Source organism: Lonchura striata, chromosome 4 (assembly GCF_046129695.1).
Source record: "Lonchura striata isolate bLonStr1 chromosome 4, bLonStr1.mat, whole genome shotgun sequence".
NCBI classification, from domain to species: domain Eukaryota; kingdom Metazoa; phylum Chordata; class Aves; order Passeriformes; family Estrildidae; genus Lonchura; species Lonchura striata.
The window spans coordinates 11973278-12213569 of NC_134606.1; the positions used below are offsets into that span (position 1 = coordinate 11973278).

The 240292-nt window shown below is 38.4% G+C and overlaps 2 protein-coding genes and 1 long non-coding RNA gene across 11 annotated transcripts; 1 reads left to right on the plus strand and 2 right to left on the minus strand.

The window, feature by feature from the left end:
• Positions 1–5602: 5602 nt before the first annotated feature.
• Positions 5603–32337, minus strand: MAN2B2 (mannosidase alpha class 2B member 2). The gene is made up of 19 exons (XM_021550684.3): positions 32185–32337; positions 29680–29826; positions 25805–25910; positions 23317–23489; positions 21973–22088; positions 20841–21018; positions 19429–19627; positions 16745–16935; positions 15837–16023; positions 14869–15002; positions 13582–13838; positions 11470–11661; positions 9497–9749; positions 9281–9391; positions 8974–9166; positions 8163–8315; positions 7696–7808; positions 6721–6838; positions 5603–5835 (listed from the first exon to the last, which is right to left on the minus strand). The coding sequence occupies exons 1-19, from the start codon at positions 32314–32316 to the stop codon at positions 5741–5743; spliced, it is 3048 nt and encodes a 1015-aa protein (XP_021406359.1). The 5' UTR covers positions 32317–32337; the 3' UTR covers positions 5603–5740.
• Positions 32338–35401: 3064 nt separating this feature from the next.
• On the plus strand, positions 35402–227099 carry PPP2R2C (protein phosphatase 2 regulatory subunit Bgamma). Of its 9 annotated transcripts, none has more exons than XM_021550758.3 (10): positions 35402–35575; positions 35737–35817; positions 171669–171766; positions 172360–172525; positions 176706–176818; positions 179042–179219; positions 196945–197109; positions 209370–209539; positions 214169–214260; positions 224211–227099. In XM_021550758.3, the coding sequence occupies exons 1-10, from the start codon at positions 35533–35535 to the stop codon at positions 224500–224502; spliced, it is 1398 nt and encodes a 465-aa protein (XP_021406433.1). In that variant the 5' UTR covers positions 35402–35532; the 3' UTR covers positions 224503–227099. The 9 variants fall into 9 exon arrangements, with proteins under 9 accessions (XP_021406433.1, XP_021406434.1, XP_077638873.1 ...); XM_021550759.3 differs by having other exon boundaries at positions 35402–35548; XM_021550762.3 differs by lacking the exons at positions 35402–35575; positions 35737–35817 and adding exons at positions 92626–93187; positions 112667–112758.
• On the minus strand, positions 66139–92467 carry LOC110481900 (uncharacterized). The gene is made up of 3 exons (XR_013339871.1): positions 92274–92467; positions 91582–91683; positions 66139–86195 (listed from the first exon to the last, which is right to left on the minus strand). It is a non-coding gene; the product is annotated as an uncharacterized LOC110481900 (long non-coding RNA).
• Positions 227100–240292: the final 13193 nt, after the last annotated feature.

A 240292-nucleotide genomic window follows, 5' to 3' on the forward strand; every position in this document is an offset into this window, starting at 1 on the left:
AAGTCCTAAAACTTAACCTAACATCATTTTGGGTGTTGAAGTGTTCAATTTATTCCTCAATGCTTTCCCTGAAACAATTTCTTTGTGAAAATGCTTTTTGATTTCTCATGCTATTTAATCTTGCTTTCAGCATTATGAAAAAACAGTAAATATTCTCCTTGTCTCACATGTGTATTTGAGGTGGGTATACCATAAGTTTGTTTTTTTAAATCCAGCTCAAGATTTACACACAATTACCTAAAAACAAAACAACTACAACAAAAAAAAACCCCCAACACTTACCTAAGCAGCCAAAATACACTGTTAAAAGAAGTTTCATTGAAATTATGATCATCATGCAGAATTATTAGCATTTGCATCAGGCTACCTTCATTAAAGATCAACAAAACACCAAATGAAAGTGTGTCAAATTTGCAGCTTAACTTCCTCTCCCCTCATGTGGTGACGATGACAAAATCTAAATGCAGCCAAATTTTTCTCTACACTCTGCAAAACTGCTGTTGCAGAACTCAGACATCCTACTGGAAATCAAATAATTTCTTCTTTAACATTTAAACTGTGTTTTAACTGGTTGCTGTTCAGCCTAGATTAGTCTCTCTTCTGGTATGACATAAAGAAGAACTGGTTTTCCATATGGAGTTTCATGACAGCATTTGCCATTGTCCTAAAATCCTTCATTTAAAAGCACTTTACAAAGGTGAGGTTTTTTCAGCTGCTGTCAGCAGCCTCTTCCAGCCAACCAGATGAATCTTATCCAGAGTGAGAGACAACGACTGCACATGGGTTACACCAAAGTCAAGTATTGCTCCTGTCTTTCTTTAGCATACATTTCATTGCCTCCTGGCTGAAATGTTGCCTGAATTCTTCCCTCCTGTGAGAAATACTTTTGTACTTTTGCCTTAACAGCAGCAGAACTCTTCTGGCAGGAGCAGCAGAGGAAGGCTGAGTTCCATGATCACACTCAAAGTGGCCCCAGCATCCTGCAGCACCAGTGGGGACCTTTCACTGTGCATGCACTGCATCAACCATCACCTCTATGGATGCAGCTGCATTAATTAATTAATTAAACAGTGCCATGTACATTAACTAAAGCTCATTCCAGGAAGATTATAAACATGGGTTAAAAGAAAATGACCTAAGCTCACATCATCAAGGTAAAGCTTACTTGCTATCAATTATTAAAAAAATTTCTGCAAATGTGGGTAACTGTATGCTGCTTAATATTCTCCAGCACTGATTTTTGCTCCAACCCAGAAACACTGATATGGCCTGGTCAGAGACATTCCCTAGAAGACAAAATATTGCATTTGTTTCTTAACTTATCAATTTTATTCCATGTTTCAAACGTAGTTACTAGGCCAGAAAAACTTGTCCCAAAAATATGTTCAGTTGGATAATGTCAAAATTGCAATGACAGGAAAAAAAAAGAGAAAAAATAAATCAAATAGAACATGCTGAGAATATAAATCAGTTATATTAAAAACTTGATTAAGAATCTGTCAGCCACTAATTTCCTAGAACTAATAGCAGGTTTTAGTAGCACTGGGCAGGTGCCCAGAAACAACTGAACAACATTTTGTAATGATGAAACAGTCACATGTAGAACCTAAGGCACTGTTCCTTCCAGTTATCAGCAACAAAAGCACAGTGCACTAGCTCATCTACTTCTCTGTATCTACCTTACAGATAAAGTTTCAGTGATATTTAGATTGCCAGGTAAAATTAAAAGGAAGAAGATAGCAAAGATAAATGTCACAAAGTGCTGCAGGCTAGCCCCATTTCTGATGGCATCCAGCTGACTTATCATCTTTTAGAACTAGTAAGGACACAAAAATTACCTTTAAATTCAAATTAATAAAAGGATTTATTAAAGCAAATAATTTATAGTTAGGGATATTATTTTATTATGTAAATAATTCTGCTCACATTCATGCTTTGGTAATACTGATTGAAGACATAGATTGCACTAAAAATTTACATACACATGCATGTGTAAATCCAAAGGAAAAAAGTATTTTATTTTGTATTTAAATAACTGGATTTCTGAATTTAGTGTCAAGTTGTGCAGCTGGCAGCTCCAACATGCAGAATAATTTATCTAGAAACTAGGTGAAGTTTTTCCATAGTGCGGATAGCAGCTTGTATTTACTCTAAGAGATACTTTGGTTCTAGTCCAAACCATCTACTGTCAGAGATAAAATGAACTAGCACACAAAAAAAGGGATTGGCTGAAAGGTTTATTTTTAGCCCTGGTAACTTCTCGGTACCATTTTACAACACAACCTCACAAATTCTCATGAGAGCACTACTGAGTGGGCGGAAAAATATGGTGTCAAAATTTCTGAAGTGACCTTTGCTGCCAGGATAAGTGTAGCACACAAAATAACTATGTGGGTCAGGAAAGAATCTACAACAGAAAGAAAATAAACACTAATGGGATCTTTCTGCAACTCAATCATATTTAACCTTGGAATCTGCATTGATGAATTTGGATTCTCTAAAGGTGTATGCTTACTCACCTGTGTGCTGGAGATGATTGAAGAGCAGCTGCTCAGTGCAGAGTCAGTCTCCTCCAAACACTTCCTGCAAATCTCTATTCCCAAAACTTCTCTCAGTTACTTTCAAAGAGCACCAGTTGAGGCATACTGAAAATTATCTGAAACTTTTAAACAAAGAGGATCTAAACTCTCTTCCTTCTCTCTGACCTGTATGTCAGACTTGTTTGAGAGCTTGTAATACAGGTATTAACGAGACAGCAGCTTTTTTGAGGTGTAACTGTCAACTGGGAAAATTTATTAATAGATAGCATCAGTGAGGAGAATGTGTGTGGAAGTGAAACTAACACCAAGGCTTCCCATAGCACAAACATGCTGCACATGTGTGACTTTATTCTCTGGTTAGAACATTACCTCCACTCTCTTTGTTCTGCAGGTCCTGTCTGATGTATGGTTTGAAGTAGTATTTGGCTTGATTTCTATCAATTTTTTATGCAGCAGAAAAAGGATCATTACTAAACAGGTCACTCTACTGAGATTTGAGTGCCTGCAGGCTTCCATTTGCTTAGGCTGAGACTTCTCAGGAAAAAGAACATACAAAATATGGAATGACATCTTCTTCTAGCAGGAATGCCATGCTTTTTACAGACCACAGTCTGGGATGCCGCTGGTGCGATACAAGATTTGACTCTGGCAAATTATTCCCTGATGGCCAATTGCATTGAAATAACTCCAGATAAAATATTCCTTTTTATGTTCTTTTTCTTCCTTTAAATCAGAAAGCTTCCTCTAATCAAAACAGAAATTCCCTCAAAGAGATAAATCAGCTGGTAATGAGGTATTCCTGCTTGTATTATCCTGTATAAGAAGGTTTTTGTAGGCCTGGTTCAATCTGCCTCCTGGGAAAGCAGCACCCAGAGGTAGCAGCTGCAGGATCCTTTGCTGCTTGGCCAGGACTGACCATGCAATTGCTCACTAAAGGAACAGCTCAGTTTTTTTAAATCTATCAGCATGACTTACTGTTACCATCACTTGTAGTAGCAAACACCACTTCAGTCATACCTCTGTGTAATCATATCTGTGTAACCCATGCATTATATTCCACAGCAGAACCAAGCAGGGAATAAAGGAAGGTGTAGAATTAAGGAAAATGACCTAGTTGAACACATTTCATTTCCCAAATACATATACAAAATAAAATGAAAACCACCTGCCATCATGCTTTACTGCATCACAGTAACTGTTTTTATGTGCTTCCCCTTCCTATGTTGCAAGAAAATGGCTTCTACTGCAATAGGACAGGTTTGATTGGCACATCACAAAATATTTACAGCCTGGAAATATTACAACTGAATGTGACAGTTTCTGCAGTCATTTCAATGAGATGCAAAACAGGCTGTCTGCACAGAAAAGTTGACCACCAGTGCAGGTCTTCAGCAAAACTATTTCCCTATAGGTATTCTGGAAAGGCCTTTTTCACTCTTTTCCTTTGTTCTTGAACAGTGTCTCCATATGGAGAAAATTATTGCTAAATAGCCAAAGTAACTTAGAACAACTACCACAGTAAAATGTCATTTTTACAGTATTCTAGATTTGGGACTATTAATTGGCTGAAAATGCTTCTATTCTCTTTTAAACCTATTTCCTCTTTCAGTTTTATATTTCATTTATCTGAAATACAGGTTTGTACAGTGTTGCACAAAGCATAATTCATCATTACTACTGCAGTGAAGTGACTGACTTGATTCTCATCTCAGCTGTGGGCAGCTGGTGAATAAGCAAAATAAGTAGAGATGCCCAATGGCATGAGAACAGAGTAAGATTCTACACATCCACATTGTCTAGAGATAAGAACCAAAACAGAAAAAAAAAAAGATTTTTGACAAAAATCCATACCAGCTCTTGGGAAAATTAGTCACTATCCAAGTTTCCTTCTGCTGCTCAATCAGATCTGCTTAGAATTTGCCCTCACTGCCAGTTTAACCTCCCCACACAGTACTCCATAGCTAACTTCAACTTGCTGCTATTGGAACATTTCCTGCTACCACTGTGCACGTCCTCTGAGCCTGAGAAGAAAGTTCACAGCATCACAAGAACAGTGTTTGCTCCTCCTTCAGGTAACATGATGAGTCAGTTACTGGCCATGGGACAAGACACACCTTCTGCTGTCAAACTGGCTTCAGTTTACCCTGACACATCCAGGACCAGGATTCTGTCAGGCAAAGTTCATCAGTTCTGAATTTTAAAGAGACACAATTTAAATGAACCTAGGGCTAAGGAATACAAACAGTACATTGTGGCAGCACATTTCTCTCTCTCTCTCTCTCTCTCAGAATTTTTCATAGAGGTGCACAGAGAGACAGAAAGAGGAAACAATTTCTATTTCTGCTCCTTGTTTTTCTCATGTGCAATGTGTTTTGGAGAACTGTTTGCCTGGAGTGAGTGCTTGATTGAATTCTGGTGAGGATTGTTGGAGCCTGATGGCCAATCCAATGCACCTGTGGCTGGACTCGAGCGAGAGGGTCACGAGTTGTGTTAGTTAGAGATGATAGAACAAGCAGGTTTTGTAGTTTTAGTATTTTCCTTTATATAGTATATTAATGTATTTTAGCATAATTATAATAAAAAAATCATTCAGCCTTCTGAACTGAGTCAGACATCATCATCTCTTCCCATCAGGTTTGCCTGCATTTACAACACTACATTCCATTTCAGTTTACAGCAAAGCAGAAACCTTGCAGTTTTTGTCCAGAAGACAAAGTAGCTGAAACACAACAGGCATTTCTCCTTGCATGTAGGAACCACCACTTGATCAATCACTATTCTGTGATTTGGAACTCATCTTCTCTAACAATAAAAACCTTACGCGAAGACTCTTAGCAGCACTATTAATTAGAAAGACAATTCAAGACTGTAGGACTAATATGATTTTGTTAGTGCTCCACAGTGAAGCATCATAGAAGCAATCACTTCAAAACCATCAATAGCTAGCAAAATAATGTTCAATATGCTCACTTTGCAACACAGGTCTTTTTTCCATTGAACAAGTTTCAGAAAAGAAAAGTTGTAAATAATTAACCAACAAAAACACAGCTGAGGCTAATAACTCAATTAAACTCAAAGTTTATTCCAAAATTAATTTTTCTTTCATTAACAGCAGTAGGATGTCTTTCAAGATCACCTCTTGTATCTTGAAACAAAATTTCAAAGATGTTACCTAGTCACCTGAAATATATCATCAAATATTACTGAACCTGAAAGTATACAAAGAAAGTCCTTATTTCCTTTGGATGAACAGTTACTATAAAGTCTTCTGAGGTCTCTGTGCTGTTGAAGAATCCTGTAAAACACAAAAGCATTGGTAATTTATTAAAGCAGCTTTACTCAAATGGACATGTTATTCTATCCTATCAGTTTTAACTCATCCCTTCCCTAAAAGCTGGAGTTTGAGCAGATTCTCCTCCCTAAAACTCAAAGGAGTATAGAACCTAAGATGTACCCACTCATAATATTAAAATATATAATTTCACTTCTTTTCATACACTGACTCACACAGAAAATGTACAATGACTCTCCATGCATCTTTTCTTCATCATGAATAAAGAGCAAGCAAGCTCCAAGCTGCAGGTCAAATAGAGCCGTAAACTCTCACCTAGCCCATTCCAAAACCTCTGCAAGCTTTTTACAAGGCACAATATGTATGAAGTGAAAGTAAGGGCATTGTCCAAGCAACTAATGGGAATGAAAAATAAAATGAGGTCACCCACAGCATTGGATCTGAGTGTCAGCCCTAACTTGAATCATATCCATAGAGTCCTCTAAGCTGATTACAGCAGAGATTTTTAACTGCAGCTGTGTTTTTCTGCAGCACAGGCTTAAATTTAGATAAACACAACTCATCAGCATCTGACAAAATCAATCTGTATTACAAGTGTGAATTCATAAAGTAGACACTTCTATCTGGACAAAGAAAACTCCAGAAAGATTCCAAGCTTTTTAACATTTCTAGGCTAAACAAGCTATCAGATAAATACAACAGTCTGGTACTTGCAGGGAATCTTAGCTAAATATTCCTACCTGCAGGCTGTGACAGGTACCAGGTCTGTCATGCGAAACAACAATGCATTTCTAATCTTGCAATTTAAAAAAATATTTTAAAGTAGACTGATCATCAAGCTTTAATTGTCAACAACAATGTGGACACCAACCACCTTATTCCACCTACTTTTGCCTGGATATTGTGCAGTCTTCCATTTCCACCGCTCCAAAGTGTTCACATCCCAGGTGCCTGTGAGGGATCGCTCTTCCACTGCCATCACCGAGCCCAATCCCTTTAGCAAAGACTGTGAGTAAAGAGAACACCAGGGATCAAATGAGGGTTCACAGACAATAGTATCAACTCACCAGCCTAGTACAGAGTAAGACCAGATAGATTTTTCAACTCTAGCATTGGCCTGTTAATTGGAACAGAGACTTTAAAAATCTGCAAGGTCATGCAGCAAAAGGGCAAATACAGATTCACCAGGCTTCAAACTAAAAAGCTGAGGTGCTGAAAGCTTCCTCTGCATTGCACTACAGAGTCTATTAAAAGGGCTGAAACTTTTTACTAAAACAAAGAATCCTACACATTGTTGCCCATGTTTCTGTCATGACAATTAAAATAATAAACTGCTGCCATGGAGTATAAAGTAATCTATTTCCATAGGAAAGATCAAATAAACATGAAACTGAAAAAAGTGAGTACATGATGGAGGTGACAAAATTTGAACAACTCACAGAAATAAATTGTAGAAAAATAATCGTAAAAAAGTTTTCCCTTTAACCCTGTCCAAGATTCATTAATTATAGGTACAATTTTCAATAACTACAGAAGCAACAAAACTGAATCCTACTCTCTGCACTGCAGAGAAGGGGCACTGCAGGAAGTGTTACATTACCAACAGCTCAGCAGAACCATATTTAGCAGATCTTCATGCTGTGCCTATGTGTGAAGTAATGGCTTCATCTGAAGTAATGGCTCCTGTGTTGCACAGCCAGGTAAGAAAAAAAAAGCTCACTTCCCTCTGAGCTAAAGTTCTAGTAATACATTTGTATCCATCTTTGTGTACTTTATAGCACACGGGATGTGGCATTCCAGAACCATTTCTCTCTGGAATAACAGCACCTTACTTGGTGTTCTGTCTTGAAGGGTTAGATTTACCTTTAGATCTACCATCACAGGCTGAGACAGCACAGGATCCTCTCCAACTTCATACAAGTGTCTAATTCTTAGCAGGACACGACTGAAATCTGCATCACCTTGCTTCTGTTCACCTTCAAAAGAGATCAAAATGCATAGATTTTCTTACTTTAAAATTAAAATCTTTAAACTTTTTTTGAAACTTTCAACTCTCATAATTTGAACTTAGTTCCTATTTTTTAACGTTAGCAAGAGGACTAATATCAGGAAATACCCAGCTCCCACTTTGAAAGGAATATCACTAACAGGCATGACAAACAGGAGACATATTTTATTACTTGAGCAGAGAAATAATACAGCACAATTAACTTCCTTGGTTGAGGAATTTAACACTTCGAATAAATAAAAATACTAGCCACAGAAGAGAGAAAAAAAGAAAATCAGCTTATTTAAGTGCAAGATCCAGCCACCTTTTGGAAGGCACCTACCCATGCGGATGCTGCGGACCTGCTCTGCATGATTAGAGCTGTACCTCCACCCTGGAATGCTCAGAGTCTGGAGATGAAGATTAGGTGGCACAGTTACAGGCAAATCATGGACTGAATTCTGCTGATGTTGTCTGGGTAGCTTTGGTTTATCTCCTCCATGCAAAATAAAACAAAACCAACATTAAACATCCATCACACACATAAGCCTGGCTAGGGCACTGTGGAAGGGTAAAGGGCTTTTTTGCTTATTCTAACAAGGCACAGGCAAAGTAAATATATGCTTTCTTCTCCAAGGCCTTCCAAGATACTAAGCAGAAAGCAGCATGATTTTAGCTGCTAGAAAAGTGTATCAGAGCTTTCCATAAAACAAATTTCACTTCAGTTTGAAATTGATATTTCACTACCAGGATTCAGTTTTAGTTGGTAAGGTGAGCAAATATATTTTAAAAAAATAATCCAAAAATGGTCATTAAGGACTCAGCATCCAGGAAGCTGATATATGGTGCACTACCTACCTACTAATTCCCTGTGTGAACATTTTGTTCTCATTAGATGCTTTAAAATTTATTTTCCTCTGCAAGTAGAGATAATTGTATAACAAGAGAAACACTTCATATACTTGGATAATATCCATGTTTGAAATTAATGCAAAGTAATTAGCAGGCTTTAAATCTGTCTCCTAATTCACTATATACTAACTGTGCCTCAAAGGAGGCTTGAAGTCTGCATTTAAAAACTCAACAGCATAAATCAAAGCAACATAAACAAGCCATTCATATGCTAAAGGTAGCATAGGAAGCTGAATAATTACCTGATAATGCTCCAAACATTACCACTGGCCTGTGCTCTAATGCCAGTCCACTTGTCCGATACAAAGTATTGGTGACAGCCTTGGTTCCTAAAATAAGCCAAATGACAGGGCGAACCACTGAAGAGTCATTCAAAGTGAGATTGTTATTCAGGTCATACTCAAGGTTGTTCCATAGTCTCCTGTGTAGCATCACCTGTATTGGGAAAGTAAATGTCACAACAGGAATCAGCCATCAGGCCTTACTTACATTATCAGCAGCCATGAAATTATGCCCACATAGAAAAATAAATAAAAATTTATACTTTACCTCAACTTGTCCATTCCCTTGACTTGATACACCATGAGCTCTTTCTGCAAGCAGCATCAGCCTTGTGGTATCATCTTCAATGTAGGCAGTCTGGACCATAGGGTAATAGTTCTGTAAACACACAGCAAACCATGCAGAGATAATATTAACACAGGAAACGGTAACAGAGAGCAAAGATAAGACACAACTGACTTTGGATTCCACATTTGTGCCTACCCGAGCCACTGTGTTATTCACATATGCCTCAAATGGTCTTTTCTGCATCTGATACCCATTGTTGTCAGTGTAGAGAAGTTGTCTGGTGTTCAAATTCGTGCTTGTTCTTAGAACAGCTTCACGATTTAATTCCAAAGGCCCAACACTGTATTCCTGCTCTATCCTATGGCAAAGCAGCTTCCCATCGTAGCCTTCTGGTACTGAATACAGCCTGGTGTACACTGCATATATATAGTCCTGAGAAGTAACATTGCTATAAAAATGAGAGGAAGGATGCAGAGTTTATAAGGTGGAACACTTGACTGTTATGATAAAACTTGCAAGGCAGTCATGATGTCATCCTACACAGACAACTTTCCTGCACATTTTCTATTTATTTAATGTACAATTATTTTTAATTTCAATTTAACTTTTAAATATACAGATATTCAACCAGAGTAAGCGATATCCTGTAAGTTTCCTTCACATTACAAATGTCAGGAGGATTCCTCATTTGATGACAAAAGCTCTGTTTTTCTCAAAATTAACAATAAATTTAAAAATTATTATGACTCTCTAAGCAACATATTTACATTGTACAGAATACATGCATTTTTTCAATCTGCATGACATCAACTTTGGTGTAAGAATTCCATACTACTTTCCAAAGGTCCTTTTCAAATACAATCCTTGATCAATGCCATGTAAAGCAAAAGACTTCAGCCAAACAACCAGATATAAAAGGGGGTGAAGGGTTTACAGACTGATATAATTTTATCACAGAGAATAGTTAGTTCATCAGGGGTCAGAGTGACCTTATAAAGTATAATTTTCTCCTTTCTCTAATTTGTTTTCAGGATATTCACAGTTATGAAAATGCATCATTACATCCAACTTTCATCCATGTAAGATATAAGCTGCAATATTCATGGAGCTGTACAGAACCAGTTTCTCAACAGAAGTTGCAGTAAAAAATGTACCACAGAGGATCACCCTAAACAATCTCCACATCCCTCCCTCCCTCCTGCAGCAATATGTGCTCCAGAAGTGGGCCCATGTGAGCATCATGAAGTTCAGCACGACCAAGTGCAAGGTCCTGCACCTGTGTCAGGGCAATCCCAAGCACAAACAGGCTGGGCAGAGCAGGGCTGCAGAGCAGCCCTGAGGAGAAGGAATTGGGGGTGTTGGTTAATAAGAAACTCAACATCAGCTGGCAAATGTGTGCTCACAGCCCAGTAACCCCAACCTGTCCTGGGCTGCCTCCACAGCAGCACAGCCAGCAGGTCAAGGGGGGCTTTCTGCCCCTCTGCTTCCCCTTCATGCAACCCCAGCCACAGAAATGCATCCAGCTCTAGGGCCTCAACGTGGGACACACAAGGACCTGCTGGAATGAGCCCAGAGGAGGGCTACAAAGGTGATCAGAGGGCTGAGCATGTCTCCTATGAAGACAGTTTAAGATTGTTCAGCCTGGAGAAGAGAAGGCTCTGGAGAGACCTTGGGGCAGCCTTCCAGTACCTGAAGGGGACTTACAAGAGAGCTGGAGAGGTACTTTTGACAAGGGCATGTAGTGATAGGACAAGGGGAAACGGCTTTTAATTTAAAAAGAGCAGGTTTAGATATGATGTTAGGAATAAATTCCTTGCTCTGAGGGTAGGAAGACACTGTTGCAGAGAAATTGTGGATGCTCCATCCCTGGAAGCTCTGGCTCTGGCCCTGAAGGTTGGATGGGACTTTGAGCAACCTGGTCTAGTGGAAGGTGTCCCTACAGGGGGTTTGGAACTGGCTCTTTACAGTCCTTCTAACACCAACAGTTCTATGATTCTATGATTTACAAGAGGTGCTTCCTCAGCAGTACATTCGGCAGATGTAAGACAGCTCTTTTGTCTAAATCCTAAACAGTACAAATACACAAGAGCTCACTATTTAGAAGCAATTGTACAGAAGTAACCTAATACATATCCAAACATTCCAGTGAAACTGTAATGGTGCTGTACCTGTAGAAATACTGCCGGATCTCTGTCATCAAATTTCCAGACATCACTTCCAACCCCACTGCTTTTGATACTGGAACAGCTGAAGCATTTGGAGCAAATAAGTAGTTATCTGAAATAGGTCCTTTCTTTGTGTCTCCATTTACATGGTACTCAAGGAACTCCTGGGTGAACTGGACAGTCTGGTTAGTCTCCCTGAGAATCCACAGAAGAGTAAAAAATACATAACTTACAAACACATTTTGTACATGATAAATTCAAAGCTGAACAGCAACAGGAATGAGGCTGGAAATGTAAGGACAAAAAACTGGTTCTTCACAATGGGTTCATTTTGTGAGACTGAGTAAATGAGGACAGCAAAGAATTAAAGTGCTTCCCATTAAGATATATGTCAGTTTGTAAGCAAATGGAATTTCTTATAATTTTCTATTTTTGTAGAAGAGAAACATCTTAAGATTAAACATCATCTCATTAAACATCATTGCCTCATTGTTTTGATGCCAGAGCTGTGACAGGATTAAAACTACCCATTTCACAAGAGCACTGCTCCAATGAATAATTAGGTTCATTGAACTTTATAGCTTGGTAAAATCAGCATGATGCAAGTTTCCATGTCCAACACTGGTAACAATACAATCAACAGGATAGCAACATTTGTAATCACTGCCTACTGTATTTCCTCCTCTCTCCACTAAAGCTTACAGTTTAGCTATTCATAATTTATTATCACAATTTTTAGAAAGTCATATGAAAGCAATTTAAGATGCTGCTCTCTGCTACCTGATCTGCCTTTGTCAACTTGCTGTGAAAACAGGAAAAATCACTTAATCTAGCATATAAATTTATACTGCTAAACGTTTTATGTTAATATAGCCACCCACAATTTGTAATAACTGAGGAGACTATCCAAGTGTTTTCTACTACTTCTCTTATGAGGCATTTTTAGTCCAGGGGCAGGATCTAGAAGTTCTAACTGCTGCAGTTGAACATAAAAGGCTTCCCAATTGAAGATCCCAAATTTTTCAACCTTTCCTCCCATTCTGACCTTTGAGGCCTCATTCTTTCCCATTATCCCACTACAAACTTTCTGAAACTCAAGCATTTTGAGCTTGTCTCAAGGCTTGTGAACAAAGTGAATATTGCATTTACCCTGCATGCTGAATTCCAGCTCTTGCTGCCTGCCAGAATAGGATGGAGAAAACTGGAATCTACGTTTATATTTTTGTTCTTCCACACTGTATTTCTCATAGATCTGGAGGCAGTTATGATCTGGAGGCACTCTGAGAAAATACTTACTCCATGGCTCTTAGTTAAGGTCCAGCTATACTTCTAAAGCTGATTTTAGTGATATTGGACAACAAGTTCTTGCTTTAGGAGGCAGAATTATGAACAAAACTGCAAAGGTGAAAGAGATCTAGCCATCACCATGCCAGTGGCAAAGGGATCAAATATTCCATCAGTATATAATAGGTGACAATCTGAACCGGAGCAGGCAAAATGCAGCACAACTGCACTGAACCTGAAGAAATTGGGCCAATTTGCATCAGCTGAGAAAGGCCACCTGAAAACCTCAAATTTCACCTAAATCTTGATAATTCTTGCATTTTTTTTCTACCTGATTAAATGGAAATTCCTTAGTTAAAAGTTTCCTTTCAAACTGTTTTGTAGCTTTCTACCACAGAAAGAGTGATATGGGACTTCCAAAACACTGCTTAGTATAAGTAAGCTCTTACTTTATCACTTAAGACTCATTGTGCAGCCACAGTGTATGTGCTTCTTAGTAATTTTAAATAAAAATGCACATTCATAACCCTCTTTTGTTCTAAAGTACACTGAAACTCTGCTGATATACTGGTTATTACTGTGATGTCATCTCAGACCAACTGCAAAGTTGAACAGGGCAACACAGAATTAGTATGGAATCTTGCCTCTGCTAGTGTTAAGGTGTCCTGTAAAAGAGGGCATGTGAAGTGGGGATAAAAAAAAAATTTAAAGACCATAAAGAACATTTTGTTGAGTCTTGGAATTAAGACACATAATACAAATTTTTGGACTTATTTTTATAAAGTGTTTTTAAAAATCTAAAACGTTATTGAAACAAGCAGGCAATCTCACCTGTCTGTAATGCTGTGCATCAGGTTTGTGTTTTGATCAAACACGATCTGGTAGCAGCTGTTAACCACAGGAAACAACTGCTGCCTTTGCTGCCCTGCACGAGTCAAATCCCTCCGCTTGTACTTGGTTGAGCTCCCAATAAAGGCAGACTGCTTACCATCCAAGGGTTTAATACTGTATTTTCTGTAGCTCAGACCACTTATTGCAACGAGAATATACAGATCATAGGTAGATGGGGATTCCACAGAGCTTTGAACCTGTACATTAGCATACACAAAAATGCTTCATTACTGAAAATTAATTAGCAAGGCAATTACCTTCATGTGTTCTAAGCCCTAAATTATAAAAATTAGCTTCTACTTTAATAAGATTTTAAACATGCCATTCTTATAATTCTAAATTATAATGGAGATCCATGCTGCTTTTAATTGGGAGCCTGGTGAACTTGGATTAAGCTGAGCCTTGCTAGTGAAGCATGACCATGTGCCAACCCAAAGAGACTGATGGTTTCCAGAAAAAGGCAGTGTGCTCTTATGCCATCCCAAGAACAGGAACAGGGGATAGCTGCTGTGCCTCACCACCTGACTACAGTGTGCCTCCATGCATGGTCACAGTCGTCAGCCACAGGTCACAGAAACCATGCAGCTGGCAGAATCTGCTGAGCTATCTGCCATCTCAGGGACAGAGGGGAGCATCTGGGATTGTGTCAGGCCTCTTCAGGCTTTGTGTGCAGGAAGCATTCCTGGAGATTTATTAACCCACTGATGATGATGCATTCTGCTCCTGAGAAGGGCCAGTGCTAGCTCTCACTTGAGGCCACTTTCTTCCCTCCCATGGAACAGCTGGCTGTGTCCTGGAGCTTGGCCATGACAGGATGAAACATCAAATGGCAGCTGACTGACACCAATTTCTAAGACCTACATTTCTTAATTCTCTTCTTCTCCCTCTCCAAGTCACTCTGTCAGTTGTACAAACAGGGCTGTCAATTGTAAGGCAGTGCTTCAACATAAAAGGATTTATTTGAAACAGTGTTTTTTACAGAAAGAAAAATAAGGTAAGAAGAACCAGGTCACAGACAGCAGACATGCAAAGGACAAACCAAACACGCTACAGGAGTAGCAAGTCCTTTTGGAGAGTGAAAAAAGTCTCTCTGTTGAGACAACAGGCAAGTAAAAACAACAGCTGAAGGACAAGTGGGAAAATGCCACTTCCACAGGAGGCAGAATCTAGTTAAAGAAAACTGACAAGCGAGGAAAAAAGTAACAAAAATAAACAAAGTTGAAGTACCTGTGCTGGCACAGAATATCCTAGTTCATCATATACACTCATTGACCCACTGCTGACAGAAACTGTGACAAAGGTAGTGATGTTCCATGCCAGTGGGTTATAGACAACGACATACAGGTCAACGTCTGCAGCACCTTTGTGCAAGCAAACAAAACTTGCAGTCACTACATTATGTATTTTTAAAATATGGTATTAAAATGTATTTAAGAAATCTGCCTAGGTACAGCTATCTTACAAAATTTTAACACAAAACCCTGCAGTAAAACTTCATGATTGAAAACAGGAAAGCATTTTATAGTCCTTCATTAAAACTTCTTCTGCTTTATTCTTCTATTCTCTGCCCAATCAAAAAAGACCATGTATTCAGAAAATGACACCTGAGTTGAATGTAAATGCATCATGTGAAGATAAGCTGCTTACAATCATTGTTATGCAATATTAACTTTATCAGAGTTATACAGAAGATCAAATGAGAAGCCTAATTTAAAAACAGCCCTGTAAAAATCCAAATCGGTCTGTTGCACAGCCCACGGCACTGCTTACATCTGACAGTTTAAAAAGTTTCCAAAGTCAAGATAAAAGGAAGTGTAAAGTCTTTAGAACAGACTTCTTAAAAATACTTTTACATTTTTTACACAAGCTGGCATACGTTATAGCAAGAACATTTCTTGACTCTGACTGTGCTCCTTATCATGTAATGCTCTGCTGCAGAGTAAAGTTACTTTAGTGACTGCTCTGATCAGCACCTCTTCCTCCCCTTGTTCTATACTTGAAGTCTGAATCTGAGAGCCAGGTCTAACATGTGCACTGAGGTAGAGTTCTGTCTAACACCAGCTGAGAAATCCTGGGTCTTATAAGGCAAATATGATTTTCACGGAACTTAGATATACATAATATGTTGTACTGGAGGAAAACATGATATCTTTCATAAGGTAGTTTGAAAATTGGAAAAGCTGTGCAAAAGGTACCTGGTTTTCCTGAGCTTTTAGTGTAAACAGAAGAATAGACCTCTCCATTCTTCTTTGCGTTGTTGATATCGAAGATTATGGAAGCCATTAGCTTCTTTACGTTGAACATTCCATACACCAAGTTATTCATGTACATGTCCCTCACCTTGGGAGACTCTGTGCCTGTTATACCATCGTGGTGCTGGACCTTGTATTGAGAAGTAATTTGAAAAGTGCAACAGGATGACAACTTCAGGTTTGCATTTGTATTAACGTAATAGTCAACTAAACTTCTGACACACAACTCAAAACAAGAAGGGATGGCAGCTATATTCAGAGGGAAAAACCAACAAGTTACCAAAGCCAAGAATGGAGCAAATATACTGTAACAAGACAGGTTTTTCACTTAATACTTAGATTTGGTCATTACCTTATCAGACAAAATAATTATTGACAGCAAAAGCATGAGGCCGACAAATGGTTAATGATACAAGGTTAATCACAGCTGCTGAACTTTGAAGAAACAAATCTGTCCTTCCTGTTCTAACTAGCAGAAGTAGAGATTATCAGTAGTTTTCAATTAGTTCAATTTTTCTTTGGTTTTTATTTACTTTTAAGAACAATTTTGTAAATAACAAAACTAACACTAAGAAAAGGAATTTCATATGCAAAGTTTGAAACCACATACTCTCACCAGTTGAAGAAAACATTTACCAGTAACCATGATGTATGGTTAAGGGGCTGAAGTCATGTTTCAAGGCAGTTTTTTGAAAAATTGCTTTATTTTTACTTATGACTTGCAAAAGGGGCAAAATTATTTCCAAAAATATAAAAGCAATTTTGACACACTCCAGGTGAAATGCTCATGCAAACTTTTCATTTGGAAAATAAACATTTTCATTCAAAGTAGAAAATAAATCAATCTTTACCTCTGAAACTGCCCATCTAAGACTCTGAAGTTGCTTTAAGGCTTTACATTTGCAAATAGAACCTTCTGGGTGTTTCTGGACATACTGTGTGAAAAAGGACTCTCCAGCATAAAGCAGTGAACTTGCTCTCCTTGCAATTCCTTTTAATGTGCTCCGAGAAGTATAAAACCCAGTCCATGCTTGGAATGGCTCTGTTTAGAGTGGAATAGATCCAATACATCAAAATACCACTTAATTTATTCTTCTTCTACTACTACTACTGTTCAGCTCCTTACATGAATCCTACTGGGGATTTATACAGCAGCCAGCAAGTAGAAAGGTCATAAAGCCTACAAAGAAACTCAGCCAGGAACATGCATTTTGTAAAGCTATCATCTCTCCTACAGGCCTAGTAACATGCAAGTTTGATACAAAGCCAGTACCAACCAAGTTAACCTGTGTTTATGGAAATTTCTTCCTTGTGGATCTGCACAAAATAATTTTCGAAGTTTCACTGAACCATATATTATAATTAGTTGTTAGTAAATCTTTGGTAATTGCTTGATACACACACCCTAAATTTCAACCTTTCAGTCAAAGGGATTTAGCTTAAATTTAATTTCTTCAAACTGGAGTAGAAATAGTGATGTGATGACTTCAAACTACTGCAGCACCTCAAACTACATCAAAAGATGCCCTCAAGTGGTTACAAGAAAGTATTTCAACATTCTGTTTGTGTTAGTGTTTCAGTAGCCTACAGAATGAACTGGGAACACAATTTGTTTTTAAAACCTTCAAAACTCTCCTTAGGGGTGGGAGTACGTGTTTGTTGTTTTGTTTTTTGTTTTGTTTCTTGTTTGTTTGTTTGGGGGCAATTTCTTTTAAAATACATTAGTGATAAATAGGTTTTCCAAAAAGAAGTTGCAGAAAGTGTTTTCCCAAGAGCATACATGCAAATATAATAATCTGCTATCAGCCCAAGATCAAAGGCAACAGTTAGAAAATAGGATATTTTGCTCAAAAACCTCCAGGATAAATTATTTTTGGACCAAAAGGTGCTGGAAGTTTCAATAGAATCAATTCAATTTTAGCTTTAAATGTTACAAGCAGAAGCACCATACATACGTATCAGCACAGGACAATGAAAGCAGGGTAGAAGGAAATGCTTATCTGGGACTTAAAACTTGAGTTTCCATATATCATAAGTGACACTGAGCTGAATAAGTGACTCACAAAAAAAGGGCATAGCAAGAATAAGAGAGGATTAATCATCAAGAAGCAAAACAGCATGTGGGAGAAAGTGCACTAAAATCTATACTGCAATTGCAAGGCACAGAAAGTCATTCGGGGGAAAAAACTACATCTCTGTGTGGGCACCCACTTGGAATACTGAAGGTGCTGCTATTATGCAAGCCAATAGCAATTGAATCCTGCAGGACAATTATGCCAAAAGATAAAGGAAAGAGGCCAGATGTAAAAAGATATTAGTGGTTAGAACTGGCAATGCTTTTATCAGTAAGTTGTTAGGTATGATCCCTGGAGGGAGGTGAGGGAGTCAGGGATCAGTCCATGCCACGATTCACAGGAAGCAATGGTTATTTTTATTCATTGAAAAGTTAACAGACACATTACAGAACAGCCTGAAATATATGTACACAGCCAAAAAATGTGATGAAGCAGTGGTAGCTACAATTACAAAGAAAGGTGTTTTAATGAAATGAATGGTATTTTAATAATAAAACAGGCAATAAAATAAATTAATGAGTTTAGAAATTGAGAAATTGGCTGTGTCTTCTCTCGGCATACTTTGATATGAGGTCTAAAAGGGTAAATTTATTGGGGAAAAGAATTAAAGGGATGCTGGGTATGGCATGATGTTTTTTGTCTTTTTCTAGTACTTTTCATCTCTGCTTAAAAAGCTAAGTCAGTGCAGCATGTAAGATGCAAGTAAGCAACAAGGAGCAGCAAAGAATTTCTCTAACACTGTATTACAAAATTTCAGAAATACTGACCATATTTTTACTTGTTTAGACTTCAATTGTAAGAGAATTCTTTCCCACCTCAGAATTTCAAAGTGTTTTCTTTAATGAAAAAGGCAAGACTTTCTCCTACAGAAGACTTTAGGGGTTCATCTACATTACTATTTTGTTTGGATCAGGTCATCCTTACCTAGTATGCTTTGCTTTATAGAAAAGATTGGATTTGGAGCTCACTAACTGGATTCCTGATGGATGCAACAAACATTAATGGGTATTCAAGTCTATATGACCAGATTATATATTTCCTGCAATTACTTAAGAGTGTGGACACCAAATCCTCAACATCAGCTGTTTCACTGTGAGAACCCCCATCCCACTGTAGTAACACAGAACTACCCCAAGAGCTTTCAGATTGTCTCAGCCCCTTGGCTACCTGTAGCTTCTCCAAACATTCATACATCACTCCACATCACATCTTCCACCTCTGGTCTAAGCTATGTATAATCCAGTTCTTTTAAACAGTAAAAATGGGACATTGTTCTATTTGGCCACACTCACTTTTTTTTTACACAATTAAGTTGGGATCAACTCATCTGTTGATGACACCTCATAGAGTGAACAAATCTTATCAGAAGGCATTTTTCTTCTTTATTGCTCATTTTCCCTTATTAAAATTTTACATATGCACATTTGAGGCCGACATTAGGTGGCTGTGAACTTAATTACCTGTTGAATATGGAAGAAAGTCTTGAGAGTCCCGAATTTCCCATGTAAGATTCCTGCTATAAACTGCTTGGAAGTATTCACTGACAGTGGCGTACTGGACAGTCACTCCAAACTCAGCAGAATGCTTGTTAATGTAATCCACCAACAGGTCCATGTTAGAGTACTGAACAGATGCATTAAAGAACTGCTTGTCACAGCCCTGAAATTCCAAATGCAGAACAGCCAAATCACTTTGGGTCACATAATTAAGGAGGATAATTTTTTGTTTATGTTCCATTGGTGCATAATTTCTAGTTTATGTTCCATGGGTATTTCTTTTGATTTTGACTGCCCATATAACTGGTATTACTTACAAAACTATCAAGACTAGGCAGGGTTACCTGCACAGATTGTCTGTAATCATGAAAATATAATGAAAAAGCATGAGTTTTAGAACTACTCTCTATTTCTTTACATACGATTATCACAAGCACAGAAACCCATAAGTTTTCTTACATTACTGCAAAACTGTGGGTTTGCATCTAGATGTTAGGGATTTATCTGTACAATTAAAAATTTCTCCCCATTCCAGCACAATTTTCACTATAGCACAACTACAGAGTGTTATATTCTACTTCTTATTTTCTACAAAAATAATAAATTCAATATTAGCAAGTGTCATAAACAAAGGAGAAAAACGAATTGGTGACTCATCAGTCAGAAAAAGTTTTTCTTTGTAACAACAGACATTGTGGTGAAATAGCCCATAAAGAACACACATAATCCTTTAATATTGTAATTACGAGACCTACAGCATCCATCAAAATTAGAAACCAGACTGTACATTCAGTTTAGGCAAAGTTATTATTTCCTAAGGACTTGAAAATAGCAAGAGCACATCAGTGCTATGTGTACGTGTAGGATGTAATTAACACAGCATTTGCTGAAGAAAGTGTTCGGGTGACCAAGCTGGGATAAAGTTTGCTTATGGTTCTATCTAAAATACAAAGAAAATGATTATACCTCTGTTAGGAAAGACCATGTATACCTTCTTTCCTATAATGCTATAATTTTGTTAACACCGAGTTTTGTTGAGCTAAGCAGTTAAAAAAGGAGATAATTTAAATAGAAAAAGCAAGGGGTAAAAAAGGAAGCAATACTGTAATATATAGTTATGCAATAGGTTATCTTTACAGCTTTGTCACTTTTTTCCTATCTTGAATAGGGTGGAAGACTTGATAGACAACTGGCAGGCTATACAAGGAAATTTTATATTATACTAGTCAGTCATTTGGACCACAATTATTAGAAAAACATTTCATGCCATGTGGTTTGTACCAGCGTTTCTGCAGCACTTACTGCAGCAAGAACCATCCACTTGCACTCTGGTGTGTAGCTGTCTCTTGTAAAGCAAACACTGACCAGGCACTTACCCATGGCCACAAGACCTCCCCTGTCCGGAACCAGGCTGCTCTCTCCTTGATGTTTGCCACCATGGTTTGTGCATACAGGTGGAGGTTAGCATCTGTAACAGGGAGACTCATGTTTGGATAAACACCATCTTTTGGTGGATCTGGGAAAGTTGCAAATCCATTCCAAAAAAATCCCGACCTGAGTAGAAGCAGAAAGCAGTAAGCTGTGAACGGGATTTACTCAGCTGGGAAAAACACATCAAAAGGTGCTGGTATAAAAATGGGAATAAGAGGCAAAAAAAAGAAATAAATTTATATTCGTTACTACTATTTAGGTTTAAGTATTTATTTGGGGGTGGAGGTATGGGGAAGAGTCTCCAATTTTCTTTCAACACTGTGTAACTTTTCAAGTCCCTGCTGCTTGCTGGCACAGAACAAAGAAACCATAGGACAAACCAGCAAGCTTTGTAACAATGAGGATGATCTCCCAAGTAGACTTGATTTTCAAAGAGTGTTTTACTGGATAAGCCAGTAAGCAAAATAATTTTTTCAAAAGTTATTAAATTTCTTCACAAAATAAACGGCAATTTTTTGTTGCTTTAGTTTATACATGGACAATAGATACAATCTCAGCTCAAGATAATGCTGAAAATCTCCCATAGAAAATCAATTAGCAATAGCCAAGTCCCTACTGAGCCTCCTGGAGCTTTCAAATCTTCCAGGCAGAGAAAATAGACCCAGTCCTGCTTTGGATATTTTCTATTTACAGTAATTAATTTGCTTCACATTTTTATTCTATTTTTTTAAATAAGGACTGACATTGTAAATCACTGTATTATAAGTAGATGAAAGCCTCCTGGTGTAAGAAAGCAAATCTGTAAATATTTAGAGGTATTTTTAATGCTTGTCAGTACCAAGTGTCACTTCTGAGAATTCAACTGTTAGGTAGTGAGCAAACTTCATTTATTATGGTGGAAAGCTAATAATCCTTACTCAGATCTACAGAGTCTAGACATCTCCTTGACCTACCACAGGTCAAGAGAAAGCAGTAGGATACTTTTGAAAGAAAACAGTCAAAGAAAATGCTTAAACCCCAATAATATAAACCCTCAGAAGTGACCAATATTTCTTCATATTTGGGAAATCTTTGGACCTGTTTGAAAAAGGTAAATGTGATGGAGTACAGTAGCTGTACTGATCCATAACATGGGTGAAGATCTCCTGTCTTGCAGATAAAGAAGGAGAGCCCTGCCACACAAACTGAAGCTTCTGAAAAACAAACAAACAAAAAGTAAGAAACCATTACCCTTTATGACATTCACAGAAGTACATAATTAACAACTTAAGAATTCAGAGTTCCCATCTTCCCTTCCACCACTTCTAATACTTGCAAGTGGTTTTTCTGAAGATCCAGTGCCAATGGTACCCCAGGCAAGGTCCCACACTATATACAGGAGGCCACATCAGGGCCTCTTTCCATCAGAATTGATGCAGAATGAGAGGAGGCAGCATGCTGCCAGCACACTAAAATCCAGAGATAAGCCTGGCTTATCACACCCATTATACCTGGGTTGTTTCAATGGAAGCTGAACACCTATAAGCTAGAAAAGATCCAGATGTAGCCTGACTGGGAGTGGAAATCAATGTTTAACTGATGTTAATGTTTAAATTCTACTGATGTAGAATTTTACTGTTTTGGAAGCCTTCAGACTGTTGAGGATCAGAAAAAAACCAACTAGCCAGGCAAAGATCAAAAGGTCATAAAAGATTTTAACAAAAAGGAAGAAATGCAAATCATTGTAAACACAAGGTGGTGGGTCCAGGCTTCACTAAATTCAACATGTCTTCTTCAGAGACACGTGAGTTTTACCCAAGATTCATAAAAACTGCCTAGTGCCCAGAACACAGTGGTGAAAACCCCTTATTTTCACATAATGTAGTGAGTAAAACTCATGACAGATCAGAGTCCAACACAGTGATATGAAAAGCATTTATTGTGTACGGGACACTGTGCAAGAGAAGGCAGAACAGGAAAGAAAACCTGAATTCAGCAAAACCATGACTAGCTGCCACTTTAACTGTATCATTAATTTTACAGGCACAAATAAATGTTCCGAGCCTGACAACACTGTGCCCAAAGGTTACACTTTAAAACTGCTCACATAAAGCAAGATTCTCAGGGAAAGCTAGAACTCCTAGATGTCTCTGCTTCAAACACTCCTAATTCAGTGTCCATTTAGACTTGCCCATTTGCCCACATTTTTTGTCTTCTTCAGGCTAGACTGCATTTTATCACTGACCACAAGTCATGAAGACATTAACTGACCATATAACACAGATTTAATATGTGCTCACCTCATGCCACCAGAATGTCCCATTTAAACAAGAAATACCTACATTTTCTTGCCCAGATGACAGAGATTCTTATCTTAATGTCATGGTTTAGATTACTGTAAGTAGAGGCCAGCAATGGTTTCATTCCTAAGGGTATTTTTACCTTGTTTTTCTGCATGTCAGCCTTCAGATCATAGTCAATGCGAGAAATAAGATGAGCATTGAAACCAGCCAGAGCAAAAAGAGTTGGTGTTGTAGCTGAAGCTCCAAAAGGATCAACATGCCAAGAAAACTGAGGCCTGAAGCCAAAAGTTTCATACAAAAACCCATGACCTTCTGCAAGGCAAAATTTGTTTAGGTTAGGAACACTTCTAAAACTTAATTTCATAAGTTTCACTGGTATATTGTGATACAGGTAAGCACTTGAAGGATAACTTCTTGTTGCTGTTTGCCAAAGCATTCAAAGGTTTGGGAATTTAATGATTCAAACCAAATAGTTTCATACTGATAGTGTTTATATTGTTATGCCAAGTGTAACTTCCTAACATTATACAAGACTATAACAAAAAGAAATTATTATTAGAGACAGGTCTCAGAAAAAGTACATAGCAACAGACTAGGTTAAGGCTAATACCCAGGTTGGAATCTGCATGAAAACAACAACCTGGAGTTTAGTTTAAGTTTGCTTAAAAAACATAAAACCCATTCTCAGAAAATTTTAGTCTCATATTAATGGCAAAGGGACAGGGAATATCCACTAAACAAAACTAGCATGAATATGATTATCAGTCATATGAAAAGAAAAAGCCAAAGGTTAATAGTGAACTTGATACTTGATGTTATTTACAACTAATGTTACTAATATAGAAATGAGTTTGAAGAAAGAAACCCCCAAACTGGGAAAGCCCAGACAATAGCATGAACCCAGAAAAATCATTTGAATCAAAGTAAAACTATCAGGAAAGCAGCAGGTTTTATCTGGAGCTCAGGTATATTGCACTTGGATACTCATCATTAAAAAAAAAAAAAAAAAAAAAGAAGAAGAAAAAAAAGAAAAAAACCTGCAGATCATTATTTCCTAGTTACAGAATTATGCTCAGAACTATCTGAAAATACATTCATATCTTCTCTGGAATAACTTTATTTCAAATTTTAATATCACATTGGAGTAAGTGAGGCTTCAAGCCTCTCTTCACTTCATCTTCCCCATGGTTAATGTCTTCCTTAGCTAAAATATTCACAATGTGTTTCAGTATTTTGATAGAGACATATTTGAAACAGGGTTTTCTAGGCTCCTCCAAAACACTGGAATTCAGGACAGACAAGAGAAGACATAAAATCTAGACCACAAATGTCTGCAGTGGCTTTGTTGTCTCAACTACAACTCCACACAGTCAATTTTCTTTTATGTACTCAAAGTGAATAGAGGGTTCAAGACAAACAAATGAGAATTTTAAAAATATGTTAATACTTTTGTTCCTGTTTATTATCTACTAAACTTGATTTTTTTTTAAAATAAAGGTTATGTTTACACAGAACAAAATGTTAAATTAGAAATAATATGTTTTTTCAGCTAACTACAATGAATAGAAAAGCTGTGGTTAACAAAAGAACTCTTCAACCATTTTAGTAATGTATTTGGAGAAGTCCTAAGTACAGTGCTCTAAGCCCATAAAGCAGTCTTTAAACATGGGAGTAAGATAAGAGAAAAAAAAAGTTTATGTCTCCTGCTCCTCTTGACCAGAGTGTACCGAGGTACAGAAGCAGATGCTAATCCTGTGCTCCTGATAAACACTGACAAGAAAGAACAAGGCCACTGGTACTGGGCAGTCAGATGCAGAAAATAACAGAAGTGTTTTCTGTCCCTTTACTGGCCTATGTAGAAGCACAGGCAGAGTTTCCATCAGCCATGGCAGCTGGTGCTAACACATCCCCTCCCTCGTGGCATAAAGCAGACATCTCTAGCACAGTGGTGGCATCAGTTATCCTTTTTCTGTTTGCACTGACCAATCCAAACAAACCCATGTACTACACGACTCTTTAAACCACCAGATGGACAGGTGTAACATACAAATGTTAGAAGATTAAAATGGCAAACAGTGCATCTCTTGGAAATATGCACCTCTTTCTAAGGGAAAATGATAATGATTACAAATGGGGGTTTCTTCATCAAGGAAGTCTTTCAACTAATTTTAGCTGACCTCAGTGATATTCCCTGTGCCCCATTCTGCAGAAGACCTTGCTTAAACAACTTCCCTGCACTTTGAATTGCTACCAGGTATTTTCTTGAGGAGTGTTTCATACCCTCAATTTCACCGTAACTATCTCCCCAGGGACTTTGCTCTCAAACACACACACACACACACACACACACACACACACACAAAAAAGGCTTCTGCTCCAAGCAAGTTTATACCTGACAAACCAGCTTTTGGTAACCTTTGTGCCTACTGTCAAAACTAATGGGTTTTGTTTAAGCAACGATTTTTATGTGAATAACACACTAGCCAGTAAAAAAATAAGAAATGCTTTAATTAGCTCTTAAGAAGTCAGAAATTAATAGCAATTTTGGAGTGGAAAAAAACGAAAACCAAACAAAACCTCCAAGGTCATTACAATGAAAAATAAAAGTTAAATGCAAATATGCATACCCGTCAACTGTAAAATCTGATCATCAATTAGTGTCACAGCCTCATCATGCATCACTTGCCCTCCAATGACAAATTCCAGTTGTCCCTCCTGAAGCAAATGATGGACCTATGATATTAAAAGACACAGAACAAAAGCATCATTTCAGTCTTATCCAGGAAGGTTGCAAATTCATTTGATATCACAGCACATTACCTAGACACAGCATTTGTCAAGAAGGCATCTAGGACAAAAAGTGAGATAAAAGTGAGATACAGGGCTGTCTGTACTGAGGCTATCTAGAAGAGAATGACAGAGAAAAAAAAGTATTTCAATGTGCTGCACAGTGCACTGATTTATCCAGCTTACACTGAAACCTGGTAACAGGAACAAAGGATGCCAGGTAGACACTGACCTTTTGGTGTTTCTCAGTAGTGCTGTTATTGTGCCTTTTTATACTGTCTGAACACCAGACACTGCACTGGCAGCAGCCTGTAATCCTGCCTCAAGACATCTAGGGCTGGATTAAAACAGAAGATAGTAATGCTTCTCCCAAAATCTTCCTGCTGCATCCAGCTTGGCTTAGGGAAGGCACTTGGTGGCTGGATGAGGGAGCAATATGCAATTCCTTGCAAGCAGTTATGGAGCCCCAGGCAAGCAGTAATATATGCAGACTCCCAGGATTTTAGCTGGAAACTAGATCTGTGGGATTCAGGAGAGAGACAGACAGAGCCATCCCACCATGGTCACAAACATCTCTCTTCTACACCCTATGCATCTATCTTGCCTTTGGGGCACAGAAAAGTTGCTCAACTTGTGACTGACAGAATGCTTTATTAAGAAATAGTTATTCTACAGGTTTGCCTGCCTGAATAACCCACTGCTAACCTTAATGTCTGCTCTTTTTCCTAGTTTAAAAAATGTATATATATTACAACCTGCCCTGGTGCTGGCTTTTTTTTGGGGGGGGGGGAGGGGGGAGGGGTTGGGTTGCTTTTTCTTGGGGGGCAAGGGGGAGTTTAATTTCAGCTCCTAGAAACAACAGGTATGCTGACAAGTACAGCCTTCTGCAAATGCTGGATGAAGTGGGGAGGTGGGGTTTGGAGGGAGGAAGGAAGTCTATGTCCCTTTCTAAAAGTGTTAGGAGTCTTCTGGTTTTATTTTAGTTACTTCAGAAATTCAGAGATATCTCAAACTTCCTATAATTAAAGTTTATACGTATTCTAACCCTCAACATATTTTTTTTAAATCTGTCATGTAGGATGCCATTTTTAGAGCTATTATGTTTATTTTCCCAGGAACCTTCAGTGTCTACTCAGATAGGATGCCAGATTGTCAATTTTGATTATAATCATTTCTCTCCTTCACAATGTTGTGAAAACGCTTCAGGGCTCAGCATTCCTAAATTAGTTCCAGCCGACTGTGGTGACTGATTAGCATGCTGGGAGACCAGATAACTGATATCTGGTGTCAGCACAGAACTGGCCCTGACCTACATGAAAAAAATCTGTAATTATTATTCTCCATTTGGACGGATGTCCAAAATACACCTCTGATCCAAACCTGGGGCCACAGAATTGTTTTTTTAATGTAAGTTTTGTGTAACCATTGAGAGGCTGGAAACACAAGAAAAATAATTCAAGCAATTTAAGTAATGTCCAATCTTCTGTCTCCCCAAAAAAATAAAAGAAAACAGTATCTGTAAAGACAAGCACTTTTTCTGATCAGAAGAAAAAGGAAGGAGGAATGAAGGAAACAGAAGCAGTAGTACTATAAGCACCAGGATGCTATAGTGTTAGAACGTTATCTGTGATCCTTGGGACCATACTACCATCAACTCACACCTACAAACCAGACAGAAGTGGCTACACATCTTTCTTTCCCATAGTTAAAGCACCCAGACATCAACCCACAGTAAGGAGGTAGGAAGGGTTCACACAAGAAAATTCAGTGTAAATAACATGCTAAGAACAACAAGGTTCCCATCTGGCTGAATACTGCTGCAGTACATATCACCCTTACATATTTTCTTGTTTGGAAGAGGTTTTACAGCAAATTCTGTGAGCCAGACAGAAGTTTGATAGGAGGATCCATGTCTACTCCTGAAAGAATTTTCTAACAAAGTCACTGACATAGAAACCAAGAAAGAAAGAAGGATAAATAATAGAAAACTGCAACTGTCTGTTCCAATAAGCACCTTGTTTGTCTTTGGTGACCAATGAGTAAAGTGTGAATTTATGAGTTTTGTAAGATGTATAAAAAGCATGCATACTATAATAAAAACAATTTGAAGCCTTCTGAAAATGGAGTGTGTTGCTGTGTATTGTGACCGTCTCAACTGTAACACCCAGGCTGTACCTTTTACTAGTTTTTAATGCTATTGTTCCAATACAAAGCAGACACTTCAAAACAAACTAGAATTACATCCTGTATTCCAAGTAAACCACTAAATGACAAAAAAAAAAAAAAAAAAGGAAAATTAAAACCAGAGTGCCTATGCCACAGAAAATCATTAATGCTAGAGCTCAAGTGGAAAAAGCAGGGCAGTAACCAGAGTGACCTAATTTCAGGGACCAATATTTGTGACCTGCTAATGTTAAAAACAGATAATTTATCTGGAAATTGGAGTTTCAACGTTAGACACACAGGTTTAAGAGAAATTTAGTTATAAACATTTTAATTTTGAGAGAAGAAATTATAAAATAACTAGAGAACTGGCTATACAATGCATAAAAGCAACAATTACAAATAATTAGGCTAAGAAACTAAAGCCTGAATCATAGGTACTAAATTTTGCACTACCAAGGTCAAACATGATGCACATTATTCTTCTGGATTCCACACAATAGCAGTAATAGATACTAGAAACATGGGCCTTGACTTTGCATTTGAGTTATATCAGCAGAACATACTTGAAATAAGATCAGCTTACCTTTGAGAGTTGGAGGACTTTCTTATCCTTCTATGAAGCAGTTCCTATGCTATTTTCATCCCCACTTACAGTACAGTTTTCTAATTTAACAAATCTACAAGAAAATTGTCCTACAAAAGGCAACTATGTGCCCCCACAAAAACTGCAAACTGCCTAAACCCAGCAAAATCTCTCCTGCAAAGATCAGCTGTGCACAGGTTGTTATTTGAATTTGGAACATAACGGAAGATTCAGAATAGTGAAGAACTATGTGAAAAAAAAACAGACAAGGTGTGTTTTTTGCACATCCAAAACTTTAAACAAACTGAAATGTAAACAACTGTTATCCGGACCTGGTAACAAAACAGACCATGGAGTTCTAAGTACCCATGGGAAGTTGCACCACCCATGGGAAGTTGCACCTGCACACCCTTTGGTTTTAGGATCCAAAATAAACAACCAGCTGCTAGCCTGTCAGTCTTTGATTCAGCATGTTTGTTTCATTTCAGAGGAAAGAAGAAGTGACAAATAAAACTCCACAATCACTGCCATTAAATGTAGTCACTGCTGTACTATGTGTGCTTACACAAGGCAGGTTTTTGAGCAGTACTTAACAGGAAAGAACAAAAAGTTCCATCTTGTGAGCAGTGATAGGTGTCAGATGTTTTAATGGATATTGGTGCGGCCGTTTCAGGTTCACCCACATCTTAAAAGTAGCATGCCCCCAGATAAGCAAGTTGCCAACAAAACAAGAAGTGTAAAAAATCTTCAGTGCAAAGGTTACTACCTCCTACTGCTCTAATCTATAGCTGGGGTTTAACCTCTTGCAATTGCCTTTAGAGTTAAGGTCCTTTAAGTACTAGATTTAGAGGCAGCTTACACTAGACCTGGGTAAAAAGCAAATGGTGCAGTACTTTGCCCCCATTTATCCCCTGAAAAGAGTGAGAATTCTTTGTTAGTAGGAAGCATGGCTCTAGTGCAATTTACCTGCTGCTTCTGTGTATCTGTGGCTACCATATCCCACCAGAGTCGAAAGAATTCCTGCTCCACCGCAATAAATTTGCGCTGTTTTCCTTTCATTAGCTCTTCTATAACGGTAGTGTAGACATTTGCTGCATAAGCGTGCATACTTTCCTGAAAGGAAAAAAAAGGCAAATAAGCTCTGTTTTATCTAAATTAAAAGGGCTGTTTTAAGCACTCATTGGGCTTGAAAAGAGGGATACCAAAAAACTCACATTTGTTGCATGCTTCCTTTGTACCCTAAGAAAGATTGAGATCTGTCTACATACAGCCTTTGGCCCTTCTGCTTCAGAAAACATCTTCCTGACTGGGGACCTGACTAGATCAAGGTGCAGCTTCTCCCAAGACCAGCACCAATATAGGCTTTCTTTTATACATCCTCAGAACAGCTTATCCCATTCCTCACTCCTCACCTTAAATCACTGATGCCATGAATGATAATATTGTGCACCAACATAGTTAAAGGCCCACATGCACACTTCATTCTCCCATTCCAGCCCTTGTTTTGACGGCCTGAATTACCAGAATTGCTCCTTCAGACTGAGTATGATGCTGTGCTGTGCATTACCAGTACAATGCAGTGATGCACCTACTGCAAATTATACTATTATGAAAAATAACTCCATTTTGCTTGATGTTTTAGAAGAGAGTAAAACCAAGCTGGTAAACGAATCTTAGAATGAGTTCAACTGTTGACACAGAACGTGTGAGATTTTATGCATCTACCCTATCTTGCTCCTAGAACTACCTCTATTCCAGAATGAGGCCTATGGACTTTTATTGCAATGCAAATATGACAGCTGTGCCCATCAAATAATCTACCACAGTGTTATATCCTATGACATGGTATCAAATTAACAACACCATGTTAATTTTGAAGTTGTGCACACAAAGAGATACCTTTTGCACACTTACCTCGACCAGAACAACTTTTGTTGACCAGATCCAGTCTGCCATCTTTTACTTAATTTTAAAGGGATTGAGAATGTCTAAAGACAACAGCCAACATCCTAGAATTTTCTCAGATGTCTGTCTTTCCTTGTAACAAAGTTATCTGCATGTTATTGGACAGTTATTCTACACTAACCATATAACACTTATCTAGTTAAACTACTGGTACTTAAGAACACTCACCACAAAATGTACATCCTAAAGTGGTTGACACACACATCTCTCCCAATTGAAAAAACAATGGACATATGTAAAACATGAATGCAGAGCTTCAATTTAGGTAAATTTCCTACATGAAAATTACCATTTGAAACAAGGAGATGAGGTAATCCAAATCAGAAATTAACTTTTCCTAGCCCCTTGCTTTCCAAAACACAAACACACCTTTGTAAAAATGCTCATACCACTAGAAAAAGAAAAACATTTGAGTGTTGGAGGAATGGCTTTATGTAAATAATTTCTTCCTCAATTGTTTTCCCATTGGTTCATAAGAGCTTTTTGAAATCCAGATTATTAGATACTTAAAACAATGTGAAATTTTAACTAAGGATTTGAAGTTTCAGGTTTGTGCTCTCTTATGCAATTTCCAAGTATGAGTTTGAAGTATTAGAGAAGAAATTAATTAATCTTTCCTAAAAAGGGGAGACAAAATACATGCACAGCAGAAATAGTGGGTGAGACGCTAGCTCTTTTTTATTAGTTAGGCCTAATGCCATTTCAATCTAGTGAGTAAAGTATTCGCAGCATCTTTCACACAAATGAAAACAATTCATAGTAACAAAGAAGAATTCAGGATTAGGATATTGACTAACAAATGTAAAAGGTATCAGGCCCCACCTGACTAATTTTGCTCTTCATTTCATGTATTTAGCAAAAATTAGTTTGCTACTGTACTTCAGAGGCTAGGCTCCAACCTCACCCCAGCCATCGAGGACCTGGGATCTTGCTCTCCTCTCTTAAGAAATGACAGAAGGTTTCCCTGGGGTTTTGGCTTTGTAACAAGATAAACATAAAGACCATGAAAATCTGCCACATAAGCAAAGCTCCATCACACAGAATTAAGCCTTTCCTTAGAAAAAACCCCATCAGGAGTATCCTGCTGAACACAGGCACACACAAACCCACAGCTCAAGGGCAGGGCTCCTAGGCTGAGCACGCCTCCTCCGACGGAGGATCCCGAAACACCGGGGGATGGCGGACACACCAGGCCGGACACGGCGCAGGAGCTGCACGGGCCAAGATCTGCGCCTGCCTCCGCCGGCGGCGCGCCCCGGGAGCCGGCGGCGCGCCCCGGGAGCCGGCGGCGCGCCCCGGGAGCCGGCGGCGCGCCCCGGGAGCCGGCGGCGCGCCCCGGGAGCCGGCGGCGCGCCCCGGGAGCCGGCGGCGCGCCCCGGGAGCCGGCGGCGCGCCCCGGGAGCCGGCGGCGCGCCCGGCCCCGTTACACGGCTCCGGGCAGCCCTGCCTGCGGGCTCAGCCCCGGCCGCAGCCATCCTCCCCCGCCCGTGCGGCGCCCCCGCCGACCTGCACCGTGTAAATCCAGCCGACGTCCATGTGGCTGTGGGCCACCACGAAGGCGCGCAGCTCGCCGCCGGCCCGCGGCAGGAGGGCGAGCAGCGGGAGCAGCGGGAGCAGCGGGATGCGCGGGGCAGCCATGGCCGCTGCGGCGCTCCCGCCGCACTTCCGCGTCCCGCGGCACCGCCTCCCCGCCCGGAATCAAATAAATAAATAAAAGAAGGGGCAGGAGTCTCCTGGGGAGCGGGAGGCTCCGAGGCCCGAGGGGTGACTCCGCCCGCGCCCCGAGCGGCGCTGCGGGTGCGCGGCGGGCGGAAAGCGCCGCCCCTGTGCGGGAATTCCGGACCCAGTTCGGGTATCTGGAATTTGGGTAACGCTGGGCTGCTCGGGGAGAAGCTGAGTTCTGCATCTTGGACATCTATAAATATTTCTTGTTTTCCTTTGAATTGAAAGGAAATTTTGTTTCGTGGTATGGTACTTCATTACGGCTTATTGTCTGCATCTCTGAAGTTTTGGAATTGAAGAAGGGTTAAATTTTATGTGGTTGACCTTCTGATTCCTGCTAGGAACAGGTGGACCCTGTGCTGAGGACTGGAAAGGTAAACACTTCTGTTTGAACTGCATAAAGTCCTAGTGAAAAAGGAAAAAATCCAAACCCAAACAAAAAATATTGTCGCATAGTGTAGTCCAGTCTCCTCAGAAGTTTTTTTGTAAGCAGATGCACCACTTTCTGCCTATTAAATCATTGTGACATAGAAAGCCAAAACACATAAAACTATATTTCTTTAAACTTGGATTCTTTAAAAAACATACACTATAGTATAGATCAACTACTTTCCTTAAGTTTTAGTTTGACTAAATCACATACTTTTAACAACAATGCAATTCTGAAATGACACAAAATGTCATATCAAAGTCCTCGCTCATTTCCAACAGTGCAAAAGTATAGAACATCACATGGAGAAGGGTAACTGCTCCCACCTTCAAGTTTGGTATGGATTTAGCATTACGCATTACATCCCAAACCTAGTTAAACCAGTCATCACTCTGTGATTGAAGGAAACAATCACAAATAGCTTAGTAGTGTCCATCTGCCAGACTAGCTGGCTCCTAGTGCAAATTAAACCACCTCAATACTCAAGACACCTGTAAAAAAGGATCACATAATTTGTATTGATCTCGTCATTCTAGAAAGAAAAAAACATGTGCTGCTTTACATACCAAACTTGGTGGGTTTTTTTTTAACATATAAAGTTTTAAATAATTGTTGTAAATAATTGAAGATGGAAAGGAAAACGCTTTATGTAAATCAGTAGTAATGAGTTGAACGCAATAAAATGGCCACATTCCATAAAACTTAAATCTAATATGAATATATTCTCCCAGAACAGGGCCTTTGTTTGCTATTTCAAAGAGTTTTAGAGTTTTCTGTGAAAATAAGAGGCTAACATTAGAATGCTAATATCAGTTTTATTTTTGATAATAATACATTGTCATGAAGAATAATCAAGGTCTATAGGTAACTTTTAGGGGAAGTTAGTACCACTATAAGCAGCTGGATGAAGCTTTACTTTAATACAGCTCTATGATACATTTTTCCCCCTCAAATCATCAGCATAAACATGTTAATTCCGAGAATGCTAGTGCACATCCAGCAAACATATGGCTTGAAGATATATATACACACACTGTCTAAACACACTGGTGTTTTTACCTCAGAAGGCAATACTATCTTTGTAATTTAGGTGAAGTTCCCAGGAAAGCTTAAATATCAGTGTTTTGCTTTGTTGCTAAAAGTACCTGGGAATATTTGCTGAATGTTACTCCAATTTAAAATCTATTTCCTTCAGAAACTGTAATTGTCCTCCTTATCCTTTCACAACGGCCACACTGCACCTCTGTCTTGGATAGAGTGGAGAAGAATGTGAATCAAACTGCCCGCAGTTCATACACCTGAAGGTATCAGGAGGGGTTCTACTTGCTGCAAGAAGGGATGAATGGTATGTCAGGTGGAAAGGTATGTCAGGAAACAATTCTTCCCTGCCACTTACATACTGCTTCACAAACAGCAAAAAGATAGATGGAGGAGCCAGTGCAGTCATGCCATGATAGCCGCCTATGTCGATACTTTATCCTCTTGTTGGCTCCTAATCTCATAGTATGGCTTCATTATAGTCTTCCTCTCTTCTTTCTTAAGCTTTTCTCATTAGCCTATATGAAGTGTGGCTGCTCTTTTTGACACAAACTGTGCCATACGTGGGCCTCTGACACTGTTACCTTGATAAGACAGAAGCCGTGGGCAGGATGCTGCCAACTACAAGCTAAGAGTCACAATTGTCTTAAATTAGGTATCAAGAAAGTCACCTGGTGAACAGAGCAATTAATGTGTACCTTTATATTTCTCTCCTGACATGTTTTTGGGGTGGAAGTCTCTAAGAATAAAGGCGTTTATTAACATATATTTGCTCTAGCTGACTGTTTCAGTGTTTTATAATTTTCCATTTCCCAAACCATTTCCTACTGAAGGCAAAGGTCACTGCACAGAGCCCTTTAGACTTACTTGGTAGCAGGTTTGCTTTCTTTACCAACGTCTCAGGGATGCTGTAAAGACAGTTTGTGTATTCACAGGGGCTCGTGGACCAGAGGAAAACCACTCTCCAGCCTTGCAGTACATATATAACCCAACTGTTCATGTGGCATTTGTGGCCTTGATCAGTGATAGCCCAAGTGGCCTAGGTAAGAGAACTGAGGGCAATGTTATGGGGCGAACGTAGCTGTGGCGAGGCTGAGCGGCACTAGGGCCACCGGCAGTGGGTGCCACTGGCAGTGGGTGCCACTGGCAGTGGGTGCCACTGGCAGTGGGTGCCTGCTGTGTGGTGTCCCCCGCCAGGGATGCGCGTCCAGGCTTGGGGGCAGCCGGGATGCGCGCCCATGCTCGCCAGGCTGCCCGCACCGCAGCCACGGGCGGCACCTGACGGGGAGCGCACACGGAACGGGACGGGCAGCAGGGAGGGCTGTCCTGGCCGGGGCAAGGCCGGGCTGCGGCACCGCACCCCGCCGAAGCCGCCGCGGCCGGGCTCGGCTCGCTCCGCGGCCCCGCGGCTCTCCCGCGCCTCGGGGCCGGCGCTGCCGGGCGCGGCCGGCCCGGGCGAGGCTGCGCCGCCTCCGCCGGGAGCTCCGGGCGGAGCCTTGCCTCCTCCCCGGCCTCCCTCCCCCGGCTCCCCGAGCACCCCGAGGCAGCGGAGGCTGCCTGCGCCCGCTCCGCCGGGAGGAGGAGGAGGCGCCCCGAGCCGCGGGCGCTGGGAGCAAAGCAAAGAACAGTTCAGAGCAGCGGGCGCATTCCGGAGGGCGACACCCATGTCCCACAAACAGGGTATCTGGAAACGCGCTCCTTCCCCCGGTACCCGCTGTCCCCTCTCATCCTCCGCTCCCTGCTCAGCCCTCTCCATCTCTCCTCCCCGCTCTCTTTTCTCCCCCTCGCCGCCACTTTCCCTGTCCCTTCCTCAGCCCTGTGCCCCGCTGGCTCTGTGCCCGACTGACTGTGCCTTTCCTCCTGCCCAGCCGGCGGCTCCCCCGGCCAGAGCGCGGCTGACTGGTGCCTCTGCCAGCTCAATGGAGCGGCCGAGCTCGAGGTCTCCGAAGGTGAGTGCGGGATGCTGAGCGGGCGCGTCCCCTGCCCGCTGGCCCGGCCGGCCGCGGGGGGAAGCGGGGCTCGCTGCTGGCAGCCGCCCCAGCGGTGTGCCCGAGGGCAGGTGTGGAGGTGGGCCGGCAAAGGGGTATCTGCCGGTGCTTTGCATGTTCCAGGCCTTGTAAAGTGCCTTGGCTCGTTTTGTTTTGCGGGGGCGGGCGGGGGGGAAGTTTTTTTTACGTGTAGCAGCTTAGATGGCATGAGACCTTCTGACCTTGGTGTCAGTGGGTGTTGGTGCAAAGTGGACTGAAAAGTTTTCTGGCCTTTTTTCACTTTTAACTTTGAAGAAAGAAGTCACCTGGAAAGTTTTATTTATTAATGTTCTGTGATCAGAAGAGGAACTGTCTTCGGGTGTCAGGACAGGAAAGCCTCTCATACCAACCATACCACACTGTGTATGATTTTGAACAAGCAGAATATCTGAATTTAGGTGTGAACCTGTGTCCTCCAGGATGCCAGATGTGTAGTGTGCTGTGCCCATGAGCATCTTCCAGTGTCTGTTGTCAATGAGTTAAGTGGAACTAAGACCTCATCTTGATGTTTTTGGTCTGCTGGGGTTATGGATTTCTAAGAAGAGTGTATTTACCCTTTGTAAACGTTTAAAATGCATCAGAAGTTGAGTTAGACTGAAAAACTTTCCAATACGGAGGAAGGTGGAACCCTGTAGTAGATTGGCTTCAGATTCAACATTAAGGAAAGGCTGACAACAGGGAAACACTGGAATATAGGAATTAGGTAGATAATGAAATCCCATTCATTTGAGATATTTAATGTTTGTTTCACAAACATACATTGAAGAGATAAAGCCTTGGGGCAGGCAGAAAGATTACTTGTTTGGTGTCTCTTCAGCTATTATCCGTGATCCTTTATGGTTTGAAGTTTTGTGTCTTGTATTTTGCTGTTTGGAGAAATTATTTAAACCCCAGGGTACTAATAATAAGCTGTAGCTTGACCAAGGTTTTGGATTAAGTTTTTCCTTCCTATTATTCCATGGTGAGCGGTGTCCCTATATTTCAAGGTGCACTTAATAGTGTGTGTAATTACACACAATTGCATACTAAAGCATTTATCAAAAGATGTTGTGATTTATTTTTGCCTATGTGATTTTTTTTTTGGTGAAACTGCATACCAAACCAGATGTGATGACGATAGATGGGGGTGGAAATTATATCCGTGTGAGGGAGTGTAATGAGTGAGTGACAGCATTTCTTAGGCATCACAGAATGCTGAAAATGAGCTTTAGTTTGGCATTTACTTTCATTTAAAGATTTGAATGAGTAGAATATGCTTCCTAACCTCATTTGTCTGGGTAAATACCAGTGTTTCAGCACTGCTTTGAGATGATAATGTTTTTTCTCAACAGGTGTTTTATTCCTTTGATTTATTGGGTCATCTCTTTTCACAGGGCATATTCTTTTAAATTACTTTGCTAACCCTAACTTCAGTTCTCTTTAATATTGCCAATTTTTGGATTCCAAATTTTATTCCCCAACTTAAATAGGAATCTTAAATGTTTTCTCTTAACTTACCATGGAGATAGATGAAATTCAGAGACCAGGAAACAAACTGAAGCAATGTCATTTGATCACAAAACCTGTAGAATCAAAGTCATCTGCAGGTAGTAAACCCTGTTTATGTTAATATATTGTATAAAAATATGACATATATATATTATATTGTATATAAATATATATTGTGTATAAATTATATATACAATATATATTGTATATAAATATAAGATATTGCATATAAATATAATATACTGTATATAAATATGACATTTTTCCAGAGTACATGCTGGGTATTAATGCCACTTATATCTAAGTGCACACAGAGTACTATAATCAGCAGACTTTGCAGAAGTGAAAAATAGCTCAAACAGAAGTCCATGGTGGCAGATGACGTGACCTCTTTTGCTTGACACTGTTTTTGGATGAAGTCCAAACCTTTTCCTTTGCTGAAGTATGCCTGTAAAGTAAATTACACAGAGCTAGACAGAATCTTTTGTTTAAAATTGATTGTTCCTATGACTTCCATCACAGACTTTTTTTCTCTCTTTATCCCAGTTCTTTTTTACTTTTCAGAAAGGCCACAACTTTTAATTGCAACTGCATTGGTTAGCTATATTTTCCACCCAACTGATGGACAAAAGGACTAGTTTATCTATATTAAATATTATAGTGTGATTTATATATCTAGATAGATATCTGTGTATATAAACATTTGCATATTAATAAGTTCAGTTAGTGTTCTGGGCATCTCTTGCTGCTTTTGTTTTTGAATGCTTGCATTGACCTTGCAGTACTCTAACTCTGTCAGTTAGACTTCAGAGCTGTGTTCTGCAACATTTCTGTCTTAGCCTAGGAAAGAAAATTTTTTTTTTCCAAAAATAGATGTTAGATGAAAAACATTCATTTACATAACAGAAAAGAAAAATTGCATATTTCAAATGCAAGGAAAATAGAGCATAGTAAGTGAAATATCACAATCAAAGCCAAGATAATCATGTTTGATTTAGTCTTGCTGCCTTGAAACAAAATCCTATTTCAAATATTGCTACTTCTATAATTAATGTCTAAGTGCAAAATATATTTTATTCATGCTAAAAATCTCAAAGCACTTTGCTCACAGTAAGTGCAGCCTCACAAAAGTTGTATGAAGAACAATATTAGTGTATCCATTTACAAGCTTCAAGAATTAAATATAGAAGTTAAGGATGTAATTTTCTTTAGAAGCTGTATGTTAACTATTAGGCAGATAACAACATGGGACTTCTGAAAAGTCACATCTTTTACTCTATGTCCAATGATGTACTGGACTGTTAACAAGATTGCTTAATCTAGAGCCTTTGCTTTAAGTTCCAAATCACATTAACTTCTTGCAAACTGTGTTGGTTAAAGCATGTTCGAAATATTTTAGGTTGTGAATTCTAAGCTGGCATTATGTTATTCTAGATATGAATGATAATATGTTTAATGAAAAGATTCAGTCAAAAATCATATTTTTAGTTTTCACTCTTAAAATTACCTCATTAAAGACTTGAGATTGGTTTACAGCATAAATTTTCTTTTCATCTATTTTGTAACTTTATGCTCTTGAGAGGTTGAAAGCTCTTTTAGGCATCTGTTAGCCTTGTGAATTGCAATGTGAACCTTCCTATTACTTACCTTATGCTGCTGTAACATTCTCTTTTCATTTATGAGTAATTTGAAGTGAGATTAATTGAGAAGATAGGTAGTCTACTGTTTTGCTGTGAAAGTACAATTGAACAGTGTGCCATTTTAAGGAACTAGAAGACTTGTGAACTCATTAATTAGAGTTTAATCACTGTCAGGTTTATCTCCAAGAGCTTTTTGTTTACTGTAGTTTTCAAAGACAGTAAGTCTGGATTTGGTTCAATACTGTCTTTTCCATTATTTCACCAATTCCAGAGAAAGCAATGTGAACAAGTTTACAACTGAAGTAAATGTTCTTGTGAGTTATATCTTCATTAGCAAGATCTAATTAGGAAGTCTCTTCTGTAGATGTTTTCACATCCCAGTCCTTTTGTGGCAGAACCAAGTAAGTGATTTTTTGTACAAAAAGGCATGGTAGCAGTCCTTTTCTACTGCTTCACAGTTTGCCGAGATTTCTTTCAAAGGATCATCATGAATGGATGCCGTATTTCCATCTTAGGTGGCTGGTGTGCTTTACAGAACTGGGCTTCCAGTTGTCCAGTTTGGAGATCACAGAATCACAGAATATGCCAAGGTGGAAGGAAGGGACCCACAGGATCACTGAGCCCGACTCCTAACCCTGCACAGCAGCATCCCCAAGAATCACAGCATGTGCTTGAGAGGGTTGTCCAAATACTTCCTGGACTTTGTCAGGCTTGGAGCACTGCCTTGGAGAGCTTGTTTCAGTGCCCAACCACCAGCTGGATGAAGAACCTTTTCCTAATATCCAACTTCAATTTCCCCTGACACAACTTCAGCCATTCCCTGGGATCATGTCACTGTCACCACAGAGAAGAGATCAGTGTGTGCCCCTCCTCTTCCCTTCATGAGAAAGTTACAGACTGCAGTGAGGTCTCCCCTCAGTTTCCTTTTCCACTTGAACACACCAAGTATCTCCAGCCACTCCTCACAGATTCCCTTGAAGGTCCTTCACCATCTCCACTGCCCTCCTTTGGGTGCTTTGTAATAGCTTTATATCTTTATTACATCATAGTGCCCCAAACTTCCCCCAGCACTCGAGGTGAGGCCACCCCAGTGCAGAGCAGAGCAGGACAATCTCCTCCCTTGCCTGGCTGACAATGCTGTGCCCGATGTCCTCCAGGACAGGGACATCCCACCTGGCTGTCAGGGCACTGCTGATCCATATCCAGCTTTCTGTTGACCAGGACCCCAAGGTCCATTTCCATGGCGCTGCTCTCCAGCATCTCATTCCCCATTATGTCTGTACATTCAGGGTTGCCCCATCCCAGGTGCAGAATCTGGCACTTCTCCGTGTTCCCTTCATACGGTTGGTGACTGCCCAGCCCTCTCATTTGTAGAGATCCTTCTGCAGGGCCTCCCTGCCTTTGAGGGAGCCAACAGCTCTTCTCAGTTTTGTATCATCTGCAGACTTGCTCTGTATTGCTTCAGTCCTGCATCCACATCATTTTTGAAGATGTTGAAGAGCACAGTGACAAGGATGGAGCCCTGCAGAGTCCCTCTAGTGACAGGTCCCCAGTCTGATGTCCCCTCGTCATGCCCCACCCATGAGCCAGTTGCTCAGCCATGCCATGGTGTGTTTATCCAGCTGTGTGCTGGACATTTTGTCCAAAAGGATCCTGTGTGAGACAGTATTGAAAGCTTTACTGAAATCCAAAAAGAAGACATCAGCTGGCTTCCCTTGATCAAGTAAGGGGGTTATTTTATCATAAAAGGATGTCAGGTTTGCTAAGCAGGACTTCCCTCTTGTGAAACCCTGCTGGCTGTGACCGATGACTGTTAGAGGTAGTGTGCTGAACTGTGATTTTTCTGCGGACCACAATTCTGTTTTTATTCAAAGGAAATAAAAACGCTTGGAAGAGATTGATACTCCCCTTTCCTCACCTCAGTGCACATTTTCAATTAGGTTGGAAAAGACCTCTGGAATTGAGTCCATCCTATGACTAAACACCCCCATGTCACCTGGAACATGGCACTAAGTACCTCGCTCAGTCTTAAACAGCTTAGGATGCTACCAGTGTGCATACAGTGCTGTAAGGTGTGTCACAGGGCTTGCGTGTACCCTGATAGCCTCTCTGGTGCCATGTCTGTGAATAATGCAGTTATTCCTGTCCTACCTCACACATTCCTGTTTATACATTCAGCAAATCCCTGTATTTTATGCATCCTTTATTTTGCACTGACTTATTTTGGTGCTTGGTTGGTTAACTATCAGTGACATTGGAGAGCTGTTGAGGCACAGGGAAAGGGCTTCTGCTTGAAGTGAGGGCATCATAATTTATTCCCATTATAACACAGACCAGACCCAGTAAATGACTCATTACAAGAAAATGTGGGTATTTGATTATACTTCTGGTTGTTACTGCACAATCTGACATTAAGCTTCAATATGAAAAATTCAACAGGATAGGCAAAGAGGAAGGGTTAGGATATATTGAAATTGTATTTATGATAGCTTTACTTCTAGTGATACTTTTCTACTGTAGCCCATTTGTGATATTTTTATATGTGGTTTATACATGGCATGGGTTTTGTAAAAATCATTAATTCAGATGTTTCTGTATTATAAAAAAGACTGACAATAAAATACTGGAAAGTACATGTACTTGTTATGAAAAGGAAAAGGTAAGTGACTTATTTACATTTTTATTTGTTGTTTCCTATTTTGGTGTTTTGATTAATTCCTGGTTTGAATTTATGGAATAAATTAATTTTTTAAAGTACATTAAGATTATTTAATTACAATGATTCATAAAATCCTTGCCTCCTGTTTCCATTGGAACGTAATATGAATGCTAGAGTGTGTTTTCTCCTAGGAGTCATTAAACACCATTTGACCATAAAACAAATACTTGTTAATTATTTTATTTTGCAAATGTCTGACCAAAGACTTCAGCTCCTTTTCAGTAACCTGAAAAATGGTATTACTGTTTGGATTAAGCTTGAAGAACAGACTGAGCTTTTTTTTTAAGCAGGTTTTCAGATTTTCCTTTTTCAAGGACCTCACACCTTAAACATACAGAGAATTCTTTAATTCTCTGGATCTTAAATGCCGTAAGTTGCAGCCTTCATCATCTCAGTTTCCAGAGTGTGGTCTTCAGCCAGTTTACTTTTTGCTTTCTAGTCATAGAGTGGCAGACTAATTTAGGTTAAAAATGACCTCTAAGATCATTGAGTCCAACCTTTGACCAAACATAACCATGGTAGCTAAACCTTAGCACTAAATTCCACATCCAGTCCTTTCTTGAATACTGGCAGTGATGGTGATGCCACCACTTCTTTGGGCAACCCATACCAATGCTTAACCACTCTTTCATTGAAGAAATTCTTCTTATGTCCAGTCTGGACCTCCCCTGGTGTGTCTTGAGGCCATTTGCTCCTGTCACTTGTTACCTAGGGGAAGAGACTGACCCCACCTGGCTACACCCTCCTTTCAGGTAGTTTTAAGGAGCAGTAAGGTCCCTCCTGAGCTTCCTTTTCTCCAGACTAAACACACTCAGGTCCTTCAGCCACTCCTCCTAAGATTTACTCTCCAGATGCTTCAGCAGCTCTGTTTCTCTTCTCTGAACTCACTTCAGCACCTTGATGTCTTTCTTGCAGTGAGGGGCCCAGAGCAGGAGACAGAACTCGAGGTCTGACCTCACCAGTTCAGGGGAACAATCTGAGTACAGTGGGTGACCAGAGTACACTGCTCTGGTCCTGCTGGCTAGAGGTTTTGTTGATCATCTTCCTTATTTCACCAAAAATCAAAAACTTTTTATCATTTCATGGTCACTGTATCCAAGATGACCTATGACAACTGCATCTCTCACCAGACCTTCTCTGCTTGTAAGCAGCAGGTCAAGTGGGGCACTGCTTTCCAGTCTGCCCCTTTATATACTTGCTTGGATTTTCTAGTTTCTGTTGGTTTTACTTTTCCTTTGTTCTCTGTAACTCTCCCCTCCACAAAGGGAATTTCAGTCCACTGACTGTTGTACAGTTTGAAAAAGATGTCTCTCCTTTGTGTCACTGAAAGTCTGCCATTTGCAGCAGGTGCCTGCATAGCAAATCTTAGCTCTTTTCCTTCTCTCTCACTCTTTCCAGGTCCATAAGGCTTTCCATTTTATATGATCGCTTCAGTTCCATCCAAATAACTCCTGGCAATTTTAGTTTTATCCATGCTTGAATGGTCAAAATTTCCTTGGCATTTCAGTTTGCCATATACTTTATGAGGCACTCAGTATATATATATACACCATGAAAGATGAAATCACACTGTAGTGGGCCTGATTATGCAATTATTAGCAAGTCAAAAATTATGCTTTCAAGTAACCTGGTCCAGAATTTAACAGGGGCATCTTTTATGAACCCTCTTCCTCATTAAACACTCAATAATTTAATTCCAGTAATGATTTTGTTATCAATAATTACACTGGTGAAGTAAACAATGATTCCATTTGGGCTGTAAATTTGCCATTTAGAGTAATTTTTTACATTTAAGTCAAACATTGTAATTCATCTTGAACAGTGATGGACAATTTAGAGAGTATAGATTTGCCTGTGGTTCCAGCTGAGATACATAAAATCACCAGGTCTTCACAAAGCTTCCTCTTCAATTATAGGTCAAGTCAGAAAGCCAGGGTACTTGTATGGAGATGAATTTTATATAGGAGCAGAGAGTACCAATCTTCTGATTTTTCCAATTCCAGTTTAGAAATGTGTGAAGAAATTGCCCAAGCTGTCTTGCAGAGTGTCTGAAGAGCTGATGCACACATAAGTTTTTTCTACTGTGCAAGGATTTTTTTATGTATGAACCTGTCAAAGCTGAAAGAAATCTCAAGATCTATTCTTCTGTTTCAATCCAGAAGCTTAACTTCTGCAAAAAGTTGTTTTTTTTTTTTTCTTGCATGTTTTTATTGTCTGATGAAAAAATTCCAAAATTATTTCAAAATATTCAGGTATTTTCATCTACCTTTTCTTCACTGTATGCTACTTGAATAGAAACAAATTCAAAATAATGGGCAATAGCCCAGAAATTTTTGTGGGATTGCCTAATGGTACATATAAAAACCCACCAACAGTGAAAAGGTGTTACTTACTAGTCAGATTCTAGATCTTGCCATCTCAGCTGAATTGTCAGGGTTTGGTGATCCAGAAGAGGGAGCTGCCACATAAATTTCTAGCAGTTTTGAACTTAGCAAAGTCTCTTATAATTTTTAATTTTTTTTTTTTTAATTTTAAGACTGACTCCAGGGGTTTCATGTCACTTTTTCAGTCACTCAGTTCATAGTTTGCTGATTTCTAGAGACAGCATTAAAGACTTAGAGCTTTAATTTCCTTCAATTTTCAGTATCAGTTCAGTGTATGTTTTTAAATATTCTGCTTGAATACCATGCTAAAACCTTTGGTTGACTTGATGAATGCAGTGTCTTTTACTTAATCTGCAAAGTCTTTTTAAACATAGATGTTCCTGACTAGCCCACCATGGATTTTTAACGTGCAGGAAGACCTTTGTGGTGGCTGGCTTTCCCCAGTGCAACTTCATATGACAGAGTCACTTCTGAGTCATTGTGGTATTGTTTTCTGTGTAAGGAGTGGCTCTTCTGTCACAGTAAGAACATACAGCTGGTGTTTTGAAAATAGCAATATATATGTAAAATAGCAAAACCAATGTGTACACTTCCATGTGCTTCTTTCTCTTTATTTTTTTTCTTTAGCACTGCAGAGCAATTGATAGTGATTCCATCTATAATTTGTGGGTTATAAAACTAAAGAACGAGGTACTGGGAGAAGGCATTAAAACACATACTTTTACTTGTGGGCAGGAAGGAGGCCAGACTTCCCGAGCATATTGTCAAGTGCATGATTTAACCTAGGCTTTGATATTTGTGGGTGGAATCCTAGATTGCTACTTGCTCTAATGATAGCTCTTATCAAAGCTATTATATCTTCAGATTCATTGTGAGTGTTAAAAACTGATGCAGTGATGTGACTTTGTTTCATAAGGTAACTGGAGTATTAAGAAACAGATGAGACTTTTTTTTCAGCTGCCTAATACATTCCTTGGGTCTTTTTGTCATTAAAAGCTTAGGGGGATACTCAGGATTAAGAAGCTTATATTTGTTCCTCATGAAGAAGAGTGAATACAGCCCCGTGTTGATGATATATTTGTGGGTGATCACCTTATATATTTTGTGCAAATTTTGAGGTGCTGGAAGATGTTCAGAGAAGGGAAATTAAGCTGATGAAGGGTCTGGAGCCCAAGTCTTGTGGAGAGTTGCTGAGGGAACAGGGGTTGTTTCGCTTGGGGAAGAGGAGGCAGGGTGGACCTTATTGCTCTCTGCAACTACCTGAGAGGAGATTGCAGAGAGGTGGGGATTGGTCTCTTCTGCCAAGTAACAAGTAATAGGACAAGCAAAATGGCCTCAAGTTGCACCAGAGGATGTTTAGATTGGATATTAGGAAAACGTTTTTCACTGAAAGGATGTTCAGGCATTGGAACAGGCTGCCAGGGAAGTGGTGGAGTCGCCATTGCTGAAGACAGCTAAATTTGCTGCTTTAGGATGTGGTTTAGTGGAGGACTTGGCAGTGTGGTATTAGTAGTGGGAATGGATGATCTTAAGGGTGTCTTCCAACCTAAGTGATCCTGTGATTCTCTTTCTGGAGATAAGTATAGGATAGTAAAAGACCTTGTGGTTCCAGTGAGGGGTAAGAATGGAGCATTTCATTTGTTATCAGCCTTGAATACTTCTCCATGTGGTAGTATCCTGCTGTTGACTTACTTCATATTTCCAATTAGTAAATCTAGAAATGTGACTACTTTCATAGAAGGTACCATTGGATTCCATTCATACCTCTATGTGGTATCATCATGTGGCATTCAGATTACGTATGCAAGCTGCTCTGTTAGACAATTTAGACATTACATTATAAAGTTGTGTACAACATTCTAATATCAGAATGTGCCAATATGAAGAACTCTTATTTTTAGTTATTTTGTAAAATAGTTTTGAAATTCCTATATTTTTTACATGCTCACAAATGTCCATACATACACTTTTTTTCTTATATCTATGCAAGGTTCGTATAAAAATCAAAAGAAAATTCTGTAAGATCAGTGTAGATGTGTTTGACTTTTCGTCCAGGAAGCTTCAGAATAAGTATGTAAATAAATACTAGGTTTTTATATTCATAATATTTTGCACATGGCTATTACAGTTGAAATATTTAATATTTAAAAATATATGTATATTCAAAAAAGCTATGGCCTTTTTGTAAGTTTTTAAGTCTTCCATCAAATACAGTTTCTTTTCAGAATACATACATTCCCCAGATGTTCTGGTTCTGTTTATTTGCAAGCACATTTTATAGTGGCTCATGTCACAGTGAATAGAGTTGACAGTTGGGCTGATTGCAGGAATATGCAAAATGTTAACCTCATAAATCTTTCTCCACCTATTGTATTGTGTAATTTTTACAAAATATGCAGAAGTATGGTGCAAGAGACAGTTCCATTATTTTAGTTGGGACCATTTTGGTATTGCAGTTAACGCTGATGCATTCAATTCAGAGACAATTATGTCTAGACACTAAAAGGGGCTGTTGATTTGACATTCTATTCATAGAGAGGGCATGTGTCATTCAAAAGTGAGTTGTAAAACTATTCAGCATGGCTGCATTGTTAGTGATGTGCCTTTCCACTTCACACTACTACTATAACTAACTACCATATTTAGTGATCTTGAGATCCTGAAAGAAAAATAACCCACAGTTTCTTTGGGATATACAAATTATGTTAATATTCCTTCTCTTTATACTCAGAATAAACTTCTGTGTTATGACTGGGCTCAAAGATGCAAAGTAGAAGTGTTATCCTTGCAAGACATGTTGGTTTCTTGTTAAGTCTGTCATACTGAGTAATTTTTGTGATCTTTGAAATTTTTGATACAGACTAGTTTTCATCAATATATGGTTTTGTTTATCACATAACTCTTGCTTTTGAAGTTTCTCTGATAATTTCTTGTGTTAACATTGTAAACTCAGTTTTGAAATGGATTGTTTGTTGTGGAAATACCCCATGCTTCAGATTTCATTTATTTGTAAGAAGCACTAACTTGTTGTCCTTTGTAATGGTATACAAAGTAGATATAATAAATTTAAAGTAAGAAGAATTTTTATTTTTCATCCACTGCATCTTAAAATTGTGGGATTTTTTACCTTGAGATTTTTCATGTATGTTTTTTCTTTTTCCCCTTAATCTTGGCAGGCCGCTACTTTCTGCTTATTCCTCTATTCTAAACCAGGGCATCACAGCCATATTTCACTTTGATTGCTTTTTCTGGATTGAGTTTTTTCTCCCCAAGAATACTTCCTCCAGTGGAATGTCCACCTTTCCTAAGTGAAAGCTAGAGAGACTTTGTGAGTCTGCTGAGTGCATTGAGAGTGTAGCTGTGTACTGGTGTTTCTTCAGAAAGGTGACACCATGCCTCAGAATCTGTGACTCTGTGACTTTTTGATTTCTCCCTCTCCTCATGCTCCTCCACATTAATCAAAAATCTTCCTTAAAGCATGACACCTGTTGACTTCTGGAAGTAACAACTGTGCATTGAAATTTACTTCAATTTAAGAATATTGGAATTTTAACTTGGCATTTCGGATTCCTAGTCTGATGATTTTAGAGGCATAATTGTTCAATGATAATTCCAAAAATGCCAAGAGCTTTGTTGAAGGACTTAAGTTCTGTTTTCTTGATGATGTCAAATCATAAAATGTATCCATGCAGAAATAGTAAATAGACTATTTTGTGTCAAGAAAACGGACCTCAAAGTTTAAGCTTCTTGATTCTACTATGAGACAAATCAGCTCTGCTAGAGAGCATCTCCAGAAGCAGTAAGAAGATCTGTCTCTCTCTTTCCCCTCCCATGCTGAGGTGAGTCTCTAGAGCAGCTTGTGTCCTGTATTGCACATCAAGTGTTAGTTGTGTAGTCATTGCTTGCTTTAGCTGCGAGTTCAGAAAGTACCCAGAGCAATGCCTGTGCTGGCTGGGGCTGGGCAGTGCTCACCTGGGCAGTACTGACCCCCTCACCCTTGCTAAAATCACTCACTCACAAAGAAGCTCCAAAGCATCTGACAACTGTGTATGTCTCTTTCTCTTTCTCCTTCTCTCTGTGTTCTTTCTCTTTCTATCCCTCTCATCACATGGTTGAAAGAAAGCATGTATTTAAACGCTGTAGTTAAAAAGCTGAACAAATGAAGGAGGATTGCAAACCCCCAACATTCAGTGACATCATCCCATATTGCTGTTTCTATAGGTACCCTGCCACATTTGATTGCCAGGTTTTACGTGTCTCTATTTTACTTTTTGTGTATGCAGTGTGACAGTAATTGGGGCTCTGTACTTCTCCAGACACGGAGCTGTGTTGTTTCTTTGGTAAGAATATTTAAGTGTGTAACCATTCACATAGATTGCTTTTCCACCAGCAAATGCTTACCTATGTAAATGTAACATTTGAGTTCAGATGAGAGCACAAGTCAAGAAATTCAAAGATATAGTTCCCACAGCAACCATAATTCAACCTCGTTGCTGAGAAAGCACAAAAGCTCGTACCAAATACCATGCAGAATACTGCATGTATGCAATTTTACGAGACACAGTTGCTAGGCAAGCCATAAATTTTAATTTCTAGAGGTATTTACATTCACATTTTATATCTCTTAGAATAAAATCTGTATTTTTTGAAACAGAGCAGAAATGAAAAAATGGAATAGAGGCCATTTGGATTAGTGTATCTTTTTGCTTTCTGTAATGTACAACTAATTATATTACTATCTCTGTCTTTCTGTTGACTTATTTTTAAGGGAGTAATATTGAATGTGAGATACAATCTGGTCTACTTTCTTATCTAACTCTTATTTTTTCTCTTTTTTTACCCCTATTAGTAAACCTGCAGCTAAAGGGGTCTACTTTTTTGCCTAGTAAGGATAAATAAATCAGATATTTATCTACATGTAGCCATGCATCTTACTATTCACCTTAATCTGTCAATTAAGGCTCCATTATAAAATATCCCAAAGCATATGGAATGTGTTTATTTTCAATATCTTATAGGGTACTTTTGGTTTCTTTGTTTGCCAACTAAGTCTGCTGATTTGGTCATCTTAAGACATGTTTAGTTATTATCACTGTTAGTGAAGAGATGGAAGTGTCCTTGTTTTGAGTTTATATTTTTTATTTAGAAAAATGTAAGTATTTCAATTATAGTACTTAATGAGTATAGCAAATGTTTGTAAATAATATCTACAGGATTTCCAGAAGCTGGTTGGCTGAAATATCTATATGAACTTTCTTAGCCTTTCTGATATGGCCAGAGGAAAGAGAGACCATGATGTTTGAAGATTGGTATATTAAGTCCCATTCCCATGAGTGATTATTATATCTGTAGGCTAAATTGAGTATTCATGATTATTTAAAAAACATTCCCTTTGACTGTGGCATATGCTAATACCTCATAATTTATTTGGAAAAAAAAAAATCACTGCATAGCTGTATCTCAGCAGTCATTTAAAATAAAAGAAAAAAAGGGAAATGACACAAGGTAAAGAAGGTTCATGATAAGAGATTCTCTTCAGTAAACTACAAAAAATTAATTTAGACTTCACCTCGTTTTTACCAGACTGATTTTTCTCAGCCTTCCATCACATCTTAGCCTGCTCTATGAGCCTTTTTATGGACAGTCTGGGCAGAGCTGAAAGACTGATAGGATGTGGAAATGTTCTCTTTGGGAAATCTTTGGATCCTGCCCTTCCCAGATTGTTAGGCAATCTGCTCGAGGAAACCTGTTTTGACAGTGGCTGTTATCTCTGCTCAGCAGAGTCCTGTAGGGACCGTCCCTGCCTACCTCAAAGCCAGGGTTAGGAGGATTCTCTCTGCAGCCCAGTGCCTTCCCAAAGCTTTATTGTTCTGTTTCATTGTGTTCAAAAGCTACTTAGGAACTGCACACATAGTACTGTACGTGTGTCTAAAATAAAGTTGTTTGTGTAATGAAATGCAGGTTTTCTGGTGTAAGAATTTATAACCTGAAATTTGAACTCCATCTGAAAATTAAAACAAACACAGTGGCTCAACAATTTTTTACTAGGTAAACACATGAAGATTAGTTAAATTCTGGCTGCCATCAGATCAAGAGTTGGTCTAGGTTTTCCACAGTGACTTCACTGTGTCTGAATTCTATGAAATGACGAAGGGCACTGGGAATTGTGAACCATGGCAATTATTCAAGGAGCAGGAGGTGGCCTGGTGTTTGTGTGGAGTCCTGGATAAAACTTGATTCATAAGGCTCTACGTCTGCTGAAACAGGAAGATGCATACTTTGGATGTAGCTTTTGGGTAAGAACTGTGTTGTGATCATAAGCTTCCATCAACAACTTTAAACATTTCTTTTTCCAATGTATATAGCTAATATTTTGGGGCTTCTCTGTAGTGTGAATAGTTACAAGGATGGTTTTGTTTTCTCCTTTCTGTCCTCTTACATGTAGTTGTTGTGGTTTTAGTATTTGAAGTGACATAAATAATGGCAAACTTCAGTGGAAACTAGAAGTGTAGAGGGAGGATTTGAGATAACTGGAAAACAACAAAATGTTCTACTTGAAATTGATCTATTTGTAGTAAATAGAAATGCATAAATAGACACAGGTTCTATAAAACACTAAGGTTACATTTGTGTTCATTACAAGCTGATGAATAACTATTGCTGGCTGACTTGATGTAGTTATTATATACAATTAATTACTGTGCATACAGGCTCAGGGAAGAGAAATGCACAGTCAATACTGCCAGGGACTGCTGGTAATCATGATGAGCTCATTTTGTTTTGAGGTAATGGGGGTCCTGTGGGATGAAAATGCCTATATGGGGAACTGCTTTCTGTGTAGCTGCAAAAGTGCCTGGTGTTGGGAACAAGGTCATAGTTTCAACACTCACTGCCATCAGAGGAGAAATTTGGTGTAACTCTACTTATGCATGTGTTTCTCCTCCAGCATGTAACTTCCTCTGTGTGTGTGTGTCCCCAGAGACACGGATTTCCTAATGGAACAGAGGATTCTGATGAAAGTGGATGCCCATGTCACCTCACAGTTCTCAAAGGAGAAGAAAATTTCCTTGGTGGGATTAAAACCATCTGCTTGCATCAAGGGCTGTTAGGTTTGAGATAGGATTTGATGTTAAATACGTTAGTCACTCTTAGTAATGGAGGGTTGGTATGTAGAATATACTGTCCTATATGTTAAAGATTTTTGTCCCTTCTCTTCATTTGAAAATAGGTATTTTTTTTTGTCAATACAATGAGCTGGAAAGAGGTAATTAAAAAAAATGAGTTTAATTTAAAAAAAAATTTCAGTATTTTCTGTTTATATGCAAACATTTCTTTTGACATCCTGTCAAAATTACCACAAATATGTTTGAATTATCTTTCTTAACTCTGATAGAAGTTGACTGTTCTCTGTTATTGAAGGTAACGCAGTTCTTTTTGCAGGATTGTATTTCCAGTTTCCAACTTTGATGAACTCCTATCCTTTGAGGCTAACAATTTTTTTCCCCCATATTGGCTTCAGGCTGATTTTTCACAGAAAAATCTAGTTAAGATTGCCATCTTAGTTTTGAGCTTAAGCTTCACAAGAAAATTCTTGGTATCCTTTTGCCCATTAAAAAAAGAAAGAATTCCATCAACCTCTCCTGGAGGAAGCTCAGTACTTAAATGCTTTGAAGGAGGAACTTCAAATTGACAAGGTGAATATAATCAATTTGACTATATTCAAGTGTCTTTGACTGTCCCTGTGAATACCCACTCTTCTTTGACCAATTTATAAACCTCTGGAAAATGGTTGTTTCAATAATCTTATGTAAGTTTGGTAGAAATGGGTAGATAGATTTCCCCCCCTTTTCTGTCAGTTCAGCATACAGGGAATGTATCCTGATGGAGAGCTGAATTGACCTTTGTGCAATTGCAGTTCTGGTCTGATTGGAATCAGAGATGATTTTTGGTGTTGAAGTCTTACAATTTTCTGTTCTCTTTGAATTGCATTCTCTCTGTCTGCTGGAAAGGGGCTGAGTAGAGGAAGAATCACTGTTTGATTTGACATAGAGCAGGTACTGGCCATCAAGAGTACTTTGGAAAAGGATGCTGGAGTTGAAGGAACCAGCACAGGGACTGGCACTGTGGAGCTCAGGTGTAAAGGAATCAGAGCTCTGAGTGTGTGGAGGACACTGGTAGTACTTGGTTTTCACAGTTACATGCTGAAGCTGCCTGAACAGAGACTGGGAATGAGGTGAAAACCTGGGAAGAGGCATTATGAGGCGGGGAGGAGAGACGTGGAGGTGGATGTCCTGCAAGGCCTGGACAGTAACATAGCTTACCTGAGAACTGCTGCACATCTGGTATAGAAGGCTGCCTGGCATCATTGCTGGCATGGGAGTGAAGCTGTACTCCACCAGGTGAGTTCTTGGTATGTACTTTTGGGCCAGCTCTTCATTAAAAGCACAGACTGATAAGTTTCTGGAGCAAATAGTGACCTACTCAGTTCAAGAAACAGGGAATTTTCCAGTAGACCTCATGATTGCAAAGTTACAGAAGATCTGTGAAGGTATTAAATTTCCTGTCATCTAATGGAATATGTTTCTTTTTTTTAAGAACTTGGAAATTTTTTACCTTTGAAAACCTTCTCAGAAACACTTCAGAATTGCCATATCAAGAGTGCAATTGCCTGTGGAGCCTAATTTAAATGCCTGACATGTATGCATTGTAGTATAATAATTATATTATGATGCTGGTTTAATTTTCACCCGGTTGAGCAGATGAATCAGAGCAGTGAAATGCAGAATACTGTTCTATGAGCCGTGTCTGATCTATTGCAAAAATTGGAAGACATGTTGTTAGCATTCTGGAGAGCTGGAATCTCTGTCCCTGTAGTGAGATTTCTGTGCAAGGTAAGAAGCATTGCACTTTATAATGTGCTAATGTTCCTAATGGTGTGGTTTTAGTTTTTGGGTATCTAGGTTGGGATGCTGAATTGCTGGGTAGGCACTATTGCACTCGGTCAGTGGAAATCCTGTACAAAAAGCTATAAACCATAGAAAACATAAGGGATTGGGCCACATAGTGAGGAGTATGGAGAAAACAAGTCAACTACAGGCATAACATTAAGTGAGTTATATCATTTTAGAGTGTTGAATAAAGTAAGGTTAAAATTTTGATGATCCCAGCATGCAGCAGTCATCAAATTACATACTGTAGATTTTAATTTCTGGTTATTTGCATTTGCACTGCTGGTGAATAACTTTTTAAGAATTGTGTGTATGAGGGAGAAGGAAAGACTTCACATAACTACAGAAATAAAAAATAATTTTGGATTATAATGGCTTGCTCTACAGAAATATTTAGAATGAAGAATAGTACATTAAGTACAGTATCTTCCCACTTAGTCTCTTGCTAATTAAAAAAATACTGTTTTAGCATCTTAACATTTTTTCCAATTGCCTTAGCTGCTGTATGTACAAATGCAGAAAAAAACTGTGTAAACATAGAAAATGAAAGGGACTGGAGGTTTTGGATAAATACTTACCACTTGCTATAAAAGACAAAAGTAAATGAAAAGGACATAATTTTCAGAGATTTCAAATGTAATTATGTTATGTCATAATTTTATAGGGTATTAGCCTTATAGAAGTAGTTGTGAAAAATAAAGTAAAATTCAGAAACCATATTCCACTGGTAAACTATATTTGATAAAAATAATATATAAAATAATACTTATATGTAATATTTAAAGTTTAAAAAATCAAAATTGTGAAAGTTTAGGTGTGTGACAATCTTGTGGCATTAGAATTCTAACTGACTGCAAAATCAAAGTGTTGTGAGCAATGAATCTGTGGATTTAGGTGAGAAATAAAATCTTATTTCTGGGTTTGGGAGGTTGTCATACTTCCTTTGTATTCCTAGCATTAAGTATCATTTTGCAGTAATGATGCTTAATACATCCAGCAATGCATGTGAAGGATCTGAAAACTGAGATGCAACATATCAGATTGACTAATACATTATGAAGTGGTATAAACAATTTTAACTAAATTTAGTAAATTTCTGTTGTTTTCCTATTGTGTTTTTCCAATTGGTTAATTTGAAAAATTCAGAAAGTCTCATCAAGTGTCTCTATCATTGTTACAAAGTCACAAGGTTCTACTGTAATTCTCTGCAGGTGATAATAATTAATATTTTAAAAAGCAGTAACTTTGCTCTTTTTGAAAAGAGGAGAAAATCATTAAAAAAAGAATTCTATCCTAATGGGACTCAATTTAGAACCTATTGAATGCTACAGTAAAACTTTCATTGACTTCAGGAGGAGCAGAAATCTGACTTTTCATATCAATTTTTGCTGACGAGGTGATAGCTGTTTTTCTGCAGGGATCAGTTGTAAAGTATTGCTTGAAACCACAAAGTCGTAGCTGCTGGCTTTGTTCCCCTCTTTCAGGTGGGATTTGGGGATATAGAACATAGATACCTCTCTTTTCTGAAAATCCTGAGATGTCTGCTAAATCACAGCTTTTCAAATCCTCCCAGAGGAGATTTCCTCAGGATTTTTTTTTTTTAATACATGTAGTAGATGACAAGTAATAAAACCAGAAGGGCTATTTGCTGTGTTTTTATGGTTGGGCCTGTCATTTCACATTTGCAGACCTGTCAGAGGACGGTCAGCGCCGCCGCAGCCCCAGAGGTCAGGGAAGGGCTGTTAGGAGGGGGCTGAGGCTCCGTTATGGTGATTTACGTTCCTCAAACGGGAATTCTGATTGCTGCAGCTCAGATGACTTCTAACGTGACAGGCCTGTCATGGGTTTAATTATGGGATGTGCTGATGGGGAAAGAGCTGGGGTGGCTGGAGCGTGACACGGCTCCGCAGCGCGGGCCGTGCTCGCTGGGACAAACTGTGCTGGCCCCTGGGCCCCTTGGCCACCTCTTTCTGGTGCAGTTGCTCGGCTTGTGTGAGATTTTTTTTTTCCTCAAATCAGGTCCAGTAATTCAGCTTTTAGCAAAGTAACAATAGGTCATGTATAGAAGGAAAATCTAACTGGTAGGTGGCCAGTATGGGGTAAGGTTAAAGTCTGTGTCCTTGAAATACTGAGAAATTACAGCAACAGATGTGCAGGATTTAAACTGGTTATTATTCCAGTCCTGTATATATAAATAGATAATTAAAATGTCTTAATCAGCAAAAAGTTTGATCTTCTACAAATACCTTTTGATACAGCATTTGGGTTTTGTTCACATAGGCTGTTAGATTTTTGTATTCCTCAAAGCATTTATCTTCTGAATGATGTAAATATTTTTCTAGGATCTTACCTTCTTTTATTTCTCCATCTTCTTTATTCTTTAAGATGGTTAGAACTGTTCCTGTAGCCACTTCTTTTTTCTATGTTGTCATGTAGAGTGTGTTGTATATTCTTAAATGTCTGATTCTCAACAATCAACAGTTTCTTTTCTTTATTCCAAGAGCTATGGAAGTACATTTTCAGTGGTACAGGACTTAACAGAAGATGGAAACTGCTGGCCTAAGGCTGCAGTTACTATACATTTTAACTTACTGTAAAAATATTTAAACTTTTCTTGAAGACAGGACTTCTTGGCAGGAAGATAGGAGGATTAAAAACATATATGCAGGCAGAACCCACAGAAATGCATCCAGCTGTGTGAAGTCCTGTCAGTCTTTGAATCTAGTCAGAGTTTAGTTCTTGTCAGTCAATGACAGCTGTGGCCAGGTGAGATGGGTTTTGTGCAGGTGGACCTGCAGAAATGTGAAGCAGCTGTGCTAACTCACCACCCACTCACCTCCAGCTGCTCAGTGTGATTCAAGTTCCTGAGGGAATCATGTGCAGTGAATTCTAGACTAATTGTAACTTCAATGAACACTATTCTGACATTATTTAAAATTTTCCTTTCAGCATGATGCTGTGTAAATATACTAATGTATATAGACATACCCAGTTATATTAGATTTTGTGCAAAAACTCAAGGCTGAAGTCTTCCAAGATTTCTGAATACACTGCATTTCAAGTACACTGGATGCAATTGTATGCATTCACTATCATGGTGTTCTAAATATCAGGAAAAACCTTTAGTAGATTCAAAAAAGTAACTGATTTTAAAAAGAAATAACATAGTCCTTATTTTACAGCTTTTTTTATATACGCTGTACACCTCTGCAACTGTACAATGTTTTGTTTATTTAAAGAAGTGGCATTTGCCTTCAGCTTTTCTTGGTTGTACACAGAATAAAAGAAAGTGTTTGCCTTTTATACTGGGAAGAAGAAGAAGGTGAACCCTTTATTCTTTAGGGAAAACTCTAGCTATGTCTAGCTTGAAGAGTCTTTTAGTTCTGTTTATTTGTTGTGCTCACAGTGCCTTGCCTTGGTACTGAAATGTCTGACAGAATCATCAGAGATCAGGCAGATGAAGATGTTGACAAAACCCCAGCCCTTTGTGGATGTGTACATTTCTTCCCATGTTAAAAACTGAGCAGTTCCTCTCTCAGGGTTAACAGTCTTTATTACAATATTGTAACACTGTCTGTAGGCATTACCCAAGTCTTACACTAATTTGTGACATGCTTTTTATCATTCCTTTTATACAGCATAGTAATCTTCTGAGTATATATTTAATTGTGCAGTCTTTTTTCTCCTAGTTCTGTCTCTTGTAGCTTTTGCTGCATTGAATGCAGTTTTTCTATAGGATATTCATGGGGGAAATTTAGAAAATATGCTATAACTGTAGATCAAATGTAGAGTATGAGAAGAATTCAAACATATTTTATATTTTTGATTTTGTACAATTTAGATTTCATATATATATTTAGGAAAAAACTTGTTAGTCTACCTAGGGGAGATGCATATAAAATTAAAGAGTTGGAAATATTGTACTGGCAGTAATTACAAATTGTGACTACTTTAATGTTTTTTGTTAGACAAGTTGAAAAAACAATATGAAATTATTGTAACTCACTGTTGTTGTTCAGTAACTTCCAGGAAAATAAAAAACCCGTCACGCTGTTGCCATTATGTGCTAGAGAAAATATGTATTTAGAAAATACCAGTTACTCTGATACTTCTGTATAAAGTCTTGCTGACATTTTTAGAGTATGTGCAGTGAGTGATCTTTGATAAATTAGAGACTATAGTTGGACTTTTTTGATGAAAGCTGGTGTGCAATTGATCTATTTGATCTCTAGGATTAAGTCAATACTAAGGTAGTTTAAAAATAGTTAATATTTGTAATATTTAGTATTTTTGTTTCATTATTTAATTTATAAAAGCTTCTGTTGTCAAATATTGTCACTTGTTGCTTTGATGTCACAGCATCAAGCACTCAGAGAGACACTGATGATCAAAAAAGGTGATTTCAGCAATTTAATGTGGCCTACTTCATAATGTAAACTGTGGATTTCCTCACAGTGATTCCAGCATTAAATGAATAATTTTTGACAGAACTAGAGAATAATTATCTTTTTATGAAGATAGTTTTTAGGCCCCACAGTCTTTTACTCTTTCTACTTTCAGTAAGGATTAGGGATCTTAATTTTATGAGGGGGCCTCTGTGGGGAAGAGTAGTCCTAATGTAAATTTTAGATTTTATAACTAAGGACCTTGATGAGTAAACTGTTGTTTGCTCTATTAGTAATTTGCTTGAGTAAAAATTTAAAAGATTTGGCTAATTTTCTTTCGCTACTCAAATGTAAGGACATAATTTTTGGTGTATTAAGATGCTTTTATCCTTTCTTTATATTCCATGCACATCTGGTCAGTACAGTTGCACATCCTGGATGGCTGAGCCTGATTTAACGCCTGTTGTTAACATTCAATGATCTTTTACTTGAATTACCAATTTTCATTCATAGAAGGAGAAATTGTGTTTCATAAATCAAGAATACCACAGAATTTAAAATTCTTAAAAATTCCTTCTGAAAAAGGAAGGAATTTTTAAAAATTTCCTCTGCTGTAATGCCAACTGGTGCAGTGTGTAAATAGTGATGGACAGTGCCCATATGCCACACTCTGTTTCTATTTATTGCACACCACATCCTTGTGGACAGAGCCTGCCTAATCTTCTTCATCCCATTGCTCTTTTGCTCTTTTCTTATGTGCTTGAAAAGTTAAAAATGTAACTCATACAATTGTGTTGCGGTAATGAATTTAATTTGAAATACTGTTGTAGTAAAACCTAATAAAATGGTTTTTAGTTCTGTAGGGATTGAGTTGAAATTTGGGACACATGTACAATGTAGGTTCCCAGTGAGGACTTTGGGAAAATGTCATATGATTTTTGAATATGTTTGAGGCCAATTTGTAAAATAACCTAGGCTGTAGATCATACATGTTTATTTACAAAATCTGTCAGATCTCAGTCAACAGAACAACAAATTATCATCTTCCAAAAAAAAGCCCAAACAACCCTGGTGTTTGGGATGCCTCTGCCAGGTATCTCTGATTATCAGCTGAAACCATCATATCTTTGCTAGGAAGGTCATAAAAGTCCTTTTATTGAAGGCTTTTTGCCCACAGCCTGAGTGCTTCCACAAATGAGTACTGATTTACTTATATTTTTCCTTACCAAATGCTCATTAAATCAATGAGTTATTTAATTACTTTGCACTGAAGCCCTTTGCCCTTGCCTTAAAGCAACTTACTGAGGTATAGGGTGATTCTTATATCATGGAAAATGCTTTTACCAGTCACATTTCTATTACAGAAGCTTTTCACATCTGGTTCCAATTCCATGCATTATTGTAGAAAAATTTTAGAAATACCACATGAACGAAACATCTGTCAAGATTTATCAAAGTTTGGTCTAGCTGATATTAAAGCCACAGTGGGCCAGTAGGGTGTTAAGAGAGAACTATGCTGTTTTCCTCATAGTAGCTTCTTCAATGCATTAGGTATTAATCAGACTCTTAATTTTTTTTTAAATTAACTGTTTAAAGGATGAAGAGGAAGAAGACCAGGCTTACTGTTGTGTTTCTATAACTGTTTGTTAGTTTGTGTTTAGAGCCTACAGTTCTGTAGGCTGAACTTTAGAATCTGAGAATCAAGTTTTCTTAAAGTAGTGTTGGCTGTATTTTTTCTGGCCTAATGTATCAGTGCTAACTGAATTGTGTGCTTAAATTAGCCTGTCTAAAAGAAAAAAAAATTACAATCTGACAGGGCTCATATTGCTATTTCTCAAGTGTGATAAAAGGAGAAATTATACTAACCTGTTTTTTATAGTTCAGTCTAGCTACTTTACGTTTCTACTCAGAAACCAATGAATAAATCATAAGTATTACATATGTGTTAATCTAACCACATCCTCAAGGTGTTATTTTTACAGCTGTATCTCATAATTTGAGTTCTTTCCATTTAGCTAAGTATCCAAATGCTGTCTTTTTAAATATAGTGCAGAATTTAGACTTGTGATAAGTGCATTGATACAATGCATCAAACCTATGTTTTTTCTAAAGCCCAGATTAGCTTTTAAACTAGTTTAAAATTAACTTGTACCAAGATCCCTTTAGAGAAGGCATGTCTTAAAATGTTCTGCAATGCCTAGTTAAGTTGTCAAGTTGAAGCTGAATAATTCTCTCAGAACAAGTATTAAATAAAAATGTTAAGATCTGGTTTATGTAAAGATCTCCCTTCCAAGGGTGTGGCTTCACTGAATTCTCAAGCCTTTTTTCACTGAGTTGAATCTTTAGTTGTTCAAGATTTGACCTCATAGATAGTAAGAGAAGTCTCAGTTATTCTCCACTAACTCATGGACAAATTTAGATACATAGAGCACTTGTTTTGCATTAAGGAAATGTTTGTGTTGATCATTTTTTTTTAACATGAAAAGTAAAGATTTTGGTGTTTTGGCTAGGCTTCTTTTTTATTTCAGGATTTAGATGGTGAGCTATTTATGAACTCTGAAAATGAAATCTGTGTGTGCCACATATGGTAAGTAAATTTATTGTTTTATTCAGATGATTTATCTATAAAATGTTGTTAATGTTTTGGTTGATATTTCATTTATCACAAAGGAAAGTTGTCATAAATTACATATTAAAAAAAATCACTTTCTAATTGTGTCTGTCCTCTCATAGATACTGCTGTTTCTTGGAAGCACATTTCAGGTTTTAAAGGAACAATCAGTAATTCTTCTTCATGGTGAAGATAAAATGCTCCTGTGTGTTTGAACAAAAAATTATAGGTTTTGAAACAATTATGGCAAACTAAAATTTTTTATTAATTAAAAAGAAGGAAACAATCCATTATCACAACGATGAAGTAGCCTGACAGAGAGATGCTAGAGAAATTTCTGTTTCAGTTTGGTAGCTGGTGGCATTATAGTTATAATTCTGTTAATAGTCAAAGAGAGGCTGGTAGCTATCAATAAAATCTAATTTTGTAGAAAATATTTTACTGATGTAGAAATGTTCTTTTTAATGTGTTGATTTGGTATTCCTCTGTTCAAGTGTATATGTCATTTAAATATACTTAGTAGTTCTTCATTCTGCAGGAACTCTTTGTGTAATCAAAATGAAATATTGTCATTATTGCTCTTGAAAGATGAGGATTTAGAACTAGGAAGGAGGGAAAAGGCTCTAACATTTCCTGTGGCTTCTAATATGTGCTAAACAGGTAGCATGAGAATTTGTTGATGAGTGATGCCCTATGTAACAAAGGGAGGAGATGCAGCTGATTTCAGAGGGTTGTACTGCACTCTGAATAGCTTTAGAAGATATTTCTGTGCTAGGCCCATGAATCAGTAGCCCCAGGAAGAGTTGCAGAGCTGACCAGGCTCTGTCTGTGACTCTTGCAGTGTGACACCATAAATCAGCTTTGCTGGCTGCAAGTGCTGTGCTCCTTCCACTCTGGTGGGCTGGGGAAGCTGGCACCATCAGCTGTGCTGTCAGTGAGGGGAATGATCCCACTGTGATCTTCCCTTTCCCTTTCTGTCTCAGACTGTGCACACAGCAAAGTCACCTCCTGTCCTGGCATTCTCTAAGTATTTATTAAGGACAGACGTTCATGTTGCTGGAAGTCCTGGATTTTTAAAAATTTAATTGTTGAAAAAATCCTGTTAATGTTACATCTATCTTGTGTAGTTCTGCTTCTGTTCTTCAGAGTGGTGACTGTTTCTGTGCCCTCCAGTGACTGTGGAGCTCTTGGCTATTTCTTGGCTGTTCACTTTGATTGAGCCACTGTACTTTAAGCAATAAAACATGTGAAGGATAATTCATTGGATAAGAAAAACAAAGTTTGTTGAAAATATGCTGTTAGTTTGTCCCTGTGTCTGAGTTGGTCCCTGATTAGATCTCTGGGGTTATTAAGTCTTCTTCCATATACTCTGAATTGAGCTACCATCTAAGGTTTTTGCATTAATTCTGACCTCTGTCATGTGAATCAATCCTTGCAGCTTTTACTCAGGTGCTCTAAAACTGTGTGGCCGTACTGGGGAACTGGATTAGGGAAAGAGGATGAGACTCCTCTAGTCTCATTTTGCCTCTGATTTATATCTATGCTATGGTCATAACTATATGTTGCTGCAGCCATTTTTAAAAGCTGTATCTTCAGTGATTTTTGCACTTCAATAATTTCATGGGGAATTAGAATGTAATTAAATGTATTTTTTTTTAAGCTCTTGAAAGACCCATCTCTGTCTTTTTGACACCAAAGTTTAAAAGTAAAAAAAGTCCCACATTAACAATTTGAGTACTAAATGTTACTATTCCCTTGGTGTGATTGTAGGATGTGATTTTCATTATTCCACAGTATGCCTTGGCAGTTTACAGTGTTTGCTGTACAACTGTGTTCAGTGTTACATGGTAAAGTCCAGAGGAAGCTGGGACCTTAATGGTCTGTCTGCCTGATAAATGCTGAGATTCACAGAGGTTTTGCACAAGGTTTTGCAACCAGGGCTTGGTTTTTGGGTCATGGAGGGTTGATTTCGCCTTTTTACTCTGAGGGGAAAAAGGTCAATTTTTAGTCAGTTTGAATGTAAGTTTCTGTAGGACTGTTTTTCACAGCTGCCTCAGAGTTTATATAATGTTATAGCAGTAATCTCATCTTTATTTGGATATCGAGTAATTTTGTCTATTTGAAAACAGATATTTTCACTGTTGTCTTTATTTATTTGACTTATTCACAGATATAATTATGTATGTTTGCTTGCTTTCATTAATTTAATCCAGTGTGAGTTTCTAAATACATATACTTCTTTAGAAAATGAAAATACAGCAATGACTATTGCAGTGTTAAAAACTTTATCCAGTTTAGTAACTTAAAGTAATACAAAGTAGTGGGAAATATCAAATGAAACGCTAAATATAAGTGGAAACATAAGTTCCATCTCCAAAATAGTTTCTTTTATATAGAATTTAATTCTGATCTATGGCAGATATATATTTTGCCTTGAAGGTAAATTTAAAAAAATATTATATAATCATGTAGGTTAGAAAAGAGCCTTAAGATCGTAGAGTCCAAATATTAACACTGCCAAGTCCACCACTAAACCATGTCCCAAGCACCACATCTACTCATCTTTTAAATACCTCCAGGGATGGTGACTCAACCAGCTTGTTGCAGTCCTTCTTTTTGGTGAAGAAATTTTCCCCAATAAAATCCCTTATTAATTATTTTCTTGCTCCTATGTTCCCCAGTTTATAAAAGAGTTGCAGGAATTTTTGCATGATTTTGACTGTTTAATTAAGAGTTCATATTTTCTCTATATAGATTTAAATGATTATCAGGAGAATAACAGGTCAATACCATGCTCAATAGACAAGGCTTATGATGCCATTAATATTTATAGGTTAATACTGTGCTCAAGAAGAAATTTCTTCATAATTGGACTGGAGGAAGATTAAGATTTAAGTGTGAAAGGTTAATTTTAGAAAGTAACTGTCAAGCTAAAAGAACAGTGTTGTCAGCTGTGGTGCTTGCCATTCTTTTCAAGACTGTATGAAACAACTCTTGCAGGACTGTTCTGGGGGGAGGGATGAGGTCTTTTCCAGGGTTCAGTTTAGGTGAGAACAGAGACAACTAAGTAGATTGTACCTAAGTTCTTATACATGTGATATCTTGGCAACTATGAGGAGTTTAAAAGATAATTTTAGTTAATCTTCTCATGTTTTCTGTAGCGTGAGAATGTTTTATCATTTCTCACTTAAAAAAGAAAAGAGGAAAAATTACTATTATTATTCCCTCTAAACACAATAAAAGTACCTTTTGTTGTTAAAAAAAGAAAAGAGGAAAAACTAGAATTATTATTATTTCCTCTAAACACAATAAAAGTGCATTTTGTCGTTAAAACATTTTTGCTCGTTTTTCCTTACATAAAGAATACTAACAATCACAGACAACTGCCTAAGTGTTAAAAACACATTTCTTTTGAAACACTGCTTAACCAGGTGAGAGAGTAAGAGAGAAAACATCACCTGGCATGACAAAGGATCTAGAAACACACTATAGAGATGTGTTTCAGATGCTTTGCTGGGGAAGGTAGAAGATGACCTCTACAGATTAATGCAACAGTGCTTTCCACCTTGTTTCCCCAGTTCTCTCTAGCTTCTTTGATTGTCCCTCACAGCATTGATGTAGGGCAGCAGGAGGAGTACAACAGGATAAAATTATCAGCACGTATAAGCAGTTAAAATCTAGTGGAAACATGTCTCTTCAGTTTTGTCTTGATTGCTGAGAAAGTCTCAGGTTGCAATCTGCAGAGAATAACAAACTCAAAATTGTTTCAGAATGACCTGCTCACACTCAATAGGCAGCTGTAATTGGAACAAGTAAATTACATTTCAAATCCCCCAAGAATATTTCTTTAAAGGTATATGTAGCTTCAAGTATGGAGAGTCACTGTAAGACAAAGAGGGAGGGCACTGTGATTATAAGATAAATCCTTTATTGTACCTAAGTTCTGCAGTACTTTTGGTTATTTGACTTTATGGTTTAATCCCAGGAATGGTAGTTTGAAGGGATGTTCACATTACATGGTCCAAACTCCCACAAGTAGTGTGCTGCTATGGGCAGAAGCTTTTTATGTAAGGACGGGGACTAAAAAAGACATTGAATCTTTCTCTCATTGTCTGTCACTGTGTTCTCTCCCTTGTCTGTCACCCACACATTTTCTGAAACTCCTTTTACAGCTGTCACATTCATGGCTTCTCTACATTCCTGAAATGTCCTTTCCTAGACCTGTCTTCAGGTGAGCTCTGGTCTCCCTTGTTTTGTCCCAAGTTTCTGAACAGTGCTTTTGTACTTTTTTTTTTTTTCCCCCCGTTTTTTGCCTGTTTTGGTTTTCATCTTCCTTTTTCTTTTTAAATTTTAGCTTTTAAAATTTTTATCCAGCTGTTCCTTGAATAAACCTCAATTCTAAAATCCCTCCTCACCTGCTGCTTAACTTTCCAGCCTTTTTCCATGTCCTCAAGCCAGTCATCTTGAGGTCATTGCAACGCAGGCCGCTGGACAAGGACCATCAACCAGTTTACCCCTGTTTGTGAGTGGCAGCTTACACAGCATTACTGCTTGTGAGCCCCTCCAGTGTTTTGTTAGGAAATTGTCACCACTGAGTGCCACAACCCGCATTGTCAGTGTAGTGCTGTGTTGTCCTTTCAGCAGATGGCTGTGTGGTTAAAACCCTTCCCCTTCCCCAGTCAGGATGTCTGTAGGACATCCCTACCCACAGCAGTGAAAGGTGTTTCTCTCTTCCTCATGGACTCGGTCTCTATTTCGTAGGGAAAAAACAACCAAACGACTCCAAAGCAATGGATTTAGTAAGCCTGTGTGCAAATATGTAGTCTCTGATCCAGATTAGGTGCATTCTGCCTCTCCCTAGCAGTGGTTCCTGTCCTCAGACAAGCTGTGGTGATTTAGGAAAGCAAGTCCTTGCTGGTAGCACCACCTCTGAACACTGCTGATATCTCATGAATGTGTTTGCTGCTACTTGTGTCTGTTCTTTGATAAGGATTCATTAAATGCAAACCAGCATGGGGACATGTAAGGTTTGGCTGCATAGGGCAGGACTGTGACCTGCAGGGAGAGCTGAGTTCTGTAGAAGAAGAGAGCCTTTTTTGGCTGTTTTGGCTTTGTTTTCCTTTTCCATTGTTGTGCTGTTTTGAGCAGACTGCTGCTCTCTGCTCTGCTATGCAGAAGATCACATTGATCTGTATACATCTCATCTTCTGTCTGATTTCCTTCTTGGAGATTGGCCCATGGAACAAATCTCAGGCTCTTATGGTCTGTTTTACTGCTATGATTATCACCTGGCTGTGTTTTCTGGGAATTTACTGTTTTTTTCTGAGGTCTGCAGCCAGGTTGGAGCTGCCAGGCTGTAGCCTAGAGTCTGCATGTTTCCCTGTCAGAACTGGAAAAACCAGCTTCCATTTAAAAGCTGTGCTCAGCAATAGTGACTGAACTGGACTGGAGTATCATCCTGAGGAGTTTAGAGGATAAATTGATGGAGAATTTACAGAGCTGCTTTTGTGTGGTGCCTAGCACACAAGGCTCTGGTCTGCAACATGAATCACTAGGCACTAATAAAGTACCAGTGCTAAAAGTCACCATTATATAGATTTCAGGTGTTTCAGCTTTTCATCACTCATTGGAGTTCTCAGTGGTGTTCTAGAGGCCTCAAGAGTGTGGAGGTTTTAGAATTTGAGGATGGCTTTTGGTTGGGATCTAAAGATGTTTCCCTGATAATGCATTTAAAGTTCAGCCTGCTTCTTTAAATATTTTATAACAACACACAATCCTGTAAACTTATTTGATTTTTTGGCAATATGTAAATTCAGCCTGCACTGTTACAAAGATTAAAAAAACCTGTATAAATAAGATGATGTTCAAATTATCCTTATCTGCCTGAAACCTTTTCCCTCACAGATGGGAAAAGATCATAAATTCTTTTGTTGAAGTTGCTTGCATAATTTTTTATTGTCTGTATGAAAGGCTTTTTGGAACTACTTGCAAGGCAATAAATTAAGTTGTTATCCTTACGGACCTAGCAGCTAAGTGTCCTGGCCTTGAGGACGAACATAGCAAAACGATATTTTAAAATGAATTTTTATTTATTTATATGAAAATAAAGAGGTTTGCACAATTTATGGATGAAAGAAGTTGACATAGAACTTTAAAAGAATGAGATTATATTTTAGCAGACGTATTTGATTTCAAGAAATAGCCTGACTGAATAAGACAAGGTTAGCCACAGCTCCTTAAAATGGCCAAAAAAACCCCCAATAAAATATTTGAATCAGTGTGGATGGGCAAGAATTTTAGTTTTGGAAAATGGAACTAAATGTGATGATAGGGCATAAAATATGAAAAATGAGGGGCTCTCTATCAAGTAGCTTCAGTAGAACTGGTGCCTAAGCTGATACAGAGATGAGTCTAAACATTGCTGATCTTTGACAATTTTAATAGCAAAACAACAACAAAAGTATTTCGTAATTGGAAAGTGAATGATGGGTAGTTTGTTTCTTCAAGTAAGTGGGGGCAGAAAAGCAATTTGTTAGAAAGATTGAATGGAAGAGCCGTGTAAGGACACTGGAAGCTGAAGGGACATGTTAACCTGCCAGCCTGCCCGGTTTAGTTTCTTCAGTCCGGAATTGTGTGCTGTGTTCAGGAGGTCAGGCCCAGTCACCTGGGGCTTGGAATCTTGGAATCTCTGAAACTCAGAGTCTGTATCTTTCTTCCACTGATCTTTACAGAATCAGAAGAATGTTGGCCATGGTTAGCCACATTTTCCAGTCTCTTGTTCCCCTTTAGGAAGCTTCCTCTTTTAAGAAGTGTCTCCCACATGTGTACCCATTACAGATATTAGATACATATAGTTCAGCTAGTTTTCAGAATCCTCTTTCCCAAGATTTTTAAAGTTGTAATAAGATTTTTTTTTTTTTTTTTTTTTTTTTTTCCCGAGGGCTTAGGTTTGACTCTCTGGAAAAAACCAAAACAATATGTGAGTGTTGCTATGAATGAGCTGCAATGCCTGGATGAAAACACTGAAATTCAGAGCTCAGGCAAATGCAGACTAGATTCTATATTGTTTATTAGAGGGCTTGATGTTTTCAGAAGCTTAAAAACACAAAACTAAGATGAGCAAGGCAGTATTGCATAGAAAACTCCAATTAAAAGGAAATATTGGTTGCTCATAGATATCTTCTTTTTTATTTACTTCATAAGGGGTCATGCAAGGTGTGTTTTCTGTGGGCATAATAGACTACTCTGTCTTTCAGAAGAAAAGTTTTTGCCAATTACCCTATCTGTAACCTTCCTTTTATTATGGAAAATTAATTAGAAGGTTCTGGAGGAAATGGGGACTAACTGGGGTCTTTATTTTTTATGGCCTATTTAGCTTTGAAAGCACAAATTAAAGTATTTTTCTAATATTTATAATGAAATCTGTCCACTCATTCTCCGGATTTGGTGATTACAAAACAAAAGCCCAGGCTGCAGGGCTTCAGCCTGTATAATGAAACAAGCAGCAGCTATGTCTCCACTGTGCCAGCTGAAAAGAAGCATGAAGAATTTAACCAAGGCAACATGAGACCTACTGAGTCACAAAAAGTATTTTTAAAACAAAAATGTTGGTGTGCAACGTTTGAAAGCTGGGTGCAATATGAAATGGTGAGAACTAGTGTTACATGATCTGGCTTCACCAGATTGAGTGAGGATATAATCAGAACAACGAAATAATCTGATGTAATTCAAATTAATCTTGCAAGGAATATAACTTCTAAATATTCTGAAGTTATTTTAAGTAACTGAAATTGCATTTATTTTCATCCTTTTAGTTCAGATGTAGTTATCTCTCTTCAAAGAAGTTTACAAAAGCATTAGCAGCACAGTTTCAGTCTTACTGCCCTGTGCAGGTGGGGAGCCAGTCTGTCTGTTTTCATCTGACATGGCACCTCCCTCACAGCCTGAGTCCTTGCTGTGAGGTGGCATAGCACAGATTGATAACCACAGACCAGATGGAGCATAGGATGCCTGGACAGTTATTTTATGAGACAATCAGAAATTATGACTTTATAATCTTCCCTCTTGCTGTTTTGGAGAGAAGCCATGTTCAGTGCTTTTACTGTAAGCATCAGCCCAGGAATTGGTGCCATCAGCTGTAAGGAGTGGTGCTGGTGGGAGAGGGGGAACTCCTGAGATTGCTAAAGACAAGCCCGAACTGAGGAGCTGAGCTTCCTGACTGGAAACAAATGTTCATTGCTCACCCTGTGCATGGACGTACAAATCTCTCTAATGGCGAGTTGAGGCTGATGAGAATGGAACCCTACTCTATTTATTTCAGCAACACTGGCAGACAAACTGAAACCAGAGGCCTTCATGTTTCACGTGCTCTTGTTCTTTGTGGAGGTCCTGGGCAGGGTGCATTAAAGGAAATGAGGGTTTTTCTGCAGAAACATTTTGTTGTCATTGCTCATTTTTAAATGAACTTACTCAGCCTCAATTTCAGCCTTCAGGAATAAATTAGGAAGTGATTAATTTTATTCCAATTGTGTCATTCTTACACTTGTAGAACCAAGCTGCAGTGTTTCCACTGGGTGAAATTTATATTATTGTTTTCTTTATCTGTGCGAGCTTTTATTTTAAAAGTTTTTTTAGTAAATTGCATATCTGGAATTGTAATTCATGTCTTTTACATCTCCATCATCTTTTTTTTCACCCCTGATTCTATCTTTCTTCAGCCATTTCTCTCCTTCTTCTTGCAGCTCCCCATAGCTCTTCCTGCTGAAAAGATCAGTACCAAATGGTTAAAGTCAATAGTAAATGTCTGCACAATACTTGGTACAGAGGAGAGATCTTGGAAAGTATTTGTTAATGAACTTCAGTTTTGATAAATGGTTAAAATAAAAACATCCCTGAAAGTTGTATATGTATATAAACAACAGTGGTGGAAGTTTTGTAGATACCATTAAAAAAACAATAAGGGAAAGGTGCTAGTCTGTTGTCTTGCATAACAAAACAGAGCTCTTTGTGATTTTGTTTCCCCTCTGTAATACTAGAGGAGATTTTCATCTTCAGTAATAGAGTTCAATATCTTCCTACCTTGTTCACTGCTACTTTTACCACTACTTTTTTATGCTGGATAGGAGTTCACCTCAGATAACAGACTCCAATTAAAGCTTTTTGCAGGAGTTTGCAACTATCCATTGCCACTCTACCTACCTCAACCTATGGGTTATAGTGGGGGAAATAATTCTGGAAAATGGTTTACCTGAGAAGAGGTTACATTTAGCAGGTTGCCCAGAATAGTTGTGACTTAAAACAGTACAGATTCCCTTAGTAGACATGACTAGATACATGGCTGTGTTCCTGGAGGTCTGGACAGTTTACATGCCTAATCACTCTGCTTACCCTTTCAGTCTCTGGCTTTTCTGCTGTGGATGGGTTGAAAGATACCCACTCTTCAGATGGTTTGTGTGTGATGTGCAAACTGGTTCAGTCAACAGCTGGTCTGAATCTGTGAATTTTCCAGATTACATAACAGTTATCAGCTCTCAAATACTGTTGTTGTTCAACAGTCAGGTCCAGATCTGGGTGTGAATGCCTCCATATTTCTTTATGAATACTTGTGCTACTTTTCAACTGTTTTAATTTTTCACTTCTATTCCTGCCTCCTTTTCTCTTGAACATTTATAATAAATTCAAAATAAAGTGTGCTGAAAGACATTAATTTTTCAAAGTAAAGATACTTCTTTATCAAGTTTTTCTGTTCTAAAGTTTTACAGGCCTATATTTTCAGACTTGAATTTGGTGGTTGTTTTCTGAAACTATATAGGATTTGGTTTCAGATAGCCCACAGGTAATTTCTCTTCTGGAAGGGGTCTCATGTTGGCCTTTTGCATGTGCTAAAACACAAGAATTGAAAACATATTTATATTTCTCCACTGTGTTATGAGAAAGTTGCTCAATAATATGGTATCCTTCAAAGATTAATCACCCAGTATATTTTTTGTATTATTTTGATACATTGCATTGATCTAAATCCAAGATTAGTATCCCGTGTGACATTCTTCCAGGATACTGAGCCTGTTTGAATTCTTTGGTCTATCTTTTTTTGATCTTTTTTCTATGTCTTTTATTATGATTTTTGAATATGACTGTTTTTGAATGTGACTGTAAATGCTAATGCAAATGTTATTTATGCTTCAGAAAATGTAAGTTCAAACATGAATCTGAGCAAGCCTTTGGGCAGTGCCATGGCAAAATGAGAAAAATAATAACAATCAAATAAGCAAAACAACCAACCAGAGGTTAGGGATGAATTTAAAAGCAGTGAGGATTTTTTATTTAATTAAGAGCAAATTCTATATGGACTTGCCTGGATTGTAAAGTTCCTTTAATATCTAGAGACTGCTTATTCACTGATTTACTGATAACTGATTCAGTCTTATTTAAAACAGGATATTTTTGATTAACAGTAAGTAGTAGTGTTGGTTCCATTCTTTACTACAATTTTGTTGTCACTGGGGAACCAAACCTGCTTTCTATTAGCTACAGCATTTTCCTTAATGGGCCTGTACTCTCAAGATCCTTGCAACTACTGAAAACTTAGTTTTCTGGCTATCTATGTATAAGGAAAGGTATTAAAGTCTTGGTTTTTACTTGTTGCCTATTTTATGTACAATAAAATGTGTCCTGAGTTTGAGAGGTGTCTTAGGGCAGGAGTTCAAAGCCAGACAAAGCAGAATTTTACAGTGCTCTCTACTGAAACATAATGGGGGGGGGGAGGGGGGTTTCCTAGTATAATTAATTCATTAACCTAGTATAGACAGTGAAGGTCTTGAGTTTATTTTTAACTAAGCTATTACCAAACTATGTGTATGCTTTCACCTTACTTCTGTGAAAGGAAGGAAGGTGTTGGAAGGGATATGATCTTACCTTGAGCACCTAGGTGATGCTGAGCTAGGAATGCAGATGGAATTTGGTAAAGAGACAGTGCTAGTAAATAAAAGGGACCAGGATTTCTTTGGCGCTAAAGCCAAGAAACATAAAAATTTACATCTTAATGGCTAAATGTTTTTCCTCTCCAGAGCAAGGTTGCATGATACATCTGAACTACCCACTGGTATGGTCCTTGGCCTTTGCTGTTCTCAATCCATTCCCAGACACTGCAGGAGAGCACTAGCTGACACAGACAAAAGCTATTCAGGGAGCTGTTGTAACAGCTTAATGGGACATAAATTGCATGCCAGCACCCAGCCCCATGCTCTGCCTCTAGCTCATCGATGTAGACAAAGCCACAGTGTCTCCATGGTGCCAGCTTGGCTTGACCCCACACTTTACTCACTTGATGTGATAATTTAGCTCCTGCACTTCCTTTTGAAGTAGTTCCCTTCAAGAGAAAACCCAGGCACAAGAGGTGCAGTGTATTCAGGATCTGCTCTGGGCAGTGTAGATGTGAACCATGCCAGCCTTGGCTGTGCTTGAGCTCTGCCCCAGCAGTACTTGTGTCTTTGTGTGCCCTAACCTGACCTGCTTCTATGCATGTGCCTGTGGCATCATGCTCTGATTCTGGGGTTGTGCAACACAGCTTTCTCATAATTTTAAGCATTTTGAACTGAAAAAAAACAAACCAAACCCAACAGAACAGCAGTCCCTGCATCTTGAGGCCCAGAAGAGTTACAAGCCAGGTGTTGTGCAATGTGGATGTGAAATGAGCTGATCTGAAAGGTGCTTGTTCACAGCAGTGAACAGCTTTAACTGGAATAGGACACTAGACTGTCTCCATTTCTGGTCCACAGGCACAGTAGAAAGATGCTGCTAGTCATATCATGGTTCTGTATGAGGCAGACTGTTCTGGTTAGTAGCCAGCAGCTGTTCTGAATGCTGCCATTTCTTACCCAAAGTTGCAACATGCTAATATTTAGGCTTGAAAGCCCTAACTGATCTTGCATTTAAACAGGACTGCATTACACTCTGATATACTCTAATTAGAAAGCATTTAATTTCAAAAAAATGCAACCCCAGATTTTCTATTTTCTGATTAAAATATATGGAAGTTGGACTATAATTGCTCATGCAGAAGTATCCCTGTACACTGTTAAAAATGCCCTGACACACAACATTGTGTGGAATCTTCCTGCCACGGGGACATCCATAGTTTCCATATGCTCAAGAACAATTGGATACATTCATGGAAGAAAGATCTGGGAGAGACTGGCAGAAATCCAAAAGCTGTATTCTGAGGAAGTCCCTGACCTACAAATTTCTAGAGCCCAGGAAAGGCTTTTCTGTGCTGTCCCTATTCTTTATATTCCTCCTGAGACTGCTGTTCCTGTCAGGATACTGAGATACAGGGATCTTTGAGCACATACGGCTAATTTGATGCTCTTATTTGCAGTTCCAAATAATATTTGCTTTTGCAAGTGTTTGTTGACTATTCACTCTTCTTCATGCTCAAATATATTCAGTCTCATTTTTGTAAACTGAACAACAGCTGTTTAAAAAAGAAACTGCTGTAAATGACAGTTTCTGAATCTACATCTTGTTGACATTGTCTTTTACAGAGCTGGAAACTTTGTCATACCAAGCAGTATTATGTAAGAAAATGATGGTGCACAAATGTTGCTGCTAAGCATACAAATATTGTACCCTTGTCCCTTAGGGCTGATCTTCTGAAAGACACAAATAAAAGATGGCTGTGGAATGAGAATGTAACCTATGCAGTGCATATTAAATAATTGGCACATATGGGTCGTATTCAAGTGGTGGTATTGGTATTTTCTTTTTTTTTTTTTTTTTTTTTTTGCATGATTTTGCATAAAACTATAAGGCAGTAAAGAGGTTTTATAATGTTAATTTATATGTTTGATACTTTGGCTCTTTAAAACAGAGGGTTTGTGTCCAGAGCGGAGTAAGTGTGGAAGAAGGTAGGAGGGAGAATGGACCAGCACTAGAAACAAGAGGAATTTCCATGAGGAACAGAAAGGACATCCCATGGCTTTTGCCATCCCTGTCTAGCTTTCTACATTATACCAATTGTAGCACCAGGAATTCTGGCTTCTAATTGCAATTGTTGATTTTTGATTTTTTTTTCCCCGACAGTTGTGACTACAAGAAAACTGGGAATTGTGGCAAAAACTTTGCTCTTAGACTTGTGCTGCATCATAAATATGATGAAAAACTCTTTGTGCCTTATATGTTGTAACTTCAGAAGGAAATAGCATTTGAGTTACACTTGCAGATTTAAGTATAAACTGCTTCATCAACCCGTTACCTTTCTGTTACTGAAATTTTATGAACTTAAGTTACTGATTTTCTGCTGAAGTTATTTTCTGCTTAAAATTGCAAAGCTTGCTGGAATAACATCTTATACTTTGATAATACTATGGTGATGTGAATTACTGTTATGTATTTTTGAACCTTTGCTGAACACCTCTTCCTTTCTTTGCATAGTGGTTATTTGCTTAATACAGAATTGTTTTTGCTAAACTCATCTTTTCATAATGCTTATTGATTTTGAAGTGATGCTTCTGGTCTTTTCCCTCCAGTTTTTTGACCTAATCGTATCTCTTGAGTATTGCTATGGTAATAACTTCTATTTTCTTTATCTGCTGTGTGCATTAATTTTAGTCTGTACTGATTTTAGCTGTAACAAAAAGAACTAGAACAAAAGCATTGACCTATTTGTATTGTATTAGATAATACACATTTTCAGTAGAAAGCAAGGTGCATCTTCAAAATGGGTCATGTCCTGTAGTCCTGAGTAAAGTTTAGTGTATTTTTAAAAATTAGAAAAAAAGGCCTCAACAACATGATATGAAAGTGAGAAATACACCTCTAATTGGGCTGTCAATTTAAAAATTGCATAAAAGTATTTTTAGTCATGACAGTTAAATGAGGGTCTGTTCTTTCTGCTTTCTCCCTCCGACAGCATTTCCAAGTAAAATTACTATAGCTGTTATTTAGTTGATGTGACATAAAAACCAGCTCCCAAATCTGTGCATGTAGTAAATGCTCAAACTTTTCTACAATATGTCCAGTTATGTAATGTGTGATTTTATAGACCTAGTTTAAATGCTACTGCAAGATAGCATTCCATATAGTGTTTAATGTTGATGCTGCTGTTCTAATGAATTCTCCATAATCTTCCAAAAGTGTAGCTGCTTTGAAGCAAGTGTTTTATAGATAAAATAGTGTATTCTAAATATACTAAGTTAAAGGTGTTATATAAATAGTGTTAGTAAGGTCAGTGTCCTGTCTGTCCTTGCTATATTAATTCATGTTTTATCTTTATTTAATATTAATTTCTGCATTTTTTGCCCTGTAAAATGTCTTAATGCAAAGTGTGCTACTGACATTAATAATTGCAGAGGCTGCTCCCAAGGCTATGAGTCCTTAGACTTACTGTGAAAACTAGAGGCAGTGATTTGCTTAAATTATGGTGCTTGCTTTAAGAAGGGAAAAGAACTTTTGTTCTTCTGTTTAGCTGTTAACATTTTATAGCTGTGCAACCATGTCATGTTTTGCTCTGGCTTCTTTTCCATTATTGAATTTCCCAGGGGAAGCTCTAAATCCCTGTTCAAATGTGTTATGAGTTAGTTATAAAATCTAAATTTATCTTCATCTTTGCAATGAATACTAGAATACCTAAGCACTCTTACTAAAAAAGAGGTTTCCATTGTTCTTCCTAAATTGTCTTTGAAAACTACTAGATACATTCAGCTGTTGCTTCTGCAATTAAACAAGCTTTAAACTAGATTTTATTTTTTAATTTTGTCATCATGATGGACATATATTTATTTGTATAAGTTATATTATTATCTATTTTCTTCAATATAGATAGTTCTCTAATCACTAGTATCTGGAAATGTATTTGGAAGCTGGGAAGACTTGATTTGAGAGAATCTGTTCATATGGTAAAGCTCAGCTGCTCCTTTAGATAGCTTAATATCTCCATAGAAAATATATAAAGATACATATGAGACCTTTTATTGCATGTTTGTGTTGTCTATTTTTAGTATTATTTTTAAGACTTGTTCCTCTGTAAGTTTCTATAGAAATAAAGTGCAACTTGACTAGAATTTATTTTCTGTCTTCCATCATAAGTTGTGATTCATTGCCTAAAAGAATCAAAGAATCACAGAATTAAGTAGGTTTGAAAGTACATTTGAGATCATCACGTCCAACCTATGACCTAACTTCACTTTGTCAACTAGACTACAGCACTAAGTGCCACATCTCTTAAACAAAAAAGATATTGGAAAAAGTGATTTCATTTATGTACCAGATATTCTTCTTTAGCGTGGTTGAATTCTGTGCATAGTTTGTGTTTCAGGGTTTAGTGCAGTTTTTGTTTGTTGTTTCTATAGGGAGTAAAATTGCAAATTTGACAATTCATGATGTATAAGAATTTTCAAAATTATACTGTCAAAATAAGAAGTTATGCAACTTTTGTAGTTTTATTCTATCTTTTGTTCTCTTTGGGCTGGACACGGGCTCAGAAAAACACTTGAATTTTAGAAATGTGGGGTTAGTGCCAAGTGTGCCAAATTGGATGCTCATTTGTACAAGAACAAAGCAAGAAGGGCCCCAGTCTTGCACAATCCATGCAAAAGTTCCTATAAAATCAGCCTGCTTCCAGAGGGAGTCCTTTCTGAAATCTGTGAAGGTCCTTGGGAAATTAGGAAAGAGATCAGTCCATGGTGTATGTTTGTGATCATGCTGCTTTGTTGTGATCAAGAAAGGATAAAAGCCTGGAAAAAACATCTGGTGCAAAAAGTAGGACAAAGCACTCATCAGCTTTGCATAATTACAGTTACTATGTTATAATACAGTTTGAAAATACATTTCTATTTAGAATATTTAATTCTGATACCAAAAATTAAAATCAAATTTTAAAAAATCATTTTTTGACAAACCAAATGATTAGGACTCTTTCCCATACACAAGAGTGTTTAGAACAATCTCAGTTCTAGTTGTGTGTTCGATTACTGTTCAAATGTTTACAACATTGACATACAGAAGTTTTTCTCAAAGTCTTATTTGACGGGAAATACTCCTCTTTGAATATTACTTCATTACATGTAACTTTTAAACTGTTTGATTTGGAGACCTTTATGAAGAGTCTGCAGAGCTTGACAGAAGTCTACCAAGCAACACAGAGATCAGTGACAGACTTTGGGTGAAGAAATGACCAAATCAATCAACTTACCCTAGGGACCCTTGGCTTTTGAAGAAGTTGTTTTAGCACTGTTGCTTCAATGTGTTTCACACCAGTGAAGGGTTTAATACTGTTTTTACTTATCAGTTGTGAAGTGGTTAAATAGTGTGCCCTGATTGAAAACCTAATTTGCACCTTGTTTTCGATTGGGCAGTATTTCCCCTTTCTGTTTTGTAGATGGGCTCTTGAAAGCTGTTTCCTTAGATAAGGGTCCCACCTCAACAAAAGAAAATCCTACAAAGAAGAAAATTGATTGGCCTGTCCCTGGTGCTCCCTTTGGCAGGTGTGAGTGAGAAGCTGCTGGATATGGAGAGGAGTAGAGAAAATACAAGATCTTATGAGAAATAAGATAATATGAGAAAAATATAAATAGCTTACAAAAATGTAGCAATTTCAGAATGTTTTCATATGTAGCAATATAAAACTTTGAACACCAACATGCCAGGGAACAGAAAAGTATGCCAAAAGAATACGTTACACACATATTCTGTGTAACATTCGTTACCTTCAAAATCCACTGTGTCAAGATCATGGGCTGCAGGTGCAGCTTTGGATCCTCATGCATAGCTTTCAGTGATGTAAAAAAACCCCCTGGAAGTAATTGTAAATGCACTTTGCCATTAAAAGGCAGATCAATTGCATTAATTTTCTATATTATAACAAAGTGTGGTAGTTGGCTGCTAATTGTAAATAAAGACATAGCATTTTTTAACTTTTCAGTCTTCAGGTTTGAGGTTTTTTTTAGGGATTAAGCTGGAAGAGGTTTGGAAGCAAGCCAAGTGTCAGTGGTGTTACTCTTACAGATTTTATCACAGCATCCAGTCCAAAGAATGGATCTCAGTCTTCTTGCACTTCTAAAACAAATCCAAGTGGTTTGTCAGGTTTTGTCAGTCTACCTTGTCCATTGTTGTATTTTTCCTTCATCATATAAGCAATTTCTCACATGAAACTCTTGACTCACAGATGGTCATATTGTCAGAAGGAAGCAATATCAGAAACTGGCTAGCTTTAGGTTTGGATTTTTTGTGATTTTTTTCACATTAGCAGCATATGGTTTAAGTCTTGTAAGTTGTATTTGTGAGAAGACACTATTCCCTTATCCTGCGGAACTGAGAATAATCAAAAGGGTGAGGCCTGTAAAAGGTACAATTTAGTATGAGAGAATAAAAATCTTAAGATTCTTGTAATGGAATGAGGTAATCCATAGTATATAAGTATAGCTATAGAATAAAAATACAGAATCAAAGCCAGAGCAAAATTCAGTACTGGTGTTTCTTAATTCTGAGAAATTGTAATATTCTAAAACAGTAATATATATATATATATATATATATATATATATATATATATATATATATATATATATATATATGTAGGGGGTACTAGATGACCTTTAAAGATAATTTTCAACCCAACCTTTTATAATACTTATTGAGTTAATGGATTTTTTTGAAATATAATTTTAATTAGCATCTACATTTGTAATTTGATACTGTAAAATTGGTCTCTCTTATTTTGGTACAGAATAAGTAATTAATGATTCATCTGTTCTTACAGCTAGCCAATTTATATTTTATGTTGCCAGCTGGTTTATGATATGTCAGAGAGACAGAGAAAGGTATCATGGGTGTACTATATAAAAAATACAGGTTTTTTCTACTGTTACATAGACACAAACTAATCAGAAAGTGAAATTATGACCTTACATTACTGAGGATATTATGAAAAGTGCATGTTCTGAGAATTATGAGAAACAGATAGCTTGTAAGCAGAAAAGACAAAAGTATTTCCACAACTGAGTAGAGAATTCTGTAACTGGAATTGGAGTATTAAGTTACTCACCAGTGATATTTTTACTGGCCCCCTTAACTGGATCATCAATGTCATATGTTGGAGGTACTTATATTACTGGGTGTTCTCTTTAATTTTATCATTTTTACTGTGTCAGCTTTTATTATCATTAACAACTACCCTCACAGGCTCAATTGTGTCCCAGCAGGATTTCAGATTATTCCTCAAATTACAGCAATTTGTCAAAATGTCAATGTTCTTTAACCTCTAACCCTAGGTTACCTACAGAGGCTGCAGAGCCTGGAATTCGTGTGCCACAGATTCAATTTATATTGTGTGTAAACAATTACAGGGCCTCACAAACAAACAAAAGGTAGCCAAAGTCAAAACTAAAGGTCAGGGTCTAGCTTGTCATGGATCCATTCTAATTGCATTTTTTTTTCCAAATGGAATATAGGCAATGCAGTAGCACTGGCTCTCAGCCATAAAATGTAGAGGTGAGTTAGGCTCTTGTTATAGCAGAACCTTTACTGGTGGTGGCAGGAACAGAATTTTGAATAATTGCTGTGGCAACAAGTATGTCTCATTATATGTAAAAGTTTTCAGGAGTTTTGATGGTACGGTAAGAGAGAAACAAGCAAAACAATCTTGAAGCTGAAAGAATGTTCTAGTTCAGGAACACCCAAAGCTGGGGAAGGGGAGGGAAGAGAGTGACTGTTCATCCTCTGGCTGCTCATGTGAGCCCTCAGTGCCGGGGAATGTGGCACTGGGTGGTCTCAAAGTGCTGAGCCAGCCCTGCTGCCTGTGCTGGCCAGAGCTGTCTTACAGCACCCAGCAGTGCTGATGTTTGCCCACAGCGATAAGCTGTGGGACAACTCAGCTGCACAGTGGAGGTTGGGGCAAATTTACCATAGTCACAAAATGTGTGGGAGATGTTGGAGTGTCAGAGAGAAAATTGGAGGGTTAAATGCAATGTAGAATTGCAATTTTTTGGGTTCTCCTTTTATTCCTTTGTTATTATTTCAACTGTTGTTGAAATATGTTGACCTGCTTGTTTTTCCTTGATTTTTTCCTGTAACAGTGTGATATTATAGAATATATTGTTTACTGTGCTTCCTTTGAAATGATACTATATAAAATCTGTGGTCTATTCATGTGTTTTCTGGTGAATTTGAAAAGCTCCCATTATTAGCACAAATAAAAGATAAATCTTCCTGGTTTACTATAGATTAATTGAACAATTAAGAAGCCACTCTTAATTACTGTCCTAAGGAGTTAGAGAAATTACACTTCTCAGAGTGCTACTGAGGAAATTTTTAGATTAAATTTCTTTAAATAGAACTATGCAACTTGCATACTGCCAGATGTTTCTGCCATATCATATTTGAAAGATTTTTTTGATCATATTACCTGAAATATTTTTTGATCATATTACCTGAAATATCTGCATGTTAAAATTTGTAAAATTTGTAACTGGTATGAGGATGAGATTTATGGTTTGATACGAAACAGTGCTTAGCTGTATGCTTTAATACACTTGGATACATGTAGTCAAACTCATAGGGTGCCACTTCATGGAAATGGCTAAATTTACCATGTTGTTCCCATTTCTGCACTGAGTTTCTGAAACGAAGAAATTACCTTGAAAACTCAAGCCAGGCTTAGAGTATCTCTTGCATGCATCCATTTAGCCTAACAGAAAATGCTACTGTATTTCCTTTTTGTTATGTTTCTGACACTGTGTTAATGTGGGTTAGCTTTGATGGAAGGGGTGTGCAGCAGTATTGTCTGGTAAGCAAGAATCATTTTCCAGGGAGATAGGATCATTTAAAATCTTATGCAAGTCGACAATGTTTATGGGCAAAGCAAAGCCATGACAACTAAAAATCAGTGACACTTAGCTATGGGATAATCAGAACAAATCAGGATCACGAGCAGTGTCAGCAATCAGTGAGGCAGGTTATGAGGTGAGAATGGCAGTGGGGGTGTTGGTGGAGAAATTCTGTAACTAAAGAGATTACATAAATGACAGTGAGTTTGAGGAACAGCCTATAGTCATTAGCATATGGAATTTCATCTTCTCTGGAGGTCCTCAAAAGCTGTTTGGATGCAATCCCAAGTAGTGTGCTTTTGGGGACCCTGCTTGAGTTGGAAGGTTAGACCAGGTGACCTCCAGTGCTCCCTGCCAACCTTAACCATTCTGTGACTGTAATTTTGTGATTATTGTAGACACCATTATTTCAAGGTGTTTATGCCCTCCCACCCCATAAGATACACCAACCCCCTCTCTGACAGCGTGCATTCATGGCATGAGGGATTAAAGGATACACCTCCTGGTGTATCAAGTATTTTCTCTGAAAAAACTTGATGTCTCTACAAAAGGTCAGCTTTTGCTGATGGGGTCTGCAGTGTTTATCCTCTTCTGCTATGCCCACCATGTTGACTTTTGAATTTGCTTTTATTCCTGCCAAACTGCCATAACTACAGCTCACTTCCCTGCTTTCCCAGACTACTCATTTGTTTTACTGCTTCTGTTCTGTCCTCACATACCTGGTCACTGTGCCCTCAGGTATTGTGTCTCATAGATGCCTTCTTCATGCCTCCCCAGGTAGTTGCTCCGTGAAACTTAGAAACATCATTCTCTTTTCTTTGATTTATAATTGTCTTAACCATACCATTATTACATTACATTTCCCATGGTTTGGTCTTTGCCTTGTGCTGGCTCAGCAGTTCATTAGTGGAAATTAGTTCATTCTCTTACAGACTACAGATGTGCTAAGGCCTAGCATTTATGCTTGCTCAGCAACTGTGTTAATCCCTGTCTAGCTGTAAGTAAGGTTAAATATAATTTTGCAGAGTTCAGCAAAAGTTGCACTATTAAGTGGCGACACCCCTTCTTTTTTTTTTTAAGTGGTTCTTGAGGCACTGGGTCTTGGTTTTGCTTAGCAGATCTTTCTTCTCCAACAACAGGTTATTGGCCTCTGTTTAGTGAGGGCTCCAGTTTTCCCCTTTGCCAAGTTGAATTTTCTCTTACACACTGTTGCATGCAGTTGTGGTTCCAGATCCTGTTCAGGTGACTGTTTTTCTGTTACATAAAGTAATTGTCAGTGTAAAATCTTGAATCTGACCTCAGGTTTGGCTCAAAAATTTCAGATCCTAGCCACGATGAGCATCTCCATCACAAAGACACAGATGTGTTCATTTTGCTTGGGATAGTTTCTGGTTTTACAAGTAAACAAGTAATACATTTTTTATTAATGCTTGGGGCAATTTAAGCAGGAAATACGGTAAATGGCCATACACAGTTTTTTTTTTTTTTTTTTTTTTTTTCTCTCTCTTGAACTAAAGGGAATGATACTGTAGTTCCCATATAACTTAGCAGCACACAATTATATAATAAGGTAGGACTGTCTTCCATTTTTTTTCAGGGAATTATACTCAGTGTTACCACCTATTTGGGCTATATTCCTGCTCAGGGTCTAGATCGTATATCAGCAAGCATGTCTCCTATGTGACCTTAATTGAGATCTCTGAGCTCTGCAATGAATGGTTGAACATTTGTGTTTGGTGTTCCTGGGAGCTGGTTCTAGGGAGCTCCCTCGAGTGGGAGGTTTCCACACTGGGTAGTCAAAGCACTTTACCCCACATTTCCAAATTCTCCTTGGGGCCAGGCACCACGGTTGTTTTCATTGCAGGACTTAATTTGTATGTGCTTAGTCCTTCATTAGGTTGCAAAATCAATTAATAGCTTTCCACTTGTACTCTCCCTTGAGCCAAAATAAAAATTATTTCATTTGATGTTTGTGCTTCCATTCCTTTCAGCTGATTCCTACAGGAGTCTTCTCAGTCATTGTTTACTTTGGAATTCTCAAATTCCAATGTCAGATCACCTCTGCAATTTGTTCTGTTTTTCTGAATTTTGATTGCTCTTGTTGGTATGAAGGTGGCCAGAAGTGGAACAGAACCTTTAGGTGCACTTGCTGTTTACTTCAATGTAGTATGGGATTTCATACTCCTCAAAATTCTGGGTTTAATGTGTCTTGTGAACTTTTAATGTCATTCAGAACCATCTTTCTTTCTACATTTCTGCATACAAATTACTTTTTTTTCTCACACCATTGAGTGCTTATGTATTTGTTTCCTGCGGGTTGGTGTTTTTTTTTTTCCCATTTTAAACAGCTTGAATTTATTTTTAGCTTTTTTTTTGCCAACTAAGTATTATTTCAGAAATCTCAGCTGTACAGCAGGTGCAGCATTTGTTACTGTACATCTGATGCTAAAGTAGTTTACATATTTGGATTATCTGGGTAAAGGCTAATAGCAAAATCATTGTTTATATTGACACAGCTAGTTTTTTTCCTCTCTCTTGAGGCTGTTTTAGCAATATTGCAGTAAATATTATGTACAAGGGAAAAAAAATCTAGCATTGTATCCTTTTCTAGAACAGCTTTTTGTTTTGCTTTTTTGCTTGTCTCTGTGGCCCAGGATCTGCAGGTGCTTCAGATGGCTGGATTTTCATGTCACCTTAGTTATTGGAGTACATAGAAATATGCAGCTACTCTTTGTGGTGTAAGACAATGCTGGAGAAAAAGCTGCTTGCATTATACCTATCTGAATTAATTAGTTACACTGGTGAAAGGAAGGAGTCAAGTTGAATGCCCTGTCAGATGCCATGTCATTATTCTGCAGTCCTGTGAATAACATAGTTTTTTTGGGCTAAGTCCCTTTCAAACTGACATCTTTGTATGACTGTGCCTAGAATTCAAAACCAGTAATAAATGATCCTGTTGATTTTGTTTCATAGACTTGCCATGGGCAGGAATTGTTCCTGAATTAATATTACCTGAAATATCTTGAGGTCTGAATTAGCAAAATGTTATGAAGAGTTTCTGTGATTTGCATTTTAATGTGAGTGTGAATATAATCTGCTAGTTTGATTTGATTTTTATTTTTTTTTTCTGCCTGAAAAAATCATAGAATCATAGAATGTTAAGGGGTTGGAATGGGCCTCACAGATCATAATCCCAACCCCTCCTGCCATGGGCAGGGACACCTCCCACTAGACTAGGCTGCTCAAGGCCTTATCCAACCTGGCCTTCAACACTGCCAGGGATGGGCCAGTGACAGTCTCCCTGGGAAACCTGTTCCAATGCTTAACCACCCTCACAGTAAAAATTTCTTTGTAATATCTGACCTAAATTTCTCCTCTTTCAATTGGCACCCTTTTCAATTGCACCAAATTGCATCTGCGATTACTCCTTGTCCTTTCACTATAGCTCCTAACAAATATTTTAGAGTTGTTACAAATTCTCAGTTAGCTTCTGATGTTTTATGATATTTCCTCACTTGATTTTGTGTGATCTCTTTCCCCTGGATCTTCTTTTTTTTTTTTCTGTTGAAGTTGTTCAAGCTCCATCACTCAAGATTTCTGTATCTTATTGGCTTAATCTTTTAAGAATGCTGTCTTAGAAAGTGTTTTCCTTTCTCTGTGGTGTGACTGTGTAGTAGCCTGACCACCCAGATGCCACACTGGGGTACTGCTGAAATGTGTGTTTTGGTCCATTGCTATTGAGGAAGGAGGAATATGACCCTTAGCATGGGTTTGAAACTGTTCTCACTTGCTTTTCTCCCTCTCTTCCCAGTTTCTTTCTTGGATAAATATGCACACAAATGTGTCTACACAGTGTAATGAAGTTCTCACAGTGCCTGTATCCGTGCTATAAATTCCTTTATCAGGCCCCTTTCTGATCTGTGTTCTCAGCGACATTTCTTTGGATTGATCATGTGCCCTCAAGTGACAACTTTATAATTATTTTGCATGTATATATGTGTAGGTTCTTATTTCATTTCTTTCCAAGCTTTTCAGTCTCAGCAGGCTTTATGTCCCACTCCAGAGCCTGACATCTACAGAAGTTATTTGGGATGTGGGTCATCTTGTCTTGGGGTATGAAGTTAGTTTTGTAATTGCAGCCTTGGCTGGCTGTGCAGTGATAGGTCTTGTCTGGAGAGCACTTCTGGCAGTGTGCTGGGTGACTTGCTGGGGAGGCAGCACACAGCTCTGTCCTGAAGCTCCACTGTTGTGGCAGCCCCACCAGCAGCCTCTGGCGCTGTGTGCTCTGATGCCTGTGATCTGTTCATCATGAACAGCCACTGAAACATTTCCTTCATGATTTCCAGCCCTTTCCAGGAGAACTTTAACTATCCTTCTTTGGATCTACTTTACAAATTCATAATTTTTTAGTAGTGTGGGTTGATTTTCTGCTTTTTGTGAGCAAGAAAGGCTGTAACATAAAAAATTTTAGTTTGAATAAAGTATATGCCACATGATTTTAAAGGCTTGCATGTAGAGACGTAAATTGAAAGAGCTTTTCTCCCCTGCACAGCAGAATATGGTAGTGAGCTTTACTGAAGTTGTAGGATAATTTGGAGAGAGGATACTGTCATAGGGCATGCCTTTAGAAAGTGACCCAGTCACCAGACAGCAGTAACAAAGTATATGCTGTCTCATACATTAGGTATGGGGTAATATGCAAGTGATGCTGTAGTTGACGTAATTAATACCTGTATAAAGTATTTCTAGAACTAATCTAAACTAGCAAAACTAGTAGTAAGTTTTCTCCAGCATGCAATACAATGATACCAAACCTAACATAATATTTCTTGTTTGGAATATATTTGTATTAGCATTTCAATTTGAGAAACTTGGGAGAAGAGTAACCTGTATTGAAAGTTAGAGGTCTTGGAACCATTTGTTTCAACACTTGTCCCCAAGCCTACTTTCTTCCTCAAGCTCTGTATTCCTTTGTCCACCAGGGATCCTGGCTCACTTGGCACAGTGACAGGCCCTGTCATTGAGAGATTTTCTATGTGAAACTCATCTTGAACCATTCTCCTCTGTTTTTTTTTTTTTTTTTCTTTTACTGTAGTGTTTGCAGTGGAGTAAATAATCTGCCTTGTGTTTTAGAGGACACAGAAGCTTGTTTTAGAAACAGATGAGCTTTAGCTAGGAGCAGTGTCTCATAAGTATCAGCATTGCCCAAGGGTCCTGCATCAGTCTCCATGTGATGACTTCAATAGAGATAACAGTGTTTATGCTCTTGTAATTTTTGGTTTAAATAGGCAAGGCAGTGGAAGAGGGAAAAAGAATAATGAAGATAAATGATGTGGCTAAAGCCTCACAGATAGCATTAGTGCTTGGTCTTTATTCTTCATCCTGTGCTTTTTCCTTAGACCACTCTTTCCATTCCTTCTGTAGTCATTGAATAGGCTTAACCTCCAAACTAGTAAGTTCTGGGAAAACTTCCAGCATGTCCTTTAGGCATCTTGTGTGTTCCTTCTGCTTTTCCTTCCCCTATGATTTTGCAGCCTTGCTTTCCATCTCTTGCTAAACCTAGATCCCACTGAAATCTGTTACAGTATTCTGAAATTTGCCAAATTAAAATTTGCCTCTTGAGTGTGCAGAACTCATACCTGGAATTTGTTCATGCTCTTGTTACCTGCTTCCTTGAGCTCACTAGCTGGTAGGTTGCAGGATTTTTTTAGATGTGATTTTAAACCACAGAAGGACCAGGCAAAGGTGCAGTTGCTGTTTGTAGCACAGCTCCAGCTCTTTGGCTGCAGGTAGGTAAGTGTTTATGTTTGCAAATTCTCCCTTTTTCGTAGCAAACACCTGAAAGCAGTGCCCAGTGCAGGTTGCCAGACTGGATTAACATATCACTGTGGAGCACAGAGAGGGCTGTGGTGTGCAGCTGCTGTGGTAGGATGGGGAAACCTCCGTTGCAGCCAGAATGATGCAGTGGCCCCAGAGAGGAGCAGAGGGGCATCCTGGGGGGCACAGGACTGTCATAGTTAAGGAAATCTGTTTGGCAGGCAGCCTTCTTGCAAGCTCCTTATGTCCAAATATTGTAACTGCATTCTCTCAGGTCATAAAAATCATTAAATCAGGCCCAGAGCTCTTCATATTGTTGAATTTCAGCACTCACAGAACATCAGCACATCACAGAAAAATAAGAGCAAAACTGCTGGCTCCTCTGGGAGAAACTGAGTGTGGTGTCTATTCAGCTCATCCCATGCTCTGGCTTTCTGCAAACCTTCAAGTGGCTCTGACTCAGCCCAGGATCCTTATGCAACGTTCACCTGAACAGAGAGAGTGAAAGACATTGACAGAAATTGGCTTCTGTAATTTAAGTTACTCAATGATAACTTTTAATTGCTTGCTTTCCAGAATCACCAGCTGCTGGGAGGCATTAGTTTTACTCTGTGTCTGGAGTATGTAGGCTAAAACGAAATTACTTCTTCTGGGCAGGTGTTATTTTTAGATTTAACACAGCAAAAGCTAGTGTGTTGAAGAAATTTCCCCTTTTTGAATAATGACATATTTTTCCAATTGTGATAGCAACCATTAGTTTTTTTCAAAATTGTTGGGCTGCATCATAATTTTAAATAAATATTAAATGTGACTGAAGACTGTAGCAAAATATGAATTAAATGCTGTAAATGTAAAGATTCTAAATGATTACTTATGAGGTGTTAAAAGAAACAAAATCAATTTTTACTTGAGAGCTGTGATTGATATGATTTTTCTTCTATTGCTTTTTATGTTAGCTTTTGGCAGTATATATTTGCTTTTGTTTAGCTGTTAGAAATAATAAAAAAGGAACTGCATAGTAGTAAATATAATGTATGTTGTATTGGCTATTAAATAAATACAAAAAGGACTTCAGAAGGACTTGAGAAGGAAAACTACACAAACTCAGGGGAGTGAATTTGCTGTTTTGTGAATTTGGCTGAAAGCTCCGAGTCCTTCTCTGTCAAGCTGAGTAGAGCTGGAGGAAGACTAGGGCAATAGCTTTTTATCACATTTTAATTTCTTGTTGCTTTGTCCTTTTAAATCAAAGTATTTTGAACACAAGTATAACTCTACTGTATAATCTTATTTTTGTGGACATTATGAATAAACAAATGAACAGCAAAACTAATTTGCCAATAGCATAACTGGAGAAGTCAGTAGCAGGGCATTTTGAATCTCTGTATATATGTTAAAGGGAGACAATATCTCTCTTACAAACATCTTTTGTTGGTAAGCAAATTCAGATTCAATGAGCTGTGATTCTCAAGGGTTGGCTAAATATTTTTTTGTATTTTTTCTGTGGCTGACTAATTGTATGTGTTACCTTATTTTATTTGAAGAAACTTTGCACTATTTTGCACTGTTTGCTGATAGTAGGATATGGTTAGAAGCAAATGCTGTCAAAGCACTTAAAACCTTCCTCTGATGTCACAAACATTAAGGTAATATTGAATATAGTCTGCTTTTGGTGAAATTTGTGCAACTTCTATGGGTTTTTTTCCATCACATTCTTTAAATCTCATTCTTTACAAATAGGAAAAATTTTGTGCCAATTGAAAATAGTTTCATTTCATTTAAAGCCACTGTTAGACAAAAAAATATTTAAGTATTCCACCACTATTTTTTTCAATTGCAGTTCAAGCTTAATTATTCTAATTCAGATGGAGTGATGAATTTGGGGCTATAATGGAGTAATTCAGAGGTAAAATGGAGACTTGGAGTACCTGATGATGTTCTATTTCAGATATTAAGAGTTTTAATTATTAAAGGTTGTGCTCTTAGTGTCTGCCAAAGATAAATAGAGGCTCTTTAGGAAAAATGTTAAAGAGAAGAATATAAATGTTCTGCAGGAGCAAAACAGGGTGGCCATATTTGACAGATGTTTATAAACAGGATTACACAGTAACCTTCAAGACAAACTGCCTTCTAATGCCTTATTCCTCCCTCTCTTCTGCTGCAGAGCTTCTTGCTGGAAATGTGATGAGCAAACGTGATCAACAGTCATTCAGCCAAAGATTTATTCTCATCTTCCTCTATTCTTTACTGTTAGACTACACTGTTTCCAATCCTTCCATTCTCAGTTCCATTTGTATCATAAATTTTTGATTCCATTTCTGTCTTTCTTTTTTTTTTTTTTTTTTTTTTTTTTTTTTTTGATTGGTTGGTTGAGTGATTTTTTGGTTTGTTTTTCCCTTCTACCTCACCCCTTCCCTCTTCTCTTGATTCTTCTGCCCAAAACTCTGACAAAGGGAAATGCAGGTTATTCCTCTCTTTAAATATTTTCTTTCCCTGTCCTATGAGATTTTTCTCCTCCTGGCACAGATTCATTTTTGTTTGTTTTGCTCCTTTTAACCTCTTCTTTTACTGACGCCCCCAGTCTGTATTGGCATCTGTGTCATGCCTGCTCTTGCCTTTTACTTTCCTCCTTGACCTGCTGGCCAGTTCTCCTTCTTTTATGTCTAAGCTTGTTTTATTCTTGTTATGCAGTTATTTTTCAACCTCTCAAATCCAGTTTATTGCTTCTCTGCACAGTCTCTAATCACCTTCTTTTGAAGAAACTCTAAACCAGGACTTCATCCTCCTTACTGACTGTTTACCTAAATGTCACTGCTGCTCTGTATGTAGCACGTCTATTTTATAGTTTACTTATAAATTCTTTAAGATAGGACACACTTTTATTTTTCTGTTTGTACTATATTCAGCTCAATTAGAGGTTTGTTTTATGAGTTGGATTGTGAACCATTATGAAAGTCCAAATAACTGATACACTTTTGATTAAAGCTTCCTTCCTCACCACCTTCTCCCTGGGTATTTGACCAGATCAAATTATGTAGGTTATAGGTGGGATTGATAATAAGTAGCATTTTAAAATGGCACAGCTAGTTATCTGTAAATGTTGGCTCACAAATCTGCATTGTGCTACAAATTTAGAGCAGAGTTTTGCTAATCTTTCTCATGTGAACTGACCTACTTAAGTCAGTGGAGTGCTAATATTTGCCACACAGTAAGGATTTGGCTCATAATCTAAGGGAAGGCATTAGCATGCACACTGGGAATATTGTCTAGGGTTTTTGTTAAAGGCTTCCTCCTCATTCCATTCCTCCTTCTGAGATTGTTTTTAACTTAAAAATAAGAAGAACAAGGTAAGTGTGATTTGACCCAAAAGTGATGCCTAAGGAAGTTGTCCATGAACCTCTCTAATGGTGAGTGGAGAAAATTATCTCTGGGTGGGAGTTGCAATTTTGACTTCACTAAAAAATGTCTACTTTGTTCCTAGGAAAAATGAAAAGACCTCTAACTGCTTAAATTACACCTAAAAAACAACCAGTGTAGGTTCTAAATAACAGACCATAGAAATTGTAATGTTTGAGCTGATTGAGGACAAATAAAGGACAGTTATTGGTGAGTTTACATGAAGATCAGTTTACAAGAAGGCCAGAATTCTCTCAACCATCTTGGTCACATAAATGTAGAGGTATTTACAAAGAAAATGGTTCCATTAGTTTTTTTTACAGACTGTCAGTGTGACTTCTTTGAGATTGTACTCATCATTTGCATAATGTATTATCTATTTATTTTCAGTAATAAGTTTTTCCATACGATTCTCTTTCTCTTTCACATTTACATGTGTAAATGTGAACATTTGTTCATTTTCTGCTGGAATGAACTGCTGCCTTTTTTCATTTCACATTTACATTTGAAGATAGAAGTTGTTCCTGTGCATTTTGACTCAAATGTGCTGGTTGATTTTTGGAATCAAATGCCCAGCAGGGTGACATTTCTTTCAGTTTCAGGAGTCATTACAGTAATAGGAGGAGGCTTCTCAGTGTTACCTTCACAAGGGAATCCATGCTCTGTAATATGTCAGGGGCAAAGGAAGGCTAAGGAGAACCTCCATTCCATACTGATGCAGGGGGAAACAATAGTGACAAAGAACAAGGAAATGAATGAAGTACTTAATGCCTTCTTTGCCACAGACTTTAACAGTAAGGCCAATTGTTCTTGGGTACCCAGTCCCTTGAGCTGAAAGACAAGGATGAGGAGCAGAATCCAAGGGGAAATAATCAGTGACCTGCTACACCACTGACACACACACAGATCTATGGGCTGGATGGGATCCAGCTGAGGGGACTGAGGGAGCTGGTGAGATGCTCACTGAGGCACCTTCCATCCTTTACCAGCAGCCCTGGGTAACAGGGAGGAGTGGGTCCCCATTGACTGGAGGTCAGCAAATGTGAAGCCCATCTATCAGGTGGGTTGGAAGGAGGGTCCAGGGAACTAGAGGCCTGTCAGCCTGACCTCAGTGCCAAGGAAGGTCATGGGGCAGATTGTACTGAGCAACATCAGGCAGCACATACAAGACAGGGGATCACACCCATCCAGCCCAGGTTCATGAAAGGCAGGTCCTGCTTGGCCCAGTTCATCTCATTCTCTGGTGAAGTGACATTCTTGGTGCGTGAGGGAAAGGCTGTGGATGTTGCTTACATGACCTTTAGTAAAGCCTTTGACAGTTTGCCACAACATTCTCCTGGATAAACTGGCAGCTCTTTGCTTGGATGGGTGTGTTCTTTGCTGGGTAAAAACTGGCTGGATGGCTGAGCCCAGGGAGTGTGGTAAATGGAGTTATAGCTAGGTGGCAGCTGGTCTCAGTAGAGTTTCTGATTTGCTAGAGGGCAGGAAGACTTTCAAAAGGGATCTGGACAGACAGTAAGGCCAGGCAGTTTGCGCAGATGCTGAAGGGAGTTGCCTGCTTGACCCAGACTGATGTAACTGTTGTGTTAAATGGTTTGAGAGTAAACTGCCTGTTTGTTGTACTCTTTGCCAAGGCAGAGTTGGATTTTGTGTACAGTGCTCATAGACTCTTTTGTCTTTGGAAAAACAAATCCAAGGTAAGAACATAATGTGTCAGGGAAAGGAAAAATAAACCAGCTCCATCACATAGATTAGAACTATTTTGTCCAAACTAAATATCAGCATTTGCAAAGCTTCCTTCCTATTTTCTGAACACGATAGAGCAGATACTGGCGACCTCTGGGTACCACAACAGTAGTGACTGATGTTCTCCATGCAGAAATAACATTTCTAGTATTGTAAAATGTGTTCTGTACAGGTGCAAGTACAGAGTAACTTCTCTTATTTTCCCACTTGCTCAAATCTGAAGGTTTTACTTTTTATATATACAAATATAAAAATATATATTTACTTTTTAGTCTGGAGATGGTTCTGTTTTATTTTGCTTTATTACCGAGAAAAAGAAGGTAATTCTGTTGCTATTCTTCTTTCCTGACCAGCCTTGCTTAATCCTGAAATATGATGTTTACCCCTGAGCAGGCTTTTGTGTAGTCCTCTACTTTTTTCAAAGTCACATGCCAGTTTATAGGAATAGCAGGGTACTTAAATTTTACTTCAAGAACTATATGTCATAATTCATTAGAAAGAAAGAAAAAAAATACAAAAAAAAAAGATAAAAATTGATTCAGTGTTACACAAAATACTGTAGTAATGCTGACAACTGAATTGGACTTTCCATCTTCAATTCCAGGGCCTAAAGAACAAGATTCTCTCTCCTTTATTGGTTTTGTGGTTGTGGACTCCCTTATCATGCTGTAGTGGTGGTTTTGATATACAGCCATTTGTTTGCTTTTCAAATATTTAAACTTCAGTGGTGCTTACCTTTTCTGAATACATACTTTCTGCAGCAAACAGTTTGTGGTTTCTTGAATAGATATCGAAAGCTAGAGGAAACTGCTTGTCTGATCAGTTGAAAGAATTTTGCTGTAATAGAAGTGAATAGAAACCATTAAGCATTTGGAATGAAGAGAAAGCTTTCTTTTATAATGCAAGTGAGTAATTTTCCTCTTTCGCTTATTTTCATATTTCTGCGTGTATGTATTTCAACACTGCTTTTCCAAGGTGATGGGATAATGAACTGAAAGAGCAGCAGGTTTAAGAAAACCAATGACCTGCAAACATTCCCTTTGTCCAGCTTTTCTTTCCTGTACAGGGATGCCAGAGAGGTCGTTTTGAAATACTTTGTAATTTTACATTTATCTACAAAACTGGGGGTAATAAAGATGAATAACCGTTATTTTATGTCTTCAGAATGGTTGCCTTGCCTCTGGACGAATCCTTTAGCACAGGCAGATATTTGGCAATTTCGGTAATATTTATAGAGGCTGACATTGAACGACTGTTGCTTTTGCTGCAGATGACAGCGAGACTAGCACAAAACCGTGCCCGCGTGTTCGTGTGCAGTACGTGTCGATGCAAACGCGTTTCGTCGCCTTGAAGTTTCTTCTCCCTCATCCCCCTCCCTCCGCTCTTCTCCTTGTCCATCTCCCCGGCAGAAGAGCTGAAATAATTACCTGCAGTGTCATTTTTCACTTTGCTCCATGCAGATGCGGTGCGGTTGGGCCGCGGGCGGGGAGGGGCCAGCGCTGATGCGGCACGGGCGTGTGACAGCGGCGCGGCCCGGCCCGCTCCCCTCGGCTCCGCTCCCCTCAGCGCGGCTCGGCTCCGCTCCCCTCGGCTCCGCTCCCCTCAGCGCGGCGCGGCTCCGCTCCGCTCCCCTCGGCGCGGCTCCCCTCAGCGCGGCTCCCCTCGGCTCCGCTCCGCTCCCCTCAGCGCGGCTCCCCTCGGCTCCGCTCCGCTCCCCTCGGCTCCGCTCCCCTCGGCTCCGCTCCCCTCGGCTCCGCTCCCCTCGGCTCCGCTCCCCTCGGCTCCGCTCCCCTCGGCTCCGCTCCCCTCGGCTCCTTCCCGCGCCTTCCCGCTGCGGGCGGCTCCCGCTGCAGCCCGGCCGCGCCGCCGGGAGCTGCCGCCTGTGCTCGGAGTACCTGCGACACAGCTGGGCTATTCTTTAACTGTGCGAGAAGTGCCTCTGTTCCCTTCACGCAAGCTCCCTACTGGCTTTCTGCATCCGTAATTCCTCGGAGCCGTTTTTCCCTCCGGCGTTCTCCCGCTACTTCGTTTTCCCTTTTCCCCGCTTTTTCCTTTTTTTTTTTTTTTTCTTTTCCCGCTCGTTCTTCGCCCCCCACCCCCCCTTCCCCCAAAATCTGTGCTGCCTCAATAGCGCTCATTATGCTGTGCTCAGTGGCCCGGTGTGTTCCCCGCCTCTGCTAGGCAGTGGCAGCATGGATGGTGCTCTTGTGACGACCTCTGCTGATGCTATCAGTCCACTGCGGATAGGCATGCTGAGTAATCCTGCTGTAAATGGGCGAGGACACGGACGCACGGAAAATTAACCACAGCTTTCTGCGAGACCACAACTATGTGACTGAAGGTAACATAAATACTGTCATTTTTCTCTTCTCGCGTTGCATATTCTATGCTAGGAATGCACTGTCATGTTTGGAGATGTAGGCTGTTCCTTTTTTTTTTTTCCTTTTTTAAACGGGGGATTTCAGGGCGTTTTTCTGTGGGATGTAGCAACAGAATCTGTCTGAATTTGCTAAATCCCGAAGACATTCTGTCATGCTACAGCAGTATATGAAAGTACCGGGGCTGGAGAAGGTCTTGCATTGTGCTGAGTTTCTGCTAGTGAGGTGTGCAGCACCTGGCATTGAATGCACAGTAGCTGCAATGTAGAAGATGGGAAGCACCTGATTACTTAAAAAAAAAAAAAAATGTTTGAGAGCACCAAAGTAAGAGAAATAATCCGTGAAGTTAACTGTTTGCTGGTGTAATGAAGGTTATGCATCTCATTTTGGTAATTATATCCTGAGCGTTACAGACATTGCTCTGTTGATTGTTCCCTAGAGAACCGTATACATTTAGAAGGCATTTAGAAGGGATATGTAGGCATCATCTTTTGAAATGCTGCTGCCTTCTTTCTGTTCCCTGTGTCTGTGCAAGGTACATGAGAAAAGGCACCTTCATTTTAAGTCATTCAATGACTTGTAGGTTATTACATAAAAAGGAATTTTCCTGCAGGTGACATATGTTAAATGTTGAGAGAATTTGCCTTGAGATTCTGAAATGGTTGGGTCAGGTACTGGTCTGTATTTCCTTGCCAGAAAGTTGGTTTAAGAGTAGGCCATTTTAAGATTGATTAAACAGGAGGAAAGCATTTGTAGGTGCTTGACTTTGTAAATACATCTGTATGTGCAGTTTTAACAGCACTTTTCAGCAGCAGAAATAGTAACTCAATGTAGGCTTATATAATATGAACATACTTAACATCAGGGTCAACTGATACTCCTTGAGACACAGTCTCCAGATTCTGTCGTCATTTGATCAATGCTCAGTCACTTAATACTCCCATGCTGCATCCTGAAACGTGATCAGCTTATGCTCTCTTGATTATTGATGATTTGAATTGTTTTAGATTGGAGAAAACAGTAGGATGATTTCTGTCATACCAGGACCACAATGCAGATTTTTCAGAAGAAAAATTAAAAATGCTGTGAGCTGTAACTGTTACCAGAGACTGGTGTAATTGCTTGCTAATCTTGCCTCTAGGACATCCTTTACACTCTGGTTAATGTTGTGGTGCATTTTCAAATTTGTTTCGAACTTTTGGTTAATTTTTTTTTCAGAATGATGATTTATGTTTTGAGATGTGGTCACCTGTTTGAAGAAACTTCATTTAAATTTGTAAATTCATGCCTGGGATTCTGCAAAATTCACAGTATAATTACTGCAGTATACTTGATACATGGTAAATTTCAGATGTGCAGCTATGTTAAAAATTGAATTTTCAAGTCTCTCTGTTTTGTGATCTGAGGAAAATTAAATTAATGGTGGATTTTTCAAATCCATATTGTCCTTTTATATGTCATGAGTGTTCTAAAAATTAGATGGAGATTTTTAGTTTTTTTGTGACACTGCTAGGCCAAGTGTTAGATTTTTCTCATAGTTTATCTTCACCTGATAATTGGATCATAAGGACTGGACATTCTTCTGTCATTGCACATGGAGGGGCTTTTCTGAAATGGGTAAAAATACACTTTGAATATCAATGCTGGCCTTTTTTATATTTTTCCTGTGATCAGAAGTCATAATGAAATATGTTGGCATCTGTTCTTGAAATCTTCAGTAGCAAAGTATTAGTTTTTCATTTCAGACTAGTGTAATTCTTGTTGGGTTTGTCAGGTATAATAGAATTCTTCACAGCTGTTATATCTGACATTGCCACACCTTTTAAAAGATCTTGGAAATCATGAGGGAATGGATTTATCCGTGAAATTTTTCCAAGGAGACCTTCAGCTCAAAGAGGAGCATCACAAATTTTAATTTCTCATGGATACACTTTGATTAAAATGCATAATGAATACATTAGTTAAACTGGTGCTTAAAATGTGTTTTGTTTGTTCTTCTGTGGAATTTTGTATTTTTTTGTTTAAAAATTTGGCTCCATGAAAGAACTTTAAGTCTTCTCAATTGTAAAGGCCTGCAGTCCTTTCACAGGCCTTGTATTTGGTCCTGTGACATGTTAAGTGCAACAATAGAAAAGCAGTAACATGTTACCTTGTTATACTTCTTTGGGGTCCAATCCAAGTTTTTCTTTGGCTTTCATAATCCACCATTTAAAATGAAAAAAAATGCTTTATGTTCAGTGTATTAGAGAAGTTACCAATTCATTGTTGTTTGTGAATAACCAAAATTTTATCTCATTTTCAGAGTTTTAAAGTCTTGGTAAGTGAGTCCTCTGTCCTTGCTATTCCATGCAGCAGACTAAATTAATTTACAAAAGGAGGTATTTCTAACCCTTTCTTCCTCTATTCACAAAGGAAAGTAAAGCCAGCAATAATCATGTAGATGTGGGTTAGCTATAGCATTGCTTTAATTCTCTTCCTGGTTTAGTTTTTCAGTGATTAAAAAAGCCCAGAGAGTCAGATGACACAGGAATTCAGGGTATAGGAAAGCTGTGAGCCAAATCCAATTTGCTCTGCTTTCGCTAGTGGACTGAAGGTGTTCCTAACACAACTGCTTTGCTTGAGCAAAGTCAAATTTCATCTCTTTGATAGATCATTATTTTCCAACATTGGGATTATCTGTAACAAATGTGGCTTTACCTTGACTATGGAAAATCGAATTGGTTTTTAAATCTCAACAATTTTTTGATTTGTTGTTATACTGTAACTATTATACTGTAATAGACATTATAGACACACGTATGACAACAGTGATTATCTGGCCCTGTTTCTCCTGTCGCATATGCACAACTGCAATGTGGCATTAAAACAAGCAGAACATTAATAATTTTGTCTTTTAAAGTCTTTAAAATTATGTTATGGTTGCACAATGAAAAAAGGTGGTTTAATTCCAGCTTCAATATACAGCAGTTTTTCAATGATCATTTTTAAAAGTAGCTTTTGAAGCAAACTGTTTTAATTGGAGTTGTTTGTATGAGCAAAATAAAAAAGATCTGGTTAGACTTGTGAAGAAAGAGAGAAAAAAACATCTGAGGCTTAGAAAATGTGAGCTGTGAGGAAAGATTTAACTTCTTTGCAAAGGTGGTGAAACACTGGGATATATTGCCTGGGGAGCTTATGTAATTTTTATCACTGAAGTTTTTAAAAGCAGGTGACATAGATGTCTGCAAGCAATGACATGGGGATAGCTGAGCCTCCCGTGGGGCAGAGGAATGGACTAGATGACCTCTGAGATCTGTTCAGGCTTGTGATTCATTGCAGGGCTGTGTTTTATCTTAATTGCCTTTTGCACCACAGCTGTGGGAACCAGTTGCCCAGGAGGTGTTGGGTCAGTAAAATGTGTTATTTGCACAGCAACTGCAGGAGGGAGGAGAGGCACGGGAAGAGAAGATGGGTCGGATGGGAGAAATGTGATCCTTCATTACTGTACAGACAGGGTCTGTTGGGGAGAGGGCAAGAAAATTGTGAGTTGGGGGAAGGGGGATGAAAGAGACTTCTGCTTTAGCTGGCAGGGGATGTCCTTCAGTCCTGGAGTTCCCTTGATGTTACCTGTGCTTAAGATTAATGGTAGACCTGACAGGACTGCTGATACACTTTGCTGTCTCAGGGCCTTGGGATCAGCCACACAGGGTCTGATTCTGAGCAGTGAATTGCCTGGTATGGTTGCTGTCTTCCTGGTAGGGGCAAAAAGTTGCAGGAATCAATGGTGCCACTCTCTTGCTCAGATGCCAGGTTAGTTCTGTTACTCTGTGTTTTACTGATTTAACAATTAACAGAAATAATGAACAAAATTCACTATTTCTGCCAAACTATGTTAAAGGATGTGTTTCACCTCCATGATCTCTAATTTATTTGGAAAAATTCTTCTCTGGTGGGTGAAGGCATATTGCAGGTTGCATACAGACAAGTCTAGCCTATGAACCGATGACTTTTTATGGAATATCTCTGTTTTGGGAAGGAATAAAAAGATGTTTATACTTCCAATTTCTGGAGAGACACAAGCTCCTCCCTTGGTCTAGGCCTGCAAATGCAAGTGGGGCCAGTGGAGTTGCATTGGTGCAGTGGGGCAGAAGGTGACCTGCACGATCTTGACGTTTATATGGTCAAATTGTGTCTTTGGTTCCATGGCTTCACTTCTGTGAAAAAGTTAATAATGTTAATGGTGCATTAATGTCTTCAAATATATATTTGAAAAGTTACTAGAATTAGCAGTGCAATATAAACATATTGAATCATAACCATGTGAAATGTTTATTATAGAGGATAAAGGAACCCCTTTTGTTCTTAATGATTATTATAGAGGATAAGGGAGCCCTTTTTACAGATTTTTTTTTTTTCCTTAATGAAAGAAATTAGTATATCTCTTCTTCAGTAATCAAAATTAGAGGAAATTATCAATTTTTATCTGCCAAAAAGAAATTTGGTTTTGAGCTTTTCTTTCATAAACATCTCAGATATAAATTGAATTAGACTTTACTACCTGAGATATTAATTGGATAAATATAGCAAACAAGTAACTCTCTGCTGACTCAGGCTCACCATTGGTCAGTCTAGTTCACTGATTTCTCCTTATTAAGAAAAGTACAAGAGGTAACTCTTCCTCTCAACCTCCAGCAATTCAGGATTTATGTTGTGAATATTGATGATTTAAATATTTTTACAGAACTAATTTAGGAACAGTTTTAGAATTGCCCTGGAAATTATTGCTCATTCTTAGTGTAGTTGCTTGTGTTAGTTATTTTTTTCCTTAAGTCGAGGGTGAACAGGGGTAAACCTTGTTAAAGCATGATTTTGTCCCTTGTTAAACAGGATATAGGTATGTCTTTCTGTGCACGGATTTGGCTCTTTTATTCACAGTGATATTCAGATGAATGTTGTGAGTAGCCTTGAAGATTTGGATTAATAAGGTTTATTCCATCCAAGTGATGTTGCTGACTTTGTAATCTTTATTCATGCAGCTTAGTTGGGTGCAGCCATGGAGGCAGAGCTGGAGCATTGCTGTCACACTGGCTTGCACTGCATCCCTTTGCTCACTCACTCAAACCTGCAGCTGGGTGTGGGGTTCATCGAGGAAAACCAAACACTGGAACTGCTGGAAGCTTGGATCTGCACAGCACAGATATTTAAGGCAATGTCTGTAGGCGTGAGATGGGCCAGCAATTCCCTCCAACAAGCCCAGCAAAGGCAGGATAGATTTAGCCAGTGAATTATGCTGTCAGCAGTGCTTGCCATGATGCAGCATCAGCTACACATTCAAAGCACTCCATTCATGCTACATTTATTAGGCTCATAATATTGTTGTCTCTATTTTGCTTGCCAAATGTACTTGATGAAGAAATCATAAATCAGGATTTGGGTTAGGATGTTGGTCCTAGGCTGGGATTTTGGAGTTTCTCAGTTTCCAGTTCCTCAGTTCCCAAAGAGCAGGATTGTGTTAGAGTTAACTTGTTACTGCCTCCTCAGAAGAATATCTGCCTCTTCAAAGAGGAGTTTAGTTCTAAGGACTGGTTGTTAGATTACCTTAAGGGGACCCTTACAGCCACTCTGAGCTGCAGGAGATGTTTCAAAGGCATGCAGTTAACTTGGTTTGGATCTTCATTTAATGTCATGTTCTTCACATGGCAATTATTCACCAGTGTCACATGTACCCATTAAAGCTTTAACAGGTGTGATTAGGCTGGGCTGCAATCTTTCTCTTTGCCAAGGAATAAATCTCTGATGCTGGATCAGTGATTTTGGTGGGTTGCCCCTAGGGAATGATGGCAACCTTGGCTCTCTTTGCATGCATATGTAATCAACAGATGATTTTGCACTCACTGTCTAAATAATGTATTTGGTTGCTGTATAGTGCTAGAGGTCCTGGAGAAGTAAGATTTATTAACAAAAGAAAGGGACCATGTGGAATATTAGCTAAAACCAAGCTTCTTCCATGACAGTGACAACAAGGAGCTGAAAAAGAACATGTAGCAATCTGGAGCTTTTCCAGGTGCCAGCAGACTAGAAACATTATAAATAGAAATGTTGATCGCATATTTAACTATATAGCTGTTATATGTAATAGACTGAGCTACATATAAACCTTAAAACCAGAAGTTCAGGACATGAACTGCAATGTGTGTGTAAGATAAAACGTGGGCCTAGAAATATGATCCTTGCAAGCTCGCTGTGTCTGCCAGAGTTTTTCTAATTGAAACTGACAGTTTAAAAGTATTGAATAATGTAAAACTAAACAACATTGTGCAGGTAGAGTCAGTGTCATTGTTCACCATGGGAGAAGTTTATTTAGTACATGTGTCATTATGAAAACTGTACTTAACAGTATAATTTCTATATGTTTTCTGTGTAAACCTCAGGCATTTCAGCAATACATCATATATTTAAATGGTGAATTTAGAGAATGGTAGATGTTGCTCTTGCATCAGTTCAAAATGTGAAACACTATACAATAACACTGAATATTTTATAATGAAGAACTGACTATCTTTTATTACAGCCATAAAAAGGTAACTCATCCTTACTGTTTACATTGTGTTACTACATAATTACTAGTTGTATCCTTGAAACTTTCCACCACAGTTTATTCAATCATCATTGCAAGGCTTTGTCTCAAGCACTGGCTGCTAAGAGAACACAAAGTATTTGCTTAAAGTAGAATCTCAGTGTCATTTCAGGCTAATTTCCCTATGGTCAGGGAAAGGTAATAATCTCAGAAAATTAGATAAAGTTATTATGGGCACTTTTGGGATTTTTAAAACAAGAAAGGGTTTTAAATGAACTTCTAGCCATGTTGAGGCACTTTCCTGATCAATTATTTCCATGTTCTCAGGTTAATGCTGAGTTTGCCTTTAGTCATGAGTGTGGTCTATTTTACTTGTTCCTGGTGAAAGTTCCCCAATTCTTTACCAAGAACAACAGCCCCACTGAGCAAAGCAGCCTTATATATGGTAAGAGAGTTCCTATTCTCAAGAGTTACCTTGCTGGAAAGCTCTTGTTCCTGGTTTTATTATTGCTTCAATGCAAATAAAAGCAGACTGTATTTTGCCAGTGAAAGACAAATAATAAAAATGTACATTAAGAGATTTGATTCCTATAAAACCTCAGCATGATATGCCATCCAGTTCAGTGACTTTTCTGAATTATTAATATGACAGGTTTTGGGATCTGTATTGTTAAATATAGCAGTGTATGTTTCTTTCCTATTCACTGGTCCATCTGTTACAAAAAAGAGAAGAAAATGATGCAGACATCTGTATTATAATGGCATTTATGTGCTTTACTTAGAGTACAGAAGAAAGTAAAAGACTAAGAGTTGGTTTATTATTCTCTAGTTCAATGCATGTCTGATTAGAACTTAGTTACTGTTTCCATACTTCTTCCTGTCTGCAGTGCTTTTATTGTTCCCGTGATTCAGGTGTTGCAAATAGGCAGTGACAAAATAACATCATTTGTGTACATTTTGAGGCTAATGCTGCCTGTGGTAGTAATGTTTGCATTAAAGATGACCATAACCTGCTCTACCACTTTCTGGGCCCGTTTCTAGTAGAAATAAAGATCATCTGAGTTGACTTAGAAGTAAATGATTGTTTATTTCATGATCTCAGATTTTAATGACTCCATATTATTTCTCCTTATTCTAAGATGTTAAATGAACATTTCAAATAGAAATGAAAAATAGTTTTCAAGCAATGAGCTAGTCACCAATTAGCAATTATTTATTTCTAGACTTTCATCCAATCATGTACTGTTTCAGAGGTTTCAATTTATGATAGAACTTGGCATGAAGTCTTTAATAAGTGTATAGCTGTAAATCAGAATCTGTCTGCTATTATGTCATAAATAATTTCTGATAGAATGTATTTATTTCTACATTATGCAGTGATAAAAAGAAAATTTCAACTAATAAATTCAATAATAATAGATTAGAAAACGTTGAACAAATAGGCACAGTGGACTGGTGAGTGTAGGCCTGAATTGACTGCCAAGGTAGCACTTGGGACTCCTCATCATGCTACATGTTAATTTAACACCCTGCTTGATTTGATACTTTTTATTGCTGCATGCAGATCTGTGATATGAGAATAACCAGTACAAGATGAAGTCAGATGTGCATTCTACAGTCTTCTTTTGAATGGAAGATTTAAGTCAAGTATATTCTCTTTAATCAACACTGAAGATCAAAGTGGAATTCACATATGTAGTCTCTTTGAAATAGGTAGATGTGAATTATTACATCTTACAGAATTTCCTGGAAAGCCTTACTAAGAGTGAAGTAAAGTCATATGGATGGTGGTTATTCTCATTGCTCAGGTACAATATGAATGTAATTTTGTGCATGTTGTGTGCACTTGTAACGCAAGTGTATGCTGCACTCACAGAAGTTTTGTGGATGACTGCACCTAAATGTTTCTGGTGTGCCTGTATTCCTCCCAGCTGCTATGCTTGAAATGTGAATCTAGAAGTCCTGGAATGGCTATGGAGAAGTTTCAGCATTGAGAAGCAGTAGGAGCTGGTATGTAGGGCACTGTCCTTCAAGTCTCATATGATTCAGTCTGTTTTGGTCTATGTGTGACAGAGCTGGTCAGGAGAGTGACACTTGTTAGGTTAATGCTGAGTCTGGGGTAAAACTTTCCTTTCATCATGGTGTGATAAACAATGTCCTTCAATTTCTGATTTTCATCTATGATGAGCTGTAGCTTTCTGAAATATTATTTCCTTGAACACAGATTTTGTTTTCCATGGTTAATTGTGGCCTTACTTGATAGAGGAGACATTTCTGTGCTTCCACATACATTTCAGAAAAATGAGGGAAATGGAGAACAGGCCTCTGTGTTACTATGCAAATGTTACAAAAGGTGCTAGTTTTAAAACAAATGAGTTGCATCTGTTATCAGTTATGATGTTGCAAATCAGCCAATTATAGTAAAACTTCAAGATTTACTAGGTGTGAGAATTCATGTTACATCCCAGTAAAGGGTTTTGGTTGCTTTAACTTTGAACTGTGCTGCAGAAATCACTGCTGAATGTGATTTGTACAGAATACAAACAACCAGCTCTTTGTGTTGATTTTTCCCAGCTTTTGTTTAAAATTGTTTCATTGAAAATATCTTTTACTTTTTCTTATCTTCAAATTAATTTCAAGGCATTTTAAATTGAGGATTTTGTTTGAAATTGACATGGATGCCATTTTTGTCAGCAAATTGCCCATTCTCCAGAGGACTCTGTAGCCTGGGATGCCCATCTCTCCTGCTGCTGTTGGAGCCACTCCCATCACATGAGAAGTATCAGAGCAGAGGGGAAGAGGTTCTGGTCAATTTAGGCTTCTTCAGGAAATGTCAGCAAGCTTGGCCTGGTTTGCATTTGTCCCTTGCTGGCAGGGAGGGAACCAGCACAGCTGCCTGCTCCTGAGAGCACGGGGACCATGGGCAGTGCTGTCTTGTGCTGGTGCAAATTTGCCATCTGCCACCAGAGTCCCATTGCTGCTCCCTGTGACCTGCTCCCTGTGCACGTTTGGTCAGTGTGCTGAAGACTTCCAGAGTAGTGAAGCTTACTGCTGTGCTCCTTCAAAACCACCTTGTTATAAGGCTTTTGCAATATTTATACACAGTAGAAAGAAGGGAGGAAATACAAACTATAAGTATATTGGAAAAATGTCTGACAGCTATCCTGGATGTACCTGGGAAGTGGTAGTAATGTAGTAATGTTAAATGTGAAAGCATTGATGCTCGTACACTATAAATAATTACTAACAAAGGTGGTTGCCAGTGTGGAGAGTTATTTGCAGGGGGATTAATTTTTGATTGTTAAGTGTAAGTATATTTAGACAGAAAATTATTTCTGTTCCTGAAAGCCAGGGAGGAGTTGTAAATGGGAAGAATTAGCAGTCTGGATTCCACAGAGCAAACACCAGCCTAGTTATTACAGATGAGATTTGATGAATGTTGTTCTATTGAGGTTATCGCAGGAAGCTATTCTTATATTTTACATTTTAATAACTGAACTCAATGATTTTATTTTTAGCAGTTGAATTTACAGTTTTCTTGAAAACTTTTCAGTTTGGTAGCCTTCTTTTCTGAAATGTTACAGATATTTCAAAGCCTTTAATGTCCCTTTTGCTAAGCCAAAAATCTTTGATCCAAAAAGCTTCATTGAGCAATTTGTGCATATGTGTACAGACATAATCTAACACAATAATAGAATCAAAATAATTGAAATTGAGGAAAGGAATCTCCTATACTTTGCCTTTAGTGGTCTTGCACAGCAGTCCAGAAATTCTGAGATTTTATTTTGTAAGTGAAATCCTTCAGGAATATATCTTTGCAAGGAAAGATAGGTTAGGGAAATAATACCTGCAAATTAAAAAAAAAAAAAAATACCAGTAGCTAGATGAGACTTGACTACACATGACAGCAAGAGATACTAGGGCATGACATTATAGGTGGAACCTGACACTAGGAGAGCTGCTACATAGTTCAAGCAAACTTGAGGAAAATTTTTTCATATAAAAACAGTAACTTCACTAGTTTACATATCCTGGACAAGGAATTTGTTAAAGTCTTGTGTTTTAGTTTTTAAGTGATGGTTCTTGTGAGTTTATGTAGAGTCATTGGTTTTTTCCTGTTCCGTGTTTTGTGCCCTGCTAAGAAACCTTCTGATAGAGCATAGAAAGATTTTCCTTTTTTCAAAAGCTGCTTTTATTGATGAAATAATGAGCAGAATTTATTGAAAGAGTTCAACAATAGCACATTGGGCTAGAGATGGCATGAAGAAACCTGTTCATCATAATAGTTCTTAAAAGCAGTAGTCCAATTGATCAATTTAACATTTCTACAAATAAAAACCCCCAGAGCTCATCTCTTCAGCTGTGGGGCTACTCAGATAATTTCCACAGATTTCCATTTCTCTTTTCAAAACTAGCTGCTTTAAAACTGTCCACTTTTTATGTTGTGTTTCTGTAAAATAACTGATTACTCATGCCTGTATTAGATATATACAACACTAAATGTGATATAAGGCATGAGCTATAGTTTATCTGTATTTAAGATCTTTTAATTCACAGGTAGCTGTCAGACTGGGTATCAGGTAGGCTTTTTTTCCCCAGTCTGATTCTCAGATCCAGTAACAGACCACACTTGAAGAACTGAAAGAAGTTGATTGGTTCCTATAGGTCAAAATTTGGGCTAAATCTAAAATACATCTGTTCCCCTAGACAACTGACAAGTGGTCAAGACTGGAACTTATATAAAAAAGCATGAATATTTTTGGACTAAATATCTCACAGGAATAATTAACATTTTCCCCTAGTTCACACAGCCTTCTACCCAGGCAACAGATGGGTAACCGTAACTCTTAAACCTAATGGTCTTCCTTGAAGTTTCTTTTCATGTGCTTCTGGTATGTGTCTTCATACTGCTAAAGTTCCTTTGATTTCCTTTTGGCCACTTTCCGGAACATCTTTTAATTCCTTTTGTGAAATTTCCATGCCGGCTTTAATTCCTGCCAGAAGGCAACTGTTGCATCTCTGTTCAAGCAGGACCCTAAAGCTTTAAATTCTTAGAATTTCTCTCTCTGGAAGGAATACTCCCTGCTCAGACTTCAGAGACATCAAGAATATGTAGATCAAACACTGCTCAGGAGAGAAATAAGGACACAGAATTCCTTCCTTGGCTAATTACTCCGTTTCCATTTGCTGTTTGACTTGATTGTAGTAATACTTGGGTTTTATTTGCAGTACTTGCTACTGTTTGAGTTCCAGGAATCTTTATTTAAAAAAAAAAAAAAAAAAAGGGGAGTCCAGCCAAAACCACAACTCATTTGGTATTCTTTGCCAAATTCTTTCTGCTCTCTGTATGTATATCCATTGAGTCTTGTGAGGACAAGACCTGGAAGTGTCACTTAGTACTATTCTTTTACTGTCATTAAAGGACACAGATGTGACTCCAAAGTATCTTGTACCTGATAAATTGGTCTGTAGATGACCCTCAGGTGAAGGGGGAAGGTATTTTTGAAATTTGAAGAGTCCCTTCTTCTGCACCATTTTACTGAAAAGGAGTTTTTTGGGGGAGGTCTGGCAGCCTTCTTGGGTAAGATCCCAGTTAAGTATATTAATACCAACAGACTTGGCTGAAGGACAGGGTCAGGATTTTATCATGTTATGATAAGGGAAAAGCTAATGGGGTTTTCTCTTTGTTATTTGTTATTACTCACCCCTGAAGGCGAGGGTGGCTGAGGTTCTTGCTAATAAATCTCTTGCAGCAGATTAGAATGAAATGACACTGAATGAAATTAGAATGAAATGACATTGGCTTTTTATATATATTATGTATATATTTATGTAGGGATTATTTAGAATAATGTGCTTGCCATGGAAAGGAGGTATGTAGCCCTTTTGGTTATTATCTATCTGTAGTAATATAACAGTATGAAAGTATAAAGATACCACTTCAGAAAATATATAAGGGAAAGAAGGAATGAGAAGGATAAGATTAGATAGTGGAAACATATCACCACTTACCTAGCAAAGAGACTTAATTATTGTTATTTGGTGTCTGTTGGTTGAAGTGATGATCTCCATCTTGATCAGTTGGGAGTGGGGGAAGCCCCCAAAACACAAAGTTCAATGGGTTAATAAATGTTCAAGTTTATGTCAGATACCTCCTTGCTTACTGAGGAGTCAGTTTTACACTGTCTGATGTAACACTGTGGATCAGATGCAGTCCTCTCATGAAGGCCCCAAAAATTAGTCAGGGGGCACTCAGGGGGTCTTTGATGGTTTATGACAGCTGCCTCTCAGGACAGAGTGGTTGAGCCAGTTGTGTCCCATCAGAAGGGATGAAAACCTTCAGGCCTGTGTGTGAATGCCCTGGTCGTTCCCAGGGAAAAGTTGTACAGCTGAGCCTGTTATTTAAGGGTGATAAAAAACATTATCTGACCTCTGATTCTTACCTGCCTTCTCCCTCACATGGCTCAAACCTCAGTTGTACTCCCAGCTGGTGGGTGCTCACCCCCCCGCACATGGGCTGTGACCTTGCAAACCCAACCTCAGCAAAGCACCTGCTGCTATTGCAAATGGCTGATTGAGCCACTAACCATTAACATTTCAGTCCTCCATGCCATCCTGCTACAGAAATGAAAGTGACTAAATAACAGAAATTTAAATTTTAATTTCATTTTATTTTTTTACTCTGGTAAGTTTTAAAAAATTGAAATACACTACCTGGATTTGTTGGGACAAGGTTACTGTACATGTTTCTATTAAACGGCAGCAATATCATCTTTAATACCCTGACAGGTTGTTAACAACCTTTGTGTAATTGTGATTTAGTGTCTAATGAAGTATATTGAGAAGCTGCCACTGGCTGGAGCAGGATTGGATCCAGTTGCATGGCTTTGCATGGCTGTACTCTGTGTACATATCGTAAATCCAGAAAAATATATGTATGTATATACAAACCACGTATTTTGTTTTGAGTCATGATTTTAATCTTATAGAAGCATAGAATGGATTGGGTTGGAAGAGACCTTAAAGACACTCCACTAGAACAGGTTGGTCAAAGCCCCATCCAACCTGTCTTTGAACACTCTCAAGGAAGATACACAGCTTCTCTGGGCAACCTGTTCCAGTGCCACCTCTACATCTATTCTGCATCTGTTCATCTGTCTTAATCTCTGCATCTGTTTGTGCTAACTACTTTGTACAGTAACCTGAGTTACTTTTGTCTTCACGATGACATTGTATAATGTGGGGATGTAGTTTATAACCCCTGGTACTGGAAGACTGTGTTTTTTTGAAGAGTTTATCTCAATGCTCACCAAAAACCTTTCTGGAAATTTCAAGTGTGCTAAATCTTCAGAGACTCAATACCACTGCTGGCTTTGTTTTTACAACACCAGCAGGTAAAGATGAAAATGTAGCTGAATTCCATCTACCATATTCAGAATTGTTAGAATCTACAAAGCTTAGATTTTCCTACTACTGTCAAGAAATGTAAGTACATTCTGCAGTTTAGCACAAAAATTTCTGGGAGCTAAAATTATGTGGATTTGTTACTTTTCTTACGGTTTATTGCAATTCTGTTCCTCAGTAAACCATATACTGTCCTTTAACCAAAATAACAGATTTTCTGTAGCTACTATAGCTATTTAGAGTTATCATTTTGTTGATTTGCAGAGTGAGTTAGGAAATCTACTTGGAAATTCTCATGCATAATATGATTTATTAAATTTAAGGTTAAAATCAAGGTTAAAATTATCCAGTTGAATACTGTGCCCTTAATACTGTCTTTACAAGTTTCCTTGGAGCTTAATGCATTCAGATTTATACTAACTAGAGTACAACCCATTTATTTTTCTTTGACCCTTTTGTCTGCTATATGATTTACTCATGCTGCATATTGTTTTCTTTTAAATACTGTTAAGTCTTTGCTTGAAGCAAAACTGCTCTCCAGGTTTTCTCTTGCAGGTAATTTGCTCGAGGGTACTCTTTAACTTTCTGAAATGTAAAGTAGTTGCAATTCAGGTTTTAATTGTATGTCTTTTTCTCCTTTTCAAGAGTATGCTGCCTGGACACATCATTTTGTTATTTAAAGGGCTGATAAATGTGTCTAAGTTGTATTAATTTATGTGGCAATAGAATTCAAATTAATGCTATCCAGAAGATCTTTAAATGCATGAGTAGTATGAAAGGTATAATTAAATCGCTCTGAAAAAAAAAATACAGGATATTTCATGAATGTCAGTAACATGGTTTTAGCCCTTAAGTAATTTTTCTTTGCTACAGATACTTTTGAGGGTTGTGTCTACCAGAACCTTAAAAATGTGTGTCTTGAGAAAACAGTAATTTTTTCCCTTCATTTGTCCATTTGGGTTTGTGCTAATTTGTGAGGTTCATATTATCCTCCTAAATTATGCTTTTACAGATACCAGGAAGTTCACAGTGTTATAATGAGAGAGAGGGGTTTTTGAGCTATGTGCAGAACATTTAGGTAAACGCTTAAGCTGATGAGGAAGCTTGAAGAGAGCTTGGCAGAAGAATGGTTGTACAGTAGGGGACATGATACTATAAAATTAATCCAAGTAGGGAGGGCTACGTGACTGCTGCAGAGTCCGCATGACCCTGAAGAGAAAATGATGTACAGAAAGCAAGATATTGAAACTGCTTGGTATGTAGAAATAGATAGAGAAGAACAAAGAAGTGCTAAGCTGTTCTAACTGCAAGGCCAGCTGGACAGGCAAGTATCAATCACAAGGATAGTTTTAAGATAATAGTACAAGTCACATAGCAACCAATCATGAGCTTGGCTTTTGCAATATGTATGAGCTAATTAACGAGTATATATAAACTGTGTAATCCATCAATAAACTGAGACTTGATGGTCATGATAGCATGAGTCTTGTCTCCCGCGGCACCCTCCAACAGAAGCTTGTTATAGCTGGTGATTCCTGTTAAGAGCATCCCAGAGTCCCTTCGTTGAAGACAAACCTGAAAGATTAACCCACTATAAAGGAACAGACTGTGGCTGAAGAATTTTCACAGTTGAATTTTTGGAAGAAAAATTGTGTGCTGCATGCAGAATTACTTGCTTCAATTAATCAGTGTTAAAAAAATTATTAACTGCATCATAATCTGGTTCAGTCATTTGTGGAAGAGTGTTGAACTCTTGTTCACTGCTAGACATTAGCCTCATCAGGGGTGAGTGGAGCATGATTTCACTTTCTTCTGGCCACTTTCTTCCTAGTGCTGGGCCAGCGTGATTTGCTGATGTCAAGCCACTGTTGGCTCGTATTTGGCCTAGCATGCAGGACGGCCACAGGTCCTTTCCAGACATTTCCTTTGTCTGGAGGTCTTTTGTTCCAAGTGCAAATTTTTGCACTTCTTGCTGAACCTCCTGTAGTCTGTATAGATTTTTTTTTTTTGGCCATTTCGTGCCTTCCCTTAGTTTGTAACTTGGAAGTGAAGCACTGACTTTGTAATGTTAGTTATCACTGTGGATGTTTTAGATGTCTTGCAGTTCACAGTGCACAGTGAATATACCCTAAGCTTGGCTGGCACCAGAGTGAATTTTCTGTATGTTTTTTCATTCATTTCAATCAGTGTATGTTTTTGGCTACCACCAACTGCCAAAATTGTTTGAAATATACCAAATAGCTTTAGGAATTTTTGCTTCAAGAAAGACTTGTTAATTATTTTCTTAGTGAGAAAGATGGCATTTTAATCTGATAACTCAAATAGCAATGGTGGAATTTAGTGCGCAGTGGACTTGAAAAAAAAATCAATATTCTTTTTAGCTTGCATAAAAAAAATCATAGGTTCTTAGCAAAGCCATCTCATGTTGAAACTGCCATTTTGCTTTCTCTGTGGAGACTATCAATTAAAATTCAAGTACCAGTATCATTTCTGGATACTTGGATTTAAGTATGGGCTCTGTAACAGTGATGACTAACATGATTCAGCTGTAGGCTTTGTTTTATTTCACCAGCTGTAGGTTGGTTGGAGAGACCCAGGTGGGACTACAGTCCTCTCACACTGCAGGGAATGGGAAAGGTTATGTTCAAGCACCACCTGAATGTTGTCACTTGGGAATCCACTGCTGCAGCCATAGATGTGTGGATTCACTCATGCAAAGATTCACGAAATGTACTGCTCACCATTTCTTTTTCCAAGTCATGGAGACTGAAAGGTGGGTTTTCTTCATTTTCCAAAGGGAAGATGAACTGTAGAAAAACCAATGATTTCTAAAAGTCTCTCAGGAAAATTTCTGGCAGAGGTGATAAGTCTGTCTGGGAGTTGTATTAGTTCTTATATGCATGATAGATTCTACATAAGATTTAAAAATGGAGGGAGAAGAGGTATTCTAGCTTGGATTTCGTGGCAGGCTGCATATTCATCCTAAAAATAGCTTTCTGTCATGGAAGAGCTTTCTGTTTGAATGGGACTAATCTCTGGAATGTATCTTCCTTTAGACAAAGTTGTTCTCTTTTTTTTGTTCCATGAATTACTCTCCCAGACAGTGAAAGTGATTCTACCTATCGGTAATATCCCATATGGTTAAAGTGCCTGCTGAAGTGCTTGGTGTACATAGGTCAGTGTAGACTGTAGGAGGCTGGAGAACAGTAATTTGTAGGGAGAAAAGCAGGATGATGTAAGCAAAGGAAAGGCTCTTTGAAGCAGTTAAGGTGCATAAGGTGTTTGTTTTTGAACACTCAAGACTTGTTTTTGAAATAAATGTATGGTACCCCCAAAGTGTGAAAACCATGGTATGGATATCTTCATAGATTACTAAAGTAAAGAAGCAAAAATCCACACTGTGACCAATTCAGCTCTTGCTTTCAATTGTAGAGGTTCCCCTCCCCACAGTTTTAGCATTGTCAGCTTGCATTTACCAGTTTGCATTTCAGGGAGAGTAAATGTATTAGAAGTTCTAGTCCTTTCTATGATTATTAGAAGATACTGCTAAATATTTAAAAGTATTTGAAATCTTTTCTCTGGAGATCTGATCAGTACTATCAATGTATTGTTACTGTAATATCTAGATTATTCATGTGTCATGACCTTTTGGGGACTCTGAGAGGGCTTTAGGCAACACATAAAACCTAAAGTTGTCAGATTCTTTTCATTTTGCTTCTTTCTGATAGTCATTGGTTTTGTCACACAAAGAAGAGGAGCAGATTTAGTAAAAATTCCTGTTAATGCTGAGAATAATCACTCTCTTTGAAGGTGAACAGGACATCTGTAGTGCCCAGAAGAGAATTAATCAGTAATATTTATTTGATCCAGGCTGCTGTATCTTATTGTGTATTTAAATATACTGGATTTATTAAATATGGTATTATATATGTGACCAGTTGTTATTATTTCTCTTGGAGGTTTTTTTCAATTTTTTTGGCAAAGTCTGTTTATAGTCATAGTTCATAGACAGCTATAATTATATTCCAGTTAGCAGATATTGGAAGACAAACTGTTTCATTGCTTTGAATGGGTTGGTATTTTGAAAACTGGGAACTTTGGAGAAAAACAGTATGCAGTTGCAAATAAAAAAAAAAAGGAAGAAAACAGGCTGTCTGGCATTCTTTAAAGGAAGTGATTGGCATTCTTTAAAGGAAGTGATTGATGAAGTGAACAATTCTATTTACCTCTACATTTACTCTTCAGTTGAAGTAATAGATGCAATACATGATGGGGGGTGGGGGGTTTGTTTTATTTTTCCCCTTAGTAGAGTTTTTCTGCCATATTATAATCATGGTTTTCTTGTCTTGCTTTCCATGCTTTTCAGCAGTTCTGAATTATGTATAAACCTCACATGTATGGGCTTTGTCTCGTCTTTCAGTTCATTTGCAAGATTAATATTGCTGTTGGCCAAAGTTAAGGAAATGCAATGAAGCTGATATTTTTCCAATTAATTATTGGAAATTGTTCCTGCCTGTGAACATCAGTATTCAGTGCACACTCATACCAGAAAAAAGTGGTTGGTCATTAGCTTCCAGTCCTCGATGTCTAAACTTGACATTTCCTAAAAAAAAAAAAACAAACCATCATGGCACTCTGAAAAACACAGAGATCACTTTTGGAGCAAACAACTTATTTTATTGGGGCTTTAGAGAGTTGGTTTGGAAATAGAAAAATATTGCATTCATCACCACACTCAAAAGAATTATTTATTCATGTGTTTCAGATAGAGTTATTTTTCTTTCTCTCTTGAATGGATTGCACTTTGGGATATACAAATCATTTGAATGTGTCATATTAAAAACTGAAAACTGTTGTCCCAGCTGGAAACCATGAAAACTATGGAAAGTTTCCTTTTCTCCTTTAAAAAAGAAAAAGGTATTTGTTAGGATTGATTCCTGTGGTAAGCCTATGTAGATTAATGTGGAAGTAAAATAAAGTGTCTCTATGGAATGGGTTGGACAGGAGAAGCAAATTAAATGTTCCTCTATTAGGTAATTCACGTAGCAATGGTTTCTGGAAAGGAAATTTATAAAGAGCAGAAAACTGCCATTTTGAAAAGGAGGTAGAAGGGAGAGCTACTCAATGGATATTTGTTCATGTCAGAGTTGAGAGCTTATTTAAAATATTATTTCCTTAGTTATTTTATTTAGGCTGTCTCGTTATGTTGGCTCTCAATGACCATATTTCAGTTTGTTACATAGGTAACTGGCAAGAGCATCATCAGCTCATGAACCAAAGAATCCAGCTTGCTGCAAACGGAGCTCCACGGAAGATGTGAAAGTAATGCAAATACTTCTGTAGGAACTGGGAGTTTTTCACCACACCCCAAAATGTACTTGCTCAAATCAGGCATTTTCAAATTCAGTTCTTTTTCTGTCACTTGTAATGTGGAAGGTGCTGTCTGACAGCCCTGGAAATTAAGTCCTCTATTTCTCCACAGGACAGGTATAGCAAGGGCAGCAGCAATGCAAGCTTCCCCACACTGTCCTACCAATGTTCCTCAGCCCAGTTCTGAAGAAGTCACTTCTGGAGGTGAGTGGGTGGAAGAGTCTCTGTGCAGAGACTGCTGCAGGGCAGTGGTTCCTGCAGGATGGGCTGCTGGATGGAGGCTGGCCCCTTGTCTTGAGTGAGCCACCAGTCTTTAACAGATATCAGTTTATGTATCATAAAGCGGCGTGGGCTGGATTCGTTGAGGTTGCATTATTCTGCTTGGCTGTTGTCACATTTTGCTATTTCTTTGTGGTGGGATGGCACCTGTACATTTTTTTTCTTTTTGCACTGTTTTGTTGTTAAAGGCTTTGTCAGTGCTTTATGTACACGTCTCCAGTGTGGCATGTGAATAACTGAATGCAGCCTGGTTGTAAATGTGGCACAGAAAAGCAGTTACTGGTGGCAGCCATGTGTGCAAGAGGAGCTGTAGGGCACTAGACCAAGAGGCATGCTTTGAAATGCACCAGAAATTGATAAGAAAGTGTATGTTGGGTTCTAGTATCTAAATGAACAATTAGATTTCTGTTGCAAAGCCGTATCTTAACCATTTCTCTTCACATAATTACTATGTAATTTAGATATTAACATCAATTAAGCTGGTAAACTAATGTTCTTTTTTAGATTATTTTATAATTAATGAAATCTGCCTATCTAAAGTTAGACATGCAGCATTCTACACTATATGAAAATAAAGAGTATGTATTGCAGTTACCATAGATAGTAGTCATCCAAACCAGAAATATGTGATAAATTGTGAGAGGAATTAATGACTGATGCAAGTTTTCAGAACAACAGTTTGGCAAATTAATTCTCCTATACATTCCTGGAGTTACTTGAGCACTACTTACTTCAAATAAAGTGAGAATTATTCAATTTTCAGCCAAATATACATCTCTTCAACACAGAAATAAGTCTGAGAAAATGGGAAACAAAGGCTTAGCAAGGCTGTTAGGTCATGGTGAATTACTTTTCTAGTTTTGAATGCTGTGTGAAGGATTTGCAATGCCTTGATTGTCATTTGTAGTTGAGGCCCTTAAGTCAGTTTAACTCTGCTTCTATAGCTGTTTGTAAACAGGAGTGATAACAAGAGACCATAGTATAATTCAATAATTGTATAAATTTAGCATTGTTCCTATCTGTTTCCATGAGATCATAGAGTAAGAGTTAATTTTCCTAGTCAAAGTAGATTTCCTGAAGGCATTGCTTAATTTTTTAACTTAAAAGGATAAGAATCGGAGTAGTATTAATTCTATATACAGCTAAAACAGTTCCTGGCTTTCACTTTTTAGTTTTATCAGGTAGCAGGGCTATGGACTTCTGTTCATAATTAAAATTAATGACAAAGTCCTGTTGAGAAGTCATTTGAGACTGATGCATAAAGTAGAAAGCAGTTTGAGGATCCTTGTCATGAGACTACATGGCATTATGACATTCTCTAAGTCACATTATTCAGTGTTTGTATTGTGCTAATAGATCATGTGGATTTGATTTTTTTTCCAGCTCTTTTGAATGCAGTGCAGAGTACTAATCTCTTACTGATGTTGACAAAGCTATAGGGAGGTCCAGATTTGGCCTCCCACACACCTGAAGTCCAGAATTTCAGCTCAAACCTCCCTCTCTGCCATGTAAACTTTTTAAGATAATTATATACCTTGTCACAATTAAACCTTTTTTATAATAGTCATTATTTTAAATTCAAGTACAAAAATACATTTTCAGGACGAGCACAAGAATGGTCATAGAGACTGTTTTCTTCACAAAGTATTTATTCAGACCACAAATTCATCTGGCTCTGCATCTGCTTTCTGTGAATACTAATTAATACAGAGTCTGATTTTTTTCTGCATATTTACATTGAATAGTGGTTATCTAAAGTAGCACACTTGTAAACCAGCATATGGCCCAGAACATCCATAGCTCCTTCATCCTGGAGTCCTCACTTACACAAATCTGTTGTTTCTACTGGGACTGCTTGCATGGGAAGAGGCTTTGCATTACATTCATAGTTACAGATCTTTATCTTAAAAGCTTCAACAATAACTTTATCAACTTGTCTTTACCTCCAGTTATATCCTAGTGATTGTACAACCTCTCAGAGCTTCTGCCCAGGACTGGGAATGGAGTAAGGTTAAACCAGTCTTTCAAGAATGTATTTATATATTTTCCTGAAGGTTCAGTAAATTGGCTTGAGGCTTCAGGCTCAATTTACAAAGTAATTTTTTCACCAACCACTAGATAACAGAGTTTAAGGGACACAGAGTTTTGGATCAAGTGTCAGAAACAGAGGCTGCAAAACAAGGAATAAGAAACACTTTAGGTTCACATTGAATAATGTGTGGTCTTTGCACAGTTGGGAAACCCCAATGCTAAAATGTTCTTTTTTGACTTTCTGTCTGTGAAGAGAATATAGATCTGTGTTTATATAATGGATCCACGGAGGACTTTGCTTATTCCCAGTCTTCTGGAGATCTTGAAAAGCGTTTCCCTAGCAGGTTTGGAGTTAGGGTGAAGTACATTGGTCTGTTTGTGATGATCTGAAAGGAACTGTGTAATCTTAGATTGTTCAAAAGGAAGTGCTTATTTGAGACACCTAGAAATTACTGAGATACAGCAGGAGGAAATGCCTTTTAATCAAAGCTGTATGCCACTGGCATGTATAAGTAAAAGGGTGACTAAATTACCAAAGCTATCAGAAATGAAATCTCATTGCTCAAGTACCAGGCTGTGAAACTGGTTTCACAGACTTACCACATAGTTATCACAGGCTTCTGTGATGTTACTGTTTAGAATTATTGGGACTGTAGAAAGGAATTTGACACTTGTCTCTCTAGGTTTCATGAAGGACTGTTTTTACTGTCCATTAGTCTTTTGGTTCACAGTTTTAGTCCAGCAGTTTGTGACAAGGTTCCGTTAGCAATGACCAGCTGCATAACTGAGGATATGAAAAATTCTTGCTTTTAAATTTGTTTAGTATTCTGCAGCAATGCTATGGCATCTGTAAAGGTTTAAGTTGGAACTCATTGCAGAACCATTGCTGTGAGCTCTTTCAGGGCAAGGAATACATTTTTCTGTGCATGCATAAAGCCAGCCCTCACTATATCTTTGGCTATTCCAGTTATGCAGGTAATATATTTATAGTAGTGAAACAAGCAAATAGTCCCCTAAGTCCCACAATAACAATTTCACCCATTTAGTTATTTTTTTCTGAGTGCCTAGAAAACTTAGGCCTATTAAAATTGCTTTTGATAGTGTCACCTTTAACCTTGTAGCAGAGTATTTGAACTCAGATGTTGAAAAGAGTTCAACAAAAAAAAAGTGCTGCTTAGACAGGATGAGACATGCAGATGAAAAATGAAAAGCAGATGCAGAATGTAAATCCTCTTTCAGGAGCCTTATGAGAATGTCATCTGGTTATCATAATGACAACACAGGTAACCATCATTCTCTGCATTCCATAAAATCCTGACTCACAAATGAGTTGAGTTTTCACAAAGTCAAGCTATAAGATCAGCTACAAATACCATGGTTTTTGTTTTTGTCATTCTTCAATTTCCAGGAAGCCTGATGAGACCCAACAGCTCAAGAGCATTGAGGCTGATGAAATCTAAATTTTCCATAAGCTTTTTCTACTATAGTATGCAGCAAATGAAAAATTAGCAGAGTAAATACTGAGACTGTAGAATTGTGAGATTTTCTGGGGCAAAAGGAAGGTTTGTTTGCATTTAAATACTATTTGCAAGTTTCTTTCTTAGGCTCATCTACTGTGCATTTAGAATTGATAGTGAATTTCTCCTGCACTTGAATGACTGTTGCGCCAGGAGGCTGTGGATTTTTTTATGTTTTCTTTTGCTTGATCAAATACTCTAGGCTCTTACAGGGAGATGTGAAGCAAATTAGAAAATATGTTCTTTTATAAAAAATACTTAAGAATATGCTTCAGGAAAAAGAGAACTTAATTTTTTTTAAAGGACAGCTGCATCTGAAAAGGCACTTAAATTTTAATCAGTTCCTTAATTTTTATTAATCTGTAATGAAAAAACCCCCAGTGATTAAAATCCTGGGAAATTGATTTGAATTTACAAGTTGAGTTAGCTGGAATTTAGAGGTTTTGCTGTAACAATTTATCAGATCCTGTCTGTGTGTTAAGTGCTGAATGACCTTGTGCCATTTATATTGCTCTGTAGTTTGTCAAAATAAAAAGGGCTTAATTTGATAATTAAGTAGGAGAGAATGAAAAAATGTATTCTGGCAGTTTGTGACCAGGTTGGGAGTAATGTTTCTTCTTTATGATGGAAACAGTGGAGATAACTTAAGAATCACATTTATTCTGGATAGCAATTACTTGTTTTTAAATATTTTTTTAAAATTCTGAGTTGTTTTTTTTTTTTTTAACAGTGTTTACAACATTGTTGGTTTTTGAGAAAGGAGTCTCTATGCTAGCTTAATTTTGTAGGAGTGCTGGAGTGAAGGCTGCTTATTTATGTCAGGTAGAACACAATGGGACAATATACTTTAACCTTTAGAACTATGAAAAAACATTCAGAAGAACTGATGTGTAATTGGAAAGGAAACTTCAATTGTAAATAGGTTTTTGGGGTTGTGTTTTTCTTAGGATTTTGGGTAGGTATTATTTTTGTTTATTTTAACTGAGGTTTGGCTGCCAAGTTCTGAATGGTGGGAATAGTTTGAAGGTCTGTTTGGAAGTAATTGATTCAATATTGTCTCCTGCCCCACTCCTGCCTGGTGACTGATGTGTTTTGCTGTCCCCAGTGGTGCAGAGGATATTGGGAGACCTTTGGGAGCCCTGTAGGGTGGGTGCTGCTAGATTAATGCTGATGCTGCTGCTTCCTTCTCTCCTCCTGCTTTCTTCTGCATCTCCCTCCCTGTAAAATATCCTCTTGGCTAAATGCTTGTGCAGAAGAAAACTGATGTTATGGCCTGTGTACTTTGCCTTTCCTGATTTTACAACTGACAGATAGAGCTCTATTCCACACATTGATCCTGCCCTTGACTTCCCTTCACAGAACAGGATATGAATGTGGAAAATGCTACTGTGTTAAATGTTAAATACAGAAAATGTCCCCTCTGTTCACAGCATCAGTTTTGTAGTATTGATGTGCAAAAGAAACAGCTGAACTGATGTTTCAGGCAGTTGGCTGTAGAACTGCGTGGAAATGGGAGTGGAGGAGTGTTTGATACCAACAAATCAGGAACAGCTATCATAAAACCAACCTAAAGCCTCTTCCATTCTGTAGAGATTTATAAATGGTGTCAGCAAGCACATCTGCTTCTCACCTGACTGGGGCTTACAGGTTAGCTTAGAATTTTCCTTGCAGAAGAGGAACTTACTTTACTTTGTCTACAGACAGTGTGTCACCAGTTATACTGGGCTTCATATACTTTTTTCTTTTTTTCTTTCTTTCCATGAGCCAAGTAAACATAAAACCTAAACTGAAGATTTGATGATGGGGCAAAACCTCTGTTGTTGCTCACTCTTTTAAAAGATCTGGTACTGTGCTGGAGGACAGAGAGCACTGTGGTATGAAATCAAACATTTCACTGAAATCAGTATTGCTAATTTCAAGTGAAGGTTTCCATGGGCTGTGTCTAAGACCAAGTATAATCTAAATGTTAGATGTCGCTAAAAGTATGTGATGCATAGTGGGATAGACAGAGATGCATGGTGGGAAGGAAGAGAAGGCTTTAACAGGAAAACTGTAGGGTGTGCTCGTTTATGATCACCATACTCTTTCCCCAATACCATAGAGGGAGAAAATCCTAATCATGCCAAGAGCTGAACAGCTGTTGCACTTCTATACAAGCTGCTGCCTTCAAGGGTGCATTTACAGAAAAAACTGGGAGTGTGGAATGGGTACATATAAGAGGACAGGCTAAGCCAATTAATCTCTAACTTTGCAATATATATACGTGTACATATATATGTAAAGGGTGTATATCTATGTATTTGTAGTGTATGATTTTTTTCCTTTGAATCAGAATAAGGTTTTGCATTTAATCTTAAATGTTTTCTCTTTGATCTGCCTCTTTAAATCTGATTGAGGGAAACAGAATGTTCTCTTATTGGAACATAAGCAGCTTTGCTATGCACTTCTATTTTGAATGCTTTGGGATTGTTATTTGTTTTTATAGTAATAAGTTAAATAGACCTGTATCAGCAATTTTGAGGATATGAGCTTAGTGTGCAAACATCTGTTGTATATATTTGATGTGTCCCCCTGCCTTTCCAATAAGACTTTGGAGATGTAGCTTTTCAGTATATCCTGTGGTGCTTGATAATGCTGACCGTGGTTCTGTGATGACAAGCATAATATTTTGAAGGTATTTCTGAAAGATAAATTTATAAAAGATAAATCTTTTATCTGTTCAGTTTTCATCTTCTCTTTCTATGTAGCTTCCCTTTGTCTCTTTGGGTGAAGTGCTTCTATTTTGAGGACTCCGCAGAAGAAAAAAACTGGTATACTGACATCTTAAATATTGCTTATGGTAGCTGCTACTGTTTGAAGTTTTTGAGAACAGGGAAGGACTTGGAAGTACCTGAGTGTGCACATGAATGATTTCCTCCCCCTGCCCACCCCCACCGTTCTTGCTGGCAGATGGACCTTGAAGGACTTTTGCCAGCAAGTGAGAGTCAGACTAGCCTCTAGGAGTGACTGATACCAGGCAGCCTTTCTGTCTTGCTGAGCTCAGCAGAACAAGCCTGTCAGTGAACCTGATCTATGATTTCAAAGTTATTTCATATTTTTTTGTCTCAGAAATCACAGTAGCGACAGAACAGAGTGTTTAACACCCTGTGAGAGTTGTCAAACATAACCAAATATGAAATTAAGTGATTGTTACAAAATAAATGCCTGGGAGAGTGAGTTTACAGTCTTAATGCTGCAATAATAAGTACCTTTTAAAGTATAAGCTTTACATATTTTTTTTTGTTACAGACATTGCCTTCTGAAAAAAAGCACAGATTGCAGGTTGGGACAGTCTTCAGGATGCCAGTAAATGGTGCTCTGTAGCACCACTCTTGCTGCAGAGATAATAGTTCTGTATAGAACTGTTGTGGTTTCATCCCCTCTGGCAGCCAAGCCCTAGGCAGCTGCTTGCTCACTCCCTCAGCAGCAGGATTAGGGAAAGAATTCAAAGAGTAAAAGCTGGAAAACTCATGGGTTGAGATATAGACAGTTTAATAGGGGAAGCAAGAGCCATACACACAAGCAAAGCAAAACAAAGAATTAATTCACCACTTCCCATGGGCAGGCAGGTGTTCAGCCATCTCCAGGAGAGCAGGGCCCATCACATGTAACAGTCATTTGGGAAGACAGACATAATCACTCCAAATGTCCCCCCTTTCCTCTTTTTTCTCCCCACTTTATGGACTGAGCATGATGTCACATGGTCTGGGATATCCCTTTGGTCTCTTTGGGTCAACTGTCTTGGCTACGTCTCCTCTCAACTTCCCATGCACCCCACCTCCTTGCCAGCCTGGCCATATACCAAAAGCAGAAAAGGCCCTGGCTCTTTTAAGTGCTGTTCAGCAGTAACAAAAACATTTCTAGGTGATCAACCCTGTGTTTGGCATAAATCCAAAATAGCCCCATAATAGCCACTGTGAAGACAATTACCCCAGCCAAAATCAGCACATTAACCCAGATTTAACCAGCAAATATGTATTTAATAATTAATGGCTTCTTTTTATGTAAAATAATGGAACTTCATTTTGCAGATGAGAATTCCTCTTTTGTATTAATTCTCTTTGAATTCATATTTCTCATTCCTTTTTAGTTGTTCCAAACCCTGAACACTTGTTCTCTGCCTGACCTCTAACACTGTGGATTAAAAAAAAGAACTCCAGATGGCTCACTTCATAGAATGAGGGCACCTTTATTTGTAAGGCATTTAAATGAGTCAAAAATCCAGCAAAGAAAATAAACTGTCTTAATCAGTGGTCCTTAATAATTATGTCTGCAGTTTCAGACAGCCATGATTGTGGTGTGACGTTGGATAAATATCTCCCAGACTTCCCACAGGCTGTCAGAGCTAACAGGGCTACCCAAGCCTGAAGAGCCTGATAAAAACCCCTGTCTCACGTTGATATGTATCCCAGACCTTCTGGTCTCTGTTGTAATTACTGCAGGAGCAGGTGGTTTTCTGCAGCTTTGTGGAAGTGGGGTTTGGTGTCTGGTCCTCAGAGAGTGGTTACAGAACATAGCAGAGGTCTGGGCTCTGTGTGCCCCTCATGGACGGGGCAGGTATCTTTTAGTAATCTTGTGATGGGTATCCTTCAAGCTTCTGAATTCTGGGACTTCCTCTGTCTATGACCAGGCTTGGAAGAAATTCTGGAGATAAATAAGAGATTATTTTACAGAATTACTGGGGAAAATACTGCTCTTATTCACTTTTGATGTGGTAGTGGTAATAATTGCAATATATCAGAACTGATGGATGACTCAAGTTTTTTTCTTTGAAAAATCTTCTGCCTTCTTTGTACCAACCATGAAAAACCCTAACCTTAAGAATAAAAATCTCCATGGACTTTGATAAAGCAGAGATTTAATCAAATGTGCTGTTCAGCTCTGCTCTAAATCAGTATCAGATAACAATATCTTGCATATCTTGCTTGTTATTTAAACTGTGATAGTATGGAGTCACTAGGCATAGCTGGTTCCATAAACACAGAGGGAGGTGGTTTCTGCCCAGAGGAATGTGGTGTTAAGTATGAGACAAGAAAGAGACAGTGTGAGGATATATTAAAACAGGGGCAACATGAGGTCATGATGACTGGTCAGCACAAGAAACAGCTGTAACAGGAACCTGGCTGCCAAGTGTCTTTATTTTATGGTAATCCATTTGTTGCAGCGCTCTGAGGAATATGGTTTGTTTTAGCTGAGCTCCAGAGTGGAATGTGAATTGAGCTGATCATCCAGTCTCGGAAAACATTCCTCACATTGAAAATATTCTCATATTATTTTTTGCAAATAATGATGCAGTAATAATAATTACCTCTATAATAACTGAGCAACTGTCCTCATACTGAGCTGTGTGACAGTGTCCTTGAATACCCTGACACTCCAGTGATTACTCCAGAAAAATTAAGATAAGCCAGAGAGCTTTTCTGGTTACCAGTAAGCTATGAAAACATTTCAGCAAAATACATAGAAATGCATCTCAGAAATCTACAACTTAAATATGCAGAAAGAGAAAATTCATGGAAGTCATCTTTGGAGAAACTTAGGGGGCTTCACATGGTGACAGAGTCCATTTTAGTGTGAGTGGATTTGACATGAATGCTTTTGTGTTTATTTAAGGATATGTACAGTAAAATTTGTCACTGTGTTGTGTAGTTTGAATGTAATGCAGTAAATCTATAAGCCTTGTCACAGGGGCCGGACATGCCTTAAGTGCTTTCTCTGTCCACAAATGGCCCTTTAGTGAGGTAAAGGACTGGTGATGCAGGGGTCAGACAGAGTAAAGTGCTCTCCAAAGTGGCTTTTCTGCAAAGATGTTATTTTCTTGTCTACTACCACTTTCCAGGCAGACTCAGTCTCTCTCTGATGGAATTCTAAGCCATAACTGATGAATAATCTATCCTCAGAGATTTTTAAGGACTCTCTCAGTTATTCCTAGCTAAACTGTGTTTGAATTGGGTTCAGCTGGTCTCAGCAACAGATATCAGGTATTACTAAATAATGACGTGTCATGTAGGAGAAAGGCAAAAATATTCACTCTTTCTGTAATCTTGACCAAATTAATCTTTTACTCGCTGCATGTTTTTCAAAATAGTTTTGTATATTTGTTAGTGAAATACTGGTGTATACATAACATATGAATATTGTTGTGGAATTGAGTAAAATTATATTTGGAATGTGTATTTTTCCAGTTTACTTTTAATTCATTTTCACCCATTATTAAATTTAAAAATAAGAGAATTACAAGTAGTGCCATAAATCAATATGTGTCTTGAACTGCAGAGCAAGTAATTTTTATAAGAGGGCAAGCCCCTGTGTTTATAATAAATCAAGTTCATTATCTTTTGAGCTTCCTGATTAAAGTAATTAGTCATTTATGCTGATACAAAGCCACCAGTGAATTCTTTGCTTTGTTTCACAAATATTAAATCTTAACTTGTTTTGTAAGGGTCATTGGTTATAAACAGCTCCACATTGTAATGTAAATTTTTTGCTTTGTTAGTGGGGAAGTAGTTTCTGCCAGTGCAAATTAATACACCAAGCAACTCTGCTGCAGTTAGAACAACCTGCCTTTAAGACTGTACCCTGCAAACGAATTTCAAATGCCTGATAGGATGCAGCAGGTGGGGCTGGGTAGGGCATTGGGGGTGACTGATGCTGGGTGCTGAGGTCTCAGGTCACAGAGGGGCTGCAGGCTGTGCAGCTGGTGGATGCCCAGCAGGGCTGGGTGGGCTTCCCCACTTGTGCAGCAGCCGTGCTGATGGCTGCCCATTCCCACAAACCACTGTGGAGAGCTCTGGTTGGTGTCATTCTCAAAATATTTGGGAATATATTTGAGAACTGAATATGCTTTTATATCTGCAGAATACCACTGTTACCTGAGGGGCTTCAGTTCGGAATGCCACTGTCACTCCAGCTGGGTATTAAAAATGTCATTGCCAAGCAAAAATTAGTGCTTTAGAAAAAAGCATGCATGAGATTGTGCTTCTTCCTGCTCTTCTTTAGCTCTTGGTAAGAATAGTCTCTTCTGGGGTAGGGTCAAAGACAGCTTAATTTTCTGAATGAAAGCAGTTGTGGTACTCCAGAAAGTTTCTCTATTTCCAGGCATCAGTTCTGACCAATATGTACTTGGGATCATATTTATAAAACTTGCCCTAAGACTGGAATAAATCGATACATCGAGGACAGAAGTCCAGAAGTCTCCTGAGTTGTTTTGTGGATTTTAATTAGGTGTAGCTATGCCCACAGGTACAGTGAAGTAGTAGGATGAGCCCAATAATTTCAGTGTAAATCTAACTTTTCTTTTGAATGTTGAATGATACAGGACCTGCGAAAATGTAACATTAGAAAGCACCTAATGACCTTGACTGCAACTCTTACTTAAAGAAAGCAAGTCTTTTTTTCTGCTTTGGTTTCTTTGTACTATTCCAATTCAAGAGTAATTTTGAGCCTCCAAGTTCTTTCTTTTCATATTAGATTACATCCTTTACGGTTAAAATAAGGGAAACCTTTTCCAGCAGTTTCTCTGGTCACCTGCTGTGCAAACTAATAATGCCATGCTAATCTCAAAAGGACTGTCAGTCACAGTCACATTTGAATTTCAGTGTTTCAGGAAGGAGACAATCAAGAGTGAAATTAGCTGAACTAGGCTATGTTGTACTACTTGTTTTCAAAATCTACAGTCAATCAAATACATCAAGAATGGGAGGTGTGTTTTTAAGGAGGTAAAAATTTGTTTACAAGATTTTTTGTGAATTTTAATGGTGCAATATTAATAAGGCGACAGAAGTATAGGTTCTTTTTTCTTTTAGCATATGCTCCAGTGAGAAATAAGTAATTTCATATGGGGTAAGGATTTGAGAGATTCAGCTTGTAAAAGAGGGTAATTGTGACTAAGTGCAGGTTAAGACATGAGTTCTGTCACTCACTAACATTTGTTTTCCGGTTGTTAGTCATGAAACACTGCACAATGTTCACAAGAAAGCTTAAATGTACTTTAGAGAAAGACTTTTCACATGCTAGGATGAAGAAAATAGTTATTCTCAGAGATTTCTAAGCATTCTAGCATTTTCCACACCAAAAAAAAAAAAAAAAAAGATGGGCTACAAGAAGTTGTCTAAAAGGATGAACATTGTAATTTGAAAAGAAAATAGGTTCTAGTGACTGTTCACCACCTGGATATTAATGTAGGCAATTACCAGGTCTTGCCTTCCAAACATTATTATGTTAGAGTAAGAAAAAAGCCTATATTGTATTTTATATGACCTTTCTAATACTATATATACACATATAGATTTGTGTTATTTGTCTCTAATTCACCAAATGTTTCTTATGTGTGGCTCAAGGCATTTATTTATTGCAAGGCTTCAAGCTGTGGTAAGCAAGGTCATAGATTAAGAATTGATTTCCACAGTTGCTCTAGCATACAAACTAAATTTCTCTTGGTTGGTTATAAAGACTACATCTGGGTATAAATTTAGCTTTTCAACACTGCCTTGAAAATGTTAAAACAAATGAGAAAATACTCTGTATGTATTGCATGTTTCAATTAGACCTTCAGCTAAAACTTAAGGAAAACAAATTGGTTTTGTGCTGCAAACTGCTAAGTAAAACTATGCCAATAATAAAGATGGTGAGTTTTTAATTTCACTTGTTTTTTTCTTGTAATGACTTTATTTTTTTAATTCAGATTTCCTGTACAGTTTCTGTCAAACTATGTTTTGATCAATATCTTGATTAATCCTTTTTTTTACTATATGCTTCTAGAGATATTGCTAATTGCAATAGGAATGTAGGTTTCAAAATGAAATACAGCTTATCTTCTTTGGAAACAGTCCTACAAGAAATAGAAAAATCCTGCTGTTTTATTAGCATTGTCTGTAATGTGAAACATATGATTTTTTAAACTGAAGACTGTATATAGACTGAATTGAAAATTCACCTTTATCAAGGAGGTGTTTTTATGGTTTTCTTTGTGGGTTGTTGTGTTGGATTTTGCTTTTCAGGTGTGCTTTGTGTTGGTAACAGTAGTAGAGCTTAACTGTATGCAGAAATCAATTTGTGTAAATGTCAAATTCACTGTTTTGTGAATCTTTGCAGCAATACACAGATTCACCCTGACTACATAGTAAATCTCAAGTTGGAGAAATTGGCTTCTTAGACACATCTTTAAAGAAAGTATTTCTGATATAATATCCTGCCCTCTGTTATTAAATTAGCATGTCTATAACAGTAACCATAATATGTAGTTTGTTTCCAGATCACTATCAACATCATCAGGTGGCTTTAAAAAAATACTAGCTTGGCCTTTGCTGTTCCTCCATGTGCCCCAGCTACTGTTTCTGCTGTTGGCAGAGGAACCAAATTGCAAGATTATTTTTCTAAGATTACAGAGGATATTGTGTTAGCTTGGTGGGAATTGTTTTGCAGTGCACAGCCCACTGGCACACAAGAAAGTAGTGTGGCAAAGGTTTTGTGGTACTCTGTTCTGCTGAAACAGCGACTGAATTGCCAACCCTTTTGCACACTAGTGCATGAAGTAACTTTCTCACAGTGCTCACAGTATGTATGTAAAGAAAAGCAGTTGGAAAGTGGAGTGCTATGTGATGGGAACAGTAAAACAGTTGGTGAGTAAAATAGGTAAGGATTTGAAATATAAACTTTATTAAGGAAAACGTACATAGAAATGAAGTACCTCAGAAATCACTTCTCTTGCAAATTCAGATGGATGTTTTGAGGAATGAAGTTGTGAAATTCATCTGATCTAAATGATCTTTATCCCCTTCCTGAACTGTATTTTGCAGGATTAGAACAGTCAGATCTCCTTTCATGGGTGTTCCCAGCAAACTGCTTAGCACTTGACCATATTTTGCAAAATTTTGAGTGGCAGCTTATTTTAATGTATTGGAAGGAGAGGATTTGTCAGTTTTTTAAATGTCCATGTCTATAACAAACTTCCTTTTGACTTGATTGAGATTTCCATATGGAGATAACTCAAAAAATGCAGCTTTGTGGTGAAATACAATGAATCAATTCAACTCAGACTTTCTCTGAATAATAAAGTCTCACTGAAAGCCTTGTTAGGAAGGAATTATGATTATCAAGTCTGGTAGTCAGGGAGGCTTGTTGTTAGTGTATTACTGCAGGACAACTCAAGCATGGTCATGCCTGACTGAATACAAGATTTACACCTATTTCTAAATTGTAGTTCTCTTTTTTTTTTTTTTTTTTAAGCACACTGAAATATGTATGAAGAATTCTGGACTGATTCATTAACTTTGAATAAATTCCTAAAACAAATGGGTGAAATGAGAGAAAGCAAAAATAACTAGCTTAGCAGGACTCCTTGTGTCAAGTTAGCTGCCTGCAGAGACACAGGACTACTAAAAAGAAGTCACTGATAATTCCTTGTAGATCCATTTAATGGTAAACTTTGAGTAACATAACCTTTTCAGAAGCAGATATGGCACCATCCTCCAAGATTTATGGGCAGGAGTTGATTTTGTACACCTGTCAACTCCTAGCAGCAGCCTAGGAGTCTGGGCTTATGTAGGAATCCACTGAGAAAAATTCTGTTTGAAAAGGAGCACCCACAGCATGTATTTGAGACTGCTGGGGTCTTCGAGTTAGCAGAGAGGTGTGCTACGTACCCAGAGATGATCACAGGGCTGGGTCACGTCTCCTGTGAGAAGAGGCTGAGAAAATTGAGGTTGTGCAGCCTGGAAAAAAGAAGGCTCTGGGGTGACCTCATTGTGTTCTTCCAGTACTTGAAGGGAGCTGCAAGGGAGATGGAGAGGGCCTTCTAGCAAGGCTTTATATTGATAGGACAAGGGGTAATGGCCTTAATATCAAAGAGGGAAGGTTTAAGTTGAATATTAGGAAGAAATTAGTCTCTGTGGGGGTGGTGAGACACTAAAACAAGTTGACCCTGAAGCTGTGATTGCCTCATCCCTTGGAAATAATTGAAGACAGGGATAGGGCCCTGGACAACCTGGTCTAGTAGAAGGTATCCCTGGCCATGGCAAGTAGTTGGAACCAGATGGTCTTCAAGGTCCCTTCCAATCCATACCATTCAAAGATTCTGTGACTTGAGTCTTCCCTTTGCATTTTATTTCTGGCATGTTTGTTATCTCAGCACTTGATTTGAAATTTAGAAAACTGTGGTCTTTCTGACTTTAATTGGAGAATTAAACCTGTCAAGTTCCGTGAAGATTAAATGTGTGCAAATATAAACATTCTTACAATACTGTGATTTTTGTAACACAATTTGTACTTCTTCATATGTTGTTGTATATGTACCACCGTAGTGTATGATCATATGTATATGTACATATACTCCAGTGGTAGTATTAGGATACATTAATGGGGATTAATGCTGCAAAATCCAATATCTGCAGCTGTAGGGTGAACCACATCATTTCTCTGCACCCCACTGTACAGCACTTGGACCCAGGCTCTGGTCTGAAGAAGGCAAGAAATGACAGTAATTATCTATTGCTTGTTCTTCTGCATGTCTGCTTGGCAACATAACACTTGGCTTGGATTAAAACAGCACTGAAGCTTTTTTAACCAATCTGAGAGAAATAATATGTGTCATGCTACAAGTTATGCATTCCTGACTTCATCTTTCTGCCACATGCTGCCTTGCTCTGACATGGATGGTTCTGTGAACCACACCGAGGTAGAAGTTGTGAACAACTGGTCTTGCTGAGACTCTTCCTGAGCCTATGTTGAGTTCCCTCAACACCAGAAATATCTTCCCTAAGACTTAAGTAAACATGTTCATTGGTTTTTTTCCCTCTCATGATAACATCTTCATTAAGGAACAGATGATGGTTGGCTCACATGTGTGGGGCTTTATTCTATTTTGATGGTAGAAAATGAGACATACTGTATCATCTTAGTAGGGAGAAGGATTTAAATGTGCAAGATGATCAAACAATGAAACTATGTGGCCAAAGGAGTCTTGTAATGTACGTTTCAAATGCTCTGTAATTTAAAAGTATCAAACTTGTTGCTGCATTCTGTTTTAAAATAACTTATACCTCATTCTTCTGTGCTTCTCTACTGTGGAATTTTTCCTATGTGGAAGGGCTAACTTGAAACACTTTAGGTTTTTCCTCTCTGTTGTATAAGGGGTAAACAGCTAAGCATGAAGCAGTTCCCACCTCTGTGGTTACTCCATTGCTGTGATTACATCTCAGCAGCTCTAGATTTCAGTACTGTTGCATCCTTTTGCTTTCAGCTTTTAATTGAAAGTTTTCATAGCCAGAGAACAGAACAGAGGGATTGGTATTGACTAACAGTGCTCCCCCCACCACGTAAAGGTTCAGCTGTGAATGAAAGGCTATTAAAAGCAATATTGGTGCGGATGCCAAGTGGGAAGAGACAGCAAGCATATAATAAAGAACAACTAATTTGTTTCACAATGAAATGTATATAAAATAATAAATTATTTTAAAACAGGTTTTCTTCTGTTTATCTTCTTTTAATATCAGTTTTCCATAAGAGTAATAATAGTAATTTTGTCTCATTGAAGACGTTGGTTCCAGTTACTGTCTTAGTAATCTTGCACTGAAATGCTTGTAATTTTCAGTGCTGATACTTAAATTTAGTTATCGCCACTTATGCCTTGACTGTCTTGAAATTTAGTACTTTCTACATGCAGACTTTGTTTAGTTAATCAGTATAAGGCTAAAATGGATAAGACACTTGATAGATTTTTCGTAAGGACACACATTTTTGTTTACAGACATGTGAACACATTAGGTTGTGCAACAGCTGTATCTAAGTAGATGTAGAAGTAGGCATTTATGCTGGGCACAGATTATTTGTTCCTCAACATATGCAGGAATAAGGGTGAGGTAAAAATGTAATGTTTAGATTCTACACAGTGTACAATGTCCTGTGGTCAGTTAGTTTATACAAAAATGTTTCTGTATAACTGTGCAGGAGGACTGTAGCATTCATCATAAAAACCCAGATCTCAGCAAAATAAGATGATCTTTCCAAAAGCAAACTTGCAAGGAAAGTTCTTACATTTGAAGTGCTGTGGTTGACTTTTTAAAACTATGGTTAAGTGTTGATCTAACCTATTTGTCTAGAAAATGTAGAACTAAATCCTGTGACACTGACAGTAGAACTTTGATCATGGGAATCCAATATTCATTGCTTGAGGGCATTTGGTTTATAAACAGGAACTATGATCGTTAATGTTCTTCTGAGTATCCTAAATCAGCATTTGGAGCATACATTTTTCAGGTGTAAACACACAGCCAGAGCTTGATACTATTACTGTTGTATTCCATTCATTTATTTGATAAGTATTTTTATATTTTTAAAATAAGGAGTATGGATTTTTTTTACCAAATGTTTGCAACGGATGTTTCATCACTAAAAATCAGCATTGTGGGGATCCTTTCTGAGTCTCTGCTCTTTGGCAAACTGCAGTAGCCCACCTTCTGAAAAACACACAGGCGGGATTAGAAGAACACCTTGAATTGCCGATTCAAGTTTAAGAAGAGGAATCAGCAGCAGAAGATTGCTCTGCTACAATTTTCCCTCCATTGCAATTCTACTCAGTGTTTTACTGTGCCATGCATGCTCTGTTACATGGCATTCACCTACACTGGCTCAAGCAGCAGAAAATCAACAAAAACATGCAGATGCTGAGAGAGATGCTTGAAGAAGCTGAAGAAATAGAGTTCTTCTGGTGTGAGACTTCTAGGTATGCTCTTCTTTTTATCAACAAAATGACATAGTACTTGAACCATTGATTTTCTTTTACTTGTTGTCTGAATGCAGACTTGTTTGTAGTATGTATTGTTTTCTTGTGATAGGAAGTTGAAAAAGGGAATCCATGTTGAATGCAGGGCAGTTGATGTTAATACAATTTTTTTTTCCTTTTTCCACACCTTCAGTAAGAGTTGCATGGAATAATTTGAATGCTTTCCTAGTGACACGGAAAAGCAAGAGAAGGCCACAGACTTGCAAACAGAAATTAGTTGTTATTTGCTCATATGAAATTGGCAAGGAAACAGCTACTACATTGCTCCATGACTGGCTCAAAGTTACTAATGATCCCTGAACAGTTTTATGTAGCACATCATTCATAAGCTTGATCATTGTTCTCTTGTTGTGTTTTCTGTTCTTGGCCTGTCTGAGATCACTTGTGGCAGAGAACTCTTTTTGGGTGCATTTTTGTTCCTGTTTTCCTCTGTTTTATAAATAATCATGCTGCAAGTCTTACACTTAAATGAGCACTGGAGCTCATTCTTGCTTTGCTGTCTAGATCATGAGCATCTGGCACATGATAGTTCTCTACTTGCTGAAAAACTAATCTAGTAAATCCATGCTGTTCTGATTGCTTTTTGTCTCTTTTTGGCTCTCAAAGGCATGAGGATGTTTCCTGACTCCTTAGTACTTATTTTAATTAATTGATAGTTATTTCTCTTTTATTCAGAAAGAGAAGGTGCTGGTGAAAAGCAACTACACAGGACAGTAATAGCAAAGCAATCAGCTATTTAGGCTCAATTTAAGGGAAAGAAATTTTGCTCCCTTGTTGTCCTTCTCTTAAGTAAAACATGAGGTGGGTTTATTCTTTTGCTTGCACCCATCTTTACACTTTCCTTCTTAATACTCATCTACAAATCAAACCCATTGCTAAACTGAGATGCTCCCTCTTTACCTATACTTCAAAATATCCTAGGAGTTGTAAGAAGGTGAACCACATGAACTGTGTGTTTTCAGTCTGTGTAGTTGTTTTCAAACTGCATGTAATTTGGTTTCACAGTACTCACAGTGTGCCAGAGAAGAGATATGGATATCATGTGGATATATAGTAAATTGTTCCTAGTCCTGTCAGGCCATGTGAGTGAGCATGAATCTATGCTGAGAATTTCCACCTAAGCAGAGTCCTGCATTGGGTGGAGGGTTTTGGCTATGAATCACCATTTAATTTACAAGGGACAAAGAGCTCAGATACCCACTGAAGAGGCTGTTTTGATGTAAGGAGCTGCAATGTTGGGTATAGAACTAGCTGACACATAGTCTTGAAAAGCTGAGGGTTTAAGGGAGAAATTAAATGAAATTAAATTAATCTGTTGTATACCAGTGGTGGCTCAATAGCTTTGTTTTTGTTTTTATTTGAAAGATATCACTTGCTGGCTGCAGAGTGGGTGGATTCAGCTTCCTTCTGGAGCCTGAGCAAATCACTTGAGGAAGATATTGCTTTCTGCTGCATCCTAAAGAAAATATGGAAGGGAAGAGCATCTGTGAGGTTGATTCTGGAGATGGATTGGGAGGTAGGGATGCCTGTCACTTATTTTTGTCTTCAACCCAGATAGCTGGTTACAGGAATCCCTTATGACAATGGACCTTGGAATTTACAAAAAGCAAATGCGATAAAGGTGTCGACAGTTCATTGATTGTATTTTGTCACTTTACAAGCAAAAATAAGTTTTTTTACAGTGAATAAAAGTTTTTCAAAACCGCTGTGTCTTAGAGGAAGTGGTACATGTAAACAGTCCATGTTGTGAGTGTTGTTATTTAGTCTGAGATGTCCCAGAGATAATACAAACCTTAAATACCTATAGTAAAAGTAAAGCCTTTTTTTCTTTATTTGTTTCTCCTTTTTCTGTGTCTCCTGCAGTAACTGTACTGCACACGCTGTTTTGTTTGTATTTTTTAACTGGTCTACAGGAAACTGAATGATGTGATAGTAAGTCTGTTTTCTATACTAGTGACCCATGTGTAGATGTAGGCTTTCACTGATCTAAAATAAAGTCTTTGTTCTTATTTAGCTACAAGTTCTACAGGTGTCTTTTTTCAAGTTAGCTCACTTCATTGCTGTGGTTTATAATTTTATAGTAATGTGAAAAACTTCTCAGAGAGTGTAATAGTACATATTTCTGCAGGGCTGCTGATTTTGTGTGTAATGTAGGGAATCTTTGACAAGGTGTTTGGATAGACTTGTTTGTTTTAAAGTCCTGGTTTAACACTGCTTCTTCTGACACTAACCAAGCAAACATCTTTAGTTTGCAGAAAACCTTGAACTGCCTAGGTCAACTCACTGTTGAACTCAGAAGTCTAAGTATTACAGGAAAGAATGAGGCTCTATATTAAAGGATTGTAATAACGTAAGACCCGGCACGGTGCACATCTGTTAAATTGTTTAGATGTTTTTTTGTAACTGAATTGTAATTATGGAGATTATTTTTGTATGAGTGTACTGTGCTTGTGCAAAGATGCCTTCTTTTGTGTTTAATAGTTTGTTGTTTTTTCCTGGGCTCTTGATGTATCAGCAGTACTGTTGAGTAGGAGGAGCAGTTTCCACAGCGTTACCACTGAGTTTCCTTCACACAAGTAAGTTGCTTCCAGACACCCGTCAGTTGGGCTGACATGCAAATATGTATTCCTAAACAGTTTACTTTTTTTTTTAATATAGAAACTGATGATTCAAGCTAGTTTTAATATTTCTGATAGTACTATTAAATAATTATTTTGTCATAATGATAATTTTGTCTTAATAAATTGTAATAAGAACAGTGGAAGTATTTATACTCAAATGATGCCTTTCTGCTAGGCAAATTAAGAGTAACAGGATCTTGGCATTGTCTTCAACATTCTGAGCTATTTGTGTTGCCCTCTCCAAAGTTTTGGAAACAGCTGAGGCCATTGTTCTGTTACTCTTGGGCACTAGTTTAAGCCTTATCATTTTGTACTTCAGACACCGGATCTCTGCTGCGTCTCTGTCATGGATTTCATGCCAATTTGAGCATGGAGGAATTGTTTCAGAGCTGAGGTCACTGACAGCTTTGTATTCTAGTCCTCCTTGAGTTTGACCTTTTTTGTTATAGTAAGTTACTGCCTTTGATCCACATTTTTCTAACTTATATAGGCAAGAATGAGTATGTACATTTAAGTATGCAGAATGAATAACCATTTTTCTGGTTTGTCCTCTGCATTCTGGATTCTGACTTTAGTGTAAACTCTATTAATAAAATTTACAGTTTCAGGGAACAGAATAGATTGCCAGAACATGTCAAGCAATTTACTATTGAGATGGACTCACCTCCCAAAACCAAAGTATATTTTGTTAACTGGAGATCTGTGGGCTCTGATGTAGGAGTTTCTTGGGAACATAAAGTTCCTGTAAGACTGCTTGAGTTTGGGGGTCAAAAGGCCTTAAATATTTTTTGGCCATTGTCAGATACAGAAAACATTAACAAGTATAATACCCCACAATTAGTTATTTCCTTGATAGAAAACAAGGCCACTATTTTCAGGAACCTAAAGTAAGGTTCTTCCCCTAATTTTAATGGCAAAAAAGTACATGGATTTTTATAGGTGTAGGTGGTTTGTAACACTCCATAATGCCAGTAAAAGCTCAGAAATCATGCTTGTAGAGCAGGTAAATCCATTTGATACTGTGGAGTTATGCACTTAACTCTGACTTGGTTTAAAAATTAGCCCTAATATTAAAAGCAGTGCTGTGGGTATTGTATCTTTTCTTCACTTGATAATACTTCATAGGAGGTTTTGAATATGTCTTAAATGATGCACAAAGAGGAACAGAGCTGATATTTCCACTGGCCTGTAAAGCCAAACTCAGTGAGCATCTTTACAATGCAGGCAAATAGAGTCTCCTGAGTAAAGCCACCCTAAACATGGTTGAAGAGGAGACAGGGTTCTGATTTTTCACTGTGCAATGCACTAAATATCTATCTTAAAGCTGACCTAGAACAGATGGGTCCCTCTACTTCAAAGCAAAGACTTCATAGCTTAAGTTGCTGAGGAGAAATTTCTTCTTTTCCCCAAATGCAAGAGCTCTCTAGTGGAATGACCTTGGCTGGCTGCCAGGTGTCCAGCAAGCTGCTCTCTCATGCTCCCTCTGCAGCAGCACAGGGAGAAAAGTAAGATGAAAGGATAAAGAGAAGATATCCCTCACCAATTACTGTCACAGGCAAAACATACTTGACTAGATTCTATTGTTAATTAAAAATATAGAAAGTGAGTAATAAAAAAAAATCAAACCTAAACCCACTTTCCCCTCAACCTCTCTCTTTTCCCAGACAACTTCCCTCTTTCCTTCCTAACTTTCCTGCAACCTTCTGCCCTCCTGAACAGAGCAGGGGGAATGGGGAATGAGTTACTCTCAGTCTATAACATTTCATCTCTGCTGCTCCTTCTCCTTATGCTTTTCCCATGCTCCTCTACGAGGTCCCACTCAAGGAATACAGACCCTCATGAGCTTTTCCAACACAGGTCCTTCTTCACTGCTTCTGTATGAATTCTTTCCATGGGGTACAGTCCATCAAGAATGTGCTGCTCCTACAGGCTACAGTTCTGGCCTGAAGATCTGCTTCTCTGTGAGCTTCCTGCATGGGCCATGTCTCCTGACAAGAGCTGCTCCAGCCTGGGCTCTCCATGGGCTGCAGTTTCCTTTAGGGCATCTCCTCAAGCTGTGCTGTGGTGTTCTCCATGTGCTTGCAGGGTGGATATTTGCTCCATTGTGGACTTCCATCGGCTGCAGGAGGACAACCTGCATTGTCACGGTCTTCTCTATTGGCTGCAATGGAATTTCTTCTCTGCAGAACATTTGCCCTTCCTTCTTCAGTGACCTTGGCATCTGCAGGGCTGGCTCTCTCATGTTTTTTAATTTCTCTGTCATAGCTGCCCAACAGGTTTTTACCCTTTCCTAAATATGTTATCACAGAGGTGCACCAGTGTCACTTGTGGGCCCAACTTGGGACAGCAGCAGGTCTGTCCAACACAGGGCAGCTTCTGGTCTCTTCCCACAGAGCCCAGCCCCTGACAAAACCTTGCCCTGAACACATACTCTTGCAGTAATTCTAGAGTAATATGGTTCTTCAAATGTATTCCTTATAGATTTGATGCAATTCTTAGGGGGTATTGACATTGAGTGACTCCTTTGATATGTTCCTAAAAGCCATCACTAAATCAGGCATTATCTGTATTTAGAGATGTTTCTTTAGAAACTTTTAATCCTTTTAGTTATGGAATAATATGACTATTAATTAAAACTGAAGATCAAGCTCTGTTATTGTTCTGCTTCTTGATTTTTCAACATTTAATCCTATTTGTTTTGGCAAAAATTCTGCCACATATTGATGTATATGTAGAATCAATACCACGGCACACATTTTAATTTGCTGTTTGAACTGTATTTTAATAAGAACCTGAAGATTTGCTGCTGCACAAAAGATATTACAGGGAGGAAACTGGGGAGGGGTCAAGTAATTTCTCTGTTTCTATTGCGTTGTTGATATTATGCCAAATCTGATTTTGGCTTGGTGTTTTCACTTGTAGCTCTTGTTCAAGTAAAAAATCCTTCCTGCATGTTAGCAGGGCTGCAATCCAGTTGCTATGGTATTCAGCATTCCTTTTTTATTTTTAACCAATCAGCTGGCTTTTGTAACGATTCAGCCCAGAATAAGAAATTGGTCACATAGGCTAGAGCTGTATCAAAAAAGCAGGTATTTTTGCCTTGAAGAATCTGAAGAAGTCGGGAGAATGGCAGAACTTGAGTTTCAAGAAAATATCACAATCTATTTTTTATGGTATATATTGTGATGTGTAACTAAATGCTAGTAATGGTAGTAAAAGGCATTTGTTCTTTTCCAGATGATGGTAAAACTTGAATGACTGAAGTAATTTCTCTGTGTTGTTTTATCATCCAGAGGTATCAGTAATTCATAACTAAAAAACTATTAGTTCTTAAAGTTCTGTATCCATGTTTGGTTGTTTTTCATTGTGTTACTAAATGGTAGTGTTTCTGACAGGGTATTGTTTGCTCATAGAGAATTGCCAGACTGCTGCTTGTCTGCTCAGTTTTAGCATTGCTGTTTGGCTGATCAGAAAATTCTGGACAACTGCTAGATAATCTATAAGGATCTTAAAGTTCTAATGTTGCTGACATGTAGCTGGCAGTGCTACAAGGATAAAAAACAAGCTAGAGAGAGATATTCTGATAGTCGAAGTATTAAAAAAAAAAAAAGAAGGTAGACTTTTGTTGGTCTTCTGAAGGTTTTAGGCTTCTTGACTTGAAAGTAGGGTAGTTCTCCTACCCACCCAGGCTGCTACTGTATCAGTAAGACAAATAAAAGACAGTTTTTAAATACAACACAACTTGCTGCTGAGCTCATGCCTATATCTAAAATGAAACTTTTAGATTTCAGTTTAGAAATGATGCTTGTAAAAGATGGTGCTACATACTAAAAGTCCATCAAGATGTAGTATGATGAGTATATGGAAACATGCATTTGAACATGGAAATAACTAGACAGAGAAGGGATTTCTTCTAGGAATCTTTTTTTTTTTCCCGTATGCTCTGTAGAATAGAGGGGCACAGTCCTTTCCCTGTGGATAGAAGGATATTATATTCCTGAAGAAGCCTTTGCCTTTTCCTCTCAGAAGAGTCATGAGAGCTTCTGTTTGCTCTCCCAGAGCCTTACATGCTACCCCTTAGTTTCTGTATGCAGGTAATAATGTCCCACTGTGGAGTAAAATGTTGGCAGTGAATAATGATATCTCTGCTCTTGCTGTGAACAAAACCACCTCCTAGTTGTCAGGGGTTTGACCAAGAATAATAACTAAGTGATGAAATTGAATCTTGGAGAGGCTTTAAATGGTGCTGGTAGAGACTGTGAGCTTGTAGATACCTGTAATAGCTCAATTTCAGTGTTTGAATTCCTCACTGTCACTGGACAACCAGGTAAACCTCATTGTGCAGCAACCAGAATAGTAAAGCAGAATGGTAAAGCCATCATGATATTCAGGAAACACAAGTTTCTAAGCATGTGGAACATGACTTTGAAAGAGATCAAGATGAAGGTTTGCATCAGCTCAACAAACAATGAAAAATCCAACTCCTAAAATAGTACAAAAAATCACAAAGCATAACCAAAACATACTGAAAACTAGCAGAGCTTAAATCAGTCATGTCACAGCAAACTAAAAGGAAGAGTAAAACTCTTCTTTGCCCATAATATGTACTAAGTATTAATTTACTGCACTGGGATTCCTCTATCCTAGTAAGTAGAACATGGATTGTTCCCCATTGACTGTAGCTAAACAGGCTGAAGTCTTTTTAAGTCTCTTACTAATTTTTCTTTGTGTCAAATCTATGCTTTAAAAAATATTCATGGGAAAATCTCCTAATGCTTTTGAGTGAAGCAAAAACCCTAGTCTGGGTGGATCAGCAAAAATTGAGTTTATTGCTTTGGATTGTCAAATTTAACATGTGTTGTGTTTCACGTTTGTTTGTTACCATTGGATGCATGAGTACATAAAAACCATACATCCAGGAGATGGTTTTTAAGCATGCTCTCTTTTAACAAATGTGATTTTATTTTAGTGGCAGAGTTCACTGATATTTTATCTTCTGATAGTTACAGTTGAGATTTTTATTGTTATATGAGTTTTTTCATGTTTATTAGCATTAAAGAACTATATTCTAAGTTGCAAGATATATACAAATGACCAACAGTCATTATGGCATTATAGCATTAGAGTATGGCAGATACTTTTGCATTCTAATACACATGGGATATTCTACATTGATTTTTTGGCCATAAATAAATTTGTAGATGGAGGAGGGTGAGCCAAGAATGAGAGTTTGTTTTTCTTGGACACAGCCTTTTGGTGACATGCATTTAGAATGCACGGAGGCCACTTATGGAAAGTAAATCTAGTGTGTAACCATTCTGGGGATCAACACACTGTGGAAGACATCCTGAAAGTGATTATGAAACCAAAATGTTCATAAGCACACTGCCAGTATTTAAGTGACAATTATTGTCCCTGGTCTGGATTTTCACTTGGTATCAGGGATATAGTGACTTTATTAAGGGATGGTGGTTTGAAAATGTAAATGTGGAAAACCTCAACAAATGGCTTCCAGAGAAATAATAGAAATATGACTTGTCAGAGTTTTCGTATAATTGTTTGTAGTAAATAAACACTTAGATTAGTTCTTCCAGTGGTGGCATGGATGATCTAGAAATAATTTAATTTGGTTTTGATTCAAGTAAAATCAATTATATATTTTAAAAATTGTTGAGCATCTAAAATTCTTGCTCTTGAAAGCAATTTCTGCAGTGTTGCTTGCATTTTATTACTTTGTCAAGAACATTTATGCAAGATATTAATTTTACTTGGCTTTTGGGTCATCCCTAAAGTATATGTATATTCCTATATGACTTCACTTAGAAATTGCCCTTGGCTAATAATTCCTCATGTCTACTTGCCACCCAGCTTGCAAGGCATGTCATAGAGAGTAGGATTTCATTTAGGAGAGCTCTGCCTTTTTAAGGGAAGTGTGATGTGAGTGTCCTTAAATTTGGTTATATAAAGAATACTCTGTGCTGTGATTGGTTGTTCAAAGCCATGGCTTGCTCCATGTTGCTTTGCTAACAATTCACACATTGCAGGCACAGGCTGATACTTCTGCACTGCTCAAACTGAATCTGCAAGTGGTGGTGTAACTATTGCACCTCCACTGATTTTGGAAATTATGTATTAGAGATGTGATGTCTACATACCCAGAGAACCTGCCTCATTTCCACCAAAGGAAATGAGGGGGCTTGATTCAGATTCACTGTTTATTAAAAGTAACTAACTTGAATGGATTGTTGCTGTCTGAACTAGATTCATATAGTGACAAAGGCCATAATAAAAAGAACTGCTTTGATACAGCATTTCATCTTTCTGAATTTCAAAACTCTGCAAATTTGAATATATGCGTGTGTAAATAACCATAGAAATCTAGCTGGAATGTATAATAAATATTATTTTTTTCCTAGTCAGTGCTTGCATGTATTTCCTTTCTGATGTAACTCCTAGAACAGAAAGGCTTTTGGAAAATGAAAGATGCGAATTAAAATGGAGAAGGTATTTCTTCATTGGTCCATAAGGTGTTATGGACTTTGATGTTATACAAACCTGGAATGAGGCTACTACCTCAGACTGTTACCTTTTGAATACCAATATTAATATAAAATCTGGTTCCCTAATTTGCTCTTATATTCAGATTATGAAAGTACAATTTATTTCTATGAAATAGAGTATTTTATTTATGTGCTTGTATGATTTTATTTTTTCCTTACCACTTTTTCTTTCTCAATAGGAAGATCCTGCCTTTAAAAGGGAAAGAGCACCTGTTCTCTAGATCCTGTAGAGTGATTTTGTGGGCTCCATTTTAAATTTTATTGACTGAAGAAGCTAATGCTTCTCAAAACTACTTCAACAGGCATTCTGTTGAACTGTTGATGGAGGGTAAATTGATTAATCTTAGATGAATCCTTTCAACAGCTATACAATGGGTTTCACATTGAGGAATTTTCAAGGTAATTAATTATTTCAGTGACTTACTTAGGGCTGGTAATCCTAAAGTTAGTTCTACTTCTTTTGGATTATGAGAGAGGAAATTTTCTTGCCTCTCAGCTAATTGTACTGAAGTAGGTGAATATAGGAACTAGAAAGATCTGGGCCACAGTTTGTAGCTCACTTTTGTAAGTCTGGGAATCTCCATTGAGGAAGTATTTTTCTATTATTGACAGTGATTGGGAGAACAAGGTGCTTGCTTGCTTACAGGGTCAGCAGTTTTGTTCCTGCTTGAAAAATTATCCTTAGATGAGGAAAGTTTTCACCATTTTTGTCTTGAATTTCTTTGTTTTTTAGGGAAAGCTATAAGGAAGCTTGTGCGCAAGGCGACTCTGGTGGCATCTAGAATCCTCAGATTTCCTTGACTGAATCCATCTGGGTTTAGCCCTAAATATAGTAGACAAGCTGCACTGCTTGCACTGATAAATTATATCTTCCAAATGATAGACCAAGGTACAGTCACGTATACTAACCGTTTTTGATGTCATTTGACTCTTGATTCTGTTGCTTTTTGGGTAGTTGTGACACTACAGTTTGTCCCCACTCTTGTGGACTATATCTTTTCACCAGTGCTCTTAAAAAAAATTAATTAAAAGAGACTTCTGGCCTGGCTCTGGCGTTTGATGTTGACAGCTCCTTACAAGTCTGCAGCTTGGTGGGAAACTTAACCTCTCCTGAGAGTCACAAACTTGCCTTCAGTGGCACAACAATGGGATTGTTGGTGACACAACTTTATTTGGTTTTACTACCCATGGAAAAGAAAAGTGCAAACATAAAACTTCCTATTTGACATATAGTATCATTTTAGTCTGTATGCTCAACAATTGTAAAATGAAAACAGACTATATTCTAACCAAGCATCAATTTTGAGTGTAAAGTAACATCTCTTACCCAAAGGAAAAAATAGATCAGTAAGTACTAGTCTAAATGCTAGTTAGTAATTAGGTTTCTAGATCTGCTCTGGTATCTCAGCCAGCTCTTGGAATGAACAAGAAATCTCAGTGCCAACTGACTTGTTTTCTGAGGTCAGAAATTCTCTTTGCTTTTTTGTTTTAGGTGGGAAAATACCCTGTTTCCTACCTGGGCCTTTCCTGCAGTACTGTGACATAACTTTCATAATACAGAATGTTACCAGTTCAAAGATGTTTTGGGAGTGGTACTGTTAGTTCACATTTTAAGACTTTGATATCCAATGGAGTATATCCCTCTATTTGGATTTTTCACAACATCTAAAAATTGAGACTGATTGGGGTGGTTTTAAATGTCTTATCTGATCATGACATTGGTTGAATATTAATCCATTTGCAAAGACTGTTACAATTTCCATTTTTATATCATTTAGATATTGAGTTAGGAGAATTCAAAGCTGTCTTTTCTTTTGCCCAAAAACAGGGGGGATGTTTTCTGTGTGCATCTTCCTGGTTCTTTCGTGCTCCTTGTTGGGCTGCAGCTGTTCACTTCTTCCACCTTTAAATGCTGATCTTTATCCTTATTTTGGTGTTGTGCCCAGAGAACAAATCCCTCCAGGGGCTTTTTCCTAGTGCACTATGCACTTGAGAGATAATCTGGGCTCTCCAGTGAACATTTGATCAGATTGGCTGGTGAATTTGGCCCCTGTCAATGTCCCTGTCTTGCTGAGGGAGGTGCTGTACCAACCACAGGCTGGACCATCAGCTCACCACAGTAAAAGGTCACGCTCAATTTGCAAGCTACATATGTCTTGGAATTTGCTGCATAATGTCTGTGTTCTGTTGTCTGGCAAAATAATATTAGATTTAAAGAATGGATGCCTCTGGTGCTCAGCCTTGAAAAATTGTCTATAGATGATTGGTTTTTTGAGTGTAATTGTTTTGAAAGACATGTACTTGTTGAACGGTTAATGAAAGATTTCAATAGTTTTCCTGTTTAATTTGTACCATACAGGAAATAATTGAAGAATATGCCTATCTTTTTAACTGACAGGAACAGGTCACACTTTGGCACACAGAAAATTTATCAGTTATCTGTGTGTATCATTAGTGGACAGCAAGATGACTAGATGTTTTTTTTGCTGGGTTGTGATGAAGTCCGTGATGACATACAGATGCCTGTAGTGGTCTGTGTCAAATGCTTCCATATCTTGTCCCCTGCTAGGTTTTTGTGCTAAGACTTTATACCTATCTATTCAACAACTGGGCAGGTCAAAACATTTGAATCATAGAATCATATAATGGTTTGAGTTGGAAGGGACCCTAAAGATCATCTAGTTCCAACCCTCTTGTCATGGGCTGGGACACCTTCCATTAAAAGCTGAGTGAGGTAAATTAATTCTCTTAGTTCTAGGAAATTCTAATGGTATTTTATAGCAGGTTTAAGTTATAAAATATTGTACTTCTATTTTTATTTGCAATCCTTAGGAAATTTCTGGCTGTCAATAAAATATTTTCCAAACAGAAAAGGCATTGAGAAAGATTCCTTCTTAAGACAAAAAGTAGTTAGTACATTGGAAATATCTGGGAGCTGGCAAGAAAATGAAAATTAATCATATGCTTTGGCATGAGGCTCTGGAGTTTGAATGCTTGGTCTGGATGTGCTGGATATGGACAGGCTATCCTCCAGCCCCTGATGAATGAGAGAAGAGAGCATGGCTGAGGTTCCTCTTTACCCCACCAACATTGCACCAAGACATTAGTTTTGCATGAAGAATTTCTGTTAGCATGGATAGTACTAGAAGAGTAGTGAAATGCTGAAGATGTTTTTAAAATCCATCTAATAAGTGAGAGTTTTAATAGTTACTAATTGCAGGATTTAGAAATACCTGAGACCCAGAAACATTGCTACTTTTAAATGAAAAACATGTTTAATGAAGATAAGGAGTGAAAAGTTGGAAATTTGCTCATGTTTTTTGTCATCTGCTTTTGCATTTGTCTGTATAATCCCAGACTGATTTCATGTTAGCTTAGTAGTCACTAAATGAATTAACTATAGAAAGGTATGTGGTGAAGTATCAATGGCAAATTTCTTCTGTGATTGTTTTTCAGAGCTTGATCCATAAGGTTTCCCTTGATCTGAAAGGTTTTCATATATAACCAAGTTTGTGAAATGAATCTCAAGATGCTCCAGCTGCATATTAGCTGGAGTTAAAATGTAATGATATTCACATCATGTTATTGGCTCCAGTTCTTCAGTGTCGATAAATGTCATGAGACGCAAGCAGGAGAGGATGCAGATTTCAGGTGTTCATTGGAAGAAATGTCTAGGTTGGTTTGGTAGAGGATTGGCTGTACTGATGTAATAAGCACATGCTGAGACATACCTTAGCACATAAAGGAGAGATTTTTTTTTGTGGCTGTTATTCTGCCTTGCTCTATACAAGCAGTGAATATAACACAGTGTTTCTTGGTGTTTGCTTTTGTAGTGGTTCATTTTCTCTCCCTGCACGGCCATCTGGAAGCAGAACAAGCATGGATAGCAGCTCAGGGGCTGGCTCTTTAGCAGCAGCTCACTGATGGGAGGTTCCATCATGGTACCAGCACAGAACCATCCCTGAGCACGTGCTCCCTGTGCTGCTGCTCAGTGCTGCTGGAGCTCTCCTGACAGGGTGAAGTGCTGGCACATCAGCACCCTGCACTGGTGCATCACCAGGAGACAGCGTGGGCAGTGACCACTCTCCTTTGCAGGGCTGTGGTTATAAATACACAGGAGGAGATCACTGCTTGCCCTCCCTTCTTGCTCTTTCAAAGAGACATTTGCACTTTCCAGTGTTACAGAGAGGTGCTGACTCAGTGTTATAATATACATTTAAAGATTCCAAAAACCCAATGTGCTGTCACATGTCTTTCATCTGCAGTGCTATGGGTTTTGCCATTGAAATGTACAGATTTGATAACTAATAAATTTACATTTCTGGCAATTTACATGCTTTGCACTTCTCCTTTGTTTTAAAAGTGAAATACTTGGAATTACCCGAGGAAAGTGGATATTTCTGACCTTTGAAGAAAACACAGAAAAGCTTATATTCAATATAGTATAATTTATATTAAGTTATATTATTATACTTTATTTTAGTGTTTTCTGTTAGGGTTGCATTTCTTCACCTATTGATGTAATGAAGCCATTAGAAAGTTTACATCTGGGCAGCAATTAATAAAAATTAACCTAAATATTAGCATATAAAAAGTTATCTGCCACTTACTTGATGGGAGAAGTAACAATTGAAGAATTAATATGATAACTAGATAGCACTTGTGCTCTTCAAAGTTCTAAAGACAGTATGGGCAAAATTTTAAAAGTGACATTTGGTTTCAATAGCTGATGTACCCTCAATATATTTAGAAATCTAAGCACCTAAGCTGATTTCTTCCTTCAGAAGTTGTGTAGAGTCTTTGTATTTTTTGTGTTGCAGGTAGTCTGGACATGCTCTGGCTCAGACTAAAATGTGAGAAACTGATCAGCTGATGCTATTTTGCAGTTATTTTTAAGCCCTCTTATAACTACATTTTGCAACTTTTTTCTGGTTAGATATTTGCCAGTACAATTTACCTTGCTTGCTTTAATAATCATAGTTAATATATTGTTGCTTTATTGCAATGAAGACACATTTCTTTTCTGAAGATTACAGAGATTCAGACTAAAGCATATGATCAATAAGCATGTAAAAAGTAAACATAGTTAAATGAACAAACAATGGAAGTGAAAACAGAACAGGAAAAAAAACAAAAACAAATTAAAAGCCCTCTCTCAGTCTAAAATTGAAAAAAACCTCAGGTCAGCTTCTCTCAATTTCCTAAATAAAATCAATGCACACAGATGAAGTAGTGTATCCTTTCTATAAAAGGTTTGATTCTGGAAATGGGTGTTCAGGGGTCACTGAGCTCTACTTTCTTATGCTATCAGAATATTCTGCTGAAAGGAAAAAAAAAAACCCATACCCTAAAAGGATTGTTGAAGGGGATCTGCATTCTTTCTGCAAATTTAATTAGAGATTTAGGATATGTTTATTCAAGTTTTACCAATTGACCTTCATGATTGATAAATTTGCAAACAAGCATTATGTGTACAAGGTAACTACTTTTGTCTCTGTTAAGCCTGCTGAACAGAAAGGCAGTTATGTTTAAATCATTAGGATTTCTATGCATATATTCTTCGGTATCATTTGCCAGCATTTTCACTGATCCTACAACATCAGTAAAAGGTTCTGTAAGTTCACAATATCTTGATACAGTCTATGTTTACAGCGAGTTACAAACAATTTTCATGCTGTTTCTGCTGTGGGATGTTGTCATCTTAGTAAAAACTTGAGTGTCCTAGAGGCACTGAATTACAGATTGGTGTTCATTCACATTGTTCTATATATCAATTAATTCTAATTTAAGCATAAAACCTGTTAACAAAAACTTGCCTTTTAATTAAGAAGTAACAGAAGGCCCAGGTTAAATAGTGGGTCATTGCTGAGTCTGAGCCATAGGATAGTCTGTGATATTCGTGGGGATTTTTGGACTTTTTCAATTCCTTTTTGTTTCCAAGAGCCCTTACTCTTCTCTTGGAGTTACCAGAGTCCCATGGCAGTGGTAGCTCCCGTGGAGCACCAGCTGGGGCTCCTCGCAGCCTCCCCTGCCGGCTTATTTCTGATACCTTCTTGGCACCAGAACTGGCTGAAACCACACAGTTCTTGGGACACTCTCCTTGAGTCAAGCTGTTCTAACACCTGGTGTCAGTGTGTGGAAGAGAAGCAAAAGAAAACAAAAATTGTGGGTGTGGAGAAACAAGAAGGCAGTCATTACACTGAGCACCGTGTCAGCCTGCTGCTTTGTTGCTGCTGCACTTGCAGCAGAACAGAAGCTCAATATGCTTATTGATGTCTCTCAAGTACTACAAATCCTTATCTTCCCTGTCTGTTGTTTAATTCTTAATCATTTGTAATAAAATATTCAATAATCTAGTCCATGGAACAATACTTGGCTGATCTGTTTTCTCTACAGCAGAAAACTAACCCAATCCAAATCCTCATCATATGCAGATATTACAGTTATACAGCTCACTGAATTCTTCAGCAGATTTTTCCATTTATTTCCTACTGATATGACCAGTATTATATTGGATTTTAATCCAGCTTGTAGAAAACTATTTGATAAACAAATGTCTTATCTAGGAAAATGAGAATAATTTTATCAAAACTTTTATCAGCACTTTTATCAAAACCTAATAGGTATGGACCTCCTAATAAAATAGCTGTAAGGCAGGGAAAGGAATGACTGCTGTGGAGATGTAGTTTGATTAAAATGTTTTGGTAAAGAATCCTTAATTATTTTAAAGAAAGCCACAATGGGGTCTTTTCTCCTGTGCTGATAAGAAACTGTGAAGTTTTCATATTGCATTCAAATGTGTGATGTGAAATGAATTTGTTATTAGCTATATCTCCTTGGGGTATGTTCACTATAAATAGCTTTTCCAAATCTGTGGCTTTATTCTGCTCTGCACTGTATTCTGAAATTCATGACCAGAGAGACCAGAGTAAAATGCTTCCATTCAGCTGCAGTCTGAAGCAGTGCACATAATACAGTTTTGGATTTTTCAGATCAAGGTTTATTTATTTTTGTGGTACACAAGAAATAGACGACTCCTTTCATTCACTAAGCCCTCATTTTTCAGAGTCCCAGGAAACCAAAACACCTGTTGTTTCTATTATGTCTGATTGTTGCCAACCACAGCAAGGGGGAATCTAGGTTTAATTATTGGGTAAGATCTATAATATTATTGGTTAGGGTGCAAAATGGCTTTTTACTTAGGTCTGTGAAAAGCCCTTCTAGGGAAGCTGGATATCAGCTGTATTGGGTTTAAGTTTTGCCATGGTAGCAAGTACAAATGAACTGGGGCCATAAATTAGTTCACAGCTTTGGACTTAGAAAAGCAGTCTGATTATAAACCCAGAAGCCTGTGCTCTTCTTTGTGCTACGTGGATTCTGGCACATCCAGGGTTTTGTTTTGTAAGAAGGCCACTCTTCTTGCTTAAAACTTACCCTTCTTTTACATTAACAAACCCAGTGATCTGCCCAGGACAGCTCCTTGCAGTTACCAGAATCTGAGGGTGTTAAAATTTCCATGAGCATAGTTCTCTACCTTTTCATTCAAAGTCCATAGAAATCCAGGATTATACCCATGTGTTACTCTTTCACCATTCCAGATGGGAATGGGATCACTGTAAGGAAACTCCATGTTGATGTTTATAAAAGCTATAGCTGCTTTTTCAATGCTGGAAATAACGATTTGAAACAAAAATGCTTTTCACCATGTTTTGAGCATTTCCTTGAATTTTTTAGGTCCTCCAGGACTATTCATAGTTGTTTTAGTGTAGAATAGAGCAGTGAAGGGTTCTGTGGCAACCTCTGCCATGGCAGCCAGGCTGCTCGTACTGGCCGTTGAGTTGTGAACATCTGGTGAAGGGTCTGGGTGAGTACAGTAGCAGCAGCAGCCTTGCCTTCTCTTTTGGGCAGCAGTGACTTTCACCTGAGGTACTGTGAGAGGAGTTTGTGAGTCGATTGTCCAAGGAGACATCCCCAAAAGATCCATCTGCTAACCTGTGGCTTGCAGTATTGCTAGGGCCTCAATAATGTATCATGTTTTGGTCCTCTTTGGTGTGTACACAGTTAATGGGTCAATGCTAGCTGTTTAAATCTCAAAAATATGGGTATGTCTGTACCACACGGCACAGAGAGGTTTCTAAAAACATGTGATGCAGCTTCTGATTTGAAAGACAGGGTTACAGAGTTCTTCAGTATGCAAGTCATAAGTTCCTTGACTTAAAGTCACCCAGTTCTGACTTAATTCTGTTTATGTGGACTCAGACTGAGTGAATCTGTGGAGCATCCTGAGCTATAGATGCATTCAGATTCTTTGTGAATTCCTGAACCTATGCTGAACTCTCTGTGGAGATGACTTGTGAGTGTCCACCTTGTTTGGTAATGCTATAGAAGAGGGGAAGAAAATGTCAGGGGGTCAAGTGAATACTCTGCCTGTGATGAGGCACCTTGGAAACTGAGAACCTTTACTTTCAGGCTTAAACCAGCCTGAAACTAAAGGCTTGAAGGCATTGGTTCTAATTTAGCCTTCTACCAGGTGAGAAGCAAAGCTGACTTGGGACTTTCAGCATCCCTGCTGTCAGCTGAGACCCCAGCCTAGTAGCGATGGACAATCTGCCAACAGGATCTGTGCTACCACCATAGCAGCTCTAATATCCTGTGTCAAATGTCCCCCCAATAATTTCACACCAATTGCAGTCATTTGTCATGCTCTGTGTCCCTGGCCTCACTGGAGTGTGGCACTTTGTGGCATTACAATATTTTTCTGTCTTGGTACCTTGAAGTTCAAATTACTACCATGAAGCCAGGGCCCAAGAACTGAGTCAGGGAGAAAATAACAAAGGTGAAGGATGGCCTTTGAGTAAGTAGCTGCAGTGTAGGAAGGTAAGCAAGTAAGGACTAGCTGAGCTACTCCTCTTATTATATTATTTAGCAACATACTTGTTTATTTAGTTACTCAATAAAATGGTACAAGGCAAAACATGATATTGTTTTCCAGTAGCTACAAATTTTTTACTGAGGTGAAAAGTAATAAATACAAGTCTAAAAAGTATTAAATATTTTTGTGTATTATGGTATATTTTAGCTTGCTTGGGTGATCTCACATGCTTCCTTGGAGGGATATATCATAAATACAATTATTATCCTTTATGCCAAAATGACATTGACATTGGTTGATATTCTTATGAATAGCATAGCTCCAATGAAGGAAAAGGACAGACCTGGTACCTTCTGTTTAAGTTGTCAAGGTTGGCTGAATTCTCAGTTAATTTAAAACCCTGCTTTATGGCCTCTATTACACAGGTTTCTGCTCCCTCCTTGAAATCTCTCTTCTGGAGTGACAAATGTAACCAGAAATGTTGCATTTTGTTGAGGTTTTTTTTCTACTTTATTCTATGTGGTTTTGGTTTTGTTCTTTTTAAAGTAGCAATTGTGTTGCTTCATAGGCTATTAGGGAGGTCTTTGTACTTCTTTTTGCTTGTAATGTAGGTCTCCAGGGCTGGATATAAAAACAGAAGATTCAATTTTAAAATGCAAGGAGAGTCCTCATTTTCTGTGCCTGGCAAACTTTCACTTTTATCCCTCAGCCAACTTTTATCCAGTCCACTGGTTCTCCTCCTCTGTGTCATGCTTGCTAACTTTCACAGATTAATTTTTTATGAGAGGTACTAGTAAAATGACTTTGGAGAATCACATAAATTATCTCTGCAGATTTCACTTGCTCTTTGTTGTTTAGAATATACTACTATATCTCCAGTGCAGCCTGTATTTTCTAAATCAATTCTGAGTGTTTTTCTAATTTGTGCATTAAGTAATTTCAACTGGATTTTTAAATTAAGTGAAATAAGTATCTTATGCAAACTTTAATCCTGGGGGAAGGGAAGCAGAGAAAGTGTGTCAGTTTTGCCATGTCATTTACACAGCTACCAAAACTTCAGGAAGGAAACTCACCTAAGCTCTGCCTGCCAGGAGCAGCCCTGGTAGCTCCTGTGTCATTAAGGTGCCTCTCTGAGGTGCAATTCTTTCTTTTTGTTCCTTCAAAATACAGGGCAGTAGAAAACGCTGCGCTTTATTAGAAGAGAAAATGAGGGTTTGTAGTTTTCCTTCCTTGGGTTTGTTCCTGCCAGGAGAATAGACAGAGCTTCCCTTTGCATTTGTAGGGATCTGTCCTTGATTGCTCAAATCTGAGCAGGAATTTATACAGGAGGAACATTTTGATCTGGCAAACATGAAGATGAAGGCTAATGGGAGATCTGGAGGGCTGCTATAAGCAGCCTGCTCTGTCCTCAACTTGGAAAAGATTAACTGCTGTGGTCTGTGAGGTGACTTTTTTTATCTGGGACAAAAATGATGAGTATTATTTCCATTTTTAAGGGTTAGTAAAAATTATGTAGTTTTGTATATTTATATGTTTGTATTGGGAAAACATAAATATACAAAATGCCTACAAACATAAGATGTGTGTTAGCCATCTAATTGGTTCTGCAAAACAGAACACATTTTAATATATAGAGGTCTTCTATAAAGTTGGGTCTCCTAAATTATTTTCATGTTTATTTTTCTTCTAGTAAAATATTAGTTGCTATTTATTGTTGTGAATGAATCAATTCTGCTTCATTGCTATTTCATTTGAAGGATTAGATGTTATGTTTAGGAGTGGTGATTTAAGGTCAAATTCACCATATGAGTTTTTATTTTCTAAGAACCTTAAAATTTCCTTGCTGCTTACTTTTGAGCTGCCAAACTGAACACAAACCAAACCTCTGTTACTTTTCTAATGTAGCTCAAAAGCTCTGTAGTTGATTTAAGGGGTTTCAAACATTTATGATTGGTAGGTAGTGCATGTATAGGTATGAAGGTTAATTAAATCAAGAGGTGAAGTTTGTAGAACAGGAAACGCTTCATTAGGCCCTGTGTGAAGTAACATGTACAATCTGTTCACAATACCCCAAGTGCCATTCACTGAGACAGTGTAATTACAGCTTACACTCAGTTTCATTAGTTTGTGTTTCTTCTACTGTGGTTGACATGTATGTTGTCTTCACTGAAACCTTGGAATAGAGGAGGGACTGCTTGCTGGTGGGCATCTGAGCATGCTGGCATTCAGCAAATCATTTTTCCTTTGGGTTCTAAAATGTCTTATCCCAGATGTAATTAAGCTTGTAATTCATCAACTGGGGCTTTTTTTATTTCTCAGATTCCGGATCTAGGTAAAGACTTGTGCAATGCCTCTTCTTGTATGCTTTTTCTTGCTTTGTTCTTTTTATTGTTGGGTGGTTTTTTTGCTTTAAACAGAGGGAGACAATAATTCTCTTTCCCCACTGCTGGTAGTTTGGTTTTTGTCTGGACACTTTTTTAATTAGAGTTCATTCATTTTTATTTCAGAGCAGGATATAATGACATCCTAAAGATGCAGTCTTTAATACACACCTCTTTTTAATGTGCATACTCTTTAGGCAAGTATAATATCTAGATGGCTGTGAAGATATGGGGGCTTCAGTGAAGGATTAACTGTATAGATTCTCAGGAGTTTCTTTTAATAACAATTTATGCTACTTAGCACTGTGAATGCAATTAAATAGACTGAAGTGTTATCAGAAGTTTAGGCAAATTATGCATTTAGTTGATTCCTAGAGAAGGAGAATTAAAGATATCCAGTTCTGATATCTGAAAGTCAGAGGCTCGATGCGAACATAAAAAACTTGGAAATACATGAACTTTACTTAATATTACCCTTGAGATAAATCCCACAGTCCTATTCAAGTGAGAGAAATTGGGGAAGCACTTGGAGGCTCAGGTCTGGAGACAGAAAAGCAATATTAATGAGGGTATAAAGAGACTACTAAGGAGGGATGAATGATGAGCTTTATTGCAAATCTTATCTGTAAATAATTTCTTTGTATTAAAAACACCCTGCATAAATGTTCTTTTGCAAATTTGCTAGACTAATGTGAGAAGAGAATACAGTAGGAATTTAGCAGAGGTAATAGTAAACCCAACCTTCTGTTGTCCTCTTGTTGTCCTACTAATGTGCTTAAATATATTTTAAAAATTTATGTTTAGAACTACTATATTAAGACAATACATGCTACATCCATGCCATGTGGTGTCCCAGCTCTGCCAAGCCATGGCAGCTGCCAGGGTGGTTGTAATCTGTCATCATCTCTCTGACTGCAATCTGAAAACACTGAAAAGCTTAGGGCCTGTTCCAGAACTATTTTACCCTTTGTTAACTATTATAATTTTTTGCTATCTAGTAAAGTAAATACTAAAATATTTCATAGAAACTGCCTGCCTAAATTTTCTCATGCCAGCAATTGGTGTTCTGTTTTGAGATGGCATCCTGAGTTAGTATGTGTGTTCTTTAGGTTTTCGATAGATTGTGTGTATCTCCTGATTTAATGAAGTCTAATATTGTATCATACATTTCATGTAAGGCCATTCCACAAGAAAAGTTAGTTCTAAAACATGTATGAAATTGTACATGGACTTAATTAGATTTTAGCAGGATATAAATTACTGCACAGACCTGGGCTGATGTACTTAGAAACCAAAACCACCCTAAATCATCTGACAGTGTTTCAGGAGTGTCATGTTTTGGGGCAGAACTTCCAACCTTTGTGCAGAAAATGAAGAATTATAGGAAAGCATATGAGGGAAAAAATGAACTAAAATGCCATCCATTTTCACCATGTAAGCCCAGAAATGGGTCTCAGTGCTGCTGCAAAGCACGAGCTGTGGTAGGCACACTGTGAGGGGAGCAAACTCGTGTGCCAGCTCTGGCTTTAGGCATGGTGTCTTGTGAATTTATGCATTTGGAGACTGTCAACAATTTCAGCTTTAGGATGATGCATAGGAGCTTGTAAAATATATGTACTTTTTAGTTTTTTGCCTTCCAAAGGAAGGACTGCATTGATTTGAGGCTTTTATTTAAACTAGTGGAACATACATCATGACTAAGAGCTCTTAGCTGTGTGCTCTCAAAATAAAAGGCCTAATGTATTTATTCACTTCAGTGCCACAGGAGTGTATGATGCCTTATAGGTCATTAAAATGAACATGCCATCAGAATTGTGTAACTTACACAGTGCACAGCAAGGGGTAACAAAAAATGACAGATAAATACAGGAAGCATCAGGGTTACAGTGGCAAGAGCCCATGAAAGTGCTTTCATATACCAATAAAAGCTTTCACTTATGCCTCACATACGTTTCCTCACTGCATGTTGCCTCTGTGTCTTGCTGGTTATTTGATTTTTGGTTTTGTTAACGTATTCTACTCATAGATTTTGGTCCTGATACTGTTTCTCTTGAAGTCCCTGGGAGGAACTCCTAGTGATTTAAACAGTGTTGGATCAATCTCTCTAAGCAAAAACTGTAGGGATGTGGTAATGAAGAAGCTTGCACTTCCGACTTCTTTTAAAAGGAAGTGTTTTGTGAGAATGAATAATGAAGTACCTGTAATTTTTGTTGTGCATGTAGTAGGTATAATATTATGTACAAAAATAATGCATTCTTCCTCATACCTACACAAAGTGGAAAGATTTGCTGTTCTTCCCATTACTATCCTGTTCTAAGTGGATGTTTACCTTTTCTGTTTACAGAAGAATGTTTACTTTTCCACAGTATTGACATGATTGTTTTAAAGATATGGAATTGGTTTGGGTTTGTGGTTCTTTTTAAAAAAACTTTCTTTATATAACTTTCTCTTTTATATGCCAGTTAGTAAAATTTTGTCATAGATTATTTTCACTTATTGTCATTACTGTCATAATTTTTTTGTGGATAAGTGTATATATATCAGTTGAATCCTATTGATCTCCTTATTTCAGTGATACTTTGTAGCAGTTTCCTAAATGCTTTGTGAGGAACACTGTTGTTATTAGCCTTATGTATGTTTGTTTTTTTTTTAATCTAGTGAGGTTTTCCTCACCCTTGCATCATAAGAAAGTTTACAGTCACGTTTCAAATTGTTGTTTTACCATATCTATAATGTCTCCAGTTTTATGCCTCTTACTTGTGTCCCATCTATCTACTTTTATCCTTCTTCTGTCTCTGCCATATTTTTCAGTAATGTTATCAGTTTTTCTGAGTTTACTATAATGTTTCTTCACTCTAAAGAGATCCCATGTTCTTGATGTGAACTTTTCTTGAAAGCTATGTGCTAGCCTTGCCAGAACCCATTCTCAAATGCATAGGGCAAACAGGATCCATGTACATTGCAAGCTGTAAAATGTGGAGAGAGGAGCTGTCTTTGACATCAGTGTCTGAGTAGCAAATGGCAGAGTCTGCCTTGTAATGTGGACTTGTGTTTTATCTGTCCATGAAGCAGAGACACAGCAATGGAAGTTGACCTACTTGCTTTCTACAGAAATGCCATTATTTTATGTTAGGTGTATTTGAGGGAGATCTTTCTTAACCATTCGGACATGTAAATATACAGATATGCAACTCAGGGCAGCTGCAGAAATACCTGACTCTTTTTTGGCCCCATGCAGATATCCTTCAAAAATATATCACTGCTGATTTAGTTAATGGTATATACCTAAGAAGCATCAAACAATACAAAAGCATTCAGTACATCAAATAGAAACAGATATGTTATAGATTATAATGAAATTTATTCACCTGTTTTTGTGAGTGCCATACATGTTTTATGGGTATAACTATTTATTAAACAGCTTGCCCATGTGTTGCCAAATAGTGGATTAAATTCTACTAAGCCTGTTTAAGTATCTCCATGCTCATGAATATGACATTTCATCTATTTACACCTTTCCAACTGAGTTAAAATGTCAAAAAGATGTATTTTTGTAATATAAGTAGCTCAAGTATTTTTGACATTATTTTCTGTAGCTCGTTTCATATGCATATCTTTCTTTTATGTTATCATCATGATGGTATTAATTTGGATGTGCAAATTAGCTCTTCATGATGTTGTCATGTCAGCATCTGGATTCAAGATGTGCTGTTTCATAAGCATTGCATCCTATTGCATTTCATCACAGTCCCCCTTTTCTAATCTAATTATTCATAAGGAACCTTGGGGATTGTGCTAATGGGCATCTGAAGCTATAAAGAGTAATGAAAGTGGTTGTGTTACTGCTATGCAATTAAGTGTATACAGAATACCATTCATATAATTAAATTCAGATTTTTTTACCACTCTTTTTCTCCTTTATAGTACATCAATTATTTCTCTGAAGTTAAAATAATACCAGTGGAGTTTAAGAGCTTTTTATGAGAATTGTAGCATTTATAGTGACAAAAGCTGGGTTTTGGCTTTTATAATTAAAAGCTTCAGCAAATAAGGAGACAATTTTATGAATTTTTAATGGTTTTTTCATGTTTTATGTGAAAAGGTAGAGGATATTTGTGATTGAAGTAGAATTTGAACTGCTGGGAAAGCAAGGTGGTTGTCTGGGGGTGTGTGCATGCTGTGTGTTTCCCATTTAATGTTCTGTCCATTGGTTTGATTGGATACAATACATATCATGCTGCTGCTGCTGGTAATGTGCATCAGCAGTCATTGCAATTTGTAAGTTCAGCCTGACCTTTGGTCCGGGTTCAGTTTTCTGTCTCTGTTCATTTGGATTAAGTGTTTTGATGAATGAAGATAAAGTATTTAGATCAACTAGTCAATATGTTTTCTGCTGATAATTCCATATTAATAAGTGCTGATGGTTAGTATCTGTAAGGTCTACTGACAATCTGATTGAAATCAATGGCAGTTTTGCCTCATTTAGTTCAATGGGAGCAAGAATGAGTCTTTAACCAGCAGAAAATTATAAACACCAGTCTCTGTTCATGTGTCATTCACTATGAACAAGAGTTTTTATGGTGCTGTCAGGCTGAAAAAAAATCTTTTCTTTTTTGATAACAAAGCTGCATTTAGCTGAAATAGTCCCTAGATAGCCTGTTAGAGGTGTTCTAGCTTTGTTATTGCCAAACAATAGGGAGTGTGGCCTCTTGCTGCTTTTACTTAAGTAAGTAGTTGCTGCTGCTCAAAATAGCTTGAGACTGCTGTGCAGCTGAAATTCTACTGCAGACATCTTGCATTAACCTAGTTATTTTGAATTTTCTCGTGAAATTCAGACTTCGTTTTAATTCTGCAGAACCCATGATATTAAATAGCTTGTGCAGTTGCTTTTTACAGAACACCAGTGACATCCACGATGTTCCATGTCAATGAAGAGACCCAGGCATCATGACAGCATCCTCCATCCTCTTATCTATGATTATATACAGCTGATTGGCATCTCATCCTATTCTGAACTGCCTTAACCATAAAAATCCCACTAGCATTTTAAAATTGCTCATCTGCCAGGTAACCTACTACAAAACTGAGAGGTAGCTTCATAAAACAACTCATCCAGGGTATCCTTTTAGTTTCTCCCCAGGTACCACCAGAAGAAATGAGCTGTGAAGTTAGAATGAGAGTTTAATAGGTCCAGGTCCTGTCTGACCAAATGACATTGTGGCTGAGGGGGACTGACAGCTTCTCTCTAATCATTGCTGTAAAAGCAAATGGAAAAAGGAAAGAGAAGTAAAGAGCACAGAAAACCTGATCTCTTGGCTAGATTTTCAGGTTGCTTAGGGCTTTAAAGGCCAAATGCAACACCTTAGGTCAGTACCTCCTTAATTATGACAAGAGAATTTTAGAGCACAGGAATGGCATGCTTTTGGCATTACTCAGCAAGTGTCTGCACTCTCCATTAGTTCATATTTTCATACATTCTTGAAGTATGGCATGTATTTGTGGGTCATTAATCTGCTCCTACAAAGACAAATAAGTTTTCCCACCAAGAGAATAGTTATATTCATCTTACTTCATGTACAAAATGCTCATGGTGCTTGGTCATCAGGGATCTGCAAAGTCAGGTTAATGCTGCCAGATTTTTCTACCATGATTAAAAACTCTGATAAAATATCTGGTCAATTTTCTGGCCATTTTCTGCAGTTGGTCATTGCTATTGAATGAAACTCAGCATTACTTTCACATACCTTCTAAGCATTTTCTCTGAGGTAAATTACATGTCTGAAAATCAGTAAATGAGATAAGAAACCTTCAGTCAATTCAAACAATCATTTTTATTTGTTTGCGAAGTTTTTAATGTTTATTTTACTATGGAAATTTTTAAGATTTTATATTTTTGTCTGGTAATTTACGTTTTTCCACATTATTTTGGCTTCCTTTGATTATAGGCTAAAATCCTTAATTCTCAACTCTAATGTATTAAATAGGGACTACTTGAAATAGCATTTTCACTGTGTATTGGTTGCTTTTTAGTCTCCCTATTACTTCTGCATATTTGTGTCTTCCTGTCTAGTATGTACATATCTTTAATCATCCAAGTAATCTTGGTTAATGGACTGTATTTCTGGATGTTTACCTCTCTCTTTGAATCTGGCATGGGGTTAGTCATTGCTTTGTTAGGCTTGACTTCAAATAGTATTTGGTATTAGCACTTTATATACAGATTATTATCCTAATGATCCTGAAGTTTAATTTTGTGCAAATCAGATGGAGGGTGTGCTGCTGCCTGCTTTTCATTGTCAAATCAGATTCTGTCTCTCCTTTTAAATCAGATTTCCACATACAAGTTCAAATCCCTTAGATAAAGACTTTGCTCATTTACAAAGATTGTAATTGATTTTTTGGCCCTGTTTTTAATATTTTGCACTGTAAATGACATCCCAGTGGACAAGAATCATCATACAGATGTTTGAAAGCTCCTTCCTGCAGAGTATGCTAATTGAAGTCTATAAAGTGTCATTGGGCTGCACATTGTTTCTAATTAGTACAAGGCAGTTTCTCTTAGCTTTGTATAGTTTTGCTGGCCTCTTTCCTTCATTATTTTACCAGCTGGCAAGTAAATCTTGTCAGTTACTAAGAAAAAAAAATCCAGAGTTGGAAATTTTTCCTGTGTGCTTCATAGTGTCCTGCTTTCTTTTACCAGAAAAATACAGATTTTTGTATAGCTTAATTCTGACTTTCTGAAGCTGTCAATAAGCTTTTAGCTCCAACAGGTCAGGTATTACTCTGACATCTTTTGAAGGACTCTTTATCTCACATCATCAGGAGAAACATTAGTATGACAATAAATTTCTTTTCTCGTAATAGGGCATTTATGATAATGATTGTCATTTGTCTAGTTTCTGAAAAAGGAATATTTTAGTGACTGCTTGATGGTTGGATGTTTATTGCAGACAGTTTCCCAGGGTATACAATCAGCAGTGCAATGGAAATGGCAGATAAAAGGGTCTCTTTTATGAAAAGGAGCTCAAAATTATGTGCAAAATTACTGGAAAAAGAAGCTTTGCTGCCTGCTTCAGCTTCCCTGTGTGAGTGTATTTGGGTACAGGTCAGGATCTGCAGTCCTTTTAGGGAGTGTTGGATTGCAGTTTTAAAACTCTAGTAGGTACTTCCCTCTGGTATGTTAATTTAGCCTAAGTAGAGTCCCTTCTTTCCTCATGTCTTTCTGCAAGGATTTTTTGCCTCAAGTAATCTGGGAATTAATAGGAGTTAAGAGAGACAAATGAATAGAATTTTCAGGTCTTGGCTGCTTTCTTCAGGCCTCCATTCTAAGCATGGAGGAATGAAACAATAGCTAGTTCTCTTCATAAGACTCTGAGGCAGGACCCCTATTTTTTGTTTTTTTTTAAGGTAAAATTTATATTTTTCCCTTGCATACAATGAATACCTTTTCTGAATATTCAGGAAGCACATTCAAAATTTGGTGTGATGCATTATTGAAACAACTTCTATTGTTTCTATTGATTTCAGTTGAAGTTCACTCATAAGTCCACATTTTGATTGAAGATTGAGGAGTTTCAAGAACACTCTCATGAACAGCTAACATACAATAATTTGTTGTGTATTCTGAGGCATCAGACTAAGATGTAGGAGGTTGACTTGATCCTCTCTGAATGACAGCATACTGAGGAAATAATATTCTTTCTTCCAATCTTTGTTTTTTATCTGAGAGTGACAATGTGATACATCTCTTTCTTCATGTCTAAGTTCTTTTTAGTGTTTAGGGGCAAAAAGTATGTGACAGTTGAAATAATTGTGTTGACCAGAGTGAGACAATTAAAATAAAGTACACTACTTAAGTTGGAAGGTATCTGCAATGACCATGTAGTACAACTGTCTGATTCAGGCTGACCAAAAGTTACACAATGTTAAACACTGACAGGCCTAGGGCATCTACCACCTCTCTGAGAAGCCTGTTCTGATATTTGCCCACCTTCTCAGTCAAGAAATTTTCCCTGTTGTCCAGTCTAAGCCTGCCCAGATGCAGCTTTGATCCATTTCCCATGGCTTGTCACAGAATACCAGGGAGGGAGATCAGCACTTCTCTCTCCACTTCTCTCCTCAGGAAGCTGCAGAGAGCAATGAGGTCACCCTTCAGCCTCATTTTATCCAAACTAGACAAGCCCTGAGTCCTCAGCTACTTCTCACAGGACATTCCTTCCAGCCCTTTCAGCAGCTTTGTTACCCTCTGGATGCATTCAGAGCCCTGAATCCCTCTGGAACCGTGGGGCCCAGCCCAGCGCGCAGCTCCAGGTGCGGCCAGCCCCGCGCTGAGCACAGCAGCACAGGGACCTGCTCTGCGGCTGTGCTGTGCTTGATGCACCCCGGGACAGGGGGTGCCCTCGGGGCTGCCAGGGCCACTGCTGGTTCACACTGAGATGCTGCTGGCCAGCAGCACCCCCAGACCCTTCCTGCAGGGCAGCTCTCCAGCTGTTCCTCTCCTCATTTATTACTGTGTTACTCTGTCCTTCGTACAGAATCTGGCATTTTGACTGTAGAAATTCCACCCCGTTCATCATAGAACAATGCTCCAGTCTATCTAGAGCCCTCTGCAAGGCTGATTACAGAAATCCTCCCTATTGTTTGTGGTGGAAAATGTACTTAATCCCCACAATCTACTCAATATGGTACTGCATTACAGTGGACTTTCTTGTTAGAGCAGAGGCAAACCTCTTTCTCCAAAGAATTACTTGCTAATTATGCAAGTGGATACGAGGCTATTAAACTAAAAACACCAGGTATTTGATCTGAGGTGATATTCATAGAAAAGTACAGTGATGTACTGAAGTAAAAAGAGGAGTTTTTGTTACTTAAAAATACTGCATTACTAAGGGATAGAAATGTAAAATAAAAACATTGTTGTAGAGAGCCAACTTCTTCCAGGGTTAGGAAATGGTGGCAGGGTCTGCATCTGTCCTCTTCACTGTGCAGTGTGAGGCCTGATGGCAGCTGTGAGCTCGTGCATGCATGGGTAAGGTAATGTCTCTCTCCACTCAACTAGGCTTTGGCAAATTTACCAGCATCTACTCTGTGGTTCTGACTTGGGTAATAATACTTTTCCCTTATCACAGTCCTTTGAACAACTAACCAGTGTGTTTCGCCTCTGTTTTTCCTTGGAGAAACCTGTCAACACCTTTTCTCTTCATTCAGTATTTAATGGATGTGTCAAGATTGCTTAATGGAGGATGCTGAAAAGGTATGTTTTGTTGTTAGCTCTGAACAGGCAGTGAGTCCTGACAGCAGTGATGGCTCGGGCACAGCTTTGTCGTGCTGCTGTTACATTGGCTCTGATGCCAGTTCAGTCAGATCAAGCTCAGATATTCGTCTGCAGTGTTCCTCTGCAGTGCATAAATACACCCTCATGCAAACAATTCACAAGCATCTCAACTACATATCCATAATTTATAATTATAGTGGGACTAAAATAGACTTGAGGCTTCAGTTGGCCTCATGTCCCAGAACTGCTGTATTGCAGCAAAGGCTGCTCTGCCTTGAGAGCACAGCAGTAATTACTGTGGACTGTGTTTTAACAGCCAAAGATGATTGTGAGGCACAGCTTCAAGGATATTAGGGAAGTTTGGAAGCCTTGCCCTTCTATCAAGGGCTTAGGTGTCTAAATGTTGCCTGTGTGGGCTGCAAATTAGCATTCTCAAGCAATATGGCTTCAGGAGGCATGGCCTTGGGGAAGACGCCTGCAGATTTGTGAGCCACCACCATTTGCTTTGAAGCCCCCCTGGTTCAGGGAGCCTCCTAAGGAAATTCCTCCAGTTCTGTTTTTGTACAGGAGACAGAAACCTGATTACTGATGTTTATTTTTCCAGATGATTCTGGTTTTGACTTTGCAGTTTTAGTGATAGGATAAAAAAAAATTATATTTTGCATTTTACCTTTTGATGAAGAAGGACTGATTTTGCTTAGTGTTAAAACATAGGATTGAAGCTTTGAAGTCTGTTCCATAGCTGTAAACACAGTGGGAATGGTCTGATTTCCCACTTGTAATACTGCATTATTAGACTGGAAAGAGTTTTTAGGGCTGTTTTACATAATGACTGGATTCTCTGCATGCTGCTACATTCAGAAATAAAATAAAAAAAACCCAGAAACTACCTGACCAACAAATGGTTCCTGTTTTAGACATTGTCTATGGCATTTGTAATATTTGCTGCTCTAGACCTGTTATGTAATTGATGTCCATTGGGAATATCCCAGAAACGGGGATGTTTATTTCCTGAGGCTGTTAACAGTTTTTGAAGTTTGAAGTTTCTTTATCAGACACAGATTGGGGAAAGGTGCATTGATTTTTAGTGTCTTCTGCTCTTTAAGTAATTTTTTAAAGTGAGTAATTATAGAAATACAATGCATTTAAACCTGAGGGAAAATTTAACATTGGGTTTTCACACTGCAGCTGTCTAGAATTCAATGTTTCAGGGCCAAGAGTTCATCTATTTCCTGACATAATAGGGTGATTTAGCATGCTTTTAATTTTAAGCATGTGAGCAATCTCATCTTTCTTCACATTGATTCAGTTGCATAGATACCTTTGTGTATATAGATAGATAGATAGATAGATAGATAGATAGATAGATAGATAGATAGATAGATAAAAAGTAGACTTTGGCCTTTTATGAACTGAACCTTATGAAACGAGCTTTTAGACCAATGTAAAGTTGTGTAAGTATTTTTTTAGTATCATTTTCACATGCATACCAAACCTTAAAGCAGGGTGATACAGTTATCCGGTTCATCTTAGACAAGCTTGGGAGCAGACTTTGGTCTTCTGTCAGTAACAACCACCCATATTAACACTGAAAAATCTGATTTTCATCTTCTTGGGATCATCATGTAAACTTGCTGAAGAGATCTTGATGCAAACAAGAGCTATTTGCACAATCTTTGAACTTGGCTTTAGTTTACACACTTAAACCAGCCACACAACCTGAATAATTCTGAGAGGTCACACTGATTTCAAGGGAGGCTTAGAATGAAGCTAATATATTATGATATGCATGATCTTCATCAAAGAAGTATTAGGCATTCCCAGAAGTCCCAGAGTTATATGATCTCGTGACAGACCCAGAGGCAAATTCAGAGTTGTCAGCGGAATTGTCTTTGGAGCCTGCCAAGCAAACAGATGCTAATGCTAGATGAGTATCTACATGGCTTGGCATGGAGCTCCCATGACAGGCAGCAAGCCCTGTGTGTGACCTTAGCTTGCTGGTCCACTGCTGGGAATCACAGAGATGTCTGGTGATGTGTGAGTTAGAGCTGTCTGTTATTCATGGTGTTTGAATATAGTTTATTTGGATGCTGTAGTCAGAGTCTCTGATGAGAAGATTTAAACACTCCCATCCACCCTTTTGGGTTACAACTGAGAAAGCAAACACAGTTTGTTTTCCTTGTGCTAGTTCTGCAGCTCCAGAGCCCTCTGTACATGCTGGGAAACCCTAATATAATCTGGCATAGCAGAGTGTGAATGTTACTGTGTGTGTGCCACACTGATTCCTGTGAGCTGCACTCACTCACAAGTACATCTGCCTGGGCAAACTGGATGTTTGGGAGCCCCAGGACCAGCTGGCACAGAGAGGCCCATGCCACAGGGGTGACATTCTGCATCTTCCCAACCATGGTGACCTTGTGTGTGCTGCCTGTTGAGAAGTGGCCCTGCCTTGTAGCCTCTGAGCCATGCCAGAGTGGTGTTTAGGAGAGAGCAATTTATTACAGCCAAAAGCCTTTCAAGGTCTTCTCTTTATCAGTTTAACAGTGTGAATCATAGCACTGCAAAACCCAGGAACATCCTGGAGCTCTTCATTTGCTAGCACAGATAGGGCTGTTGTGTCTCTGCCTGCCTTGTCATTGCTCTGTGCATAGAGACTCTGGCTCTAGTCCAGCTCCAGCTCAGTCCTTCATGATTTTTAAGATTATTTGCCCCTTGCTTCACCCAAAAGCCTACTCACTCAGCTTTTTCTCCCTGGGTGCATGCTGTTGTGAGGCTTTGTTGGGACTCCATCAGTATATTCATTTAGCAACATGCATACTCATTTGAGCTGAATATAGGAACATTTAAGTCTCTAGACAAGTGATTAAGGGCTTTATTAAATAGAAATGTTTTGCTAAGCCACAGCATGGATTATCTGTCCCTTAGTATGTGTATAATCAAAACTGGTTCTCTGATCTTGGATAAAAACTCTGGAGGATCTGTTTCATTTTTTTTCTTTTGTGTAAAAGGGGAATGCTGACATTTCTTTGCTGACTTCCTTGGGCTGCTGTGGAGTTGAATACCCAGAAAGTGCTTTGAACATAAGAACTGCTGTGACAGAATTACTGAGAGCTTTGCTTCTAGAATTTAATTGCTCAGTTAAGGAGGAGGGGGAAAAGAAAAGTTCAGAACCAGCTGGCAGAGAAATTCTTTTGAAATTTTATGTAATATATGGATATAACATTCACATGGAATCTGGTTGTTGAGAATTGTATTTTAAATTTTGGATGATTTTTTATTAGTCTTTCATATGTTAATTAATTCTTCCCCTTTAAAATTCTAAATATGGGTGGGATTTTTTTTTTTTGTCTTTGTTTTAGAATAGGCTTTTAGCAAAACTTGATGCTTTCTTATTGTAGACCATTGCAATTATTATGCAAAAGCACAATCACTTCCAAAAATAAAAGTAGAATTAGTATATATTAATAATTTGTGCACTTCCCATTTTTGGCTTACATTTGCTCTGAAATGAAGGGTGAGGTTCAAGGTCTTTCTGTGCTCTCCACAAAACCCCGTTGCCTAGCATTTTTACCACTTGGCAGCACCATTTCTAATCTGTCTGTAGCTGGCAGCCAGGCTGTGCAGCTCCTCGGTGGGAAGTAACACGGAGCAGAGCAGCAGCTCCCAGCTCAGGCAGGCTTCCTTCTGTGGGTACCAGTTTAAACCTCTCTCTGGAAATCGTAAATGCACGATGTGATGCCCATGGCAATTTTTTTCTTTTTTGTCCTTCAGTGTGGGTTGGTAAGAGGAGTGGACTGGCACATTTTCTAAATATGCGCATGTTTATCAAGCAGAATGTTTCAAGCCTGTTACTGAGTCCTTTGCTTAGATGAGGGTCTCATCTGTCAGCAAAGAAAGAAAGAGCTGGCTGCAATTTTAACTTTTTTTTTATCTCTCCCCCCACCCCGCCCCAAAATCTCAGAAGAGTAAATGACTAGCATGTGTTACGCAGTGTAAGCTGTGAAGAAGATTTGAGGGAATGTGAAATTTAGAAGCTTTCTGTGAATATCTTTATGCTAAAATAGGTACTGATCTGCAGGGTTTCCTTAGTTTTAAGCTTTGCTTGTAAGAACAGATACAAGCCGAGTTATCAAATGGCTGCAATTTACTGAGAGCAAAAGGCTTTCTGGTCTTTTTTTTTGGTCTTGTCCAGGCTGAACAGGATGGAGGGATTGCTGTTGCCCTTTTTGGCATCCCCAGGGGCTGAGGTACTGCTGGAAGCAGGGCTGGAGCAGCCCCTGTGTAGCCTGTTAGTGCTCAGGGAGAGCTGCAGGCTCACAGCACAGAGAGAATGCTCAGGGACTGCAGGGGTGCAGTGCCTGCCACTATTGGGGGCCCTAAATAGGCATTAAAAGGAATCTTGGGAAGCTTTTTATCCGTCCACTGCGAGCTCAGATTAAGAAGGCACAAAGCAGTGCACCTGGTGACTTCAGCAAGGATAATGTTAATAATGTTAAAGGAAAATATGAACGTTAATTATCCTTTCTGCCTTTGCAACCTTGCTGGTCTAATCGGGTCACCTTGAACATGAAGACAGTGAAGTGCATGAAAACTGCAGCCAATTTTTTTGAGAAATGTGTCCTAATTTTCAGCTATGCTACATTTGACAAATGTTCCCTGACCTTATTTACTACTTAAGTGGTGGGATACTTTGCATTTACCTCAGTGGGCAGAAGGTCAAGTCTCTTGGGCCTCTTTTCCTGGAAGCCTTGTACTCTGCAGGTGGGAGATGGTTGCAAGAACCTCTGGAATAAGGACTTTGAGGTTTTGAATGAGGAGTACATATGTGGGAGGGTCAGTTTATGAAACACTGAATCTCAGTGACTTGTGTTCAGTATTAAGTGTTGTTTTAGCATAGAGCACTGAACCCAGATAATCTGCTTTACATATTTGTCCTGTAAGCATTTCTGTTTTTACATTGACTGTACTCTAATAGTTGATTTTTCTAATTTGAGAAATACAGCTAGAAATTAGCATGTGATTAAAAAGCTGTTGAAAAAATTTTCTAGGCTCTTAAAATAAACACATACAAAAGTAGTGGAGGAAAAATCCAACTCCATTAAATCTCCAGGCTAAAAAGAATAAATCACAGAGGTTCTAAGTACTCATAAAGGCTAAAGACTTTGGGTTTGGTTTTTCTAGACTCTGTTTCAAGTGAATTTTCTCTTTGAGTGAGTATTGAATATATGTTCAGATATTCTGCATGGAAAGGTGTTTTTCTTGGTCCCTGAGGATAGGGATGCATGGACTTGTGAAATTCAAAAGTCTCATACTGGTCTCATGGTCACCTAAGCCTGATGTAGGCTACCAAGGTGTGTATGTGTAGCATTTCTAAAATCCAAAAGTTGGAGATTAAAGATGAAGAAAAGGGAAACATTAGCACAGTGCTTGCCAGGATTTGAAGTAAGAAAAATTTGTTGCTCCCATTCTTTGGGGTTTTTAAACATTTATTTACTGTCATACCTAGCTGAAGTGCTCGTGTTTCAAGGAGCATTTCAAGACCTGGTCAGCATTTAGCTGTGTGAGTTTGGATTTCATGTCAGGAAGAGGTTGTACTCAGGAAAAAAAGTGATATTTAGCCTGATAAACCTTGTTCTTGTTTGACAAGATTAAATGGGCTGTTTGGTTTTTGCCTTTAATATATTTGCCTTTGTAAGCAAGGAAGCTAGGCAAGGTGGCAGTTAAAAAAATAACTACCTGAAGTGTAGTGGACACCCATCTCTGGATTTCATTTAAATTGATCACCTTGTTTCAGTGATTCCTCAAGCTTTTCCACTGTTAGCAGCATCTGTGTTCAAAGTTTGCCTTTGCCAAAATCTGTTTCCTGTCATGTTTTGCCTTGTCCCTACATCTGGAGCAAACATTTGCCATTTTTCAGCACAAACTCATCAGACTTTAAAGCTATAATAAATGAGGAAAAAAGCAAAATTAAAGACTTGCCAGGATGACAAATAATCCTAGGAGTGAAGGGGCAGATAGATGCCTCTTTTCAAAATATTTCTTTTCTGTTGTAGCATTTCCTTGTACTCTTTCGTGCTTTCTTAAGCTCTCATATGTCCATGTAGTTTCTCAGGTGTGCTCTTTTGCATCCTTCATCATGCTTTTCTAATATTTGCATGCTCTGTCCTTCTCTTGACATCTCATGCATCCTTGTGCTCTCCTTTTTCTTATTTTCCTCATCTTGTGCACATAAATTGTGTTGTTTTGGTGCCTTGGAGAGGTGATCAGGCAGTTTGTGTGTAGGACAAGGAACCTGTATCTGGGTGATGTGGTTTAGGGGTTACAATGGTACTGCTGGGTTGATGGCTAGACTTGATGATCTTAAAGGTCTCTTCCAGCCCTGATGATTGTGATTCTATGATGCTGTGTCTTGTGTGTCCAAGTGTGGAGTTGGCTTTCTGGTGTGTTGGTTATGGGTGTTAAGTATTTGACCCAGTGAAGGTGGATGGTGTGATGTGGGAGAGTTTGCATTATGCTTGCTTGAACTTTGAGGATGCTTCTAATGTCTTACAATCTCTGGATCCAAGATGGTGAATAATACTACTGTGGCCCAAAGTGAATGCACTTTACAGAGACTGCTACTTCAAGCAGGAAATTTTTCAGTTGTCAAGGATCTTTCTGTCAGCTATTTCAGAAAATAAGACCTTCATACATTTGAGGTTTTACCTACTTTATTTTCTAGCTGTTTGAGGAAACCTTTGAAACTCCAGCTTTTAAAAAGGTAGCAGGCCTTTTTTTCCATTTATTTTTTTCATTTCCTACTTTTTTTTTCTTTCTTAGTCTAGACTAAATTCTGACAGCACGGCTCTTTGTATTGGCTGTCCCTTCATTCGAGATACTGTAATACTGCTCCTCTTTTATTTGCCATTTGTCCTTTTGTTTTATGGTTCTCTTTGTTGCAAGCTTCTTTGTTGTTTCTTCCAGATTATTCTCCTCAGGGACTTCTGTATCAGTATGACTGAACATTGCTTGCAGCCATGCCAGATTGTGCTGTGATCTTATTGGATTTCACAAACCAAGGTTAGGCCAGGTCAGAACTTGGTTGAAATAACGTAGAGTACAAGATTGCCTGCTGGCCGCTGGGAGCACACACAACAAAAACCTGACCCAGATGTTGATTCAGTCAGCTCAGGCTGGCTGTGTTGCTGTGCTGACTGTGGTGGGTGTGATACTAATGCCAAGTTTGACCTGTTCTGGCTGGTAGGATTTCACAGCTTTTTTCTTAGAGAAGAGTACTGTTGTTAATTCCAGTGTTCTGGCCCATTCCAAATCCTTTAATTCTCTATCAGGATTACACTGGAATTCAGTTGAAGATATATTCGCTGATCTTCTTTTCCCTGTACTGTTGCATGATTTCCCTCGAAACTTGCTGTGCTGTTCAAAAAGCTGCCTTAGTGTGCTGGATGAAATAATTACAAAATTTTCTTTGTTTCCTGACCTTCTGAAGCAAAACAAACAAACAAACAAAAAAACCCCCCAAAATAAAAAACCCAACCACCACATTCTTCTGATGAAAGGTTCCAGAAAGGTAGAAACTTAACACATAGAAACTACAGTTGAGCTTTTCTTCGAGTTGCTTGAAGTTTCTGACCAAAAGACTGTATGAAGTTGTATAACTTTGTTGAGACTTAGCTTCACTGAGTGCATTTTTGGCAGAAAATTGCATGCTATTACACTTGAGTGCACCAAAATGATAGGAAGATTGAATATATAGATAAGGCTTTTCTAATTTATTGTAGACATATTTGGACCTGTTGGTGTTCTGTATGGTTTTTAATAGCTTATTCCTTTAAATAAAGCTGTGAGAGGCTAGAAGGTGAACATAGAAAAGTATGTAATGGTGTGAAATAAAGGCTAAAGTTAACTTGGGTTACATGTACTAACCTTGTTTCATCACTGAACTCAGCCTGAGGGAGGGCTGCTGGAGGGTTCATTTGCCTGGGTCCATGCTGGAACAATACTCATGAAGTTGTGGAAAGAACAGTACAACCAGCTTGTTTACCCTGATGTGCCCAGAGGTACAGTGATGGACTTAGATCTATCACATAATCTGAATATATCTAGCTAGGCAGCAGCCATTAACAACATAGCCATTAAGAACATTTAAGGAGTGTAAATTGTGAATCTGCAGAGGAATTAGTGAGGTGTGAAAGGGCAGGGGTGACTAGGAGTCAGTAAATTAAATACTGGACCAGGAGAAGCTTCTTGTCAGTTTAAGCTGTAAAGTAGTGTGAAATCTTTCTGTGTAGAGTTATGCGGTATCTTTCTGTGAATATGTAAAATAAGTTTTGGGATTCAAGTCTGTAATGCATTTTACATACTGGGACATTTGCTGTTCCTGCATGTGGACCAGATAATCAGGTGTTTATGCCCCTGGAGTATTTTTATCTTTTGAAAGTTTTGGGTCTGCTTTTCTCAGTCAGCACCTATATATTGAGGGAAAATATTGAGTATCTTGACTTTTAAATACAAGTTTATATATATTTCTGTATAGACAAAATGGAAAATTTAAAATTGGAGTAGGAAGATTAATGTTCTCTAAAAGATGGGATTTACAGTTTGATTGTAAGCGTTTGGCATTGAGGTTACCCATAATTATTCTTAATAGGTAAATTATCTCTGTCTCTGGTAATCCTAATCATCAGTGCAAAGCTTGGCACTGCCAGCAGAGATATGGAAGGTATAGAGTAGGAGAAGGCTGGAAGGAGTCTTTCATCTCTGCCATCCTTTGCCAAGGGCTTACTGTACATGCAAATTCATCAGCTTTTCTATTGTGGTGCATTTATATATCCTGGAGAGGCTGAAATCTGGGAATTAATTGCTCTGTGTGCTCAGGGGGCCACTCTGCAGTGGCAGAGTGTAGGATTGGGACAGTAGTGGCTGATGTTGCTACGGCATTAATAAATATATGAGAGAATGTCCTGCAGAAGAGTATGAAGGGGTTTGTTGATTGATTCTGTCCTTACCTCCTCTGTTTTAGGAAGAGCCAGCCTGGATAACCCTTTGTAAGAAACAGCATGACTGATGTTCACCTGCTGAACAGATATTCTGGATATGTTTGTGGGGGGAGGTGGGGTGGTGGTGTCTGTGCAGGGGACAGATAGCTGTTGTTTTCAGCTGTTATTTACAGGATCAATAAAACTGATTTTCCAATTCAAGGATAATTTTTACCAACAAGCTACATAGCCTATAAGGTCATAATATTGGATCTACTCTTTTTCAGAACAAGTTAATTAAAAAATGATAGGTAGTTTCCAGCTCAGGGTTAGTTTTTCTGATAGAAAGGAGAGATGAATCTGGAACATACACCTTGGGAGGGGGTGAGAATTTTGCCTCAGAACAACATTGTTGCACACTGACCACAGTCCTTTTATTTGAACAATAATCATTTAACTGTGCATGATATTTTAATGACAAATGTAATAAGAAAACACAGAGCTGTTTTATTACAATCCTGGTTCAATTATTATGTGCAAATACTGCTGTGGACCTTACTGGGCAATGACAGATGCCCTCTGTAAAGTGCAATATATTTATGATCACTGCCTCTGTAGAGAAGAATATTTTGTAATGTTGTGGAATTATCCCAGGCCAATAGCAAGTGCATTCACACATATATGTCCAAATGCCATTTATTCCTTTTGCAGTTACCTTATTCTTTTGTGACCAGTTGAGAAAGTCTCAGTATGTGACTCATACATATACATACACACATATTTTAATGCTGCATTTCTCCCTCTGCATTTGCCCTTCTTGCCCATTGCACACTTAAGATAAGGCAGAGTTTAAAAGGAGTATCAATGTGAGGCCTCTGCAGTTCTGCCTCTGTGATTGGGGTGAAATACAGCTTTGAATGGGTAAAATCATGCAGCTATCAATTTATAAGCTGGTGACTGCACCTACTGAATTCTGCAGGGTAAGGAGAAAATAGCCAATAAGCATTCTTCAATTGAAAGCAGTCTGAATGAACATTACATGCCAGAAAAGTTTATTAGATTTTTAGATTTGAGTAAACAACCCTTTTTATTTTTGACATTGAGCTGAACCCACTGCAAACCCGAGCATCATGAAATATAACCAGAGTCCTTTTCCTATACTTTGGTAAGTCTCAGGCTTTTGTAGTTATTTATGCATTCTGTGCAAGTCCACATAAAAATTAAATGCCATTACCTTTGAGAAGATTTGGGTTCAGACCAAAAATACTCTTAAGTCTTCATGTGACATTTTTCTCAGTCTACACATCCATTTATGGTTCCCCTTTCTTCTTTTGTATATTGGAGTAGTGGAGGAAAAAAATGGGGGAATATTGGTTTGATTTAGAAGAATTCGATGGTGAAGATTTGTTTAAAAAATGAAAAGATATTTTTCTTTACTGTGATTGGAGCAAAGTTTTCCTTTTTTAGATGGTAAATAGTTTATAATGTTTGAGTAAGAATCTGGCTTTTGGATGGCTGTGTTGCTGATGAGAGCTACTGGCAACAGAGGCTTTCTAACACCAAACTGCTAGTTTATTAAAAGAATAATAGGAACAGATGTTTTCAATTCATAAAACGTATCAAGTAAATGGTACATCCACTTGTTATTTCAATTCCTTTGAATTTCTGTGAACTCATTTGGGGCTAGGTTCTCAAAAGAGCTTAGCCCACTGTCACATCATTGTTCTCACTATAAACTGATGGATGATGAACGTGTTTGGGAACTGCAGCTTTTGATGCCTAAAGGGGAGCTCCTAACTACTGATGCTTCTAAAATCTGGCCCATATTTCTGATGAGTGAATACCGATCATTATAGAGGATTCATACATGCAATCTCTGAGTAATACCCTGCATTTGCCTGTGATTGTATATATGATGGTTTCTTAATTTACTATTGCACTAGGCATTTTAATTCAAATTATGGTAATAGTGTAGGATTAACTGTGGATTATGATTCTAGGATGTACTCTCATTCAAACAGGAGAACCAGTTCTTTAGCTCCTACAGCCTCTTTCTCCCTCTCATCCTGATGTGTAGTAATTTGAGCTCAAGACTGGCCTCAGGTTTTGATGAGGTTTCTTGTTTAAGCTGATGAAATTGCTTAGGGAAGGCAGTTGTTGAAAATAAGGAAAAGAGAGACTGAGATTCTTTTCGTCTTCTGATGGCACATTTTTACAGTGCTGAAATGATTTTTTGAAAACATTGATTTAGAATGGGTTCTTGCCAGCGTTGCACAGTGAACAGTTCTGGTTTTGCCTTCATTCCTCAGTGGTAGGACAGGCTGCATATACTTTGCTTTTGACTCCAATACATTTTTGAGAAAACTAGTGCTGGGGGTTATGTTAAAATCACCAGAAAGCTTGTAGAATAACTAATACATGCAAGAGAACTGATGTTATGTTGGTCCTTGTTAGAGCATATAGCAGGAGGCCAGCTCTTTTCTTTGCCAGTAGTGAAAAAAAACCTTTGTAGCCACCCAAGATGGCTCTTCTTGAAGCATAATCTCTCCAAAGAGCTTCTTCTCCCCCAAGCTGCAGATGTGCTGGAAACACAAATTTTCCTCTTTAATGTTTGCACTTGTTTCATTAGATTGTAATGGCATGCAGCCTGTTTGCATTAGTGAATTCATGTGAATTCCTTCAAATCCCTCATTTGTTGCATTTTTTGTGGAGTGCCTGATATTTCTAGTGACTTTGTGTTGTAGCAGCACTCTAAAATCTGCCTTTTTTCTCTTTCTTCCTCCAGCTGATATTATTTCTACAGTTGAGTTCAACCACACTGGAGAACTGCTGGCTACTGGTGACAAGGGGGGCCGAGTTGTTATATTCCAAAGGGAACCTGAGGTATGTGGGATGCCAGTGTCATCCTTAATAGCCTGATAAAACCTGGCTTAATTTTTAACACTTTATTTGAATTGAATTAACAAACTTGTTTATAATCTCAAGATTCAGTAAAACAGAGCATCACCTGTTCAAAGAAGAAATGAAATAGGGTACGGACTTCTAACTCGTAAGTTTGCTGTCCCAAGCAAAAACGCTTCAAAGCTCCAAAATTCTGATATAAGAAAAAAGTAGGTTATTTTCGGTTTACTTCTGACTTGTTTTAATAGCTTTTGTCTGGTGATGGAACCCTATTCCATTTAACACAATACCTTCATTTACCTTTATGTTGTAAATTCTGTTCATATGCACTATCTGGTGTAGAAGTCTTTCCTGAATAGCTGACATTTCTCCCAAAATTATAATATTAAGTGTTTCAATGCTCACAGGAAATTTCATTCTTACTGAAACAAATCTGTCAATATAATGTTTTAAATGAGAAATTAAAGTAAATGTTCAATATTTTTATATATATAAGGCTGTGTATACACCTCTTCTAAGAGATGAAGACATATTGCTGTCATAAACAACATTTCTGTTGTTTTTATTCTCCATAGAGTAAAAATGAGCCTTACAATCAGGGGGAGTACAATGTTTACAGCACTTTCCAGAGCCATGAACCTGAATTTGATTATTTGAAGAGCTTGGAGATAGAAGAAAAAATAAACAAGATCAAGTGGTTACCACAGCAAAATGCAGCTCACTCACTTCTATCAACAAATGGTAAGATTGATGAGAGTATGCAGGACATGGCAGTACTTGCAATATTTGCTCTGTGTGTTTTAGTGCTGACATATATATTTGCTCATTTTAATCTACTGTTTTAGTAATTTCCTCTTTCAGAGTTTACCAAGACTGTCATACTGCCTGTGATATCTGTTTTTTGTATACTTTATTAATAGAATCATGAGATTTTTCAAATTGATTATTCATAGACACTTAAAGAGCAATCCATTTTTCTATTAATATGCAGTGCTATCCATAGATCTTGTGACAAAGGCATCACCTTACTCAGCAGCTTGTGTTTCATATGAAATTTAGAATTTTTTCTTCTGTATTTGTTGTAAATTTATTATTTGTAGATCTGTAGATGAAGGTAGGTGAGAGAGATTAATTTATTTTTCTTTTCATTCATTATCATCAGAATAGTTTATTTAAGTTTAAAAGAGGTACACAAATCTTGGGAAGACAGGAAGAATAATACTAGGGTATTGATACTGACTCATATTTCTGACATGTCTCAAGCCTGTTGATGAATGAAGGCAGTATTACTACCAAGAGGAGGTATTCACATATGAAATAAGAGAAAAAAACTGAATGTAACCTAACATGAATAGGTGTAATTTACGAAGCACTTAGACACCCACAAACTTTATTATTGCAGATGATGCATAACATAAAATACCACAAAAATGGTTTTAAATTTTAGATCTAATGGTAATCAGAAAATATTTTTTTGTTCTAGAAGTTTGAGTATAATTAGAAGTTGCTGATAAAAAATAGGGTAATCTCATCTTTGGGAACTGACACAATATAAAGTGATTTCTTTGCATTGAAATATATAGTATTAAATAATGTTTACATTAATTCAAAGTAGATGATAATTCTTTTAGTATTTTGTAGTTTGTTTTACTTACAGTTACCTTTGAATTTTGGGGTCACTGTTACTTATTCAAAATGAAACATACCTGTTACAGAGAGGTGTTTTATGCTTATTAAATGATAAGTCACCTTATGAAGTCTGGGAGTTTATTTCTAGCCTTCTCCCTTGGTCAAAATATCCCTCACCTTCCTCAGATAACTAAGAATGTCTTCTTCTGAGCATGTGATACAAAAGCAGATTATTGAAAATAAAACCTCTCCCTTTTCATTTTAAAGTTTGTTTTTAGAAATACAGAGGAATACAGCTGAATCCTCAGATTTTAAGCTTTTGCAGTTATAGATAATAGACTGCTACATGAGTTTTCTGGTTTGAAGAGGGGAAAAGGAAGAAATAATCAGTCCTAGTGCTGCTGTGGTTAATCCAGTTTCCACCAACAGTGAGCAAGCCTAGGACCTGGAAAAATACTTTGGCCTCTGCTTCTCCCCCTTAGTTTTGGAGCATCTCAGCAGACCCCTTCATGCTGAGGAGGACAGAAATGGTCCCACTGGCACAAGCATTGGATTTTGGCTTTGAATTGCAAAACATTTGCATATGCCAAGGAGGATTCCTAGCCTCCAGGCACAACAGGGTTGAAGTCTCAAGATTCACCTCCTGGCATATTCTTAAAGATGGTTTTAGCTTCAGGGTACAGACAGCCCACGTTGAATTATTCACCGTCTCACAGATTAGCTGTGAGAAGCCTTTGACAATATATATCAATTCCATGCCTATAAAAAGGGATAATAATATGTTTCCTAACTTGAAGGCACTACCTGTCACACATGCTCATATTGGACAGATTGTAGAAATATCTTGAGTACTGTTTTTTGTTTACTGAATTCCAAGCCTGCTATTTTAATGCAATTTTTGATATTTTGCTCTCTGGTAATTTAGGATCTAATGCATGGTTTTTGCAGAAAAATGAGAACTGTGAAACAGCATCCTTTCCACATGCTCAGGTGGACAGTGCCCACTGAATGTGCTGGAAGTAGCATCCTGCTGTTCAGGAACATGAGGGGAGAGTCAGTCTAAATCTAACCCCCAGTATTTGAGGCTTGGCAGGTCTGCACCTGCCCAAATCTGTTTCTTTCATTCTAAGGAGAACTTTTGTGTGGAGTTGTTTCTGCACAGGTCACCTCTCTCAGAGTCAGTCTTGGTTCCTTTCCAGTTCACATTATCAGCTAAGCTTGGATTGTGGCGTCTTAATTAATGGAGACAGAAGGAAATCACCAAGGCATTCAAATACCACTGTGGATTTACAGTGCTTGCAGTTAGAAAATTTGCAGTTTTCACTGTAAAATGAATGGATTTAGTAGTGTAATAATAACAACTTATTATGATTCATTGGTATCTTTTGTACCAGAATATATTTGGGCCACTTTCAGTGTGAGCTACATAAGGTAGATCAGAATTTATACAGATTCTTTTATCTGAGGCTTTCAGACTGCTTACCAGATATTAATTGATTTTAACTTCATAACACCTTTGAAACTGAATGCTTAACCTCATAGAGATGTTTCTATTTTTTTATATTTTGAAAAATATAAGCATACTTAAAACTTCTAAGGAGTATTTAAAGTCCAGAAGTAGATAAAGGAGAAGAAAACCAATACATGATAACCTTATCTCCTAATAAAACAGTTTTCACTCAGGAAAGAGGTAGATTTATTAATAGCAATCAAATATAACAATGGAAAATTGTAGGTTTTTTATTATAATTAATTTTGCAATTGCTGTATTTATAATTTTTTTACTAGATCAGCAGGAAATGCACTATTTACATGTAATAGATAATCCAAGGGCATTATATGACCTATGTATATTTTTAGTACTTAATTAACATGATACACAACACAAATGAAATTTATTGAATTTTTAAAAGGAGCTTTTTAGTTGCAATTTGAACTAACTTTTTGTTCTGTAGATTGACTGTAACTGTATTGTGATTTTTTTTGCTTGTATATTAGCATATCGATATAATTAAGAGATACATAATAGTAAAAAATGAGTAATGAGGGATTGATTTTGAAACAATGAAAGTTCAAAGTTAGAAGTTGCTATAGAAGTGTAAATCAATTAATGTTTTTCCTGTATCCTGTCTTTAAAGTGATTTGTACTAGCATTTGAAAGTAGTATTTGGATCAGCCACACTGGGAAAATTATTATGATCTGCTATGTGCTTGGGGAAAGAAAGGTAAAGGAAGAAAGTGGGATGAAATCAGAAATTATGCAGGAACTGAGGTTAATAAATCTGTACTGAAGGGCAGAAGCTTTGGAAAGACTTCGGCTGCTGCACAAGCAGATGAGTGAAGCAAACAGAATCTCAGGGACAGATTTTTTGCAGATTATTTGGCATTGATTTTTCAGTCTAGGAAGCATTAGGGTTGGCAGGTTAGGAGCACAACCACAGTGGGAGTGGACAATCAGCATCAGGAAATCTGGAGCTTCAGCTTGTACAAAAAAACCCCAAAGACAAATGCAGTGTGAAATGTTTAAAACATGTTTGTTGGTTTCACAGGCTCTTTGGTAACTGAGAGACATCATGACTCTCTCATCATGTGCTCCAGCCATCATGAGAAAGGAAGAGTATGGATTTTATTCCATTAGGATTAATACATTTTTCTCCTTACTTTTCTCTCTTGCCATCCCAACACATTTCTCTTACTTTAGCTGTTTTTTTTTTTTTTTTTTTTTCAGCTGCTTTCCATTAGGAGGGAGAAATACCTCGTTTTTTACACAGCCTTTCATTTACAGGAGCTCCTGATGTTACACCAGTGCACCACTGCCCATTCCCATAGAGGGCCAGGAACAGGTCATTGGCATGGCTGTGTACTCCATGCTGTTCTTGTGCTGTTTTTAAGTAACCTAGCAAACTGCCAAACTGGTTTTAATATTGACATTATTTCCTTGCCAAGTCAGATTGATAAACCGAGCTTCAGCAGTGAGCATTGAGTAGTTTGGGTTTGTTCCACCTGCAAACAGCCAGGTTGGATGCATGAGCAGCACATGCTCTACATGCTTCACACAGTCTTTCAGCTGCCAGGAACCCCTGACTCGGTGTGAAGATCTGGAATGTGCTTTATGAGTATTTTGTCTGCTGGCAACATTTTCTGGATGTGCAGAATGAAGTGACCCAGACTATTTCAGCACAGGACTTGTCTAAACCAAGATGTAAAATCTTCTTTAAGGAATATGTTGTGAAAGATGAGTAACTGCATTCAGAATTCCTGTGCTGACAGTTGCTTGTCTTTCCTTTTGAAGATAAAACAATCAAATTGTGGAAAATTACGGAAAGAGATAAGAGACCAGAGGGGTACAACTTAAAAGATGAAGAAGGAAAACTTAAAGATCTTTCTACAGTAACATCTCTGCAGGTAGGCTTCTGACCATGTTCAAAATTAGATTGTTGCTGAAAAAGGTACTGCTAAGTCAGTAAAAGATTTAAATATGTACCTAATGCTAAGTATTGATATGATTATTCTAACTGAAGCTTTAGCTGACTGGTAACTGTATTGAATCTGCCACATATTTGAAAGTCACAAATGCTTTAAGATATACTGACCAAAATAAGTATTTTTGAGAGTTCATGTTGGTTTTGTTTTTCCTGATAAAATTCTCTTATTGTGACTTAATGTGCTTTCATAAAAGCCTCTTGTGCTGGAAGCATTTTAGTTGTGATTAATTTTGAACAGGTTTCTTGCCGCATTCAGACCAGCTGAGTTAAAGACAGTACACCCACTTTCAGTTTCATCTTTTTTTTAGTTTTATAAAAGAATTATTTTAAGCGTGGGATTTGCAGTAGTCTGTCCTCTGGTAAACCTTAGATTCTGCATTGCTGAAGAGATGCAGTCATGGAACTCATATAAGCATAAGTGATCACAGAATTATTCAGTGTGGAAAAGACAGTTAAGATCATCAAGTCCAACCATGAACCCAGCACTGCCATATTCAATAAACCATGTCCCCAAGTGCCACTTCTACACATCTTTTAAATACCTCCAGGTGTGCTGACTCAACCACTTCCCTGGGCAGCCCCTTCCAGTGCTTGACAAAAATTTTGTTGAAGAAATCTTTCCTAATATCCAATTATAACATAATAACCAATATAATCTAATTATAACATAAGCCATTTCCCTCTCTCCTGTCACTTATTTCTTGGAGAGGAGACCCATCAAACACGTGTTAATGTAGATTTTTGCTCTCAGACTTTTTTGGCTGAATTCACTCCAGGTGTTTCGGCAAAGGAAGTGGCTAAAGGCTAGAACTGGAAGGCTGTGTTGTATAAGTACTAGTATGTCTTTAATATTGAAAACAAAACAAACAATTATGGTCTATTGGGGAAAAATGTCCCAAAGTGTAAATATGACTACATTAATGGAATATTTATCTATTCTGTATGATTAGGCAAACAAAACTACTCCAGATTGCTTATAGTCTGAGGCTTCTCTGATAATTGAGCATTCTCTTGAATGGAAGAGGAGGGGCAGGCCATGATCTCTTCTCTGGGGTGACTGTGACAGGACCCCAGGGAAAAGCCTGAAGTTGTGTCAAGAGAGGTTTAGGTTGGATATTAGAAAAAAGTTCTTCATCCAGAGGGTGGTTGGGCACTGGCACAGGCTCTCCAGGGCAGTGATCAAGCCTGGCAGAGCTCAGAAACATTTGGACACTGCTCTCAGGCACATTGTCTGGTTCTTGGGGATGGTGCTGTTCAGGGTGGGAGCTGAACACTGTACTCCCTGTGGATCCCTTCCAACTTGACATATTCTGTGATTCTGTAATTCAAAGGTTGAGTTTTGTTTTGTTCCTTTAGTAGAAAGCAAAACTCAAATGTTTAATTACTCTGTATTCCTCTTTAAACTACTTTGTGAATTGATGTATGATAGATTGTTTCTGATGCATGTTCAACAACATTGAATAGTTCCAGTCATGGACCACAGCTTTACAGTGTTTAATGCTTTATTGATAGGGAATAAATTGAGTGTCTACTTATTGAAGCATGACTTTGAAGTGACACACAGGGAAGTAACGAGGGCACATTGACAAGTGATAATCTGTGATATTGGCTTTTCAGGGGTACATGTGCATGTAAAGTATGTAATGTTGGCTTTGTTTTGCAAGCCTTTATTTATTATATTATTTCTCTGAGATTACAGCCTTTTCACTACGTGAGTTTTTGGAAAGAGAAACATGAAGTAGCAAAACAAATAGAGTTAAGTGATTTACAACTAAGAGCAAACCCTTTAGCAGGAGCAAAATATGAGTGCTTCACTGCTTGTCAGAGCCTCCCGCACATGTGGGACAGTAGCTTGTGCAGTGGGACTGACCTGTTCTGTTGCAGCTGACAGTCCCTCCCTTCCCACAGTCCAGGCTTTCCATCACTCTGCCTGCCTCCCTGCTCTCTCCCTTCTTCCTTGGCTAGGAAGGCCTTGCCCAGCATGGGGAAATTCAGTTTGTGTACACTGTCAAGAAGTTTTATAATATTGCAGTCTTTGAATGCTTACTCTCTATTGGAATTCTCATCATCCTAGCAAAACAGTATTTCAAGTCTTACTCTCTCTCTGGTTTGTGTTTTGTTTTTGTTTTTTTTTTTTTTACAGGTGCCTGTTTTGAAACCCATGGATTTGATGGTAGAAGTCACTCCCAGGAGAATCTTTGCTAATGGTCACACTTATCATGTCAACTCAATATCAGTCAACAGTGACTGTGAGACATACATGTCAGCGGATGATCTCAGGATTAACCTCTGGCATTTAGCCATCACAGATAGGAGCTTCAGTATCCTTTATTGTGGTTCCTTGCCCAGTGTTCATGTTAGTAGTGCTTAAGAGGACTATTTTAAAATATTTTTCTGCATGTTTTAAAATATACCTTTACTTACCAGAATCCCTGCAGTATTTGTAACAGAAAATGCTGAGATATTGTAAGAGACAGCTAAGAGATTGGAAAAATCAGGGAATTTTATATAAAAAAATAACAGTGTGGTAAAGACATTTAAATAAGAAACAGATGTCAGCTGAATGGTAACTATCCACCTGAACAGAATACTCTGTACATTTCAGGCTGAGATACTGCACCTTGTTTTGTTGCAAGGTCAGTCCTTATCCTGTCCCTGCCCCCATTCTCCATCATCCTGCTTCCCACAGCCCTAATGCCCAAGATTTGCATAGTCTGGGGGTGAGGCTCAGCTGCTCTGTGTGAGTTGTGTATGTGATTAATGCAAGCACTGATGTCTCAAGTGCTGGTGTTACCCTGAGAGCTCCGTTGTGGAGTCATTCTGGCCATCTGTGAGGCTGCCCCTTGCACTACAACTGCTTGTCTTGGACGGGGAGCAAAAGAGAATGTAGCCAAGAAAAGTGGTTCTCTGTGTTTTGCAGTACATAAATAGACTGGTAATAAGAGAAATAGGTTATGGGGACAGGTCAGAATGTTGTATTCCTTTGGTGATTTCTTTTTGAGTGTATCAAAAGGAGCTAGAAGAATATGTCTCTGTGGGTTTATATGAGGGACTATTAGATGTCAAAGTGAAGTTGTGCTGTTGGGGTAGTTCTCCTCAGAGAAGGCACCAATGTGATGGGGTGTTCTCCTTGTCTCTGGTGATTGTATTTCTTCCTTTGTGGGCCAGGTCATCTTTGAAATTTAACCCATCCTTTTTTGATGTCACAGGAAACAATGATCTTTGAATCAAACAACACTTCATGTCCTTAAAGAACTACCTTTGCAGAGTAAAGTGACAGGTACTCTTACCCTGGGAAATGTATATCTGAATATCTCCTCAATTTGTTTTCAAACTCAAGCTATTCTGTCCTTTGCACGTGTAGATTAAGCAAACTTAATAGGTTCCCTCTTTAATATGACTGTATATTTAGAAATAATTTATATGTGGTACTTCAAAGTCCAGCTATGTCTGCCTTGATAGTCAAGCAATTGTACTTTCATTCTTTAGTAGGACAGATCATAATTATTTGCCAGCACACCTGTTTGAAGCAGCAGTGTGGCTCTGACAGTGTCCTCCTCACAGCAGATTCACCTTTCCAGACTTCTCCCTGTCATGGACCCTTTTGCAAGTGATTCTGCTGTTGTTCTCCCCTGCTGTGTGTCCTCCTCTTCTAAGGCAGAGCAGTGGGTCAGACCAAGCACAGTAACCTCTGTATCCTGTGTACAATCACCAGATCACATTCCAGAATGCTTATGCAAGATAAGGCTTTGCCTTTGGCAAGTCCTTTTATTGTATTAAATCTATGGATTGTCAAGACAAATGTTCCTGAAAAGTTCCAAAAAACAAGTAAATAATTTTTATTATAGTTCATGAGGACAACATGAATTTTTATTGTCATTTGCCACACTAAGAGCTTACTGACAGAAATATCAGCAGTAAATTAATAGCTGTGTGGACTTTGTTTCATGCATTAGCCCATTCCTGTGGTTGAGTATTTACTGATAAAATGTTTTTGAAGGTTTCTGATTGATTCATTGATTTAGCTCTTAAAATAAAGTTTATAATGGCACACTCATTTTCTGAGTATGTTCTAAGAATGATAATGAGAGGGAAATTAAGAGTGTGTTTTTGAGTTTTAGGATAGGAACCTTTTCCTGTGTCTGAGATAAGCACTAGTGGCTTTGGGATACTTGGATTGGGATACAGATATTGCTGCTTCTTTTACACTTGAATGAAAATCTGTGAGGACTGTGATGAAAGTTCAAGCAGTGACAGGAGACAACACCAGGTAACTGGATAATCAATTCTAGGGGCAAAATGTTCCTGCTAAGGTGCCCATGGTGGCAGCAGATTGGCTTTTGTGGCTGGATGTCTGTATGTATTCAGGAGAGTAGGCTGAATTACATGGGCTGTGCCCACAACTGTTTCAGACAATATCAGCTGTACCTGCCTGTACTCAGTTGTCAAAACCAGGGCATCAAGCAGTTTACTTTTACCTAATTCTTTGATACAGAGAAATTTTGACACAGATATTCCAAAAGAAGGTGAGATACAGAACATTGCTCATATTGGGGAATTAACTGGGAGGCCATGATAACTGAAGGAAGGGGATGAGTAAGTTGCACTTGCATCAATCTCCTGACAGGGATCTTTTTGTCCATACAGAGCCCTGTACATCTTGTAAAATTGCAGGGATGTGTTTTTCCTTGAATAACAACATCTATCCCTGAAACTGCATTTCTGTCCCACAGAAAAACAACTTACGTAAAAATCTCCTGGAAGTAGTTGAGTTTCTGGTAGAATCAGTGGGTGTGCCAGTTGCAATTAAGACTAGACATACTAAGGTGAAAAAATTCTGCCAAGCAAACAGTTTAAATTATAAATGAATGTTGCTGGGCTTGCTGCCTTCTGTACCACATTTATGACGATAGGCAGGAGGAGGCTGAGGCTGTTTTAAAAATGCTTGTTTCACATCTTTTTACTGAATGCAAAAGGGAAATGAAGCATCTTGCTATTTTACATTCAAGGCTTGATTCCTTGAAATGCATGTTTAAAACAATAAATAGAAAGCATTTTGGTTTGAAGTGGATTTTGTTAATAAGGGATGTGGCAGGGATGAGTATTTGTCTTTCAATTTTCCCTCAGAGGCGGCGCTGCTACATATAATGACCTACGATCTGTTTACCCAAGAGGCTGGTTGTGACAATGACACAAACAAGTAGAGTTTCTGGACATTCACATCATGTCTGAACATCTTTACAAACTGCATGAGAAATGCTGGAGAAAGACTGAATCAGCAGCAGTATGTTTAGATATTTTTGCAAATAAAATACTTTGCCCTGTAGAATTTAATTTGAGAACAGTTTGGTTATAACCATCATTTTAGCAGTTTTACAGATCACTGATAGTTTTTCATTTCTTTGAAAATATAGAGCAATGGAGATCTTAAAAGAATTATCTTCCAGTAGTCTTTGGCAAAATATTTTAAATCAGTTTTGCAGAATTTGACCAGAATATTTATCTTAGGTAAAGCCTTAGGCAGATAAAATACAACTAGTGCTTTTCTGGTTTGCATTTGTATCAGTGTAAGCACTAGCTGAGGTGAAAAGCAGACAAGTGAGTTTATGCTATGCCTATGTAAATTTAATGAGGAGTATGCAAGACTTCTGTACATTGCTTCCCACTTGCAAATGGATCTGCTTAGTATTATTTGGGCAGGAGGAGGCAAGGGAGAGGAGGAGGTGAGAGAAAAGGAAGGGGGAAGGTTAGCCTGGCAAATAATTGCACATGCTGGGATTTTCTTTGGTAAAAGGTTTAATGTGTTTGGTTGTGTTACGGAGTGAGAGAGTCAGTGACCTTAATTATGGATGATATTCTGCACTGGAAAAGAAGTAAGGTAAGGGTTGTTGTATTTGTTAATGTTTGGTCTGAAATGGTTTAGCAGTGTTGCTCATAGTTTAAGCCTTTAGATAGTCATCTTGCGTGAAATGAATGAGAAAAAAGGACTGCCAGGAGCATACTGATAAGGCTTACTTGCCATTAGCAGCAATCTTTGGACTATCTAGCTGCACTAAATATTCTTTATGAGAATGTATTTGGATTGCTCACAGAACTATGTAGCTTATAGCACTTGAACTCCCTTCATTTCCTGCTAGCACACTATTTCACTCTAGAGGCTGTCATGGCATTGCTATGGAAACAACATCGCTGTTTCCAGCATGTGCTCATCTTGAGACTCATCTTGACTAAAATACTCATTTCTCAGTCAGATCAATATAGTCCAGGGTTATCCTGTTTTAATAAAAAATTCCTTCTTCTGTGTCCCAAAAGGGTTAAGCTAATTAGCAAATCACCATAGGGCCTTCTTGCAGTCTAATGTATTCTGGTATTTGAGGCATATCTTGGATAGTCAGTTTGTTAGGCACCATATCTTGGGAAAATGAATTTACTTAAGATGTAAACAACAGGAAAAAATAGAAAAACCCAAAATAACGTGGTACATTGATGGAGACCAAGTTTGTGGCAGCCCACTGTGCATCTGAATGTAGTGCACATATAAGGCAAATACAGACCTCTGGGAGCAGCCTAGGCTGGGGGAGATAGCCAGCCTTACAAAATCCCTGTACCTGCCTCAGTGCTAAGAATGTGAAAGCTAAACTGAAGCAGATCTACAGTATTGTCTTGTTATTTGGGCAGGAAGTTTATGCCCTTGAGTGAGATAAGGCTGTTTGTATAAAAATGCCTGAGCCAGGGTGACTGTGCAGAAGCTGTGTGCACAAGGATGCCTTTTCTGTGCTCTCAAAAGTGTGTCTGTACTGTGTGAGAAACTGCTGCCACCCCCACCCACTGCACTGTTTTCCTACAGAACATACCTTCTCTTTGGGAGATGGCAGACCTTACTTCTCTTTTGAGAGCTCTCTCTAAGCCATGTATGTGCTTCCTTTTCTGTCAAGAAGAATGTGTCAATCCTTATCAGGTATTTAAAGGATGAATGTTACACCATGGAGTCATATTCCAGCTGAGTTGCTACTAGCAACATTTGAGTAACTTTTCCTCAAATTTGTGTTCTTTTGTTCTTTCCTCGAGTCTCTCCATCTCCCACATGCATTGTGTCTCTCTCTCTGGTAAAGGAGAATGAAGACGACTGCAAAGCTAAAATCAGGTCTGTAAGTTAGAGGATTGCAGAGATGCCATGTACACTGATCCCATGGTTTGGAGAGCTCTCTGATTCTAACTCTTGAGAAGTTACTGCTTTGCCTTTCTCATTAAAATACTCCTATGCAAACAACTGGGGGGTGGGGGTGGGGGGAAGCTTTATTAGTGAGCTGATTAGGTTTTGGGCTGATGAGATTCCCTTGCTAGGCTCCACTTTTTCAGAACAGAATACAGTCTGTCTAAGAGTCTTCTGCTAAGACTTGACAGTTGCAAACCTAAAGATTTTCATATCTGACTTGTAGTCCTTAAGCCTTGTAGACCCTTGTCTTTCCCAAGAATTTTCCATTTATGTTACTGTTATCTGAAGCAATGGAAAAGTTTTTCAAGATAAATATTACTGTTGTAGAGGGAAATTGATTGTTATCCATTTAGCAACAATGCACAATCTATTTCAAGTTGTTTTGAAGTGATCTGATTCTCAAAGCTCTGCAAAATGGCAGGTTCCATTGACTTTTCCTTTTAACTTTTGGGTTTGAGATCTTTTCAGCTTACTAAAAATAAATTTTTTGAAATTGCCTATGAAACTACAGGTTCCAAATCACCTGGTAACTTGAGGATCATCTACACTGGTGTAGTTCAGTAATAACTTTTGCTAAGATGTAATTAATAGATTAGCAGCAGGTGCAGTAGTTCTTATATAGGTTTTACTCCTAATGCTTATAATTTCTGTGTCAGCAAAAGTTATATATGAGGGTCAAGAGGTTATAGATCATATACTGAGGCTTAGGATAGGAAAAAAACTCCAACATAAAGCTCCATAAAGTGCTGCTGATGGGACCACAATAAAGTGCTGTATAGATATGATGGTGTTAAGGGTACTTAAGGGAATTATTGAAATAATGAAAAATAGCCCCTTATTTCTGGAAAGATTCTTTTAATTAAGTAAGCAGAAAGTATAAGCAATTCAGATAATCTCCAGAAGTGGACACAGCACTTCAGGTGGAGTCTCAACAGAGTGGAGGGGCAGAATCCCCTCCTGTGACCTGCTGCCCTCACTACTTTGGGTGCAGTCCAGGACACAATTGGTTTCTGGGCTGTGAGTGCATCCAGCCTCTCATCCATCAGCACCCCCAAGTCCTTCTGGGAAGGGCTGCTCTTGATCCCTTCATCCTCCAGCCTGAGTTGGTACCAGGGCTTGCCCTGACCCAGGTGCAGCACTTTGTACTTGGTACTGTTAAACCTCATGAGGTTTAAACCTCTTGTTAAACCTCTTGAGCCCACTTCTTGAGCTTGTCCAGGTCCCTCCAGATAAGTCCTTGGTGTGTGTTAGGAAAAATGCAGTAAGGATTCTTTTATTCAAATCACACAAGAAATGTTTTTGGTGTCAGTCTAAGGGGTGAAATTAGTAAATAGGTAATGGTAATAGGAATATAATATATGTAACTCTATCATCTTCTCTGAACTGTATAGAATCCCAACAGTAAACAGAGCCTTTCATGAACTCTCAATAGACTAATTTGTAAGAAAAATTCTGTGTGTCCCTAGTGCAAGGTACCAAGAGAGAACTGCATTTCTAGGATCACTTAAATGACTTTGCCTAGTAGGCACTAATGTAGATTCAGCTTCTAAAAAAGGTACTGAATTGTCTCCTGCTTCTGTTGAGGTCAAACTACATCCAGTTCAGATACAATATTATTTCTGATGTGGTCATCATTATTTAGAAAATCTTAATTGAGTATAGCTTTTAAGCTTTTCAGAGTAAGAAAAGTTGTGTGTTTATATGTGAGCTTGTGCAAGTTGTAGTCTTTATAGCTAGCTGTGTAATTCAAGTAGTAGATTATAATTACAGCAGTAAGGCTGTGTGAATGGGCACTGTAATCTGCATCTTGCAGATTACTTGTTTTCAAGAAGTCCAGAGAAGTCTCAGTATCTTGTAAGAGATCTCTTAAGCATCTATAAATTCAGATTTAGGGAGCTCTGAAAACCATGACTAAATCTGCAGAAGTGGTCCTTCAATACTTTGTTTGGTTTTGTTTCTTGCCAGAGGATACTTTATGATCCCTGTCAGAAACAATTGCTTTTAACTATTCTGATTACCTTAAATTGACTCCTATCTTAGGAATTTGACTGTCAGCCAGTCAGAGAGAATTGGATGACAGAGCATGACTGATAGCCAAAGGAGCAATAGCAGAGCTAGTTAAGCAGTATCTTAGCACTGAATCCCTGAGTGAGATCCTCCTGGCCATACAGCTGAAATGTGTGTTGCAGTAAGAGCAAAGAGTGCATGGCTGGAATGTATGATACCAGTGCCATCAGGGCATGGGATAGCACTATGGAAATATTCCCTATCTAGCCATCCTCCAAAATAAATAAATTGGAAGTGTTGAATCTGGCTGTGAAAAGCTAATTACAGCTGAGGCCTTTGCATTCTTGGCAATGACCAGTCTCTTCCTTTTTCTGCATTTGCCTTTAAAGAAGTTAATTTCAGGTGATTTGAACATAGCTATAGTCTTGGGATAATTCCTGCACTGTAGATTTATTGTTTAATAGAAATATTAATTTGTTAATCAGAATACATAATTTTCTTACTTATCACTCCTGTCCATACACAACTTGAAGTATGTGCTTATGTTTTTCTTTTAATGGATTTCTTTATCTAGCCCTCTGTCTTCTCTAACACAGTTGTCCACAAATAGACACCCATACCTGTAGAGGTAAGTAAAAACAGCCTGAGGCATTAGAAAACTTGCTTTTTGAAAATGTATAGTGAATTGTAAAAAGGGAAAAGAAAATTTGCTGGAGTTGTAACAAATGAAAAATAATAGTGTGAAATTCTGAGCCTGTAAAAACTATTCCAGGATTCCTTAATAGTGCATTAAGGAACACAACAGGGATTTCACTGAATTCATGTTTGTAGAGCAATCTAGGCAATGTGACTGTAAGAGATACTTAAAATTTTACAATAGATGCAAAGATGTCTTTTTGCAGATCTCCATAGAGACAATTGCTTTCCAATTTAATAGGGATGGTAGGAAACAAGTTGCTATTTTGTATCAGGAATGCTCTTTAAAATATCATTATCTCAATATTTCTCAAGTTTATTGGTATGGAAGAGAGAAAGAGCACATAATAGAGCTGAAATGAAATCAACCACCAGATTTCCTTTTTCACCAAAGTAATTTCAGGTGTTATCAAGAATCTGAGATCCTTAGCAGAGAGGGACTTGGAAACTATGTCAAAGAATATTAAATTACAGATAAAGGGTCGTGTCATGGAACTGATCCTCATCTAAGTAGCACTCATATTTTAGTGTGACTGCAGTCAATGAAGTTATTCTTGTGGAAATGGGTAGCAGGATTCAGTCCAAGATTTATTGTCTTAACTAATTTTATTTCTTCAGCTGATGAGTTTTAATCAGTGTGTTGTCATTGTAGAAGCTTTTAAATTGCGTGCTACTGTTTCCCTCTGGATTAATTTCTCATTGAAGCATTTTGAAAATGAGCCATTCTCTGTTGTCACAGGTGCAGTCGGTGTATCCAACTTGAAAAACGTATATTATGAATTTATTGAAAGTTAGACAAAAACCCCCATTTACACAGTTCTAGGTACAATTATATGAAAAGATAATGTATAAATAATTTAATCAGCTCTGCCAGAGGGGAGAATTCTCTTAAATGAGTCTAATTATTCAAATTCCCTTGCGAGTTTGGACTTGAAATTAACCTTGCAAAGCACAGTCTTTCTCAGAGTATTAACATAAAAAAAGAAGAAAATATAAGTTATTTTGCGCACTAGCTTGAAGAGTACTCATACAAAGACATACGTCACAAAAATGCTCACGTGGTCATCTCAGGTATTGTGTCAAGCTTAAAGTCTGTACCTGTGTGTTCTGTGTGAGCTGTCAGAACCTGAGACCCTGGAAGCTTTTTCACTCTTAAAAGAGCTGGGACACTCTCATTAATGCACACATATCATTATTTTGAGTTGTAATAATACACATTGGTAGGGACTGCATGTGGAATTGCTGTAGTTTGTGCCTTTGGAATAGAAATGCTCTGTAAATAAAGGCCACATTAACTTTCACAAAGTTATGGCACTGGTCTTAAGAATAAGTTGATTTTGACTGTTGTTATACTGCATGCTGATGGTCATTTTTGAAAATCCTTTCAAGTGAATTAAGCAACCAGATAATAAGTCCTTGCACAAGATTTTATTCAGATATCTTATGCAATACAATATAGGTGATTTGAATGTAAATTTTATTACTGTTTTTAAAGTAGCTATTTTTCAGAAGCATCTGGATATTTTTGAAGATATTTTTATTTCATTACTCCCATAACAAGCATGCAGGGAAGGGGAGAGATTTATGCACTGAAAGACACTTCTAGCTAGCTAAAGTTTGCAAAAATATATCATTTGTGACTCAAATTGAAAAATCAGTAAAAATACGGAATTTCTCCAGCCTAGTGTGTTACAAATACTACTGTATTAGGGTTTTCTGAAATGTATATGAAAGAATAAGTTGCATATTGAAAAAAAAAAAAAAGGCACAACCAAAATCTCTAAAGAGTCTATACCCTCCAGCTGGAATTTCTGCTTTTATTTAAGAGACAGATCGTCCTCAGCTGCATGGGATTTTAGTAATTACCAAGAAGAAATTTCTTGATAGGAATTATGTGATAGCATATAGGTATATGAAAAGAAGAAAAGAAAGGCATTTCATCTCTTATTTCCAAGTTACGTGGGAAAATAAATCTCTGGCTATTTTTAAGATGGAGTTTGAGGAATTTTATATGTCATATTTCTCTGTACTACCAGGGACTCTATTCAGTAAACTAAGTAGATCCCTCTCAGTTTTCTGTTAAGCATCTAATGTATTTCAGGAAAGGTTTGTGAACTATGAGATTATATTGCTTTTGTTTATAAATTATCCTTGCCTTATTAATGTTGAATCAGTCTTTTCTTGGAACCTTTGCTAGTATGTAGAACATGATGCCACTTAACCATACTACATAGAACAACACTGCCTAAGAGAAGCTCAGCTCAGGGACTTAACAGTGCTCTTCTGTTAATAATTTATTTGTACCTGAGGCTCTTCTGGTATTTGTGTTCCGAATGTAACATTAAGCATGCCACAGTAGTTTCAGACAAATCACAATCAATTAATATGCAAATATATGAACTAAATATGACTTTGTAATCTTTCGTGACTGACTGCAGGTGTGTATTTATGAAGGCAGGTCTTCCTCTGTTGATTCATCCACTTAACTTTTCTTTCAGCTGTGTATACGCAGATAATGATGTCTTTGCTCTTGAAAATTTCAATCTGCATATGGTTGTTGCTAAAGCAGGCATGTAACTGTGTTTACAGTTGAAAATGTGGGTGTTCTTTTCAAAAAAATGAGCCAAAATTTCCATTCCTAAATAAATTAAAGTTTTCCAGTAGCTACTTCTAAATTCATTATTCTCTAAGTAAATCACTGGTTGCACTGTGTTGGAACAGGCCTATCTACGATAAAGTTTGGATGTGACCTGCACCATTTAAAATGATCTCTTTCCTACCTTTCCTACCAGTGCTACTTTACAATTCTCTGCTTTCAACACTAAGTCAAATATTGCAGCTACTCCATAGGCAGTTTCTCTTATATACTAGAGTTGTTTTTCTGCAATTTGCATAGTGCAAAGTCTGATTTTTACTGAATTTATGGCAGTAAAAGGAATTTCCTAAAATTTTACTAAGTACATATGAAAGATGTTGATTCTTTTTTCAAGTAATTTTTGTGTCATGGAGATTCAGATCTTTCTTGTTGCCATCTCTTATTATCCTATCAAGATAATAGGAGAGAGCAAAGTAATTCTGATATTGCAAAAATCAGAATGAGATCTCTCAAATTCAGAATGAATCTTGGGAGAAAGTTGCAAAAGACAAATGTAATAATGAGAATAATAATAACCTCTCAAAACCAATTAATCAAGGAGAGAACTGAGTGAATCCTGCCGTGACTGGACAGCTGCAGGTAGGGAGGAGAGAGGCCACTAGATCGAAATCCAGTCTTGCTGGCTCTTAACCTGTGCCAAGCCTTTGCCACTTCCTGCTTCAGTTTCATTTTCTGTAAAACATTAGCACTAATACTGACTCTGCTTTAAACCTAATGAATGGAAAATATTTCTAATACTACTTTGAATTTCTTGCTATGTATCTCCAGTTCCAAATAAAACTTGAGAAGTTTCAGCTTTGGCTCAGAAGTTGGATATTTAAGTTTCATTCTTGAACAGCTGTTGTCCCATCATCCTGAGGCTCTCTGTTCTATCAGCTGCCAGATAAATCAGTAACATCTTGGTTCCTAAACACATAGAAAGGGTCTGAGTGTTCACCCTTGTGATCTTCATGTGTTGTAAGTTTTCTGGTGTTAGAAGGCAGAAATAGAGAGCAAAACTAGGCATGACTCTAGCTGGAGCATTACATGCTAGACTGTGAGGAGACATGGGCCATCTTGTACTGACAGTGGTATGCTGAGGATAAATGTGAGGCCATTGCCCAAGAAGCATCATTCCAGTGTGCAGACCCCTTATTACCCACACTGTATAAAAGTGCACTGCCAATAATACAGGAGCATGTATTGAATATATTGTCCTGTCTCTGGATGAGCTAGATCTCAACCTCTTGTTTAGCTAACACAGCCAAATTCTCTTTTGTGGCTAGTTCTAGCTGAATAGGTGGAAAGTTTATTACTACTGCAGCCTTTTAGCTAGGACCATGACTTTCCTTCTTTTACTAACAGCTCTTTATAATCTAGTTTAACCTGTAATCCTTGATTTAAGAAACCTCAAAAGTCCACAGAACTGTGTTAACATTACTTAATCTCTTCTTTGTATGCTCTTTGTACATGTTCTTTGTATCGTGAGCAATCCCTTTACTTTGTGTTTGCACAGCACCTAACATAATTGACTATGGTTTGGCCTTCCACATAGAGCTAACAGGCCCCATAGTGTTTTTTACTCTTTCTGTATCTCATAATCCTGATATGAGGAAAACTACAGAAGCTTTTGTACTATTGTACTGTTGTACTATTGTAATGACACTCTCAGAAAGCCTTTGATAAAGACATTTTATTTCCAGTCAAAATCAAGTCATCTAAATTGGTATTTTCAGTAAATCACCACCAGTGTTACACTGTTGCCAAAGTTCCCAACTCCAGTATGATGGCTGAAGAATCACTGTTATAAATACCATGGAGTTAAAAATAGAATTGGGCAGACACTGTACAACTTAGTGTGGATCAATATCTTGCACTAACAGATATTAGGTTCAAGGCAGCTGGGAGGAGCATACACTTTTGCAGTTCATGCTTGTGGTCCAGAAGAGTCAAATGATACAGAAAATGTAGTTGCAACTCTTTGGGCTTCTAATAAAACCCATATAGTACATGCTTTTAGTGGAGCACTGGGCAAATGCCATGCAATGGAAAACATTGACACTGTGGCTATTAGGAGTACTTGGAATATAAATACTCTCTTTGCATAAAATAAAACACTGGAATTTGAAGAAAAGGTCACATCTATTAACCTATTGACAGTTCGTTTCAGGACCCCTTGACTCTTGGACAGCAGGCCTGAAATACAGAGCTTGAGCAGCTGGACCATATCCAGTGCTGTCCATAATGTCAAGTGATGCCTATTGTGGAATTGTCATTCAACAGTGAAAACATAGAGTGTATCTATAGGAAGCAGGAAGAAAGGAGTGAGTTGATGATTATTTAAAAGTTAGGGCTTGCTCCTTTGTTGATAATAAGATTGATATAGTCATATCATGATGTTGTCAAGCACACTGAGGCCTAATGTATCCAGCCTGGAAGAAAGCTGGAGCCATTTGGAATTGGTTTTCTCAACTGGCACATGGTGTAGGAATGCTATAACCATCATGTAGGAAGTGTAAAACTGGTAGAGCTTGATTTGTAGGCATCACAGTTCCCTCCTTGTAATGAAAATAGTGTGCACTAACTGACTAGCAGGGGAAACCACTCAGAGAAATCCGTATATTAAAAGTGTAGAGCCTCAGCAGGACCACAGTAATCAATTACTCTAAACTCAAGCCCTGGCAGCTTCCATGAATTGCTATTGATTTCAACTGCTAGTCAGTGAATCTTTCTCAGGCTAGGCTGAAATGTAGGTGTGAGATGCCGACAAAATTAGTAACCTGAACAAACCTCTGTGGAAAACACAGGGAACAGCCAGGTTTGGAAAGATATGTTATGCTGAAGGTTATTTTTTGAAAATGCTTAAATTTGCAAAAACCTAAGTCCCACGCAGAGATAAAAATGAAGTATCATATCAGCATATATTGAAATAAGAAAGATGAGAGTTTTGTTTTCCTTGTGAAGTTATTATGGAAAATTTTGTCTAGCTTTCTAAAGAAAGCCTCTCCTCCTCCATTGCAGTTGAATAAAGGGGGAAGGAGGGCAAGTAATTTTTTTTCTCGAGCCTTCTTCTGACCATAAAAACTATTTCTTTCTTGCAGTTTACCCAAAAGTCATTTAAAAATTATTCCAAAATAGTGATAGAAGATTCAATCCTCTATATGCTATAGCTTGTGAGCTACAAATTTGTTCTCTACAAAATTCAGTTTCTTGTAGAATTCCTTGATGGTTTCAAGAAGACGAAGTAGCTATTTCTTTATGCATACTGTTCACTTCAAAGGGAATTTAATCTGTTTTGAGGAGGCTGCTATGTTTCCATTATCATACAAGGAAACTTATTCTGGGACCTTTTTTGCTCAGCAGGAACTCTGTGTATTTTCCACATTCTCATTATACATGTTTTGGCATGAGCATAAAGCAGGCATGCTCATTTATATTCTAGCTGATCAAGAGGAGAAGTCTGATTAATACGAATTTTGGATCATGGTGAGGGTCAACTTTGTAACCTGCAATAAAAGAAACTTTCTGAAGTGACTTCTCCCAGAGGGGAATATTTCTGTTAGATCAGTGGCCCAGAGGCAATGGAACAAATTTTCTTCCTCCTGTTATCCTCATTTTGCTATCAGCTGCACAGCAGCAGCACACAATACTGGATTAGAACTAAACATACCATATAACTGAATCGTGTACTCAGATCACATTCCTCACACTGCATATCATTGCAGGTTGTTAATCATGCCTTTCCTTATGCTCTTTCCTCTCTTGGAGGTTTTATTCTCTCCCCCTTCCCCCTCCCTCAGATCTTTCCCTAAAGCTTCCTTGCAGCCAGGCCCTGCCCTGCTCAATCTCCTTTGTTACACTTCTGCTCTTTGGGAAGGCAACTCAGCCAAATTTAAGGCTACATTGCATTAGAGTAGCTTTGTTGCCTTTCCCAAAATTGCCTTTCCTGCTTTTATAGCTCTACTAACCCAACTGTTAGTAGATGAGAACATAATCTCTTGCCATTGTAGTTGCCAAGAGTACTCGACCTTTTATTTCCATTTTGCTGTGGAGAGCATCTACAAAGTCTGCTGGCCTCTTCATAGCTTTGTCCTGTTCCATGGAGCCAAGGAGTGGAGGACAGGTCTGGTATGTAAGATAGCAAATAATTAAGGGGGAAGGACTTGTTCTGTTTTTTGCAAGCAAGAAGATATTTTCTGTTCCTTGTTTTAATGTTAATGAAAAAAAAGATGGCTAGTGCATTCTAGCCCATCACTGGTGAGGTGCAAGTTCAACCTTCCCTTAGTGCAAGTATCCACCAGGGATCTAAATGCCTTGTTCTTGTCAAGCATGTGTGGGAGTCAAAGCAATATTAACATCTTTTTCATTTTCTTAGGGGCATTTTTTTTTGTTACATCACAGAAACACTGACTTATTTAGGACAATAGAATTATATCTAAGCACACTGCCAATGGTGAACTGAACTCTCTGTTCTTTCTGTCTTAGATGCATTTGGTCCTAGGTGTTTTTTCTATACTCTGAAAGTGAAGCAGATCACATGTGGTGCAACAAGAGTCAGATGTGACTGGTATTTCAGAGGTGAGTGCAGTGTGGGAGAAGGACAGTGCCCCACTCGAGACAGCCCTCCACAAGATCTGACTGCAGGGGAAGGCAGTAATGTAGGAGACAGCTACAGATTTGTGCTATTACCATAGCTTTCTCTTTAGCAGTGGAATTTTCATTTAATCAGTTTCTGCCAGATTCCCTCTGTTTCATGCTTTTCAAGTTCACCAAAGGCCCTGTTTCTGAAGCACACTGTCTGTTCAGGGTTTTTTTGCATTTTATTATTTTTTCCTGCCATGCAATACTGTGCTTAAAAGGAAGACAAGACACAAAGGGAAGATAGAAAATAGAAATGAGAAATGTCTCATGGGAGATGCTTGCCCTTACCATTTCATGCTAGTTTAAATACAGTTCCCACACATCACATGTCAAGCTGTACTTGATTGTTTTCAAATAGATGGCAAAAATCATGAGAGGAGGAAAATGTTCTTTTGTGTAACATATTCTTCTTTTGATATATTGGGTTCTGTAGCTGTCAAAACAAAGGCTGTTTTTCCATCTATTATTACAAATGCATTTGGGGTAAATCTCATCTGCAACTCTCTAGTCCCTTGGTTGTTTACTTCAATACATTGTTACTGTTTCTATTTTTCTTAATCTAGTGAAATCATGAATTTTCATTTTTGCTATGGTTCTCAGTAGGCAAATGAGATTCTCAGTGGAGATTTAGATCACGTCTGGAAATGCAGTATGTTTCAAGTATTTTCTGCTTTTCTGGCAGGAGGATGGAATATTTAATTTCATTATTCAGCATAGGTTTATTCATTTTACACAATGAAAGGAAATTCATCGATAGTGTCTTCAGCATCCAGAAAAATGATACTTACCATGACTGTTTCATATACTCCATTTATATTTTATATCTTTCTCACCACTCAGCAATTATTCATCTCTCTGTTGAGAGGTAAAATTCTTCTATTGAGTAGCCATAATTTCTCTGAACTCCACAAAGGAATTCAATCCCAGAAAGCAACTGCTTTTGTTTAAAGGTGTTTCTTGCAAAAAATTAACCAAATACACATAACTGAATAAAGGTAATTTAGTGATACTTTATAAAATAGGTAAATCAATGTTTCTACATCTTAACATTCATTACACTTTTATTAATCATGATGGATTCTTAGAGATGGATGCAAATGTGATAGTACAAGTAGGAATGCAGTTAAAATGCAACATTAATTCATTCCCAGTTGTTATTAAATGTCACAAGATATTAATAGTTTTGCTGATATTTTCCTTTCTAAAACACATGGGGAAAAGAAGAAAAAAAAAGGCAAAACCACAACAGTGTGCACAGTCATCAAGATAATTATCTCTGAATCTTTTGTACTATTTCACTGTAATGTTCCAGACCTATATTTTTGGGAAAGATCAAAGTATGGTGTGTTAAGGTGGTGATAGACTACATCCCATTCCCACAGAAATCAATCAAAGGTCGTTGATGGGTCTTCATTTGGGAAGTGGGAACAGAAAGAGGCTTAGTACCATGATATATGATTTCTCTTACCATCCATAAAACAGATTTTCTCATATATCTTATCCTCTGAGATGTTTACATTTTGAACGTCAGCTGATTCAAATTTTATGTTCAGGGAATCCAGGCACTGAGATGATTTGTGTTTAGGGCACTGCACTGGGACTCAGTAGATCTGGGTTTGTTCTGTCATGCATTTCCCAAGTGATCTTATGCAAATCCTTTATTGCTTCTTGCACAAACTCATCTGTAAAATAGTTTGAAGGATTTGTTAACATTTGGGTGGCTTATCTGTAGCAGATTGCTGAGGGCCATGTGAAAATGGACAATCTTATTTAAATATATTGCTTTACATATATATATATATATATATATATATATCCGTCTTTCATTTTGTGCTTGTGTATCTATTGCTTTCTTCCAGCCCCCTCATGAGGCTCTTACTTTCATTCTTTTCTCTGTAAGCTGTCTTGCACAGACTGGCCTTGTCCTCCAAACATGGGCTCAGTGTGGCTCCTGGGTTTTAAAGCAGGTAATGTATATGAGTGGAGATACAAGTGTTGGAGAGGCACCATGTGAGTTACACCTCATGTGGGTAATCTTTGGTGATCTAGCTAGTAAGTTTGTGCTTGGAAAATTAGATATTTGATGTATTTTTGTTCCAGATCATGTCCACTTAAATTATTTGGTTGTATGGTTCTCAGTCACAGAAATTCATACTGATTTTGGTGGTGGATGTCATTTACATAAAAAACATAAGAATGCCATTTCAGATACTACTTTGTAAGTATTCAAATAGCAAACCTAATACTGTGCATAATTTTTTTAAAGGTAATTGTTTTAGCATATATTCACCAAAAATTGTCTACATAAATACTTCTGTGTTTGCTACACGTGCCTTTGCAATGAAAAGCACCTTTTTCTTTTTTTGGGGCCTTTTACCTTAAGCTACATGTACTTTTTTGCTTAAGTTGCATAATCATAAAAGCCAGTGAGCCTGACTGGAGTGAGCAGATCTGAGCTATGCATTATTCCCTCTCAATCAGCATTATCGGAGATAGAGCAGTGGTTTCAATAGCAAGTACAGGAAATATAGCTAGCTGTTCTCTATTAGCTTCAGTGAAGAATTGAAGTGAGAATTCTGTGTCCCTGCAACACTGTTTCTTTGATGTCTTTGCACAGCATGGATAAATGGTGACCTGCTAATGGCATCTGCAGTAAAACTGTGCAGACTTTGAGTTTTACATTGCTCTTTGGGTATGGTATTAAGTGGGCCAGGTATGGAAATTGAAAACTGTACTGCTGCCAAACAAATGAATGTATCTTTAAAAGCATTACATGTGTTTACATTTGCATGCTTCCTTCAAGTAAGAGCCATGGTTTACCTGCATTTTTCTTGATGAAACTTCCATTCAGACATTGTAGATATAAAGCCAGCCAATATGGAGGACCTGACAGAAGTGATTACAGCCTCTGAGTTCCATCCCCACCACTGCAATCTCTTTGTCTACAGCAGCAGCAAAGGATCCCTGAGACTCTGCGACATGAGGGCATCAGCTCTCTGTGACAAACATTCCAAGCGTAAGTCCTTGCTCCATCGAGCCCCAGATGGCATTGAAGTCTTACTATTCACAGACAGCACATAGATGGGTTCATACCCTGTATCATTTTCTCACTTGCAGGCACATTTGAAAAGAAAACAACAAAAAGAAGAATTTTTTTCACCTGTGCAAGTATTAGCTATGAACTTGGTAATGGTTGTGTCTGTGACTGGTTGCCCTTACAGTTCTTATTGCAGGGATCAGTGAAGAACCCAGAACTCTAATGAAATAAAGAGGATTCCTAACAAATCAGAGGATGAGGGAGTATTTAAGTAGATGAGCATACTGGTTTGAATGCACTGGTTCTCAATGATAGAGCAAGTGAATTTTGATTGTCAGGCTGCCTTCAAATTTTGAATCTGTTTTCTCAACCAGGAAATCTCAGTATCCTTCCTAAAAATTTAGTCCCACATTCTCTATATGTATTTTTTCAATATTATGTCTGAACAAACTCAGAGGAAATGCAATAAGTAATCAGGACAGGGGTGGGGGGGGGAGGGAGGAAGGAGGGGAAGAAAAAAATCGTGTTGGTATAGAAGTTGTTATACATCCTACATGATCTTATGTAGCCTGTGAAATTTTTAGATGAACCACCAAATCATGATAGTTCCTGTCTGAAATCTACATAAGAAAAAGAAAGTAAAATTTAAAAATATGTCACTATCTTTGTTCTCAAAGTAAAAGTTGAAGAAAAACGTATGTTTATATTGTCTCACTATCAGCTCTTCGTGGTCTAGAGAAGACAGACTGTGGTTCTTCCCACCAGTAATCTGGCAAGCCTGGGCACATTGCCTTGTGCAAACCACCTGTTTGTTCCTAATGTCCTGAGTCTGACAATGCCCAGACAAAGGCATTGTCTGGGTAGCTGCTGAGAAGCTGAGGACCTCATGAGTGAACTGTGGTGGCTCTGCTTTAGTCACCTTTAGGACAAGGGCTCCTCCAGGACACCTTCATCTCACCGAATTAGGTCATCAGTTTCTTTTGTCATGCTGAAACATTGGAAGGAAATTCAAGAGAAATTCTTTTAGTACCAGAGCACATGAGAGGTTTTATGCCATTCAGCAGGCAGATCTTATTAGTAAGGGCCAGAGGGGAGGAAAAAGTATGCAAAGATTTAAATGACATAAGTGGTGCACAGGTTTCATACATAGGCTATTTTTAAAACTGAAGTGAATTTAATAAAAATCCTATGACTAGACCTTTTGATTGCAAAGAGAAATGCACATGCTCAGAACCTCTTAGGATGTGTCCAATTATAAAAAATAACCTTCAAGGACAGTTTCACATGCAGAGAAGTGTTTTACCTTTGTTAGCTGTATCTCCTTGTACTTGTAGGGGCAATTCAGTACCATGAAGTGAAATGTAAGCATGACACAGTCTGACACAATGCTGTGAGTTATCTTGTCCCACTTAATTGTTTTGTTCTGTAATACTTCCATTTCTTCCTGCTAATAAGGCCTCCATGCTCCTGTAACTCAATGGCAAATGCCAATCAGAACTTATTAAAGCCACAATACAGCAATGCTGGATGAAAGAAGGCATTTTATGCCAGAAGGGAGTGCAGGGTCTAATGGTCATTGATTAAACCCCATTTTCCAGATCTATGAGTTAGAAAATAGCCATTTAATGTAGCATTGCTGCACTGAAGTCAAGTCAAGCTCATTGAGAATCTGAGCGTGTGCAGTACAAAATTGATACAGCAATGGTAGAACTTCCAAAGTGTTAAAAGGAGTAGGCCCATGTACTGCTGATTGGAGTGGTGTCAGTGTAGCTCTCAGAGACAGGCAAAGTGAATTATATACAGCCAATTGCAGTCTAAAAGGATATATCAAAAAAAGTCTGCAAAATCAAGTATTTGCATGATTATCTCTCTGGTACCTTGACTGTGCATCTGATCCCTCTTTACAGTTGCTAAATTTACAGATGGTACATATGCATGATCAGTACCCTGCTCTCCTAGCTTGCCTTGTCTTTCAGTCTTTCCCCACAACTGACTTCATTTTTCAAGCCAAACACCACAACTGGAGTTGCTGTAAACCCTCACATTGTGGCATACATCCCTGCTTTCTCAGCACAGTCTAGTATCACTGTGTGCTGTATTTCAGATGCTGTTCCAAGATTGTAATGGATGTACATACTTTTAGGGATAAAAGATACAATGTAACACTTAACAAAAACACCTGGATAATGAGCTTCTGTTGTGAACTTTTTAATTTACTCCTTTTCCCCTTATTTATTCAAATTTCTGTAGCTCTCACAAAGTCCATCGCAGCTCTTGGGGGAAAAGCCCTTCCATTTGTACATGTTTAGAGAGTGCTATGAATAATTACTGTGCCATACTGTAAAAATAAATTACATATTAATGTCTGTAGTGTAAGTCAACCATCACAGGATCTTAATAAATTATAATGGCTTGAAGATTTCTGGTTTTCTAAGCTTAGTGGCAGAATATCTCTTTTCAGCATTAGTGCAAGCAGCACTACGAGGCTTCCTTATAAATCTCTGTGGCTTTGACATGGACAAAATGAGACTCCTCCATATGTACTCATCCTTGATGCCTATGCTGAGATTTAATAGCAAGCTGCCAATTTGTGTAATCCATCTGCAATTAACTTTATTGCACAACCCCAAAACTAGCTTTCCTGTGGAATCTTTGTGAGTTGTAGTTGGGATATCTGTCCCTTAGAAAAATTACCTCAGACCACCAAATCTGTTTATAAGGCATTGAAAAACATATCAGGTCAGTAGCTGAATTTTAAATAGTTGTTGAGATACTGATAAAGTGTGATAAAATTTGTTGTATCTCTAATAGACAACCTGAAACTGCTTCTTATAATAGCTCTGTAACAGATTGCACAGTGTTGAGTGAGGATCACAAGAAAATCTTATGTAGTCATTGCAAATGTGTATCAGGGAAAGACCACTCTGTACCCATTGAGCAGGTACATACGTAATGTTGTTCCGAGTTATTGTCGGACTTTGCAAGCAGTGGGAGAGGATGCCATCAAAACTGTTGGAGAGGAGGTGCCAAAGAGATGAACATCCCTGCTTGTTTAGAATATTAGAGGAGTGAGACTGAGGAAGGTGTTCTTGCAGTCCACAGTGTTATAGGTAAAGATTAAAATTATGAAAGTCAGACTCAAGCAGCAACAAACAGGGAATTAATTTAAATAATATGGAACTTTTCACCTAAATAGTGTACTTGCCAAAGCGCCCAAAGATTGCCTTTAAGATGTCATCAGGCAACATGCATGGCAGTGCAGTGTAGGAAAAAAGCAGTATATGGAAATCTGTGTCAGCAGTCAGGGGGGAACATTGAAGAAATAAAAGAATTAACCCCCACCTCAAATTCCATTAACTTTTATGCAAAGGGGTTCAGGTGTCAAGGAAGACAAGCATAGGGATACTGTTGCAGTATGATCATCCTGACTAAAAATATACTTGCGGCAGCATTTGTTCAATTAGCAAATAGTTGCTATTTTGGTTATTATTTTTTTTTTATTGCTGATATTATGTTCAGAGATCCTCATAAATGTTCACGGAGTTAATATCATTTTTCTAAACAGCTGGTAGGCTAGATAAGTACATATGGCTGTTTCAACAAACCATACAATAAAGAAGTCAGTTAAAGAAAACTGAGCATGTGAAGTCAGAAAAGAAATAAAGCGCTTTTTCAATAGTTCATCAGAATTATTAAAACCATTATTAAATAGTAAATATAAACTGTATAGTTATGTAATATGGAAATTTAAACCATCAAGAGTATAACTCCTATTGATATTTCATGCCTTAACATCTTAAAGTCATTGCATACTTCAGAAGCTGTAGTCATTTATTTAAATTCTGTATGTTTCTTTAGGGGGTTTTTAGTATTCATTTCTTAATATGTATTTGTAGACTAAACCACTATTTCTAATTGTCCATTACCCATGTGCAAAGTTTACAGCAAAATACTTTGAGGAAAGAGGAGCTGCAGTTTCAAGCTTATTGCTCTGTGTGCTGTGGTGATCTTAAAAACACCAGTTTTGAGGTTATATAGTGTTAGCCTCTGTCACCATGAGTTGGTGCTTTCTGTCCTCCAGACAGACATCTCAAGCTTGTGTCCCCTGGGTCTGTAGCAGGAGCCATTTAGAGCTCTCCTGCCTTTGACCATGGAAGGATTTGGAGGTGACAGGCAATGCCAACAACCATCTTCCCTGGCCTCTCCCTGAATGCAGAGAAGCCTCTCAGCTGGTGCATCCCAACCCCATGGGCGGGACAATCAGGATCCAAAAAGCGTAAAATGGTTTCCAGAGCAGTGCAGAGTGAATTCCGGGTTTGTCTTGTGACTCAGAGATGCCAGTCAAAGATTAAGGGGGTGTTTTTTCCATTGAGATTCCTTTTCCACATTTTTATTTGAAATCCAGGCCTGAAGGAAATGCCAGCCTTTCTCCAAGGATAAATGCCGCTGTCCTGTCAGTCAGGCATGTGACTCAGTTGGGTTATCTGGTGGGCTTTTCTGAGATTACCTTTGATTTTAAAGAATTCAGAATCATGGAAGCAGCCAAAACACAAATCAAGGATAATCTACTTAAACATGTCGAATTTTTAAAATTAAATTAGTTATATTTACCAGTTGTTTAAAGCAGGTTGGAATTTCAGGGACAAGACACCTTTCAGACCTCTGACTAAATATGGATTATCTTTCATTTGCAACAGAGAACAACCAGATGCACAAAAAAGCCTGTGACAGTCTATCCCTCCTGGATTTGCTAATTAATATTGACCTTTCCAAATGAATGATGCTTATTGTCTGACTGAAAAAGAGACAACTTGTTTTTCTTCTGTGTGAGCTTTACATCTAAAATACAGTTTTTATTTCTGCATCTGGTCTCATGTCAGGTCTCATGTTGTCTGAGAGAGAGACAGTCATTACTCTCCCTTTGTGCATAGAGAGGCCCCTGTCAAAATGATGTCCACTTCGGGCAAAATCTGCAAGTTTTCATGTGACAGGAGTGAAACTTATCTGAGCTTCTGAAATTATGTGACCTCATGCTTGATGAAGACTTGTTCTCCTTATCCTAGTTCTGGATTTATTTTTAAGCATGCACTACAAAGGCATATATGCATTGCTGATTTTATATCCCCAATGAAAAAATGTATCCTGATAATTTTGTAATTATGACTGTCACTAAAGGTCTGTTACTACAATTTCATGCATGCTAAACTAGGTCCTGGAATGGATCTTTCCTTGTGCAGGAATCCCACTGAAATCTGGTAACAGATTGCCTTTAGCATGGGCTCCAAAGCTTTCATTCTGCTCAGTTTGGATGAATGTATAAAGACATTTAAATAAAGACATTTAAGACATGGCTAATGAAAATTCAAAAATGATTCTACAGAAACACAATTATGTCTAGGTAATATTTCCTTCAGTTGTGCAAGAGATGTTAAAATTAAATCTGAGGAAGAAAACACCTGATTTATATACTTCTAGCTATCAAATACTCGGAGGAAAGAGAAAAGCCTGAAGCAATGGTAAATGATTTATGATTGAAGAGGTGTTTCATTAACCCCATCTCCTCCAACCACACAGAGATAAAGCAAATAATTGCTGTAAGATTGATTTAATTATTCAGTCTATTAAAATTCTTGTCTCGTTTGCCTAATTTTTTTAATAGCAGCAAATATTACTTTTTAATGTCTCTTGAAATCAGCTTTCAAGATCTTATTTCACTAGGGGAAAAAAAACCCACTTGTAACTAATCTTATTTATCAAGATCAGAAAGACTTACACATCAGTTTGTCTGTAGAGCAGTAGTAGTTTTATGTCCCGTTAACTCCTTGGGATTGCTCACAACACGTGGCATTAAGCATGCACATAAGTCTTTGTGAGACCCAGCTGTAAAGAGGCTTGATCTTCTAGATTGGCTTTGTGTTTTTTCAATTCCTTTTTGCTCTTTAGCACCATTTCTCTTTATTAACAAACTCACTGGCAAAGTTATATTAATCTAAGCAACTCTGTAGTGAAGCTCCCACCCACTGATCTTTAGCTATTGATCTGGCTTTGCCTTTCAGCACTAATGCACCCTCCCTTGTGGTTTGTGACAAGCTGCAGCAACTCAGTGCAGATGGTAAAACAGATTCTTAAATATTGATTTGAGGCTCCACTTTTAAAAGCCATGCTCTCTAGAGGTATTGATGAGAAGCCTAGTTTTAATACTGGGTCATTGGATAAAGGAATGCTGTATGGCAGGTGAAATTTCAGACTCGTGGTGTGGAGGTAGGGTCAGAATTTTGCTTTGAGTAAAAGAAGGAAAATGAGATGTGTAAGTGACCAGGGCACAAAGAGGTGACCTTTGAATTATATAAAAACGAGTAGAAAATTGAAATATAAAATGATACTTCTTTTTAGTTTAAAGCAGGATAAACAGCTACAGGCTATGGTAATGTAAAATGTCAAACAAAAGTGTCTCACAAAATAATTGTGTTTTAGATTGCTTATGAAAGCAGATTTAAAAACTCCCTCTCTTGTATAACCATATTAATCAGTGTAGACCAAGAAGGCAAGCTTGTCACATTAGCAGAATATTTTATTATTGAAAGAGAATTTCCAAGGGAGATGAATGTACGAGTTGATTGGCTTAATACAAAACAATAAAACATTCAGAGATAGTGAAAGATAGAGTAAATAATAATGGTGAATCAAATTATTATACTGGATAATGAAGCTAAAAGGTATAAAGAGACCGTGAATTTCAATGGGAGCTTGCAGCTGGGCTTGATTCACTTAGAATGAACTCAGGTACTCTTTTGCATTAAATTCTAAAATAGATTTTAAACAGTTCATAAAAATGACCATACTTGGGCAGACCAGAGGTCCTTCTAGCCCAGTTCTTGCTCTGATATTGGCAGTAGCAATATCAACAGAAAATGTAAGAGCAGACCAAGTATAATCTTTACCCTCTGCAATTTGCAGCTGGAAACTTGAGGTTCAGGGACCTTAGTGGACGTGAACTTACTGCATTCAACAATATGAAATGGATGTTCAGGGGTTTTTCTTTCCTTGAAGTTGTGCAGTTACTCATGAAGCTGTGTGTATTTTCTAGCATTCACAGTATCTTTCAGAAAAGTCTTTAGTAGCTTAATTAGGTAAAGTTTGAAGGAATATCTCTCTCTGCTTACCCTGTTCTAGTTTCACATGGTGACTCCTACTTGTGGATTGGAAGAGACAGTGTACAAAGTGAACTGTCATTCCCTATTCATCCTTTCCATGCTGCTCTTAATTATGACCCCCTCAGTCTTTCTTAGGTTGAGAGACCCCAGTCTATTTAGCCATTCCTTGCATGGAAGTAATTTGGTACTTCTGGTAATTTTTATTGCCCATTTTTATGTCTTCTTGAGATCTCTACCATATTAGAGATAAGCCCAGAACTATTCTTAGCTCAAGATGTAGCAGTTCTTGAATTAAACAGCACAAAAAAGAAAAAAAAAGCTTTCTGTTTTGAACATTAGTAACAAGTGTCATGTATTTTAAAAAAGAAAGAATATTAGTATTTTCATAGAAGTTCAAATGAAATTTAGTTCAGGTTTTTTATGCTAAATGATGACATCTATGTAATAGAGCAAATAACAGCTGATTTGGGAATAATGCTAATTTGCTATCTAAAAATATGAAATAATTTGTTATTTTCATTAAAATTTTTTATTTATCATCTATTAGGAAAGCATATTGGTTCTTGCGGCTTTTCTTCCTGTGGCTAGCCTGTCAAGACCAGTAAAATCCCATACATTTCAAAGTATTGCTTTCCAATATGTTCTAATCAGGTATTGCAGCCATTTTCATTTGGGATCTGGAATTAAATAGGGATTTAGTTCAAATGATAAATTATTTGGCCTGGGACTGAACCCATTTTTGTGTGTTTATGAAATTAAAGTCCAGTGAGGGATTACCTGATCCACCACTGGTATTTCCAGGTCCAGTTGAAATTCACCTGTTGTTTGTGTACTAGTACAACCCAGAGATTTATCTGTAATAAGTTCTTAATTTAGCCTAGCTGCAGAAAGTTTACTTGCTTATATAATAAAAATGAAAAATTGTTTTCCCTGTCATATTCCACCAAATTTGTTAGCCCTGGTCTCTGCCATCCTCTCCCTCTCAGTATCCACACTGCCTCTGTTTCCTCTGTTGCCAAAGCTGTTTTCATCCCTTCATAGCTGTGACCCTTGAATAGGAACTGGATCATTTTCTATATCCATTAGCTGTCTTTGGAAGGTGGGAGAGATCTATTTCATGGTGTAGGATTTCCAATTATTTTAATCTAAGTAACAGGTGCTAAAAAATCAGAAATTTCCAGAACAGGATACAAACCATAAACAGTATCCTCTTTAAAAACAAAAAAAAACCAAAAAAAACCCCAAAAAACCCCAACTTTAATAAGTTATTACTTTTTTGTAAGCAGAAAGAAAATAGTAGGGTTTTTTTTCTGCGAGAGAGAATGAGCCTTTAAAGCTGTTTATAATTTTCTCTCATGACTGATGGAATTTCTTACAAAATCTGTGGAGCAGATTTCTGTTCATTTTCAAGTTTTCCTTCTTATGATGATTTCAGGAGGAATACAGGATTTTCTATATTATATCAGATTGTGACATTGCACCCACCATAGAAGACAATTTTAGAATTATTTTTAGTATTTCTTAAAGTTCACATATGCCAGAATTTACACCCTGCAATGATTAAAGCTCTGCCCAGTTGTTTGTTTAGAATTGAACTTGAAAATTACTTTGGGTTAGATTTTGTTTTTCTTTATTGGATATATCTTTTCCAATAAATAGGAGTTTCAGGTGTGTGGAATCAGGGAGTTTCAGTGTGTGGAATTAATGAGAAGTTGAGGTGGCAGCATCTGTGACCCCCAGAGTGCAGATGAGAGCCACAAGGTGTTATTGTGTCACACTTCTTTTGGCTACTGCCCGAAGCACCTGCTTTCTTTTGGCCAGTGACCAGGAGGAAAACTGGGAAATGGACCTTTCCAGTTACTCTTGCTGTACCTGGCCATTTTATTTATTTAACTTTAGATACCTCCATATTAGAGATGCCTTTCCTATCCACTGGAAAAGGAAATTCTCCATTCTGCATTAGATCAGAGAAATTCACAAGGAAACAAGAATATTTTTATGAGGGATAAGAGTTTGTTTTTCAGCAGATGGTACTTCCTTTTAAGAAAGAAGCAGCATATTTTTATGCTACAGATTTTCTTCAGGATTCAGGAAAACAGTGCTCTGGCAAGTATCCTTCAATGAACCCATCCTTCTCTGCAAAGTCTGGACTTCTATAAGAAGCTTCTGTGGTTTTTAACTTGTGAGCTGTGCAGAAAGGAACTGAGCATTTTTATTTCCCTAAGCAGACTTCCCAGTTTACCCATGTGTCTGCTAGTGGCATAAGGGGCAGGAACAGTGTCTTCCTGGCAGGCTCCCCTTTATCACTGGCTGTACTCAGAGATATGCTCTGCTTTCCTCAAATCCCATGATATTTCTCTGTGCCAGAGTCCTGTCACATTTAAGTCTGAGCAAGTGTCATGTGAGAACTCAGCACATCATGTCATCTGTGATTTCTATGTTCATTAGGTAGCTAGAAAGATAACTTTGTGTCTTTCATGTAATTAGCACTGTGACCATTATCAAGAACAGCAGAAATTAAAGTTAAATACCCTTTTTTATGGCAGGTGGTTTTTATTAAGAAATTAATGATGAAATTAATTAAAGAATATAATAGAATCTGTAATCAAATGTCAGCAAAGTTCAGACCTAACAAGATTTAGACACAGAGAAGTAAGCTGGCTTTGAATCTCATGTTTCAAGTACTGATTGCTCCTGGGCACAAGAGCAGCCTCTAAAAGATAAGTCTTAACAGTAATAAACAGGAAGTTTGTCTTGGAAACCATAGACTAGACCCATGGCTTTTTCCTATCAGCTTGGAGAGGTCAGGGCTGAATTTGAATTGCTTGCCTAAACTGAAGTCCAAATCACAGGGCTAACACTTCACTGCTGTTCTGTCTCCAATTGTTCCACTTACATTAAGCAAACTGAAGGAAGATTGTGCTTTTCTGCAGTATGTGCATAACCTTATGTTGATGCTAAACCAGAAATAGCCAAGCCCCAAGAACACTCTCTCACCTTCATTTCCTGAGGCTAATGCCTTGTTCTGGTTGCTCAGGCAGATGCTGGTAGTTGCTAAGCTTTCTCTTCTTTTCGCTGGGAGCCGCTCCTGAATTTCCTGTAACCATTTTCCTGTTTTGGCTATGCTGACTAGAGAAACTATCTCCAAAGAATTGCTGCTACTAAAGTTTCTACTGCTATCTTTCTTTTTGTAGTGATATGAGACTTTCATGCCTCTGTTAGTTCCACAATTAATTAATCTAAGTCTTTCTAATACTTAATACAGTAAGCACAGAAAAGCAATAAATGGGGCAGATAAAGAATGAAATGGTTTAATCTCATTAATTAACAAAATGCAGAATATTCAGGTACAAATATCACTCCTCTTCTAATCACTGGGAGTTGGATGAGCCACATAGAGCCAAGAAAATATATCTAAGCTATAAATGAAGGTGTAATTCAGTTAGAGTGGGTTTTGGTTTTTTCTTTCCTGGTTTTAATAGCAGCTTCACATCATAATTAGGAGGATGAAATTCCTGCCAGCCAAGTTTGTAGTTTGGACAGATTAAAGGGAAGAGGTATGAGAAATGATAATTGCTTTGTGCTCATCAGACTTCTCTTGAAAATCTGACAGGATAATTACAAAATACCTGCTTTGCAGAATGTCTAGGCAAAATTTTAAAGAGCTATTTAAAGTTGTTCATTTACAGTCTATCTGAAAAAGTTTTTTACTCTTTTTGAAGTAGTTCATTACCATTCAGATGTGTGGTGCATGTTTAAATATAGACCTTATTCTCATGTGCATGCCTGGCTGCATTCCACTGCCCACCCCCAAAGAAAATTGCCCATAATTTTTGCATTACCCCACATACTTCACCCACGTCCTCACCCTTAACTTTCAGCAGAACATTATTTCACCTAATGGAAACTAACCTTGTTGCTTCCAACAGTCTGAATCATAGTCATGGATAAAATAATCGAGAGAGAAATGTTCCGGTGGACTATACAAAAAACTTCATTTTGACTGACAGTAATATGTTTTTCTGCTTTCAGTATGCTTTCATGTTTCATCAGATAGCTTTTCTTCACCTGCTTTTGAAACTTGAAAATGAAGTTCACTAAGTTTTCAATTTTCAAAGAATATTCTAGGTATATGTCCCAAAACCCTATGATTTTGTGAGAGTTAAAAGACCCTGAAAGCCCGACCTTCTACTGAAGTTTACCATAGAGGTCAGTTGGATCACAGGGCCACATATACTTGCAGAAAGACAACAGAATGTTGTAGGCACCCCTGATGGAGGGGTAGAGTCATCCAGTACCATTCTTACGTACAGCTGAACAGGGATGACCAATCTCATAGCTACAAGAGCTCGATTTTCACGTATGAATATCATGTAAGCAATATTTCATGACCTGCTGCCTTGTCAGATCACACTGAGCTGCTGACTGTCACATTCAGGGAGTTCATTGCTTTCCAGAACTGTCAGCAATTGCACATTAACTATGTAGTTCATGCATCCACATGGTAAACCCCTGTCTATTGTATGCTCACATCTCAGGAAGAGGTAATTGCAAATCGCAGTTGCTTTTTAGAATTCTCATCCTTAGTCTTGGATGCCTTCAGACATGACCAGTGCAGCCAGGCCAGCTGGTTCTGGCAAGCAGGGCAGGCTTTGAGAAACCACCTCTCCCAGGGGTGGCAGAACATGTGACACCATGTGTGCACACCTCTCATGTGACAGGGACACTTGGATTTTGGGTATGTCATGAAACGGGGTATGCAGACCCCAGAAAAGATGAAGGCATGAAATGCCTTGCTATAGGTATCTGTAATCAACTAAACAGTGTATTTGCATAATTTAACAAGTCATGCTTTGTTTCCATCGTTATAAAATTAATTATTGTAATGTTTGAAGCTTACAGTTTGTATTATTATATAAAGTTAAAAGAATAAATTAAGTGCTGGATATACCATTCATTCTATAATCGTGTCCCTTGGTAGATTGAATTGCATGTTTCACAAGAAATGCACACTTCAGATTTTACAACAGAGCATTTTTTTATACAATTCTGATTTCTGTCTCTTGCTTCTTTTTCTTTGAATAGTTTATGAAGAACCAGAAGACCCCAGTAACAGATCATTTTTTTCAGAAATTATCTCTTCAGTGTCAGATGTCAAATTCAGCCACAGCGGTAGATACATGCTTACAAGAGATTACCTCACTGTCAAGGTTTGGGATCTGAACATGGAAACAAAGCCTGTAGAAACGTACCAGGTAGGAATCACCGATGTCTTAAAATACAGCATTATAAAAGGATCTCAGTGTTCAAAAACTGGATGCTTCTGTAAACTTCTCATAACCTTATCTGAGAAGCAGCAAGCTAAGAGAATTAATCAAGGTGGTTAAAACCTTCACAGTGGCATCCTTGTAGTAGGAAAAGGGCAATTGCAGCATTAGTAAGGAAGTCTAAAGCCTGGGGAGTCAAGGTAGCACTCCCTGTGGATTGGGCTCTTGAAAGAAACGATTATTCTAACAAGAGAAATCATCTCTTCATTTTGGCATCTGCTTTCAAATGATGTATTTCACTACTAACATTTAAAAGGAACTCACGACGAGATTTTGTGTGTTGCTTAGCACTCTGCTCCTGGTGGGACTGCTGAAAGTTTACACCTTTGTCATTTCAGAACTACTTTTTACAACTTGATCTGTTTCTCCCTTGTGCCTAGCTCTAGAAGTGCTTTATGTTAAACCCTGGCATCACCACTGACACAGCAGCTCACAAATGCCAGACAGACACATGTGGTTACCTGAATTCATTGAGATATTATCCAGACAAAATGCCAGTGGCTCCAGCCAGTGCTAAGTTTGTACTCTGACATCTGTTACATTTGGCAATAGAGGGCTGAGCTTTCATTTTTTGACTCTGGCTTGAAGAAGGAAAATTGTCTGTGACACAGAAGCTGCTTGTTATGAAAATGCAGAAAGAAAGAAAATCTGTTAAGTTACCTAAAAAAATGTACGCAAAGTAGGAAAAATGTCATTCATCTGGCTTGTGTTGCTCACTGAGAGACAATCCTGTGACAGTGCTGAATAAGTCCCTTGTTTTCTGTGTCTAAATAATAGTAGGTGGGATACAGTAGCCCACAGTAATTATAATTAAGATTGTTTTTTTAAAACCATGATGAGAATTTGGTAGCATTTCTTGTCAAAACAAACAAAAATTTCCAGTATTTTTTAGCTAGAATTTAGTAGACAGAGTGGGCCCCAGTGTTTTTCAATGCATACATTACATTTTGGTGGTTAATGTTCACTGAGCAGTGTGTTAATATTGGAAAGTCTGAGCCTGTTTACCTTTAAGTACACAGAATTGGGTTTTCTCTTAAAATGGCAGTTCTTTAAATGCTGAATGTGTTAGAAATGTTGATATGCTGTGAAAGTGGAGTGGGAGGGTAAGGGTGAGACTATGTTTTACATAATAGAATAGAATCTTGGTTTTGGGGAACTTAGGTAATATATTTCTTTATACCTATGCTAATTTAGTAGGCAGCCTTGTCCCTGGGGAGGAATAGATGGTCAAGCCAACCTGTTTGTCTTGATTTTGACGCCTGCTTTTATTTCCTCATGTAGGCAGCTGTGAAACAAGCTGGTCACTTTTAAATCAGTCTGGCACCCAACAGTAGGGCCAATTAAAGTTATATTTCTTCATGCTGAGATGGTGAAAAATGAGTACTGATAATTGCAATACTGAAAAATTAGTACTGATAATTGGGGGAAATTGAGTAGTTTATAGAAAAAAACCTCAAGACCCACAACAACAAAACCCCTTATATAATATAAAAAACACAGCAAAATATAACAGTGTTCTTAAATTTTTGGTTACCATTCACTTTCAAATATTTGTCCTTGTAAAGAATATACAGATGTGTTGCTGGGCTTTGCAGTCAACTAAAAGAGAATCTGGAACTAGGAGCCTTGGGAAGCCAATAGCACAGGATTCCATGGGATTTGTGTGAACCAACTGCTCTGAGAACCTTTCATGTTCTTAAGCTGCAGAGAGTAGAGAATTCTGTCCTAAGAAAAAGTGGTTTAAATTATTTTCCTAAATAATTTGTCTTAGAGATATCTCTCTTTTTCACAAACCTAAATATCATATATAAACTTGGCAATTTTTCAAAAGGTTTTTTTAGAGTAGATCACTGTAAGGCAACAAATAAACCTAACGTTTTCAGTTATGTATCCACATAATTATGATGACAATACATCATTAAAAGGTGCTCATTAAAAGATTGTATTTCTCATTTCATCCACTGCATAGTAGGCACTTAGATATTGCCCAGCTGCAGTAATGAGGGTCTCAACATTAGGTTTCACACAGAGTTGTAATAAAGAGCAGGGTCCATAACTGTATTGCTTCATTATCAGCTTACAGTTTTAATATTAAAAACAGGACACACAAAAATGAGTTCCTCACATAGGTTCTTTTTCATATCATACTGTGGCTCAAACAATGCTATTGCATAGAGCAGCTGTGCAGCCCTGCTGAGCACATTATCTGCTGACAGTGTTTCAACATGATTTTCTCCTGTTTGTTTCACACAAAAGAAAAAAGGGCACAGTATGGTCACTGGACAGCACCAAAAGAGCAGTGCAGTGCAATGGCCAGAGCTTGAATGCTGCAAGGCAGCCCTGCCTAACAGGTTACTCTTCTGATGCTGCCAGGTGAATTTCCCCAGCAGAAGCCTTAGGAGCAGCAAGGTGAGCAGATTCATAGCTGGTAATAGATTGATCCACTTTAGGCAGGGCCTGTAGCGTAGCGATTTGGACCAGTGTGTCCCCTACCAGTGAAATTCCTGGTTGTGTCTGTTCAGTCCCAATAAAACAGGTCCCTGCATAGCTGTGTTGCTGTGTTAGTCCATGGATAATTCCATGAGGGTCAGACCTAAAACACTGCAGCAAAGAAAAGGTCCTTTGTAATTAATGAGGAATTAGTTTGGTTTCCTTTTAAGCACTATTGATATGTGTTAAGAACAAGGTGTAACAGACAAGGCAAATCTGATTTTACCCTCAGTTGGTAGAGGCAGATGCAAACAGTGAAAATTAAGTGTTTCTTACAATTAGTTTTTCTCTGAGGGTCTGAATGTGCTCAAATGTGGTACTCAGAAGCTCCACATAAGGAACAAGCTGGTTGTCCAAGGCAGTAGGGTGAGTCTGAGTCTTGACAAGGTAAGACATCTGACAGAGGAATTGCAAAATCCTTTTTGACAAAGCTGATAGAAAGGCACAGTTCCAAGCTGTGGACTTGGACACACTTTGCAAAGGGTGTGTACATGACAGTGGTCATGACAGATGGCTGCTGGAAATGGTAACAAGAGAAAGACCTAGAAATGACAGTCAGGGAGGCAAATGTGATCTACTTCCTTCTGCCTTACCCAACCTTTCTATTTCTGCCAAGTATGGGGAGCTCACAGACATGACAAAGGAAAGAATTCCAGTTCTGTAACAAATCACACTACTAACATAAAAAGGTTTTAAGTAAAGAGAAAAGGAAAGGATTTAATTACAGAGAGTGTGGGAAGCTGCATCAGTAGTAGAAGTGTTCTGACCTATTGCTCACTGTGATGGTAAATGCATTTAATTGTGGAATGTTCTATCTGCCATTTGCCAATTAAATAAGACATTATCTGTTAATGAACAGTTCAGTGTTCATTTATTAATGAAAATTTGTCCATAAGTAAAATCTATAATCCCTAATAATCTTACACTACAAATATTATTTGGATACTTGTACAATTTGACTATCAAAAATGGGTATGTTTAAAGAAAATCCAAGTGAAAGGTCATTGTCCCTCATCTGGTCTTGGTAGACATTATTTTACTGGGAAAAAATGTTTGTGCACTCAGGCCAGAGGAGGATGCTGAGCATCCATGAGCAGAAACAATTTCACTGGACTTGCAAGAACCTGTAAGCTCAGGCTGGCAGAGCTAAAATACCCCTGGGCCATTGGATTGGTGTGTTTCTCCAGGAGGTCGCCTACTTTGTTTTACAGTTTCAACAATAGCTAGAATAAAATGAGTGGAAGTGCATTAATAAATTTATCTAGGTAGGGATTTTCTACCTTATTATTTCCTTATGGAATAAACCAGATAATCCAGAAGAAAAACTAATCAAATTAAGAAAAAGACTGAAACAGTTTGCATGAGATCTCTTTATGATAATTCTTGTTCAGCAGAGATGTGTGGCCTAGAGGAAAGAGATCTGCTGGGTACTCTTCACTTTTCTAGTTAGTAAGTGTGAATTTGCAATGTTGTTTCTAAGTCTTAGGTCTTAGCCAAATAGGAGAAGTCCTTGGGCTAAATTAGTGTTCTTGTCTGCAGCCTGTGCAAGTACAATCTTGTGCTGTATTTGACTTCTAAAATACCTTACAAAAATAAATGTAATGCCATAAAGGTTCTTTTAATAGAGCCAAGTTCTTTCTGCCATAAGTGAGAGCCCACTTATCTTGGAATATGGCATTTTTGTTACTATTTAAATTAGATTTCTTGCACATTAATTAGCTCATATAGGGTATCAGCTGCTGAAATGTCTCTGGGAATTAGGCTAGCACTGAGAAAATCACCCAGGCAGGAAACAAATATGTTGAAGAGGGGTGGTCTGCAGCCTGCTGAGGGAAGCATGTTTCATGCCTTCCTGCAACAGTAATTCTGCAGCACCTGGTTAACTGGGCTGTGGAAAAGTACAGCTAACTTATTTGGAACTTAAACACAGTATCTTCTGCAGAGCAACCAATCTATGCAGCACATTTTGAACGTGAACATAGGAGATAACACAAAAAGTGAAGGGCTGGTTGTGGAGTTCTATATTTTCTTTGATTTCAAGAATAACAGTTATTTTCTTTAAAACAGGTCCACGATTACCTTAGAAGCAAGTTATGTTCCCTCTATGAAAATGACTGCATCTTTGACAAGTTTGAATGTGCATGGAATGGATCAGACAGGTAATCAATCCATCCTTCTGTAAATCACTGTCCTCATTTAGCAAAAGACTTTCCATATGATGGGGAGCAAACTGAAAGTGGTTACAGGTGATTATTTTCCACATCAATGTACAGAATCACATGCTAGTGGTGGAAGATGTTTGGATGTTTGTGCAGTTGTGTCTCTGACTGCCTTAGAAATGATATTTTTTAATAACTTTGGCTTATGCCTTAGGGGAAAAAAACCCTTCAAATTATATCCATTTTCACTGAAATCATAAATAGGCTGCAAAAGCTGAAAAGAATGATGCTAACTCACAAAATCCCAGCAACACACTAAGGAAACTTACATGATCCTGTATTTGCACATGAGCTACCCCAGAAATTCAGTTCACTTAGTGGAAATGGGTTTGAGGAAGGACCATCACAGGCACCCACTGATTCTCTACAAACTGCTGTCCAGTGACACTTCTGATGCCTTCCTCCATCAGATCAGTCCCTTTCCCTATGCACTGATGGAGAGGTTCTTGTTTTTATCTTGGACATTGTATCTTGTTGAACATTTTAATAAGAAATACTAGAGCAAGTCAGAGAGTACAAGCAAGGACTAATGCTGGCAAATGGTGGCAGTACTTTGTGGAGTAGGAATATTGTACTGGAATAGCTGGGCAGCCAAGAGGACTTGGTTAATAAAAAATGGATAAAATCCAAGACTATAATGCAAGGTGAGGATTTTAGTTAAAAAAAAAAAAGCACAAACCTTCTTCTTAGCAGTTGAAAACAACTCCCAGGGATATTCATATCCTAGGTGACATTGGAAGGGATTAACAGTCTACAAAATGCATGTGAAAGAGAGCACAGGAGCCAGTACTGAGTGACACAAGTGACTCCTGGTTCAGCAGAGTTAGGAGCCAAGAGGCATAAGATTGGCACTGAGCCTAGAATTGCTCCTTCAGCTCAGCCTCTCATTTTGGAAAACAGTCTGTCTCCTTGTATTGAAGCAGGACTACCCACCCTGGTGTGGGCAAGGGCTGTGAAACAGGCAGTCTGAGACATCTGTGAAAGACAAATATGATCCTTGCTTGAATGGGCAAGACTGGGCTATCCAGCAGAGAAAGGAATAGTGGTGACATTATGTTGGGCTCTTATTCAAAGACCTTTGAACTGCATTTACACATTTCCTGTCCCTCATCTCCAAGGTGGATGAACTCATCAAGCAGATGGATAGCTGCTCTAAAGAGAGGCCAGGACTTTGGTTTTCATCAGCTTAGTAAAAGAGAAGCCAAAATTTGACTTGTTTGTAGTAAATATACCAAGGAGATATACATATGGTGGAAGAGAATCTAGCTAACATAAATGTGAGTTATAATGACACAACAGCAAGCAGGTGTTGAGAGTCAACAGGTAGTTATAACCCAGAAAACAGAGGTAGTTCATACCTATCCAAATAGTGACAAGCAATCTTCCCATCATCAGTGGTGGAGATACAAGAAACCCAACTGTTCTGGTGGTGGTGCTCAGGAAATTTGTGAAAGCAGTTATATGTAACATTGGTTAAAATTCCAAGTCTGAATTTGGAAGTGCAGAACAAGTCTCATCTAGTCCTGTGGTTCAAAAATGTAGATCAGTATTATGCTGTGCACTGGGTAAGGGGCACCTTCTCTTTGGATTGCTTTCCTTTGCTCAGTTCCTCTACCTGCCCAATGGAAAGATTCTGTCTTTGCTAAAAAAGTAAACTTTAACCTTTCATCATTCATTATGCAAATGAAAATACATATATATTCCATTATCTCTAATGCCTGCATGCCGAAGTGATTTGTTTTTTGACAAGAATTAACTCGGCATCGAGTGGATATCCCCTGTGATACCAACTGTTGGCCATTTAAAATTACATAGATGGACCACACTGAGCAAAATACTTCTCAGATCCCTGTCATTGCAACCTGAGCACCAGCTGTTGTGGCTTTTTTATGGTCAAAGATTGGGAAGGACTCACAGAAGATCTTCTTCTTAGTGGAAGATCCAGGTTTGGGAGCTTTCCTCTGAAACTCCCAAACCAATGCAAGAATGGTTGTTTTAGCAGAGGGTTTTATCAGTGTGGTTACAACTTGAGTTTGGCCATGCTAGAAATACAAAACTTAATTAATTTATTGGAAAACAGACAGTTCTAATTCCTGCCTGAGTCTGGCACCGAAAAACAGTGCATTCAAATCATGTAGATATTGGGAAACTTTGAAAAAGATCCAGGATTTTTCAGGTATTTGCAACCCATTTTGCTTATCCTTGATAGGCACTTTACAGGATAGGCAGCCACTTAGTCCCAGGCCTAGAGTCTCTCTCCTCTGGCCAGATGAAGTGCTGCTGTCCTCATTAGTGTGGTAAGACCATTCTCTGGATAGCTGCCTGGTAGTAATGGAATTCTTGTTCAATATCAGGCTTTAAAGTGAGTGTAATATTTTCATTCCTACTTGACAGATCAGAAAGATCAATGCAGGGAGTAATTATTAAGTGGGAACATTAGATTGTGAGGGCTTCATTTATTGTACTGCCCAGACACTGAGGCGTTATTAGTCATGCACAATTACCAAACCCGTCACTAAACACAATGTGCTGCTCTGGATTGTAAGAAACTCTCGAGTAGAGGAGCTGGAAAATTTGACAAAAGAAAAAGGCTCTCTTTAATCTAGTTATTTCTTTTTAGGAGTGAAATATATCAGAATTGATGCTCATATTTTGATTCACTCCTCTGAGCTCCTTGCTTTATGAATATGACAAGTATTGCTATACATTACCAGAATATTTTTTTATTGGAGGATCATAATTTAAATAATACATAGGTGTACTGGTACTGCTTAAAAAACAGTTTATTTGAACAGTAAGGTCACTTAATTTGAATCTCTTGGTATGCAGTTTTTAAAAAAAGACTATTACTAAAGGTAAAAATTACATATTGACAATTGTACTCCAAAGAGATGCTGCAGTACTTAGATTATTAATCCATCTATATAACAGTAATAACTGCAGTTCTAAATTTATTGTTTTTATCTTTTGCAGACTTCAAAGCTATAATGACAATTTATAGTGACAGGATTGTTCAGTTAAAAATGAAAGTGTGTTTATTATTTAGGTGAAAATACTTTTTATTAAGTTTTGTCATTACGAAGAAGTTAATCTAGGCTATGATAGAACCTGATGGTGAGGCTGTTCACAAAAATAATCAACATACGTGAGCTCTGATTAGAACGTGATTGATGCTCAGTTACTCCAATGAACAGGAACTAATACAATCAGACAGAGCCCATCTCATTTGCTGAAGGGCACATTAATCACTGTGTACTTTGGCAACAGTGGTCAGGGGAGGGAGCCAAGCAGGGGTCTTACACTAATTCATCCAGATGAGCGTGTATTATCTGTAGTTGAGTATATTACACAAAAATCATGCTGTCTTTATTGTATATACATCATTACATGACTATAGAATAGGTGAGCTCTACTTATACAGCAATTTAATTTAGCTCTTCCATTCACTTCCAAAGTCAGGTCTTTTAATAACGACCTGGAGGACACTGTTTTCTTCCCACTGTCAACAGCTTTCAGTTTTACCTTAAAAATAAACACTTTTGTAGCTTTTTGTAAAGAAGGTACAGAAGCTTTTTGTAAAGAGGTAAAGAAGTCAGAAAAAAACCCAAATAAAACCTAATTCTACATGATAGTAAGTGAATACCTTAATTAACTAATTTTTTTTTTCAAGATTTCAAATGAATGGGTGTGTAGGACCCCTGCCAGGGAGACTTCTAACTACCAACAAGATAAGTGATATGCTGCAAGCAGATGAGTGAAGGCACATACAACTGTTCAGTCAGTCCTTTGCTACTGAACTGTCATTCATCCCCCTGAATAACCATCAGCCTTCACTCTAATCAGGAGGAATTGGCAGATCCCATTGGATGAGATGTTAAGAGTCTATTCCTGTCTGGCAGCACACTCCATGCTGGAGAGCTAGAAGACATCATTTTGTTCTCAAAGCTTGGCATGTCAAATATTAGCTTGGAAGTACTTGGGGATCCCTTGTTTGTATTCCCAGTCTTATGCCAGCCAGCTGTACCAGGGTGCCACCCTGAATCAACCCTGAATCCAAGTCAAGTGTCTCAAGTTTTTCTAGCAGCCTCCTCCCCTGGTTTAAATAAATTCCTTCTTTGTGATGGGAAGTCAGTGACTTTACACAGCACAGCATACAGGAAAATATCCCAGTATTTCAGGAGTTCTTTGCTTGCAACAATGCTTCCTCCTTTCCCTTTGCCATAATAAATCTTTCTTTTCATTCCTATGAAAAATGTTGTTTGAGAGTTTTTCTGGCATCAACCCTTCTATTATTTGGTCAGCTTGTCATGAAACCAGATCTGGTGGACCTTACATGTTAATCTTAGGAGGCTGCAAGTGTTCTCTTCTACACTGGTACACATGGCAGTGAAATACTGAAAATTTAGGGCCTCAAAATATAAATGGGAGACAGTTTCAGGTCAAAGAAAAGGTCCCTTTTCATGCTGAGGGATGTGTTTGGTGAGATTTGCAAGTGTGGGGGCAGGCTCTGGGGGAAGCTCCTCTCTGAGTCTCCTCACCCCTGCAAAGTCCAAGCCCTGCCTCTTGCCCCAAGGCAGGATGTTCTGCTGCCACATCTCCACGGAGGGGCAGGGCAGCTGTGCTGGTTTAGATTTTCTATCACCCTTAAGCAAGGTGTGTGTGGGTCCTTGAAACCCTGCCAAGCCCAGCTCTTAGTCCTGTCACACCTTCCCATGGCTTCCATGGTCTTGCAAGCAACACTGAAAGAGGGGAAATATGAAACTAGATTAATTTCTTCAGACAGTAAAAATCTGCAGGTGAATAAAAGCTTCTCTGTATCTGGGAAGACTAATTTGGGCCAGAGTTAGGCCAAAAATTATCAGAGATGAAAAAACCCACAAAAAAACCCCATAAAAAAGGCAAATAGAAAATCCTAAACAAGAAAAACAACACAAAGCAAGTAATGGTTTGGTTTTTAAGCAAATATTCAGCTGATAACCCAAATCTTCAGGGCAATCCCTGACATCCAGGAATGCAACTGAATGGAACGATTTTGAGGAAGGCTGTTGTGTGCAAGGATGGCTGCAACATTTAAGAGGCTGGTTTGAAGTATGGGAATAACAAATCTGAGAAATACAGAGGTATGTCAGTTCTTAGTGACTGACATGTTTGATGAAATCTCATTGCCTCAAAAGTATTATGGAATATATCATTGTAGGTTAGTAAAATGGTAAAAATCCTATTCAAATGCCTTTGAAGTTGGTGAAATAGAGAATTTGTTTACCATCCAAGAAAGGCAGAACTTTTTAGTGGGGAAAATCCCATACTGAAGCATTTCATTTAACAAAGTCATTAACAAAACCAAAATATTGAGACTCAGATGCTTAAAAGTATTAAAATTATTAAATATGCCAAAGCCATCAGTAGTTGAGAGGCTGCTTCTGTAGACCCTATAACTCTGGCCCTAAATTAAACATCAGTGGTACAATGCTGGTGTCATATTTAATAAAATCATTATCCATAGGTAAACATCTGCTCCTTTTGAGTATTACTGTTACAATGCAAACAGGAAGACTCTTTTCTTTCAAATCCTTTATTTCAGACAATTTTACAGACTGAAAATTTACTTTTAGGAAAAAACAACCCTACCTGAATTACTGCTGGCTACCAGATCAATGTGGCACAGAGTGGAGAATCTGAATGGGAGGTGTACAGTTAATGTTCTGCTAATTTGGGAACTGCCTCTCCTGCCCAAATGAGCTTTGGTTCTTGGGCTGTTTCCCCAGCCTTCAGCCCAAAGAAGGCAGGGATTAAAACCAAAACACCTGGAGAGCCAAGCAAGTTGTCTTCAAGACTGCAGGGTGGGGAGAGGTAACCAAGAAGGGGCGAGCAATGAGACTTACAGAAGTAAAACAAAGACTTGAAAGGGGTGGGGAAAGGAAGAGAGAGCAGATAAGGCAGGTTTTTATTTTAAAGCTATAGAGCAGGATACTTGAAAATGAAAGAATAGGAGAGAATGAAGAGAGGGGGAAAGGGAAACCTATGTGGAAAATGTGGTAAAGGCAGAATCAGAATCGGAGGGGAATAAAGAGAAAAAGAGAGCAGAACGGTGACTAGGGAGGGAGTGAAAAGAAAAGTCAATAAATGTAGAGATCACTCTTGCACTGGAGTTTTCCCTTTTGTTTTTTACCTTCTGTAAAAATACCTTTGTTATTCTTGGTAAAAAAAAAAAAAAAAAAAAAAAAAAAAGGAGGGGTAAGACTGGGCGGCAGTGACCCCACATGAGGACTGAAGTTTGGCAGTGAGGTGCATCACTGATAAGCAAGTGTGCCCAGTGTCAGTGCAGGCAGGAGGAATCTGTAGCATTTTGTCTTGTCACTGCAAACACACATACCTGAAGAATTGCTAGGACCTTGCGTGGAGCAGATCAAACAGAGGGAGCAGAGAATACTCCTGATGCTCTGCAGAGCAGCCCCCCGTGCTGACAGGAAAATGTTCCCTGCTTGGGGCAGCACAGGAGGGTTAACATGGGGCTGTGCAAATTCATGGCCCTGCAGGTATGGGATGTTGTATCTCCTTCCAGAGCACTGGCTGGGCTGCAGAGAGTGAAGTGTAGGTAGTGGTAATCATATTGCAGTCATTGGGGGATTTCCCTGCTTTTTTGTTTGTTTGGTTTGGGGGGTTTGTTTGGGACGAGATGACGTGTGGTGTTGTTTTATTTGGAGTATTTTTGTAATCATGCTGCCTGTAGCTGTGGTGTTTTGAGTGGTGCAGTCAGGCTGCAGCTCAGCTCCAGCCTGAGTTATCAGTACACTGCTCCTCAGGGTGCACTGGAGCATGTTCTGTATCTGAAATATCTCTGCATGGTAGAGATGATGGTACCTCTGACCTTGTGTAGCACAAGTGGTAAACCTGCCTTCTAAGGAAAATTAAAGGTGGTTAGACAGAGCTTTTCTGAGCTGCTGCCTTACACACCTATGAAGTTAAATGAGGCTTTGGTTTCTTGAACCAGCTTTTCCTGCAAGGGTTTTGTGCAAGCCCTTGTCATAACACTGCTGTGCAGAGCAGTGTCTGGGAATAGGGAACAGACTCTTCCTACATTGAGCTAAAATTTATATTCCACTATTAAAAAAAAAAATCCCCTTATCATATAGACTTCATTATTGTACATTGTATTTTCCTGAACAGGAAAAGATGGCAGGCTTACAACTAGTTTTCACTCTATTTTATTACTTTAAGCAGCAGGTAAGGTTATAATCCATCTGTGTTTGTGACCTTGAACAAGAATGGACACTCTCTCATTTACATAATGCTGTTTTTTACTGAGCCATTAAACTGCAGAAAAATAGGGCCAGCATGAAAAGTAGTCATCTACATATGTTAAAAAATAACTGCAGTAAATCCAAATGAAGAAAGCATACTTTTAAAAATATGCAAGAGTTCAAGAAATTAAAAAGCAAATGGACTGTAAAGGCAGTTTTACTGCAAGCAAAACCTTCTAAAATAAGACCCTTAACAAACACCTCTCTCTGCATTTGGTGCACTGGTACTCTGCCAGCATGAAAGCTGCTTTGACAGCTCCCACTGCCATCAGGAGGGATGCTCCTCTTTCCCCTGGGAGCCACAGCTCTGCAGCCTGTGGCACAGGGGTGCCCCAGCATTATGAACCTGTTTCAAAATTTTGCCTGGGGGAAAATATACAGATGGACTGCATCAAAAATTGTGTATGTTAGTGCTGAGATATGAAATAACCTCGACTTTTTCATGTTGCGAATAACCATTACAGCAGGAGCTGTAATGACAAGACATGGTGATTTGGAAGGAATGAAACATTTGATTTACTGCTGTTGATTCAATTTCTGAAATGGGCACTAATCTTGATCAATAGGCTTTCTGCAGCTTCTGGGATATATTTTATCAAGCTGTCACACTGACTCCTGGTTTTTAGCTTGTGAAGTTGTTAACTTGTGCCTTGCTAGGCAGGACTGTGCCAGGCCTTTTGCGGGTGAGAAGGAAAGGGAAACCTCTCTGCAGGCAACCAGGAGCGGGTCCTGCTGCTGGAGAGCAGCAAGGAGCTCCCTGCCAGGGCTGGATGGGGCTGCGTGTGGACAAGTGCCCCTGTGCATCCCCCCAGCAGCGAGCTCCCTGCAGCCCTCCGTGGGTGAAGGCTGTGGGTGAGCTCTTGCTGAGGGCAGTGTGTGCTGGGTCTGGTTCTGCAGCAGTTCCCTCCGGCACTCCAGGAGCTGCCCAGGGCCCTGTGGGATCAGCTGCCATCAGCAGACATGGAAACGGGGTGCAGCTGGGTGATCCCAGTGTACACACCCAGCACACCCACTCCAGTTACCCTGCAGCAGCCCTGGAGCCTGCACTGCTCCCATCCCCAGCTGTAGACACAGCAGTGAGGGGCACAGCTCACATTTGTCCTTTTCCAGTATATCATTCATTTGGATTACAGTCGCTCCTAATGGCCCCAAATGAGATCAAGATAGCTCTGGCTGGAGGCTGTGCCCACATTGTAAGGCACTTCTGAATCCAGGAGCATCTAATCTAATCAGCTAGTGAGTGTCTGTGTGCTGGAGAGTATGGCTTGTGCCTGTGAGCTCTCCCATGTTCTCCCATATGCTCCATGTTTCCCTGGCCAGTCTGCTGCTCAACACAGATTCCCCCTCCCCGTCCCCCCCCAACAGCAGTGTGAAAGCAGCTGTCATTTGAGATGGAGGTTTGTTTATTAATACCATGCACGTCAAATATGTGGTTTTGGGCTCTATTAGAAAGGCAAATAGTTACTGATTGCCTGAGTCTTAAAACTGTACAGCTTTTTCTGTGGAGACTTGACCATTTGGGGTGGATACCTTTTTACAGAATAGAAATTCAGAACAAAACCATCCTGTTTGGGGCTGAGATAGGAGAGTAGAAAACAGTCCTGGTTTCACATATGGAAAAAGTTCACAGGGGATGAGTTTTCAAACAATGCTCTGAAACTCATGATTATGCTAATCCAATAACCTGAGGGCCATGGATGAAATCCTGAATTCATTAAAGTTAGTGACAAAATATCCTCCCCTAGGGACTGGGGGAATGAAGCAACTGGCAATCTATTATTTCAAACTGCAAACTGATTAATGAGGTAATTTTTATACACATCGAGGTATGTTTTCTGTCCTTTTCTCCCAGACCCAGAAATATATCGTGACTTGATGTTTTGTTCAAACTTCATATTAGAGATGCCAGAATCCTGACACCAGTGTTTATTTCTAAGAAGCATTGTAGATACAAATATTAATGATGTCTAGACTTGCAAGATCTGTGGCTTCAGCAGGAAAAAGAGTTTTGTCTGGAAAGAATTTACATGTGCAAATTCAATATGATTTTTCAGAACCTTTCAAAACACCCTTCTTCAAAATACTCTTTAAAATATATAATTATGTACTAAACCTTACTGTTGTATTAAAAGATTTGAAATATGTTGGAAATTTTAAGACTATTTTTGTAATAATTGGTAAAACTCAGCTGTCATTAAAGGTAAAGCTCCAGAGAAAGGGAAAAAGCCTGAAATGTATGATCCTTAAGCACTCATAAAAAGCTTGAAGGTAATTAAAAATAACTTATTGAAACATGTTGCTTTTATTATCTTCTGATGTGATTCTCATGGTGTCAAGGAGCAGACATTATTTGATGTAACTGTAACTTTAATTGAATAATATGGGAGGGGAAGGCACTGGTAGAAGAAAACTCTTTGTTTGGGTGAGTACTGGGAAAACCCCTTTTTTTTCCTTACTCTTTCCCATCTGAAACCAGAAGACAGCTGACCCTAAGGTGAAACTTGGCTGTCCTGATCCAGTCATGCTGGTGGGCTTTGCACAGGCTGCTGTTTAACTGCCTTTGTTGTCGCTCTCTCTGTCTCTCTGCAGTGTGATAATGACAGGTGCGTATAACAACTTCTTTCGAATGTTTGACCGCAACACCAAGCGGGATGTTACCCTGGAGGCTTCCCGGGAGAGCAGCAAACCACGAGCCATCCTCAAGCCCCGGAGAGTCTGCGTTGGAGGCAAGAGGAGGAAAGATGACATCAGTGTTGACAGTTTGGACTTTACTAAGAAGATCTTGCACACAGCATGGCACCCAACCGAGAATATCATTGCTATAGCAGCGACAAACAATCTGTACATATTTCAGGATAAAGTGAACTCAGAAATGCACTAGATTTATCAATATCCCTCTATATTTACAAACCAGCCTCTTGAGAGTTGTAGAAGGATGTGATCTTCACAAAAATTGTGGCTTCTGTGGTGGGATTTGTAGGTTGCATCCTTTCATCCCTCAGCCTGTATCATTATTGGTGGCAAGCCAATTATTTTCCATCACTGCAACTGTATGAGTAAAAGGCACGAGTGCAAATCCAGTACTGTGGTCTGTATCGGTTCCTTTAAACAAACAGGGATATTTATTCAGTTTAGGAGTGTTCCTGAGGAGGGTTGAGGTTCCTCAACCCCTGTCCATCCTTTTGAGGGTCTCAGTGGTTTGCAGGACTGTGGTGTTCCGGTGCCCTTCCTGCTTTTGCAGTGCACAGCATTTACCACATTGTTACAGCTTTTTGCTTCAATCTCTTAATTGTTTTTTTTCCAGTGCTTTTTCCCTGCCTTTCAGTTAGGCCCAGCCTGTTTGAAGGAATGAATAGCCACATCTCTTTAGAACATGTGGCACATTGGAGGGACCTCATGAGGGTTAGAGCTGGAAGCAGCATCCCTGCTGGTGAAAAGCTGCTCCACGTCACCCATCCCATTTCCTTCTTTACAATGCCCTTTCATTTATTTATTTATTTATTTATTTATTTATTTATCACATTACTTTGTGCTTCACCTTCCCAAGTGACTAAGTGACAGACTGGTATAGTCATCTAACTTATTTTAAGAAGTTTATTCTCCATGTTTCTCTTTGCTCTATTTAAAACAATAAGTAGTATCTTCATTGTGTGAAGACTATTACAAAACTTGGCATTGCAACTCTGGAGGGACTGGCTGGTCAGACACAGCCTGGCAATTCACACACAAACCCATGCTACCATTTGGGGTTGGAGCTCTAGAAACCTTGGCTAGAAATGCTGTCCTTGAAAGCAGCAACCAACTTGAGTGGGAACAAAGTTACATCCCTGCTAGATGCTTGATCAAGTCCCTTGTTTGTTGTTTGCAGAATGGTTATGTTAATCCTGGCCTTTGGGGAATACAGGCAATGCCTGGTGTCTGTAGCTGTGAAAAGAATGGTACTGCATGAGGCAGCACCACTCAGTGAATTTTAACACTTTTAAATGAGGCCACTTCTGGGAGACAAAGTTAGTCCTGGAGAAACACGAAAATTTGAAAAATTCGAACCTAACAAAACCTTCCTTCACAGAAATGCTGTTAGATCTATCTCTGTTCTGTAATGATGAGTGACATAAATGGAAAAGGAAAGTACACACAGAGTAAGCAGGCAGGAATGGTACAGGAACAGTGCAGTGGGCAGGAAGTCCTCTTAATCCAGGAAAAGAAAGTTCTGCTGCACCCTTAATAGCTCTGGCAGAAAATTCAATATCCCAAAGGATTCCTACTCTAACCATGAATAAAAGAGCACAACTCACATGACCTGTTAATCAGCCCATATTAAATCTCCTCAGAAAAACAAGTCTTTAAGCCATTATGCACTGATTTCTTGGTAAGTGGAGAATGTACTGATGAAGGGATCTGCATGCTTTTGTATTTGGTTTGGGGGAAGGGTGGGTGAAAATCTGCTTACAAGAAATAAAAAAAAAACAAAGTCTAGAGCTTTTATATGACATCTCAACACAACACCTGAAATCTGTCTGTCTGAAGTTTTCTAGATCAGTGCTGTATATTTTGTGTGTAGAAGCACAAACACATGTGCACCAGTTTCCAGCCACACTAAACACATACGGTAGGAAATTGTAGGGTGATTTTAAAGGGAACAAAGAATGTTTGTTTATAAAATACTGTGTGCTGTAGCAGGCATGGACAGTATATGTATATATTTATTCTAAGGAAATTTAACAAATTTGCCTTTTCCTTTTCTTTTTCCTTGTAAAAAGGTTTAAGAGTGTGGTAAATTGTATAGAGAACTTGTTAATGCCAAACTACTGCTTCAAGGGTGTCATACAATTTCTTTGACTTTTGTACCCCTCCATTAATCTTTGCAGCTCAAAAAGAAAAAAAAAATGCTATCAGCTCATATTGGCATTTACAGCTAGAGATACTGTAAAACATATATTTAGCTTTTAACATTCTCAAGTAAGATTCTATAGATAACTTATTATAAAGCAGATCTTAATGCAACCATTTTTTTTTTAATTTGAAGTACCTTACTTTGTTACAGCTTTGGGTACCAAAAAGAACATGTTAAAATTAAATAAACAAATATATCTTTGGAGCTTTATAAAACAAATTAAATACCCAACCAAAATATCATTAAGTAACTCTAGAGGAAATAAATAGAAACCTTTCAAAGACCAGTATTCCGTTCCTGTCTTTGACATCACTGTTACAGATCGGTTTCCTGGTTTCTTGAATGTATGGAAAGTTAACATCGTCCTTGTGAACGTTTCCAACTTCCTTTGTCTTTTTAGGTTGAGCTTTCAGTGGTGTAGAGTAAGTGATGGTAAAGTTGGTAAATCTGATTGTTTTGAAAGCTGTTGTTCATGGCTGCATTTTTTGTGTTGCACAACTTAGCTAACTGTTGTTGAATAAAAATATAAATATGTTAATACCAGCTTTTTCAATAAAACTACAACCGAAAAAGGCATAAACAGATGACTTCAAGGCACAGCTTATTTTTAAGCTAGGCAAGAAAGAGTTGTTTTAGTTCCTTTTACAGAGGAGGAAGAGTCACAGGGGTGAGGACACAGAGGGCAAGCTGCTGTGGGAACTTCAAGTGTTGTGGCAGGTGGAGGAGGGAATACATGTCATGAGTGGGATTAGGGTGTTGTATGATGAAGAGTTTGGGCAGCTGTAGCAGAGCTGGAACATGCTTTAGGTTCAGCCTCAGGACCAGATTTTTCTTTTGCTCCTAGCCCAACCTGGACTTTTGGAATCTCGAGTCTCCGTCACCTACAGATGGAATCAGACGTGTGCAGTGTGAATTGACACATAAAGTCACAGGAAAAAAAATGGAATTGGTTTTGTCACCAAGACTGCAGGAGAAACAAAAGCCTTCCAACAACATTTTTAGTGTTAGATAATCAAGGTATTACTTTATTCCTGGCCAGGATGTTGTTCTGGTCAGGACGTGCAGCACAAATAATGTCATTGACACATAGCCCAGCTGTGCAGAGAAAATCATTCCATGACACATGAATTTTACCAGATTTTTCACAGACTTTATACAGTCAAAACCCATAGAGATTCATTGGTTTGATGTTCATTGGCTCCAAGTTATGTAGCTCTTAGTATTTGGTTTCCTACTGGATCTGGATTTCTTCACCTCTGATGTTAATTAGGTCCTCACTCCCTGATTCCTTTATCAGTCTTTTCTGGACCAGGTGTCTCCAGCCATGCCAGGGGGCATCTGAGGTAGATGTCTGTTGATGTTCTGCTGATGGTCATTATCTTTTTGGGTATCTTTTGGGCTACTACAATGTCTGTTGAGATGTTAACCTCATGAGGCCTTCACCTGGTGGAACAATGCCCTAGAAAGAAACTAATTCCCTTCCCTTGGGGCAAAGGTGAACACAGGTTGGACTCAATGATATCAAAGTTCTTTTCCAACCTAGTTCATTCTGTGATTCTGTGAAAACTGGCTAAAGTTATAAAATTTAAAAATTAAACTTGGTATATTTTCCCAACAGTGTCATCAGTTTGAGACCTTCCAACCATGGAAGCACATCAGGGATGTGGCCAGGCCAGCCTCCCAAGTGAGACAGATACTGGCCCAGGTGACAAACCAGAGTGCTACCAGCAGAGCAGCATCCTGCTTTCTCTTACCCCTGGGTATCTACCACAGGGGAAATAAAATATAATAATAATAAAAAAAAAAGCTGGCTTAGCACACACTTAAGGTAGGGAACCATTCTCTTTCCAGTCCAAGCTGATGCCTGACTCTCCGTGGTGATGCTGACTCTTGCCCCAGATGTGGGGCAGCTCTCTGGAATCTCAGTCCAAGGCAGCTGATCTTGTTTGTGCCCAGGGTGAGAAGCCTCCCACCATCCCTGCACACAAGTTAGACATCGAGAGGCTGAGGCCTTTTCCTGGATGCAGACCAGAATAAATGTGCCTCAGCTGTTAAATGAGGCAGAGTCTGGCTTTGCACAGCACTCCCAGAGCTTACGTGCTAATTTTTTTCACCCCTTTTTGGGAAGACACAGTCAATCCCACTCATTTAGATGGACAAATATGACTAGGCACTGAAGAGAGGAATCTCAGCTGAAAATCAACACATCAAGCAATACACTATTTACCTTTCCTGTTTCCCTTTTCATCCCCAAATACCCAGCAGGAGCAGGAGCCAGATGGCTCACTAGCATGCTTTTGAAATTTTCACACGCATACTTGGCAGCTACATACGGCAATTTAACCCCTTGTGGCTTGGGGGAGATACTGATATGAGCCACCTGCTTCTTATGTTTGAAGCCATGAAGTTGTCCTGCTTTAAGTCTGTTGGAGCCTTTTGTTGCCCCTGATGAGAGGGCAAGTAGAAGGATTGTTTGCCTTTCTATCCAATTTTCAGTAACATTATTATCAATTTGCTCCCACTCCCAATAGGAATTATTTTCCATTTGCAGTCTTGTCAGCAAATTTATTGAGTCTAAAATTAGAGCATAAAGTCACTTGCCTTGCTTTTGTGGCAGAACAAGGATTACTGGAATTGACCTAATTTTATAGGGATGGGGTATGTTTCTTAGGCATTGTGAAACCATTAAATGATTTCTGGAAATTCTGTACAGGCCAGCTCTGAAAAGGTTTGCTCTCAGAGTGCACCATGGAAAAGCATTTCTTAGCAGTGAAATTTTATTTTTCTTCTCTCTCAAGTTGGATGATGATCAAACTTTACTCATGTTAAAGTGAACACAACTCTTCAGGTAGTTGTAGATTCTAAATCTGGCCCATGATACAAAGCAATTTATGTGGAGCACTTGACTGCGTGAACTCCTCAGCTCCCTTAGCTCTGAAAGCTGCCATGAGTATGGATCAGCCAGGCAGGGTACAGCTAATTACTTGCCTTTCCATTTGCCAATTGAGGCAGTCAATGAGTAGGACAAGCCTCTTAAACCAACAATTCCATTAAGCAGTTATTTCAATGCTATACATTGTTTTTATAACATGGCTGTTCAAACAAATAAACCCTACAGCAGTGACTCAACCACAGTGTGCAGGCTGGTTTCCTGGACAGCCAGTCCTTGTTTTAAAACTAGTACTAATCATACTACCAACATTCATGTCCCATGCAATAGCCTGATCCAAGCAGATCAGCTTTAAATACAGGACCAGATTCTTCAGCTGGCAATAGGTATGTGAATTTGGCACTATGTCTTTCAAGAACAAAAGTGCTTAGCTCAGAGAACTCCAGAAACCCCATCACCACCTTCTTTGCCTTCATCATAATTTCTCAAACAGGAGAAACATTTCTGGGTTGGGGGAATCACTGTACATTATTAAAAAAACCCCCAAAAAACCAAAAAAAAAAAAAAAACCTTAAAAAAGTAACTGAAATTGGGATTTGGGTATCAGATTGGGAGTAAATAGGTTGATATTCCTTCATTCTACACCTGTAATATAAATGCTGCCCAAGCAAGACACCAGAGTGATACCCTACTGTTGATAACTTCTGCTAACACCCCAGCTCTGGCAGGTTCTTGGTTTCATTTCCCTTTGGTGAGGCTTGAACACCTTCAACAGCTCTGGACCACATTCCTCCTCACTTTAGTGGGAAGGTGCAGAAAGAAGCAGAGGTTTCCCAAAGATAGGAAAGATCCCATCATTGTGATCTATTTGCAATACAGAAGGTGATGCTCACAGAAAATTTTATGCACATCTTGGACTACCTTGTGGAAGAGGTGGGGACGAAAACATTTCTGGTTCAATTATCATCCTCCGATATCTCTGCTAACACCTTTCCAGGATGAGCAGCTGCACTCTCTGTTTCTCACAGCTATTGATCTGCAAACCCAGAGAGATGTTGCTGCATCAATTGAGCTCTGTCAACATCTTCAAAATATTCTCTGCAACCCTCACAGGTAAAGACTTATTTTAGTATGAAGTGAGAGATAAGCTGCACTATTTTATACCACCTTCCTCCACATATTTTATAAGGCTTCCTTTTAAAATATTTGGCTATTTTCAGCTGCTATTACAATATTGCTCATGAATTTTGAGGAGTCTAGTGCTAGTTTTAAATCTGTATCTCCTAATCACTTTCTAGAACTGCAAGAAATCTCTCGCTGCACAATTTATCCCCAAGGTCTTGTCAAACCTGTCCCAAAACCAGATTCTCCTGAGATCCACTCTTCATTATCAAAGAGCAGAGAGGATGATTCTTGCTTGTGAAGGACAATTGAAGCCTGAGGCTATCTAAAGAAGGGGAGAGAAAGATTTCCCTTGCTTCCTCTACAGAGTCAATTCCCAGTCTTATCCCACACACTCTCCTAGCTTGTTGTGCTGCCTGTTCTCTCTGTGCTTTTCCTTCTACCACATCCTATGACTCCCCACATCCCCCCTTCTGCCTTCTCCTTCAGCCACACACAGTGGCCAGAAGTCAGCAAATCCCACCAGTTATTCCCAGCCCTGGACCAAGCCCAGCCCCTCCGGCAGCCGCAGGAGCAGTTCCTCATGGCCCAGGGGAAGTGCCCTGTCAGCTCCCCCCTCCTGCAGAGGGGAAAGCCCCATTTGCCAATGTGCTACATTTCAAGTGGAAGATCTACAGAATTGAAGAGGTTGTATCTTAGCAACCACAAATGCATTAAGAAAGCAGTTTAACTGTTTAAACCTTCAATTATAAAATCCACCACAAAAAGGCAGCTATTGTGCACGAGACACAAAGCCCGTGCAGTGGGCCCTATGCACATCCACCTGCCAAAGGCACCTGGGTGAACCTTCTCCCTTCTCTGCACAAAGAAGAGGGTGCTGTCATGGCCCACACCCACATCCTTTGCTCTCCTGCAAGAAGACAAATGGAGAACAAACATCTTTTTGCAGAGAAACTCTGAGGTTTTGTATATTGCTCTTACGCCCATAGGACCAAAGCGAGATCTTCAAAACTTTCCAAGAGGAAATAAAAGAATTTCATAATGAAAAGACAGAATGACATAGACATAGGGTTGTGATCACATTACAAGAGTTGCTGTGATGCAGGATGTATATTCTGATTTGTGCATCTTAGAATCCCAGTCTTTTCCCTTCCTATGTAGTACCTTAATTATCAGGCCTCAGATACACATTTCCCCCAGTTATTTTCTTCCAAGGGTTTGTGCAACTGGAGTCAGACCTCTCTGCTTTATGTGGATATCCCATACAACAGCTGCTTCAAGGTTTTCTTACCATCCCTGCAGCAAACCTGGATTTCATCCTTGATGTGACGAAGTTATAACAAAAACAACAGGGCATCTGCAAAAGTTAGACAATTCACCATTTTCTGCCTCAAAACTTTTCTTGCCTGCACTGCAAAGGCAGGTCTTTGCAGAGCCCACAAGCTTCTTCCCCACCCCCTTCGATCTTATAACTAATCTTACAGGTGTAAAATTTATTTCTGGGCTAAATATACAAATGGGGATTTGAGCATCATAAAGTCACCCTAGGACAGACGGGAAAGGTGGCACCCCTTGTCTTTCTCACTCTTGCTTAATAGATGCACTATTCTGGAGAAACTTAATATCATAAATAAAGCAAAAAAAGAAATTCTGCCAGGGCAGCTACCAGTCCCAAAAAGTGTCCATGAGGACTGTGGCATAAAGCACAGGCATATATTCAGTGTATCCATCTGCATGTAAAGACTGTGTATGTCTAAGCTTAGACAGAAGAGCTGCCCTGGGCTAGAGAAACTTCAGGCTATAAGACTGAAGCACTCCATGGAGATTCACTTTTTAAACAACGATTGAAGATCAATTGAACTGTTACTAGAAGCAGTATTAGGAGAGATTTATTAATCATCCTTTTATAACTGTAGGAAAGCATCTTCTGTAAAGAGAAAACTGAAAAATCCATTTATTGCAAAACCAATTGCTGGGCTCATCATCTGTCTGTCACGTTGGTGCAAGGGCACACATATGGGGAGTGTGTCAGCCATGGACTGCCTTCAGTGTGCAGGTTGGTAAATTCCTGCCAGTATTGAACAAAATTGTAAACAAAACCAAAAAACAAACAAAACCACCCTGAATTGTTTTGCATTGCATCTTCTGGATTGAATATGTCTTGATCTTGAAGGGTTTTTTATAAAAGATGGTTATTTGAGTATTCAGACAGTGATATCCATCCTGACCTTCACATGGCATCTTTGGCTTTGATTCTAGACAAATTCTTGATCAGACCTTGGCCTGTAGACTACTTCCAAAGCATCTAAGCCCTATTAAAATAACATTTCCATTACCTAATTAATTGTTTGAAGCTGTTTTCAGTGATTGTTTATTGAAGTTATAGTTTGTCACCTGAGGCAACAGCATGGCTTGTTGTCGTGGAAACATCTCTGCTGTCACCAGCGATGAATAGGGAGGGAGGAACAGGAGAGGAACTACAGAGGAGATGCTTTGTTGAAATGCCTTGCTCTTTAAAGTGACAAAATTATTTCAGATAAAGAGAGTCCATGCTGAGATCAACAAACACTGATTCCTGGGATATTATGGGCTCTGTAGGCTTGGTTCAAGCCCTTTCGAATTTAGCTTGACACAGCTCCTGCTGTCAGGCACTGCTGTCTCCCATGGTTAACAGCAACATTTACAGGGCATTTTCTGTTGCCAAACTTGCTATTATTGCACAAAAATCCTGCCACCTACAAAAATAGAACAAAACGTTTCTAGCAACCTGCTGTCATCTATCTATTTGATTTGTAAAAGATGAAAAGTCAGTATTGTAGAGTTTCTCTTATCGGCCTTTACCTGGTGTGTGATCTAGCCACAAGTTTTCTACATTCCCAAATCCTTGTGTTAACTATAGTCTATGGGTATCTCAAGCAAGAGTTGCAGTTAGGTAGAAGCCATGCTGATTTAAGGGAAATTCTAAGTTTATATTAAACTCTGCCACGGATTTTCTCTGTCTCTTATTGTGCAGATAACAGAGAGTAAATTAAAAGGTTTAAGCTCTGATAATTATTATTATTATAGTGGTTTTTTTTTTTTTTTTTTTTTTTTTTTTTTTTTTTGCATCTGAGACATGCAGATGCAGAAAAAAACCCAGGGTTTCCAGCAGCAGCAGCATCAGCACTGTTTTTTGTCACTAGTCACTCATTACAGAACCAGACAATGCAGATTGATGCTGACAGGCTTATAAGATCTTAGAGACAGGAACATCCTCAAAACCTGCTTGACTGCAAATCAGCCAGGCTGCACTTTTCATAAGTTTCATATGCTGTTTATTTATCATTGTGCAGTTTTTTACATCACACAGAAGAATAGATCTGTTTCCTCCCTTTTCACAGTCTTGGATTGCAGGCACACTCCACAACGATGCCTTTGCTCGGCATTTGTTTAACTTCGCTTCTATCTGGCAGAGAATCGCTTCACAAATGGTTACCTATTTTTCATAAGAGGGTTTTTTTTTTCTAACTGCATTTCCTCTTCGAAATAGAGCAAAACCAGAGCCGGATTCTTTTGTTCCTTGGCGGCGCCCTCTGGAGAGGGCGGCAGAGGGACGAAGCGCAGCGTGAGCCTGGAGTGCCACCTGATGGCACGGCCGGCAAAGCGCCAGGTGAGGGCTGCCAAACTACCGAACGAACCTTCTTCTTGCAAGAAGTCCTGACTAGAGAAAGCAAACCAGCACAGAGGTGTGCTGCCTCTGGAGTCAGTGCCCTGCGTGAGGACATGGCTGCTGGATGCCCTAGGACTGGGCTTTCCCACTTTTTGGAGAGCATTCTGAAGAAGCGTAACTCACCAACAGGTGCGTGATGCTCTGCGATGCTTCTGGCATCTGATCTCAAACTGCAGATGAACTGAATTTCTGCCAATAATTAATACTGGAAACATGAATTGGTAATTACCTTTGGACATCATTCACTGATGTCTCTGTAAAGCCAAGGCAGATGTCACTAACACCGAGTAATCCAGCCTCGTAACAAACAAAATGCCAACCAAATGAAGCTACAAACTTGGCAGTAAAATGAGAGGATTTTAAATGAAGTTTAGGTTTTAGCCCATACAGACCACTTTTTCATAAAACTTAATTTGTTTTCTAAAATGCACACCAACACGTGTGCATTAAGATTTATGAACAGGTTAAGAGAAATACCAGCTGGCATGAGGGTGTGAATAAATCAGATGCGCTGGCAGCATCATAGCAACTCAAATGGAAATAGAGCAGCTGTGGCACGAACTGTGGAGTGGTTGCCCTGTGCCCTGCTGGAGCTGCAAGGGAAGCCAGGGAGTGATTTGTGGCAGAGGACAGTGCACCCCCAGGACTCCAGAGCTGGCTCAGCCAGAGCTCACAGCGTGATCTACACTTCCACTTGAACTGAACTGCCAGTGCTCACACAAACCCCTTTCTCCCAAGCTGTAGTGCTGTTTCTACAAACTCTAATGATGGGTCATTCCCACCAGCTGCTCAGGCCAGACCCAACACCTCAGGCTACAAGCTGGGTGTTAAATGAGATAAGGAAGAAAATGCAAATCCCGTGAGGCAGGGTAGTGTTTCTTCTCCTCCACACGGGTGGCTCAGCTGTGATAAGTCCCCTCCTGGGAAGCACCAGCAGGGTCCCAGCAATCCTGAGGGTTTATCTCTGCTAATGGGCCATCTTGGACTCAATGGCACCAGCAGAATTGGCAGCTGCCACAACCTGGACCATCAAGGACTTCCAAATACCCCACGACTCACAGCACTGCACCATTCCCTTGTGAAACTCCGCCCAGAGGGAGGTACTGAGCATTCCCTCTGAACCCGAGCAGATACAACTGGGGACTTGGACATTGCCACAGCTATCACTGGATGGATCCAGAGGAGGACCAGAGCTTCCACAGGACCACGCCTTTTGACCACAACCATCACTTCAATAGGACTGCGACCACTACCCTGACCCACAGGGTGCCAGGTTGTACTCTGATTTTGCGGGTTTAAGCAAGTTTTCTGTGTATTATTGCATTTATTGTAATCTTTCTATTGAATTGTAACTCCAGCCTGAAATCTCTCTGAATGTAATTGAGCAGGGTTCATTTCTCCTGCTGGTTTATTTTCAAACCAGCACGTGTTTTGGCTCCTGATCTGTGGGCTGAGAGAGAAATTGGAATTACAGTTTTGTTTTAAAGCATTTGTGTATTGGGATACAAGACTCCCTGATCATCATGATGCTTGATGTACTCACGAGGGTTGTTGTACTTTATCCTATACATATTCCTGCATATGGGGAACTTTTTACCCATCATGATGTCCTTTTTAAGACAGGGGGAGGAATCAAAATTGTTTTGTTAATATTCTATATTTATGGCATGATAACATAAGCAATGAATTCAACGTGGAATCCTACCTGAGGCCATTCTTCAGGAAACCCCACAAAAAGACATTTCCTGCAGACATCAAAGAATCATTAACAGATATCTAATACTAAATTCATGTTGCAAAGAGGATATGTTAAAGCAAACAATGCCAATCTCCATATGGCCATTGGAAACACTCCCTGGCCTATTGTTGTCACCATGGTTGGCATCTGTGCATGGATGGGGTGGGAAACGATCTTCTCCAAGCACGTGGCCCATGTGCTCCATGATAAAACTTAAAGGAAATACATACAGGGGCTGAAGAGGCTCATGACCATTTGCCAGAAGCACTTCCCAGCAGACCCATCAAAGTGTGTGGAGTACAAAGCTCTGTGTGGAGTTTGTACTTGAATATCAATCGAACCGTGTCCACACAAACCATGTCTGGGCCAGAAGGAAGCCTAAGCCAATAGCAGTTGCCCCCCCATACAGAAAAAGGAATCCATTCCATCTACCTGTTCCAAAGTGGCACCTGGGTAGGTGATGGGTTCAAGAGGAATTTTTATTACCTCTTCTAATTGGGACCCATTTCCACTCCCCTTCATCCACCAGTGTCTTCCTGTTGCCTGACAGTGGGAAGCATGGGAGTCCTCTGACTTCTGGTGGGCCTCCCTCAAGGATGGAAGGGTGGAACTCCACCTATTTGCCTTTCACTTTCCTCGACACTCCTTTTTTAAGTCTTTTAATTTCCTCCTTAAGCTCAGCCACCAGCAAAAGCAGATAATTCACCTGCTCACACTGCTGGCAGGCTTCTTCTGCCAAGGCCCCTGGCACTGATAAGCTCAAACACTCTGCACAAGAAGGGGTCTAAACAGATGCATCTTTTTTGGAGGGTTCTATTTGGCTACATACACTTTTACTAACTGCAGGTTTTGATAGTATAAAAACCATTACTAACAAAAAAACCCAAAACCAACCAACCAACCAAAACACAACAAACAGCAAACTAAAAACCCCACTAGCAGAAGGAAACCTGCAACCCTGCCTGCAGGAACTGTCATGCCACACCACACCCTCAGAGATGTGCCACACCCCTGTTTGCCACGCTCCCTAGAGCCTTTAATCATCCCACCACTCTCTGGGTATACACACACACACACACACCCCACACACAAGTATTTTTCAGTAGGATTGCAAAGATCCTCAGCTCCATCAGCAGCAGATCAGCCCAGAGGAAACACCCCAACTAACTTAGCACTCAAATCACAATGTGCAGTAAAAATCATCACTTCTTGCACAGATTTAAATTAAAACTTTTGTCAGATGGAAATGCTGAAATTAGTGTTGGGAAGCTGCAGTCTTACAGCAACTGCTTCGTGGAGCTGTCAGTGGGCAGATACATATCCACTTTTCTTCCATACTCACATATTTTTTAAAGGAAGGCTATAAGCAGTGTTTCTATGCTCTTGTTCTGCTTCAAAATTTGAAGTTCAAACTTAGAGGGGAGGAAAACACAAGTTTTTTCAGTGTTCAACACTTAACACTTCCCCTTAAGGGGAAGGTGACTCTCATCTTTTCCACATCAGGCTATGATTTATAAGAGCAACTACCAGGATGCTAATGATTTTTTTTTTCCCTAGAGTAAAAGGTAATTAAAGCTTTTGAGTAATAATGAAAATAAATGAACCATCCTAATGCATATAAACAGTGATGTGATTCGGTGTTTGGTTTCCAGGCATCCTATTTGCACGCAACACTTGCTTGTATGTAGGTGCCAGAAGCAGGTATGTTATCTCCTTACAAGTTGTCAAATTGCACCTAATTTTTGCTGCATGGATTAATATATTTCTAACTCAATGGCATAGTTGTTTGTTTTCCTTCATATCCATCTGCTGTTCAAACAATTGCAGCTGTGAAGCTGAGGTTGGAGCACAGCTTCTTTCAACCTCCTTCAGCTGTCACTGGATGTGAGCCTTACCCTGAGAGGCTGCAATGGGTTTCAAAAGTATTGAAAAGGTATTCACTATCTGGAAATTTCCTTTGCCTGTTCCAGTGGAAATAGAGAAGCCAGAAGGCAGACGAGCAGCTCAGTGTAAGAGTATAAGAAAGCACTACACTAGCCCAGTGGTAACACAGAATGGTTTGGGTTGGAAGGGACTGTCAACCCCCTGCCATGCACACAGAGACCTTCCCCTGGACCAGATTGCTCAGAGCCCCCCCCAGCCTGGCCTTAAACACCTCCAAGGATGGGGCAGCCACAGCACCTCTGGAAAACATTCCTATTATCCTGTGCTACAAAAAAATTGCAACAATTTCCAATTATTAGCAACTATTTTATGGCACTTCAAAGGTCCGTTCACATGTTCACATGTTAATTCCTACAGATCTACCTTTTTTTTTCTCTGGGAGGACAAGGCAAAACTCTGCATTCTTGCCTCCTGCAAGATGCTGTTAGTCATTACAGAGTGGGCTCTTAAGTTATTCAGAATTTCTATATGTGTTGTCTTGTTTTTCTGTGATTATGGAAGAATGTACCAGTTTAGAGAACAAGCAGTACTTTCTCATGTTACATTGAAGATGAAATTCAAATGAATCTTTTTTCTAAATTTTTTATATTCTAAATGCTAAAGCTGAACTTCACAGAACAGCGGAACCTAATTTAGAATTGTCAATACCCATGTAATATCCTTCTCCTCTTTCATTAATTAATACTAATTCAAAGACTGAGTTACCAGCGTAGAGAAAGGGCACCTGCCTTTGGAACTGCTTATAATTCATCATATATTGAAAACTGAGTAAGAAAATAATAAATGTGGGAATAATTGAATAATTAACAGCAGCTGCCAGATTCTGTGCCTTTACAACCTGGAAGAGGGACTGGTTTGGAACACAGAGCTGTAGCAGGAATGGAACAAAGTTATTTTGTGCTCTGTTTGCTTGCAATGTGTAAACTAAATAGAGGCACCCTTTGCAAAAACACCTTCATTATTAAATTCCAGCAATTTTGTGACTGTCAGCTAAGATACACTTTATAAAGGAAGGATTTATTTGGTAAAGGTTTCAGAACACTGAACACTAGATCGACAAGATCTATCAAGTTACCATTAATGTATCCTCTTTTTCCATAAAAAATTAAAAGCATCAAGGAGAAACACTTGAGAACTAGCATTAAAAGCATTATTTAAAGGTCTTGAAGTAAAATTTTCTCCTCTGTCCCTTGTGGCTGTACCGAAGAACAGAAAACATATGGAAAATTATCTTCAATGTGCTACTGTGCAAAACTTCCCACCTGTGCTGAAAGGAGGCACTTGACAAATTCAAGTATCCCCATCAATCCATCACTGCAGAGTACATGGATTATTTTTCCTAGGATCTAGCTAATTCAGAGTTTGGCTTTGGGTTTTTTTTTTTTTTCTTTCTTTCATGTAAGTGCATAAAGGGTAATTATTTAACTTTGAATCTGACCAATATTGAGTATTTTTGAAGGAGCTCTCCCCCTCTGAGGAACCAGATTTTTTTTCTAATGATTCTAAGTTTTCAAATTTAGTAACAGTTATATGCCAATATCCTCTAACAACTTCCACAAAAAAGGCTGAAATTCAAGTTTGAGTTGTTATTATGATGCAGATGGGAACAGAGATTCCAAGATTAAGCCTTTTGTCTATTAAAAAGCAACTCATTCCAAAGAAATCAAGTACTCTCCCTCCTTTTGCAAAACTTCCCACATCTGACTTGAGTCACTTTTTCATTTTTAAGACAACACCTCCTTCAAAATGCACCACAGTAAGTCACTGTGACATCAATACAAAGGGTAAAAGCTAAAAGGAGAAATTTTAACATTAGCTCTAAATCCCAAGACTGTTGCCTTTCTTTTCCTCCTGACAAACATATGAATAGAAGCTTCACAATTGTGTATGTATGTAAGGGAAAAAAGTTAAAAAAATTAAAATCTCTTGTGCTTGCATTTCAGAGCCAGGAAGAATGTTTGGGTATCTAAAAAGAGCCTGTGGATGTTCTAACAAAAGGAGGAGAAAGGCCTAAGTTTGGCTTATTTCCAGCCAAAATGGGCCTGGGTAAGGGAAGCTGTCAATACTTGCATACTTGCTATCTTATTCCTTTTTTTTTTTTTTTTCTCCAGGTGGAAACAGAAATACTTGGCAAGTTTTCAAAGCTAGAAGCACCCTGAAGATCTGGTTTTACTTCACAGATTTTCTGATGGGCTTTGGATGGTGGGTGCTTCTGCCGTGGGCACTGGGCAGCACACCTGGAGTGCCTTTGGCATCCTCCCTCCCAGCTGCAGCTCTGGGTAATGCCCAAGAGGGTGCTTGTAGCTGGCATTGCCTCACTGTTCCCCTTCTCCATCAGGTTTTCATTGCTAACCCTTCTCTCTGGTCCTGGTGA

What these genes read in the sequence shown, in the direction of transcription:
- PPP2R2C (XM_021550758.3), top strand. Translation starts at nt 35,533, where the DNA reads ATGTCCCACAAACAGGGTATCTGGAAACGCGCTCCTTCCCCCG. An exon ending in CTCACTTCTATCAACAAATG is followed by an intron (nt 172,526 to 176,705) that starts GTAAGATTGATG and finishes TTCCTTTTGAAG; the next exon opens with ATAAAACAATCAAATTGTGG. An exon ending in GCATGGAATGGATCAGACAG is followed by an intron (nt 214,261 to 224,210) that starts GTAATCAATCCA and finishes GTCTCTCTGCAG; the next exon opens with TGTGATAATGACAGGTGCGT.
- MAN2B2 (XM_021550684.3), bottom strand. Translation starts at nt 32,316, where the DNA reads ATGGCTGCCCCGCGCATCCCGCTGCTCCCGCTGCTCCCGCTGCTCGCC. An exon ending in GGGAGGTCTTGTGGCCATGG is followed by an intron (nt 19,628 to 20,840) that starts GTAAGTGCCTGG and finishes TTGGAATTTCAG; the next exon opens with GGCTGTGACAAGCAGTTCTT. An exon ending in TAAAAGCTCAGGAAAACCAG is followed by an intron (nt 15,003 to 15,836) that starts GTACCTTTTGCA and finishes GCTTGCACAAAG; the next exon opens with GTGCTGCAGACGTTGACCTG.